Below are 286,202 nucleotides of genomic sequence, written 5' to 3' on the forward strand. Positions count from 1 at the left end.
ATCCAAAATCAGAAAGACCTTTTCATCAGCTAGAACAGCTTGAGCTAAAACGCAGATGATACTCAGCGATACCGCCCTGGCCCCATCGGCAGCAATAGTCTCAGGCTGCCGGAAGAATTTTGAAGACAGTTGGGTTCCCATACACCCTTCACCCAGCTCTCCCTGCCGTTAGCCTTTTCTGTGGGTATGACACATTAGCCACCATTAATGAGCCACTACTGTGCAACAGTGTGAACTGAAGTCCGTACTTCATTAGCGTGTACCTAATGTCCTCTTTTATTTTAGGATCTCATCTGGAATACCAAGTTATGTTGAACTATTATGTTTATTTAGGCTCCTCTGATTCACGACAGTGTAAGACCTTGTTTTCACTAGGTTTATCTGTTAACAATTTGTGTTAGAAGTATGCTTGTTAACGGTTCTATTTTACAAACTTACATTTTTACTTGATCTTGAAATACTTAATAATTTTATCATTTGAATTACATTATCTTCCTCATATTGTTGATGTTAGCAATTCTGAAAATGCAGAGATAAAACATTTGTATTGAGGGTTGCTGTTGATCTAAAACACATGCTGAACGTCCAGTGTCACAGTCTGTGTCCCAGTAGAGCAGTTACTGGCCCAGGCCATCACAAATTTCTGCAGACCAGTCCTTCCCCCAGCATCTTCCCTGTGCTGTCTTTCCTCTGTGTGCGGCGGGGGAAGACTGACTTACTGGTGCCAGCCCAATCTGGCTTCCGTCCTGCACAGCCAGGGCCCTGGGGCCAGTTCGCAAGGATGCCTTTGACTCTGGGTACATCATCTTCGAGAAGACTGAAGGCTTTGTTTCTCCAGCGCCTTGCTCATTACTTGGAACACAGTGCGCAGGCGCCACAGGGAGGCGCTGTTATTTGTCCGACGGAGTTGAATGCATGAAGGAAACGGCCCCATCGGCAGGGAAGAAGTGGCTCCTCTCCTGAAATGAGGAACTGATGAGAACCAGGGAACCCGGGAACCTGGGCGGGGTGGCCAGGAGTAGTAGGGGAGCGGAGCATCCTGGCCTGCACAGTGGGGGGTGAGAGTGACAAGGAGGAGATACTAAGCTGCATGGACAAAAACTAAGGGACCCTTAGAGGACTCTGAGATGCTAGAAACTATCAGCATCAGAAAACCACGATGGAGAGTTGAAACTCAAGTGTGTATGAAGCACTAAATTTTTGGTGGCGTGATGTCGACATTTAAGCACATTACAATCTATCGGTGTCCCCAGAGGTTGCCATGAGCAGGTCCCATAGTCAGGCCTCATTTCTGTCCACAGTTCATGGCGTATTCGAAGTCTTTAAAGCTGACGTGGCCATCCGAGTCTTGATCTACTTCCCTGGAAAATGAAACAAGAAGTTATTTACAGGTTATTTTCATCACACTTGTGCATCGAGAATATATCACATCAGAATATATCCGAGTGTTTCTGTGAGAGGCGCCTATCCATCTACTTGAAGGCTGAGGCTGATGCCTATTTTTTCCTTACATTGGTAAGTGGGACGGAAAGAAAAAGGCATTTACCAAAACCTATGGAAATGATGTCTTCAACCCATTTGAAGAAATGAAGCCAAATGCACAGGTTATGTACGAGAAGTGGGAATGAGGTTTTTTACAGTCATCCTTCAAATTCTCTCCAAGATCCATCAGTAAATGTATATATGCATTACCCAACAGGAACGGGTAATAAGCCAGTAAGAGATCGGCACATTTCAGGAACGGTGACTGACATCCTGCGTTGTGCTCTGCCTTTACCTTCTTCCTCTCACCCAATCGGCGTGCCAGTGCTGGGCCGGGGCCGCTTTACAGACAGAAACAGGTTAAGTGATTCCAAAGACCACATTGCTGGTAAGGGGCAGCCTTGGAAGTAAAATCAGGATCGTTGAACTCCGCAACCAGGGCTCTACACTCTCCTGCACGCTGCCTCCCTACGGACCCAGGACGTCCAGGAGAGGCGGCCGGATTGCAATTTCCTCGTGGCTAAATCTAGCTCCCGGAGTTCTCGCTGGCTTCATCTGTCGCCACCTCATAAGCTCTGTTACATCCTCACCAATACCCATCAACTTTTCTGGCTTCCTAAAAAGAGTGGTGAAGATGTGAACCTCTGGCTGGTCAGCTGAAGGTGTAGGTGGCCTCAGCTGGGTTGACCCTGCCTGTCCCTAGAACCAGGGACAGGAGCATTGCCACCTGAACAGGGAGCAGAGAAACGGCACCCACGTGGGCAGGATACTGCATGTCAGAAGGGCACACTGGCAATTAGGGCGTAAGCAGCACAGTCAGCCGTTACCAGTAAGAGTCATGTTCATTGAAAACCACTATTTGTGAGGATAGCTGATGAGTGGCGGTCACAACTCCTCTTTGGGGGACCATTCTAAGACAATGCTTTACATCCTCGTGCAAATCATATCCTGTCGAAACAACAAATGGTTTCGACCATGACCATGACACAGGGCTTTTTAAAGCCAAGACTGGCCCAAGTAACAGAGCCACTAATCACTGTAATAGTTTTAAAGCAGGCTTTTAAAATATTGAATTCTAAAATAAACTTTCTGAATATTTCATGCCAAAGTCTTTGAAGTCTATAATGGTTCTGGATAGAGCAATGATAATTTTTCATTCTTTTGAAGTAGAGAAAATCCCCACTTCTCTGCCCCAGGGCAAAACCATGTTGCAGTGTGTTAGTATAAAATGATCGCAGACTGTGGAGGCCATTATTCTTGTTACTTCTTTCGGTGAAATATACACGACAATTTCATGCTATACAGGACCAAAAGCAGAACGCCAGATCTCTTCTAAGGGATTAGAAATAATCAGTATCACATGTTACTGACGACAGAATAGAAACCATCCCTTTTATTAAATTAGATAATTGAAGATTCTTAATGTTGCCTACGTATTTTTTTCCCCAGGAACTGAATTAGATAAATGGTTTTTTTTTTTCTTTCTGCTCTGAACTGGTATGGTTGAACTCTGCATCTCAGAGGGTGACTTACGTGGATAACCTAGAAAAGTCATGCTTAGAATAAACAGCTCCTGATAATATTTTTTTTGGTGTGTTTATTCGCTTACTGAGATGCCGCAGGCTTGTAGAAAAGGGAATCCCTCTGCCTGACTTTCTCAGTAAATAACCCTCATTGAAACGGCATTCACTTCTTATTCTTCCTGCCGTCTCTGCCACAGCAGTCCATCATAAAACGGGGACAGTATAACCAAGAGGTGTTAAAATGGAAAAGTTTATTCATAAGGTGTGGAGTGGCATTTCATTCCCCCAGTGAATAGAGGGACGTTATATTTATATTTAGAAGGAGGCATGGTAAAGTGTTTCGCCTTCTGACGTTTCTTCCTCATCACACATCTGTATGAGCAGATCTGGCTGTCTCAGAAGAAATTCACATTTCAGAGCTGTGATTTTAAAAGCAAAAATATAAGCAAAAATATACTTTTTTTTTACACAGCAGAAGGAATGAAAATCCAGAGGCGGAAGGTTTCACAGCACCCACACTCGAATCCCTGTGCGAGCAGAGAGCAGATGTGGCTGGTGGGTGGGATTACGGGTGGGCGGGCCGAGGAGGAGGAGAAATCGTCAGCAGGTGGGACAGTTGGAGTGTTTCCGTTTCCCTGGCAGTCAGACCCAGAAGGAATCTACGCTGGCGGTGAAACTTGAAGGTGCGGTGCAGTATCACCGATGTGCTTCACCACTGGAACACTCCGCCACCCTGCGTCCCGGCTGGAAGTCACCTCTGGGAAGACAAGACCTTTCTCCTGTTCGCTGCGGGGCCCCACCTCTCAGTGCAAGGCAGGCTGCACCCGTGTGCAGGGAGAACGGATGGGTGGAGCTGAGGAATCTGGAGAAACAGTGGACAACGTAATGGAGCAGCGACGGTCCTCCAGGAGGCGCAGGGGATTCCAGAGAGAGGAGAGCACCCCTGTTTCTGAGGAGTCTGGTCACTGGCCAGGGAAATAATATGCACTGGAGCAGGCACCTGGGAACCCCCACTCGGGGACCCGTAAGCGGTGTCGGTTCTGGCGTCCGTGCCCAAGCGCCTTTGACACACGCCGACTCGGTATGAGCGAGACCAAGGGAGAGACGAACTCTGGAAGATGAGGCTGCAGAGGAGAGCACGGGATGGGGGGGACCGCCCAGTGGCGGGCTGAGTGTTTTAGAGGTCAAGAGCAGGAAACTGGACACCAAGAGAGAGCCCTGGACCAGCCTGCCCTGCAGTACGTCCATCCAGGTGAGCGAATACTCTCTCACAGGTAAGCTGGCCTTTGAAGAACAAGGCAGGTGCTAGGGGCGCCGACCCCCCAACACACACACACATACACACAGTGAAAATCTGCGTATAACTTGACTCCCCCAAAAGTTAACTACTAATACCCTACTATTGACTGGAAGCCTTATCAATACTATAAACAGTCAATTAACATGGATTTTGTATGCTCTATGTATGCATATGGTATTCTTAGAATAAAGTAAGCTAGAGAAAAGGAAATGTTACTTAAAAACCATAAGGAGGAGAAATTACATTGACGGTATTGACTGAACATAAGCCACATACAGGTGGACGCGTGCAGTCCAAACCGGTTTATTCAAGGGTCAACCGTAGACATATAGACAAGCTTATGTTTCTGAACTGGCTTATCAAAGGAGCTAACAAAGTTTGCACAGATGTTTAAGAGAAACAGAAGTTGTCATTATTAATAAGAACTGCTTTTAGAAATGCAGGTCCACTGAAGTCGAAGACTTTCTGGGTTGCGTGTTTTTGAGATGCAGAGGAAGACCCAGGACTGGTGCTGGGAGCAGAGACCCCAGAGAGCTGAACTGCCCCATGTCACTCCATATGGACAACTTAGGCCCGTCTGGCCGGACGGTGCAGAAAGAGGGGGCTACCGAGAGGGGGAGGCTGGGGTCCTATACAAGAACTGGCCCAAGAAAACCCCCCACGGTGCCATGATCAGAGGTCCTGCAGTTAGCGGCTGTGTCTACTGTGTGCTTGCTGGTATGACCTCTCCCCTATCTTCGCCAAGGGGTGCAACACACTCTAAGTGGGGACAGTGCATTTGGGGTGTCTGTGCGGGCTTGGGTGATGAGTTCGGTCGGAGTGGGTGCAGGAAGAGGGGAAAGGCGGGTGCAGAACAGTAAGACCACCTATCAACTGAATGAATTCAGAGAGACAAGATCTCATGAGCCATAAGCTGCCCAGAGCTTTGCAGAAAACCTTGGGAGTGCGTTACAGTCCCACAGGACATGGAACAGGGGCTGCAGGCAATCCCACCTGGACTCTGCCATGCAGGAAGACCTCAGTCGCCACCGGGATTCATCGAGAATCTCAGGCAGGACCGGTCTCGGCCCCTGCAGCAGAGTTCCGACAGTCGTCAGAACTGACTCATCATGTAAGTGGTTACGGTTGCTTCCATCAGCATGAGCTTTAGCATTTGCCTCTTCCACATCCTGATTTGTTAAGCAGGATTTTGTTCTCTCCTTCCTTGTGGTGCTGTGCGGACTTCGACAGCCCGGCCCAGAGGTGCCACCGTGACCCGGGGCTGAGTGAGTAAGCCCACCCCTAGGGGCCAGGGTTTCACACCCTGAGCCTTTCATCAGGTTAAGCCATAGTGTTGCTCTAATACGCTCTCAAGAGAAACGTAAGTTGTTGCTTTTTTAATTTAAAAAATGTGTAAACCATGACTATTTCTCCCAAGTAGTAATTTTTTTGTACAAAATATTTTCATCACAACAATTTCTTGTAATGTTTTGAAAGTCCTTATTTCTTGGAAAATAGTTTTTGCTGTAAAATAAGTTGGGAGTACCCCATGGCCAGCTCTCCAAAGCCAGATTTCACACTGGAATAACTGCTTTTGCCCAAGTTACTTAAAAGAAAAAAAGAAAGGAAAAAAGAGGAAATTGTTGAATTTCATTACATTAAAACAATGAAATATTCTCTATTAAAATGATATAAAGACTATAAAAGTGACATTTTTCAGTGGAAACAAGAACACAAACTAAACTAATACATATATTACACTTACACATCTATATTTATTTGGGTAGAAGTTGAAGGTCATATACTCAACAGAAACTTTGTCTTATGAGTAATTTGTCTTAAAATATTCTTGCCGTGGCTGGCGTAGCTCAGTGGATTAAGCGTGGGCTGCGAACCAAAGTGTCGCAGGTTCGATTCCCAGTCAGGGTACATGCCGGGGTTGCAGGCCACGGCCCCCAGCAACCACACATTGATGTTTCTCTCCCTCCCTCCCTTCCCTCTCTAAAAATAAATAAATAAAATCTTTAAAGTATTCTTTAACATTGATATCTTTTCTTTTAAGATTTATTTATTTATTTATTTAGATATCAATAAATTTATTTATTTATTTAGATATCAATAAATTTATTTATTTATTTAGATATCAATAAATTTATTTATTTATTTATTTAGATATCAATAAATTTATTTATTATTTAGATATCAATAAATTTATTTATTTATTATTTAGATATCAATAAATTTATTTACTTATTTAGATATCAATAAATTTATTTATTTATTTAGATATCAATCAATAAATAAATAAATCTTAAAAGAAAAGATATCAATGTTAAAGAATACTTTAAAGATTTTGTTTATTTATTTTTAGAGAGAGAAGGGAGGGAGGGAGAGAAACATCAATGTGCGGTTGCTGGGGGCCATGGCCTGCAACCCCAGCATGTGCCCTGACTGGGAATCGAACCTGCGACACTTTGGTTCGCAGCCCGCGCTCAATCCACTGAGCTACGCCAGCCAGGGCTACATTGATATCTTTTTCAACTAGAGAATTTTCTTTCTTTTTAGTCTGAATTGTCTAGACAAGTGACCTTATTTCTCAAGTATAAATCCTCAATAGCTGGAGCAGGGTTTTTCATCCTCAGCATGGCTGACGTTCTAGGCTGGACGGTTCTTTGTCATGGAAGCCGCCCTGTGCAACGTAGGCTGTTTAGCAGCGTGCCTGCTTTCTGCCCACTTGGTGCCTGTAGCACCGCCCCCTTCCGCAGCTGTGACAGTCAGCATCATTTCTAGATGGTGCCAACTGTCCCCCGGGGAACAAAATCGTACCTCGTTGAAAACCAGTGAGTTAGGCCCGGGCTGGAGAGTCAACCTGCTACCCCAAGGCTGTGTGTGGGTTTGATTTCCAGGAAAGGCACACCCAAGAGTCAACCAGTGAAAAGCGTACATAAGTGGAACAACAAATAGATCTCTCTCTCCCTTCCTCCCTTCCTATTTCTAAAATCAATCAATAAACAAAGAAGAAAACTGCCGAGCTAGAGGAACCAAAGTTGGAGGCAAATTGTGGAACATTCCAGCTACACCTGCACTTACTACAAGAATGGCTTTAAAGATTTCTTTTTTAAAAACAAGCGACTTGAGGGGCAGCCGAGCCATGCGCGCTTCTTGGGAGGAGTCCGCAGGCAGCAGCCTGGCCATCGCGCAGGTTCAGCGCGGAGCGGGAGAAGACCCCACTCCAGAGGCCAGCCCCTGGGGGTGATAACACAGCCAGCGGCGGCAGGCCTGTGTGTCTGTGTTCCCAGCGAATACACTGACAGACAGCAATTATTTTGAGTCGCCGAGATCGTCACACAGGGCTTTGGAAGTTGACACCGTATTGATTGCCCTGAAACATAAATGGGAAGTTTAATGTGGAGGCGAACACTTCGATGAGAAAAGTTTTCTTAGGGGAACGTTTGGGGTGGGGAAAAGGGAGAGAGACTCTCTTTCTTTTTGATTCTTTATAGAATAAGTCAAACTGAAGTCAAAACTGCCATTGTGTCAGGGGCAAAGCTGTCATACTGACTGAAGGGTGAGAGTAGAAATCCCCCTCTAAGCAAGGAGCCCCCCCCCCCTGCTGGGGAGGAGCGGACCCGCCCCACGAAGATGTGATGCTCACGGCTGCTCCCCCAGCAGCCTGCCTCCTGCGGAGCGGCTGGTTCTTCTCACCGGCGTGCTTGCCTCTCTTTCATCCAGTGGGTAATGTGTTTATTACTTTCCCCCTTTTAAAGACGCGTGTTAAGAAAGCCATTCGGACGTGCAGGAAAGATCATGGCAACCTGCAGGTGATTCCTGGTCTTGCCTCGGCCCCCCTGACCGGCGTGTGCTGGTCTCCCCTGGTGCCCCACCTCTCACATCCTCCGCCACCTTTTACTCCCACCACAGCCTGCAGTCCCTCCCCTGGGTGGCACTCTGCACCCAGGGCCTCCAAGGTTTGCTCTAACACCTGGGCGCTGTGGCCCTCTCACAGACCTGGAAGATCTGAAACTATGACAAAAGGAGTCAGTCCCACAGGTAACCCTTGACCAAGGAGGGAGCAGGCGCTGGTGGACGAATACTCTCTCCTGCCCCTCGGGTAGATAACTCAGAGGTCGTTCTCTCGGCTCACGGTTCCAGCGAAAACGAGCTCCGGTTGCTCGCGGAAGTACCAGCCTGGGTAACAGACCCTTGGGCTGGCTTTGCCTCCTTCTCCGCCCCACTCTTGCTCCCCGAGGCTACTCCCCAAACAAACCACCTGCACGCAGGCCTGCATCTACAGCTCCGGATTTCAAAGGCGGAGCCCCGGCGAGGGCACGTGGAAAGTTTACTTAGGAGATGCGGTTCTCCTGGGGCAGTTTCAGTGCGGTTCACACGCCTTTCAGGTTCTCAGGCAGGTGAAAGGGATCTCCCTACTGGAAACAGTCTCTTCTCTGATCTAGAGTGTTCTTCTATTTTGAAAATGATTTTAAGAGCAAATTAAATATTGCCTTTAAAAAGAGCTCTGATGTTTAAAGTTCTAGGCAATTGAAATGTCAGAGTGAACTGGGAAAATGTAACAGCAATCTTCTCTTCTCCGTCTAATAGGCATGTCTTATTTAACAATATTTAGTCTGTTAACAGTGCATAGCATTATTATTAGACATTAAGTATTCCTCCTTCATGAGGACATTATAATCCTTCATATAAGCAAGTTCTTCTGCCTTTTGTATGCACAGGTACAGCCAGGGCCTGGCCACGAGCAGGTGGTGGATTTGGCCATTCAGGATGAACTGTGAAGGATAAAAGGATCGCAGACTATAAACAGAGAATGACACAAGCCAGGCGACACTTTGGCCTCATTAGGACCTGGCTCCTCCTACCAGATGAAGGACGCAGGGGACAATGTTTGTTACTGACCCAGCAGCCAGCCGAGGCAGCGGCTGTGAGTGGTGGGGATGGATCCGCACCCCAAGCTGCAGAACTGGGGTTCGACGGGGCCCACGCCAATCATTATAACCCCACCCTCCTTGCCTAGGAATTGTGTTTGAGTGGAGAAAGAAGCTGTTTCATTGGACAGCTGGGATGCAGAAGTGAGGCTGGGCATCACAACAGTCCTTTCTCCTACCATAAGGGCGCAGTCTTCACAACAGTTCTACGATCCAATGGTGCACTGATCCAAAAATGTATGCACGTGTTTTTAAGTGTCGATTATCAGCCCAAGAATGGAGTTATGCTGGGTGAGGGGAAGAGGCAGAAGAAGAGCGGAGTGAGCTGGAGCTGAGTCACACCACGCTGGAGGCTGGAGTTCACTGGTTTAGGCTGTCTGAGATGGATTTCCTGCTACTCGCAAATAACGGTGTCCTGATACACCAGGCATTCCGTCGGAAATCTCCTGTCAACCTTGCAATACTCGGAACTTGGTAGACATGGAGCAGACGCGCCATACAGATAGTATTTTTGAGATGATTATTCCATTTTGAAAGGAACGCTAAAATAAGCCAGATTTCTCTTCTGGTACTACTGCAAGATTCTGGATTACTGTCCAGAGTCCTGCATTCTAAAGAAGTGACTTTCTTCCTGTATCCAAGAAAAATCTCCGTGCACAGTGCCTTCACCGCGGTCATGTGCCAAAAGGGGCTATTGATGGGGCCCATACGGTTTTCTCCCTAGAGAGACAGGATAGACTCTCTAGTCCAAGAAAAATAAAAGGGAAAAAATAGATGTAAAATGCAGCTGACAAACAGGGCTAACCATAAATAATGACTCACTTTTTGCTATTCACTGTGTTTTCAAAACGAGACTCTTATTTAAAGCTAGAAACACTTGGAAAGGAGGAGAGTGTAATTTCAGCGTGCCTGACTACTGACTCCCGTGGGCACGTGGACAAACGCCATCAGCATACGGCCCGAAGTCTCGTTTCCAGCAAATGGTTTCATATTCCTTCTCCATCAAGGGGTTTAGCAGAGCTGCTCATAAGCAGTGACCTGATCTGTTTTCTCGGTTTGACTCTCTGGAAGAGAAATCGGGATGTAAGAAAAGAGCACGGACCAGACAGCTTTAAAGATAAAGAGAAAAAATTAAAAAGGCAAACAGAATATCTCTGAACTTGTTATAAAAAGTCTCGTTCCTGGACTTCTGGGGTGCTGGATCTCCGACTCTTCCCCCACGCCCCAGCTGTGTAAAAGGAACCCTCTCCACGTGTCACGAGGCAGGGTGACCCTCCAGAAACAGCCCGGTTGTGAGCTATCGCCTCCGCAAGCCTGCTGTCAGGCAGAGTGACCCTGGGCTGGTCTCCTGGCCACTGTGAATCTCAAGGGTCTCCCTTGTCAAGCTGAACGACTGAGTTATGGCTGAGACTCGCTGTAGCTCTATGTGTTGACGGATCTGAGTTGCATGTTATCACGCCGCCAGTGGCTCTGTACACAGGACATTTTAAAAAGCAATCCAGCTCCTGCTGGCCACGTTAGCCTTTAAAAAGCAGTCTGATTCTTTAATCCTGGGGACAGTTGTTAAAGAACCGTAAACACATATAAATGCAAATGGGGGGAAAAAAGCTGATCCTACCTTCAATAGAGTGAAATATGAAGGGAGATAAAGCCATTTCTATTTCAAATATATAATCACTTCAGCTGCGCTATCTAGTATCATCTTGAACTTGATTATGAGATAAAAGAAACGGGACAGAGATGGCAATCATTTAATCTCTTAAGAACAGCTATTCCGAAGAGCTTTCACTCTGTGCTCAATAGATTTCTGGCAGGTTATGATCCGGCTAGAAAGAAAGCATAATGATGAGGAAAATTATGTTTTCAATAACACACACTTTTACAGTACAAGTCCTTCCACAAAGGAGGCAATAAAAGGAACTCTGGCCACTTTAACAGATGGTGTAATGGCTCAGTGCACAGCTGTGCCCTCTCTGAAGCAACAAGTTCATGTCTTTGACTGGGGGTTTAGCAAGGAGCTGAACTTTCAAGTGCCACGCAGGAAAGATTACGTCCTTCCAGACGAGAACGCTGAGTAGCAGTGGGCTCTCGGGCTGGGGGAGAGGGACTAAAAGAATACGGCTTAATGAGCTTCATTTTGCTAATGCAACAGGTAGAGTGGAAGTCAAAATATGAACTCCAGACATCAAGCCACTTATCGGTGCCCTGCTAATAACTTCGTTAGCCACGGTTTGACAGGAAGCCTGCTATTTTAAAAGCACATTTTCTCGGAGTCGGAAGACACCAATTGTCAGACAATGCTTATTTTCTCTAATAGCATAATATTTTTCGAGTGGAGTATATTTTTAATGTGATAGAGAGATTGTAGGGTTTTTTGTTTGCTCATTTTTTCTGTTTTAAAGGAAACTGATACATTGAACCAAAAGTTTATCTGAAAAAAGTAAGAAGATTCAGAAGATTTTTTTCAAAAGATAGTAATATCAAAATAAACCCAAAATATAAAGCCTGGCTAATTAAAGCAATGTGATTATGACCCAGGAGTCAATGAATGAGAAGAACACGTGTTCACAGGAATTCAGCAAAGGTTGAAGGAAGCATTGCCAGTTCCTGGGGATGCAGCAGGTTGGCGGGAAGAGGGGCTGGGGCCACTGGCTACCCGTTTGGGGACGGGTGGAATTTGATGCCACCCCAGAGCCTGCCATGCGTTCAACAAAGCTCACCGCCTTCTCTTCCCGAGGGCATAGCCACGGCCCGTGGCTAAGCCTCCCTTGCAATTAGACACGGCTGAGAGGTCTAGCAATGGGGTGATCATAATTGGAGAATACAGGAACAAAGAATATCCATTCCTCCCTCTAATTAGGGGCACTCCCGCGTCAAAGGTGTGCAGGACCCCATCCTGAGGGAGGCTCTGACGTGTGAGCAGGCTCACCAGGAGGCCACGGGGTTTATGCCCTAGAGCTTGCTTACAAGAATGTTACTTGGAAATTCTAGCAGGGCACGTTTTTCATTAAATGAAGATGCAGAAATTTACAAAAAAATTAGATTTTTTTTCTGTTTACACTTTAGTTTTAAATAGGACATTTGGGAAAATAGAATTTTGACATCCTAGCCCATTTCTCATTGGTGTGCACCACCGAGCCAGCAGAAAATCTGGTCTTGTTTCTGCATAATTGTAACAAATTATTTATGTTTTCATTTACAACATGCTCCCAGCACTTAAAACCTCCAGGTCTCTGGACGATGGTAAACAGCATAAAAAATGAATATTTGATAATGAAACAATTCCCAAAGATTATCGGAAGCACTCTATTAATAAAAATCCACCTATAATCATCAGTCACACCAAAGGAGATGACCACGAGGCCTTCATATGAGAGCTTCAGAAGGCAGAAACGAAGGTTCAGAGGGCACATGGCAAGTGTTCGGGTAACTATGAAATGCACAGAGAATGTCAACACGGCCAAATCAATCACATCCTAGGCTCAGACCGAGGGACTGCAAGTACAAGTTCAGGGGGGCTATTTCAGGACTGAAATCTGGGAGTGCTTCTTCGTACAACAGCTAGAAAACAGGACTTGTTTTCTATCCTTGAAATGACAATTCTCAAAGTTGGTACAGGCGTGGGGAAGAAAGGGCAGGTACCCGCCTCAATGAGGTCTCGAGAATTGCACATCACACCCCCCTGCCCCAACCCCGACAGGCCTCTCCACTCCCGCCCAGCATGGGGCCAGAAGCTGGCGAGGGCCTGCCTTACAGGATGGGTTGGGGGGTGGGGAGAGGAATCTTCAGAGTTCTCAGCCTGAGAACAAAACCTGGCCACGAGGGGTATCCATGTGTACATCTCTGAGGGACACTGGAGGTGTCGGGGCGCTCCTCCTAGCCTTGGGGAGAAATGGCTCTCTCCCAGAAATGGCCACACTAATACCAATTTCAGGGATTCAAATCACTGGCCCCATCCAGCGTGACATTTCCTGCCGATTATCTAGTCTCCCGTGCCTCCAGGCAGGGCCCCGTCATTGATTACCGAGCGCCTCGGCCACTGAAAAAGATCTGGATCATCATTAAAGACATTAAGTGTTGATCCGTGCTGGCTAAGTGACTTAAAAGGTTCGTGCCCTTCCAGTAACAACTCAGAGAGGCTATTTCAGGATATTTATTAAACGAGTTAAGTATTTACATCAGGCCCAAGCACGGAGGCACAGCCGCGGAGTGCACAGGTGTGGGAAGATGAAACCAAGAGAATCTATGTTGGGGGAACTCGGCTCCTGCTGTTTCCCAGAAGCGGATGCTGAGGACCCGCCGGATGTTTGGGAAGTGAGCCTGAGGTGGGCAGACAGCCGTGGGTCCTAACCATCACCTACACAAATCTTTTTTTTTAATTTTATTTCTTTATTTTTAGAGAGGGAAGGGAGGGAGATAGATAGAGAAAGAAACAGAGAGAGAGAGAGAGAGAGAGAGAGGGAGAGAGAGAGAGAAACATCAATGTGCGGTTGCTGGGGGTCATGGCCTGCAACCCAGGCATGTACCCTGACTGGGAATCCAACCTGCGACACTTTGGTTCGCAGCCCGTAATCAATCCACTGAGCTACGCCAGCCAGGGCTACAAATCTTTTTAATGTAGCTGCACTACGGCAAACAGGAGAAAAGTTCGTCCACACGCACCGCAGACATTTTCCTTCCAGAGCCGCAGTCTATGGAAAGCAGTGGTTAAGAAACAGAGAGACAATCTAGGAAATCTCGTTCAATGCCTCAAAACTAAAGAAAATGGGTATATCACACCTACAGTGGTCCCTGCAATTAAAATTTTCATGCACTAATAATAATGCATCCTACCCCACAAGTATTTCTCTGGCCCCTGGCACACACTGTGGTAGAGGAGCCCACACTTTCTTGGAGGGGACAGCAGTCCATGAACAGCGGGCCACCCGTGCTATCAACGTTGTGGGTTTCCTCCTCACCAGGCTGCAGGCTTGCAGCCGGCAGAGACCACACACACCTTGTTCACTGTGCTTTTCCTAGCACTTGACACAGCGCCTGTCACACGCTGGCATCCAAGAGACGTGTGCTGAATACGCGCACCTGTGCACGGAAAGTTTGGAGACGGGAGAAAAGAAGCATCACTCGCCATCCCGTGATCTTAAAATAATTGCTACGATCATTTCAGTGCCTTCCCTTCTAATTAACATAAAGACATTTTCTATCCTGTTATTCTGCACATAATATAAATATCCCCCCCACTGTTTGAGTCTTCATTATTTTCATTCTTTAGTGGAGCTATGTAATTCTATCCAATGGATTTATAATAATTTCCTTATTTGCTGGACTTTTAAAATACCTGAGTCTTTGCAACTGTGTCAATGAATACATTCATCAATGCTTTTGCTCCTTAGAAATAGGTCCTTGAGTTCATTTACTCATTCATCGGACACACCAGGTGCCCCTGATGGGCCAGCCAGGTGCACTGGGTCCTGAGGATGTAAGGCAGGCGGAGAAGACACAGAGCTCCTGGCAGCTTTAGTCCAGCCAGGGAGAGAAGTAAACAGTCCTACACACACAGTAAAACCACCAGTGTGCTAAGTGCCCTGAAGGAGGGAGAGGAGGCGCTGTGGGAGGGTGGGATGAAGGGACTGGCCACGGGGGTCAGGGGAGCAAGCCCTGCAGTTGCCGATGGGGGCTGAGAACTGAAGGATGAGCAGGGACATGGTTAAGGGGTGACGACGGCAGGGGAAGAGCTTCCCAGGCAGAGGGAACAGCCCATGCAAGGGGCGCATGGCAGGAGAGAGCAGGGTTCCTTCACGGAACTAGGAGAAGGCACTGTGGCTGCAGTACAGAGGGAAGATGAGCCTGGAGAAGAATGAGGGTGGAGGGGGAATGCGGCGCAAGAGCTCAGGACCTCGTGAGCCACTTAAGGATTCTGGCTGTGACCCGGAGGACGATGAGGTTCAGGATGTTGAAGTTATGCGTATCCGTGAGACAAAGAATATGGACATGTGGGCGGGTGCTCCCCTATTTCGATACCCTCTCAATGAGTCACATGATACCCATACACATGATTTTACCCTTCATGGCCTCATGTTTCTCACATATAAAAAGACAGCAACATATTTAGGGTCAGGTCCAGCTCTACATCTCTGACTTCACAAGCTTGGAAAAAAACACACATGCTTTTCACTGAGATTCCAGTCCGGCTTGGCCATCCTTTGGGAAGGAGTAAAAGTGAAAAGAGAAACAAACTCACAGAGAACAAACGGATGGTTGCCGGAGCGGAGGGAGCAGGGGGAACGGGGAAGGGGATCACGAAGTACAAACTTCCACTCACAAAACAAGTTCCCGGGGATGTAAGTACAGCACAGGGAGCATAGTCAGCAATATCACAGCACAGTAACTACGCGTGGTGCCAGTCACTAGCTTACTGTGGTGACCCCTTTGTAAGGCACACAATGTGGACTCGCTATGTTGCCCACCTGAAAGTAATGCACTGTATGTCCACTGTAATCGAAAATAAAATTTAAAAATACTAAGTAAATAAAAAACAGTGGATCGAAACTAAAGGTGGGGGGGGGAGGATTCCATTAAAAATAGTATCTAAAACATAAAATACCCTGGGAATACCTTCGTAAGAAACAGGCTGAACGTGTGTAAAGAAAGCTACGAGCCCCACAGCGGCACACAGAAGGACGCTGAAAGCGCGGGGGGGGGGGGGGGGGGGGGGGGGGGGGGGGCGTGCCCTGTGCGTGTCCCTGGACGGGAAGACCAGGCACTGTCGAGACGCCAAACTCTTCCCAATTAATTTACAGGTTGCATGCAATTTTCATCAAAACCCCAAAGGGAGCTTTTTGGAACTCCACGGAAACGACTCCGCCGTTCATCTGGAAAATGAACAGGCAAGAATGGCCGAGAATGATTTGAAGACGAGAAACACCAGGTTTCAGAATGTAATGCAGCAACTGTGGGGGAAGGAGGGACGGCGCCCTCAGCGTCGGAGGAGGAGACCGAGGGGACAGAGCGCAAGACCTGGAGAGGCCTCCTGGCGTGTGAAAAACGCAACGCAGAATGTGACCATGGATTGTTATTCACTATTGTTCAAAGGATTACTTAACAAATGATCATGGAAAAACTAGATAGTTTTTTTTTAAGATTTTATTTATTTTTAGAGAGGGAAGGGAGGGAGATAGAAAGAGAGAGAGAAACATCAATGTGCGGTTGCTGGGGGTCATGGCCTACAACCCAGGCATGTGCCCTGACTGGGAATCGAACCTGCAACACTTTGGTTTGCAGCCCGCACTCAATCCACTGAGCTACACCAGCCAGGGCAAAACTAGATAGTTTTTTAGAACAAAAATGTTTACATGATTACCCCATGCTACATAGCAAAATAAATTCCAAAAATATTAAAGGGCTAAATGGTGTTAAAGGTCGTACCACAGATTCAAACCAACCAAGAAAATGGAAGTGATTATTAATTTGGTTTTTAGATGAGGAATATTATCTTAGTATAAAAGCAATGGCAGAAATTGTGAAGGAAATGGTATAGATATGGGTACATGAAAACAAAATTTCTGAACATCAAAAGTAATAAAAATAAAAAGAAACCAATAAACTAGAAAAAATAAATATAATAAAATTGAAACTGGTAAACATTTTCACTACAGAAGAGAAAATGGACAAATGACATTAATGGTTTAATTCACAGAAGAGGGAATCAAACGAAATAATAAGCATGTGAAAATATTCAATATTACTAGCAATCAGTGAAATAAAATAAAAAATGAGACACTATTTTCCCCTATTAAACTAGCAAAAAGATTTGAAAAATAAATTAACATTCAATCATTGGCAAGAAAAAGGTGAGGGGTAAGTGTTGCCAGAGGGTGTGTCATTTGTTTATTAGGTGATTTAATACGAAGAACTGGGTCCTGGCCAGCGTGGCTCAGTTGTTTGGAGTGTTGCCCCCTGAACTGAAAGGTCATGGGTTGCAGGTTCAGTCCCCTGTTGGGGCAGGTACATCAATGTTAATCTCTCGCATTGATTGATATTTGTCTCTCCCCACCCCACCCCCTCTAAAAATCAATGTGCATGTCCTCAGGCAAAGATAAAAAAAGAATTAGGAGTCATAAAAATGATAAAATAAATAAGGCATTCCTACATTTAGGAGCTGCTCCTAAGCAAATAATTCCAAAGTACAGACAAGTATGTTGATTGTAGGGTTATTTATAAAGTGAAAACAGCAAGATAATTGAAAAGCATGGGCCATAAAACTCTCATTTACTGTAACAACAAAAACATGGAGAGAAACAGGAAACAATAAATACCGAAATATTAACAAGTACCTTCGATTTGACAGAAACATGGTTGGCTTTTGTTTCCTTTTCCTTACTTTTCTCTAGTTCCAAAATACTCTACAGGGAGCACTCCGCACTGTAACCAGGAATCCCTGACCCCGCCCAGGCACACCTGCACGGGCGCACAGAGCCAAGGGCACACGGAGCCGTGCGTGCGTCCTCCACACCCACCCCCTCCCCCACCCCACCTCACCTCGCCTCACCTCTGCCAGCCTCCCCAGCGAGCAGCGGAGAGCCAAAGGAAAATTCATGCCTGATAAAGTCACTTGGAGCGTGATGGCCAACAGGGGAAAAGCACGCAGCGCTCCGAGGGCTTACGTAACATGAGTTTATCAGAAAGGAATGAAAAGAAAGTCGTCGCGGATGGAACGACTCAAGAAACAAGAGTGTTCCGACCCGCGGAGGGGAGCGGGCTCCCGGGCGCCCCGTCTGGGTGCGCACTGCCCCGAGGCCCCTTCCTTTCGGTGACCGCATGGTCTGGCTATTCGGCCCACTTGACACTCCTTGGTAAGGAGTATGTCCCTGTATGGAAGTTGTTCTGCAAATCACCTCCCTGGGGGAGAAGAAAACAAAACAAAACCTTTTTCTTAGTTTGGATCAAGCAGGGATAGAGCAACCCTGAACTTGGCACTGGTGTGAGGATCTCAGGAGCATGGTGTAGAACAAACACCCGGAGAAGGCAGCTGGCCATCTTTCTCCACCCCCACCCCCCCACCCCCATCCCTTTTTTGCCTCTCAGTCCACGACCTGCTGTGTCAAGGGCTTCAGACTGTCACCTGTCAGTCCCAAATGCTCCGGTGCACTGGGAGAAAGGCCACTTCTAACCTGCCCACCACACCTTCAAATTCTGACCCTCTCTCCGTAATAAGAGCACTAGTCACTTTTTCCTGTAGGGGACTTTAGAAACCACCCCACTTGCTCTTTCCACATTGCAGATGAGGAAGTCAAGGCTCAGAAACTTTCCAGAGGTCACGTATCCAGTTGGCAACAAAACCAGATAGAAAACCAGGACTCTTCATTCATAGCACAGTCCTGTGCGCCCAGCTAATGATCTGGGCTTTCTGAGACCAGGGAGACCTTGGTCAAAAGTCCACGTTGGGCTGATGCTGCTACACAGGAGGAAAAGCCGCGTTGCAGAATGCCTCCACTCAGAGCTCTGCACGGCGCCCCCTGCAGCACGAGGAACGAGACACCAGGACTCCTGCCTTCCAGCTCCTCCGTCATTCTCGGTTTACGTGGGCCTAGGGGTCACCTCTGGGACCAGGACCGCTTTGCTGTGCAGTCGGTCGGGAGCTCTGCACAGCCCTGCAGACTTACGGGCTGAACGGGACCTGGACCTGGAAGGCCCCCCCCCACCAGGACATCACACGGAATGTCCTCCCCAGAATGGCTGAGAGACAATTCCCAAAATTCAAGGGTGGGGGGTGGGGGAAAAGCACATTTCAACATATCGGTACTTCAAAATGATACAGTAAGTGTACAATTGAAAAATTTCCATGAAAGTTCTTAATTATGCTGTTCTCCCACAGATGCTGGATTGTGCTTCAGAAAAGAGCCCTTAGCAAAGCTTGAATTTAACAGAAGCACTGATACCAGAATTAGAGGGATTTCTTTATAAAATCCTTCTTAATTAATACTGTGTAGGTGGCGGTAAACTCGAGCCTTGAGCAGTGGTGAGGAAGTAAACGTTCGAGGAGAAAAGTGCTCCCGGAACATCTTGGAGATTAGAGTTTTTGCCGGTTTGACAGAGCGTCTAACTGGAAAGACAAAAAGCAGTGAGCGTCGAGGGGCGAGCCGAGCGAGCGGCTTAGAGACAGGGCCGACTCTGGGGGAGAAATCCACGGCTCCAGGAGCCTCAGCAACACGGCAGCTGAGAGCCCGTCGCCTCAGAAAGAAAACCCTGGAAAATTCAGAGCGACAGGCGAAATGCTTGCGAACCCAAAATGGAAAGTAACCAAGAACAGAAAAGTGCTCTTTTTACAATAGGGTTAATCCACCCCTAGTATATTTTGCTGGCAATCACAATTATTTGTATATTAGAAGGCTTAAAAGAAAATTTTAGAAATTGTAACATAAAGAGTCTTGGTTTTTAATTTCTGAAAACTAAACAACAAAAATTTAAAATAAAGAGCTAATGTTGTTTTTAATGGAGATCGGAATGGTAGTGACATGTTTCCCAAAAGCAAGGTCAAAGCAAAGATACTCTTAGTCTCACATGTTATCTAAAACTCTGTTAGAGGGTCTCACCATGGTGATAAGGCAAGAAAAACAAGTAAGAAAAATTAAGAGCGAAGGAACGTTACTAGTTGTGTAAGTCATGATGTTATAACCCAGGAAACACAAAGTAATCTACAAAGGATTTTGGAAATAAAATAATTCAGTATATTTATCATACAAAATATACTAGAAAATTATAATAGTATTCCCTTTTAACAATTACAACTACTTAACTTTTTGTTTCGAAACAGACTTCCCTCATCGCAAGGACAAAATAGGTCACTACTTAATACACATTTACTGAGTGCCTATTGGTAATTAACCTAAGGTGGGCTATAGCAGCCCAATAAAAATAAGCTACAAATACTTTATAAAAGACAAAATAAACAAAAATATTGTCATGATGGCAAAATTTTAAGTTAATTTATATATTTAATACATTTTCAAATAATAATAGGATAATTTGTTCCATAAACATTCTAAAAATCCGGGACTGATTCCAACAACAAGGGGGAACATGCTTTATGAAACAAGAGTGTGTCACTAAGCGAGCCACGTTAAACGTACGTTGCTGACTTCAGAAGTCCGTGGGACAAAGGACCCAGCACTGAGACACAAGTTACGTAAGGATTAGGGCATGGCAGTCTGGGTGCAGCAGACAGAAGTGGAGCAGAGGGTATTCATGGATAATACTGAGACATATAGACTTAGACCTTTTACTTCACACTAAAAATCATAGTAAAACTACAGGAAAGAAAAATTTAACACACGATTCCCCAATTTTAGGAGAAAACGAAACAATATATTTATCTCAAGTGGCAATGTAGGTTTACCATTTAAATAACAGGAGAAGCCCTGGTTGGTGTGGCTCAGTGGTTTGAATACTGGCCTGTGAACTGAAAAGTCGCTGGTTCGATTCCCAGTCAGGGCACATGCCTGGGTTGTGGGCCAGGTCACCAGTAGGGGACAAGCAAGAGGCAACCAATCAATGTTTCTCTCCTCTCTTTCTCCCTCCCTTCTCATCTCTCTAAAAATAAAATCTACAAAAAAATCAGAAATTACAAATAATAAGTGACAGTTGGTTCGGGGGACAGGTAAAACTAAGATAAAAGGTAATTATTCATATGAAAATATTTGTAATAAAGATTACATGTAAATTTTGACTTCTAAATTATATGAAAAGCTCTTATAAAGCTGTGAGAATAACTCAAAATTTTCTATGATAAATGGTTCAAAGTTAGAAAAGAAAGAATGTTAAATATGCCGAATTTAAGTAAATGTTCCACTTGCCAGGGGGGTGGAGTGCCATGACACTGTAATGTAACACTTTGCACTCGAGGAAATGCAAACACAGGGACGAGTGACAGAGACCAGAGCCGGAAGCCCCGGGGACACACCTGGATTCCAGGACAGCGAGCGCTTCAGACTTCTCCGAAGACAGGCTGACAGCACGTACCGGCATCACACACACACACACGCGTGATAGTGGTTTGGACTCTTTAATCTTATTTCTGAAAAGGTATCTGAGGAACACACATTTCCAAAATGCCTCTTCAAAAGACACTGTTCAGAGAATGAAAAGACAAGCCACAGACGAGAAGAGAAGCTTCGCAAAGCATAGACCCAATAAAGAATTCTCAACATTCAACGATGAAAAAGGAAACGGCACCATAAAAAAATGGGCAAGAGACTCGAAGAGACACTTCACTAAAGAAGACACAGAGAAGAAAAACAGTGGGCAGTTTTTTAGGAAATGAAACATCTACCTACCCTACGATGCAGCCAAGGAGGGAGGAAAAGCACATAATCCACTCCAAAACTTGTACCGGCACGTTCACGGCAGCTTGTGCACAACAGCCAGAGGCCCCAAACAACCCCAATGTCCACCAACATCTGAATGGATACACGGACTGTGGTGCACCGCTACAGTGGAATACTACTTGGCGATCAAAAAGGAATGGGGTACGGATACACATGATAACGTGGATAAATCTCAAAACGATTATGCTGAGTCAAAGAAGCCAGACAAAATTGAGTGCATTTTGTGACTATTTAAAGAATATTCTAGACGATGAAAACTAACCTGTAGTGACAGAAACCAGTTTGGTGGTTGCCTGGAAAGGGGGGACAGGGGTGTGTGTGGGAGGGGTCCCTGGGTACGACCCATTCAAAGGGCGGCACGGAAACTTCGATAGTGATGACTATGTTCATCATTGGATTGTGGTGATATTTCCTGAGTGTATACATGCCCACACTTATTAAATTGTATACTTTAATATGTGTAGATCGTTTCATGTCAATATTTCAATAAAGATGTGAAAAGATGCTTTAGGTAGAAAATCACTTATACCATCATCTTTTTTTAAAAGACTTTATTTATTTATTTTTTAGAGGGAAGGGAGGGAGAAAGAGAGAGAGAGAGAAACATCAATGTGCAGTTGCTGGGGATCATGGCCTGCAACCCAGGTATGTGGCCTGACTGGGAATCGAACCTGCGACACTTTGGTTTGCAGCCCACGCTTAATCCACTGAGCTACGCCAGCCAGGGCTTACCATTGTCTTTTTAATGGCAAAAACTCAGTTAGAAGCCCAAGTGTCCACCCAGAGGAACACAGCTCGGTGCCCTCAGAGGCCGACCAGAAGGACAAGCCCACGAGTCATCTGACGGGCAGGGGGCCGACCCCGAAGTCACTAAAAGCATTAGGAGATAAAATGCATACTTTGTGCCCATAATTTGAACTTAGATAAAATGGACAAATTTGTCTTACATTTAACGTTTCATGAAAAAACAACAAGGGAAAAAAAGTACAATCTGAAGTAAAATTGGAAAAAATGTCAGTGTCTGTTAATTTGGTTGGCAGGTGCCTTGGTGGGTTATGGTGTTTTCTGCATTCTTAAAATGCTTTAGAACTGAAATTTTGAATCCACTGGGAGAAAATTATTTCCAAAACTGATTTGATCAACAAGTGTTTACTGATCATCTACTATGCGACAGGTATTACAGCAGGGTCCTGGGAATACACACAGTAGCCAACAAGACAGACAGATCTGGACCCTACTGGAGAGCAGTTTGGTGAGAAAGACAAACAAAGAAATAAACAAGGTGTACACACACTGTGGTAAGTGCTAGAAAATAAATGGATCCATGAAGACATATTTGGTTACTGGGAGAAGGTTAGCTCCATGCAGGGAAGCTTGGGAGATCAGGAGACAAGAGATAGGGACGGTGAGAAGCAGTCGGATGGGCAGAGAGCTGGGGAAGGGAATCCCGACCAGAGGGAGCTGTCAGTGTGGGGGGCCCTGAGGCCACACAGAGCTAGAGACACTACAACATCACGGGGTGAAAGGGAGTTTGAGATGGGGTCGAAGAGGTTAGATTTTATTTTAAAAGCGGGAGGATGCCACTGAAGGTTTTAAGTGGAGGAGCTAGTTTCAAGGTCCCTGGGTCACAGAAGCGGACCGTGAGAAGGGACAAGAAGGGACACGCAAGAGCTGCAGGGGACAAAGGAGGACGGCTTAGGGCCGAGTGGAGGCAGTGGAGGTGAAGAGCAACAGGACCGCGTAGGACAGTCCACTGTGACTGGAACGGAGTGTGTCCAGACTCAAGCTTGTCCTGTGTGTGCTGTGAACACGCCACCCGGGCAGAAACGCCCACCCACTCCACCCTCGCTGGCATCGTCATTGCCGCTCCAGCGGGCGCGTGCAGCGGCCTCCAGGCGCTTGCTCGGAAGGCACTTCATCGTCACCCACCTCAGGCCCGATGGACCCTGGGGCCACCAGGTGACAAGGGTCACTAACATTCCACTTCACCCTGGCAACTGCTCAGCGTGGGGTTCAGGGTCAAAGACAACACCAAGCCTTTCCCAGACCACCTGGGACCACGCCTGGGACCACGTTGGGATCACGGTACCGAGCTGGTGACCAGCGGGATTCCGTCAGGAAATCAGGAAGACAACCGTTAATCTAAATGAGCGACTTTAATGTAAGAAATAGGTTAGATAGGTAGTCAGGGGCTAAAAAGGCAAAAGGGCAACACTGCAGAGAAAAAAGAAAGGCCGTTTCACAGCATAACACCCTCTGGGCCCACCCACGCTGTCCCAACGGTAAGATGTCATTCCCTTTTATGGACAAATAGCGTTTCATTGTATCTATGCGCCACATCTTCTCATCCAGTCGTCTAGTGATGGGCACTTGGGTTGAATCAAATCTTGCCCATTATTATTATATAAATAACGCTGAGATGAACATAGGGGTGCATATATTCTTCCAAATTAGTATTTTGTGTTTCTTCAGATATACCCAGGAATGGAATCACTGGGCCATAAGGCAGTTCCGTTTTCAATTGTTCGAGGAACTTCCCTTCCGTTTCCCACGGTGGCTGCACCAACGTGCATTCCCACCAAGAGTGCACAAAAGCTGTCACGGGGGTGCGGAGTGCAGCACTGGGGAGAGAGTCCCCAATATTGGAATAACCAGGTGTGGTGCCAGGTGGGCACTTTGTAAAGTGTATGATTATCTAACCACGATGCTGTACACCTGAAACTACTACAGAGTAATACTGAATGTAAAAAAGATTCCAAAAGCCGGCAGCGACCATGACTGTGTGAAGCCTCTCTCATGAGCAGGGCTGAGAAACACAGGGAAGAGACTGAGGTCGTTAGGACCTAGCCGACGGGCAGGGGTCATCCCGGGACAGTGCGGGAGGCTGCAGCTGGTGCCTCCACGAGGCCCAAGGTGGGGAACACCGGGAACTAGACCCACTGCAGGTGCAGGAGTGGAGGACTCGCTGGGTGACCCTCGGGAGAACTGAGTCACAGGAGACAGCTACCGTGCCTCCATCCTGCAGCCACCCGACCCTCTGCCTCCCGAGGGGACAGGCCCGAGCAGACGCAGCACAGAGGGCGGAGAAGAGTGTGACGTCAGAGTCTCAGTCCCAGCCTCACCACGCAGAAGAGGAAAGGCAGGCTCCGGGCTGAGAGACCAGGTTCACAACCAACAACACAGGCTGCTTTGTCCACGGTCACAACTTGTGAAATAATTTTCTTCATTCTTGACACCCACCTGCTGATAACTGTTTTCACCGTCACCAAGCCACTTTGGAGACACTGAATGCGCTTTCTAGGGCACGTCACCTTCACATCTGTCAAGGTTGTCAGGAGTAGAGGGCTTTGTCATTCCAAGCCTGTCACTGACACTAGAATTTTTTACCTAAAGCCACTTACTAGCCTTTTGCATAACATGATAAAAGGTGTGTTTGGGGTTTTTCTTCCGTTTACCTGAGACATATACAGTATCTGGGATCCCCAATATGTAACCACTCACTGTATCACTTTTAAAATGATGTTTAGCCCTGGCTGGCGTAGCTCAGTGGATTGAGTGCGGGCTGCAAACCAACGTGTCGCAGGTTCGATTCCCAGTCAGGGCACATGCCTAGGTTGCAGGCCATGACCCCCAGCAACTGCACATTGATGTTTCTCTCTCTCTCTCTCTTTCTCCCTCCCTTCCCTCTCTAAAAGTAAATAAATAAAAATCTTTAAAAATAAAATAAAATAAAATAAATAAAATGATGTTTAAAGGCTCGTTTACATGATACGTTAATAGGACCAAGCAGGGAAACTGGATGTGGTAACTTTCTTTCCTTCTTTGTCTGCCAGGTTCATCAGGTGACCTCTGTAAGCATCAAAACCTCCAACTGGATGAGGCTGTTTCAGGCTCAACTACTATTTCCTTGTTCAAAACAAAGGAACTCAGAGCATGTTCGGTAGTCTGAGAGACTTCGAAGGAGAACTAATTCTTTCCAGAGGGACATGTTTTCCAGAAAGGTCTCATTCTGTATTCACTCCCACAAGGCAGTGCTGCTTCGATTCTCTGTGGTAAAGGACGCTGTTCAATTTTTTCCAGTCTGTTGCAAACTGATACTTGGTAAAAATTAATAAAAATGAATTAGGAGAAAAACAAAATGGAAAAAAGACACGATAAAAGCTGTAATTTTGTATTATTAGTTCGACAAATAGGAAATTACACTGCAATAAATATTACCAGGGTAAACATAACATATGAGGGGAAAAAGTATGAAATTGTGCGTGTTGTTTATTCATTGACAGTATGCACGCAGGCAACTGATACATAGGCTCGCTATTACACTTCGTAACTTTTTTTATTTTGAGGGAAAAAAAAATGATTCCCCATGTTGAATGTCTGTAGACACACTCTGAATGAGCACAGTGTACGCAGATATTTAAAGTTTTTAACGTGATAAACTGACTTGCTTCTTGCTTGATAGTTTATCTAACTAGATGGGATTGTCAACAAGGCTACCTGTAGGGGATAATGCATATCTAAACGATTTCTGTGTTTTATTTTAGAGCATTGTCCCAATACGCCAAAGGTGCAGGTTCGATCCCTGGTCAGGGCATATACAAGAAGCAACCAATGAATGCATAAAATAAATGGAACAGCAAACTGGTGTTTCTCTCTCTCTCCCCTTCTCCTCCCCCACACCCCCAAAATCAATAATAAAAAAATAAAAATGAAACAGAGAAAGTGCTATGAAGTTTTCAGAATCCTTTAAAGCCTTCATGAGAAGTCAGTTCCAGCAACATATCCTGTAAGGTACAGTTAAATTTATATTATCTTTTGGTGAAAGAAAAAGATTCTGGATCCATGCATTTTTTTAGGCATAAATCTTCTTCTGAAGGAAAATAAAATTTGAAATGCTTTATCAAACTCTAAGGTGTTTTGCGATAGCTTCTCACAGATGTATAGTATCAGATTACCACCTACATGATGGGTAATTGTTAAATTACAAAAGGTGCTGTAACAATCTGTAGCAACTTTTCTTCCGAGCGCCTACCTTTCATCTTTGCCCTGTAATCCTGTCTGCCGTTGAGCACCGTGCTGCATTTCTCCCTCCTGTGAACGTACCAAGACCACTAAAAGCACTGAAGACCTTAGATGCATGAGTTGTCCTTCCTGTCCAACTCATTCCTTCAACAGGCCAGGACCAAACTGTCTTGTGATTTTGCAGAAACACCACGTTGTTCTGGAATCGTTCTCGAACATTTGTCTTCCCCTCTATCAGCAAACTTCAGCATCCGTTAACAGCTGGTGGCGAATCTTCCACAGTATCACACGACACAAAAAGATAATCCAGAACTTAACACACCAGCTTGCACCTAATCCGTGGTGTTTAGTACGACACTAAGCCCACTGTTCAGCGCCACCAGCGGTCCTCATCACCGGGCTCTCCCAGGTGGAATCGGTGCGGTGATGCACGTCCTGACGTGAGCCCTTCATCGGGGTTTGAAACCCCAGGGTGTTCTCTGCACCCCCAGGACACGCCCCTCCGCAGACTGCAAAGGCCAAACCACAGCTGCCGGCGATGCCGTCCTTCACCGATTTACACAGCTCAGATTTAGTCATGACTGTCATCAGCAAAGTTGACAAGGGGACTTCTTCCTTCATGTCACCATCACGTGCAATGACACACACACAGGAATAAAGTGAAAATACCACGGGGCAGGAAAAAATAACAAACGTGGTACCAGCTTGAATCGCTCTGTGAGCGAGTCCTCCATATCACGAGCCAGCTCCCGAGCGTGCTGGGCCGGGGGCCCTGGAGGTACCAGCACCGAGCTACCTGCTGGGCTGCGGACTCACCGACCTTTCCAGGCAAACACCTGTGACACAGCCCTCCCCACGGTCTCGGCAGCTGCCTGAGGATTTCAGCCTTGGCACGCGGACACGCTGCTCACTAAGAAGGGAACACCCTAATGTTTATGTGTGAAATATTGGACATCTGTTTCAATCAGCTTTTAAACATGATATCCTTTCTTTCCAAACATGCTTGTGGGTTTTTACTTAATTTTTATAAGCAAATGCCCCGTAGGTCTTGATGGTTCCGCTCCTTCGTAGGCAGTACAGCTGCAGATATCGAAACACGACTTTCAGGATGTCGGCCTCCATGACAGCTATGAACCCCCCAGTCTGCGGGGGTCACAGTTTTGAGGAAACCGCTATGAACATCCAGGTCTTTGTTTCTTCAGAATCACGTCCGCCTTCCCCGTTTGGTTATTTCTACCCACCTTCAGAAATCCTAAGTGTTTTCTTGCCACGAAAACAAGGACAGAACCTCCAGTGAGGCTAGCTTTACCTTCAGGAAACTGAGGGTGAAAATAACTGATAGCAAAGCTTTCTTTCCCCAATGAACTAATCACGTTAATAAAATGAAAAATTCTGATTAAAAATGAAGACGTGTCAGTGTAAGTTATAAAAATACATTGCTTACGTGTTCACGGAACTTCTACACTTTCGGGGTGCAGTCGTCAAACCAACCATAACACACCACGCACTGGGGCCGGCCCTCTGCACGTGCTGAGTGATGGTGCACCGCCCCCCCCCCCACACACACACAGGGCGTGCCATTTGGGCCTTCCAGTGCTAAGGTGGTCTGTGCCCTCTTCAGTGAGATGCGTCGGCCCTGGGAACTTGGCCGTCACGACGATCTCAAACTGCTATAATGGCTTCTAATGCCTGATCTCGATTTCTAACCCTAACTTGCTGTGGGTGAATAACAAGAAGGTCATGGCCCAGCACCAACCTCAGGCCGCCCTCTGCGTAGCGCTGTCATAAGGCATTATGAGGAGAGAACCAAGGGTGTTTGCTGATGAATTAGGGGTGGGGGGTGGGGTGGGGCTAGTAACGGAAAGGGAGGTTTCAAGGAAGACCCTTGGGCAATTTTTGGCTTGAGTCTGGGATGGGTGGGGATGCCACTTACTGAAGTAGAAGGGGGCTAATGTTAGGATATGTTCAGTTTGGATGCTATGAGGCACCCAGACGGAGATGGTCAGTATGGCTGAGTCTGGAACTTAGGGAGTTACTGGTCTGAAGGCGTAACTTGGGAGATTACCAGCACTTAGAGGTCACAGCTCCTCATGAGATCACCTAGGGAGAAAATGTGGGTACAGAAGAGAGCCAGGAGCAAGGCGTGAGCCCTGCACCCTGCAGAGGCAGGCAGAGGAGGGGGAGTGAGTGCAGGGGGGGAAAGGCTTTGGGTCGACAGTTTTGATGTGCATCTCTGAGGCAGAGCCTCAGGTTAGATTTATGGTAAATGTTCTACAGTGAGCTACAGCGGCAATCAGAGGTTCACCTGTGATTCCCCGCAAGCCCTTACACAGAGCACTGCACAGAGAAATGCTTAATAAATATGCATTGGATGAATGAATGAATGAAAGATGTGATAGCTATGAATATTACTGCACCTGTTATTCTGAAACTGACATTTTGTGGCACTTTAATTTTACAAAATACCTATGATTACCTGTATGAGTACCTTATTCCTTCCAAATGAATAGCGGCACCTTCGGTGCACAGAGCTCTTAAGTGTTTTAACACCCTGGACCCTTGTGACAGTTTGATAAAGAGTCTTATTTTAAATGCATAAAATGAAACCAACGGTACTGAAATAGGTATTGGAGAATTTTAAAAAATCAATCAGCAATAACGTGTCATAGGTGCTTCTTTATCAATACACGAAATAACAAGATCTAGTGGCACAACGTATGACTGGCGGAGGGGAAGGGAAGGGAGGATCCGGGGCGGAAGGCGCACTGCAGTTTCAAAGCAGTGGAGGGAGTGAACAGAAATTCGGGCTGTCCACAGCATTTGTATTATAAGACAGACACATCTGTAGATCCTATTGGTGAAAAAGTCACGGACACTGCCAAAATGGCTACGCTTTGCTGCCAACATTTCTAGGTTTAGAAGATGCTATACGGGTAAATCCATCACAGGTCTATGTGGAAAGACCCCCGGATGAAGAACCCCTGGGTTAAAAGGGCCCCTTCACGGGGACTCTCGCCCCCTCCCACATCCAGGTTAAGTTCTCTTTTACCCAGGTATCTTATTTATAAGAAAAAAAATCATACACACCAAACGGTACAACCTTTTTGGGAAGGAAATTCAAAATACACATGCCCTTTGACTTGGGAATTCCGCTTCTAATAATTCACCTTGAAAATACAGCCCCATGAATGCATATGTACACAGATGGTCACTGCTGACACGTGTGAGCCTACTGTGTGGCAGGCGCTCGTCCAGGTGCTGAAGATTCAGCAGAGAACCAAATTTCCCACCCTCGTGCAGTTATCCTCTAGGGTGCAGACAGATGATCAACAAAATAAAAGTAAACTTCATTGTAAGTACATGAGATGGCGATGTGTACTATGGAGAAGGAAGGTAGAGAAGGCTGGGAAATAACGTCCTTCATAAACACCACGGCCAGGGAAGACCTCATGGAGAAGGGGGTGACTGAACAAATATTTGAAAGCGTTAGGAAGCAAGCCGTGTGCAGATCTGGGGGGAAGAATGTTGTTGACAGAAGGCAAAGTGTGTGCAAAGGCCCTGAGGCAGAAACACGCCTGGCATGTCCGAGGGAAAGCAAGAAGGCGAGTGTGGCTGGAGCAACATGAGCTAGTAGGAGAGTGTAGCTGAGGATGGGGTTGGGGGGGTCAATGGGAGAGACAGGCAACGACCTGAAAAAATCATTTAAGGCCTTGTTGACCACTGGAAAAAGTCATTTAAGGCCTTGTTGACCACTGTGGCTTTTTATCTCATGCAAGTGAGATAAAAAGCCACAGTGTAGGAAATGGAGAAGCATGACCCATGAACATGAACTAAGGGGGGGTGGGGGGATTACTGAGGGAATGGGGGTACCAGCTGGAGAGGGGCAAAGGGAGGGGGAATTGGGACAACTGTAACGGCATGACCAATAAAATATATTTTTTTAAAAAGATGGGCCCTGGCTGGTGTGGCTGAGTGGATTGAGTGCCGGCCTGCAAATCAAAGGGTTGCTGGTTCGATTCCCAGTCAGGGCACATGCCTGGGTTGCCAGCCAGGTCTCCAGTAGGGGGCGCGTGAGAGGCAACCACACACTGATGTTTCTCTCCCTCTTTAAAAAAAAACCAAAAAGAAAAAAGATGGGAAAACTGCTAAGAGAAGCATGTTTGGGGAAGATCAGGAGTTTGGCTCTGAATGTGCACATGCCCATCACACATCCATGCGGAAAGCTGAGCAAGAGTAGAAAACAGCAGAAAGGCTAGAAGCAGCCCTGGCCGGTGGCTCAGCTGGTTGCAGCATCGTCCCACACACCAAAAGGCTGCAGGTTCAATTCCTGGTAAGGGCACATACCTAGGTTGCAGGTTTGATTCCCTGATGGGGCATGTATGGGAGGCAACCAATCAGTGTGTGTGTGTGTCTCTTTCTCCCCTCCCTCTCCTTCCTTATCTCTCCAAAATCAATAATCCTCAGATGAGGATTTAAAAAAAGGAAAAGAAGGAAAGCTAGAATCTATTAAATGCCACTAACAAGGAGTGGTTAATAAATTACTGTGCACTGATCAAGTGCTGGAAGAAGAGTTACAAAGACTGTGCTACAACTATACAATTACGAAACTCTGTCTACATCATAAGAAAAGGCGGACTACAGAACGGTACGGTCGAGTTGCAGTAAGATTCTAACCTCCTATGTGAGCACGCACACGGGTGCGTTTGTTTACATGCCAGGGAAACGCCTGGACGCACACGCACCAGACAGTTAGGAGCACTTATCTGCAGAATGGGATCAGCAGAGGAGGGAATGGAAGGAACACATTTCACTTTATTTCCATACTGTCAGGAAGTTTTAAATAAAGAACAGGTATTACATATAATATAAAAAACTTAACAAAGATTAAAGAGTTTTAAAGTGTTTTAAATGATGCTCCGTTCAGATGTAAGCAAACACTCACCACAGGCACCAAAGATGTCCTTTAAACGAGGTAGAAACTTCCGACCGCAGCTTTTGTCTGCGGCAGCAGGCTGCCTGGGATTGGGGTGCTCGGTGGTGGCAGAAGAGTGAACAAGAGGAAATGAGACAAGCGACTGGAAGAATTCAGAGATCACAAATCTCTAGACGTGTTTTCTTCTGGCTAGCATGGCGGTTTTCAATTTTTTAAGCATGGATGCAAATTTTAGGCAACTTGGGAGCTCCCCAGTTTGCTGCAAGCCCCACCACTCTCTATAACCTCACACCCAGCCCGAGTCACACATTTATGTCGCCGTAGGCCATGATTTCATGTTCCTGCACTGACAGGCACATGCTCTTCCCCTGGGCTGACCACTGTGATCCACTCTGCCTTGTGTGGTCTTGGGCCTACAGGTAAAGCCAGAAGGTTAAGAGCGTAAATAATAATTTTGCTCATAAAACCTGCACATGTCTCATCTGTCCCTCTTTTAGCCATATTCATTTTCTCATACAGGTCAATAAAAATCATGACCATAATATCACGTTCTTAGTTCACAATTATGTTGTAAAAATGTGAACTATACACCTGGCTAGCGTAGCTCAGTGGATTGAGCGCGGGCTGCAAACTAAAGTATAGCAGGTTCGATTCCCAGCCAGGGTACATGCCTGGGTTGCAGGCCATGACCCCCAGCAACCGCACATTGATATTTCTCTCCCTCTCTCTCTCTCTCTCTCTCCCTCCCCCCTTCCCTCTCTAAAAATAAATAAAATCTTTTTTAAAATGTGAACTATACAAATCAGTAGGCAGCGGAACCCTGACTTCGAGTCAATTTTGACAATCTCGTCTTCACCCGGACTGGTAGGAGTTTTCCCCCTGCTCACATATAGAGTAGCACCAGAAAACCACGACCCAGGACACTGTCAAAGCGACTGTGGCAGAGACAGATGGAAGCATAACAACACGATACAGGTGACTATGCAAAGCAGACCCAGCTGACTGGCGCAGCCTGGAGGTGGGGAGAAGACACAGCGGCAGGTAAAGGCCACATAAAGTAAACAACAAGCCGCCTTGTTTGCCACGCATCTTCCCACACCTTCAGTAGTATCCATTCCAAGATGACTATAAGTAGCCATTAACATAATTACTTGTTGAATGGATGATGAAAGAAAAAACAAATGAATGTTCTACATGGAAATTTCCACCACAGTTTCCTACGTGTTGTATCTCCTTATTTCAATAAAAAGAGAACGCTGAATAGTTCTGTGCAGAATTCTTTTTGCAAAGCGGGTTTTCAAGATCCAAGTGTGGCCCCTCGGCCGGCGTTGGGTGTGTGGGCCCTCAAGTTCTGAGTGTGGAATACAGAGCAGAGCAGAGCTAAGAGAAACTTCGCCCCAAAACATGGAAGGGAAAAGGCCCTCGTGTTTAATCACTCGTCTCTAGGAAGAAAAAGAAAACTTTGCAAACGTTCCATTTCCAACAATCATGGGACATACGTTGCATCTGAAGATTTGTTTCTCAGAACAACAGAAATCATTTACTCTAGGAGAACACAATGTGGCTTAATTTTTTTTTTTCCTTTTCTCGATTCTCTGCCAAGAACTACAGAGCAAAATGAAATGCCAGTGTGCGGAGACAGCTGCTAAGTAATCTCTTTGTTGGATTCCTAATAAGATAGCTACATCATTTCTGCTGCTTACGTATGGCCATATTAGTTCTGAAATAAGCCATTATGGTTTTTTTTTTTTTCCGTTCAGCGGGCTCCAGTTGCAATAAGTAATACATCATTTATAACGGAGAATGTGTATCATTCCAAAAGTTTGCTCCTCCTCTCTCAAACTTTTAAAGACTTCTGAATATATTGCTTGAATCCGGAACCAGCAGATTTGCATACATAATTTGATATTGATTGAGCACCTTCTCTAGCCCGGGCACGGAGAGCATCAGAAGAGAAATGGCGGAGGGCAGGATGCTGAGGAAGACAACATTTAAGGGACGGAGACTTGGAAGGCTGGCCAGGGAAGCAGGAAGCGCACAGATGTCAAGGGCAAAAGCGCGTGGAGAAGGTGCGCTCACTGGTGTCCAATGTTACGGAGAAGGACCAAGGTGCCCATCCACCGGCTTTAGCAACGAGAGGCCACTGTTGAACCTGGTCGGCAGAGTTGCTGGGGCAGGAATAAGATCCCAGAGGACTGGGAGGGGTTTGATATGAGAAGTACAGGAGTGACTGCGGCTTCAACGCAGAGCTTCCAGTAGAGAAGATCCCTGATGCAGTCAGGTCCAGGGGAGGCGGAGAGGGGCAGAACCCGAAGCAATGGCGGAAGGATCTGTCTGAGACAGGGACGACCGGCGGGGAGGGGTCATGGTGGCAGGTCAACGGTGAGTGGTGAGAAAAGGTTACCTGTTACCCTCCATAGATCTCCTCATCGACAGCGGGCAGTAAAAGTGTAGAGGGGAGTGGGGAGCAAAAGACATCGTTGCTTTGGTGACTCGCAGTTTCTTAGGAAGTAGGGAGCAAGGCCACCTGCTGAGAGTGACAGGGGAGACAGTGGGGCAGGAGCCCGAGAAAAGTGGCATCGTTGAAAGGAAAGAACTGGTTGGGAGAACACCGAGGAACCCCTGGGGTGCAGAGGCCCAGTGGGCGTGGACACATGGGCGCTGCCTACACTATTTACATTGCAGGCACTCAAGCTGAGCGTGTGGCAGGAAGACGGAGAGGCGGGTTGATCCAGGGCTGCGGTCTTGCTAGGTCAGGGCGATGGAAGGCCAAGGGACCAAGAGGTTGAAGATGCTGCTGAGAGTATAACGGACTACAGGCTCCGGACCCAACAGGGAAAGAAGGGAGTCTGGCAGTGGGTTCACGGCCTGAGAAAAACTGAGAGGGTCAGAGGTCTGGGGTCTCAGTGAAGGCGAGTGTCAGGAGTAATAGGACCAGCACGTGACCCAGGCCAGAGGGGACCCGCCCTGGGCTTGCATGTTGGAGGCTCAGGTCTGGCCCTTCTCTCGCTGCGTCCCTCCCCACAGGACAAGGGGTATGCAGGGCAGACATGCATGAAGGTGGTAAGAGAAGAAGAAATAGAAATAAAAGAGAACCAATTGAAACTGTTGGAATGAAAAAAAATGTAATTGGCAAGTCTGACACTACTTAAGAGAGGTTTGATGAATGGGAAGGTGGAGCCGAGGAAATCTCCCTGAACACAGAACAGAGATTAGAAAGGGCGGGGGGGGGGGGGGAGGACTGAAAGGGAAATTAAGGGGACACAGAATATGTAGGGGGAAACACTGACAAACTAAAAGAAGTTTCAAGAGAGAAAATAAAATGGACGAGAAAATATTTAATGCCGCAAGTATCAGACTGAAGGAGAAAAAAATATGAGCATGTATATATGTATGAAGAAGAAGTCCAACACCTATTTACAATGGAAAAACTGAGAAAATTTGAAATATAAGAGATTTTTTCCTTCCACCAAAACCCTATCGTACAAAATGCGGAGACACCACAGCAAGCTAGAAACACAATACGATGCCCACTGCCACCCCGACCACCCAGCACTGTATCAGGGGCCCCCACTCATGTGAAAGAGCTACGTGAAGGTGAAATTTTAGAGACGTCGCACTTCCTGGCAATGGCCAAGGCATAGCTAAAGGAACAGATGGCCTACGTAATGGGGACAAAGGTCACTAGGACAGAGTGAAGGACCCGGAAATCCGAAGTGCTGGGCAGCACCCAGGGTGACGTCAGGGTTTTGAGGCTGGCAGGAGGCTGTATGTGATGCAGGAGACCTGGAGGCTGGGGGACGGCAGTGTCATGGGCGCACAGGGAAAACCAGTCAGGCAGCAGGGTGATCAGTGGAGCGGGGTCCACCATCGGGGGCGGGGGGAGTGATGGTCCCCGAAAAGTGCTGTGCCTGCGGAGCAGTGTTTGCTCGAGACCGACTGGGCAAAGCTCTCGGGGAAGAGTCAAAGGTCAGTTAAAGCAAGAAGGCGGCTGCCACGTTCCAGCCCAGCCCCCCACCCCCAAAGGATGTAGGCAAGTTTGTGGACCATGGGAACGGGAGTCCAGAAATGGCTTTGGAAAGTCTGACAGAGGGGCAAGTGTGAGGCTGATGGGAACAAGGGAGGAGCAGGGTGGAATGGGGGTGAGACAACCAGGGAGAACAGAGGCGCTTCTGTGCCGGACAGAGGAGGGGCTTCTGTGCCGGACAGAGACGGTGGGGCCACGAGCCCGGCGGGTCAGGCAGCCTCGAAGACACAACTCTCCGCTGGTCGCCACAGCCTGACACTGGCGGGAGACTCCATCATACGGGTTAAGTAACGGAACCTGAGGCCTCTCTGAGGTTACGTTGGGAGGAAATTAAAACAAAAAACAAGAGACCTCTGACCTGGGGATCGGATCCACGAGACATTAACTGCAGTTTCTCATTTAGCAGTGCCCTTGAACTCCCCACTTGTTCACATCCAACACAGGTATACTGGCTCTTACCAGCATAGGCAATGTAGGGAAACTAGGACATGTTGTGACAGCATGGTATCTGGAACAGAACAATTTAACGCCGAAGTCTTAAATTCAGTAAATATCTAGTAGGCAGCTCTAGGCTTGAAATCTGGAAATATTTAATAGGCTAATCTTATATTGAAGCTACTTAAGATATTTTATTTTACAATTTGAGTGAAGAAATTGTTTTACACTTTGCATAACTAATCTCAGAGAAATAGATTTAGGGGACCGACCTCTCTGTGGACCACATCACCGCCCCCCAAAAGCAACTGTCTCCATTACATTTGCTTTGTCACTTCCCTGGTGCAGAAAATGGCACACGCAAGTCTCAGGAAGCATCCCTTTCAATAAGGAACAAATGTATCAAAACAAGCCGGGATTGGCATCTGTTAGCCTATGAATCTGGACTGTTAATTATGTAAGACAAACACAATGTATTCAAGAAAATGGTACCCATTCATCTGCTCTTTTTCAAAATGGAAAAGCACCACATTTAATTTGTAGTTCTCTGCATTTTAAATAGGCAACTCAATGAAGCAATAAATGTGCTCATAATGAATAGATTTTTCTACACAGGGAACTGTTAATGGCAGACACAGAACCGAAGACTTAACCTGGTGACCATACAAGGGAACAACAGAAACACATAAGGATAATTTGAATTGGCCGGAAAATGATGTTTTGCTGGTTTAAAAGAAAAGAATCACCATTGTTGAGGGTAATTTTTAGGCTGTGATGTAAATGCATAATTGTGTAAAAAGATCGCCGTAATTAAATTACTGATATCTGAAATGAGACAGCAGCTTTCTGTACATCTTGCCTGTCTCCTCGTGCAGCTGCTGGGCCTGGTCACTCTGGCGAGGCCCTCTGGCCACCCGGTCTCCCCTACCTTGTTCCTCCTCACCCTGCTCTGTGTGTGCTCTCCCTTAGCCTGGACTCCCAGTCTTCTACACCTTCCCACTGGGCACCGTGGACCTCCATTTCTAGTTAGATTTCCCTGTGTCCTCAACGTCTTCAGCTAACGCTTTCCACCTGAAGCCTTGATTGGAACTTGGTTCTCTGCTAGAGATGGGCTTCCCTTGGCCTGTTCCCCGAGCCCCTCCCCTCCCGCCCCTTCCGGGACCTCGCTCTGCTGATTTCCTCTTCGCTCCTGTGTCTTCAGCCTTCTCTGGCGGGCTCCTCCTTCCCACAGAATTACAGCGATCTCCTCTCCCCCTCTCTCCTCCCTCCCTTCCTTCTCTCCCCTCCCCCCTCCTTCACCAACCCTCTGCTCTCTCCTCTTCCTCAGGCGTCATGCTGCTGTGGGAGCCTACCATTCCCTCTGACACTGTCCTGGGTGGGTACAGTCAGAGACTCAACAACTCCTCCTCGTTGCTAAATCAACAAGACCCTCCTAATCCTCATTGTACTGACTTCTTGATAGTACTGGTCACCACTGACCCCTCCTTCCTTCTAGAAATTCTGTTCCCTTGGTCTCAATGACCACATAATTTCTGAATTCCCTTAATCCTCTGGGCACTTTTCTCAGACATCTTTGCACGCTCTCCTCTCTTTGCTTGATTCCTGAATGTTGGTACTTACCATGGTTCTCTATTAGTCTTTCCTCCTTGTTTAAACCTCCTCTCTGAGATATCTCAGTTACCATTTGTATGTTGATGATTTCTTGGATTCATTCTCAGATCTCCCTCCTCAGCTTCAGAACTACGTACCCAAATGGTGACTGGGCATCCCTCCTGGGTGGCCACAGGTAACCCACATGGAATTCATCCCCCTCTTTTAAACCTGCACCCGCTGTGTCCTCTCCGTGGGTGACCACGATCACCACTCCCGGGTCTAAACCTGAAAGCTAGATTCAATCTTGATGCCTCCCCTTCCTTCCTTAATTCAATCTACTCACCTAGACACGTAACTTCTCCACGCAAGTCTCTGATAAATCTGTGCACATCATTCCAACACCTCAGCCACACCCTAGCCCGGGTTCCCTCATCTCTCTGCTTGACTGTCACACTGAGCCCGACGCATCTTCCTGCCTCTCGATATCTGCTCTCCCCTGCCAGACACATCTGCCCAAACGCAACCTGCTGTGATGCTCCCATCTGGAGCCCCTCCAGCACTCTCCATTGCCCTAGGAGGAGTCCTGACTCCTCAGCTCCCAAGGCCCTTCATAGCCTGGCTGCCGTCCTCTAGTCCAACTTCACATCTCACCAGCCCCGCCACCCGTGCTCCAGTGACACCCCACTTCTTTTACCTTTGCCACGAAGCCATGATCTGCCGCACAGAGACATAGTACCCGTTTTCTGATATGCCCAAAGCAATCAGCCTCTCCTCTCTGTCTGGCTAACTCTTACTCATCCTTCGCCCTGGAATTCTCCCAGAAGCCTTCCCTGCACAAGGCCAGGTGCCCCTGCAATGTGCTCCCCCGTGTCACCTGGAGCGTCTCCCATCACTACACTGACCACATTCTGTGCGAATTACCTCTGTCACTGTAGACGACTGTTACCTCCGGGCGCGAGACCCGCATCTGACCAGCACAGCACTCGATCCCTGCGCCAGCCCAGGTCCAGTACACAGTGGGCACTCGTGGACTGCTAGATCAGTGGTCCTCCAACTTCTGGCCTCGAGATGCCTTTACACTCTTCCAAGCGGAAAACCCTAAAGAGCTTCCGTTTATGTGGGTTATATCTATCAACTTTTACCACACAAGAAATTAAAGCGGAGAAAATTTTAAAGGGTAATTTATTCATTGGGATAGATATTTTAATGAAAACTAATTGTCCAAAACAAATACAAAATAGGAAGAAGAGGATTATTTTACATTTTCGCAAGTCTTTTAAATGTGTTGCTTAATACCTTACAACTAAATTCTAGTATCCGTGTCTGCGCTCCCTTTGTGGCAATGTGATTATAGTACGTACCAAAAAATACAGTCTCACGCAGATACGGCGCTAAAAGGAGAGGAGCACTTAATAGTCTTTTCAGATCATTGGAGATATTCTTTTTGATACGATAACTCAATACGTGGTAGTTTCTTAAAGGCTAGCTGTAACAGAATTTGAAACCATATCAATTAACTTTTCATGCTTTGTTACCTTAAAACCCACCGGGGTATGGTGTACTTTCAATAGATCTTTTGCCCGAGCATGATTCTGTAATATTATGCATTGGTTATCTGAAAAATATTAATTTGCCGAGCTATACAGATCTTCTAAATGCTAACAGATTTCATTATGCCATATTAAAAAAATCACAGTTGTTAATATCACCCCTGAATTCATCAGACAGGTCTTTAAGTATTGAGAAACCGTCAAGCTCACAGTGGTGGGTGCAAGTTTCCCCGAATTCCAATTTCCACTCAAGAGCCTGAATTTTATCATTGGCAACAAATACTGTCAGTTGTTTTCCTGAAATGACAGGCTCACTTGCTTCGTTTCTGAGAAAATGTTGACAAAATACTTAATGTCTGAATAACGGTAGTTTGTCTGTCAGTCATGCTCTCAAGTAAAATGGTGTTCCGTGAAAACAGCAGCCAGTTCAGATTGTAGCGTGGGCAATTGGGCCACGCGCCGGGAGGCAGCCCTGGTCCTTCAGCGTGGGACGGGCGTGCTGCGAGGGCGTGTCCCAGAACACGAAACAGATGTGCACTTGAGGGCTGAGATTTTTTTAAAATTTATTTATTTATTTTTAGAGAGGGGAGGGAGGGAGGAAGAGAGAGAGAGAGAGAAACATCAATGTGCGGTTGCTGGGGGCCATGGCCTGCAACCCAGGCATGTGCCCTAACTGGGAATCGAACCTGCGACACTTTGGTTTGCAGCCCGCGCTCAATCCACTGAGCTATGCCAGCCAGGGCTAGAGGATTGAGATTTAATGAAATAATTTTTATTGTTTCATTAGGGTATTCTTAGGTGACACTGATTTTTTTTTTTTTTACCTGTGAGCAGGAGGTAGTGAATGCAAAACAGGTAAAAGGATTCCTGCAGCTTTACCTAAGAGCAGCGTTTGCATCGTCAATGCAAATGGCGACAGAGTGAGACAAGGTAAGCAGTGTCTTGGCACGGTGAGAGTAGCTTTGACCTCCAGCCCCCTTAGGATCTGCACAGGCAGAGGCTCACCGGGCTGGATGGAGAAACACAGGGAAGGAGGTCACAAGCCGGCTCGGGGGCCTGTGACAGCGCGGCCTGGGGCACGGGCCCGCCCGACCTGAAACCCATGCTGAGCACCTTCTGCACAGCAGACTCCTCTGTTCTGTGTTCTCAGGCCTCCCAGTTGCCTCCTCCCACCCAACACCTGCTTTGGGCTCAACCCCTGGGTGTCGATAGCTGGACCTTGGAAATACTGGAAGGTTGTAAGTGGAGCCCAGAGGTTTAACTTCCGGGGGACTTTGGGACGATGTCTCACGCTGCCCCTGGGAGTGAGGGACACTGCTGTGGGAAAGCAGGGTGCTGTGGGGTGGAGGATGCCCAAAGGCACGGGAGTCTGCGCTCTGGGGAGAAGCAGGCTGAGGATGGGCCCTGGGGCGAGGCGGGCTCATTGGGGGCCCCGGTCCCACTGGTGCATCTCTGGGACAAGTGACCTCGAGGGTGGCCACATTCCTTCTCCTTCACAAACAGAAATACACTGACGTCCAACCTCGGCGAGGCTGACCTAAGTCTCCCCAGACATCGGGAGGCCGTGTTTCAGGGTTAGGACGGTGAGTTCTGCGGGCAGACGGCCTGGATTTGAATATTGGTTCCATCGCTTATAAGTTGAGTGACCTTGGGCAACGGCCTTTTCTAAAAACAGAGACAGGAAGTATACCCACCTTGTGGCATTACTAAAAGGCTCTACATAAAGGTCCTGTCACAGAGGCTGTGACGTAGCAAGTGGTCAACAAATGACAGCTACTATTATTATTCTGGAAGTGTAAGAATCCCCTAGGAGGAGGAGAAATGAACTGAGGAGCTTTATATTCCTCCCATACCAATCCCATAGAGAGGCTCTGGGGAAAAAGTTGAAGAACCTACCAGATTCCTTGGGCACCAATGAAAGACTATGTTACTCCCTATCAGATTTGTTTCCACCCTTATTGGGAAGGACCTCCTCAGACATAAACATTTGGATTATTAACAAAGTACTGTGAAAAGATGTAGTCGTACTGAAACCAGAAAAGTTGGCATGCGTGCTGCCTGTCACTACCAGAACCAGTCAGTAGAGACAAGGACTAAATCTTCATGAGCACTTTAATCAGCTGCCTGCGATCTGAGGAGCTGGTGAGCTATGTACCCTCCAAAACCGTTTTAACTTCTCATGTCCAGGAGACCTTCTTTATAGGGAGAAGGAGAGTGTACGTAAAGAGTTTGGAAAAAGGTTCATCAAGTAAGAGTTGCCGTCCGGTGGCAATTTTCCTAGTATCTCTTTATCTGCTGACTGACAGACAGTTCTTGATCTGAGTCACGGACATTCCCTCCCTGGAACACGATGGCTCGGATGCCACCTCCATCCCTTGCAGACCCCCGGGGCACGAAGGCTGAATTGCTTGATGACCTCCTGGAGGCACCTGAGAAGTTCATGCATTCTAGTCCCTGGAATAACAGCTTTCCACATGCACTAATCACTGATGCCTATCAACCATGCCTGAAGTTTAAATCTTTAACTCTTGTGCTCCCCTATCTTTGTAAGATGAAGACTCAGAGGGTGTGAGGTCTCCACCACAATTCTAGGTCCAGAGGCCATTGATCTCCTCAATTCCTAGGACCTTCACCTCCATTCTGCTACGAAAACTGACCTTGAACAGCCAGACCAGGAGCCTTGTCAACTACCCAGAACTTCTCTGCATACGAACTGGACGATGTCAAGATCACACTCGCTGTTCTCAACTCCCTATTCTTATAACACCATTGCTCATTTATCCCCAACCTCCCTTTGACATCTTGGACATGCCCAGAATCTGGACCACTCTACATTCGCTATTCATGAATGCTCACCTGGCTTTACTTATTCCCTACCTAGCCTAGAGCCCGTGGTGCCACACCTGGTGTTACACTGACCATTACCCTCAATGGGTAATGCCCACTGCCTGGGACCGAACCTACAAAACCCAAACCTGAGATCAAACCAATCACAAATCTTCGACTAGGCTTTGGGTCCCACTCCTCCCACCTCCTAAGGGACATACCCCTTTAATCATGTTCCTAGGCTTTCACATCTACTTGCTATTTCTTCCCAACACATACATGTTGTTAAACATCTCCCTGGATTCCAAGTTACTTCTGTAGCATCTTATTCTTCAAAAGTAGTTCACAACAGTTCTCCTATTAATCTCACCATTGATTCACTCAACCCAAAGCCATTGGGCCTGTCTCCATTATCTTACCCTAACTATGTCTGTTAAGATGATCCATGCTTTTCATATTGCCACCCAAGGAACCCTTTTCAGATGTTACCTTTTGTGATTGCCTGGTGTCATCTGAAACTGCTGATCACTCCTGCCTTCTCTAAACTCGCTTCGCCTTTTAAATGTCAGCATTGCCTAGGGCCACATCCTTGCTCTCGTCTTTCTAGACCCTTCCAGCGTCAGCTCATTTGAACATAAGCTCAGCCACTCATGGGAGTCACAGCCTGATAACACCTAGCTTAGCTGCCTCTGCCGAGCAGAGACCCCCACGCACACTGGTCGAGAATGTAGACCATGAATGCAGACAGATCGCCACTCCAAACCCTGCCTCTGCACTTCCCGCCTACCTGACCACGGGCAGGTGTTCAATGGCCTCAGTCTCCTCAGCCACAGAGCGGGAGTGACCACGTCACTGGTGTGCACCTTAGAGCTCACAGGAGGGTTACATGAGATAATGTGTACAGAAGCACGTAGTTGACACTCAAGAATGTTACTTGTCGTTGTTATTACAGAAATCTCTACCTAAAACTCCGAAAGCAACTCAAACTTCACATTTAAAAAAAATCACCTTAATGTCTTCATGGTCCTCCTTCATCACAGTAATAATCATAATATCTCTCAACAATTGTTATAACGAATCTGTAAGTTAAATGTCAGTGACCCCATTTCTCTACAGAAGGAAACAGGGACCAAGAGAAGTTAACTACCAAACTCTGCCGGAAACGGCAGGAGCATGACAGTGAGGGTGCAAGCGCTGGTCCTTCCGCCTGGCACTGTACAGGCCACCACCGCCTTCAGTGCCGGCCCAAACCCAGGACATTGATTTTGGACGTCCTCAGGCTTCCTCAGGGGGTGGTGTGCTAGGGAACTGGCTCTTGTGGGGCAGATAGAGAAAAAGCTTCTTGGATTTGTAGCATTTGCTGGGGTAAAGCTATCAAGGTGACATCTTGGGACACCAGCTGGGACAGACGGGCGGAACTGCTCCAGAAACTGCCTCGGCGCACCCCTGGGCCCGAATCCCGTGACCTTGGATCTAGACCAGGTGGCTGCAAGCAATCTCCAAACACAACTTGGTCAGTGTCAGGTGGGTGAGAACAACACGTGAGTGCGATCGGGTTGAAAAGGAATACTGTTTCGTGGTAGGCTGCAACAGTTTTCTCTTTCTCTTTGGCTTTTTCCCCCTACATTTCCCCCCTCCAGCTAACTTCATTTTGGCCAGCCATTCCCAGGATGTCCAACTACAGGCTGATTGATGGCTGCAAGGACTTCATTTCTTAGCCTCCCCTCCTCATGGCCCTCCCTCTCCCTGCCCCGGCCTCCCCACACATCGTCCCATTCCTCACGGGAGCCGTGTCTCCTCGCCTGCATGTCTCCCCGCCTTTGCCCGAGGGCCCCTGCACGGGCAGCGCCCCGGCCCGGAACCTCTGCCCTTGCCCCCCACCACTGTCTCTGCCGGCCGACACGGAACTAAGTGTCACGCAGCGGGAGCCCGGCTGGACTGCTGCATGTCCAGGGACTGGCAGGCTCTCACACAGACCACGCTAGTTTTCCAAGCCTGCGTGGGATGGCCCTGTTTCAGGGGGGAAAACGCGCACAGGACCAGGAAAGGACCCGGGGGGTTAGTTAGTCTCTAGGGAAGTCAGCAGTGATTTTCTAAAGAGTTGGTGGGATTATGTGAGGGTTTGTTTTTTGTTTTTCTTTTTTTTTCTATAGTATCTGTATATAAGCATCTTATCGGCATGCATTGATTTTGTAATATGAAAACCTACTTTTGCCTGGCTGGCGTAGCTCAGTGGATTGAGTGCGGGCTGGGAACCAAAGTGTCCCAGGTTCGATTCCCAGCCAGGGTACATTCCTGGGTTGCAGGCCATAACCCCCAGCAACCGCACATTGATGTCTCTCTCTCTCTCTCTCTCTCTTCCTCTCTCCCTCCCTTCCCTCTCTAAAAATAAATAAATAAAATCTTTAAAAAAAAAAAACAAAACCTACTTTTGTAAGATACTTTTATCGTTAATGTCTTTGTATCCTCAACTGTTATCTATTATAAGCAATTTTGGACAAGGACGACTGACTGACTATTCACGGGAGAGAAAAAGAAACCCTGGGAAATAATGAAAAATGGATAATTTCTAAGAACAGGTAAATCATCACATGGGGTACAAAACTGAGCAGAATTGATGAAATCAGACACCGCAGTGATCAACTTTGGACTAACGTTCGACTTCAGTGAGATTATCGGGTTGACAAAACTATATTTGGCCAAATTCTACTTAACTCTACCTCCTTGAGATGTCTTGTGAATCTTCACGTTTTCCCTTTTCCATCCCCTCTGTTACCAGTTGGGGAAACGATCGAATCGCTTGGGACACGCAGACCTGTCATGATCAGAGCTCTGCCTGGTTCTTGGCATCTTTAGCCTCATGTTCCCGTCGACGCCCCCCACCCTGTCCCCCAGACCACCGGTGGCCAGCCGGGAGCTCTGTGCTCCAGGAACGCAAACTCCACGTCCCTGAACACATCACACGGTTTCAGTTCCCTGTGCCTTACCATGTGCTGTGTTCTCTGAAACACACGTGTGCGCACACACAGTGATGCAGTGGGGTCCCGTCGAGTGTTAACATTAATCCCATCTGCGTGATGGACTTGGCTGTGTCTTCTTAGCCCTGGCACTCTAAGTGCCTCTGGAACTCTAGGACCTGAGTTGTGGTCTCCACACCAACCACGTCGCTACCACCTGGCGGCCTGTTGTGGGGGTGAATGTTCAGGCTCTGACCGTCTTGGCCCCTCCTCGGCATTCAGTTTAGGCCTCGGCCACGGAGGATTAGTCCCAAGAGACTAAACGTCAACCAATGGGAATTAAGTTGGGATAGTGGCCACAGAGACTATCTGACCACGGGCAGGTGTTCACTTGGTCTCAGTCTCCTCAGCCACAGAGTGGGAGTGACCACGTCACTGGTGTGCACCTTAGAGCTCACAGGAGGGTTACATGAGATAATGCGTACAGAAGCACGTAGTTGACACTCAAGAATGTTACTTGTCGTTGTTATTACAGAAATCTCTACCTAAAACCCCGAACAGAGACTCAGAAGAGACTAAACATCAACCAATGGGAATTAAGTTGGGATAGTGGCCACTACCTACTGAATCGGAAACTCTGAGGGCGGGCCCCAGGGAGGGCGTTTAGGAAGCCTTCTGGGTGACTTCCGCACCTCACATTTGAGAAGCGCTACTCTAGGCACTTGTTAGTGCTGGCTAATAAACTGACAAATGATTAAAAACTTGGACATTCCCTTTATATATATGTATTTTTTTAAAGCTGCCTTCACTCCAAGCTCTTGCTTTTGTGTCAGTCTGGACACATGTATATGTAGATACATAAAAAAAAATCAATATCTGATCTTATCAAAATGCCCAGTAAAATCTTAATTATGTGATCACTGCAGGACATGAAAAGCTTCTTCCTTGAAAAAGAGGCAATGAAAACAGGACTTCACTTACTATTAGTCAGTTGCTTAGTAGCTACATTTGTCTTCCAGTGCAGAATTTTGGCTGGAGGAACAAAGCCCTAGGAAGTTAAACAGGCCACGTTTTGCTGAGGACCACGCAGCAGTTTGGTGGGAGGCTGGGTCCAGACTGGGCAGCCTCAGAATCTCCACCCTCGGCTGAGTCCGAGGAGCCACAACGCCACTCCCCCTGCAGGCACACCACCGTCACAAACTCGGCGCAGAGACCTTGGGGGGTCACGGTAAACACTTCACTTCGTGGGCAGGCAATTAAGTAGGGAAAGGTCTCCACCCTCTGTCTGGTCATGACCTACAGGATGTTTCCACCCGGCCAGCCGCGATTTGTTGGTGCTGGAATGCAGGCAGCCTTTTTGCATCTCCCTCTGTAGCTGTGGAACTCTTGGCTCGCACCCCACTGCCCCACTTGGGTTTTGTTCAGGAAAGAGTTCTTCCAGCTACTTTATTTGTTCCACGATTACGTGTATGTGAGCTTCCAGAATGTACGGGGTCACAAGTCAAATGGAAGGCTTCAGTTCCCAGTTCGCCCAAAGAGATAAAATTGGAAACCAAGGAAACACAGCGGAACAGGGGGCAGGGTGTCAGTAGGGACGGGCGTCAGTGGGGATGGGTGTCAGTGGGGACGGACAGTGTCCCCACTGAAAGGCCGGCACACGCCACAACGTGGCTGCGGGGTAACCATCACGTCTTTGTGTTCCATTATGGTCACACGTGCAAAAGGACTCAGCGTTTACAAGCGAGAGAAACAAAAAAAAATATTCTATTTAAGAACAAAGAAAAATGTGCACGCCCACATTCACAGCAGCATTATTCACAGCAGTCAAAAGATGGGAGGGACCCGAAGTCCCTCAACAAACGAGCGGGTAAACAAAATGCGGTGTGCCCACACACGGAATATCCCCCCGCCTCTGAAAGGAAGGAAACTCCGCATCTGTGTAGATGAACCTTGAGCATATTATGCTAAGTGAAATAAGCCAGTTAGAAAAGATGAAATACTGTAGGGCTTTACCTCCGTGAATTACCAGGAGTCGCCTCACTCACAGAAACAGAAAGTAGGATGGTGGTTGCCAGGGCCCGGTGGGAGGGGACAACGGAAGTTCTTGAAAGGATACAGACTTCCGGACTTTGCAAGATGAGAAGTTGTAAAGACTGGTTACACAGGAATATGAACACTGTTAACATCACTGCACTACACATGTAAAAGTGGTTAAGATGGTTAAAAAAATAAACAAAAATAGTCACATAAATAGGACTCCTCTTTTCAGGATCATAGGAATACAGCTAAAAATTATATGTGGGCATCCTGGATTCTGGCCCCAGGCATGTCGTGAGCCTGGGGCTCCAGACAAAGAGACACAGGTGTGCAGGGAAAATGCAGGTGTAAAAGAAGCCGGAGTGGACAGTTACCTGTGGCTGATGCAAGAGTAACTGAGGAAGATGCAGATACAGACCCACGGGTCATAGGGCCTGAGAGAAAAATGACCTTTAGCATGAAAATGGAGAGTGTGACAAAAAGAAAAATCATCAAATACCAAAATATCCTGGAAATTTAAGAAGCAAAAATCTGAGGATCCGTGAATTTCAAAACATGCTGGAATGCATTTAAAAGGCGACGGTCCTAACATCATCGCGAGCTTCAAACACGCCACCCGTGTTCACCACTTGTCATCAAGGCACACAGCCTCGCTGTGCCACCGGTGGGACAACTGGAACACGTAAGGGAGGTCAGACACGGCGACACCTTCAGGGGACCTGCTCGAACGGTGAGGATGTCTTATCTGAAACAATCTGGACCAACACGCCATCAGCTAGTTTTCAAAAGTCTGCAGAAACAGGAAAACACTAAAAAAAAAAAAAAGGATGCACACAGTTGTGGGGGCCCTGGTGTCCCATCTGATGCTGGGGCTGAAAGTGACCCCTGCTGAGAGTTCCCAGCCGAGAACCCCGCTCAAGATGAAGCGCCCCGCATCCCAGGCCCCAGGAAGCCCACACCCGGTGCACAGTCAGTGCAGGGGACGCGCACACACGGCCTCCGTCGGCCGCATCTCCGAACGGGGGTCCGTCGGCAGTGGCACACTCCAGTACAGTGGCTGAGGCCGGGCTTCAATTCTCGTCCGTCCTGCTTCCTCCACACCCGCACGGCCAGGTGCTGAGGGCGCCCAGTCTATTCACTGGGGCCCGACCTAAAACGCTCCCATAGCTTGAATGCCTAATTTAAAGTTTCAAATAAAAACATGCAGGCATTCCCTGAGACTGTGCCCTGTGTCAGCGCCTCCATCTGTGACAAGCAGCCTGTGGACGAGTGTAAACTGCTCCTGAAATGCATTCCCTACCACTTTCTCTTTTGGGTTCCGGGTTCCGGAAAGCACGAGAACGTAAAGACCATTGGACAACAAATTACATGTGGAATCCCTCTACGTTTTTTATCCCTCCTCCCGATCTCTCATAGTTAATCGTGATAACCGTTGTAACCACACGGCTCAGCCACAGTAAGTACAGTTGCGTTGTATCACTGCCATCCACCCCCAGAACTCGCCTCATCTCACCAAACGGGACTCGGTAGCCACTCAGTGATAATCAACCCCTGTCCCCCCGCCCCTGGCAACCACTATTCTACTTTCTGTCTCTGGGAAAATATTTCAGGTTTTTGAAAGAATTTAGTGACTGATCTTTATTAAGTCTTTCCAAAGCCTTCAAAATTTAATCTTTACATTCTGTTAGCCTAATCACATAATCACTGTACAATAACCAGTTCGATGGACAGAAACAGGCTTGAGAACGAACAACGCCAACAGGTGTGCGAGCAAGTGCGCCTGAGTTAGCTGGAGAAGCGCTGCGTGCCCTGGAGAGAAGCCCCCGAGCACAGGCACCCCCCACACCGTGGCATCCACTGGACGGCTCTGCACAGGGCCTGGAAGCTTCCTCGAAGCTGGAGCACTAGCTGAGAGCACCTTCCACTCTGCAGAAAGAGATATTGCTAGTACTGATTGAGCACCTACTACGTGCCGGGCACCGCGCTAAGCACATAGCTTGTACTATGTCACTTCATCTCCACGACCCATGAGGCGACCTATTATGGTCTCCATCTCACGTCTGGGAAACCGAGGCACAGAGGGGCGCTCGAGCAACTGATCTGCAGCTGCACCGCTCAGGAGAAGCGGCGGGGGTTCGGGTTTCCAAGCTGCCCTGCGCCCAAAGCCAGTCCTGCCTCCACCTGCCGCGCCGGCTCGTGGAATCAGTGTTGGATGGAAGGTGCGAGGAGAGCGGAAGTACAGCCGCGATCCTTTGTTTTCCACCGGCGTCATCCGAAATGACAAAATATGTCAGGTCTGGTTTTTTAAAAAGACTATAATTTAACAAACAAGGGATGCACTTAAATCCTCACCAGGAAGGAGTGTGGGTAGTATAATCTGCAATTGTTATTTGTTTACATAGGAATGATTTCCATTAATTAAAGACAGAAGAGTTAGGCGGTGTTTGGAAGGGAAGAAATGAAGTCAGACCTTTTAATTACGCTATCGGATTAATGCAGAGAAAGAGAGAGAAAGCTGGAAAGTTTGTAGGATGTAACAAAAGCCAAGTGTGTTACCTCTCAGGATAACTCTGTGGATCAAAAATTAAAAAGTGAGCTGGCACATCTAAAATAATTCAGAGTCGGATAGAAAGTGACTCATCAGAGAGATCTCGTTACAACCATCTGTGTCAACACCCACACGGAAAACCAAGCCATGGTTTTATTAGAAGTGTTTCCCCGGGAAAATAAAGCATGAATTTGTGGTTGTCTATTAGGAAGAAAAGAGAATGACATTTCCAACAGATACAGACATGAAAAGCAGCCCCCGCCCCAAAGGAGGTATTTAAGATTGCCAAATCACAAAATCCCAGCGAGCAGAAGCCGGCCCCATGTCCCAGCCTGCGGGAGGCCTGGCAGAGAGAAGGGCCCTGTTCCCCCAGGGCAGCACCCGCTTCTTCCCTGCAAACAGGAGGGTACCCGTGGCTCCCCTCCTCACCCAGGACATCGAGACAGGACGACAGCAGCAGGGATTCCCCGCACAACGGCTCTGCCCAGACAGGCTGCCTGTGCCCTTCGGCTCTTTTCTGCCCAACGATCCGCGAAGGGGACGCCGACAGACACACATCCAAACCCAGCAGACTCTCTCCCGGTGTCCTGGGACGACCTCTCTTCCATGGAGCCCTCTGACCCAGACGCCCATTTCCAGACAGGACCCCCTCCCCGTGGGCCCACAGGCGCATCCCAAACTGGCATCGTCAGGAGCCCTGCGCCGCCGGCTGCTCTTCCTGCGTCCCCTCTCACACCACCCTCCCCTCAGACACCAGGCCGGAGCCCTATGAGCTGCCCACCACCCCCCTCCACTGCACGCCCTGTCGCCTGGCCCTGGGGGCTTAGACATGAAACACCCCTTAAGTGCCTTGGCTCTTCCACCACGGCTCCTGCAGTGAGGCCTCTTCCCAGCCAGGCTCAGTTCGAGTCTGACGTTCCATCTTCTCATGTCCCGAGCTCGCGCTGTGTCCTAAATAATGCCGTGTTCAGTCCCTTCATCAGCCAGGGCAAAGCCCCTGGGACAAACGGGAAAAGAGGGAGGGGACCTCCCCATAGTGCTCCGTGTGTGCGGAGTTTTCAGCACCCTACACAGACACAGGAGCAACCGGTGACACTACACGGTCATCTGTAGCTGACCACACGGGCCTGCCTCTTCACCAGACCCTTGCACTGGATCAGCAACTTGCTCCCTTCTGGCAGCCTCCTACACTACAAGGATGCATTCTGGGTAAACACAGGTGTCCCTGCTAGTAATCTCTCCCAGGTGAGGTCTGTATGGATCCTCCCAACACAGGGGGGCCCCCCAGAGTTTTTCTGAGACCCCCTGTGCCGCAGCACAAACTACGGGCCTGGTTCTGAACCCCCCAACCCCCGCCACATATGCCACACACAGTACAGCGTCAGTCGGCTCAAACAGCCTCACGGGGCAAAAGAGTCAGTCACATTCACTATCAACAAGGCTGGTCAGAGTCAACCACCACCGATCGAGGTCAACCACGGGCCAGGCCCTGCAGCTCTGCCCCTTAGGCGCATGCCGGGTGGGTGGGGCAGACAGAGGCAGACCAGGAGGCGTGACAACTCTCACGAAGCACTGGAAGATGTGACAAAGCACTGCACATGGGGGCGGGGGTGCTGACCGGGATGGTGGAGGGGAATCGAGAGAGAACTTATTAGAAATGAGATAATTCTGCAAGAACTCCATGCCTGACACCAGGCTCACTTAAAACAATGCCTTCGGTGGACTTGTAACTGAGCCGCATGGAGACTTACAGCTGCTACTGACCTGACCTTCCCCCTGTTTTCCTGAAAGTTCATGCATAAAATCACCAACAAAATACCCGGTGGTCACCAGTTCAAGTTCTGGAGGAGTTCCCCTTTCATTGTAAGAAGCCCCTCGGAAGGCTTGTTTGGGGGGGGGGCCATGTAAGTGACTCATCGGGAAACTGGGCAGGTTCCTTCAACTTCGTCCTGCCCCCACTACGAAGGCTCCTTGGAGACGGTGAGCTCTGAATTGTGTTCCAGACAGGGAGTGTTTGCTGTCTGGAACACAGAGGAAAAATGACATCTTTTGATTCTCACACTTCATGATTTTTACCACCACACCTCCTTATCTTAGTCAAGAAAATAAAAAGAAAGTAGACACTGGAAATAATAAGGTGAAAACCAGAAATTCTGATAGTTGCCTTCTTTTCGTGGATAAGGAGTGGAATAAATAACTTGGATCCCAGACGCTTTTCAGATTCCAGACTCGGCGTCAAAGGTAGCAGACAGCACTTTATGTTTACAGGGGCCATGGTGGTCTTAAAGTATGTCCACAGATGCTTTCACGCTCCTCCTGGAAATGGGGGTGCTGGGGCTCCCTCCGCGCTCCCTCCCCTGAGCCACGCACTTTGGGGGAAGCCAGCTGCCACGTGGGGAAGACACTCAACGGAGCCCTGATGCTGAACTCCTGCCACCCGAAGATAAAAGGGTTTGGCGAGATGTGGAGAGGAAGGGAGGCCCCCTGCAAGCAACGGGCACGATGTGCCAGGCATCCCAGTGAGCCTCCTCAGCCGTGGCTCCTGCAGCCCCGTGCGGGACCCTGCCTGTGACCTCCCGAGAGAACATGAGCCAGAGCCACAGGCTAAGCCGCCCCCAGGCCCCCGGCCCACAGGCGAGAAGTGAAAAGTACCTCGCTTCAATCTGCCCAAGAGTCGGGGTGACTTGTTGCTCAGAGATGCAGGCAGACCTCTGACAGCGCGGGCTCGGTTCCAGCCCACTGCAATAAAGTGAGTATCGCAACAAAGCGAGTCAAAGGAGGGTCTTGCCTTTGGTTTGTTTAAAAAAAAAAAAAAAAAAAGCAATATCTGCCCTGGCTGGTGTGGCTCAGTGGATTGAGTGCTGGTCTGTGAACCACAGGGTTGCCAGTTCGATTCCCAGTCCGGGCACATGCCTAGGTTGCGGGCACATGAGAGGCAACCACACATTGATATTTCTCTCCCTCTCCTTCTCCCTCCCTTCCCATTTCTCTAAAAATAAATAAAATAAAGTCTTTTTTAAAAAAAAATGCGGTATCTGTGAGACGTGATCAAGCAAAGCACAATAAAAAGAGGAACGCCTGTAGATAACTAAGATACAGACCAGCAGGCTCTTAGAGGCGAGCGCCTGTACTCGGGGCAGCACCGCTCCTGTTCTCCGGAGCACGGGATCCTGCACGGTGGCAGGTCTCCAGACAGCACGGAGTTAGGGCTGCTTCTGCTTCACCCCCCACATCCCGCGCCCCCGGGTGAGAAACTGCAGTCCACAACACTAGAATTACATAACTAAAGATCAGCGACGGGTCGTGGCGGCTTAGACAGTAATTTAAAACAACGGGTATGAACTCTGTAACGTATGTGATTGTCTAACCACTAATGCTGTATGCCTGAAACGAATTCAAAATAATATCGATTACAACGTGTCATTAAAAAAAGGGTGACACTAGAAAAAGTAACAATACAGAATAAATAGAGCAAGGGATACGCCGAGGCACTGATCATGAAAGGAAACGGCATCACAACACTGTAAGGACTGGGCAAACGGAGCAAAGGAGTCCGAACCGCAACTATTAGGTAACAAATGACGAGTTTTGAATTTTCTTAGAACTGGTGATTGGGGCATTTAAGTAATTTATTTCATGTGTTTAAAAATATAAATTGTAATGGGTAGTGTGAATTATTATGTGAAGTCTCAGGATGTTACATTTGCAGCTAAAAGGCAGGGCACGTGATTCTCATTTATATTTATCTCAAAATTCAGATTCACGTATTTACATCTACTGTATACCTAATTTCTGCCGGGCGTCACCCTAGGGCCTGGGCATGAAGTGACAGAGACTATACAGTCTGTGACCTCCAGGAACTCACAGAGGGGAGACCGGTGCTTCTCACACGGGTACGGGGTATGCGCACACTCAGGCCTATTTCTAGAAACTCACACACCAAAGTGGGGGAGTGGGACCTGGAGATGTCCTGGAGACGGTTTCAAGTTCATAATTGATTCTTTTTTTAAAAAAGATTTTACTTATTTATTTTTAGAGAGGGGAAGGGAGGAGAAAGAGAGGGAGAGAAACATCAATGTGTGGTCGCCTCTCGCACGCCCCCTACTGGAGACCTGGACCACAACCCAGGCATGTGCCCTGACTGGGAATCAAACCGGTGACCCTTTGGCTCACAGGCCAGCACTCAACCACTGAGTCACACCAGCCAGGGCTCATAATTGATTCAGATGCTTAGTCTGGTTGTTCCCTACCACCTGGTGGACAATAATACAACACAGCCCATGTATTTAATCACCAAGCATTTACTGAGCACCATATGTGTACCACATGCAGGTGCTGGGTTCTGGAAGGACCCCCACATCCCAGAACACACAGGCAGCATGAGGCTGGGAGGATCCGAGTCAGCCACACGAAGAGGAGGCTGATGCTGTCACAGGCAGGGCACACTCCAGGACCCTGACTGCATCTCCAAGTGTGGGGGTCACACCCTGTGCTAGGCTTGATGACTCAGTGAGAAAAATAAAGTAGCATATTCATGGATTCTGAATTTGTTGGGTTTTTTTTAAAGACCTAAACGACCCTCTAGTATAATCCTCTCACTTCACAGCTGAAAATCGCTAGGGTTGACCTGTCCAAGGTCATGCGGCAAAGAAGGGAACAGGACCCACATCCTGTGCCTTTTCCTTCACTCACAGGAATAAAGGGTGTCTTCAAGAACCAGAAAGAAGTCAAAGTATATTTCTCAAGTCTAAAAAGCACAACACAATTTTCGTGTGTTACTACAGGCATACTATCTCAAGAGCTATCAATCTGGGCCATTTTCAGAAAGATATAACCAACAAAGAAAAAGCAAGGTACATATAAAAAATGTCTTTGAAGCTATTTCGGCTGCTACTGTCAGAAAAAATGTTTAAATTTAAACTCTAGCAGGCATAAAATAAGCTTATAGAAAACACTAGTTTTGGAATCCAAATCAATGACCTAGAAATAAATCTCAGAAAGGGATAAGCGCAATTTTGAAAGAGTAGAGTGAAAGAAAATAAAAATGTTCTTTCCAAATGGTTTGTAAAAATAATGTTTTTGGGTTACAATGGAGAAATAGGTGCATTTTAAGTCGCCAGGTATTAATAACATGCTGGCTTTTTGTTACATAACACGTCGGGTAAGGAGTGGATTTCCTTTGAAGGCATTTATTCCCGGGGACACCTGAAGGATCTTGTATCACCGTCTCCCCAATGACATGAGCTCCGCTCCCTTTCCCGAGTCTCTGCCATCTGGCCTCTACTTCCGCCACTTCTCGGAAGTTCTCGGAGGCCGCTCTGTCCTTCTGTCTAAACCCTCCGGTGTCCTGACCTCCTGGTTCACCCCGCCCCCCAGCACCGTCTTCCCTGCGTTTCCACGGGACTGCAGGTTCCTGGCTCTCCTCCGACTGCTCCCGGGCCGGCTCCCCGGCCGGCCACGGGCACCCTCTCAAGGCTCTGCCGGGTCCACTCCTCTTTCCACTCCTCCACTCGTGCCGACGTGCGCAGGGTTCTCCTGCTCACCGAGGCTCCCCAGCCCACACAGCTGCCTTCGGCAGCTCCCTCTGCACGGCTTCCCCCCAATCCCATCAGCCTGTGGAGCTGGCAGAGTCGGTCTGTGTAACACACATAAGATTTGACCTTCCCTTCACACGCCCATCTCCTTTCCCCTCCAAACAGGACCCCAAGGGTCGAGCCCTGAACAGTCACCACGCTTCCTGAGGACCGGCTGCTTCACCCTCGGGTACAGCCTGCAGCCTGAGGCCAGGTGAAGGCCTTTCTGTCGCGTCCTTCCTTGTCCAAGAATCAGTGCAGGCCCTGCTGACTCCAGCCTCCGTGCAGTTCACCTGGAACAGGACTGTCCCCTTTGCAAGTCCAATCTTGTATTCACTCCAAGATTTCCAAGAGAAATCCCTTCTCTCGGGATGCCTTCCCAGCAAGCCCCTCCCACAGTGAGTTTTAATCTCCTGCCACACCTGGATCACACTCTCTCAGGCTAACTCTGTACAACTAAAGGGCAGCTCTCGCCGAGACCGTGGTGACGCAGGGCCGATGGGAGGGTCTCCATGGAGGTTCGCTAAACTGAACTTACACCACAGCTCCGCCAAAGCTCAATTTTAATTGCATAAAGATTGAGAAAATAAAAAGCGCATCTTCTTGCTTCAAAAGTAACAGTTACACTTGAATTTCTTAAACTGTAAAATCGGAGATGGAGACATATGAAAAGCACTTTTTAAAACTCGGAATATCGTTGGAATACAATCTTTTAAGTGTCCTTAGCTTTCGCTCCTTTGATGTTTCAGAAAGATCTCACCACCCTGCATAGGAAGGGGTCGGTGGCACTTGAGGAGCTGAGGATGGATGACAATCTGTGAAGGATGACTTGTGTCCAAAACACTGGGGGTCAGAGAGGTGTTTTCCAAACGGGAAATGAATTCTGACAAGAAGCCGCCTGCTGGGAAATGAAGGCAGGCTGTGGAAAGCTGGTAATCACGACCGCGTTTTAGTTGTGTTGACTAGTCTGAAATACACATGTGGAATCCACAAGATACAAGGCGTTCTGCAAAGAACGCAATTATGCAGAAGAGGAAGCCAAGGATCTTTTCAAATCTGAGTTAATATGTCACAGGTAACGGGTCTGTCTCACAGAGTAACTGACGTTCGGGAGTTCTTTGTTGGGCTTACAAATCTTACTGCCTTCCTGTCAAGGTTAGCTCCTGGCAGGAAGATGCTATAATAAGATGCTTCAAGATCATGTGTGAAAATTAAAATCGCACACAGGTACCTGTATGTAATTTCCTCGGCATTCTTTCCTTCTAATCACGTGTGGAATGTTTTTTTTTTTTAATTCATTCACTAAGCATTTATCGAGCACTGTTCAAAGCTCCAGAGATTCAATGATCTCTGTCCAAAAGGAATTCGCAGCCAAATGGGAGCTCACAGGCTTGATGGAAAGAAATGAAAAGGGCAGGAGACAACTAAAACAGAAGAAAATGCTAAACGGAAAATTTCAGGTTTACTCTTGAACTGATTAAGTGAAGACGAATCCAACAACTCAATGTTAAATAAAGCCGGCGAAGATCTCTGACAACTTGATCGCAGACTTGGTTTTCTGGAATTTTCCTGCCTGGATGTGTCAGGCCCAGACAACAGGGAGCGGCAGTCCCCAACATGGTAAGGGGCCGCAAAATAGTGACGGTGTAGACGGGACGGTTTGGAGCAACTACAGATAAATTGTCCCTACGTTTATTTCCTAGGAAATAACTGTGGATAGTTTTATTTTCTAGTTTGCTTTTGGCAGTACTGTCTTCAACATTATTATATCATCATAAAGCCATTCTGAAAGAGTAACAGGAAATCGTTACAGAAATGTTGGAAAACGCGCAAATAGTGGGAAGTGATCCATGCGACCAAACCCTAATGACTCTCCAGGAAATAGGTAACAAAGAAAACCCTGAAATTAAACAAGAGGCTCTGACCATCATTTCAGGGGAAACAGAGTGAGATGTAACTGCAAAAGCAGACTGACTCGGTGGCCTGGAGCGGCCTCCCTTCTTCACCAGGACCCGCCTCCCGGTCCCCTGCAGGCTTCTCCCCCCCCCCCCCCCCGCCTGCCCCCACCCCCGCAATGGCTCTCTTCCTGAACTCGTGTTTCATCTCACCCAGTGGAACCAGCAGTGAATGGCTACTATTTATTTTCCGTTTTATTGCCCTTCGTCCCAAATGGATGGCGTGCTCCTCCCTGAGGACGGGACGTGGGCCTTCGATTTCTCTAGCAACCGGAGAGCGCCCTGCGCATGACGGGTATTTGCTGAGCGGGGCACGTATGCTAATTTTCGTTTAAATATTTACGTGAATGTTAGCGAAATATACTTGGTTGAGGAGAAAGGTTACAAAATGTTAAATGCTATAATATTTTTGTTTTACTTGGCAACATTTCTGAGGAATTCAATATGGCCTTGTATTATTTAGACAACTAAAAATTGTAAGAAATAAAACCATTCCCATTGAAAAACATGAAGATTCACTTATTCTGAATTGTAAAATCTTTCGACTTAGATAAGACGGAGAACAAAAGATCATCAAATCTTTCATTAACCAATAACATTTATTTTCAGCTCCTTCCCTTCCTGCCAAACTCCAGTTTATAAAGTGATTCTAATATATTCAATGAAAGATACTGTTAAATTTTTAAAATAGCAAATAATTTTAAATAATGCATAATTGTCCTAAACAAGTAGGATCTACACCTTTTTATTTTTTTATTCCACCCATCACACCCACACACTTCACCTGTTTAAACTTCAGACTCCCAGGTTCAAATGCCCATGGCACATAAGTGTCAGAGACAAAGACCGCTGGGTAATCTGAGCCAGTGCGGCAGGTAAGTGACCGTCTGAGTGTGTCCACTGGAAGGCTGGTGGTGTGGGAAGTGTAAGTTTCAGGGACTCTGAGACGGCCCCACTGTCCACCCTAAAAACAATTCCTTCCCCTTCTGTTTAACATTCTGCCGACATCGTCTGGTGATTCCCTAGAACCCACTAAATCCCACTCCCATTGTGAGTGTCTAGGATCCCCCTGATTTTGGAAAGAAGGACCTCACCCACACCCACAGCTTCAGGGGTGGGGGAGCGATCTGCCAATCAGTCGCCCTTGCTAGTGGTGACTGTTCTCACTCAGATCAGGAGACGCTCCTGGCCCCAGTTAATTGGTTTAGGGTTGTCCCAGGACCTCAGAGAGAAGCATAAGATAAGACCTTGAGGGTGGGGGTGTGAGGCCCGAAGCTACTGTAGTTAGTGTCGCAACTACAGCGGGTACCCAGCCGAGGTCACAGGGGACACAGGGGTAAGGCCTGAGTCCCAGCGCTGAGGAGTCACACCAAAGCCAACCCCACCTCCCCAAGGTTCAGCCTGAGAGCCGACTAGTCTCCTTCACCACTCATGGCACCTGAGTTACAATCGGCACGGTACATTCTACAGACTGGCTCAAAATCGCATCATAAAGTTCTCGTAAACCACAGGGGGCAGAGTCTCCCTTGGAATCGGGTGTTGATTTGGAGATTAAGCCTGGGGTACCTGAAGGGAGAAGAGACGCCACGAGAAAGGGAAAAGGCAGTTTAGAAAAGGACGGCTGGGGAGGGGGCGTCGGATGAACTCTTTAAATGTTACTTATTGCATAATTTTGCCCAAGCCTTGGTTGTTGGGGAACTTGGGTGTTTTATGAGATGCATTCCCCAGTTACAGGATTTCAGACACCATGTCGGAGGTGACTGGGAAGAGATTTCTGAGCAGGGGCCACGCCGGGCACCTCTCCGGTCACACGCAGGGGGCGCTGGTGGCCCCCAGGCCCCTCCAGACCTGATCAGCCCTCACTCCGGACCCCCTTCCCCGAAGCCCCAGTTCCACAAACACTCAGGGCCACACGGTACAACCTGTCAGTCTTGCACTTTAAATTCTTAAAACAATTTTTTTAATTGACTGATTTTAGAGACAGAGGAAAGAACAGGGGAGAAAGAGAGAAACATTGACTTTTTTTGTTCCACTTATTCATGGATTCACTGGTTGATTCTCACAGGTGCTCTGACTGGGGATCGACCTGCAACCTTGGCCTATTGGGACGACACTCTAACCCACTGAGCTACCTGGCCTGGGCATCACTCTAAATTCTTAACACCAGACCCCCAACCCTTGAGGCCCCAAGCCCCTAAGGTCCACGCCTGGGGGACAGAGCCGTGTCTCTGCCCCACCTCCTCCAGGCTCCCCGCCCCCAGGAGTTCTCCTCTCAGGTCTCACTGGCAGTCACACAGTCACGAAGACCCTCTCCTCCCCGGTTCGGCACACACCGTGCACCTTGCCTGAGATGCTCTCCGCACCACAGCCTGGCCCTCCCCGCCCTCTGCATCTGGCGGACCTGCCTCCATCCCCAGCTCGTAGTAGCCGAAACGTCCCTCCCTCAGAGCAGCCAGCCCACCCCCATCTCGCTCAGGGCTGCAGTTACCATCAGGCACGATATCCTTTGCTTTTCTAACGTAGCAGGTTGAGATTCTTGATGGTCTAGGTTTAGCATAACTGTTTGCCAAAGTCTTCTTTCCTGACGCGACTGCCCCTAAGTACGAAGGCAGGACCAAGCTGTCTGCTCATCACCAGTTTTCAGGGCCTGAACTTGCTGAGCGATTTCGGGCCCTCTGCTCCCTCTGCAGTGTGACACCTCATCTCCCCCCTCGGGCCTTGTCCCTGCCTTCCAGCTGCCTCCTGCATAACTCCCGCCTACAATGGGTCACTGTGTCCTCAGCCCACACCCCGTCCTCCCCACAGCCCCCCAACCCTCCCCTCCACCAGGGGAGCTTCGACTGCTGCCTCACCGTGTGGACGCGTGGCCTTTTCCAGGAGAACTGAGGAGTTAGAAGCAGCACGAGGAAAGAAGTCGTGAAGAGCAGGACTGGCCCAGGGGAGCTCCCACCAAGGAAACAAGTTCCACATGGGCTCCTCTGTCTAAACGGTGACCCTCCTGTCCCCCAGCACAGCTCCCCTTGCTCAGCCTTATTTCACTGTTCGACACCCTAAATAATCTACACTTGTTTGATTTAATAAGCATTTAATTAGTACTTACTTTCCATATGGATGTCCCGGGGAGGATGAAGGGACTGACGGTCATGAACACTATAGTGTGAATAAGTTAAATCAGAATGCTTCACCGCTACCACCCACCCGAGATCAGCTACGAGGAGGACCTGCGAGTTTGGGTGGCACACGGAGACGGGGCGATGGGCTGGTGACTTGGGAACAGGGGGATCCTGCCAGGCAGGAGGGCACTGAAGAAAGGGTGGGCCCAGCGCCTAGACTGGCGGGGAAAGGCTCCGCCTCCTCTCCTTTCAGTATTTGACCGGTAACAGGACCTGTAGGCACTGGGTCCGAGTGAACCACGCTAGGCAACAAAGCTGCCTGGGAAAGGAAGCACCATGGATTCCGAGGTCCAGTCGTTACATTCCAGGTTCCAGGTTCCACTTCCCCCCGAGGCCGCAAACCTCAGCCAGCAGCCACATTTCCTTGTTTCTTCCAGAGGGGAAAACCCTGAGCGGAGCCCACAGTAACTGTGCAATAAACACCCATTTAACGGACAGGTCTGCTGTGTGCAACCTGGCCGCGGAGTCGAAACAAAACACTTGGCGCCTGAGGAGAAACCCAGGAGGACCAAACAAAACTAAAGGTTTCTTTTTGATCATCTTCTACAGACCTTCGTGTAGATTATAAGTCGGACAGCCCTGCATTTCAAGGTAGGCATTGTATTTCAGCTATTATTGCTTCTGGGGTCGTGTGGTCTGCAGGAAGAGTTCATGACATGAAACAGCCCTACTCCAAGGAAAGGTATTTTGATTTTGTATCAAGCCCCACCAAAATAAGGCATGTATTATTAGTACACATCAAGATAAAAGTACCCTGCGGAGTTAAGTAGTGAACGGTCTCCCGTAAAATGCGCTCCTGAACCCAGTGTGGCTGGGGGTTCTCTTCCCGGCTTCCCGAAGCAGGACCACTTGTCTTTGAGAACACAGCCACGGGGAGCTGCCCCCCGCCCCCCACCCCCGGGGGGTGGGCTTCCTCCCGCTCTCTTTACACTGTGGCTCCTTGTTTTAAGTGCTCTGTGCATCAAATTAAAGTATTCATTTGTTTATTTTTTTCCTGTAGCTGAATAAAGATATATTTGCAAACTAAGGATAAAGATGCTTCAAACCCTGCCTTTGAAGCCCATTTCACATCGAGTAATTGACTTCCCTCAGAGGGACTAATTATAAATCAGGAGGAAAATGACATCCCTACCATCCGTGAGAATACCAGCGACCGAAACACTGTTTAAACCTGCGTCCTTTCTTACGGAAACAAGTGTGCGCACACCCGGTCTCCTGCCAGCATGTTCAAAGACATATATCCACGTTCAGCAAAATAAAAATATCTTTAATGCGCTTGTTAAATCGAGCTTATCCAAAAATATTAACTACCCAGATAAGAACGATACAGTTTTGGTGAGACGAATAGGTATGCAAGTCATTAACAAGACAGGTGACAGGCCCCGGCTGCAGGGCTCAGTCGGCTGGAGCACTGTCCCTTTCACCAGCAGGCTGTGGGTTCGGTTCCTAGTCAGGGCACATGCCTAGGTCGCGAGTTCAACCCCTGGTTGGGGTACGCAGAGGAGGCAGCTGACTGATGTTTCTCTCTAAAATCAATGTTTCTCTCACTCATTTCCTTTCTCTTTCTCTGAAATCAATAACATATCCTTGGGTGGGGATTAAAGAAAAGCGGGGAGGGCAACAAAATCTTAGCACCCCCACCACTTGTCCTTACGAGGTAACTTCTCAAGACCAGAACTGTGTGGAATTCTGACTTCCACGAGGAAAAAAACAACAAACAAACAACAAAAAAGACCTACACCCTCACGTGATTTATCAGAACGGATTAAATAAGGTTCCGACATTGTTAAAAGCATGAGTTTGAGAATCCGCAGAACGGGCTTGCGCCCCGCCCAGGAGAACACACAGTTACTTCGCCTCTCTGAGCCCTGCTTCAACACAAAAGAGGGGCTCGACCAGCCGCCTCGGGGGTGCTGTGAAGAGGAAACGAAACAGATCAAGGAGAGTGCTTGGTTCCTGCTGTATTAGGTGATAAAATAAATTTAGCTAGTAGTATGATGACAGCAACTGAAGGGCAACCTCACAGGTCACCTGGTGTCCTGCCTCTCAGGGTTGGCTGGCCCCAGCAGGGCGCTGCCCTTCCACACGTGAGAAGAAGCATTGGGGACCTCCTAGGGGCATCGTTTTGGGGCCAAGCTGTTGTTCTCGGGGGACAGAGAGTTAACAATGCTAAGCGACGTAAAGATCTGCTGCGAGACAGAGCCATGAAGCTGCCGAAAGGCCCGGCCAGCATCGGCGAGACCAGCAGGCCTCCCTGACGTGACGGAGGCACGTCTTTGCCACCAGGCCCCTCCTTTACATTATCCCACAATTTGCACCTTTTCCTCCCAAATTGTCGGTGTCCCATGTTACTAATGTACTGACCTCTTCTTCATATTACCCCGCAATTTGGACCTTTTCTTTACGTCCGTCATATTCCTCGAATCACTAACGGCTGACCCCTCTCTTCTATTATCCTGCAATTTACACCTCTTCCCCCGACCCCATGATTGCCCACGTCACTACTAATGTACTGACATCTCACAATTTGTACTGCATTTCTTGCAATTTGCACTCACCTTTCTTCTTTCTTCTTCCCAGGGAAAAAAAATAAAACAGATGAAAAGCTGCATTGTGACCATGTGTCCAGGGCTGAGGGGCAGAGACCGCTGAGAGTGAGTGCCCTGGACGCCACGCCGAGCCTGGGGACAGGGCTCCCGATTTAGAAAGGCGTTAGGACGTGATTAAGTCTGTGTTCTGCACTGATGGCCACGTCGATGACGACAGGAAGATGCAAATTTTACCATCTGCCCTTTACGAAAGCTTCGGGGGCTCCGCAGGAGGAGAAAAGTCTATAACGACTAGCGTCACTTACACGGAACATATTCTTTTTATTGCATCCATATGAAAGAGAGGCTGGTTCGCGTGTTAACAATTTCCCTCAGTGTGCCCTACTGCCATTTGCCGTATTTCCCCCTGGCCACTCCGAGGCAAGACTTCCCGCAGAATGTGCCTCAGACTGTCACAGACACCAACGGAAAAGGGTGTTCCAAGGAGGGTGTGGTCATCAGGGATGAAGGCTGAAAAGAGGCCAGAGACTGAAGAGTGGCCACTGAATTTGACACTTAGGAGATTATCAGTGAACTTGGCAAAATTACTCAGTAGAGCTGTCAGAGGTGAAAGCCACACGACCGGAGTGGAGAAGTGAAGAGACTGGGGTTGAATAAGAATGGCAAGCACAGCTTCCTCTCATGAGGAGTGTGGCTGGGTGGGTGCTAGAGCTGAGGCAGGGTCCAGTGTGGGTTCTATTTATCACCACCATCATCATCATCATCATCATCATCATCGGTGGTGCTGGTGCTGGCGGAGGAGGAGAGGAAGCAGATGGGGCCCCAGCGGTCACACCCTGTGGTCAGAGGGTACTGGGCCTCTTCGACTCATTATCCCTCCAAGACTCGATCAAACATCATCCTCACCTGGGGTGAGGTCTTCCCGTTCCCACCTGGGGAGGCTCGATGCGGATCAGAGCAAATTCCTGTTTGGAGTGTGCTCGTGTGTGTAGGTGACTCGTTTGTGCACAGCTCCTCATGGGCTTCTCTGCAATGTGGGGTAGACTGTCTTCGTCTGATATTAGGAAGGGGTCAACTGGGTCAAGAAGGAACAGTGAGTCAAGGAGGAGGTGGAGAGGAACTTGATCCCCTGCAGAGCTGTCTGCCAAGGCTACAGTCCGGCGACTTCCAGTTGCCTTCTACACATTTACTCTCCCGCCAGACTGCGAATTCCTTGCCTGCTGGGATACATCACGCTATTGTAACCTACAGCTCCCACCCAATGCCAGGCACTTAGGAGCCCACCCAACGCTGAAAGAGAACTTGGCCATGGCTGTGTGGAGATCACGGCCAGGGCAGGTCTGCCTGCCCTGACATCCAGGCCCTGCCGGCAGGGCGAGGGTGAGCCCAGTGAGGGTCCACACCGGATGTCCAGGCCCCGTGGGAGGCGAGGTGGGGCGGGCAGGGGCGTGTGACCGCACGGTCAGAGAGCGGCTCTGCAGGCGGATGCCCAGAACTAATTTTGAGCAATGTCAAGGTTACACCCAGGAAAATAAAATAATGAGACCAAGGAGGGTTTTAAAAGGCAGAATAAAGGAAACGGGATGAAGATAGCACTTAATAGATCAAATTTGAAAACAGTTCAGAACCAGGTAGCTGTGAAATGTTTGTTTGGGCTCCAGGTGCACATTTTCTGGACTCAATGCTTCTCAGGGCACCTTTCCCCCATTTTAAAATCTCCAAAGTTGTGATGTATTGTGACTGCACTGTGTCATGATTTAACAGGCAGAACTTTTTCTTTCATTAGCGGCACCGAAGATAATGGTGCCCCAGAATTAGTGGTGTCTCAGACTTAATATATAGTACTGTATTCCAGAAAAGGCCATGGCACTTGTTTTGATCTGCTGCTTCAGTTAAAAGTACTCAGCTTCAGCGATGGGTAAATTCCAGGGCTACTGAGGACAGGACACTGGGGACATCGCTCATGCAACACACACAAAGTCTCAGTGCTATCTCAACAACCGAGTGGCTCAAAGGTACCCTTTCGTACGTTACGACACTGAGTAACTATTTGGAGAGCCGATCATACACTTAATTTACCACTCAGAACAGTGGCCAGCATGAACTCTAATTGGCAGGAAACACTGTTATGCTCTATCATGAGTAATGACACCCAGGTCCCAAAACTCAACAAAAAGAGTCTGATTATTATCATTTTTTGTTCAATTGTTTCTATGTTTACAAGTAAGTTTGTGCTTTTGTTCCAACACTGTGGAATGCCGATCACTGCATGGGTGGGAGAAAAGCTTGCAGACTTTATTATTTCAAAAGATGAAACAACCATTCTAGCTGGCAGTCGGGACAAGGTGAAAGACGGCTCTGAGAAATATTTGAGACAGCAGTCCCTTACCAGATGAACCCTGTGGTAACTGTGGTGTCTGGGGTTTCTATTGCTTTCAGTGTTTACAAGGTCAAATCTAAATTCATACATTAGAAATGCATTCTATTTTAACTGCTAAGTATGAGATGAATCGATTTATTTGCTTCTATTTACATGTGTCTACTGGCCTTTAGAAGCTATCGTTTACATAAAGGTGCTTTTGAACTTTACCAACATGTTGGATGCTATCTGCTGTCCAAATATTTTTGATGAGGTATTAGATATGTACCAAGCAGCAATCTATATCCAAAATAAGAACATGAAAGACAGGCCCTGGCTGGGTAGGTCAGGTGGGTAGGGCATCATCCCAATACACCAAGGTCGCAGGTTCCATCGGCGGCCAGGGCACACACAAGAAGCAACCAATGAGGGCATCGATAAGTGGAACAACAAATCAATGTCTCTCCCTCTCTCTCTCCCCCCATCTCTCCCTCCCTCCCTCCTGCAAATCAATAAATAAGAAAGAAAAATGAAAGATGGAAATCATTGCCAAATGCCTTCCTAAATGATAGGTTAAAAATAATCATTTTCACAGATTTGTTTTTATCATACTGAATTCAAATGTTTTCTTAAAATATTGAAACACGAATATCTAGATCCATTTGCAATGCTTTATATAGACTATGAAGTACATTTTGACAGCAATCAATATGTCTGCTTTAGGCAGTTTTATAATGGCTATTACATTGAATGTCTGGTTTTTTTTAATTGACCTAAGAGACAAGGAACAAATGTGATTATTTATCTCAACCTTCTTTGGGAACTGAATGCACTTTTTGGCACGGCTTTTCCCATTTCCCCTCGTTTTCCCCGTGTGCCCAGTTATTTACCAGGACCATGTCTCTTTCTTCCTTCTTCTTCTTTCATTCTTCTTTGTTATTCTTTAAAAACAAAATCGCTTGTTGTTAAGTGATGTACACACAACATTAGGATATGCGTTGTTACCTTCAAAGATTGTCTACATGGTATTATTTCCCTCTCTTCCTTCACCTCATTTGAATTGACCGTGGCTGCACTTTCTGCTTTCTTTTGACCATCCTTTTGCCAAACCACAGTCCCCATCTTCCTGTGCCCTTTGATCATTACTCAATAGCTACTGTATTCAATATTTAGCCACATGTCTTTCTATTCTCCATTGTTTTTGTTAAGCTCTGGTGGACAGTTCTAACATGTGACTATTTTTCTTTTTCTTCTATTCTCTTTGTCTTCTTTCATTTATATCTCAAGACATTAAAAAGACACCTCTTCTTCTATGAAATTTAGGCCACTTCCTATTATTATTCTTTTATCACTTCCGCTGTTCCCGATGTTGGTTTCCTTCCCTGTCGTCACACCTGTACGGCTCTCTCTTTCATCTCGCTTGTTTAATCGAGTGATTATAATATTAACTATAGTATAATCCCGTAAAACCACTTCACTTACTCAACTTACATTTGTCTACTTTTCAATGAATTACAAGGCATGTATTTACCTACAGTATGATGCCAAAAACAAAAAGTTCCCACAAAAAAAAAAAACCAAGCAACAAAAACAAACAAAAAGTACCTGAATTACTTACAAATACATACCAGTTTTATATATCAATACATGTTTGAATAAGTATTTTTTTAGATTTTATTTTATTTATTTTTAGAGAGGGAAGGGAGGGAGAAAGAGAGAGAGAGAGAAACTTCAATGTGTGGTTTCTGGGGGCCGTGGCCTGCAACCCAGGCATGTGCCCTGACTGGGAATCGAACCTGCGATGCTTTGGTTCTCAGCCCGCACTCAATCCACTGAGCTACGCCAGCCAGGGCTTTTTTTTTTTAATAACTACTTTTTGAAGAAGACACAGAGCACACTCTGCCTTTACCGAACAGAATCTCTGGGCCAACCCACATCGCTGGGCTCCAGGCTCCTGTCCCCCTTGCTGCCGGCATGGACAACGACTTCTCAGCAGAGCTCGCACTGGGCTCTTAGTCAGGGCCGCCCGACAGTCAGCCTGGCCTGCTCTGACCTTCCGCAGTCTGGCCTTTTCTAATTACAACGAAAGGAAAGTGATGATTCGTCCTCTGTGACAACACGGGGATTTTAAGAAAAAAACCATTATGTATAAATCTCTGGAAAAAAGTTGTTCTATCAGAAATGTCAGAGGCGTGTAAAGGTGCATGTTAGTATTAGTATATCCCCTTTTCACCTCTGGCCTATTAATAACTATTAGTTTCCACGTATCCTAAATCTGCAAGTATAGCTTTCTTAACATCTATTGTACGGCTCCTCTCTCCTGAACACTGGCCTGCAGAGCCAGACGAAGGGGTCGAATTACTTGATCTCACACTCAGTTCTTACCATCTTTCAAATTGATCCTAAACTAAGAATTTGCTTTCATTTTTCTTTTCTTTTGAAGGTGGCTTATAAGAAGTTGAAAAATAACAATGGAAACTAAATAATAAAATGGAGAAAATAAATGCTGATTATTTAAAAGGAAACAAATGACAGAAATGTCCTAGCTATAAACCTATAGCTTTGACAGAGAGGCAGGCATTTAGTGAAGAGCACACACACACTTGAGAGTCAGGTGGCCTGACAATCTTGGCCAACCTTTCATTAGAATGAAAACTAATATCATTTACAGGGCAGTAGAACATAGTGGTGGTTAAGAATGTAAAGTCAAGAATCTACGAGGGAATGCAACGAGTTAAAAAGAGTCAAGAAAATTCTGAAGAAATTACAAAGCCCTAGGACTTACACTAACAAATATCAAGACTTATTATAAAACTATATAATTTAGAGAGTGTGGTGTAGGCTCAAGGATGGACAAGTCGACCAATGGAAAATAACAGAGTCCAGGGAAGAATTGATAGCACAGTCTCTCAAGTTCAAAGGCAGTCTGGAGGCAAAATACCTTCTTCCTGGGGGGCCCTCAGTCTTATGGCCTTTAACTGATTAGATGAGGCGCACCCACATTATGGAGGGTAACCGGATTTACTCAAAGTCTACGGATTTAAATGTCAATCACATCTTAATACTCTCACAACAACATCTAGACAGCTGTTTGATCAAAAACTGGGTACCATGGCCTAGCCAAGTTCACACATAAAATTAACCATCACACTGGTGTTGGGCAGATTTCTAAAATAAGGCAAAAAAAAAAAAACCATGAATCAATAAAAAAGTCATCAAAATAAAAAAAAACTTCTATCTCTGAAAGAAAGTGTTAAGGAAATGAAAATAAAAGTTACAGACTGAAATTTGTATCTAGAATATATGAAACTCTTACAACCCAGTGCTTAAAAATAGATTATAGAGATAGAGATGATAGAGACAGACACAGAGACAGAGATCCCTGGCCTGTGTGGTTCAGTTAGTTGGAGCATCACCTGTAGGCTGAAAGGTTGTGGGTTCAATTCCCGGTCAGGGCACATACCCAGGTTATGGGTTTGATGTCCTGTTGGGTGCACATGAGAAGCAGCCCATTGGTGTTTCTTTCTCACATTGATGTTTCTTTCTCTTTCTCTTTCTCTTTCTCTTTCTCTTTCTCTTTCTCTCTCTCTCTCCCTCCCTCCTTCTTTCCCTCTCTCTTTCCTTGTGTCCTCCTCTGTCTAAAAGCAATTTAAAAAGTGTCCTCAGGTGAGGAATATATATATATATATTACACACACACACACACACACATATATATATATACACATACCAAATATATATATATATACACATACCAAAGACTGAACATATATTTCATTATAAGAGGTATGGGTGGCAAACAAGGACAAGAAACAATTATTTAAGTTAGTTATTAGGGAAATACAGATTAAAAGCACAATGACATACCACTATACACCTATTAGAAATGGCTACAAACAAAAATATTAACAATACCACAATCCGCTCTGGCTGGCGTAGCTCAGTGGATTGAGCTCGGGCTGCGAACCAAAATGTTGCAGGTTCGATTCCCAGTCAGGGTACATGTCTGGGTTGCAAGCCATGACCCCCAGCAACCACACATTGATGCTTCTCTCTCTCTCTCTTTCTCCCTCTCTTCCCTCTCTAAAAAATAAATAAATAAAGTCTTTAAAAAAATATTAACAATACCAAGTGCCAGCAACAACAAGAAACAGTCTTCTATTTTATAAAATGATGCAGCCACTTCAAAAAAAAGCTTGCTGGTTTCTTATAGAATTAAAACACCTACCACGTGACCCAGAAATCTCACTTATTAACCCAAAAGAAATGAAGACAAACACCCAAACAAAAAACTGAGCTCAAATGTTTATAGCAGCACTATTCATAATTGTCCTAAACTGGAAAAAATGCAAATGTCCATCGACTGGTGAAAGGCTAAGCAAACGATGGCACGCATGTGCAGTAGAACACAACGCAGCAATGGAAAGGAACCAATGAATGCCCAACATCACGTGAAGTGAAAGAAGCCAGATGCCGAAGACCACGAGCTGTGTGGTGCCATGTATGTGACCTTTTGCAAAAGGCAACAAACACGGGGGCAGAAACAAGCCTGGTGGAGCCAGAGAAGGGAGGAGAGAGGCAGAACCACGAGGTCCAGAAACACTTAACGTGTTGACTGTGGTACTGGCCACACACTATACACTCCTGCCAAACCTGTACGACTGTACACCTACTGATGGAGAATTCTACAGTACATAAATCATAACTTAATGAACCTAACTTTAAAATACTGCCAGTGAAAGCCGAAAGATAAAAATATTACATTAGGGTAAAATTTGGTGACAGGAGAAAAATAGAAGTAGGAGTTCACGTTCAAAAAGGAAGAATGTGAAATTTCAAATTGTTAAAGAAGAATCTGTTCCTATCACTTTAAATGCTTGCTCACACATTTTTTGAAAGAAAAATGGTGAGTATCAAATCACTGTGGTATTTAGATTCCACTGGATACATTTAAGAGTAATATCACAGTTTGGTTTGTAAATGTCAATATTTATAATACACTGGAAATTATATGCTATGCAACCATTTAAACTTACTTTGAAAAGCTTTAGCTATCAATCTGAAAATGCACGAGGAAGTGCATAGTTTCTAAGAATCCTTTCAGGGAAACACAAAGACCACGGCCCTAGAACACGGCTCTCCGAAACCCGCCACAGCTGCTTCACAGGTGCGGCAAGGTATGGAGCCCCCAGGTCTCTTGGGCAGGTGGGCAGTCTGCTCTCAGCCAATACCAACCTGTCTGTCAACGGAAACGTGTGTCATAAATAATCTCACTCTGCAGCATGGGGCGAAAGTGGGTTTACAGCTGTTTGTGTGGAAAATACAACAACAACTAATAAATGCTAATACAAAAGGAAACGTGTCTCATGTACTCACAACTGTACACCTACTTTTGCCCCGCCCTGTACATGGGGGCAATATAGTGAAAAAGACGGTAAAGCACTAACTACCCTGGGGAAACTCTTGCACATATGCACAAACAGAAAGGTCCAGACCACTTCAAACAACCTAACTGTCCATCTGCAGGCAACTAGACCAAGTGTAGGATTACCTTTCCATGAGATGCCCTCTTTAAGAAACCCTAAGAAAATCTGATACGTTTAAATTGATAAGAATCAAATACCAACTCTAACATAACTTATTTTTCTGGCAGTCTTTAGTAAATTAATCCATTAATTCATTCAACAAAAACTTGACGACCACATGCTTTGTGCTGACCTCAACATCCACAGGTAATCAAGACAAACAGATGCCCTGGCTGGTGTGGCTCAGTGGATTGAGCGTGGGCTGCGAACCAAAGTGGCGCAGGTTCGATTCCCAGTCAGGGCACATGCCTGGGTTGCAGGCCACAGCCCCCAGCAACCGCACATTGATGTTTCTCTCTCTCTCTCTCTTTCTCCCTCCCTTCCCTCTCTAAAAATAAATAAATAAAATCTTTAGAAAGAAAGAAAGAAAGACACATAACATCGCTGCTCCCATGGAGCAGACAATAAGCAAACGAAGACGCAGGACCATCCCAGAGGCTGGTGGGTGCCAGGAATGATAGACCCCCGGAAGGCAGAGCTGTACTGCCGGGCGAGGGGAGGGAGGGTGAAGTCACTTCGGAAGGGAAGGGCCCCTCTGGTGAGGCAATGCTTAAATAGGGAACGCACATGCAGCGCCCCAGAATAGAAGGAGGCAAATGTCTCAGACAGTCGATGCCCGGGACCTCCTGAGCTTAATGAGAGACGTAAGCATTCTAAGCCTACAGAAATGCAAGGACATTTGTCATCGTGTGGTAGTTTGAAAGTTTTATAGTTCACTTCAAAAGTTAAAAAAAAAACCTTGTCTCCCATCCAGGAACATTTAAAGAACATCACACTTCAGTCATATAGCGTGACTTCTTACATGCTACTGAAGTAAAAACAGCATTACAGTATTACACTGAAATAAAATCACACTGAAAATAAAATAACAAGGACTCCTTAAGGTATTTATTGAATGACACTGGCAAAAATCAATCTTTTTCTAGCATGTGTACTATCCATTTAAAAAAGACAAGACTGTAAATACATTCTTGGGAACAGGTGGCACGGAATAAGACGAGCAAGCTTAGGCGGGGATCAGAACAGGTGACTATGAACAGTGAAATAATATTAGAGTGAGACATTGAACATCTGCGTCATATTTCAGCACATGTGTTACACACTCAAGCTTCTCTTAAAGCTGTAATGTGCTTTCTGGGGACTGGGTAGAGCGAATAGTTGGACTCTTCATTTCAGGGAAGAAATCTCAAATACACTTGTGGGAAGGCCAGCTCTACCAGCTCTGTTATTGCAGTTACCATCTACATCCCAGAGGACCGTCCAAGACGCATTTAAATTCCATTCCCTGAGTCATTGTCCAAGACACTGAGGTAGACAATACGGCTAGCACAGTGACAAGAACTTCAAGAAAGGAAATAAACCAAAGACGCTGTCCTGTCTTTGGTGATAGACCAAGGAGCTGCAACACCGTCTCTGTTTGCAGTCCCAGCCGCGGCAGTGCCAAGAGCCCGGCAGGAGGTGTAGCAGGAACAGCAGCACTAACCGGGGGTCCAAGACCGGGCGACCCTCCTGCAGAAAGACGGAAGCAAGTGACTCAGACCCTCTGACCCAGGAGCAGCCGAGAGGGGCTTATGAGGTCAGGAAAGGTTTGTACATGATAATTAGGACCATTTCCCAAACTTGAAAATTAAGAGCCATGAAACGTCACAGTTTTATGGAAATGTATGAAATATCTTAGCCATAAAGTAGGATGAAACGAAACAAGAAATAAAAACACTAATAAAGCATTGGGTAAGTCAGAGTTTCTGAAGCCTGAGCTAGAAGCCTGGTTTACGACGACGTATCAGCTGTGCTGCCTTAGACAAGCCTCTGAACCTCTCTGTCTCAGTGCTTCATCTACGAAACAGTGGCTGTGAGGATGAAATAAACGGAGAACGGTGCCTGGCAAACAGGAAGCGCTATAAAAACTTTAGCCACGACTGAACGTGCAGAAAAGAGTCCACCTACCAGGCCGGACGACTGTCCTGCTTACGAGGGCAGTCCTTGGCTGGAGTCTGGGAACTTGGTTTCCAGAAGTTTCCCACCAACGTTCACGCTTAAGAATGGGTCCCCAGGCCCAAGCGTGGGCAACAACATGGTTTATGGTGCACGCTGCTTTCCGTTGGGGCAGAGAGACTGCCCTCACTCACGATCATCCCACAGGAAAAACCCTGGGCACGGCGTCTCCAGCGGGCTTCCCTGACTGGCGACGTTTCACGTGTCCTGTGACACACCTTGCTGTCGGGGGAGCTGGGCACGTCCCGTGGGACTGCACTGCCAGAGGCGCCTTGGAAGCCCGTACCTGGTTTCCCCGGACTGCGCCCACGTGCTTTCCCTTGGCCGATTGTGCTTGGTACCCTTTCGCTGTAACAAATCGCAGCCGTGAGTACAATTACAGGCCGAGTCCTTCCGGTGAATCATCAAAGCTGGCGGTGGCCTCGGGGACCCTTCAACACACTCAGACACAGTTAATTATTTTATACGAGGTATAAACTAAAAATGCACTGAAATACGTCTTGAAGGCAATTTCAAGAAAAGTGATTTTTAGATATAATACTTGGATAGCAAGAAAAAAATATGGCATTGTTTCTTCTCATTAAAAACATGTATGAAATTTAAAAGTTGAGATTCAGGGGCATGTCCATTGAGTTATATCACTATTTCTGGATAATATGCTTTATGTACAAGAAAATAAATATTTAGCTCACACCCAAATGGTGTTCCAGAGAGCAGTCAGCGGTCAGGCAGTCGGGCACAGCCTCCACACAGCACCAGGACACGACTGAAATGCCAGTCACTAAACCTTGGAAATGCATCCCTCATTTTACACACTCTCCACGTCTCTTACAGACAAACGGTCCGTCTTCCTTGACGCTTAACAAATCCATTGTTCTGCCCAATAAATCAATATCTGGGAAAGAGAATTTAGAAAGAAACGTTTGAGAAATGTGACTTTCTGTTTTTGGATTGTCAGATCAATACGCCCACTGGGAAAAAACAAAAACCAAAACCAAAAATGCTGGATCAGACACTAAAACAAAACTATCTCAAAGGCATGGAGTTAAAAGCACAGCACGGCCAGGCCGTGTTCTTGGGGCAGCTCACACCCGAAGAGGCTGGCGGGAAGTTGGCACCCAAAGCCACATTTGCCATGAGGTTGTGGGTGGGCCCATGTCTGCATGGGAACTTTGGTTTGGTGGCTCCACGCGGGAAGAGATCAGGAGTCAAGACTCAGGGCTTGCCCCACAGGTCATTGGGTGTGTAAACTGATACAAATGACAGGGGAACACCACTTGGCAGTATGGTGTTTTGGCCCTACGTAAACATTTGCATACATTATAACCCAGGAATTCGACTCCTAAGTACCTGACTAAGAGGAGCACCCGCACGTGGGCACCAGGGATAAGAATACAAGCCTGTTCGGACGGTATTATTAGCAAATAGCAAAAGCAAACAGAATGGGGAGAAAAAACTAAATGCTTATCAACAGAATAAATTATGATAATGTCATACAACGGAACGCTGTACACATTTAAAATGAGTGAATTATAGCTATATACAAAACAAGGATAAATATTGGAAACATATTGAGTGAAAAAGAGTAAGTCCCAAAAAACTACATACATTTGGCAGTCATTTACATAGTTTTAAAAGGAGGAAGATTATACATTAGGAAAGTACACAGGCGCGTGTGTGTGTGTATACACGTGTGTATGTATGTTTGTTTGTATGTATGCAATTTTAAAGCAGGAAAATAATAATCACTTAATTGCAGACAGTGACTCCCCAGGTAGGAGAGCATGAAGACAGGAAAGAGGAGCCGTGGGTTTACACGAGTTAATGGTCATATTTTAATTCTTGGGTTAAATGCACTCATTGTAATGTTAAACACATTGACTTAAATAAACAATAGCCATGCATGAAAAAAACGACTTAAAAAATTAACTACATGCATTTACAAATGTACATGTTTTTCCCATCTGAACCAAACTATCACAGCATAGTCTTAATTTATGCAAACTGTTAACATGCCACTTTGGAATAATTTATCATAACATTTAATTTATCTATACAACCTACTGGAAAAACTAGCATGTAAACACCAGTTGAGAATAAGGAGGGAATATGGTATACATTACTTCCATAAAGCTAATTTAAGGAAGTGCAATAAACAGTTCCTTCAGTATTAAAAAACTAAAAAGCTTCCAGCAACAAAAAGCCCAGTACACTGAAACTTCTCAAAGAGATCTAGCTGTAAAAATATACACCATTAGAAAAACAGAGAATAACTCTGTGACCTATAATCCATTGCCACAGACTGAATGTTGGTGTTCCCCCTAAATTCATATATTAAAACCTACTACGTGATGGTACTTGGACGGGAAGCCTTTGGGGGCCGCTTCATGCCCTTATCTGCAAAGCGGAGCCCAGAGAGCTCCTCCGGCTCTTCCCCTAGGTGCGGACACAGCGAGAAGACGGCTGTCTACGAACCGGCTGTCTAGAACCGAGAAGCGGGCCCTAGCCGGACACACCTCTTCCAGTGCCTAGCTCCGGGGTCCCAGCCTCCGGATCGGTGAGAAATCAATTTCTGCTGCTGCAGCCACCGAGTCTATGGTTCTCTGTTACAGCAGCCCAAATGGACTAAGACACCACGGCGGTGGAAAGCACACGGTGACAAGGCTGAGACCCGGATCTCATTCTTGATCTGTGCCCGCCTGGGTGTGTGACCGTGGGTGGGTCACTCACCCTCACGTGTGTGAAGTAAGAGACTGCACCAAGGGCTCTCTAAGGATCTTTTTTTTTTTTTTGGTAAAAGTCCATGCCCCTGTAATAGACTATTCTTATCAATAATTGGTGAAATCATGATGCCATTTCCTTAATACTCGGATAAGCAGCACGTGACGTGCTTTAGGACTCCCGTGCCTGTCGATGGTAACAGTGTCCGCTGGAGCATCAGCATGGTGTTACCACGGACAAGTTAACATGCGAAGCTTTGTCACGCATAAGAGAGTTTCCAGGAGGTGGATAAATTTGACTTCTGGTGGATCAGAAGTGTTCTGTGGTATAGCCTTTTCATGTGACTACACGGAGGCGAAACCGCGTAACTGAAGCATTAGGATTCAAAGATTAAGCAGTAAATTCTATCACGTCAAAGAATTTGAAAAGGCAGATCTTGCAGAAATATTGCTCGAACTGCCTAATACAAAGTAGTAGTTGTTCAAGGGTAATATTAACATTCCAACAGGCAGAAGAATCACAAAAGAGAACCTATTAGTATGCTCAAGTGATACTTTACACATTCTCTACATAATTTTAGACTTTGGACATGTCAAAGAGCCTTATATTTCCTATTGTTTGAAGTCTCCTCTATTTCTGGGGATGTGGAGAAATATATACATATAAGTATATAATGCCAAATGATATTCCCAAATCATGTGTGTGTGTATCAGATTTTTATCAAAAGGTAACCCATTTTAAAAAAAGAAAAAGACAAGCCACTAAGAGGTAAAGATCTGTGTGACTCATAATAGAGAAAGAATTAGTATCCAGAATATGTAAAGAACCCCTATAAACCAATATAAAAAACAACAATATTTTTATGCGGGCCAATAACACGAATAACCAAATGGCTAGCACACATGATGCCGAACTTGACTAGTAATCAGGGAAATTAAAATCACAACAAGATGCCATTTCATACCCAGCAGGTTGGCCAAAACTAGAGTTTAACCCCCAGTGCTGGCAAGAACAGGACGGCAAAGAACTCTAACCGCCGACAAGTGAGAAGGTGAAGGACTCAGGAGGCCAGTCCGGTTGCAGACACGCAGAGCCAGGAGCCTGCCGTCCGCGCCCAGGTGTCTGGGCCCCGCAGGAGCCCTCCCAGTGGTGGACCTGCCCGTCCACGGCAGCCCCATTTGTGGTAACAGCAAAGGGGTCCCCTTCCGGAGTACCATTCCCAGCCTCCCTCCAGTAGCCCTAGAGACGCAAGTGCCTTATCTAACTGGCATGCCGCGCCCTGCCCTCCGCATGCTCTGCCCCGCCACGCCACGCGGCGGCCCTCACCGGGGGAGTCCCAGGCTAGCGACACGACCTGGGACTGGAAGGGTAAACCCATGCAGTTCTGGCTGCATTCTAGCGAGCCCGCCCCCCCAGAGAGCCACCTCACAAACACAGCTGATATTTTTATCCAGCACTCTCTAACACTCCTCGGCTCTATTTCTCCATTTATTCTAGATGCGAAAAGAGGGTGCCAGATATCGTGCCCCCTGGAGCCCCCAGCAGAGCACTCCACAGCAGGGAAAGAGGCACGTATTAACATGGCTCAGTCTTAAAATACACAGTGATGGGAGAAAAAGCAATTTGCAGTTATGTAAGGTTTAAAAATACACAATGCAAAGCCATACGTTATTTAACAAACATAACTCTGTGTCATAAAATATAAAGACACGCGTGAGTGATTTGAGACATTGGAGCTAGTGATTCTCTCCGGGGCAGAGGAAGGGAAAGGTCCCCCGGCAGGGCTGGCCCAGGGCGCTCCAGCCATGTTTGCAGTGGGATGCTTTGTGTCTGCAGCTGGGAGGAACAGAGATGGATTTCTTTTCCCGCCTCAAATATTTCATACACGCACGCTAGCGTGCCACGATGCACATCGACGGGAGAAACAGCAGAGCTGACAAAGCTATGCGAGCTGCGTGCCATCACCGTGAGGCCCCAGCAACTCTGTCCAGGTCCCCGGGAACAAACTCTGTCCAGGTCCCCAGGAACAAACTCTGTCCAGGTCCCCAGGAACAAGGGCAGGGGGAAGAGGCGCTGGCCGTGCCTGCAGCTAGATGCTAAATGTAGCACTGGCTGCGTTTTCTTCTGAACAGGAGGAAAACCCATTAAACCACACAAGCAGGGAGAATTGGGATGAATAAGGCAAAACAAGCATCCAAGGAGTGGAATTTCCAGCAGCAAATCAGGGAAAGGCTTTTAGAACTTACTTTTGCCAGAATGAAACCTAAACTACTGCCTTTTTTAAAAATAACAGTCTTTTCATTAAGTACCTCTGAAGGAAGATTCGATGAGCGCTCTTGGTAATGCATTTCAGTGTCTTATAAATCCTAGAAAGTTTAATACGGTGGAAATTTTACATCAGTAGGTTATCACTACGTACAGTCTTCAGAAACACAGAGACGGTCTGTATTGTTTACTGACTCCCTTGTCTAAACCAGGCACCCCGAAACATGACCATAATGATAGAACAGAGTCTACAAGTCTGCACTGCTTCCCTTAAAAATATATATATTCGCATGCACAGACCCCAATATCACTTCTTCATGCCTTGCGACTCCCACAAAGGGGAGCAACTGAAGACGACACCACACTGACACTGACTGGCACTCGGACTCCATACTTGGTCCTTAACGTCAGTTTACTCTATGTAGCCTCAGGGCAAATGAGATGCCAGCAGAGGTGGCTGCGCCCCAAGTGAAACAACAGACCCAACCCAGCAGAGCGGCTTTCTGACCGAGTCTGTCCCCACTTTCTGGAGCACTTGTCTGGACAGCCCTGCAGACTCATCAGGTTCTGCGGCCCGGGACGGACTCGGAAAAAACCCTGTTGAGCTGCATTTAACTGATAATTACAAACAAACGTGGGGAAAGGGTGGGGATCCAAGAAAGGGTCCTCGCCACGAGCACAACTGTGGATACTGGGAATGGCCCAAAAACCTACGCATCTCGAGGTGAGTCCTCCCTTTTTATGAGGCCTGCAACCTTATAGGGGGTTATACAAATAACACTAGTACAATATAACTATGCAAATGATATAAAATAGATACTATACCAAAATACAGAAAATATATTATAATATAATGTAATGTAATGTAATATAATATATATAACACAGGCTGGCATCCATGAAGAGCGCATCATCACGCCCCTGTCTACCTTTCAAATCCCACCCCAGCTCCTCCTCTTGCTCATTACAACCCAGCCTTTCTTTTTGTCCCTCAGTCCTGCACGCTCATACCCAGTTCAGGGCCCTTCAACTGCTTTTCCTCATTCTGGGTGGTTCTTCTGCCAGGTGGCGGGCAGTTTTTCATCATTTAGGTCTTATTCAACTGTCCCTCAAAACGTTAAAACCTCCCATCTAAAGCTACCCCTCCTCCACTCATCCTGCCATTTACCTGGTCTGTCCTCCTTGCCTGTCTGAGGTGAGGCTGTTCGCTCAGTCGCTGCCAGCCTTCTCGCAACTGAACCGCGAACTCAGCGGCAGGGACCTCGTCTGCTTTGTCCTTGGCTCTGCCCCCAGCACCCAGAAAGGTACCAGGCACACAGTAGGTGCTCAATAACCACTTACTGAATGGCTGGCTACACGAATACGTGCCTGTTCCATTTAAAAGGCCTCTGTCTCGAGGCTTCTAAGACCGCAGCCACGCATTCCCCGTTTCATCAAATTCAAAACCCTTTAATGTTGTGTTTACCTAAAAGCAGGGGCGAGCGGAAGAAAATGGAATTCTTAGAATGAACACTCGAGCCGAGCTGAAGTCACGGAGATCACGGAAGTGAATGTTGTCATTTAATTTACATATTTTCCTCACACTGATCTGAGTCATTAAAAACTAAAAATAAACCCTCTCACTATTTTTACACGAGGCACTAATTTAATTATGTTCTGTTCCTAAAGCTCTCGCATTATTTTCCACCCAAATTACCATGCACTCTTCTGGCAGCGATACGAGCTCCCTCGATATGCTGCAGGTAGTCTCGTGGTCTGAGAAGCAGCACGAGGGGAAACGCACTACGAACGTGCTCCTGAGTGAGCTGCCTAGGAACTGGGAGGCTTCCTCTCGGCCAGAAGAAGGAGACACAGCACATCCGGTCGGCCATCAGCCGTGAAAGCCCGTGAACAGGGCTGCGTCTGTGTCGTGCACGAACCTGACGCCCCTGCATCTCCCCTAGAATCTGAACAACTCTGTGTTACTGAACACACATTTGAAGGAGAAAGCTCCTGGTTGGCATAGCTCAGTGGATTGAGCGTGGTTTGTGAACCAAAGAGTCGCAGGTTCGATTCCCAGTCAGGGCACATGCCTGGGGTGCAGGCCACAGCCCCCAGCAACCGCACATTGGTGTTTCTCTCTCTCTTTCTCCCTCCCTTCCCTCTCTAAAAATAAATAAATAAAATCTTTTTTTTAATTAACAGTAAAGATTCTGCATTTTCTTTTTTTTAAAATACTTTATTTATTTATTTTTAGAGAGGGAAGGGAGGGAGAGGGAGAGAGAAACATCAATGTGCGGTTGCTGGGGGTTATGGCCTGCAACCCAGGAATGTACCCTGGCTGGGAATCGAACCTGGAACACTTTGGTTCCCAGCCCGTGCTCAATCCACTGAGCTACGCCAGCCAGGGCAAAATAAATAAATAAAATCTTAAAAAAAAGGAGAAAGCTACCTCTTAAATAAAAACAGAAACAAAATCAAGAATCACTTGAACACAATTACACCGGCAGTTTCCAAATCTATTGTAAGCTATTTTGTCTACGTTAAATGTAAACTCCGCATCTTTCAAGCTGACCTGCTACAATGATTAGGCTTTATTTTCATTTAAAAAAATGTTATTGAGCTTATTAGGGTGACATTGGTTAATATACTTATATAGGCTTCAGGTGTACGGCTCTGTAACACATCATCTGTACACTGTATTGTGTGTCCGCCACCCCAAGTCAGGTCTCCTTCCATCACCATTTATCCCCCTTCACCCTGTTCTACTTCCCCACCCCCTTCCCCTCCGGGGACTATGAGTCTGTGTCCATGAGTTTTTCTTCTTTGCTTAATCCCTTCACCTTTTCCACCCAGCCCCCCAAACTCCCCCCACAGCTGTCAGTCTGTTCTCTGTGAGTCTGTTTCTATTTTGTGTATGAGTTTATTTCGTTATTAGTTTATTTCGTACAGCCCCAGAACCATAAAAAAAGTCCCACCTTTATAAAATAAAAGCAAATATCATTCTGTCTGAAATGAAGTTTCATTTTAAAACTTCATACATTTGGGGGAGAAAAAAATAACATCTATACTCCTGGACGCCGCCGTCATTTTCCGTGGAAGAAAATGTCACCCGGCTATGGCGGGAGCTCGGAAGTGAAATACACACTGTCAAGTGAAGACTGTTTTGCTATTTGGCAAACACAGAGCTTGTTTCCATACAATGGGTAGGAGAGGAAGGGAGAGGCAATTCCAGCTGTTTGCAAACCAAGAACACAAGGTGTTTTTAAACTTAGGCTTGTGAAAATATTAGCATCTTAAAAAGCAATGTTAGCTTTGGACTACGTTCAGGAAATTGTAAGAAACAAAACAGAATTAATGTATTAAGGCGTATAAATAATCACAATTTCTTATCTACTTTTAAGACCATTTCCATAGAAATATAAACTTGAAAATGCACCGACTGCAGTTCAAGGAGCACCTCGAACAGACCTCATCTCCAGTGTGCACGTGGGGGGACCACGGGCGGTTGACAGGTCAAAGGCCTGGCGTCACATGGGATCCTCTGTGGGGGGAGGAGGAGGATTCCCAAGATCACCCTCAGGCACGGTGATACGCTACTTTTCGCTACATTCTTTGGTCAAAGTAAGACACAAGTCAGCTAAATTCAGAGATTAGAGAAATAAACTCTACCTCTTGGTAGAAAGAAGGCCAAGCCAGTCCGCACAGGGCTTACTGACAGGGGTGGGGAATTGTATCCATCCTTGCAAACAATGCCCCCACCTCCCACCTGCAGTCTGAACGCATGGGGTCCTTTTCCAGTGAAGCGGGTCTCTGAATAAGAAGGTTCGGGGGACTAATGGGAGATCTTAACTCAGTGAGTTCAATGGGAGAGACTTAGGATAGTTACCGTTAACACTTCAGTCCTCACGCATGCGCAGAGAGCACGGGAACTTGCACTTTCGCGTGTACAGCAATGTTCCAGGCGTTCATGAGGGGTCTAGGCCCCACCCCTGCGCACCCCCAAGCAGCAGATCCCAGACGGGAAGAGCTGCACCGCAACGCAGGGCAGGCAGCCCATGCTCAGCGCGAGATGAGAGCTACAACACTACCATCACAGGTGCTAAAGAGACAGAGGGTCACCGAGGAGTGGACTGATCAGAATGGGCAATAGAAGAGGGGACCCGACCTCCCCAGGTGCAGCAGAAGGTGCATCCCAGAAAGGAGTTGTCAGGGGCCAAGTGGGAAAAGGGCGTGCTGTGTTCAGGTAGGTAGTTCATCAACTGGGAGAGAAGTAGAAGAACCGCAGGGGAGGGCAGGAGCCAGAGGGCAGCCAACCTTGAATTCTGAGTCAAGGAGTCTGGCCTTCGGCCTGTCCACTGAGATGGGCTAGACGCCGGACTGAGGTGATGGAAGGGGGCTGACAGCGAAAAGACGCCGAACAAGCAAAGGGACTCGGGACTACAAGGTGACTGCGTGGATTAGAGCAAAGACAGAAGGAAAAAAACATCAGTGATGGCTGTGAGAATGAGTCTGGGAAAATCACGGGACCACCGACAGAAACCAAAGGAAGAGCTGACTTTGGGGCCAGGATGATAATGGCCTTCCCCGTCAACAGGATGAGCTGAAGGAGGTGACGACCATTCCCTGAAACACCCCCACCATGTATTAACTGTGTGACTTTGGGAAAATTATCTAACCTCTCCAGGCTCAGTTTTCCTGTCTGTAAAACAGGAACAAGGACAGTGTGCAGCCCTCCAGGTTGTCGTGGGACTCAGTGAAGCAATGGCAACACCGGGCGCTCACCGCAGCACTGAGATGCCACGGGGTGTTCGCCGTCACTGCCCAGTTTACTGTCACTGCCCAGCGTACCATCTGGCAAGGGGCCCAATCACTGGTTCTTTGTCACCTGAACTCATGACTGTCTGATAAACCTCTCACCAGGTCTTTTTCTTATTTCTCTCTCAACACAACAGATACTTTAAAACACTCTATTAGTGGCAGTCCTTGTAAGTTTTCCACGGCATCTGGGTCTGAGCAATATACAACCGGGAGGAGGCTCCCCTTCTAGGACGAGTCCATCACGGCAGGCCACTGCAACGTGCACGTCGGCTGACCCGCCGGGGTGCGACCTGAACATCTGATGGCCGTGGTCTTCCCTGGGACCCTGCAATCTGGAGGCAGACGTGCTTCCCGTTGCGCCACTGGTCCCCTGCGACTACGGGTTTTCCTAAGAAGCCTCACCCAGTAGTTTAAATAAGGCTTCTGTACAGTGAAAAGAACCAAAGGAGAAAGACTACACATGACGTCATAATAATTTGCAAGATGCTAAGGGATCTCGTTGAGATGAAAGGTTCCTGTCTTCCTTCTTTGTCTGGGGTTTTTGAAAAATAACATTGAACAGTATAAGATTCTACAATAATAATGCAGTCACAAGGGGGACATGAGTGAAGGCGAACTTCGGGTAAGTCTGAGGATTGAACACCGGAACTATTAGCGTGCTGGGAAGCGATAAACAGATCTTTGTTGTGCACACAGTAGGGGATTAACAGACATTTGTTAAATAATGCTGAATGAAATTGATGAAACCAAATTATTTAATATTTCTTTCCTTGCCATTAGATCATGCACTATTCATTATAATTATCTGCAAAGAGTCGAAAGACAAAAAGGCACAGGAACCGAGAATCGCGGCATTTAAAGAGGAGGCTGAACTCCAGGGAGGTTAGGAGGCTTGCCCGCGTCATCAGTTCCCGCTCACGGGGTAGCCGAGCCCAAGGAACTGACCGAGCCCAAGGAACTGACCGACAGCCCTGGGCGCACGCCTCGGCCCCACAAGGGACGGGAAAGAGCCCCAGAGAAACTCGAGCCAGCCGATTCTGTGATTTGTTTCAAGATCTAACAATAGGCTGAGCGGAATAGATAGATTTTTGAGAAACACGGACTTCAATTATTTGAGCCATAAATGTTTCCCACTAGGATGTTTAAGCAGGTCCTGACAGTCTAAAATATGGATTTTTTTCATCCATTAGTGCAGTCACATTTAACAGTGTTGCAGTATGAGATTTTTTTTTGATATTTTTATCAAAAGATTTTATGGCCAAATTGTCAGAAATCAAGGGGGAAAAATGTACAGTTCAGCGAGTGTTTTCATATATCCGCAGCCTTTGGTCTATGAAAAGGGTTATAGCCGTAGATTACATAGCTCTATTTTTGACCATGAAAATTTATATGCTGTCCAGATCTCTATTCTATTGAAACTGAACTGGAAAAAGGCCCTTAAAGAAAATGATTTCCTTTGAAATCTGTAAACTGCAGTAGATCTGACTGATAAAGAGCATGAAAATCCCTTTCAAGGGGGCCCGTGGGGAGAGGCACACAGGGGGACGGCGAGGTCCTGCCTCACGTGACGGGTATGTTTGCTCGTGTTTCCAATCTGGAGTCAGGCCGTCTGGGTCAAGGCCAGATTCCACCACCCGTGTGGCCTTAGCCAAGGTGTTCAGTTACTCTGTGCCTGCTTCCTCCTCTGTGAAACGGGAGGTGATGTCAGTAGCCACTCCGGGGGCTTGTCACGTGCATCGGATGAGTTAAGACATGCTGGAGGGCGGGACAGGTCTGGGCTCGAGGGAGACGCACTTGTTACGTGTGAGGTGTTCTGCTCCCTCCCTCACGTCTAGTCTACTGCTCACCTCACCAGCTGCGTCTCCCCTCCCTTACCCGCCTGTCTGTGCTGTTGCCCCTCCCCCTGGACACCGTTCCCCCTAAGGAATCTACAGGACGTAACTCAGTCGTAAAGTTCCCGGACCGCCCCGGCTGAAATTAAATCCTTACCGCTGGTCACTCCACCAGACGGTCCCTGCCTGATCTGTGGCCCCAATGCTTCCCTTCTCCGTGCCTCACACGTGGCATTTGCTCAGTAACTACTTGTGGAGTAAATCAACATACAGAGCTGTCTCCCACTGCCTTGTCGCCTAGTGGCTGTTACTGTGATGATTATCCAGGAGGAAGGGCTGGTCTTGGGGCCCAAACTGCAAAGCTGAGGCAAACGTCATGACTGTCGTCTGGAATGAAGCATAATTTATGAAATGCAAAACTGATTTCATTTCACGAAAACTGAGAACTTGCGGAACAAAATCGGCACAGAATGTAACATCAGATTAAAATAAAGTCCCCTGGTCTGCACCCCACCTGGGCAGGGCGCATAACTGCTGTCATCTCTCAGTCACGCATAGGAAAGAGGAGTGGACCTTCGAGATAAACGCCCATTTGGCTGTGACAAACTATTCCAGCAGTCCAAGCCTTTCACGTTCTCCTGCCTCTTTTTCTAGACTAGTCTACACACCTTCATAAAAACATTAACGAACAGTGAGTGTCCACCACGGGCCAGGCCTAGTGCTTGTGTCTGCACTCACTCATTTAGTCCTTAAAACAACTCTATGATGCAGATGCTCTTAACATCCGTAGTTTATAGATGAGGAAACTGAGGCACAGAAGTAACTTCCCCCAAAGTCTATTGGCCAATTCAACGCATTTTCATTCATCTTCCCACATTTAACGTCCAATATGGGCGTGCAGTGGGGATCGGTGTGGAATACCCAGGATACTCAGCTGCCAGTGGGAAAAAGAGGGGCCAGAGGAATTCTCTCAAGGGGGGGTCTGGTCTGGCTGGGAAGGAAGGGCCAACCATGAGACTTACAAGGAATTTCAGGGGTCAGAGGAGCTCAGGCTAGATGCAAGCAGACTCCAAATCCTAGGGGATCCAAGCTTGTACGCAAAGCAATGGACTCTCTGGGCAATACTGATATGGGAGACCCAGCGGGTGTTCCAGATGACACACTCATTTTAGAGCAAGAGCCAGCCAGGAGCTTGGGAAAAGCTGGCCTTCTAGACAGGAAGCTAGAAAAGGAGAGTCGGAGTTTGGAACAAGCCGTCGCGCTAATCAGGAAAATGCAAGAAGCTGGACATGCTGAGCCGGACTGCGGGGATAAGGAGTAGGTGAGTTTGGGAAGGTGGTCCCTGGGATCAACCCAGAGACAGGCTACTCATGCCACCTTTAAGCCACTCTCCACACCACCATAGGAGAGATCAGATGAAACATTTCAGTGGCTCCTACGTGTCCTCGGGATGAAGTCCAAACTTCTCACCATTTACAAAGCCCTTCATGATCCGCTCCCTGCCTGCCTCTCCAAGCTCATCACTCCCCACTCATCCTTCTGGCCCCACCCGCCCACCCAAACGTGTGTATTCCAGAGCAGACTAGCTATTCTGAACAACTCTCAGTTGTCCAAAGCGCTCTCCTACTGACCTCTGCAGAGGCGCTCTGCCCAGAACACACTCTCCCTCTCTCTGCCTGGCTGTTTCCGTCCCTCGGGGCTCACAGCGGCATCACCGTCTCGGTGCCCCCGCCTGTACTGCACGCCCTTCCTACGTATTCCCACATGCTCTGTGGCCACCTTGCAGGATTAACCATCTTGGATTCTACCTACCTATGTCCCCAAATACACAGTAAGCTCCTAGAGGGCAGGGCAGTGTCTGTTTCGCTTATTGTCATATATTCCCAGTGTCTGTAATGCAGTAGATACAAACACATACTTGTTACCAAAACAAAGAACGACACGAGGCCAAGGGGAGAGGTGCACAGAGCAGAGCCGCCTCCTATGGCCGTTGGAGGGCACAGAGACAAGAGGGTGTGCTGCACGTTAGATATCAGGTGAGGACCATACACACAATCAAGGGTCCAGGGAGGGTGTAGAAACATTACCAAATACCTGGACAGCGTCCACATTTCAGGCGGTGATCTGACAGCTACATCCAGCGTGTCCAATGTAAACGCAAGAACACAGACCTCTATTGAATACCCGTGTCACTGCAAGGGTGGAGGGCTTCCCCTGGAAGACGTGAGATTCTGACTCCGGAGTTTTTGCCTCATGGGGAGATGCAAGAGGAAAGACAGAGAAGAGAGAACCCGAGAACTCAGAAAAGCCCTCTACTACCCCTTCAGAACCGACTTCAGCTTACTGACTGGGGGGGCACAGAGGAAAACCAAGAACTAAACAAAGGGAACTGGGCGTGGAGGTATAGGATGTGGCAAAGGGGAAACCCTCAAGCCTATTGGGTTGTAATCATTAACAAAAGTGCACCTACTTCACGTGGCTATGGATCAGGCTGGGGAAAAACAGGACAAATTAATCTAAGACTACTCATTTTGTAATAGCTTAAAGCAAACAACTTTTAGCAATACTGTGAAGCCAGCTAATAAAATAAAAAGAAATGAAGTCGAAGGAATTTAAACATGAAAATTTGGGGGGAAAAGAACAGCATAAGGCAAAACGGACAAAATACAAAGCTAACCAAACAAAAGCTAAATCCGGTAAATCGGCATTGCCGTGTGCCCTGGAGGCCCGCCAAGGAGAGTGAATTTCAACAAAGCACGCTTCTGCCACCAGGTCCTAAAACTTCGGTTCCAGAAAGGCTGCAGCCACTGCAGAGTGGCCCAAGGAGCGTGGGGTGGAGAGGCAGCAGATCAGATGCTGTTTCAGGCAGCCCACTGCCTCCCCATGCACCCCATGCACCCCCCACTGTAAGAAACAAGTCCAGGTCATAGATGAGACACTGGCAGCAGCCTCCTCTTCTCCTGGTGCAGATAAGAAGACCATTTAAATACTTCTAGGCTACCATCCTAGTATCTAAAGTGTAGAGATGAGCCAGTCCATGTGGCCCCAGGAAAACAAGGCATGGGCAATTACCTGTGCACCTGGATGCTGGGAACAGGGTCCCAGGCTTGGGTGCAGGCATTGCTCTCTGGTTAGAGCACAGCTCCGCATGCAGTTTGCCCGGGAGCAGGCAGAGCGGTAAGAACAGGAAGTAATCCTAGCAGTGATGACCTCACCACCACCAAATAGTCCCCTGCCCGAGCACTTACTCTGTGCCAGGCACAGAGCTGGGCCCATGAATTGTGTCTGACAACCCTCCCAACAACCCATTATTATCTCGATTTTATAGCTGCCCACTCTACGGATAAGGAAGCCAAGGCAAGGAGAGACACTTTTCAGAGGGATCACAGCCAATCAGCAAAGGAGCAGAGACTCGGACCCAGGCAGGCTTATTCCTGAATCACTCACTAATTGCTGGCGTGGCTCGTACTTCAAACGACGCTAGGTGAAACTGGGATATGATGGAGTCTTCACAAATAATAATAAGGAAGACTAAGAACTCCTTTCACTTAGACTGTAAAAAAAGTCTTGAACTTCATTAGCTCTTCATAAAGAAAGGAGCCCTACTCTTTCATATTACCACATCTATCCAGCCAATATTTAGGTTGTTCAAACCCCTAAGGAGACTAGCAAAACAAAACAAAAGGAGAACTGATATTGCATAGCTCAGGGGCTCTTTTTGGTTGGCAGGACCCCAAATAACAGACTTACTTAGTGGCAAACACTGGGAGACTGAGAATCCCAAGTTCCTTAATATTTCCTTAGCATGGCATTGCTTCTCCCTCAAGTTTTACATTGCTCTCTTTATTGAGATTTCTGTACATTAATATATGCTTTTTTTAATTTGACCCATTTTCTGATGGGATTGAGGGAGGAAAAAAAAATCACAAATGCATACTGAACGCCACAAAAATATTTAAATTCTCCCTATTTTACTCGTACATTTTTAGTGCTTTCTATTTGAGATAAAAGATAAAAACTCGTGTGCGCGATTAATTGCAACGATGAAAGAAGGCTGGGCAGTTGCTTAAGAAACGAGAACAACAAAGGAATAAACTACTGCAGGCATCACCAGGACTGGAATGACACTGCTCTGTGTACTTGATTTCCATGGCAACTAGCATCGGGAAGATGAATGTTTCATAGTCACTCCGCTCTGCAGTGCACGTCTATAAATCAAACTTGCATAAAGAGCACAAGATTTCTGCTGTGGGCTGTACTCAGAGCTGGTTTATTTCCCTCTTACTGTATAATTATGGAAAAGAAGCACAAAACAATGAGGTCATTTTTAGTGGGGAACAAACTCAGAAATTACCAATACACCTGCGGCCCAGGATGCCATTCATGCAGCAAGAAACGAGAAGCCGGCGAGGCGGAGGCTGAATGAAAACCCTGCCTGCTTCCCTGTGGGGCTCGGACGCAGGCGCGCATCCGCCCTGGCGGAGGACTGCGGTTCCCAGCCGCCCTGCTCCACCCCCACCCTTAGCTCCGCACTGAAATGTGCACCCGAGCACCTTAATTAACTGCCTTGCGTGCAGTCGAAGTTTTCGTTCTGATAACTGGGCAGAAATGATACTCCGCATTCAGTGTGAAAGTTTACTGAGGCTGAGCAAGCACACGCTTGTTTTCATGTACGCTGAAAATGACGCATCCTCTAGAAGATAAAAAAATAATGCAGGGGCACTAAGTTGGGGGTCAGGGGACTCGAGTTCTGACCCAGGTCTATGCAGCCGTGGGTAAGCCCTCCCTCTTCTGAGCTCTAGTGTGAGACAGACGGCGTGTGGGATTGCCGAAGTCTCGGCCGCCATCTGACTCCGAGACTCTGGAATCTCTAAATCTCAAAGGTCTGAATCCACCAATCAGATCTAACCAAAGACGTTATTTGTGCTGTTCCTCAAAAAATACATACCTCACACTGTTACACTTTTTAAATGCTATGCTGGCTAGAGCACCTAATTAATAGAGTTTTATGATTTTACTATCTACTGAAGCCTTCCTTGGATTTGTTTCAACTTTCCAAACAGAATATGCGGTGGAAATTTTAATAAAACAAATTGAATAAAAATTTAATTAAAGGTTCTAAAAACTTTTTATAATTCCACACTCATTTTTATAATATTATGAGAAATACAGAAATTGAAATAATCTTCCTGTTACATAGACGGGAGCTGCCTACCAAGTCCTGCTGGTGGGGAGCAGCCTGCTTTGTGAGGTCTGCAGCTCTCGGGCGTGTGCGGGCGTGTGCATCTCGGGGCTCTCCGGGAGCGCCTCTTTGGAAGAGTGATGCTCGATCAAAGTGAGCGGAAACAAGTAAACGGACGAACAAGCTCTGAGTGACACCTTTGTGACACCTTTCAGCAATCTGTATTCCCTTCCTCAGTCTTAAGTGTTTAGGCAGATTCAGACCAACACATAAACATGCTCAGGATGGACAGGCGAGTGCCTCAGAACCAGATACAACCAGGTGCCTCTCATGTGAGCCCACGAGTGTTTACAAAATCTCTGTGGGACTGGACGACCGAGAAAGGCCTTTTCATTAGCAAACGCCCGCTGCAGGATCAGATGCACTGAGCCTCTCCGGTCCTGAGGCCCCGCCCACTCCGCAGGGTCAGGGCGGGCTCGACCGGGGGATGGCGGATAAACTACACCCAAGGAGCACCGGGTGCCTTGCTGGATGCTCATACCAACTCTGGGGAAAAGATGTTAATTATTCCCGTTTCACAAGCTGGGCAAACTGAGCTGCAAGGAATTTATCTAAGTGACGAAGGGACAGTGATGAAACATGTAAGGAAATTCAAAACCTGCTCCCTGGGGTCCAAGGCTTCTGGCAGCCTCTCGGACACACTCAACAGCAGACTATTGCTGTAGTGTGGACTTCTCAGATGCTAAAAAACAAAGGGCTAGAGGGGGTTCAACAAACAAGCCTAGCCCCTAAAAAGCACGTTCGTAGTAAAAAAAATAGCAGTGCCAACACGAATCAATATTTCTTCGCTCTAACTCCGGCACGTAAGTAGGACCAGGAATACCGCTCGAGTACACCTGCACTCCCCAGACAGCGGGCTGAAGGCCATTCCCAGGATGGAGCCAGATGTTACACAACGTGCAATTTATAAAGTGTGAATTGTATGAGAGCCAATGACATCTTTACAGTTTACTAGGAATGTATTCTGCTGTCTGTCAAAGAGAGGTTTGGTCCCTAAGCTCAGAAGGTGCAATACTTTGGGCATATATTTTTGGTACTAATTTTTTAAAAACTAATAAGGTAACGTTCATTAGGAAAGGCTCCAGGTTAACCACCTCTCGTCCCAATTACTTTCTTATCAGAGTTTGTAGCACCACCAACTGGAGGAAGAGATCTACTGCGAACTTGCTCGGTTCCCAGTCTGCTTTGTTCATTAGGAGGGGATCATACATTTATTTCACTTTTCATTTACAGCAAAGTAATTTATTTCAGTCTCTAAATAAAATTAGAAATGACTTTCCTTGTCAGTCAAATAAATAATAATCCACTTTGGCTTTTCAACATAAGAAGGTATATTTTGGTTCGTGAGTCATTAAGAGAAATTGAAATCTACCCACTAAAGCTAATATCGTTTATTCTACCATAAGCTCGCACTCCAAAAGCAAAGAGTAAGGACTATAATGAAAATTGGAAACTAAGAGAGAGAGAGAGAGAGAAAGAGCAAAGTAAATGATACGGAATGCTGTGGAGCCTGCAGCATCTATATAAGGCATTAATTTAATAGGAAATACAAATAAGGAGGGAATTACACATTTTAAATTTTTCTGAGCTTTTCCCACCAAGAGTCCTGACTCAGAGAGGGATTCTGCCGCCTGGGATGGGCCACGTGTTGCCATTTCCCTTCCTCCCCGTCTAATTGAGCCGTACCTAGCAATGGACGCCAGCAGACAGCACACACAGCTGAGCCCCGGGGGGCCAAATCTGATCTCTGCACAATCAATCCATCTCCGAAAATAAGTATTCCTGAAGAAGGCCAATTTTTTCTGCCCAGGATGACCAATTTGTGGATACAAGTTGTTTATGAAAAGTACATCCAGCTACTTGTTGTCATGACACATTTGTAACCAGAATAAATGACACCGTCCTATAGAATTTACAGAAACTTCTCTACCAGAAAATGAACAAGAGAAAAAGAAAGAGGCTGCATCCAGTTAACTGAATCTGACCCTGATGGCAGGGTTCTGCTAAGAAGTTTTCTCAGAGAGTATAAAACTACTGTAATAATTTTATGATGATGGAAGTTTAAGTCTCTATATAAATGTGTGGTCAAGCTCATATTTTTTTAAAGATTTTATTATTTATTTTTAGAGACAGGGAGGGAGAATGAGAAGGAGAGAAACAGCAATGTGTGGTTGCCTCTTGTGCGCCCCCCACTGGGGACCTGGCCCACAACCCAGGCCTGTGGTCTGACTGGGAATCGAACTGGCTCAATCCACTGAGCCACACCAGCCGGGACAAGTTCATATTTTTCAAAGCCTCTGATCCGCCATTGAAAACCCAGTAAAGAAGACAATTTGTAATAGGCCCAGATAAAATTAAGGGCCAGCAGCTGATCTACCCAATTTGACACCCAGTTTGAACACACAAACTCTGATCAACCTCCTTCTGTTCCTTTGCTCATTGACTTATTCATTACTCATTCATTCTTGTATTCACTGACTACTATCTCTCCACCTAACAGTTACATTTCTGCCAAAGTGGACCAAGTGCGAGACTCTTCTACTGCCCTCCCCTCTCCTCGGATGAGAGCCTCGACAGATACACCGGCTCCGAGGCAGGGGGATTTCTACACGGAATCACAAACGGGATGCCAGGAATCCTAACGAAAAGAAGACTGGGGTTAAGAAGAGTATTTTGTAACCTTTTTTTTTCTTTCTAAATAACATTAACATGATCCCTGAATGACATGTAATGCTAAACGTGTTTAGACATTTTCTCTTAACTATAAGTTCCATCTACTGTACCGCTGTTATTAGGCAGTGGTATTCTGAAATCAAGAGAGCCAGAAAGGAAAACCAGGCAGAGGCCATGACCTTGCCCATGAAGCAGAAGGCAAGGTCACATGCAACGCACAGCAGTGGGAAGGGTTTGGTACAACATGACAGAAAGCAAGTCAATCTCCTCGTGTGTTACAAAGCTAATGAAGTGACTCAGGGTGCAATAGCAAGAAGGGTTCTGGGGCTCATCAGGAGAGTGCAGGCCACAGGTGCACGAGGACACCGCGATGGCACACGTGCCAACCACCTGCCGTCCCTCAACGGCGGAGTCAAGGACAGGTGAGTTCAAGTTCTCCTGGACGGCAGTGGGGTATTGCGTGACTCAAGTGGCAGGTATCCCAGACCGCAGCACTGAAAGGAAAGCACTCAGAATCACGCAGGACCAGGGAGGGGAACTGTGCACAGAAGGGTCTGCCCGAGCAGTCCAAACTCTTTGGTCAAGCAGGCGCAACAGTTTCTGCCTGAACAGAGAGGCTGGTCCCATTCTGGGATGGACAGTCAGAGGATCAAGGTCGGCAGCAGGGGATCTAAGCAACAGGATCCAAACAGGTAGACAGACACAGAGCTCGCCGACCTCTCAGATGTTACACTTGATGAGAGAGGGAGAGGGAAACTGTGGTGAGTGTGTTGGGGCGGAGGCCGCACCGCAGAGAGGCACGTGGTACGCTCGCTCCAACCTGGGCTCAGGTTGGCACAGAGCACATCCAGGCAGCAGAGCCCAGGCCCTGCAGCATGGCACCGCAGGCTGGTCAGGACCAAGGTGGGGCCTCTGGACAGAGGCACAGTCTGAGGCCTGGGTGGTAAGTGAAGACAAAGAGGGGACAGCAGTATAAACTTCCTTGGGTCTTAGCCATAGTTCAGGAGGACAGAGGTGGGGAGCGGGGAGGATGCAGCAGGGGGAAGGAGAAAGGTGGAGTCCACCAAGAAGAGTCCAGCAGCCATGTTCAGCCCCCAGGAACCAGTTCCGGGCTTGTCAAATTCTAAGTCCCACGGGCGGGAGAGGCTTAGAGGTGAGTGATGGGCAGGAGAGAGGGGTGGGAAGAGGTAAAGACTATTAGTGTTAGTGCCTGTCCTGTCTCTCCTGGTGACAGGCTGAGGCGAGGGGGGAAGGAGCAGGAACTAACAGGCGCCACACGAAGTCTGTGGCGCATTTAATTATTATTTCACCCTGATTTTCTCGGGCAGCAGGTTGCAGCCAAGCAGGGAAGACCAGCAGATAATGTGGGCAAGCTGGAAACGATAACACACAATGTGCAACTCACAGCAACTGATTAGAAGGCTGTTGCAGGGGAGTCGACGTACAATCCTGCCTTCTAAACAGACAATCGTGGATTCACGTTGGCATCCCCACCCCACTTGAAATGATAAAACCCCACTTACTGACCTTATATTTTGTTTTTCCAGGTTACTTGGCACAATACTTTGCAGCCGTCAGAGACTTCCAAAGGCAACATGCGCAACACCGGGCTTCCTATCAAAGCAATGCGACCCGGGATGCCTGCTGCAGCTTCACGCGATAAAAGTGTTGCACCGGCTTCCTTTGGTACATTTTTGTAAACAGTCCCTTTTGTTTACAGTGCAGATAATCAAGTGAAATCTCAAGTATAGCAGCCCAAACCAAACCAATTCACATGAACAGGGGAAAGGTACCTAATTACGCAGCCAGTTTATCAGCGGCGCTTCCGGGCAGGGAAAACATGCCTTGCTTCCTTACCCGCATGCCAGGCGGTTGGCGATAAAAAGGCATGGCTCCTGCTCTCAGGACGTTTGTACTGTTAAAGGAAGTGAGAGGGGAAAAGAACAGTAATTAAAAGCACCAACCCAGAAGTCAACCTGCCTCAGGGTGAACCTTGGTTCCATTACTCACCAGCTGGTGACCTCGGGCAGGTCCTCTGACCTCTCCAGGCCTTTCCTTCATCTGTAAAATGGGAGCGGACAGAGCCCAACCCATGCGGACCCTGCAAGGATTCGGCACCAAGTGTGGTCCACACTAAATACTCAGCAACTGTCAGCAGAGGCCAGTGTTACTGTGGTTACCATGATTAGATGCATTGACGTGGCAAGTGCCACGGGAGTTCTGAGGAAGAAGAAGTTCTGTGGGCTGCAGTGATCAAAGGCGTGGATCCCATCTAGATACGTGGATGAGGAAGTCAGACGGAGAGAAGAGAGGGCAGGGAACCTGGCGTGAGCAAAAATGCTGTAAGGGAAGTGAGACAGGACCAGTATACAGCCAGGGTGTCAGAAGGGTGGACTAGAATTTCTGATCTGGGAAATGCAGGGAGACAGGTTACAAAGGCATGCCAGGTCTCTCTGCATGTAGGTAGGGGCCTTGTATGCCAGGCCAAGGGATCTTGATGTTATCTGGTAGGCAATGAAGAGCTACAGAAGTAACATTAAAAAGTCATAGTGCCCTGGTTGGTGCGGCTCAGTAGACGGAACACCAGCTTGCGAACCAAAGGGTCGCCAGTTCCATTCCCAATCAGGGCACGTGCCTGGGTTGGGGGCCGGGTCCCTGGTGGGAACCAGAGGCAACCACACATTAATGTTTCTCTCCCTCTCTTTCTCTCTCCCTTCCCCTCTCTCTAAAAATAAATAAAATCTTTTTTTAAAAAGTCATGCTGAAATATTCTCATTATCCAAAACTTACCTAGAAGGGTAGCCAGTGATTTTCAAACTACGGATTACCCAGGGAACACATTAAACACATTCGACTCAGTTCATTCGGAGTGAGGCCTGAGATTAGGCATTACTTATAAGCTTCCTAATGCTGATGGTGTTGGTCTTTGGGGCACTCTTTGAATGACGAGAATGCATCTATTCGAGGCAGGCTGATGGAGGAGAATGTTTGATGGCAGGTAGGTAGACCAGATGGACGAACGTGAGGCAGCAAAGGCACAGGTCAGCATGTTATAAAGATGCAGTACTGGAAATCTTTGGTCCTGATTTTAGGTTATACGTTCAAAGAATAACCTAAACTTTCAAGTGTAACTCTTCATTCTGACCCTATTTTTTCTTGACATCTTAAAACAATGTTACTTTAAATATCTCATATAAGATAGAAGTTTCTTTTACTAAGTACCAGTTTTTCTTATTTTATAAATACAACGCACAACATTATCAAGATTTTCACCCAGAATGTACCTATCTACCACAAAATAAAAACATGACCAATGGATTCTTTTTTCCATAAAGGAAAGTGGCATGAACACCTCCATGATGGGCAGCTACTAATAACTTCAAGGATGACCGAAAGGGTCAGCAACATTCGGTCACAAGAAAGAAACCACAGCAGCAGTTCCTTATGTGACAGTTGGATTATGAGAAAAACAGCCTTCCAGCTATCACAGCGAGAACGGTGCACCCGACCACATATGTAGATGAGAAACTGGATACACTGGCTCTAACACTTGTTACAATGACTTTTCAGAAACTCAACCCCGGGTTGGGCAGCTGTCAAACCCAGTGATTTCTTCCTGAGAGCGGGCTGTGTCTCACTGAGAGCCTGCATCTGTGTTCCTGTGGGGTATCGGGGAGGGGGGTGTCAGGGGGGTGTCGGAATAATGCCTGTGACAGGCAGAGAGAATAAAGGGGACTTCTGGTCCACTCTCCATGACAGACGGCCCTCATCCATGGGTGTCGGAGCTGGAAGAAGCTTGCCGATCATACACTGTGACCCCTCACTTCCGAGACGAGAGGAGTGCAGGCCAGGAAGGTTCGGTGGTTTGGGGGAAGCCCGGCCGGTGGCAGAGCTGGGACTAGGTGTCGAGTCTCCTCATTCCCAGCCCCGGCCGGGGCTTCCTGTGCTACGGAACCTTACTACAGCAGTGCCGGAATGGCATTTGGAGAGTAAAACAAAAGTACGTAACAAAAAACAAAAGTACGTAACAAAAAACAAAAGTACGTAACAAAAAGCATGCTCACCACAGGAGCCATTCGTTTACACAAAATGCCGTCATCCACCCAACACGTACACACTGCGCTGCGGGCAGCATCATGATGAATGCCCTGGTCTACCGGTTCACGTTCAGTGTGCATTCGAGGACTGGAAATGACATGTACACACCAATAACTACATGGAAGCATACACAAGAAAGATATTTATGACAGATGGGGAGTTTAAAGCAGAAGCTGGAGTCTGTCCCCTTGCAGGGGGCTGGAAGGTGGTGGGTAGGGTACAGGGTGGGGCCTCTTTCAAGAAAAATATCTTAACGCCTGGGCCTTGAAGGATGAGTAGCATTTGCATGTGCATCTGAACGTGTTTCACATCAGATAGGACTACAATATCTGGAATCCTGAATGTGAAAGAGATTAAATAATATATCCTTGATAACATGAACTAAGTTAACTTAACCAAAGTAATAAAAACAACACGTTCTATTTGAAAACCTACACAGTAAAGTCATTACTTGTCTTCTGGTCCAGCTTCTGAGCTTTAATTCCTGCATCATCCATTCTGAAGTCTCCACTGGTAAAAGGATTACCCTCAAATGCGAGGATGTAATTTTTGTCCGTGGAGTGAGATGGATTAAAAACCATCTGAAAAACAAACATTTTATGATTTTCAATCATAAAATGATCAGACTATAATTATGTCTATGGCTGGATTTTGAAAGTCCGGTTTTGTTTCCAGAGAGAGGAAATTCTGAGGTCATCTGGAAGAGCTTACGCAAATCCATACTCCCCAAAGGGGTCGTGTGCAAAAGGATAAATAGAAAATGGGATCTCTGACAACAAAATTCTGAGACAAAACAGTGGAAATAAAACTAAGGCATCACCATTGCAAAGAAGATACACAACTTGGTAAGATAAAAATGGAAATCTCACGAAGTCTGCTTCTTCGGCCACTACCCTCCTCCGCAGGTACAGCCAGTGACTGCTGTGTATGGGTATGAAGGACAAGATGGGATTTCTAGTCTTTTCTCTACTTTTTTCTATACAGGAGCATGTAGCTACTTCCAGATCAATAATCACATCCACCCACACAGGTCCCCACTCGAACAACTGCAATTTTGTTGAGGTCGCATGACTTCATTTATAAGAGAATCATCTGGATGCACAAAATAATGACCAGGAAATTCTAGTCAGAGATTGTCCAAGACATATGTTCACGAGTCAGCTGCTGGCAGAAAGGAATTACGGGAAGTTAAAGAACACAATGAGGAATACTGTTGCAAAGGAGAAGCAGATGATCTGCAGGAGTAAATGCTACCCTGAATCGCTTTCCTCTGGGACCCTGGGCCCTGGGAGGCTCTTCCGCCGTGAGTGCGCTTCACCCAAGCTCACGACACCCCTTCCCTCCACAGTGGCTGTGATGTGAGGCGCATACGAATATTTCTGCCAAGAGAATATCCCTGAGTCCCTCTTAAAATTGCCTAAGCCCCCACCCCCATGGATGCTGAAAATTTACCTGGTCCACGAGTCACGATGCTCTTACCTTCCACCAATTTTAAATACCCACAAAAGAAGAAGTATATGTTCCAGGTAACATGAAGAATGGAACTCTTACACCAGAAATATCAGATGTAACTTTGAACGCCTCTTGTCGTGACTGGAAGCATTTTGGTGCCTCCGCATTTCCACACTATGTGGGTATCTGACAACCCCTGTGCCCTCAGGGCCGCAAGTGCCAGGTCACAGGGTGGCCTTTCTGCACATTCCCGTTTAGGGTCACCGCTGGGAAGCAGAAGGAGATTCCCAGAGCTCTTTGCCGATCGACAGGTGGTGGGAATGTGCAGATCTCAGTGCTCATGAGCGGATGGAGAAGTAAACACCGTGAGGAGAAAGACACCAGCCAGAAACCACAGGGGGCGCTGGCGAGCAGAGGCGAGCCAGGACAGTGCATCGGCTTCCTGATGACCACAGAGGCTAAATCGTGAATGGAAAATGTCCCCAAAATAAAGCAAATTGGGGCCATTGGAGATTAATGCGTACTTTAATGTTCTCTTTTTCAGTTTATAAGAAGATAATCCATAAACTACAAATGAGAACACTGTCACTTTTACTGTCACTGGGTATTTAGAGTGACAATGGACCAACACTTAGTTATTAATCTCTACGGTGCACAGAGCACTGTGCTGGGTACAGCGGAAGCTGCAGATAAGCTCATAAACTCAAAGAGCTGGTAGCCGTTCGTGGAGATAATCCTAAACACTACATTTCTGTTTATCAAGTAAGTGAGTGGAAAAAAATACACAACCCTAAGTACAATCGACATTTAGATAAAGTAGGTAAGAACGTTCAGTGTGAAGAAAGAAAGGCTCCGTGGAGCAGGACCGTGAAAAGCTGAGACTCACTGGGGCAGACGGGGACCAGGGAGGGCGCTACCAGCAAGGGGAACAATCAAGTTTAACTCCCATCCCACATTCAAGGAGCAGGCACTCTCAGCCGAGGAAAAGCAGGAACTGGGGACTGAGGAAGGGTGAGTTTAGGAAGGTGACCGGATGCTGGACGGCCAGGCTAAATGTTACAGTCACTGGCGATTTTGAAGTTTTTCTTTTTAAAAAAGACAGCACTACAAAATTTTCAGTGAGTTCTATTAATATGAAAAAGGAAATATTTCTTTAACCTTTTTTGTACTAGGAACAGCCTGTTATCTCACGTTGATTCCACTGTATAAACAGCAGTGTCAGTTCTCACACCTCCTGAACTTCTGCCCTTTGCAGTGGGTAGAAAAAGTTATTTTAGTTACGCAAACAGTTATTTTAGAACACAAATATACAAATCATGATTACTGGCTCTAAGTAGAAATTATGTTTTAAACACTGGAAGGAAGCTCAAATTTTGAAATCCAAATATTAAATACTTTATACATTAGGAAAAACAGACTAGTACCAATTTTTATTTTTGTTTTTTACATAAGGTATCATCTCTTGGCTTAAGAAAGTAACTTGTTCCTCAAAATCCCTTCTTTGCTAGGAAAGTTTCTCTCTTTATACTTAACAAGCTATAACAGCAGCCCCCAAGTGATCACCCATTAAAAATAAAAATCTCAAAAATCACTGTTTCTCCCAATACAGCAAGCACCTCCATAAAACATGAGTTTAACATAGAAACAGAAAAGCTTAGGGGAGATATAAAATGGCAACATACAGCCAAATAACAAAAGGACATGAAACACCAGCAGATACAGCTCAAGAAAGAAATGTGTAAAAGAAAAATAATACCATAAGGCGGGGGCCGGGGTATGCCACACTGGATGCAGCACGAGGGAGAAGAGACATTGCCGACAATACCCCAAGAGACATGCAAGCAGAACAAGCAAATGAAATAGAAACTAACAAAAAATGTAAAAGGACGTCCGTCCAACATAAGCACAATCAGTGTTCTCGAAGAAAAAGAAAGTGACGCAAAACTGTTACTAGTCAATCCACTGTGTACTTTTACTCAAGGACGAGGGCCCAGGCAGACATTTTTGAACATGAACGACGCCAGGGAAGATAGTCTGATGATCCCTACTAGACAGAGGACCAGCTTCAGCTAAACGGAAGCAATGGCACAAGGCCTGGAGGTGAGCTGTGAATCTATTTATTTGTAAAAGTAATGTTAAAATGAAAAAGATTATGATTGCAGAACAGAATGTGAATGTTATGAACCCTGACAGTATATATTTTAAAAGACATTGCTTTTATTCATTATAAAAATCATGCCCTGGCTGGTGTGGCTCAGTGGACTGAGTGCCAGCCAGCGAACCAAAAGGTCACCAGTTCGATTCCCAGTCAGGGCACATGCCTGAGTTGTGGGCCAGATCCCTGGCTGGGGCATGCAAAAGGCAACCCATCAATGTATCTCTCATGCATTGATGTTTTTTTCCCCTCCTCCCTCCATTCCCCTCTCTCTAGAAATAAATTAAATCTTTTTTTTTTAATTTTTAAAAATCACCAAGGTAGACATAACCGAAGTAGTTACGCACCAATTCACAAACCTTATAAAAGTCTCTCATTTCGTCCTTGGAATGCCCTCCGATTTAATCCATGACACACCAGTGTTTCTATCAAGGTATAAAGTGAAATGATTCTCTGATGCCTTATGACCCAAGTCTGTCTTTTTGAATCACTGGCTTTGGTTGTCTGGTTGGTTTTATTGTTGTGCTTTTTCGGTTTAGCTTGTAAAATGACAGTGTAATATGGGCAAGCACTTCTGGAAGAGACAGCTCTTGATCTTTAGAAGTTTCTTTGGGAAGGATCTGGCAGTCACCGAACTGAAAATGATGAACACTCGCTCCTTCAGTCATTAAAGGCGCAGATGCCTGTGCTAACTAGAAACCTCCCTCTTTCGTTGCCTTATTTTAGTGATCAGATACCAGCTTTCTTCTGGGTAACTGGGAACCTGGCTAATGAACTCTACTGATGCTGGTCAACTCAGTGAAACACCACTCAAGCTTCTCAAACACCGAGTGTCTAACCCTAGAAACATTATGTAATTTTACATTACTGATTTTCCTTTTTCTTTGAAACCACCTGCGCCACCAAAACAGAGGTATGTGTGGAAGTTAGACATCGCTATTTCTTTGGCCAACTTTGATTCATTCTTGGAAAAACATTTTTCTCTCCTTTTTTGGTTTTGCAACTTCATTTAATGCTTATCACACTTCATTTATTCTGCTTAGAAATTACAGTGCTATAAAAGGATAACACAAAGGAGAATTTAATCAGGGCATGTTCAGTGAACTATCATGCCTGGTTTGGTCGCACCCTGCGGTGGTCTCCAAACTGCCTTGGTCACATAATCCTGGGGAAGATCAGATGTACGGGCCTATGAATACATTTATCAATACGTTACATGCACACGTGCTACTCCGTTACTATGTTAGGTACATTATAAAACATAATGTGGAAATTCTAAAGAACTAAAGATGCAAATATTTTATTTGTTAATGGCAAATGGCTTTCTGCTGTCACTAGGAATTATTCACCATATTTATCAAGGATGTGATTTAATGTACTTCATTATTTCTGAACATCGCAGTTTAATCCCTTGTGCTCGAGTAATCTGTTTTAATACTTGGCTTCACTGGCTGCCAGAGACATGCCACGGATACAGGCAGACACGACCGGAGAAAGGACATCACGGCCCCTCGGTTTTTAATTCCATCCCCCGATTAGGAAAAGGTTTAGGGTTGTCGTCGTCGTTTTTAACTATTACTTTGTTGTTACTGCTGACTGACATTCAGCAAGTAAATGTCCTCCTTTCCTGACATTAGCTGCTCTTGAAGATTTATGAGAGCTATCAAATTTTTAAATTTTTAAAAATTGGATTCTAAGCCCACTGAAACTTAGGACATTCCATTTTTAACTTATTAAACATGCAGATATGAAGGGTTTTAATCGGTGACACACATCATTTTTTAAAAATCACATTTCTAGCCCTAGCTGGCGTAGCTCAGTGGATTGAGCATGGGCTGCAAACCAAAGTGTCATAGGTTCAATTCCCAGTCAGGGTACATGCCTGGGTTGCAGGCCATGACCCCCAGCAACTGCACATTGATATTTCTATCTCCCTCCCTTCCCTCTCTAAAAATAAATAAATAAAATCTTTTTAAAAAATCACATTTATAAACACCCATTTCCAAAAATGCTCTCCCGTAGCACAGGATTCTTTGGAGGTACTTTCTCACTTGTTAAAATATTGCTTCTCCCTTGAAGGGCTATATTTAGGTGTACTGTTCGGAAAACTTCAGAGGTAGGGCATCCCATCTCCATGAGGTGACCCACCTCATAGAAGTAAGATGACCTTAACATGTAAAGGCCAGCAAATTTGGACACTGTGTCTTTTGGTAAAAGGAAAATACAGTAATGATTCTTTGTTCTTTAGTTAAAACAACCCCATATGATAGAAATACACTGACATTCATTACTCATCTCACAAAGCGTCTACAAAGATGCTATTATATTTTAAAGGACTTCTCGTCCTAGAACCATCTAAGCAACACTGCCCTGTGGCACTCCACCTGCCCGCGCCCTTAACTGCCTGGCCACCCTCCGACAGTTGGCTCAACGGCTTGCTCATGAATGATGCAGCGAAAGGATTTCCTACACGTCACTGTTAACCACGGTGAGTGCAACTCCTTACTGCAAATAACCTACTTGATCATTTCTAATGGGCAAGGCTGACTTCTGGTCAGATTTCATGAAATTACTTTTATCCCAAACAGGAACACCTGCCAAATGTCCCCCAATATCCATTTTCTCCTTCCTCTTCAGTATCAGAAACTTAGAGGACACGTGACCACCCAGGGCAAAGACAGCACATCCCACATGACCTTGGAACTAAGTTTTGGTCATGAGGACGTAAGTAGGAATAAAGGAGAGCCTTAAAAGGAGGGACGTATCTTCTGCTCCCTTTCCTCTTGGTACTTTGCTGGGGTTCAAGTGTGATGGATGAAATTGAAGCAATCCTTGGAGGAGGAGGGAGAAGCCAGGTGCTGAGGCAGCCAGAATAACAAGAAAGGAGGCACCTGGGCCCCTTGTGACTATGTCACCCTCAGACCAGCCCTGGACCGCCGAGTCTGCGTGAGAGAGAAGGACACTGCTGTCTTTCTGAGCTGGGTTATTTGGGGTTTCCTGGTTCGCACTGCTGAGCCACCCCAACTAATACACCTGGTATCAGGGCCGATGAAGAGCTCCCACTCACGGTCAGAGGAGGGGCCACTCCACCATTTTCTCAGGTCAGCCTATGACCTTCGACCTGCAGCTTCCTAACAAAAACCGCTTAAGCCACTTGCCCATTTTGTCAGGATCGGTTCATCAGCACAACATAGTGTACTCTCCAAATCTGCTCTATCAGGCACGCAGGCTCCGCCACGAGGGCGCCACCACCGCGCCAGGCCAGCTCTTCTCTCCGGACACCTTGGGGGCCACGAGCAGCCTGTCCCACGTTAAATATCAAAGCTTCGTCGGTTCTGGGCAATACATAAATACACAAAGAAGTTCTACTTTCCTCCTGTCCCTCTCCCACCCCCACCAACTGTTCTTACCCGCCTCCCTGGCGGGCGAGCAGCCACCACCGAGGGTATCGGTGCATTAATAAGACTGAACTATAAATAATTTCTCTCCTGCATCGCGATACTATGTGGTGAGATGAAAATGTTCCTTAGAGAAAAATCAGCATGGAGACGTGATCGCCATAAAACCGAGAACTTGTAAAAGCGAACGGCACACCAAGGGGTGGGTGTACGGGGAGACTTTGGTGCCTTACCGGAAAACCTCGAGAACGCTCCTTTCTGGTAACTTGGGAGCCACCTGCTTGAATGCTTTTTGGAAATCTTCCAAAGTTAAATAGCCACGATCTGTTTGAAAACAAAATATAAAACATTCACTTACCTTTATGAACCCTATAAACTGTTATTTCAGCCATAAAACTTACATGCTACTTTATTTTTTAAAAAAGATTTTGGTTATTTATTTTTTTTAGAGAGAGAGGGTAAGGGAGAGAGAAAGAGGGAGAGAAACATCAGTGTGAGAGTGATCATGCACCTCGATCGGGGACCAAACCTGCAAACTAGGTATGTGCTCCGACCAGGAATCGAACCGGCAACCTTTCACTTTGCAGGACGATGCTCAACTAAGCTGAGCCACACTGGTCAGGGCTTACAACGATACTTTAACATGCTATGAGGAGAAGAGCAGTGATTAACAGCTGATTACATGTAAGATAAACTGCGACTGTCTCCTTGGGAGAATTTAAGGATCCAGTGATGCTCTCCTTCAGTGAAGCCACGGGCGACCTGGAGGTCACTTCCAGCCCTGTCACTCACTGAGTCCCCAGGTCCCAGGGAAAGGACTACAGAGACAGGCACTGCAGTAACAGCAGCAGGCTTCAAGTCTTTGTAAACCGCCAAAACAATGTATTCTTCAAGATTCACTTTTTTCCCTTGCTTGGCGCTGGAATGATAACATAATCATATCGAAGGGGAAGCCATAACAGCAGCCAAGATACTGAACCTGGACTCCGTGAGCGTTTCGCCCTGTGTGAGGTCCAAGGGGCAGGGGGCTCTGAAGTCACCCTCTCAGCCACATCCAGCGAGGGAAACCAGCTCCTCCAGCACTTTGTGGGTCAAAGCAGGAGTCGAAGAAGATGCCACCATCTCCCACACCTCCATAGGTGGCTCGTGACCTATACCCCATACGGCCGGCCCTTTTGTTGTCCCGATTATAGTCATAAGAACAATTACATAGCTGCCAACGTTATTTTATCCATGGTAAATGACAAGAATTTAAAATCATGATGGAGGAAAAAAAAACTCCCACCAATACCTAAGGTAATAGCTAATGAGAACAGTAAAATAAACTTCCAAGTATATTTATTTGGTGTATTGAGTAAATGTTCCCATTCATAGCTCCCTAATAGAAATTTTTATTATTTTTATTTTTTTTAAGATTGTACTAATTTGTTTTTAGAGAGAGGGGAAAGGAGAGAGAAAGAGAGGGAGAGAAACATCGATATGAGAGAGAAGCATCAATCGGTTGCCTCTCGTAACAACCCCAACCAGAGACCTGGCCCACATTTGAGGCATGTGCCCTGACTGGGAATCAAACCAGCGACCTTTCAGTTTGTGGGATGATGCCCAATCCACTGAGCCACACCAGTGAGGGCCTTAACAGTCATTTTTACTATAAAAACAGTTTAAAGAGACTTACAGTATCTGTCAAAAGCTGTGAAGATGTGTCTTATTTCATTCCAATAGACCTGAGCTTCCTTCTTTTTCCTTACAATGTTTAAAAACTCCTCCAGTGATACACCTAAAAATTGGGGGGAAGAAAAGTCCAAAGTTGACTGCCTTCCTCTTTAAGAAAACACAAAACAAAAATAAGAAGTAATACATATCAAATTTTATCTTAATTTTATCAGTAAACAGTATTTATTTCTAAAGAGCTACAAAGTGGAAAAGACATTCTGCTATATGCTAAGTAGGCCCAACCCTAGGAGTCAACAGCAAAAACAATGGCTGGTTTTAGCTCACTGGGCTTTTCCAGGGGACGAAGGGGGGGGGTGACCTCAAAAAAGTGGAACACACTTCCCTATAACAGAGCGAACAGAGGGGCCCCGAGCTGTATATTAAACAAGGCCTCCTAATTTTTCTTTCCTTCTGCTACTTTGATCCTTCCATCCTAGCCAGATGTCATTACCGCAGGTTTTTTTCCAACTGGGAGATCAGGGCAAAGAAGTAGCTCCTCAAAAGTCCGCACCGATTGGACACCACAGATAAAAGCGGAGAGAATATTCCGTAAACAATAGGGCTGGCACCGGCCCCAGCCCTGGGTGCACCCGGTGACTGTTCCGCGGCCCCGGGCTCTGCTTCCTGCGACTCTCATAATAAAAGAGCCCAGCGTGATCCTATGAGATTGGATTCCGTGCTTACAAAGTCTAGTAAAATGAATTCTAATGTGATCTTTGTAACGGGTTTCAAGAGCAGAGCCAAGAATCTAAACGTTTCAGTGACCTGGGCCCTAAACAGATAAAAAGAACAGTTCATTTTTATACATCGGGATTTCAATTAAAAAAAAATGTATCACCGTCTTAAAAATAGCCCCAAATCATACAATTACTGAAAACTTGCACCCTTTTCCTTTTGATGAGGTGATACGGAGTGGCATTCCCTTCCTAAAATAGTTCCAATGGTGGAAAAAAACATAGAAAATAATTTTCTCAATTTTTCCACATTTTTCTTAGTTGTATATAAAGATTGAGAAACTAAAAAAGTTTAACTAGTTTTAAGTGCTGAAATGAGTCTTTCACAATTCATTAGGACCCACTGTGTGCAGGCATGGGCCACGCCCTGGAAACAGAGGGAAAAAGAGATCTCACACACACACACACACACACACACACACCCCTCCAGTCCCAAGGGAGTTGCCAGTCTAGTGGGGGAAGGAGTGGTTACACGGGACCAGCTGCAAACGTACACGATTATAATACTGTGTGCACCCAAAAAGGGGAAACAGGGAGGTTGTAAGCGCGTCAGAAGGATCCTCCTGCAGAGCGCCCTCTGGTGGAGGAGAGATCTCATAGAGCAGGTACTATCTCAGCTAAGGCCCCAACGATGAGAAGGTACCAGCTGGCTCAAGGCTGGGAAGGAGAGCATTCAAGGCAGTGGACACTGCAGGGGCCAAGGCCATCATGGTCGGGATGTAGTGAGCGAGACAGTGACAGGAGGTGGGGCTGCTGAGGCGGGCAGGCCCTGGTGGGGCCACAGGAAATCGTCCGGTTTTTATTACACTTGCAATAAGACGTCAATTAAAAAAAAAGATTTGAATTGGGAAGTGACATGAATTGATTTAGACTTTTTAAAAGATCTTCCTGGCTGTTCCCTTGAAAAGGGACTGGAAGAAAGCAAACGGAAAAAAGGGACACCCGTTAGGAGTCTACCGGCGAGAGATGTGGGTGCTAGGTGTTGGCGGTGGCAGCCGAAGACAGAAAGGTTTCCACCCAAGTTTCACAAGAGTTGAGGGGCTGGAGGAGGCAGATGTCAAGGAAAAACCCTAGGCTCTGGCTTAGGTTGGTCTGAGGAGTCATCTGAAGGGATGAGAAAGACGAGGGAAAGGGCAGGAAGTCGGGCAGGCAGCCGGATGTACTCCAGGCAACAAGGCGTGTCTCCCGGCCCCCACCACGGTGCTTGCGATGTGTTCAATGAGCAGGTACTGCATGGAATTAGCACATGTGGTGTTTGCCCCCACGGGAGTGAGGGTATGGGCTGATGCAGCTTCGTTGTCACCCATTCACCCCTGAGACCAGAGAACATACTGAAATCTGCTGGCTGAGGTTAAAACTGAAGTCATCACGCTGGGTGTCCAAGGGATCAAATCCTTAACTTTAGTTCCACGAACACCAAAAGCTAATCAATGAAATAGCATCTAGACGAGGTGAAATTCTTGAATAATGTATTCACTGACCACAGCATATCTTAGGAGGCCCTCCGCCATCTAGCCCCAGCCTGCCTCGCTGGCTTTCCTAGCAAACTTCCCCGTGTTTCCCCGAGACAGGCGGCTCTCTCTACCTCCGTGCTCTTCCATGTGTGGGAACGCACTGCCTGGAATGTGCATTCCCTTTTCTCCTAGTGAACTTTTTTAAATCTTCACCCAAGGATATGTTTTCGTTTATTTTAGAGAGACAAGAAGGCGGCGGGGGGGGGAGGAGAGAGAGAGAGAGAGAGAGAGAGAGAGAAGGAGAGAGAGAAAGAAACATCAATCGGTTGCCTCCTATACATGCCCCAACTGGGGATCGAACCCGCAACCTAGATACGTGCCCTGACCAGGAATGGAAACCACAACCTTTTGTTGTATGGCTGACGCTCCAACCAACTGAGCCAGGGCTTTCCTAGTGAATTTTTATTGGGTTGGCCAAAAAGTCCATTTTTTTTCCATAAAAGACCCATTTTTCATTTTCACCAATAACTTGATTGATTTGGATATTTTGAGTATGTCGGCTATCTCCCACTATTGACTTCTAGTGGGTGGAGGCCAGGGGTGCTGCGAAACACCTTCCCATGCATAAGACAGCCCCACAGCAAAGAATTACTTGGCCAAAATGTCTTGGCCAAAGAAACTTTGCAAACCACTTCTGATATGTTGCATCAGTCACAGCACCTTCTCCATACACTGCACGAATCTTTTTTAGTGTCTCAGTTGCTTTTTTACCTTTCTTGAAATAATAAAGCATAATAAACCAAAAATCTCGCATATTTTCTTCCACTTTCAGAATTAAAATGGCTACACAAAAATTCACCAATTTTGATGTTTTTTTTTTAATGCATGCTGGAATGACAGCTGTCACAATACAATCTAACAAAATTGTTTCGAAAGAAGTTAAAGACAATTAAGCACAACTAGAGCCATCGTAGGGAAAAAGCTACACGAACTTTTGGCCAACCCAATACATCTCCCTCCAGAAGCAACGAGGGCCTGACCTCCTCTTTGAAAGCTACCCTGGTTTCTTTCCCTGGAGTCCCTTTTCTATGACTCTGAGCATAGCACAGCCATAGACTCCGTTGGGTCCCATGGTAACTATTTGGCTGCACATTTGCCTGAGACACGCTAAGGGAAAGCACTGTTTACTGCTCAAAATTCTGTCACCAGTGCTTAGCATGACACCTTGCATGTAAGTAGGCATTCATAATGTTTGTGAATAAGTAAATAAAATAATAGGGAGATACTATTTCTAGTTTTCAGCAAAAGGTATTAAAATCTGTTTGAAATGATCTTATAACTTTGTAAACAAATGCCAAAACGTAGGTCTCTTTTGAATAACATAGACAGCAAAATCAATAATCATTTCAGAGACCCCAATTTGCATATAATATAGTAAAAAATAAATAAAAACCAGAGGAAAGGAAATGCATGCATTGTATTTGGTCTTATCATCGCATCTGATTTAGGGAAATGATAAGGAAAAACAGCACAATTTCCTGGTTCATTGCATGATTCACAAGAAAAAAAATGCATGAGTAGTGATATCTTTTAAATTACATATTCAGAAAACTCATTGGTGTTTGGAGCTATAAAGTAGCCAGGACTTCATTGCACAATGCTGTCGGATACAAAGCAGATGTCCTTCAGCTTTCCCAAAGTGAAAATGTGGGTTTCAACTGTATGGTTGTCACCACTTAAAAAGAGAAACAATCTAACACCACAAATAACTCTACATATGCAATCAAGTTCATTGGCACTATCTTCCCACAGGATCATTCACCGTATTTTTTGAAATCAATACTGTAGAAGTCATCAAGTAATATTAAACCATGTAAACACTCTCCCGCTGTTGTCCCCCGGCCCCACATGCCCTTCACTTGTTTTAATCTTCCATGGCAACACGTATCCAAGTGCAAACCCCTTCTCTGAAAAGGACCCAGGACTTTGCATCAGCTTGGCTCTCACGCTGTAGTAGTTAAGATCACTTTCAAAGCCACTGCGTAATGCTTTGCTATTCCTGCAGCTCTAAAGTGCAAGCTCATGAATGCAAGTCTTATGCATTCTGCTGCTCTTTAAATGGCTGAGAAATAGAGGTCCTCCCACTAGCTCCACCTGCTGTTACAATATTCAAACCTAAAACTGCCACTTCACAAAGACTTTCATAATTCTGTTGCCATCAGATTTCAAACACAATGAGACCTGCATTACCAGTGCCCACCCCTAGAGGCAATATGTCCGAAGCATTCTCACTTCAAATGCAACCCTGGGTCCAAGCACACCTCTCACTGAGCAGCTACCTAAAAAACACGCCTGCCTATAGTTACACGTTGAGGATCCCAACAATGTCAGGGACCACAGACCGGGGCATTTATCTGAGCTTCTTACTACTCTGTCTGCAGACGGTGTCCAGAAATCACCTGGGCAGTTGGATTCTATCAGTAGTTTGCGACTTGTTCTTTTTTTTAGCTGTAGGAAAGCTAAATGTGCAAAGGGGATGAATACAGAGCTGTTTGGTTTGGAGCAAGGTGGGCTCCCCACCATTCCCTGGCAAGCAGTGGTCCCGGAAGTGCCCCCACAGGACCCAGGACTGAGGATCACATCTTAAAGACCACGGGGACCGACGATCTTTACAAATCCTTCGAGACGGCTGGTCTCTGCACGTTCCACACCACTGCAAACATTTCCTCCCATTTCATAAACCACTCTTGGCCAAATGGACCCTTTTCATGTTCTATAATGAATACACTCGTATATACTTTACTTCCCACACGACTCAAGGGCATGTGATATAGATATGTCATGTAAAGAGACAGACAAGGAAATGTTATCTTTTCTATTTTTTTTTGTTTTTGTTTTTAAGCAGTTTCCTAGGAGGGTAATCATCTTTCACTACAGGGTGGATATATTCAGAAAATCCAATAAAACTATATAAGTGTTTTCCTTGAAAGTTTCATTATGTATATATATTTTTTGTGGTTCACAGGTCTAAGCTTAAGGGCCCATGTGCACAGAGAAGCCCTCTTGAAAATGACGCACTGGTCCAGTTATGGCTAGCACAGTGAGCTTAAATTAGACACTGCAATAAACCTGGGGAGAGTAAAAGAGAAAACAATAAAAACGCCAGCTTATTTAGACGGTAAGTCTGGCCTTAGATTCAGTAGAAAGGACAGGGTTCATGTTCATAATGCCACATAGTAATTTTTCTAGGGGCTGAAGGATGCCTGAAAATGCGGGTTTGAAAGGCTCGAGTAGCCTTTCAACAGGTACAATGCAAGCCTCCTCTAGTGTGAGAAACAGAGTTCAGGTTGTGACTTCTGGAGGCCACGAGGGGAAAAAAGGATAAAATGTGCTCACATAAAAACACAGTAAGTACAGCCCTGGCTGGTGTGGCTCAGTGGATTGAGCATAGGCCTGCAAACCGAAAGGTCGCTGGTTTGATTCCCAGTCAGGGCACAGGCCTAGGTTTCGGGCCAGGCCCCCAGCAGGGGGCACTCGAGAGGCAACTGATAGATGTATCTCTCACACATGGATGTTTCTCTCCTTCCCTTCCCCTCTCTTGAAAGATAAATGAAATCTTTAAAAAAATAAATTTTCACCTTTTAAACTATATGTATACATAGTAAGGACAGAACGTGCAAGTGGCATCAATGACATAGAGCTGTCACAGGCAGCTGGGTAGTACCTTCAGAGGACTAGTATTTTCTCTTGGCTTCCTGCATGAGAGTAAGGGAATCAAAGAGAAAAGAATCATCCTTCATGGAAGAAATCAAGTTTTACTATCGTTTTGGGTAGAAATTGAAAAGAAAGAGTAAAACAGGTTAGAGTACAATAGAGAAATCTGAACCAATAAAACCTTATTTCTATCAAATATTATGTATATCTCCTGCTCATAAACCTTCAAAGCTTCCTTGGTGTTAATAGTGCAAAGTCCTGACACCTCATTCCGGAATTTAAAGCTGCAGGATTCCTTCTAGGCAAACTGGCCCTTAACCCCCTTCCCAACCCCCAACTTCCATCCCTTTATGAGGGACAGGGACCTGGGAGAAGGAACTTCAGCCCTGAGGCTGGACAGAGCGGAGGAAGAGGGTCTGTGGGAAACTCCCAGGGCGGGGGAGCGTGGGGAATGCAGGAAGAACCCCACAGCGGAGAACGTGCTGACCCGGCCTTTGCACAGCCTGCTGCGGAGAGGGAGTGGTAAGGCCCCTTCTCTGTACCAAGAAAAAATGCCTCTGCCAAGTCTACGTGACATGCAATGCTTCGATGGCCGTGGAGTGTAGGGGCTGAGTCTAACTTCACGCTGGGTCCCACAGCCGCCCGCACGGGCAGCAGGTAGAGAGAGCGAGCACCAGAAGCGGGAGGACACACTCGCAGCCGCAGCCGGAGTCTGCACCGCCGTCATTCACTGACTGTGCTCGCCTCTAGCTTCTCCGCCCTCCCCAACCCCGCCCATCCGTCCTAGTTTGGCTCCGCCCACCCCTGCTCTTGAAGGGAGCGCTGGCTTCCTCCACATTCTCAGAGGTTTCCTTGTCTCCAGTAGGGAGGTGACATCTGGCCACAAAAGAAGTGACAACACTTTTTTCATCTCTCCTAACCTATATTTTATTTTTTTATAATGTCTTTAGGTCAGTGTCTCTTTTTTTCCCTCTCCCTACAATGCACTAAGCACCCTCTAAGTGGGTAAGTAACTGAACTAACTTACGTATCAATTTAATCTGTGGGCGATACCACGAACCAGTCCCAGGATGATGATGCCAAGAAAAGGCAACCTCAATGCGTCTGCAGTTTCCTGATTATAGAAAAGAACTAGGAAGTCGACTGAAACCTGTAGTCACACAGAACTTAGTTATGCGGGATACACCGAGACCGTCACTGTTTACGTAGAACTTGAGAGACTAGAAAATGGAAATGGAAACTTAGGCCAAGAAGGTATCTAATAGTAAACTGTCTGGTTCGAAACAAACCGGACGAGACGGTGCTAAACAGAAGCACGCAGGCCGAGTGCCCGCTCGCCTCAGCACCCACCAGCTGCTCTTCGACCAACAGAGCTGCTGGGCAGCGTGGCTGAGTCAAACAGCCGTGATCACCTTGGTCATCAGTCAACCTCTTGGATTTTCCCATCGTTCAAAGGTAAAGGTTAGGAGTTCCTAGAAAGCTTTTTTCTTCTTTAAGCATCCAAGTAAAATACATTTGCTGTTCTAAAAGAGCAATAACATACGGAAACAGAAAGGGAGGAAAAAACAAGCCTCAATCTAATTACCCAGTCAAGGCAAAATTCGGATGTGCTCTGCTCTGGCTTTTCCCCTCGGGCGCACCTCATGTGGATCTGGGACAAAGCAGAGGCAGCTGTGCGAGGGTTCAGTGAGGCACCGTCCATGCCCTTCTCGGCTGCTGTGTTTTAGACGAGATGCTCTACAATGTGACCCACAATGAAGTCCAAGCCTCTGAGACCACACGTGGTCTTTGCCCTTCGAGGAACTACACAGACGTGCCTGGCACCGCGCCACTGGCCTACGGGGAAGAGATTTTAAGAAACAGCCATACAGAATTCACTAATGTGTTTACTGAACCGCCTTGTGGACATCCAGGTCCACGCATCAGACACTGCGGGAGAAACACCCCACATCGGGGAAAACGGTGTCTCTCCAGAAAAGCGTTTCTATCGTGCGGATCGCTACACCTGGCTGTGGCTTCCCGTCTGCGCAGAACCCTGAGCAGCACGGAACTGATTCGGACGTCCGCGTCTGCGAGCTACGCAGAGCCTGCCTTCTGTGGCCTGACCTGCTCCTGCCTTCAACCCGCCCCTTCCTAAGGGAATGAACATTGGCCTCCAGCCCATGGCAATGACCGACTAGTTGGACTCTTGGCACCATCAAAATCAGGGGAACGGTTCATTGAACGGCTGACAGGGTGAGCCTAGAGGTCAGACCACTGCGGCCAGCTGTGTCCTGGCCCGCTGTGCCACCCTGGGCACACTACTTAGCCTCTCTAGGCTTCGGGATTTTTTTTTAAAACTTAGAGAATGGGTATAATCCTCACAGCACAGAGCAGTCGCCTTCAATTTAACAATCCCTGAAGAGTCCTCATCACAGAGTCTGGGTGCGGTAGGCGCTAGGAAACCACAGGTGTCATATCTATAATAATAATAACAAACACTGCAACACATGCAGATGTATTTGTAAACCCTAAAGAACCATCAAACACCAAGATGAAGACAGTCAATTATTCCTCCATGGAATCCGGTTTCCTCACTTTAACAAAGGGAACAAAGGACAGACCCTGGGTTTCTGCTGGTCGCACACTTCTTTCCCTCTCTGTGCCTGGAGGAGGCGTGCACTGTGTCACAGCGAGCGAGGGGTGTGATGAGACAAAGCCCCGGGGAAGAGTCGGCAGCGCTGGACACTGGAACCAACCCCAACAGCAGTCTGCTGCTTCTTGCAACAAGTGGCATGATTTTTTTTCTCCCACTAATGTCATTCCTAGTTCCTGGTGCTTGTTACAAGCACTAAAAGGGTCTTCAGCACCTTTTTGCTCCTCATTCTGGCCATCCTCAGGTTCTTCCAGTGTGATTTTCAGGTAGACATTCTACTCTTATTTCCAACAGCTTTAACTTAACTCTTCACTCTTGATTTTCACAGGGAACTCCTACAGAAACGACCCACGTTCAGAGAGACCAGCAGCTCGCGGAAAGCAGGATCTGGGCCCCCAGGTCTAGGTTCCGTGTGACATGTGTGCACCATCAGGACTCAGCCAAGTCCCGGTCACTCCAGGGTGTGAGGGTGGACCTCCCCCAGGAGGCTGAGCAGCAACTGGGCCCTGCACAGGGAACCCGGAGGGTGGCATCTGGGTGGAAGAAGAGCCGCAGCTAGCAGGGGTGCTCCTGAGTCACGGCCACCCAGAAGAACCCCGGAAAGCGACCACCTGAATAAACAGCTCCCAGAAAGTCGAGGCCAACATTTCAGCTCTTCTTCAAGATCAAAACATTAATGAGAGAGAGAATGTATTTGGGATAACATTTAATCTGTGCATAAACCCTCTTTCCTCAAAAAAAAAAAAGACTTGAATATGACTTATGTCACTGAGAGGGAGAAAAGAGGGAGTTGATGGCCTCTTGAAATGGGTTCAGTATTGGAAAGTTCTAAAAGAAAAAAGATATGCTGGCAGTAGTCAGAGTTCAGCAGGGACTTTCTGCTGGGATGGCTATTTTCCTCTTGAGTGTTTGTGGCCTTGGGTCTTCCCTTGCAAGTGAACACATATTGAAGCTAGTTAGAGAGTTAGTACCCGGGTTGTACGTCTCTCCCTTTAAAATGTGAAGTGGTGCTTTGAGAAAGTTAATTTGACATTGACAGCAAGACCCCAAGAGGAAGGGAGAAGGCTGGAAGCTTCTATGAAGGAGATCCCTTTCACAGTCTTTCAAGGAAGGCAGTAAGTGCCTACGTTGTGATCTCATCTGTCAAACCCAATCTTCCCCGAGTTTCTCAGATGACTAATATACCCTACAACCTTTTGAAATATAGTTTAAAATTCATGTTCAGATGAAGATGGAGGTACAGGTAAATAAAGTTTGCCTCCTGCACAACCACATCGAAATTACAACGAACTATAGAACAACCATCACTCAGTACTGTCAGAAATCGAGCTGAATGGAAGACCAACAACTAGGGAATTAAAGAATCCACATCCATCCAGACTGGTAGGAGGGGCAGAGACATGGAACGGGCTGGTCCCACACCCACGTGTGGTGGATAAAAATTCAGGAGAGATATCTCAGGAGCAAGGAGTCCCAGCCCCATACCAGGCAACACTCACCCCCTCCCCAGCCCAGGGTTCCACAGACAAGAAGATAAGTCCCCATAACTTCTGGCTGCAGAAACTAGTGGGGATTGAATCAGTGGAAGAAACTTCTGAAGTCCCAAGCAGTTCCTCTTAAAGAACTCACACATGGACTTCCTCAGACTCACCCCCTCTGAGCTCCAGCACCCAGGCAGTAGCCTGAAGGGCACCAGTGTGGTCTGAAAGCCACCAGTGGCGTACAGGGAGGGACTGGAGTGTCTGGCATGAAGGTGAGAGCTGGGGGACAGCTTTCTCCCAGACAGAAAGGCAGGCAGAGGCCACTGTCCTAGTTCTGAGCCCTGCCCCCACAGAACCCCAGAGGCGGAATGTGGTGTCTTATCTGAGACTCATCAACCTGGCTGACACTTGTTTCAAGTAGCTTTTCCATATGAATGGCTGGTCTTCACTCATGCTTCACAACTTCCTAAATCCTCTCAAACAAACAACAGCCCACCTCAGTGAGCCCCCTTACCTCTTGCTAAGTGGCCACAGGCCTGGCACTGGTAGCAGCCAGCAAAGTTCACAGCTTGGCTTTACCTGGGAACCTCCAAGCCCAGCACAAACAGCAGTTTTATAGCTCAGGCAAGGTGGTCCCAGGCAGAACACAGGTAGGTGCTGACCTTGGCCTGCACCACCTGAGAAGCCCCAGAGCTTGCACACCCAGGGCACAGCTAAAGACCACGCTGGAGCACCACCACCCCGCCCCTGCACTGCTGACCCTCCACCAAGGGTAGAGATTGGTGGTCAGTGGTCACAGCCAGTCCTTGCAGCTGAATGGGCTGGGTAAATCCCTCCCACTGACCTTCCAAGAGCAACGAAGGCTCAACTACAAGAGGAGGATGTACTCAGCCCAAAGGACACACCTCAAGTACCCAGCTTGGGTGATAGGGGAAGCTGTGCCACTGGACCCTACAGGACACCTACTACATTAGGACACACTACCAAGACAGGGAGTCATAGCAGCTCTACCTAATACATAGAAACAAACACAGGGAATCTGCCCAAACAAGGAGACTAAGAAACATGTCTCAAATGAAACAACTGATCAAAACTCCAGAAAAAGAGCTAAAAGAAATGGAGATAAGCAATCTATCAGATGCAGAGTTCAAAACACTGGTTATAAGGAAGCTCAAGGAACTTTGTGAGGACCTCAACCACACTAAAAAGATCCAGTCAGAAAAAAAAGGATACACCAATTGTAATGAAGGACAATTTCCAAGGAAAGAACAGTAGACTCAATGAAGCCAAGAATCAAATCAGTGATTTGGAACATAAGGAAGCAAAAAACGACCAACCAGAACAACATAAAGAAAGAAGACTCCAAAAAAACGAGGACAGTGTAAGGAGTCTCTGGGACAACTTCAAGCATTCAAACGTTCACATGATAGGGGTGCCAGAAGGAGCAGAGAAACAGAAAGGAATTGAAAATCTATTTGAAAAAAATAATGAAAGAAAACTTCCCTAATTTGGAGAAGGAAATAGACATGCAAGTCCAGGAAGCACAGAGAGTCCCAAACAAGATGGATGCAAAGAGGCCCACTCTACTACACACCATTACTAATCTGCCAAGGGTTAAAGGTAAAGAAAGAATCTTAAAAGCAGCAAGAGAAAAGTAATTACTTATAGGGGAGTTCCCATAGGACTGTCAGCTGATTGCTCAAAAGAAACTTTACAGGCTAGAAAGGATTGGCAAGAAATATTCAGTCATGAAAAGCAGGGACCTACAGCCAGGACTGCCCTACCCAGCAAAGCTATCACTTAGAATCAAAGGGCAGATAAAGAGATTCCCAGACAAGGTAAAGCTAAAGGATTTCATCACCACCAAAACATCATTGTATGAAATGATAAAGGCACTTATCTAAGAAAAAGAAAATCAAAACTATGAATAAAATGGCAACAAAGTCACAACTATCAAGAACTGGATCTAAAAAACAAAAACAAACTAAGCAAACCACCAGAACAGGAAAAGAATCATAAATACGGAGATCTTTTGGAGGGTTATCAGCTGGGAGGGGAAAGGGAGAAATGGAGGAAAAGGTACAGGGATTAAGAAGCATAATTGGTAGGTACAGAATAGATGGGGGGTCGCTAAGAATAGTACAGGAAATAGAGAAGCCAAAGAACTCATATGCACGACCCATGGACATGAACTAATGTGGGGCGAGGAATTGCTGGAAGAAACGGGGGTACTGGGTAGAGGAGGACAAGGGGGGAAATTGGGACAACTGTAATAGCATAATCACTAAAATATACTTAAAATATAGCATCAATACGAATGCACGAAGTTATGGAGGTGCTGTGCTTGTGTACAGTGTGGCAAGGGAGGGTAGGGTGACAGGAAGTGCAAATGAGAAGACAGACGGGGTGAAATGTTAACAATAAGGGAATCTGGGCAAAAGGCACACAGCTATTCTCTGTACTATTTTAAATTATTTCTTTAAAAAGTATGTTTAAAAGGCCAATCCAGTGCTCTCTGGACCTTGCTCTCAAACAACAGGCACTCGTCTTTCTTGCTCTCATCCCCCCTTTCCCTCTTCTCTGGGTCCTTCTGCTAAGCTTAGAAACACCTTCTTTATGAAACAAACAAACAAATGCAAGTATTGCTCTTGATCCACAGTCACTAAGGTCCTCGTGAAAGATGTGCCACACTTTCTCACTCTCCGTCTACCTCGGACCCTCTCTGGCCGGGCCCCTGCCATCACCCCACACAGACACTGCTCTTGCTCAAGCCCCCACGCACCCCCCAGGCCGCCAATACCGATGGATCCTCTTCGGTTCTTACGCTACTGGCTCTTCCACTGCATTCGACAGCGTGGACCACACCCACTTCTCTTGCCTTTGGATCCAACACTCTTGATTTTCCAGTCCCACCCCTCTGCCCCTCCGGACTCTCCTTTTCCATTTCCTCAGCCTCGACCTGACTTCTAATGGTTACAGTTCCTGAGGTTCTCAGTCCCTCTGTCTTGAGAGGAGGTCTCATCCATCCCCATGGCTTCAAAAACCATGTCCCCGCTGAAGACTCCCACATTTGTCTCCTCGGCCCACAGCTCTGCTCTGAACTCCATGCTCACACCGACCAAGTGCCCTGACCTCCCCGCTTGACTCTTCTCAAATCTTCTCAACTCTTGGTCTCCCCAAACCCCCAATCTTCTCCCCAGTCTCCCCATCTGTAAGTGCCATCTGACCTGCTCATGTCAGGAAACCCAGATCAGCCACTGGATGTTGAAATTATAAGCAAGATTTTTTCTTCATGCTTTTCAGAGGTTTAACATTTTCCTACAATAAACATATACTTATGAACATATGAGTTCATCAAAATTAAAAGAACCAGAACTTCTTTCTTTGAAACCAAACAAAGCATTGAAAACAGAACACAATGCTTTATAGTCTCTATATTTACTCTTAGTTTTACTTTCATGAATGTCTAAATACGGATACAAAAAAGTTAATGTTAATTTTATTAATTACCGGAAGTGTTTGGATTTACTGGAGACATCACAGCATTGGCTTCTATCTAGAAAAGAAGAAAAAATAGGACATAAAATTTCATCAAATTTTTTTCACAGTGCAAGTCCTGAATTCCTGAGGAAGAGACTGTATTTTAAGAGAAGCCAACTTTGTCGGGCCCTGCAGGCTCAGGATGTCACAGGACAGCTATGACGGTCATTTCATGCTTTCATCGACCTCTGGAAGTTACCAGATACTAATCTACTACAGGCTCTAGTGACCCCAAAACTCTACTGCATTGACCAAAACAGTGTAAGCACATAAAATCAACTTGGCTGTCCCAAACGCAGCATAACCTAAAAGGTGACCTTTCTGTTTTAGACAAATATGTAAATTGTTACAATGGGCCAGATGGTTTTATTTTATTCCCCCCACCCATTGTAAAAGAAACGTGATGCTGAAAACTTGAAAAATATAAAAAATTATGAAGACAGTTTTTAAAATCAGCCGTCCAATGAAAGCCATTAACATTGTGGCCTAACTTTTTTGTCTGGGCATTTTAAACATATTTGATCACATACTGCCTATAAAGTTTGGGGCCTGCCTTTACTAAATACTATAATACAGTGTACACATCATGGAATTAGAACCTTGTCAGCACCCAACTTAAGTTTCTCTACCTTGGGTTCCATGCCCAGCCCTTTCCTGGTTCCTCCTGCTCCCCGGGAGGGTTCCTACCGCATCTTCTTCAGGGCGTCCCCTGCCTCCCTTCTTAAATGGTGCTCACCCTCAGACCACTGCCCACCCCTCTCCGCATACTCTCCTTGGGCAATGCCACCCAGTCTCCTCTGCTGAGCTACCACCTGGGAGCTGAGGAGCCCCCAGTCTGTCTACAGCCCTCGCCTGCCCCGCGCCCCCCAGTTTCAGATTCCCGTATCGGAGAGAGGAAGCACAGTCTGAGAGCGGATCTGCACTACCACACCCCAGCACCAGCCTGGTATTCAATGAGCGAAGGCACTGGGCACGCTCACGGCCCCCTCAGACTGAATGTGCCCCCATCAGAACTCATTGACTTCCCACTGAAACCTGTTCCCAAATTTTCTTACTTGGTGGCATCACAGTCGCTTCAGTCCTGGTGTCACACCACCACTCTCTTAGCGCCACCACATCCAATCAATCACAAGGGCATAACTTCTCCCGCCACCATGAAGTGCCCCAGACACTCCCATCAGAGGTCCATCTAGCTCTTCTGGTCTAAATGACACACGGACTCCCACTACAGTTGTCAGTAGACTCTGACTGTCACTAGAGTCGGACCCTCCTCCTTGCCCCCTTCGCTTTTTGTTCTCTTAGTAAGTCTCTCTACACTAAACTGTAAACAACTTCAAAGTAGGGTCGGTGCTTTATCCGTCTTTCCATCTCTAGCAAGTAGCAAATACCTTTTCATTAAATAGGAACACAATAATTCCACTGTGTAAACAATTGCATAAGTGCATGTGATTTATTACATGACTGCTTTAACTGCTTCATCACCTGCATTCAATAAATATTTCATTTATTTCATTTACTCAAATGCAATACTAAAAAAAAAAAAACACCCAAACCTCAACCCAGTAAAAAAGTAAAAAAAAAATAAATCTGTTAAATTTCATACAGGGTACACATTAAGTGCTACTTATTTAATAAAACTTTATTGTACAAATGATTGATTAAGTGTATAGGTGATTTGCTATACCAGTTCTTTACTATTTAGTGATCTGCAGTCGATAAAACGCTTCATTAGATTAAAAAATAACAATCCAAAACTTCAACCAGGTCTGAAAATAAAAGCTAAAACCTTGGAGTGTACATACATAAGTTACCACACCACTGTACCTGTCACTGGTTCCTCACTTACATGCTGAAATTAAAACCAACCAAGTAGACTCAAGGGTGATAAAGGCAGGAGACCAGGTATCTTTCCCGCTGAACGCAGGTTAAACACACTGCTTCAAAGGCTGAGTCTGCTTGGCTGACCTGCTGTACAGTTCCAGCTGAAGTGATTGCAGGTTAACAGAAGAGCTGCAATTTCTGGGGGCCAGCCCTGGCTTCTCCTCTGAGCTTTGTAATCAGCCACTCCATAACGAACATGGCCTTGTACTTGAACCACTCTGAACCCACCTGGGGTATTCATATGGTCATAGACCATATTTACCGTGAAGTTGTGATGCATTTAAGCATAATGAAGGATGGAGAAGTGGGGCATCATGTGGTCCCTGGCTTTGCTGGGCTTGCAATCTGTCAGGCAGAGAGCCCCCTCACGAGCAACAACAGGTCAAAGTGATTGCCAAGCTGTTTGGTCTAACAAGGGCTCGAGGGAAGGCACTGCAGGCAGAGTCCCGAGTGCTCCCTCTGCTTGAGGGCTGCGGTTGGATTTCTTAAACCTGCACTAGATCTTGCCTCGGATTAATTCCAGTGCAGCAGCTTAACAAGAGGGACCCATTGCTAGGATGTGATGTAACAGCACAAAGATGGGGGGGACAGGAAACTGGCCCTACTAAAGTAGGCGACTCATCGAAATTCAGCTCAACTCTCATTATTAGTGAATTCACTCAACCTTTTCCTGGAGACCAATGTCCAGGACTTGTACTTCTAAGAATTTATTCCACAGATTTACACCCACAAGCACAGATACAGATATAAACGGCTGCCCACAGCAGCAATGTTTGTAGGAACAAAACATAAAGGAATAAATCTAAATGACCAAAAACAGGAAACTGGGTAATAAGAATACTATGCAACTATATTTTTAATGTGGTGGTTGTGGGTGCTTTCATGTTCAACTACTGTTAAGTCAGAAAAGACAGTGATGTTTTCATGTACATGTTTGTCCTGCAAAGGAAATTTTAGAATGATTCACAAGAAACTTCATAATGGTAACCCCTAAGTGGAATCCTGTAGTGGGAGGGGGAGGGAGTTTATAGTCAACTTTATACCTTTCTGCAGTTTGAATTTTTTAGTATGTTAATGTATCACCTCTATAATTTAAACAGAGAAAAATTTTAAACAATAAAAAACCCCTGCATGTCACTTCCTCTGTGAATTCCTCCTGTTACCAACAGTGCCCTCCCAGCCTACCCTCTTCACACCTTCCTAGCATCTCATATTTCATGGGCTCTAGTGAGATGGCTTTCTTAATTCATCCCTAAGTTGGGTTCTAGAGGAAAAAATGAGTAACACTCAGCACTGGGCACATCTCTGAAACTGCTTATAAGGCAGCGATTAACCTTATGAGTATCTTAAGCTAGCCCTCTGCGCTCTACCGTTAGGATCCATTCACCATGAGAGCTTCGTATTGTCTGCCCCATCCCCAGACACAGAAAGAAAGCTGTACCTTGGAAGGCTTGTACCCAAACAGCATTACAACAGCAACTTTAAAGTCCTCTCTGCTTAGGTAGCCTTTGTTATCTTCATCACACACTTTGAATACCTAAAGAACATTAAATATCTTCAGTTAAGAGAGAAACATTTCAATTGTTCTATTATGTTTCTTACTAGTTTAAATTTGAACCTCCAAAACCTAAAACTCGGCCCACCAGTAGGCTTGGAACTGGAGTGTCATTATCTCACTGTTAGTTCCTTTAAACTTTTGTGATAATTTCTGCCCAAAATTGGGTCCGAGAATTAGGAAACTGAGGCAAAGGGCCTTGCTTGCTCTGAAAGGCGGGAAGAAAGATGCAGATTACTAGACTACGTAGCGGAGAACAGAAGGGACTTAGAAGTAGCCAGAACACAGGACGGGGAGCCAGAGCCTAGCAACCCGAGGCTCAGGCATTAACTGACTCTGGATTGACCGACCACTCTTTATCACCGCAAGGAGACTACATAAAACGCAGGAAGTGGGGACCTAAGTGAGAGCCCCGAGTCAAGATAAAATCTGAGACACCTACTTCCACCCATCTCTTGTGTTCTGAGGGGCTGGCTTCCCACGTCTTTGGCCGGGCCGCGACCTGGGAGAAGAACATCTCGACCGCCACAACCAAATCGGGACAAACCGGCGATCTCCGCAGCTAGAGAGCGACAAACAGCAGGCCACCCACCACACTCACTCCCGCTCCCGCAACTGAACACGGCCGGGCACCTCCAAGGTCTTCTCCTATTGGACAGCCCGCAAGCCACTGGGGTTGGTACCGTAGTTTTATTGGTCAGAGGCTTTGTTTTGCGGAGGTTTCCCCGGAACAGCCAATGGCGGCGAGGCTCTGCGGTCCACCCCGAGCGCTGGACTACGCGGGGTCTGGTCCCCTTAACTCCTTGCGCGCAGTTGAAGAGCCAGCTCGCTCGGATGCTGCTTCAGTGACTGTTTCTGTGCCCCCGCACTTCGCAATAAATTACTTTGGATCATTGCGATCTACCACAGTGTGCTATTATAGGAGACACAAGGAGTGTGGACAAAGCATAGGAGGAATCGAACAAAAAGAGCCAAGTCCAGCATTCGCGTGCAGATCATCAAATCATTGGGTTCCAGCCCCAGGGGGTCAGTTTTGTCCTTCCTGTATCCCCAGCACGTAGCACGATGCCTGCCACAAAGCAGACGAACCAACTGAACCCTGAGGACATTTACACAAGTTACTTTTTCAATCCTCCGGGAGAGGAGCTTGGTATGAAAGAAACTCCAAGAATACGTAGTATAAACAGCACTGAGCCCAAAATTCCATCGCAGACATCCTTATGAATGGTAAGGAGTATGGAGAAGGCTCCGTTTTGCAAAGGAGTTTGTCTTAGACCGCGCTTTTTTCAGGCAAATCAGTAAGATTAAACAGCACACGCACGCTCAGAGACGTACACACTGGTTTCAAATAAGAAACGGGCATTCGAGGTCGATTCCGAGGGGCGCTCGTTTAACCTTGTATTTTACAGCAGGTTTAACATGGTGCGCCCTAGGCGAGCCCGCTTCTCCCGGGACACGGGTCTCAGCCCTTAGCCACCTCGAAGCTCGGCTGGTCCTCTCTCAGCCTCTAGAACCACCGCCCCCACCCCACACCCAGCCTCGAGCCCCGAGAGCCTGAAGCTGTCCGCGAGAATCGCAGTAAATGGGATGAGTTTTGCTAATTAACTAAGAGAGAGGGAGGCAACAGTTATTTTCCTCTCTCCGGTTTTTTGTTTGTTTGTTTGTGTTGTGTTGTGTTCTTTTTTTGAGAGAAGCGGCCAGGAGGTGAGCCGAGACCCAGACACCAAGTCACCCCCTTCGCCACCTGCTGGGAGAGCTCCTAGCAACCCCTTGGATCCGGCGGTCTTTGGGACCCAGCGGCGGATGTCCCGGAAGGGGAAGGCGAAGGGGCTGCAGCACCTTCGCGAAGCGCGCGCCGGGGCCGGGAGAGTTTGAACTGCGCGCAGGCGCCGGGACCGTGGAGGGGCGGGGTCCCGAGTGGCTGCGGGCTCCGAAGCCTCCGGTGGCTGCGGGAACTGGGCCTGCGCTCGTGCTTCTTCCGGCCTCGTGGCGGTGCGCGGGCCGCGCGGATCCCGCGAAGTCCTGAGGTCCCGGCGGGGCTGGAAGCGGAGCGTCTCGTAGACACTAGGTAGGGTCCCCTCCTAGGCCTCGACTTCCTCCGGTACCTGTTAGGCGCAAGCAGCACGCTCTGCAACCAGAGTCCTGCGGGAGTGGGCACGTGGGGGCTCCCCCTGCCCCGGTTCCCATCGCGTCTTCGCGTAGTTAGGTGGGTGGTCTCGGCTGTTAGGGGTGATAGCGAGCTCGTGGTGAGCGTTTACCCCATGCCGGACACTTAACCTTTCTGTGCTCAGTTTCACTGGGAACAGTCGTGGTACTTGGTGTAGCTTTCTTGTGAAAGCGTAATGAGTTAATAATCCCTGGTGAAGCGCTTCGATTGGTGCCTGGCGCAAAGTTAGCGCACAGAAAAGTTAGGAGCTGTCATTGCTGCCCTAAACGTGCCCCGAATCCACTCACTCCACTCCATCCCCACCGCTTTGCGTCAGGCAGCTCCCCGAGTCTTTGCAGGAGCCTCCTCACTTCGACTCCTGTCTCCCTCCAAACCATTCTCCACCCAGAGCTGTAAGGAACGGAATATATTTAAAAGGGGTAAATAGGACCAAGGTACTCCCCTGCTTATTAAAGCCCTTTGGTGGAGCCCCACAGTTCTTAAAATAAAATCCAGTATCTTTAACAGGCCTTGCTCCTCCTCCCCACCCTCTTCATCCTGGACCACTGTGTTACTTGACCAAGTCCTTCCCTCTGCACCTGCAGTTTTACAGCCTGGTTCCCACCTCGCGGCCTTTGCAGGTTGGGTACCCTCTCCTTGGAATGCTGCTTCACCCCACCGCTGCTGGTTCCTTTCGCCCTCCAGACCCCACTTAAATATTACTTATTCACAGTGCCCCGAAGTAAGGGCATCCCTGATTCTGTCTCGCACCTGTAAAATGTAAGGAATGTCTGTAAAGATATCTTAGTTTTGTGTTTGTTTACTTTTGTGTTGGTCTTTTTCTTTCCCCCTAAGATATATATATAAGTTCTTCTAAGGCAGAAACCGTTTGTATGTGGTTAACTCTTTATTCCCAGTGCTTGGCACATAGTAGCTGCTCAATAAGTATGTTGGATGAATGAACTCAGGAAGGTAGGTATGGTGCCTGCCCCCTAGTAATGACTGGATCCGAAATCAGGGCCCGTGTTTGCCCACTAAAAGGCCACAGAGGGTCTCTCAATTGAAGAGCCTTACTCCTGTGTCCTCCTGATGTTCTGCAGACTCTAAGCAGCAGCAGCAGCAGCTGGGTATAGTATGGTGTGGGGAGAGGGAGAGCTAGCAGCTTTAAGAGAAGTACTCATTTGCACCCACAAATTTTTCAAGTCCTTAATAAAAGCTCTAAAACTTCAAGTTGGCAGTTGGTGGGAGAGTTTCTTTAGATTTTCATCCTCCTTGGCATGTATTTTCCGCTTGCGAGATAAAGAAAGGAGAAATTAGACTGTGTGGTTTACAAAATAAAAATGTTTTGCTTCAGTACAAGTTCTTTGTGGGACTTAGCATTTTGATTTAGGACCAGGACAGTAAGCTATTACATTAGTTGGGTCCTCGTGGGAGTATATACTTCTAGGTAATGTATATACAGAATTGATCATGTGACACTATCTTGAGGATTTTCTTAAGATTTATGGTAAGTAGCTCATCTTTGGGGAAGTAAGAAATAATCACTGAATTCCTTCGGGCTCCATGCTTCAGTGAGGGACAGCTACATAAATTCCAATTTGACTGTAAAAATGTGAGCATCCTCAGAATTACTGTTGAAATTTCTTAAATTGGCCTGAACCCCAACCCAGCAGTTGGAAGCTTCAGGGTCAAGAATGAACACCTTTGTTTTGTTTTGGACTTTGGCCTCAACCCTTATTCCTGGGGCATCTAAGAACAAGATCTAGGTTGAAAGATGGAGGGAGGGGAGGAGAAGGTGACCAGGATTTTTGCTGTCACTTTTTTGCCAGACTCCGTAGCAGAGTTTGGTAACATGCCCCTAAGCACCTGCAAAGCGGCTGATGTTGGTTACTTGGCTCAGCCTCTGGTAAGTGTCAGGTGTGCTGTATATATTGTAGACGCTCACACGACAGCGAATCTGAGAGCAGTGGAGTTCGTTTACCAATGGCCTAGTGAATGGGAAGTAACAATATTTCTGTCTTTCATTTCCAGAGGTGTAATGTCTCAGGAAGGTAATTATGGGAAATGGACAATATCGAGCAGTGATGAAAGTGAGGAGGAAAAGCCCAAACCGGACAATCTGTCTACCTCTGTCCTCCCCCGCGCCGGGCAGCGAGCAGCCTATGAGCCTAAGTACACCTGTTCCGAGGCTCGGAAAGCCGCCCACAGGAGGAAAATATCACCCGTGAAATTCAGCAACGCAGATGCGGCTTCAGAAGTGTCACCTCCCAAGAGGCAGAAGAGCGGTTCCCAGGAAGAGCTGGGTTGGTGTCTCTCCAGCAGCGACGATGAGCTGCCCCCCGAGACGCAGCAGAAGGTGGCCGAGACAGTGGCGGTCAAAGAGGAGAAAGGTGTCTCCTCACCCAAAGACAGTGCTGCCCCACGAGCTGGAAATCACTGCCCTCCTGCCCGCCACGCGCTCTCAGAGGACGAGTACGAAACGTCAGGGGAAGGCCAGGACATTTGGGACATGCTGGATAAAGGGAACCCCTTCCAGTTTTACCTCACCAGAGTCTCGGGAATTAAGCCCAAGTATAACTCCGGGGCCCTGCATATCAAGGGTAAGTGGCGCCGGTGTGGGGAGCCGCCAAACCGCACGTGAGGGTGAACCTGGGCGGTCCCCCAGACTGATCTCCAAGATCCTCGTGGTCTCAGGGAAAGGGAAAATGCCATTTTCACAGCAAACTATTTACTTTGGGCAGGAAACCAGAGGCTCTTTCTCTGCAGGGCTGTCCCTGTAGAGGAATGCTTCGGAACACTTAGTGTGACATTTTAAACTGCTTAACTTTTAACTTGGAGATTACACTTCATCAGTAACATTTTATTAAGGAGGTAGCAAATACCTGACATCCGCAGGTCTCTTTGGCCCCTGGGTCAGCAGCATCTCATTTTTAACAGTTTCGACTTGTTAAAAATGCAGGGTCTTGGCCCTACCCACGTTCTTTGGGAGCGAGGCTCTGCAATCTGTGTAACGAGCGAGCCCTTTAGGGGATTCTAACGCCCAGTCAAGTTTGAGGGCCACTGCTTGGAAGCCTGGCTTTGGTTCTTGGCAAAGAAGCTAAAAAAAAAAATGCCGGCATGCAAATAGATGTTTCAGGTCCGAACCAGAAGATGGTCTTTGGTTGCTTCGGTTATTCCCTGGGGTGCGTCTGTGTGATACTGTGCTATATATTTGGGCTTCATCTCTGGCTGTATTTGGTTTTTGTCCTGGGCTCCTGAAACAGCTCCAAAGTAATGAAGGTCAAAGGAGTATGTTTTGTCATTCATAACAAGGCCTTCGCAACCACACCTGGGCTTGTGTGAATGCGGTGACTTTAGGAAAGCCCCTAAGAATGGGGCTCTGGTTGCCCAGTAAACCAACCACGTGATTAAAGGTGGTGCTTGCATCCTCCTTGCCTACCTCCAGGGAGAGGAAAGGGACTGGAGGTTGAGTTAATCACTAGTGGCCCATGATTTAATCAAAATGCCTGTGTAACAAGGCCCCGTTAAAAAACCCTAGCTGAGTGGGTCTGGAGAGCCTCCAGGCTGGAGCACCCGTGGAGGTGCTGGGAGTGAAGCAGTGTGCAGCCGAGAGGGGTCCCCCAAATGGGATTTGGAATGCGGTCCAAAACTCAAGGTGTCCAGGAAATATTAGGATGTCCTCACCCCTTCCCCCACAGGTGTGGGTTGGGGGAAGGGACAAATGGAGCAAGGCCATTGAGGGCTGTTTTGCATAGCAACAGCTTTGTACCTAACCTCTGGTGTGGTCATTTAACATATCTATAACCTTTAAATGGTTGCATAGATATGTTAAATACCTGTGGCCATGCTTTGAGCCTTGGAGATGGAAGTAACTTTATCTGCCCCTCCCCCCCAACTGGAGGCAGGTCCCCTGAGTTAGTTACAGCGCCTGCGTGAGAGCTTGGAGACGATTGGCTCCGCGCCATGGGGCCACGCCTACCCAGACTCACTATGGCAGCCCAGTAAAGCTGGAAGGATATGGGAGTGCTGGCAGGTGTAGCCAATTGTGGGAGGAGTCAGAATGGGGCTGCAGAGGAGGATTGGCGTGGGAATTTAAAACCCAGACACAGCAGCCATTGAGGGGAGAACCACGAGGCTATGGCAGTGCAGAGAGTACATGTAACTGTGGCAATAGAGGAGAGAGGACCAGTCGGCTGTGGGCATGTAAGAGCCACACGGGGACAGCCATGCCAGAGTGGGGACCCCCGCAGCTTTAGGACGGGGAACCACCATGTGGCTTTAGCAGAGAACCGCCACTTGCTTTTGGCAGAGTGGTGACAAACACCCCCCTGCCCTGCAGCTTTGGCAGGAGAGGACCACGTGGCTTTGGGGTGCTCCCTTTGGCCATGTGGCCTGGGAAGCAGGAGAGACTTTGCCTGGAAAATGGGTACAAAGAACTCTTGCCAGCAGTCCATGGGAAGGTGCCACGTGGCTTTGGATTCATTAGGGATACTGCCTGGACGGTGTCACAGCTGATGGTGACCACTGCCGAAATCACAGACATCTACTTCTTTTCCTGAGATAGGGTACCCCGAATTAGCGCAGGGGGAGAAGGAAGCACTGTGGGTATCTGTGGGTATCCAAAAGGACTTTGATATTTTCATGAAGACTTTAGGTCACTACTTTAAGTCTGTATAGCTTTAAATATTTCCTTTCCTTTTCGAAAATCTCTGGCATTGAGAGATGTCTTTCCTATAAGGTAGCAGACATAACAAACTTGGGGGATTCCTTTCTGTAACAGTTTTTGGCATCCCCGGGTGGGCCAGTAATTACCTCCCCCATCTGTTCTGTAACAGGAGGGCGCACCTGAGAGGGCATGAAGCTCCGTACCCTTTCCTGTGCCCCATGTGGCTCTTCTGCCTGGCTCTTCCTAAGTTGCACCCTTTTATAGTGAACTGGTCATCCAAAGTGCTTTCCTGAGTTCTGTGACACTAGCACATGATCAGACCTGAGGAGGGGATCATGGGAAGTTACAGGCAGAAGTACAGGAGGTCTGGGCTTGTGATGGGTGTCTGAGGTGGGGCTGAGCCCTGAACCTATGAGATGCGATGCTAATGCCAGGTAGACGGTGTCAGGATTGAGTGAAACTGTCGGATATCCAGCTGCAGAGAACTGGAGAATCGGTATGTGGGGAAAGCCCAATGCCCCTGGTGTCAGAAGGATTCGGTGAGGAGAGAAAACAGTTTTTCTTTAAGGGGGAACCTTTAAGGGGGAACAGCAGGAGCTCTAGAGTCCAGACTCGGGATCTGAATCCTGGCTTTACCCCTCCCTCGCTGTGTGTGTGATTAACAAAGGACCTGCCTGCCCTTCTTCACATTTCTGTCTGCTCTCCTTTTAAATGGGGGTGTCAGAGAAAAGGCGGAAAGCGCAGGAAGTGGCCAGCACAGTAGGCTAGCACGGCCGGTGCACACAATAAACATTGTCCTTATTCCGGGTCACCCATTTTTCTGGCCCACTCTCAAGATTAGATTGTGTCCCGCCATCAATGGTGTTTTAGTTACATATAATTATATAATTCTATATTATATATCTTCTCTGACACATGAATGTTGGTGTATTTAACTCCACACTGTAAGGGAGTTAGATTTGACAGGTTATTTCTTTTCTTTTTGAGATTCTCTTGTGTGGGTGCTTTCAGGAAACATGAGCCAGATCTCAATGCTTTCGTTTTGTTTTGTTTGACAGCGCTTGGACACAGGAGATCAGCAGAGAACTGTGCCAGGTTTTGCTGTGTAATGAAATGACAAAGACTGGCTGTTAGCACCCAGATGCGGAGGAAGGGGGGCGGCGTTAAGATGGGAGCTTGTGCACAGAGTGTCCCCTTTAACTCTCACAGCAGCCTGTTAGGAGATGCTACAGTTGCTTCCTCGGATGGGCAGCAGATCTGCAATTTAGGCAGGTTGAAAAACCTGCCCAAGGTCACAGAAGTGGTAAATGGTAGAGCTGGGATTTGAACCCAGGAATTCAGCATCTTAACTGTTCAGTATATCACTCCAACATGTGGAAGGGCACATATGATATGTATTGGGTTGGCCAAAAAGCCCATTACGTTTTTTCCATAAAATAAAACACATTTTTCATTTTCAGCAAAAACTATTGATTTGGATATTTTGACTATGTTGGCTATCTCCCCACATGGTATAACGTTAATTGTTATCAACGTGTCAGTTTGATCACTATCAATTTCAACAGGTCTGCCCGACCATAGAGCATTGTTCTTCGAGAAATCTCCAGCACGAAACTTCGCAAACCACTTTTGACACATTGTGTCAGTCACCACACCTTCTCCACACACTGCACAAATCTTTTGTGTCTCAGTTGCGTTTTTACCTTTCTTGAAATAATAAAGCAGAATATGCTGAAAATGTTGTGTATTTCTTCCATCTTCAATATTAAAATGGCTGCACAAAAATTCACCAGTTTGGATTTTTTTTTTAACCCACGCTGATATGACAGCCGTCACAATACAATCCAACAAAATTGTTTTGAATGAACTAAAAGACAACTGAGAGCTACTAGAGCCATCGTACTGAAAAAACATAACAGACTTTTTGGCCAACCCAGTATGAATTAGTGGCTTGTTCAGAAGGTGTCGCTGAGGAAGAGGGGCCGCAGATGGGCCAAGACAGACGAGGGAAATGAAGGAAGGTGGGGAGAGCAGTGACTGGTGGGGCAGAATGGGGGCACCATCAGGGACTGTATTGCAGTTTTATCTCCTGATGGTACAACTCTCCCCTTAGAGGGGTTTTCTGTACTGTCGAATCTTTGTGCCCAGGCGTCGCGCTTGTGTCTGGAAGACGGAGGGCGCTCGGTAAGTGCGGGTCAAAGAGATGAATGAGCCCGTTCTTCGTCCTGGGGGACAGTCAGGTGGTTGAGAGCAGCGGTGCCAGAGTAGAGTGGACAGCCTGGGCTCAGATCCTGCCCCTGCCCCTGCCCCTGCCTACGGGGAGACTCCTCAGGGACACAGTGGGGGCCACAGACCCCGCCTCGGAAGCAGTCAGGGAGGAGTAAGAGCGAACACGTGGAAAAAGTACCAGGAATGGAGCCTGGCGCCTCCTGGGTCCTGTACGGTGCAGCTGTTAGGACCAGGGGTGGCGATGGTGACTGGTCAGTCCTTCCTGTCGAGGTGGTGGTGCTAATGCAACGGGAGCTCTCGGCCTGGGCCTAACTGAAGTCAGGCTGGAGTGGATGAGAGGTGGGACTGCCTCAGAGATCACTGAGCATGCTCAAAACACAAGCTTGGACCTGTGGCTGCCTCCGCCCTCTCCCTCACAGGAACCAAGTGAGTCCCCGGCTGGGGAGGTAAAAGTTAAGAAATCTGGAAGGAAGAACAACATGCATCATTATTGTCCTTACTAACAGCTTCCAAAATTGACCGCTCATCTAGTATTGAAGTTGTAGCTTTTGATTTTACATTCTATTGAATTAAAGAATACATGATAAGTATTAGTACATAACAGGAATTTTCCCTTGAATGTTATGGAACACCGAAGTCTTAACTCTGTAGCAATTTTCCAGTTCACTGTTTTCTAAGCCAAATTTTGAGCATCAGTGACTATTAAGTCAGTTGTGATTATTTTTTTATTGATCGATTTTGGGGAGAGAGAGAAAAAAATCATTGATTTGTTGTTCCACTTATTTATGTATTCATTGATTGCTTCTTGCGTGTGCCCTAACCGGGGCTGGAACCAGCGTTGGTGCATCGGTACGATGCTCCACCCAACTTAGCCACCTGGCCAGGGCCTGCTGAGATGATTATTACTAGAAAATTTTTATCAAAAATATGAATTAGATTTAAATATTTTGTCTTCTCAGATATTTTATCGCCTCTGTTTGGGACACTTGTATCTTCAGCACAGGTAAGAGTTTGTTTGTTTGGGGTTGGGATGAAAGGGGAAATAATTGACTCCATAAGGAACTATGAGTGATGGAGACCCAAGTCTTGGTCTGGCATGGGGTCCCTGAGATGGCACACCCCCCAGCCACGGTCGTAGGGTCCACAGCCACCAGCACGGAACGAGGGTGCCGCTGCCTGTAGGCTCCTGGCTCTGGGTGAGGCTACAGGGACTGGCTAAGGAGTCACTTTGGAAATTTCATCCTGAGGGTTGGAATACCCCACCAATGATCTCATGGGGCTCTGATGCAGCCCCCCCAGGGAGGTATGGGCAGAGAGGTGAAAGCCAGCCAAGTCTGATTTAGGAAAGTAAGACATTTGCTGCAGCTACCAAAAAAAAAAAGGTGGCGAAAAGTTACGACTCCTCTTGCACATTTGATAGTTCCCCCCAGACAGGGCTGGTCCCTTCGTTTTGCTAAATCACTTAATGCTCCAGGCTGTCGACTCAGGGGTCAGAGAGGCGGTCCCTTCTCTGGAGAGAGCAAAGCTTTCGGGGCCTGTCCCATTTGGAGTGGTCCCAAGAGTCCTGGTCCCAGATAGAACCTTGGGGTGGATTTTTTGCGTTACCCTAGCTAGCCTGAGTCCCTGTGTCCAGGAGGAAGGGCAAGGGTCACTCAGGCGTGGGGAGGAGCCCCGTGGGTAAGTCTGGTGCAGAACCTTTTATAATCGCCTGGCGGGGGCGGGGGGATAAATGTGTAAGTCCTTTGGTGTAAATTAACCAGAGAGCCTGAGCAACAGCGAGTCCAAGCGCCGCCCAAGCGTGCAGAGATGGCTGCCTCAGAGCCCGCTTTCTCACGGCCCCTCCATTGACTCGGGTCCTGCGGGCGTGTGTCCTCTCCGAGATGTGTTTTAGGCTCGTTTCTGAGTGTTGTGGCCTAACTGCCTAGGTTTATAAATGAAATGTGTAGCGTTTCTGCGTTTCTTTCAATTAATGACCGAACAGTTCTCCGTGTGGACTGCTGGGCTGAATTACCCGTGACCTAGTGCCTTTTCTCTCTCCCCATCCAGTTCAACTACTGCTTTGACGTGGACTGGCTCATAAAACAGTACCCACCCGAGTTCAGGTGAGTTCCCGGTGATGCCACGTGGCATCCCAGCCGTAAGGGGCTTTAAAACACGGGATTTGTGCTTTTCAGGGAGCTGCCAGCCATCCTTCTGAATGTCTGCTAAACCATCCGCATCATACACATCTGAAGGTGTACTGAGAAAACCACATTTTTTTATCTCTTCTAACTAATCGCATGCATTCCTTATACAGATCTTACCATTTTCCTCCGTAGCTCTGTCCAGAAGTAGGTGACGACAACCTCCGACCCGAGTAAGACAACTTCCTGTCCAGGGTTACTGTGAAGGCCGGGGCGCTGCCTCCTGCCTTCTGGCCCCATAAACCCACGTGCCAACGCGGCCGACATGCCACGCGCTGCCTGCCACAGCAGCGCTGTTCTGAGACCCTTTCTCCGGAGGTTCCTCCTGTAGCCTAGAAGGTGACGAAGGTGTCCCAGGGCCTTCCCCCCTCCAGGTAGTGGAGGTGGTAGATTTTCAGCCTGTCTTCTGGAGTTCCTCAGCCTGGGGTTGGGCAGTGCAGACCAGATGGATAGCCTCACACCGTGACGACACGCACCTGCCCTGGTTTCTGACACATTCACATGGCAGACTCCGTGACGGCAGGGGAGGTCCGGGAATGCTCACGCGGGGAACACGATTATCAGGTCCTCACAGTCCTTGGTGTATAGAGGGATCAGATGGTGGGCGCCGTCATTAACAGCAGAGGAAATGGCACTCAGGTTTCCCAAGGCCTTGGCACTCAAGGGCTCATGTCTGACCTGTGACGTGTAGGATTCGTTTTAGCTGCATGTGACAGAAAACCCAAAACAATGGTGGCTTAACAGCGAGAGAAACTTTTCTCCAGCCTAAGAAGTCCAGGTAGTGGACATCAAGGTCAACGTCGGGGACTGCCATGGCTCTCGGAGACTTAGCCCCTGTGTCTTTCTGTCCCACCGTCCCCGTGTGTGACTTCAGTCTTCAGAGGCACCTTGAAGTCCAGGATGCTACCTGATGCTCCAGATCCCTGGTGTTCCGATGGTCGGGGGGTGAAAGGGACACATCCCAGCTGTGTCCCCCGAGCAGCCTTCCTGGAAACCCCCCTCAGTACCTGCCTGTGTTTCACTGAGAGGCCCTCGGTCACAGGACGGTGACTGGCTCCAAAAGAGGCAGTGAGTGAAGTCTCAGCCGAGCACACCCTGTGCGGACTGGGACCAGCTCTTGTCAGGACGGGGGAGGGGGAGAGGGCGGGCATCAGGAGGCCACGAGCCGTCTGCCGCGGGTCCTCCCGGCCACGGGCATCCTTAGTTGCACTGGCACTCTGTCGTCGTCCCTTTACTTCTCTAGTTGCCCCGCCTTTCAAGTGTTGCCAAAACACAGACTTCAGTTCCTTGCATGTTGGTTCTGGGTGGAACCGTCTCACCCCAAGAAGGGTCTGTTGGCGTTCCCACTCCCAGCACCTCAGAAGGTGCCCCGATTTGACAGTAGGTCCAGCAAAGGTGAGGTTGTTGGGGGGAGGGGGTCCCGCTCTGACACTGCCGTGTCCTCATAGGCAGGGGAGATTGGGACCCGGACACACACAGAGCAAGGGCACAGGGGGCACACCGTCCAGACGCTGGGAGAGGGGCCTGAGCAGAGCCCTCCCTCGGCCCACACAGGGAGCCAGCCTGCTGACCCCTGACCTCAGACTTCGTGCTTCCAGGACCGTGAGACAAACAGTTTCCGGTGGTTAAGCCCCCACTGGCGGTGCTTCATCGTGGCAGCCCCAGCCAGCTGGCACAGTGGCTCTGGTACTGGTACTGGCTCTTGGCAGCAGCTGTGGTCAGAGGGTCCTGCCGGCCCCACACCCTCTCATTGCTGGGCGCACCTTGGGAATGCCACCAGGAGCACAGTCAGGAGGAGGAACGACCTGAAAGTCAAGTTCAGGTGACATCCAGAATGCAGAGAGAGGAAAACTCGGATCGCAGAGGCCAGTGCCGCCTCCTGTTTTCGGTCAGACGCCACCTGCAGGAGGGTTTTGCGGAAGAGCAGAACCGGTGGGAGATGCATGGGGCAGGGCAAAGGCAGGTTAACACTTGTGAGCACGAGACACAGTTTATCCTTACGGCACTATTCATTAACTCTTGTATTTTCCGTGCAAACAAGTGTGAACCTACATTTGCCCACCCCATACACACAGATTCATTGTGGGCAGTCGGCTGGATCGGGGAGAGAACAGATTCTGCCTCTGCTTCTCCCCACTCGGGCTGTCAGTGGGCCAGGTGACGCCGCCCCTGCCACCGAGCCCACCCGTTCACATGCTCGTCTCGTCCCGAAACCCCCCACAGATACGCCGCCCGGAGGCCGTGTGTGGTCTGGGCACCCCCTGGCCCTGTCAGGTTGACCCATAAAGTGAACCGTCACAACGGCCTTTCTGTGATAGTTTTTGGAACCAGTAAAGTTGGAGGAATTAATACAGACTTCAGCCTCCGTCAGTAATGTTTCATCTTTTAAAAAAAACACCCTGATGGCCTGATAACACAAATTGTCGCTAGGGGACAGGTGCTTGAGCTTCTGCTACCTTGTGCTCCGGACTGTTGTCCTCGTCGTCAAATAGAAGAAAGTCGGGAGGGCGTGTTTTTTATTTTGCCTGGACTAGCACGTGAGTGGGAGGTAAGCGGCCAGGTGTTTGTACCAGAAGTGCGTTTCTGTCACCTTCCTTTTCCGTCACGTGGCGCCCCCGAATGCGTGCTGGGGACCGCTCAGCTCTGCGACTGGTAGATGCAGAAGTGGCTGTAGTTGTCCATTACTCGTCAGAGAAAGATCCAGCTTCTGTTTTGTTGGGAGCACTCAAACAGGAACACTGATTTCTAAGGACCATCTCGCTTTGAATTAACTGGAGAAGACCATGGTTCCCTTAAAGGCTTGTTTAATCTGGCCTGTTCCTTAGGAACATTTGTATGTTGTCCTTCAGGAATTCAAGAATACAGCCTTTTTAGTGCACCTTGGGCTCTGTTTCATTGAAATACAGCCACCTTTAATGAGTCTGCCTCAGGCTGTGGAAGTGGGCCTACTCACTCATGTATCCTGGGAGTCTAGTGCGATGCCCAGCACACAGTAGGAGCTTGGTAAATGCAGACCTAGTAAGGGTCCAAAAGAAGAGAAAGAAAAGAGCATCATGCTACACAACAGTAATTTTATATCTTTTAATCCATCTGAATTTAAACATATTAACACAGATCCGTGTGCCCTCTGGGACCAAAGAAAATAACGCAGCCCTGGCTGGTGTAGTTCACTGGATTGAGCGCAGACTCTGAACCAAAGGGTCACTGGTTTGATTCCCAGTCAGGGCACATGCCTGGGTTGCAGGCCAGGTCCCCAGTGGGGGCTACCTGAGAAGCAACCACACACTGGTGTTTCTCTCCCTTTCTTTCTCCCTCCCTTCCTCTCTCTCTAAAAATAAACAAAACCTTTCTTTAAAAAAAAAAGAAAGTAATTCATTACTCAGGGGCTTTCTTGCATCACAGCCCCTCTGGGTCGCAGCAGAGCTCCGGGATCCGGCCCCGGGGGCCCGCTGTAAAGGTGAGCGGTCAGTGAGGGTGACCCAATCTCTGCTCTGCGTCAGCCCTGTTCCCAGGCACCACAAGGCCAGAGCCGGTGTAGGCTGAGAAGGAAGCTCGCCTCCCGTCCCTAGGCGAGAGTCCGGCGTTCGGAAGGACATATTTTAAATGTGCCTCTGACCCCTTCGCAGGAAGAAGCCGATCCTGCTGGTGCACGGCGAGAAGCGAGAAGCGAAGGCTCACCTGCACGCTGAGGCAAAGCCTTACGGGAACGTTTCCCTCTGCCAGGTAAGCTTACCTGGTTGCCCTCCAAGGTCAGGCCTGGTCTGCGAGTGGGAAGGCGATTCAGACATTTCATCCGTCTGCCTGCCTAGTTCAGGAGTTCTCTCCCCAGCACCCCCAACACGTTTGTCTAGCTTGGGCTCCAGTGTTGCCTGCGGTAGCCCTTGTGGGTAGGAAGATTCTCCTTCACGTTGCCCTCGTGTCCCTGCATCAGTTAGTGCTCTTCAGGGAAACAGCCGAGGGCAGGGGCTGGGGGGGTTTAGAGGGGGCGCCGGCAAGTCTGAAACCCAGGGAAGAGTGGGTGTTGAGGCTGGAGCCCACGGGCAGTCTGGGGGCTGGAGTCCCCTTCCTCGCAGGGGCAGCCTGCTCTTGAGGCCTCCAGCGGGTGGGTTGGGACCCGCCTACCGTGGGGAGGACAGTCCGTTCCCCTCAGAGTTTACTCTCATCTGAACTCGACCTTCACTGCAGCACATGACCACACACCAGCAGGACACGATGGCCCGGCCAACTTGACACATACACTGAATCTCAGCCCTCCTCCCATGACTTCTACACACTCGTCCTGATTTTTCCCCTCTGGAGCCTCGGAGCGTGGTTCTCCTCCTGGCATGCGCCCGTGATTCTTGTGTTTGACGACATCTCCCTTATGTGGCTTACTTCCTCCAATTGTATCGGAGGCACCACGGATTCCCTGCCTCTGGTCCCCCTCTGGGCCTCTGGGCCTCCTCTGGGTGCATCTAGTCCGCTTGGCTCTCGAACCCCGGGTCTCAGCACTGCGCTTTAGGCAGTTGGAGTTGGGACCCATTCCTTCTCCCAGCGTCTGCGGCTCACCTTCTACTCAGATACGCCTTTGCCTAGCCGCTGCCTAAGCTCCCGTTGTTTGCTTTGCTTCCCAGAACAGAAGAGGCTGAACTGCAGGAGGAGAGCTCTCATCAGGCTAAGAGTGGTGGTCAGAAAATAAAATAGCACAGGAATCTTGAAAACTAGTGGTTAAATCCATAGAAGTAATGTTTTTCACTCACTACCTGTCCTGAAAGTTCAGGAGCCGTTGTGGCATGCTCCAGACCCGCCACTAGAGGGCGGGACGAGCCACTGCCTTCCAAACCTCCTGCAAAGAGCTGTTCAGGAGTCCCCAGGTCTAGTCGGAGGCGCAGGAGGGTCGGCTGCATCCTGACTTACTGAAATGCCTTATGTCTCGTGTGCACTATGAGTTCCTGGCTTTGACGTCAGCCGAAGAGCCGGCGGATGCTACAGCTTCTCTTATTTTGTACATGTGGGGCCAGAGGCCCGAGACTGGGGCTGGTAGTCAAGGTTCAGGCGACCTGGGCTCTGCCCCAGCCCATCACGTACCAGCTGTGTCCTGCTGGGCTCATCTTCAAGTGTAATTCCCTCCTCTTTAAAGTGGGTTGCTAATACCCTTCTTCACAGGGCTGTTGTACAGGGATTTGGTGTGTTTTCCTCAGAAAGCACCCTTTAAATATCTGTTGAAGTTATTATTCTTGATTTTGTGGTTAGACTTGCCAAAACCACATAATGTATAACATACCTGAACTGGAAAGCCAAGTCTCTTGACCACTGCTTTTTCTGAGCTAAATGTCAATTTATAGAGTGGCAGAATTCATGCTAATTTTATAACTTTCGAGTCATCAAATATGGTTCCCTGCTCTCTGTCTTCAGTGGCCCAACCACACGAATGCATGCCAGCCTGGGACTGTCCCCAAGCACCGAGTGCCAGAGTACAGTGGGCCCGGCCACCTGTCCGTGAGCACCTGCACAGCAGGGCCTGTGCCGCGCTCCCCCGTGTGTGCCTGATGCTCACACCACCTGCAGCGAACAGCCCCGCCCACCGTCCTGTGGTGGGCAGGTGGGCAGGGTGGAACCAGGGCCCAAGGCAGGCCCCCTTCTCCCACCCTGGAGGTGCTGTTTCTCATTCGTGCCTGACAACTGCCTGGACCCCCAGCAGCCCCGTCATTTGAAAAAAGGAGAACGAATAAGCACAGGGATTTAAATACTTTTCCCGAGTCACGCAAAGTCGTGAAGCCAGGACTTGTGCGTTCCTACCTGCTGTTTCGACATCTGTTTTAACCCTTTCATAGCCCACATCTTGGGTGTGTTCTGCTCAACCAAGGGCTTGCTACACGGGGTGCTAGATACGATGTTTTGCTTCTCCACCCCCCTCCCCTCTGTATGTGAAGGTATTTTGTAACACAAACGTGGATTTAATAATATACGTTCTTTTCACCACTTACTATGTTATTAATATAAGAAAAATTCTGTTTTAATATGATAACACAAGTCTTTCTGCTGCCACCACATTCAGTGTTTTTTGACTACACCCTGAAAACTTTGCATTTATTAATTTCTGTGTAAGCCAATTTATCTTATTTTAAAATTTTGTGTAGAGTCTCATTTGTTTTTATTAGTTTTTTGACAACTAAAGAAATTAGGCATTTCAACTTCTAATTACTAGAATTAAAAATGCAGGAAGTATTGAATCATTCTGAGTAACTTTAAAAAATCATTTTTCTAAACAAGCTTCACAGTACTAAAAAAGCTGTGTTGTTGATCAAGGACTTGTCCACTAGAGGGCAGTAAAAGCTGTTAGGAAAAAATGTTGAACTGAAACTTTACTAATTTAATTTCTAGTAGGGCAGAGATATGATTGAGGTTTGGGTTTTTTTCCCAATAAGTGACATGACTTCTTTTTCATCCTAGGCCAAGTTGGACATTGCATTTGGAACACACCACACGTAAGCAATTTTTATGAAATGGGAGAGGGCATGGTTTTAGTGGACCGATGCGTGCTATTCACAAAGGGCCCGTAGAGGAACTCCGGTGTGGTGAATTTGGGAGGAGGGGGGAGCCCTGTCAGTGAAGAATTAGAGGAAGTGGAGCTGTTTTCTAGCGGCCTTGACTGGGATCCGGCTTTCAGCAGGAAAGCCTGAACCCCGGGTGCGGTTTCTGCTCTCTGCCCGGGGCGTTCGTTACAGGAGAACAGAGGCTGTGTGCGGTGTGCGGTCCGGTTGTGGGCGGCTGTGTGTGTGTTAGCGACGGGCCTGCGGGCTCTGCCGCCTCAGAGACAGCCTGGTGATGTCCACGAGAGTCCGCGTTGCATCGAATAGAACATTGAGGGTCGGCTCCTTCCTGGGATGGAAAAAAATTGTTTTACAGAAAGTTTGTCACTTCAAGAGGCTGATGCCTGTTCTAGATCAAGACATCTCAAAAATTTCCTGTAGAATACTTTTCTGAGGCCTCGCCAGACAAAGACAGGGAAAACCTTTCTGTTACTTCCCATTTCACACATTGTACCCAAATCTCAACTGGACTCCTGTTTTAGGTTAGTTTTATACAGCTGTGTTTGCTGAGTCCTTGTGCATGTATGTGAGTGCATTTTTTAAAAAATAAAAAGTACAATTTTTTAAAAAATAAATCCCACTTCTCCAGAAAGGAAGTGTGACGTGAGTGTGACAAAGCCTCGTCTTTCCTCGAGGCCAGTCGTGGAGCCGGGGAGCCGGCTGCTTGCGGCGTGTTCCTTCAGGTGTCTGTCTGTCTGTCTGTCTGCAGGGCAGGAAGGAGACTCCAGGAGGGAGTGGGAGTGTTCGAGACCACAGTGTTCCTCCTGTTACAGTGACACAGAGGCGTGCCTTCAGCTTTCCTGTTACACACTTGAAACTGTGTTTTGCCAGTGTGCTTTAAAAAGGGGAACCAGAGTGGACAGAGTCGAGCCGTTTTGTGAAAGATGCCCACCAGCCCTGCGGTGTCTGGTCGTAGGTGCTGTTGAGCAGACGATGCAGCATTTACCAGCCCTCCCCGATTGGGAGCTGCAGGCTAATGAGGACAGGCTTTGAGGGTCGTTGAACGTGAACTCAGGCACCCAGCTCCAGTAGCGATTATTCCTCGGGTAGCATTGAGTCCGCAGGATGTTACTTCCATCGGAGGATACAAAGTCGCCGTGAATAAGGCAGCTCGGTATCTTTCCTAGACCACCAGTGCCAGGTTCGGGTGCTGGCCACACGGTCCGTGCCAGCAGTCGGCAGTTCATGGGCACAGTCACCCTGTATTTGACAGGCTAGCGAATAGTAGCAGAACTTGTGGCTCTGACCCAGGAGGGACTGAGCGTGCGGGGCCTGGCCAGGACCTAACGCAGGAATGCTCGACTGAGCCCAGAGGGGCTATCTTTTTTTCAAGGCCTTTCAAGAAAATCCGGGTCCATCATTTTAAAGGCCAGAGGCTCCAAGTAGCAGTTTTCCTCAGGCCAGTGCTGGGAGCAGGAATTGTTGTGTGCTCACTGCTAAAGCAGACTCGTTGTTTGCCCTGGTCCACCCCGCCCTCCCCAGCACACACACACTTTGCAAGTTCATTCCCCCTCCGCCTCCCAGCAGACACCCTTTCAAGTGAAACCCCAAAGAGTTCATATCTTGAAATTACTTTCTGTTGCTTATTCTAAAATGTCGTAGGAATTATTCATTAAATATCTATTACATTCTTGAGACACAGCTCTAGGGGATATAAAGTGTTTTGAAGCCTCAAAACACTTTGTTCCTGTAGCTTTCAGTCAGAGAGGCCAGACAAGCGTCTGATTTAGAAAAGGAGGACACCCTTCCAGCTCTCGGTGACGGCTGTAAACCGCCTCCCAGCGTGACCGAGTGGAGCTGCCACAGGGTGCGGGAAGTGGCCTGGAGACCCTGTTCACTGGAGCAGGGCCTGTGTTGGCCGTGGGTGGGCTCTGTGCAGAGCGTCTGGAGTGGCCGGGTGCGGCCCGTCCTCCGGGAGCCCAGAGTCCGGTGAGGCACGTTGAACGTGCTCTGTCCGTACTCCGGCGAGAGGTCCTGCAGTCCCAGGCTGTCTCTTGCAAGGCTGTAGAATGCCAAAGCTGTTCGGCTCCCCCAGAGCTAGGAGCAAGGTTAGCTCGATGGCCCTGAGAATCGTAGGCGGGAAGGAGGGGAGCCAAAGCAGCTCCCTGTCCAAGGTCCCTGTCTAACGGGGACTGACCACAGGGTGGGCGGGACACACAGCTTTCCACGTCCACCCGCCGTCCCCTGTCTCCCCTAGGTCACATCATCCCCGCCTCGCCCACTCCCACCCTAGTGTGGTGACACGTGCAACCCCCTATCTGTCCCCTCAAGGCCACGTGCAGTGAGAGGACGACCCGGCACGTCCGACCCAAGCAAGCAAGCTCTTCCTCTGGCTGGTTCTGTGACTGGCGCCTCCCCCAGCCGTGGGCTCTGCAGCGGAGTGGGGGGTGGCGCCTGCTCCGGGTCACCGTGGGCATGTAGTGAACCGGCGTCCCGCAGAACCTCTAGCACGGCTCCTGGCACGCGGGGCTCTGCAGACGGGGCTTTCTTCCCTCCTCGCAGGAGTAGCTCCAGATTCGGCAGGTGTCCCCCTTGCTGCCCCTGCAGCTCAGTAGGTGACGTGCAGGTCAGCGTTCTTCAAGGGGCACCCCACATCTCACCCCTTCTTATCCATTTCCTACTGTGACCTGACGGGCCTGAGCCATCCTGTCTCTGAAAGGATCCAGGTGACTCCCCCGGGTTCGTTCACCGTTCTGCTCGGGGCTTGGTGAATTCTGTGAGTGGGTTCCCCTGGTAACTGGTGCCTCCCTTAATGGAAACATTTGTAAAACTCGTATCATGAATTCATAACTGGCTTATTCTTAATTATAATCAGCTGCTAATTTGGTAACTATGTGCATAAATGTGCCCAGATTCCTGGGCGCACATGTCGCGGGTGGAAAGAGGCTCCACAGCTGTCATTTCTCCAGCCTCAAGTTATTTGCCGCTCGCCAGCGCGGCTCAGATCCCCGTCTCGGCCGGAGCGGAGTCCCGTTCCCTGTTCGCACATCTGTGTCCAAGTCTTTTTATGCTGAGCCCGTCCCGTCCTAACACTGTCTGTGGTGTTGATCTGAGAGAATCACGTGCGAACTGGCCTCTGTCGGTTAATTTTAAGTAGCATTTTGGCCTTGAGGAGAGAATCTCTGGTTGGACAGAGAGCTCAGGTTCCCGAAATGATTAGAAAGCAATCAGGAAGCCGAAAATCACCCAACAGGACGTGACAGAAGAAAGCAAGGTGTTGAAGGACTGGTGGAGTGGACCGGGGAGGGCGCTGTACTCCCAACAAAGTGCAGTTGCATTCCATTCTCACAGCCACGCAGGGAAGCGAAAGGCGGGGGAGGCGGGTGGAGCCTTCAAGGTTCAGGCCACAGAATGACGTAGCGTCCTTGGGCTGCTGCCGGACGGAGGCCGGGGCTGAGGTGCCCGAGCTCCAGACGAAAGCCCCCCTGGGTGTGCCATCCCCTCTCGCTGCCATTGAATGGCATCTGGTGGCCGGAAGCCCGGGAAGTCCCCGCAGGGAAGAGAGGACTCACCTGGGACTGATGGAGAAAGAAGAAAAGTCGGTGGGGAAGGAAACGGAAGGCAGACCTCAAGTGCAGGCACGCTGGGGCCGAGTGTGGCGTCTGTGCAGGGCGAAACCGAAGCCTCTTCCGAACTCTCTGTAAACTGCAGCCCCCGGTGGGAGAGAACCGGGCGTCTCAGTCTTCCGCACACGTCCGTGCCTGCCCGGCCACGTGGAGGTCGTGGGCCAGGGCTGAACTGACACGGTGCGGAGCGCTCCAGTGTATCGTTTATTCTGGGGTGACTTTTTAAAATGCTGGTAATGACACGGTGAGAGGTTGTGGCCGTGCTTTGGAGAACACTGGACAGGAAGGTTCCTACTGTCCCTACGGTAACAGATGGTGCTGGGTAGACAGTGGGGGGCCAGCCTGGAGGGGAAGGGCCTGAGTGCCAGGACGGGCCGCGTGGGCGGGACGCAGCAGAAGCACGTGGACCGCCACGCACTCGGAGCATTTCGGAAGGTGGTTGGTTTTCTGCCGAGCATCTGAGCAGGCTCTGACAGCTTGTAGAAGAAAGGATGATTGTAAACGTTACAAGTGTGGGTAATGAAGGAGTTTGAGGGATTCCTTTCGCTATCACATTGGCATTAGGAAGGCATTACGTTTTTGAAAGTGCTGTTTGTTAACCTTTTCTGATGCCTGCTCCGGTTTTACAGGAAAATGATGCTCCTGCTGTACGAAGAAGGCCTCCGGGTCGTCATCCACACGGCCAACCTCATCCGCGAGGACTGGCACCAGAAGACGCAGGGGTGCGTGGCCTCCGTTCGCCTCGCGGCGGGGCTGGGCGTGCTGGGGCGAGTCAGAGGCCAGGCAGCACACTCGCTCTGGTCTCCTTGTTGTTCTGTTTTGTTTTGTTTTTTAAATTGTGTAAAACCCACTTGTGTGGCACAGAAGACACACACGTGCAGGAAAAAATGATAGCATTCTTTTCGTATTTCCCCCCCCGTTTCCCTCTCTTGAGGTGACCAGTGTTGACAGGTTGGTGCCTCATCGTCCACAGCTGCTTCTGGTCCACCCATAAACACGGGTAACTGTCTGCACTCAGCGGGTGTTTTTCATTGTTTTTACAAAATGGGATTCTACACATTTCACAGCCAAGTGCATCCTAGGGCCTGAGGCAGGAGAGAGGACGCCGGGGGGAAGGTCTGAACTTGTCCCGGTCCCAGCAAGACCTGCCAGAGGGCCTTCTGGTCGCCACACGCCCCTGCACCCACTCGTGCCTGTGCTTGCACTTCCTGGTGAGCGTCACAGGAAAACCTGAGGGGTGGCCTCATGCTGAGAGTCCCCTCGCCCCTGACCAGTGCGGTTTCCCACAGAACCAGCCAGCACCGGCGTGTTTTCAGGGCCTTTGACACGCTCAGTGGGCTGCGAGTCTCGGGACTGACAGGAAGGTGGCTCTGGCCTGGCTTGCATTGCTAACCCTGTGTCCTTGGTGCGCGTGTGTTGGGTCTAGTTTTTTCTCTTTTTTTCAGGAGGGGTTTGGGTTTATTTTTAGGGACTTTCCCAGATCAGGTTGTAACATTGTTCTCCCTCCTGGTAAGCCCTTCCTTGTGAGGAGCTTTAACTTACCTTTCCTTCATTTAAGCTGTTTGGTACGGCTCTGCCCCCTGTTAAAGATGGCTAAGTGCTAGTTAATAGCTTCTGTGTTAGAGGGACTCGGGCATCCCTCCAGGAGCCTTTCAGGGTTCAGGTATTCTCCACTGCCTTCTTCCCCCTCTCCCCCCCACCAACTTTGCCCCATATCATTGCCCCCACCCCCCAGCTCTGCTAGAACCCCTAACGTGGGGAGTATTAGCCACCCGAGCCCACTCCCACCGAGGGTTGGGCTACAATACAGAGCCTTCCGGCCTCCATCTGCTGGGCCTGCTCTGACCTAAAAGTATGTGGAGAAACAGAGGTACCTCTCCCCCTCCAGACGGTTTGTCCAGTTTGAAAGATGGTCTCTTCCCTGAGCCGACTTCTCCGGGTCCCTCTCTGCACTCCCCTCCCCCACCCCCACTTCCTGTTAGTTCTTCTTTGAACACGTTCTAGTTTGAACGTCCCACTTACAATACGCATCTCGAAATGCAGTGTGATTCCGACTGGTTCAGGGTCAAGGGGACCATCACTCTGTCTCCAGGAGCCTCAGCCGCAGGACCTCCTGACCCACCGGGTTTCAGGTTAACTACACCTTTGCTGCTTCGGGGGCTTCTAAGCTGCCAAGTTGGGTTTGGGGGCTCGTGACTTATATGTGGCTCCATCAGAGGGAAAAAAAAGGGGGTGAGATGAATACAGCTTTTCTTGGGGAAACAGTATCGACGTCACAAATGAACTGATCAAGTTGTGATGCCTGCGTCTTAGTGGCTCCAGGACTCCCACGGCTCCCGCCCCCGCTGCCAGAGCCCGGGTTCGAGTTCGCAGGCAGCCTGCTTCCTCAGGCCTCTCGGGGGCGGCCCTCACCGGGGGAGCAACCTAGGGTGAGGGCTGGGGTGTTACTTTCCCCCTTTATTTGAAAAGATATAAGCCCTGGCTGGCATAGCTCAGTGGATTGAGCACGGGCTGGGAACCAAAGCATTGCAGGTTCGATTCCCAGCCAGGGTACATTCCTGGGTTGCAGGCCAGAACCCCCAGCAACCACACATTGATGTCTCTCTCTCTCTCTCTCTCTCTCTCTCTCTCTCTCTCTCTCTCCCTCTCCCTCTCCCTCTCCCTCTCCCTCCCCCCTTCCCTCCCTAAAAATAAATAAAATCTTAAAAAAAAAAAGAAAAGAAAAGATATTAACTTTCTCCAAAAAAAAAATCATGACTAGGAGGTAGTAGCTTGGGGTGGTTTAAAACTCAGAACGTGCCCAGGGTGTGGAATCTCCCCCCAACCCCCCTCTGCACCCCGACTGGCGCGCTGCCATCTCCCGGCTAGTCTGCGTTCTGCGCTCTGACACCGCGGTTTCACGTTGTGGTTGTCACTTTTCTTTAATCCTCACCCCAGGGTATGTTTTTATTGATGTTAGAGGAAGTGGGGGAGAGAGAGAAACATTGCATCCTATATGTGCCCGGACCGGGGATCGAACCCGTAACCCTTGGTGTACGGGACAAGGGTCCAGGCAGCTGAGCAGCCCGGCCAGGGCCGTGGGTTGTCACTTTTTACAAACATTTAAAGGCCGTTGTTACGGGGGATCTTCATGACTGGTCTTCCGTGGCGCTGCTCATCCTTCTCTGCCGTGCAGGTGGTCTAGCCGTCTTTTTCAGCTGCTGCTTGGTCCACCTTCAAATTGCTCACTTTTAAAATTATTTGGCCCGTGGCCATTTTCTCATCTCATTTTGTGGGGTGTCAAAATGCCCCACACCTCAGCTTCCCGGTGCAGGGAGTTGCCGCCTGTCCTGTTCCTCAGCCAGAGCCACTCCTGTCTGCGGGTGCACCTGCTCCAGGGGAGCCCCCCTCAGACCATGGGCTCCGAGTCACCATTGTGAGGGGAGACCTCACATACGCATCCAGCCCAACGTGGTCCTTGCCCGCACAGGGGCAGAGGCCCAGAGGGGTTGCAGGTTTTGCCTCGGTGGCACGGCCCATGGGGAGTGGGTCCGGGTTCAGAGCCTGCGCTCCAGTCTGGGTCAGGCTGTGCTGCTGCCTGTGTGGCGGGTCTCCCCCGGGTGGGAAGGGAAAGTGTGACAGTCCACCTGCTGCAAGGGACACGTCCCGAGACCGGAAGAGGCAGAGCCAGGATCCCTGTGGCTGCGGAAGCTTCCCGCCCTAGTGGCCTCATCCTGAGGGCTACGAGGTGGAAAGCAGAATTCGGCAGCTTCTGCTTTGGCTCAGTGGGTAGAACTAGGGGGAGGAGAGAAGGAGCCCCAGGAGGGAAGGGGTGGTAACAGCTGATACGCCCCCACCGCTTCCTGAAGCTGGACACTGATCATTACCTCGTGTGCACCCGTTAGCAGGACTGTTAGCCTGATTTTGCACTTGGAGAAACTGAGCACAAGAGCTTTGAAGTGTACTTACATGCCATCCACCACGGAGCAGTCTGTGGAAGGACTGGGTTTGGATGGGGTTGTTTTCCCCGTGTGGGTATAATGTAGAAGTTCTGGCAAAGTGTGTTGTTTTCCTGTTAGGAAAAAGAACTGATAGAATGAAAGATGTCTTTAATATTTTGTTTCCCGTGTTATCTGAAAGACTGAGGTCTGTGTTCATCTAATATCACTAAATGCAGTGTATCCTCAGTCCAGACACCCGCCAAGTATAGGAGGTGAAAATACCGCAAACTGCTCTAGCATATGCATCATGGAAATGATGAGCTTGTTTATTGAAAATAGGTTTGCACAAGGTACATTTCTGTCATAGTAACTTTTATTCTTTTCTGCTTGGCTAAAAAGCTACATTGATGCAGTCATGGCCAGAAATTGCTGGGCTTACAGCAGGGGGTGTGGATTTGCTACAATTGAGAGTAGAACGATTAGCTGTTGTCAGCACGTTAGGAAGCAGCAAGGCCAGCGAGGGAAGGAGGAGGAGGGAAGCGTGGTGGTGAATGGGCGAGCGGAGCGTCGGGGGGTTGGATGGGGACAGGTGGGGAGAGGCCCGACCTTCCTGGGTCTGAGTTCACAGTGAGTGTTCAAAACTAATTCTGAACACGATGGAAGCCGTCCAAGTGCTGTGATCAGATTCATGTTCCGTAAGGATCACCCTGCTTCGTGGGCGGAGGTAGTAGTGGGGACTCACCTCTTCCGTGGGGTGAGCGCAGACTCCAGGGAGAGATGGCACTGTGACCGGGTGGGTGCGGGCCTGCCTGTTAATAGTCATTTTTCCCCCGCTCCAGAATATGGTTGAGCCCTTTGTACCCACGAATTGCCCACGGAACCCACACATCTGGAGAATCGGCTACACACTTCAAAGCTGATCTTATCAGCTACTTGACAGCGTATAACGCTGCCCCTCTCCAGGAGTGGATAGACATCATCCAGGACCATGACCTCTCTGAGACCAAGTACGTGCCGTCCTCGAAGTTGGTGGGGGGCTCGCCGTAGGCGATGCCTGAGAGCCTCGCGGGTCTGGGGTGCAGGGGTCTCGGCAGGGGCTGAGTGACTCTTGGCCACCCTTACACGACGCGATGAAAGCAGGAGGCAGTCACGGCACACCTCCTGGTTCTCGGCCGCCGAAGTGGAGGCCAGGGCATCCTCCCGCGGGCCCTCAGCTCCTACCGGAGGAATCTTCGAGGGAATGGGTCCTTCGCCTGGCACCTTACACCAGCAGTCGGTGTGCTCGAAGAGGAGTTGAAGTGTCGCTTACTCCTCTGAGGAAGCACCCCAAGAAAATGAGCTGGCTCTTACACACCTCGGGATTACATGGGTTTTCATCTGGGGCACAGTCCGTGAGTCACATCGCTAACGCTCCGCAACTTACATTCTGTGTCTTTGCAGTGTTTACCTCGTCGGATCAACCCCAGGACGCTTCCAAGGAGGCCAGAAGGACGACTGGGGGCACTTTCGGCTTAGGAAGGTGACAGAATTTTTACTCGTTCAACATGTTTAAACATTTGCAGGGGCATCCAACCTGCGGCCCAACACAAAAATCATAAATTCACTTAAAACCTTTTTTTTTTTTTTTTTGCTCGTTAGTTTTCGTTAGTGTTTATGTATTTAACGTGTGGCCCAAGACCACTCTTCCTCCAGTGTGGCCCGGAGACGCCACGGGTGGGACAGCCCTGCATGTGTGCTGTCTGTTACAATGTGTGCTGTCTCCTCTTTCACTGGCGGTTGCTTTGTTGGCGGCATCGCAGCGTCTGGAGCACAGCTCTGGGCAGATAGTGAGCACTCGGCAGGTGTCTAATTACAGTTCTCCGTGGTCTTCAAGTTGTGTTATGCCTCTCCTATAGCATGAACTGTTCTAAATGGACCTTTAGTTGTATATCTTACAACAACGATAACTAGAGACTTCTCACGTTGTAGCACTTGATCAGCATATCAAGGACTTTTAACCTACAAATTCAGTAAAGAGCAGAGCAGAGTTTTGCAGAGAGGCTACAGCCGAGCTACACTGTGTTTTGTTCCCTAAGCCAGAGAGAGAATTTAAGAGAATTGTTACCACGACTGGCTGCTGGTATGCAAACGAACAAAGAAAGCCTTTAACGCAGTGCAACAACAGGCAAGTTGAACACTGAGGTTTTCTTCATCTCCTGCCCTGACCCCCGTGGTTCAGCTGGTTGAGCGTGGTCCCATAAAGCAGCAGGTCCTGGGTTCAACACCCAGGCAGGGCACGTGCCTGGGCTGCGGGTTCGGGCCCCGGTCAAGGAGCTGCCAGAGCAGCCAGTTGATGTTTCTCCCTCAAGTCGATGTGCCTCTCCCTCCTTCTCTCCCTCCCTTGCTCTTTAGGTAGAAAATAAGTATTTTTTTGAGTTTTCTTTATCTCCTGTTAGGAAACAGTTTACCGACCTTAGTAATATTCCTAAAGTGTCTTCCCTAAAAGCCTTACCTCTTTTCCCATAAATTATTTATGTTATGTAAGAATTCTCCTTTGTTAATGAAATTTTTAATTTTTTTTTTTAAATGAGGCCGCAGCTGAAAGCAGGCAAGATCTGGCTGCCAAGCTCTCAGTTCATACTGGTGGGAGAGGCATAACAAAAACACAAGGTCGTGACCTAGAGCGACCAGAGCGACGGGCCGAGTTCACAGCCTCACGGGTGCCTGGGCTCCGGTCCTGACCTGCTGTGCGCAAGTCACGTGACCGTGGCTTGCTCCCTAACCTGCCCCTCTTGTCATCTGTAAAATGGGCATAACAGTGGTGCTCCGCTCCCAGGATTGTGTGAGGGTTGAACGAAACGGTGGACACAGCCACAGGCCGAGTGCGCCGTCAGCACCAGCGGTCGTCTGTGGGCGGGCCGCTCAGGCCTCGAGGCGAGAGCATGGGCTGTGCGGCCTCACTGGACGCTGAGCATCATCTTAGAGTCTTCCAGCCACGGCTCACACCCAGGAGCTCCTGCTGCCTCCCAGCTGCCTTCCAGGGCAGCGGGGGGACGATCAGGGTTCTGCTTCATTGTTGTGAGCGGAGCAGAGGGTCTTGTCCGGGGTCGTGCAGCCCACCGGGGGCCGAGCGCAGACAAGACATGGGGTCTCGTAGTCGTCAGCTCAGCCTTGTTCCCTGCATGGTGCCGCACCCACTGTGCCCGTCCAGAGTTGTCCAGGCTTTTTGGCGGCAGTGATTACAAATAGTGACGCCTAGGCTGTGGTAAAGAAAGTAACACGCACTGAACTAAACAACTCGCATCAGTCAGAACAGAGGAACCGCGGTGCAGTTTTCTTGCTCTCTCCAGCCTCTGGGCAGATTCTCAGTGTGAATGTCTAAGTGGATGAGATTTCCTGACGTTTTTTTCTAAATTGCTTCTGGAGCTTTTCCCCAGTATCAAAGCAGGAAGTAGAGGTCAACCTTAGTGTTCAAGGCAGTGTTATCTATATGTAAGTAGGTGCTCTCCTATTTAACAGAGCTACCTGGAGCACAAGCGTCAGATTTCTTTCAGTTGGCAGGAGTCAGAATGTACAGTGGTCCGGCCATCCATGTGTTCTGTAGGGGTGTTAAACAGTTATGGTTTCAATGCAAAAATGTGACTTCGCAAGGCAGGTTCGTGGTTTATCTGACATTCCCACTGATACACGTAGACCTTTTAAAAACGGTTTAATCTGCCCTGGCTGGCGTAGCTCAGTGGATTGAGCGCAGGCTGGGAACCAAAGTGTCCCAGGTTCGATTCCCAGTCAGGGTACATTTCTGGGTTGCAGGCCATAACCCCCAGCAACCGCACATTGATGTTTCTCTCTCTCTTTCTCTCTCTCTCTCTGTCCCCCTCTCCCCCTCCATCCCTTCCCTCTCTAAAAATAAATAAAATCTAAAAAAAAAAAAAAAAACAGTTTAGTCTGTTCTTGCTTTTAGTACAAATCAAAGAATCTGAGGAGAAGAAGACGTGTCCTGTCTACTTAACTCCAGTAAAATATTTTTGGAGGTTAAAAAGTATCTCCCAAGGAAGGGAGAAATGGACGGCTGTGTATGAAATGGATCACTAGTATTTCCAGCACGTCTGTGTTAATCGGGGGCTTCCAGGGTGGGAAACCGTGTCCTGAGTCTGACGGCGCTTCTGCTCCTGCGAGGGGAGTGACCCGCATCCTCTGTTCCTCTTCCCAGCTCCTGAGAGAGCATGCCGCGGCCACGCCCAGCGCCGAGGCCTGGCCCGTCGTAGGCCAGTTCTCCAGCATCGGCTCCCTGGGGGCCGACGCGTCCAAATGGCTGTGCTCCGAGTTTAAGGAGACCTTGGCGACCCTGGGGAGGGACACCAGGGCCCCCGGCAAAGGCGACGCTCCGCTCCATTTGGTAAGTGCTCTTCCTCCGGGGGCTGATTATCCGCGCTCTCTGGTCCAGGAGGGGAATCGGGCAGGAATCAATCAGTCCTCCTTGTCGTGCAGAGGTTTTGTTCAATAGCTCGGGGTGGACACAGCAGGCTTTGTAATCCAGGGGCCCTCATCACGTGGTGCTTGAGGGCGAGCGGTCCGGCCAACGCGCCTGTCCGCCACCAGTGAGCCTGCGGTCTTCCAGGTCCGCAACCTGGGCTGCGGTTGTCAGCCCAGGAGAAAATGTTTGATGAAGCATTGCCGGCAGGATTCCGAGCATGATTGATCATGTAGACGCCTCTGAATTAATAGTTAATTTTGTGTTCAATTCAGTGTTAATGTGGTATTTAAGAGGAAAAACTCAAATCGAAGTGTAATTTTTTTATCATCAAATTAATTACCAGAAGTTCAATTTTTTTTCATAAAATGGGAACTTTTTAAAATTTAAAGCACATTTTCAAAGTCTGTAAGTATTTCTGAGATTTTCCTTTTTTAAAAAACTAGTCAGCGTGCCTTTTAACAAATGGTTTCTTCAGCATGGTACCTTCCTAGTTTTACTGAGTTTTTTTTCTTATTTATTTGTAGATCTATCCTTCTGTGGAAAATGTGAGGACCAGCTTAGAAGGGTATCCAGGTAATTGTTGGGAAAACCATCCCAATTGCATCTTTGGGTTTGTTTCATAAATGCCCTGGTAAACTTTTAAAAACAAGCAATGAGAATGCCTTCCTCCTTGGGATGTGAAAGTATTGGCTAGAAATTTGGAGATGATTTTTATCTTAACTGGGTAAGAATCATACAACCAGGTGACATGGAGCACTGGCAGTGTCCCAGAGATGGTATGTGAGGCCATTTGTGAGTGTTTTTCAGTCCTTACAATAACCCCCTTGAGTCGGAAATGAGATCTCTATTGGTAGAAATGAGGTTCTCACCCCTGCCACCAACAGCCTGGCTGTCCGAGCACACCTCCGAATCAGACCAGCTGCCTCTCCTGCCGCCGCCTTTTCAGAGCACTGCTGGCATGCCTGCTCTGCTCTCCCTCCCTCTCTCCGCATCCTGTCTGCGTCTGTGGTGCCGTGGGCTTCTTCCAAGCACGAATCCTGCACGCAGATACATTTAAGGTTCAGAACTTACGCTTGACATTGAGATGAAACCTTTCGCATAGCCCGATGGCTACATCTCATCTCTCAAGGGCTTCATCTGGGAGTGCCCACGATGATTTTGTAGACATCACCTGGTTCTCTGTTTCTCCTATACCAGGGCCAGGCACTAGACTTTTATTTGAAATGCAGTTCCCCGAATAGTGCCGTTGGGAGGTAATGACCAAAACCCCAAACAGTATGCATCTCTGGAAAAAAAAGAAGTCTGATTGGCATTGGCTTATGGCTGGAAGCAGAATGCTCTGAATCTGGGCTAATTTAATCCACTTAATGCTTGTCAAACCAGGTGTGACCCTGCCAGGGAAATCTCCATAGGGTTTGCAATGTTTTAGCCCATTTATTGCTTTTTGATGACAAAGGTGAAGATTATTTCACTGAGGCTCAGGGACATGGCGGGGTATTTTTTTGTTTCTTTCTTTGTTTTTGGTCTTCCTCCTGCACTTCTAATAGACTAGATCCATTCAAAGCATACTTTTTAACAGAGAAGAACACGGCATTTCCAATTAAGCTACTTTACAACTGGTCCTGAAACCCTAAGTATGTTTTTAGGGATTTGCATCACGCCACCTGTGGTGAGGTGGAGAAAGTTAAAGCCCTCTGCGGGCAGAGGTCCCTGTGGAGAAGTTCCATCCCGAGTTTGGAAAGTTTCATCCTATGATGAATATACAATGGAACTTCCCTCCTTTCAAAAATGAACAAAAAAAATTGGCCTCTAATTGTGTTCCCCCTGGGAACCATATCTTTATTTTCTTTGCAGGAACATGGCTTTTAGAATTCCTTTTTAAAAACTTACCTGTTTCTGACACTTTATTTTAGTGACCATTCTTTCCCACTGGTAAGACTCTGTCTAGCCAGCGTGAAGTCTGTTGGGAAGGAGCAGAGCAGCGGGCGAAGGAAGGCGGAGAACCAGGTTCCCCTAGGAGGTCTCACTCCACTCTGCCCAGGTGTCCTGGTCTCAGGCAAAAGCGAGGCGCTCCGCACCTCAGCTGGCCTCCATGCAGACAGCGGGATGGGCCAGGATTCTCTCCGTGTTTTCTTCTAACAGTTCAAATCCGTGCTGTTACAGATATCAAGTTACCATCGCCAAGTGATTAAATACCTTTTTCTGTAGACAGTATACATTTACACTTAATATGCATCCCCGAGAAAGGAAGCCCCACTGAGAGAACACACCTGTGCAAGTATAGGCATTTTTCCTTCAAAGAACTATTGTATAAGACGAAATGATGGAAGTAGTTTTGGGTTTGTTTGTTTTTTTTCCTTTAAGCTTGTCACTGTTTACTATAGATTTTTCTTCTTAATGAAGGATCCTCAAATTATATTCCATAGGTTTTATTAATTACTTCATTTTTCTTCTTTCCAAAGCCGGGGGCTCTCTTCCCTATAGCATCCAGACAGCGGAGAAACAGAGCTGGCTCCATTCCTATTTCCAGTAAGTAATTGGTGTAGAATGCTGCCGTTGCTTCCTTCGGGATAAGAGTGTTATTTATGTCATCTTTTTAAAAGAACCTTACATAATACAGCTATATATTTTAGCTACATATGTTAGTGATAGAAATAATTTAAAACAAGGTTTTGAACATTTTTTTTTTGGAATAGGTTTTTAATGCCAACGAGTGTAATTGATCTCTGTGGCATTTCTATTTATACACTGGCACACGAAGAAAAAGATAAAATGAAAGAACATTGTTGGATAGCTTAGGATTTACATAAGTATCTTTTGGTTCATATCTCCAGTATGGAAAGTGTAGGCATTCTGTCTGCACGGCCTGCTGAGGGTCGACCCTCACGCAGTTCCCCGGGCGCAGGGGCAGCACCTGCATGGCTGAACGGACAGGTGAAAGGGAAGTCCTCTGTGCTGCGGCCACAGCGGTCACACATCTGCGACTTCCGGGCTGATCCCAGTGCCATACCTGCTTCCAAGTCCACTTACTTTGCCGAACAGCCGGAAACGAAGGCTGATTCCCTTTCCGTCTAATCCAGTAGTGTGTCATCCGGAGGCTTTCTGGGACCCTCTTTTAGGAGGGTGTCCCTTACAGAGGACACTGGGTTTTGCGGACAATCTGTTCTCTCAGGGACTGTCCTCCTGTGAGTGAGGATGGTCGCCCCGGGAGGGACAGACGGCATTTCTTCCCATGGCACCTCAGTCCTGCCACGTGGCAGACCTGGAAACCAAACTGAAGATACATAAATGCCAGCATTCGACTCAAGTATTTCTGATGTATGCCCCAGCTTTTCAGCATCGCGTGACGATATTCATACTGTTTGTATGTTTTCCACTTTGTATTGTGTTTTATCAACAAGCTTTTACTGAGCTTCTTCTTAGCACTGTGGTGTGAGCACACTTCCAGCTTTTAAGAGCTCACAGCCCGGCTAGGAGATACGACGTGCAGACATGCCGGGAAAAGCACAACAGACAGAGTGTGGCATTTGCATACTTGTGTGCTTTCACAGCAGAGAAGCCGGGAGCACCATGTGCCAGAAGGCGCTTGTTGTGAGTGGCAGTACATTTTTTTTTCTACATTCTGCATTCTGAAGTGAACACGGGTTATTCTGCTCCCTGAGCCGAGTGTAAGAAGATACCACGGGTCGTATCAAAGGGAATTGTGTACTCGCCGTTTTTTTTTTTTTAGATTATAGGATTTGGGTTTTCGAGCACTTTTCTAATGTGAGGACTGTGACCAATTTGTACTTTCTTATCAGTGATTTGTGTCTTTCCTGTCACTAGCAAATGGTCGGCGGAGACGTCGGGCCGCAGCAACGCCATGCCGCACATTAAGACGTACATGAGGCCCTCTCCAGACTTCAGTCGGATTGCTTGGTTCCTTGTCACCAGGTAAACAGTCCTCATGTTCCTGGTGGGAGGGGCTTCTAAATGTGTGTGTAACTCCTGCTCTGAAAACCACGTTGTTTTCTAAAGGGTGGTCTTATGAATTGTCATTAGTTTTCTCTGTGTGTGTGTGTGTGTCCCCGTGTGTGTGTCCTACATGAGCCCTGTTGAAAGGAGGCCTGTGACTAACCCCTTTGTAGAGGTTGTAATCATGGCCTGATTTTATCCACGTGGCATTCCAGTGTTGTTAAGGCACACCTGAGAGGCGCAACCTAAATAATTTAGAAAATGCTCAGCATCCACTCTTAGCCCTCGAAAACAAGGGAAGATGTAGACCCCAAATACAGGGGACACCTACCAGCAACTCCCTTCATTTTTTTTGTTTGTTTGTCTGCCACTTTATCTCAAAGTCAGAGCATCCCAAACTGAGCTCATGCATCCGGGAGGAGATTTTTTCCCAGCATCCTCGGTGCTTTAGTGGCCCCTGCCCACTCTCTCATCGTCAGGCCTCACACCCGGCAATGCTCTTGTTCTGGTCCTTCCTCTGAGCATTCTGCGGCATTGGCTGAAGTCCTTCCCCCCGTGGGTGCTGGACACACAGGATGAAACAGTAAGGTTCACCTAGTGCATTTGAGGTTTCAGAGGTGTCAGAAAACAGACACAAGCGATGACGATAGGAGGAGACCTGTTCTACGGTTGAGGTGGGCCCGTGGGTGGTGTGCAAATATACATCAAAGCTTGTTCATCCTTGAAATGCCTCACACTTTGCTTTTCTGATCCCAGAAACACTCGGTCAGATACTTACCACCTGTGCTTCTGAAACGGTCACCTGTCTGCTGCCCCATCACAAGGCTGTCCTCTTCCCAGGCCTACCCGTCCCAGTTGTCCATGACCTTTTGTCTGTTGCTAACACGGGTTTTCCTCATTGTCCTGTGTTCAGAATCCACCCACACACACTTCCTACGGACGGAGGTCCAGCGTCCTCAGGTTGCCATCCACCCCAGCCACACCTTCCTCAGCTTTCTTACCCTGCGTTCCCCAGCGTGTGCTTCCAGAAGCGGCCAGGCTTCTCCCCTTTGCCCCTGAAACCGTGCTTCCTGCCCGCAGCCCAGGTGTTAGAGTGCCCTCCCCGACCCCCTTTCTGCTCTCTCTGCCTCCCCAGTTGAGCTCAGGTCCGGCGTCCTCTCTTCCTGGAGGCTTTGCCGGCTGCCTCTGGCCTCTCCCTCCTCCAGGGCCCTAGAGCCACGTGCTCCACATCCTGCCCGTTTCAGGTGCCCTTCGGAGCACATTTCATTCTCTCTCTCTTTCTTAGCCCTCACAGCTGTTCCGCAGTGCAGCTGTCAGTCCACCGTACAGAAGGGGGAACTGAAGCACAGAGAGGTTGCTCCAGAGACCAGGAACTTGGGGCGGGCACAGGAGGCTGTTCGTTCAGTAGGGTGGTCAGGGAAGGCCTGGCCAGCGTGGCCACATTCAGAGCGGAGGCCTGAAAGGAGGCAGGGGGCCGTGCGGGCAGGTAGCGGGGCGAGGGGGACGCTTTCTGGGCAGTGGCAGGAACGCATTCACTGTGTGTGAGAAGCAGCAAGGCGGTCTTGCTGGAGTGAGCGGGGCGGGAGGGCAGGTGCGGTCGGAGCAGCAGCTGTGGCTGGACTGCTTTTCCCGGCTGTCGAGGCAAAATCACCTTTGCCAACGTCTCCTGGGTTTCCTGAAGCTTTATTAGTTGTGGGTCTGCTCGAGGCAGTTCTGTGTCTATGTATTCGATAATCTGGATTGATTAGAACAACTGCTTTTTACGTTCTTATTTCATGAGGCTTTCTGGAACAAGACATGGCTTCGATATAGTCGGCTTTAGCTTATGCTCAAATAGCGTATCTCAACAGGGCTCTACTGGCATTTGGGTCCCACAGCCCCCCATGCGTTACAGGAAACTTCATAACCTGTCCCCCCCATACTAAATGCCCCGTTATGGTGGAAGCCCCCCAGATGCCCATGCATTCCGCAGTATCTTCTAGATCGTCTGTCCTGGTGGAGAACAGAATCGCATTCGAGAATAAATTCAGAGCTGACCCATGAGTGTCCCTGTCCTGTCAGTTAACACACTCGCCTGCCTGGGAGGGAGGGGCACCGTGCTGCGTCCCAGTCCACGGGAAGGGTGACACCTCGCAGACCTCGCGGTCCGTCACCCAGGTGGCTGGCGTTTTATGTTTTAAGAATTGATTTTAGCAAAAGATAAATATTTGAAAAGCTACATAAATTTAACTTTTGGGGGACACTTTCCTACTTCGATAGATTACTACCAGTTAGTGTTCATTTTGGGGACAAATAGCTAACTCTTTTTTTATTGAGTGCCACAAAAATTGAAACAGGTTCCCCAGGGGAAAAAAATCTTAATAGCAATAAGCAAGATGGAATACAAGGAATATGAATTTTGACTGCACGATTGTGAGACTTTCTGCAATACTCCAGATCCACACACCTACAAAAGCATTGCCCTGCAAGGGGGCCACGTTCTGAAATTGGGTACTTTCACCGAGATAGGCACATCTCTGTTGCGGGCCTCGGTACTCGTCAGCTTCAGAACTCGCCAGACCCGGGACTCGGCGCACTCGCTAGAAGTTGTGGGAATCACGCCACCTGGCAGGAGAGGATGCTCCGGCCCGTCCGTGGGCCACGCATTCCAGGGCAAGTTAATGGTGGGCACGCGGGCACACAGTGCCAGCGTGCTGCTGCTGCTGTGTAATGAGTCGCCGAGGACTGAGTGGCGTGAGCAGAGGGTCAGAGCCTTGACTGGGGCTGTGGTCTCCTCTGAGCTCACAGGTCTGCAGAACTCTGTTGCTCACGGCTGGAGGTCTGAGGTCCCTGCTTTCTTGCTGGCCGTCAACCAAGGCCCGTTCTCAGCTGAAGGGCCGCCTCTGTGCCCTGGCACACGGCCCTCCCCACACAGGCATCGTTGTTGGCTTCTTCGGAGCCAAAGGGAGTCTGTCTGTCAGGAGGAACCCAGTCACTCTTTTAAGTCTCACGTGATAGGGTCAGGCCCACCCAGGCTCATCCCAGACCTTCGGACTAACCTGGTCGCCTGGTGGGTGAGCTGATGGTGGGAGAGGACCCCGTCATGCTGGCAGCTTCTGCTCACACTCAAGAGCAGGGAATTGTTCGGGGGGCACAGACCAGGGGTGGGGGTTCTGCCTTCCACAGGCCTCGTTGGTACTTACCATCCGGTTTGCTCCATCTATCTTACTCTGCAGCCTTGATTTGAATTAATTTCTTCATTATTATCATCTTCGTTTTCGAAATTGAAGCTAAGTCTCCATAGTTAAGCAAAACTGCTCTCAGATGTGCTCGGAAGATGAGCCTCAGGCTGCAGGGCGGCTAGAGGAGCACAGTTCAGTGGGTCCGAGGAGACAGATCAGTGGCCGAGTCTGAGGGGGGCCGAGACGTGGGGAACCCCACCCCCCGGGCATGTGCCGTTGTTCGTAAGTCTTACCCAGGACACGCAGAGTTCCCAGAGATCTGGTGTCCTCGCCTTAAACCAAACCAAAACCACAAACGCTCGTCACCCTAGAGGCCGCTGCACGTGTTTCCCACGGTGTGCAGATCTCACTGCCCCTCCTCCCGCCCGTGCTCGGGAGGGGGCGTTGGCATCCCGGTCCCGGGGACCTCGTTTCACCCGCGTGACGTTTCACGAGTGTGGAGACTGGCTGCCGGAGACCGGGCACTGGACTCTGCCTAAGGTGCTTGTAAAAAATGACTGTAGCGTTCACTCCTTTTTATTTTTCCTTTTAAACATACGTGAGTCACCGTGGTTCCTCTCCTCCCTGTCGTCATGTTGTCGCTGGGGCTCTGAAGGAAGGCATTTTTCACAGGTCCTGGGCCACGCTTTGGTGCACAGTTGCCACACCCCCGAGCATTGCAAAATTGGCGCTAAAACCACTTTTAATGAGGTTTCTATGTCAGTGGATGGTCTGCATTAGAAGTTTTTTTGCTAGTCTAAGAGAACGTAACTTTAATTCTTATATGTCTTCTCCTACCAAAATACTCATCCTCGTTGCTAGTAATTGTTTGTTTAGCGTCTGTATTTTCTTTCAGAGCAGTAAATGTAGTGCCTAGTACAGTGCCTGGTCTGTAATGGCTCTGAACGTTTTCAGCCAATGAGCGCTGTCCCCGCTAAATCCAACTACCCTGCATTTTCTCGCTGCGTCTTGGGTCTCAGGGTTTTGTTTTCCTTTCGTGCTGCCCAGGACGTATCCTTCAGGTCTGTTTCACAGGTTCCCCCTTGAAACTCCTTGTGTTCAGCAGACATAAGTCACTGTCTTTTTCCTTTGTGTTTTGTGGCACTTTTTGCTTGTTCCTTTTACGTCCTCCTCATTGGCTCTTTGTGGGTCCCGTTTCTTCAGTATAGTATGAGCTGCTTGAGAGGTGGTGACGGTCTTACCCATCTTTCTGTCTGCGGCATCGAACACGGGGCGTGGCCTGTGGCTACTGACCGACACGTGTCTGAGCCAGAGCCATCCACGACACTGGTTTTCTCGGATGGGTGGCGCATGCAGAAGACAGGAAAACGATGTGTGGAGAAAGCCTATCTTCCCGTTCCTGTGCCCCAGCCATCCTGCTTGGGTTTCAGGTTTACAGCCTTGACCCTGTCAACACCCTCAGACCCAGGTGCCTCCAGTGGTCGCATTGTCCGATCGGCCAATGTACTAGGGAGAAAATACCACCAAAGTGGAGTCCAAACGTCCGTGTCCTAATGGGAGGTGACCACGTACTGGCCTTGCCACTTAAACTTTAGAAAAGCCATTTATCATCTCAGCTTTTATCTTATTGAATGCTCAGAGGATGACGATAAAAGAAATATGTGAAGATTACCTATTAAAGTACATGATGCACTAAATATTAAAGATCAGTTAACAGCCTGACTGTGGTAGCTGCTAACTACATATGTTACCATGAAGCTCATATTCGCTGGGCCTCTTTGAGAGTCGAGAAAGCAGCTTATAGCTTGCTTTGGGGTGGTGAGCACACAGCGCAGTGTACAGATGATGCGTTACAGAATTTTACCCCCAGAAACCTATGTAATTCTATTAATCAGTGTCACCCCAATAAATTCAGTTAAAAATTTTTGTAAAAAGCTTGAGAAGCTTTTCTCTGTTTTGTTTATACAACGTATTAATATACACTCTATGACCTAAAGACTTGCCCATGGATGAGATACAGCCTTTATTAACCTTTTCTAAACTTAATGTGGTTTACTTAAAAATTGCTCAAAATTATTCTAATCAGCTAGAACTTATTAGGTGTCGTGTTGGCGGTAATTTCTCTTTTCTCTGGTTGCTTTTATGGAAAGCTATTTATAGTGTTTGATCCCACCATGAAATCATGCTGTTTGATGGGCAGCCTGTTGTTATGGAAATTGCCGGGACATGATGACAAACACAGTGTTTAGATTTTGCCACCGGACTGAGCAGGCGAGAAGATGAGCTAGAAGAGGCAGCCCTGGGTGAGAAGACAGTGCCTACGAGTAACTGGCAGAGCCGGAGAGAGCAATTATGAAAGCTGTGCATTGTGGGTGGGCAGAGAGCAATCGCTGTCACAGTTGCCTAGCAACTGACAGGCAATACAAGAAAGTTGGGATGAGCAGAGATGTTGGTGCTGTCACTTTGGGGAAAACAAGACGAGTGCTTGACTACAAAACCGCCGCGGCTTTTTGAGAGACCGTGTGAGATGCTCTGCTGTCGGCAGAGCCGTGCGGTACTTCTCCTCTAGTGCCTGTTCCTTTGATTCGGAAACAAAGAGCCCTCTTTCCTCCTTTGTCTGAGATTCTGGGTCCGAGATCAACTTGGATGGCGCTTGAGCTCATGCATGCACGCACACACACAGTATTTGTACCTGTCGTTGGGTAGGCATGGTTAGCTGGCTCTGAGGCCCCAAGATACTGGGAGTAGTTGGTGTGCCTCAACTAATGTTAACAAATAACCAGCTGATAACAAATAATGGTCATCAGTACTAAAGTCAGAGAATGACTTTCTTCCTATGTTAGAGATGATTCAAGGTCATGTCACCTCCCTAGCTTTCTGACAAGTAGCCCAAAGACAGAGCATGCCCCTTTTCACACTCAGGGGAGAGCAGGTCTCACGGAGCCCGAGACCCCTGCCCCGGGGCCCCCAGACCCTCTGTCTGCCGGCACGGCTAGTCACAAGGTGTGCTTGTGGCGTGAGACGAGGCGGTGCCGTCTGGGAGTCCTTCACCGGGAACTGGCCCCTGAGGAGGACCCCTCACAAATCCTACAGGTACTTGTAAGGTGCTTCATGTCTACAGACAAAGTGCTTTTCCCACCCGCTGGTTTACTGCTTCCCCTCGGGAGCCAGCACTGTCCTCCCCGCCTCAGAGGCGTGGGAACTAAAGCAGGAAGCTGAAGCGACGGGACCGGGTCGGGCAGGCGGCGGAGGAGGCCTCGGACCCGGGTAGTCTAGCGGCAGCTGTTCCTTGCCTGCGCGCCAGGCAGCCCGCGGTCCGTCGCTTCGGGACCCACGCCGCTGCGTAAGGCTCCGGGAAGCACCCGCGGCTCAAGAACTCACTGCAGCTCCAGCTTCCTAAAGTAGCGACTGGCCAGGTCGTCCCTCCTCCCCGTTAACGCCTGTGGTGCTGCTGGGCCAGGCCTCTCCCTGACCCTCCCCGGCCCTTCACCCCCAATGGGCTGGCTTCCTGCCCGCCGCTTTGCCATGGCCTTGCCCACGGGGAGGGCTTTATTTCAGCCGTAGCTGTCCTGTGTCGCCCCTGCTGAGCAGCCCCAGATGTCCCTGTGGCTGGCCATGGGCAGCAGCCTGATGCTGCTTTTTCTTAGCTTCTGTGTGTCCTTCCTCTGTCAGTCCATCGAGCACGCGCTCTGGGCCAGGCTGTGCTGGGGTGCAGCGCTGAAAGCTTCAGGGCCCTTGAAACACTCCTGTACCCTGGTCATCCCGTTCTCGTTGACCAGTCAGCATCCAGGCACCAGATTCCTCCTGCCTCTGCCCACCCACTCTGTTCCTGCCAAACTCAGCTGCGTGCCACCTCGAGCCTGGGTCTTCCCGGCGCTTCTCTTGTCCCACGTTGCCCGTGAGCCCCATGCCGCCTCGCAGTCTTCCCCTCACCTTCCCTGCCATCTGCAAATACGCATCCGTCACCTATGGCTGTGGATCTGCAGAGGTCCCCGAGCTGGGGTCCCGGTAGCTAGATCTGCTGACCTACTGAGAGCCTGTCAGAGTTCTGGAAGCCCCTTTGAGAGCCCTCTACAGCAGTGCCTGGGGGGCAGGGGGGAGCACAGGCAGTTTCTGCCTCACCCGGAGACACTGGCCTTTTGTCTGCTCTCCGTGTTTCCTTTCAGTAAAGGATCTCTAGGTTGGTTGGTTTTGGGGCGTGTTTGTTTAAAGCTTAAAGGACAGTTATCATAGATCATCTCATCCCACAGCCCATTCTCACAAACATTCCGGAGTTTGGGTACTGGAAACTTCTCAAGTTTTCGTTACTGTCTTTGCACCGCAGGAGGTTAAATGAAAATAATGTTAAAAATGGAAGTGGCAGTTTGTGGTTATCTCGTTGGTGCCAGTTAAAGACGTTGTGAAATTCTCTGGTAGGGTGTTCTAAGGACCCGTTTTGACCTGAAATGACGCAAGGCGGCTTCTGATCCTGCTTGACGGTGTCTTTTGTCATGTGGGATCAGGGATGTGACGTGACGGCTTCTGAAGCCATGCAGTTCCGTTTGTGGGATCCAGTACAGGTGGACCCTCCGGAAGAAGAGGCTGGCGGCGGGGCGGGGCGGGGCCGCGCCCAGGGAGGAAAGCCACCCTCCTGAGCTCGGTGCGGCTGTGGCAGCATTTGCTCCGGGAGACTGCACCTGTGCCCGAGGAGCAAAGTCAGTTTGTGAGCGGAGTCTTGGCCCTTCCTTCCCTGGTGGTTTGTCGGAACTGGCGCTTGCAGGAGCCCGCACCCAAGTCTCTGGTCTTCAGGGTGCTCTGCTCCCGTCTGTCTGCAGGAGAACGTGCCGTTCCCTTTCCGGTTTCCTTTTCCTTTCCCTGCGCACGTTTCTTTGTCCACACGCTGCAGCCCCCAAAACACAGCCGGCGTGCTGCATCCCCTTGGCACTCGACCTCACAGGGTCTGTGGACTTGTGCAGAACTGGTTTAGTTTTAATCATGCTCTTAAATCTCTGATACGTCATCACTCATATTAAAACTGGGAACCATATCTGTATCAAGGGGACCCAAATCCTCTTGACTCCTTTACAAAACAGAACAGAAGCTCACTGTGTTTCTGCTGCAGGGACTCGGGCGAGGACTGTGGAGTCAGGGAAGCGGTTTGGTGAATAATTTTTAGACCCGCCTCCTGCCAGCACTTTCTGGGGGCAGGTTGGACCCCCCGCCCCATTGCTTGGTGGACCACACCAGAGGGGAGGACCAGAGTCGGCCTCCCAAAAGGTGAGCGGAGTATTGGTGATGGTTGTGGCTAACACCTGTGCGGCACCGTTCTCGTGCCCGGGACTCTACACGCCCCGTCTGAGACGAGGCGGGAGCAGCCGCAGCGAGGGGCCGCCGCAGCGAGGGGCCACGGCATCGGCTCTAACTGAAATCAGACGTCTTCGCCTCAGGGTGTGCCGGCACCTGCGAACCCGGCTGCACCTGGGTCGTGCTGGTCAGCGACTAGGCATTTTCTCTAAATGTGTGATTTTCAAGTTTTTAATCCCCTGGCCAAAATGAAGTTTTCATAAATTGCATCATCTAAGCCTTTGCATATTTTCTTGAATTAATTACATGTTTCTGGCTTGCATAGCATCTGCAGGGTTCACTTGGGAGACAGCTGTGGGCTAGGAGAGCCACGGACAGCTTCTTGAGAGAGACACACAGTGTGTGGGGGAGGAAGAGACGTAGCCACGGGGGTGGGCAAGGTAGGAGGCTCCGCGGACTGGGAGGTGATGCTTGCCGAGACGTGGAGGCAGTCAGTGAATCTGTTCGGTTAAGGTGGGAGAGTCAGGCAGAGGCATGATGGGAAATGAGACTGAGCATTGCTTTGGCCAGACGGTGGAGGGCCCTGAATGCCAGGCCCTTTGAATGCCAGGCTCTTGCCTTGTGCCGAAGCAGAAAGAACACAGTGGTACTGAGGGCACCGGAGGGAGATGGAGAACCAGAGGGGGCAAGGCCTGCGGGTCTGGAGGCTGGGGTGGGAAGGACTGAGCTGGGGGGATCCAACCGGAAATAGAAAGGAGGATACGAGAGTAAAAGAGCATGGTGTCGGGTCGTACAGAGTTACTGGGCAGCAGACAGGCCCCCACCCCGGAGCCCCCTGAGCCCGGCTGCCAGAGGCGGTGGATGGAAGGGGGTTCGGGAGAGAGCTGGTTCTCAGAGGTCTGGGTTCGCTGTGTGGAGTGCTGGGTTTGAGGCGGCAGTGTGACGTCCCGACAGAGATACCCAGGCTGTGATTGGACATGCTCACTGGGTCAGAGCAGCAGAAGCCTGGGCGCCATCCCCGCCAAGGTGGTCGCTGCACTCGGTGAGCAGGGAAGTCCCCAGGGAAGAGGAGACAGTAGGGCTGAGCGCGTGGCAGAGCACAGATTTAGAAGGCACAGGGTGGAAAGGCCAGCAGAGGAGAGAGGTGCAGAGCAGTCAGTGACGGGAGAACCGGGGGCAGGAGACGTGGAGAGAGGGGGTGGAGAAAAGCAGGCCGTGCGGCCCAAGAGTCTGGAGCAGGACTCACGGACCTCGGCACCATCGGCGTCTGCAGCCAGACCATTCTTTGTTACGGGGGCTGTCTCGTGTGTTGTCGCATGTTTAGCCGCGTCCTGGTCTCCACTCACCAGGTACCAGTAGCAACCCACCCTCCACTTGTGATGACAAAATATGTCCCCCGACATTGCTAAGGTCTCCTGAGGGGGAGACCACCCCCAGCTGAGACGCACTGGTCTGGGAGGGTAAGAAGTACAGGAAGACCCCTGGGGCTGGAGCGCTGCTTGGGCGAGCGAGGCTGCAGAGAGCTGGAGAGGGGGAGGGAAGCGGCCGACACCGTGGCTGCCGTCCAGCAGGGTCCACGTCAGAGTGCGAGGGACACGATCGTGTGGTTTCAGCCACTAAACCGGCGGCGCCTTTGTCGGAGCACCAGCAGGAGCCCAGCGCCCACTGCTTATCAGTAGAAAGGACAGGTAACAGTTTTTAAATGGGTGACTCAGAGCTGAGAGCCGTAGACGTCTAGTAAATGTGGTCGAAAGTACCGAGTAGTCCGAGAAATCAAATTTAAATGAGCTCTATTCTGCCTGTGAGATTAGCAAACATTTTCATGGACACTGTCCACCTGGTGTTCCCAAGGACCTGAGAAAAGAGGCTGATGGGTCATCACCAAACAGGAAGCTGTTTCAGAGGGACATCGGCAGGCTCCACCCAAATGAAAGATTATGGTTTTGTGCCTACAACTGGAATCTCTTACAGTGAGAGTATCTGTCAGTGTTACTTGTGAAACCTGTTCGTTCCATCAAAAGCAGCAGAGTCCAAGGGCAGAACAAGAAAACCTAAAGCCGTTGCCGAGTGGAGGGCGACTCCGAGTGTCCGCGTGGCTGTGGCAGGCACCCGGCCAGCGACCTCAGCCCTGGCGTGATTCCTCCCTTCCCTGCTCACACCACCGAGGCTCAGCACCACCCCCTGTCACACCTGCTGTCGGCGCGCCAGCTAGGGTGGCGTCTGCCCCCCACCCCCCCAGCAGGGTCCTCGGGGCTGTGTGGCTGGAAGACGAGTCTGTCGTCACTTCTGCACGCTCCACAGCAGCAGCCTGGACTGAGTGCCGACCGTGAGAAGAGGCGTTTGTCACCGGACATGTTCCCATCGCAGCAGCCGTCTTGGGGATTCATCCGCCTTCCAACAAAATCCCAAAAGCACATAATCAGCTGCTGGCACAGCTGCTCGGGCCGGGGTTGGGGGCGGCTAATGCCGCTACTACTGCCACCAAGTTTTAGACATTTACAGGTGCACGTAGCAGGGTTTGACCCAGAGGCGCCCCGTGCTCAGGGTGGCCCATGAAGGGAGGCAAGGAGGTCTGAGTTTACTTAAGTTACCTGACTCGCCGTCAGAGTCTCCTCGGCTCTGACTTCTGTCAGCCTCCGCACCTGCGCCCGTGGAACCCTGATAAGGCCCCAGTTCCTGTCCCTTCACTGCCCTGTCCGGCTCCCCCAGGTCCTGCCCTCCCTCCGTGCAGGAGAAAACTGGGTGGCCGAGTGAGTGACCCTCAAAATACTCGGTTGTCCGCAAAGCCAGGCTCTGAGCAGCTGAGCCTTCGCCCACGTTCTAAAAGAGAAGTGGAAGCTGGATGAGCCTAATGGGGAGCAATGTTTGCAGCGGGTTTACGTTCATTCACGGGCGGGTGAGCGTTCCCAGAGGGTCTCCGAAGACAACGGGGCAGAGCTCGGCCCGTCCTCTTCAGTCCTGAGCGTCGACCTCATAGTGTCAGAGGCTCCCAGAGGGCCGACCCCGAGTCGCCTGCCTCTTGCTGCTTCATGTGACTTTTAGCCACCTCTGTAACTCCATTCCCATGTAAAACGTGGTTTTAAGTGCACCAGTTCTTTCTAGATGCAAACCCCAGTCTACTGCCCTCAGAGCCTTTCTGTAGACCAGAGGTGTCGAACTGACTTTCGCTGGGGGCCACATCAGCCTCTCGGTGGCCTTCCAAGGGCCGAAGGTAACTTTAGGACTGTATGAATGTAGCTACTCCTTAACCAGGGGCAAGGAGCTCTACATTTGGCCCTTGGAAGGCCACCGTGAGGCTGATGTGGCCCCCGGTGAAAATGAGTTTGACACCCCAACTTTAGATTGAAAGAAGTTAGCACTGCCTGGCTGAACACAAAAAGCAAAAAAAAAAAAGAAAGAATGCAATGCTCAAGATACTAGTATATAAGATGATACTGACATAGTTGTTTTTTGTTTGTTTGTTTTTAAAGATTTTATTTATTTATTTTTTAGAGAGGGAAGGGAGGGAAATAGAGAGAAACATCAATGTGCGGTTGCTGGGGGTTCTGGCCTGCAACCCAGGCATGTACCCTGACTGGGAATCGAACCTGGGACACTTTGGTTCCCAGCCCGCGCTCAATCCACTGAGCTATGCCAGTCAGGGCATTGTTTTGGGGTTTGCTTTTTTTTAATGCTACTTTTATGTACAACAAAACCAAGCATCCTGGCTGTACCAGAGTCTTGAAAGTTAAAAGGATTTGGACAGAAAAACATTTTTTTCTAAGGAAGGGTAATTATTTTAATAGCTACCCTGAGGAAAATGCAGATGAGTGTGCAACTGTCCCAAATTAGCAATCAGATACATCTCGAGGACACAGTAGGACTCAATCCCCTATCTCCAAATGCCCAATCTGCCAGAAACGGAATGAACCCGGTTACGGGGACCCGTGTTTCCGGCCGGTGCTCCTACCACCTGCCCCGAAATGCGTCGCTGAGTCAGCTCCTCCGTGTCTCTGTCCCTGCAGTGCGAACCTGTCCAAGGCCGCCTGGGGGGCGCTGGAGAAAAACGGCGCCCAGCTGATGATCCGATCCTACGAGCTCGGGGTCCTTTTCCTCCCGTCGGCATTTGTAAGTTCACGCTTTTTTTTTTTTTTAAGATTTATTTATTTATTTTTAGAGAGAGGGAAGGGAGGGAGAAAGAGACAGAAACATGAATGTGCAGTTGCTGGGGGCCGTGGCCTGCAACCCTGGCATGTGCCCTGGCTGGGAATCGAACCTGCGATATTTTGGTTCGTGGCCCACACTCAATCCACTGAGCTATGCCAGCCAGGGCTATAAGTTCACCCTTGAAACCGCCTGCCTGTCACGCATGAGACGAGGTGGGTTTTGCGCTTCTGTCCGGAGTCAGGAGAGCCCGTCGGAGGCTGCAGGCTGCAGAGCCGGGCACTCACCCGGAGCCCATGCTCCCAGCGGCCGGCCTCCGGGAGCGCACCCAGTCCAGGAGGGAGCTGCTGCTCTGGGTAACGTCAGCAGTGTTCACATGGATGTCAGGAAACGGGTGTGGAGATTTATTCGGAAGCAATGACGAGTCCCCAAAGAAATGGCTCAGCCAGGTATGAGCCGTGTTAGGCTTGAGTGCTACCTTCGGAAGCAGGAGGGCTGGTTGAAGGAGGCTCAGGGTTGAGGGCAGGTGGGCAGGGGGGAGAGCTCACAGGAGGGGATTGGCAGAAGCACACGCCGGGAGGCAGGGAAGCTCGCAGCCTCTGCGAGAGGTGGCATTCAGGGGGCCGCAGGGGCCAGGTGCCGTCAGACTGCCGGGTGGGCTGCCTGGGAGGACCTGGACTTGGAGGCCGTGTTCCTCCTGAGGTGTCCGGCACAGCCAGCTTGTGTCTGCAGCTGAACCCCCAAGCGGCTAGTTTCCATGTAGGGACTGGGGTGGACACGCCATATTTTCCTTTTTATTCTGTTTTTTTTTGTTTTGAGAGAGAGAAACATCGATTTGGTGTTCCACTTATTGATGCATTCTTGTTGGTTCTTGCATGTGCCCTGACCAGGGACCAAACCCACAACCTTGGCCTATCAGGATCACACTCCAGCCAACTGAGCCACCCGGCCGGGCTCAAGCCATAGGTTTCTCGACACACTAGAATCCCTCCTGGTTCAGGGGCATGCTCCCACTGTAAGAGGCACCGGGGCCCTGAGACCGCCCACCCGCCTCCCCCCGTCTCGGGCACGCTGGGCTCACACTCCCTCGTCGGTCAGAATGGCCCTCATGATGGGGTGGCTTGTGCTTTATTTTTCCTCTTTCCTTTTCTCGCCACCTGCTGTGGTTGAGTGTGTGACACACACACACGCACACACACACACACAATGCGGCTCCACTGTAAACCACTCGGACTGGACCTGCAGATTCTCTCAGGGAGCCCTGGGTCCTTAGGCTTCGGTCCTGACCACGCAGCACGTGCGCCCCTCCCCACCCTGCCCAGCGGGCTCCCCACGCCTCCGTTTCTCTCATGCCTGCTCCAGTGAGAGCACTCTTCCTTCCTCTCCTCCCCACACCAGTCTCCAGCCATCCTTTCTTCCTCATCTCGGTGGGCGTCGCTACAAAACTGTCCCCCAGGACTCCCCTGCAGGTAGTATCGTAAGATTCCAGGACTTTTTGTTTCCTACAGAGTCGAATGCAAATCCCAGCGCAGCTTGCAGCTGACGGTTTCCACTTCCACGGCCCACAGGTGGACGGCTGCCTGTGTTCTATAGGCCAGGACGCGGCTTCCCACAGGTTCCACCGATGAGTGCGGTGCGGCCCGCAAACCGCAGCCCCTCGCCGGCCCCTCCTGTGACCTGTCAGCCTTGTCTCAGGGGAGCGGTAGATTCCCAACGCAGGGTGATGCTGTTCCGCACTTCCGTGTGATTAGAGCGACTGTAGCTTCGGGCGGAGGCTAGGATTACCCTCTGATAATAACTTAAATAGTGGAATGGATTCCACGTCCCTCAGTTTGGCGTTTGTTGTCAGCATTGGCAGAATCCTAGTCACTCCTCCCTGTCTCGGCCTGATCCCGCCTCCTGAAACAGTAAGGAGGAAGGATGCTGCACTTTCCGGTCCGTAGACGCCCCCAGTTCTCACCTCGGCTGCTGTTCCCGACTGTGCACTAGAGGAGGCCGCCAGGGAGAGTGGGCGTGGTCGGGCAGACTCTCCCAGTCGAGTCTCTACTGGACTTATTTCTGCACTTTCAGAATAAGGAAGGGCCCCACTGCGGTGCGATTTGGGTAACATAGAGGTTGGGGTATCGATAAAGAATATAAAGAATAGACTCCACCCCCCCACCACCACCCCGCATGCTGTGCCCACAGACTCCAGAGCCAGGCCCCAGGTGGGGCGGCCATGTAACTGACACACAGAGGAGACAGCGGACTCGCTAGTCACCAGGGTTCTGGGGCTGTCTCACAACAAGCAGGCTGGCTCCACAGCACTGATAAGGACCCACACGCCACTGTCCTGCCGTCACTCCCCTTCCGGCGGGTTGTCAGGTCCATGGGTGAGTCCTAAACGCCTTGGGCGAGGTCCCAGCATTAGGCCTATGGACGGCGCACAGGACTGTCCAGCCTTGCCCTCCCCCTCCCGAGGAGCTGATGGCCCCGTTAGGCAAGAAGGTCCTAAAATCACACGGGCCCCTCGTACACGAAATGTCACGGGCACGAACTGGGTGCTGAGGCGTGCGAGGAAGGCGCCTGGCCTGAGTGAGCAGACCCCAGAGGGCTGGAGGAGGGCATTTGTGTTCTGTTAGTTGCGCTTTAGAGAGTCCAACCTGAGCTTACGTAAGACCTCGGGAGGGGGTGTTGGGAGGGGGGTGTCACAGGAGCCGCAGGAGAGAGGAACAGCCGGCACCAGGGAGCCTGAGGCCCGGCCAGCTTGGGGCCTCAGCCGTGGACCACTCCTGGGGCTGCCGCCGCCGCCTGCAACTCCCCACGTGGCTTCTCGGCGCCGTCGCTGGCCGTCCTGCGCTTACAGTGAGGGCTCAGGCCTGGGTCTGCCCTCCACGCCTCTGTTCTCCCCCAGGGCCACCCCCCCCCCCCCCCCGCCCCGACGTTGGGCCAGTTGCAGAGACGGGGCTGCTGTGAGCTAGGAAGCCACCCTGAGGGGCAGCAGCTGCCAGAGGGCCTCACCCATTGGGATGTTGAGGGTGTTATCAGTCTGTGCAAAAGCAGTCTCAGGGGCCTTGGTGACAGAGGAGCCTTTGTCCTTAAGCTGCTGTGTCACATCTGTGTCACTTGCTCCTGGAAGCTTCTGGAAAACAAGTAGACCCTGGCGTGGCCTGCACAGAATTAACATTTACGATTTGACTTTGAGGGCAGCCCGGAGATGTGTGCCATGAGGTCATTTGTCATTGTGCGGAGGTTACGCAAGCACAGGACGAGACACTTTGCTGGTGAGAGGCCGTTCGGCGGAACGACGCGGCTGGTCCCTCCTCGGTGTATCTCAGGCCTAGAACTGAACATTCTGTCTGCCGGGATGACCTCGAGGTGCTTGGCTGAGCTCCAGCAGCACCGATGCCTCCTGCTGCGTGGGCCCTGGGAACCTAGCAGGAATGAGAATGGGGTCTTTGTCCCTGGGAAGCTCATGGAGAGCTAAGGAAACAGTTACTACAGGCTGTGATGAGACGGTGCGGGGTGTACAGGATACACGGGCTCCGAGAAGGGGGCCTGTGGCCTGCCGGGTCGGGGGAGGGGGGGGTTGGGGGAGGATCCTTTAAGGAGATCACATTTGACCTCATGTGATCTTGAAAAACGAGTATGAATTTAACCCACCACCCAGGGAGACGAGCCTTCCCACTGGAGAGAACAGTGCAAGTTCTGGGTGAGAAGCAGCAAACCTCCGTGCGCCTGGGAGGGGCCGGGGCGCTCTGGCTGGAGTCCTCTTCTGAAAGACATACCGTCCACACCGGTAGTGGGCAGCCATCCGTTTGTTGGGGTGTTTTTTTAAAGACTTTATGTATTTATTTTTAGAGATAGGAGAAAGAGAAGTAAAGAAACACCAGTGTGAGAGCCAAGCATTAGGCAGCCACCGCCTCTTGTGAGCACCCCTCCCAGGGGCCGGGCTGTGTCAGACCTGTGACCCCTCACCTCCCAGGACGGCAGGCGACTGACCACACTGGTCAGGGCGGGAGCTCAGTCAGTGGCCCGGTCACCTTGACGTGTAAGATCAGCCTTCACACCACCCTTCTCACAAGTCTCGGTGTGTTGGGGATGACACCCCTGAGCCCCAGCCCCACCTGCCATCGCCCCAGGCGTCCCTCCTCCACCCCCACAGCTCTGCAGAACCCGGGGCTCATCACGCAGCCCCCGGTGTGCGGTCTTGACCTTGTGTCTCCTGACCAGACTGTGGCTGCTTTCACATAGTAGGGCCTGCCCGTGGGAGCCTCTTCGTACAGGTCTGCTAGTCGGTGCCGTTCCTTTAAGTTCCTAGAGCACACGCTGCCCTTGCCGTGCGGAGATCCAACGTGCAGAGTAGTGACCGTGGACTTGGTCCACGGGTGTTGCGTGTAGCAGGTGCTTAACTGTGTCCGCACGCCGCGTCGTACGCAGTCTGCAGTGTGGCTGCGCGGGCTCCCCTGCGGCCGTCTTGCTGGAATCAGAGCACACGCGTGCACATGCATGAGTACACTCACACACATCTTGGGAGCCTGCGAGGTTCATCTTTCGCCAACCCCTGTGTGTTCGTGCCGTGGGTCAGTTAGTGAGTTCTGGGCCCATCAGTCTTCGAGTGGCTACTGACCGGAACAGTTGGTTGTAAGATGAGGTCAGTGGCGTTTCTTTCTCTAGTTATCTCTTCTCAGTACTAGTGAGACATGCCTTTTAATGTGTTCAGTTACATGTTTGCCTAATGGTTTACTTAATACCCAGTTTTATAGTTATTCTTCTGACTGGACGTCATCTAGAATCTGGGTTCTTGTGTGAAACAAACTCGAAGGGTCGGAAGGCTTTGAGAGAAATAAGGATAAAGATTTAGTCAAGAGGCACAGGTTCCCAAACTGAACCCACAGCCAGGCAGAAACCAGAAGTATTCTGAAGAAGAAAGACGAGTCAAGAGGTTTTATAATAAAAGGTGCATTCTTAGCTCCAGGAGCCATCCAGGGTGGTTGTGAGCCCGATGTCAGGCAAGGATGGAACCCTGGCGGTGTGGGCGCACCCGGTGGTCTGGCTTTGAGAGTTGTCCGCCCCCCCCCCCCCCGCCCCCACCAGGCAGCCAGAGGGTCATCTGCAGGTCTGGTGTGTGCCCAAGCGTTGATGCAGGCTTGGAAAGTTCAGAAGTTTACATTCCCACACTTCTACAGCAAGAATAGAATCGCTTCCTCATGCCTCAGCCTACTCGATCTCAGTGACTGTGTTTCATTCCTTCACTCTGTTCCTCACTCGAGAGCGGCCCACCTTTGTGCTTCCTAGGCAGAACTCCAGGTCCGGAGCGCCCACACCTCTGAGTTATCAGCATCCGGCGTTGCTGCGTCTGTCCTTCACCAGCAGCCCGCCCTCGCCGTTGTGTTCCAGGAGGCTGACTCGAGGCCAGCCTTGCGAACAGTCGAGCTCTGTGTGCAGAGCGGCACAGTGTGGAGCACGCTGTAGGCAGTCGGCTGGCAGGAACCCTGCAGCTCTCCCCTCCCCCACGGCCACGGTGAGGGCCTGCCACGCAGGGACCCATGGCTGTGTGGAGTGTCACCTTCGGTGTGGCCTCCCAGCCAGTGGGCCGGGAGCCAGTGTTCCTATTCATAGCAAAATGCCACCTCCGGGATTGACCTGGAAGCTCATAAGCCCCTGGTAACCAAATGTTGGTCTGTTCACATTTTCCTGCTGCTTTTAAATGAATTAATTGGTAAACCCATCATCTCGAGATCACCTAACTTTGCCATAGAGCATGGAGTTGGTAACCTTTCCTTTGATTAGAAACGCTTTCTAGAGCTTTGGGGGTTTGTATCAAAGTGCACTGGACCGTGCACCCAGCACTTAGCTGTTGCTGCTACATAGTCGGTACTTGACTAAAGACTTTATTCTTTGAAGATCTAAAGGAACACAAGTGCAGCCTCTCCAGTCTGCTAATTAGTGGAGATCGTTAAGGGAAATGGACATAGGAGGCGTGTCTCGGGCGGTTGCTTTCCTGCTTGACCAGGTCGCCACGGCAGCCCGTTCCTGGAACCAGCGCGCAGCAGGAGACCCCAGGGGTGCTGACTCGGGTCAGAGTGCACATCAGTCACGGCCGGTCTGTAGGGGAGTTGTGCAGAAAGCACCTTCGTCCTGACCCAGGTCCAGCTTGCGGGGCAGACAGGTTGTATGGTCTCACAGTCCCTCCTCCACAGGAGTACATGATGTTCTTCAGGTTGCCCCTTTAGCATAGCTGTATTTAACTTCTAGGTTAGACTGATTCGTGCAGCTCCTGGAAATCTTAATGTGGGAAACATCCAGTGATCTCAAGGGTCAGTAACTGTATTTCAAACCCTAAGGCATCTGTCTGTGAGGGTATCAGGGAATGCAAGCATCTCTCACTTTGACCTTCATGCGTTTTGGTGTTTATTGCGCACGTACCTTGTCTGGCGCTGGCTCGGCCCTGGACTTGAGCCTGCCTGGTATTCTGTGGCCAGAGCTCCCCCTGCCTCTGGGAAGAAGGTCCGTGATCAGAGCTGCATCCTCCGGACAAGGTAGCCGAGCGTCCCTGCGCTGTCCCAGGGCTGAGGGCCGTCTCCACCCTCCCCAGCCCCGGGGTCGCCTGCTCCTGAGACGGCAGGTTCTTGTCTCTGCGGTCAGAATTAAAACTGCCTCCACCAAGTCTCCAAGAATGTTCAGGTTTCAAGTCTCTCTCTTTCCTCTCTCCCGGTCCAACTATTTATTCTCTTTTGTTGCCAAAAAAGGACAATATTACTCCAGCTGTGACTCTGGCTGGAAGAACCTGCCCTGTAGTTCCCGGCGCCACCTCTGAGGGCCCACCTGGGGCCCAGCCCGTCCGTCAGCCGGGGGCGCTTGGGGTTTCCCGGGAGGACGCCGCTGGGCAGCACTGTGGCGACTGGTGTTTCTTCGCAACCACTCAGCCAGCAATCAGGGTCCCTGCGTCCTGTTCCTTACTTTCCTGCTGCTTCCCCTCCCCCACCCACATCCAGTTGCCATGGCCATCTGCCCTGTCAGGAGGTTTTCTTCCTGCTGCTGCTGGTCACTGTCATCCCATCCCACCCCCTTCCCATCTCGGCCGCAACCCAGTTGTGAAGCTGTGGCCTCCCCCCTGGCCTTTGAACCTTCAGTGGCTGCCTTCCACCCACATGACGATGTCCAGACTCCTTTGTGTGACATCCAGGTCTGCTGTGAACTGGACCGGCGTGCCTCCCACCCCTTCCTGGCACACCCACCCCGGCCCCCATCACCAGCAAGTGCTCACTAGTGCGCAGGTGAGGTTGGCCGCGGTAGCAGCTGCCGCTTCACCGTGGGCCAGCCTGGGCTACTGCTCTGCCTCGGGCTCCTGTGCAGCTCGGAAAGAGGCAGAGTGTAGACAAACGCAGCAAAGAGATGCCGAGGACCGAGAGAAAGAACTTCCCCGGACTCGCAGTGGTTGAGGGTTCGGGGGATTCAGATCTAGAGGAGCAGAGGACAGGGAAGGGACTTGGGATCGTGCTTGCAGGCTGTGAGGCTGTGGGTCTGTTGCTTTGCTTTCTAGGCTCCTGTTTCTCAGCCTTGACACGGGTACAGGATAGGATCATCGGGGACTTAAGAGTTGTGACCTGGGGAGTGTGTGTGGCAGCACCTGGGGCTCAGCCAGCACTGGGCACCGGGTGCAGGTTACGTGGGCAGACCAGCAACAGGAGGCGGAGGGCAGAGACTGAGCCTCGGTCAGAATGCTGGCGTCGTGCCCACGATGATGTCGTGCTGGCTGAGTCTCCTCCGGGAAGCGTCTCCTGGGCCCCAGCTGGACGGACGGGCAGCTGACACTGGGCGGAGACTGACTGACAGGCAGCGCGAGACAGCCACCTGCCTGCAGTGCACTTCCTTATCCCTTAGCCCCTCTTGGATTAAGTGCACCCCTTCTAGAAGGTTCAGCTGCCATTACTGTTTTACCCAGGAAAGCGTATATACAGGGTTTTACCGCCGGAGGATGCGACTCAGGTGCAGCTGGAAGATCATTACATCTCCAGCTGAAATTTGGGAAGGTCCCCCGCTCCCTGGGATTGTGCTGAGCTGCCGAACCCCATCCGTCACGGTGATAACCAGCTCTCTTCCTCCCAGGGCTGGCGGAGGGAGACGCCGCCAGCTCCTCCTGCGTGACACACGTCCACCCTTTCCTCTGGTGTTTTACAAATGTGTCGTCTCAGCTGTCGTCTAAGTGCTCGTGCCTGGGAGGGCGCCTGCCTCTGTTTCACGAGACGCCAGGCGATGCCGCTGTGACACATAAATAACGGTAATTAGAAGACAGCCTCAGATTATCTGACATCCAGATTGAAGGGAAAAGTGGTACTTTTTTTATATGGATGTAACACCCTAGAATTTGGATCAGAAATGGCATTCAGAAAAAAAAACCTACTCCTTCCTGTCAGACACGATGGCTCAGGCCTTCTCGTTGGTGAGGTCGTCCAACTGCACGACACGGAGCCGTCGGGTCTGGGTCCGTCCCAGAGACCCTCGGCCCTTCCCCGGGTGCGTTCCAGGGTCACAGGATAAGCCAGGAGCGAAGAAGAGGGGAGTGTCTTTTCTACCTGAAACCCCATAAACGATTTAGTAGTCGTTAAGTCGGCATCAGTTCCGACCACTGGCCTCTCTCTTTTTAAAAACGTCGAGAACAAGGGTTTCCCGGATTTGGCTCGTCCTGCCTTGGCCACCTGCCTTCGTGTCGCCTCTTAAATGCGCGAGGGGTTTTTCCTCTGTCGTGGCTCCTGCTGGGTGAGAAGGAGACCTTCCGGTGGCTGCGCGGCAGGAACATAGGGCCAAGAACTAGGAAGGCGGGGTTCGCTTCCCGCCTTGCCACACAGTAGCTCTGCGGCAGCTGCTTATTCCCCAGACTGGGATTCTCTGGGTGAAAGACCAGCAGTTGCCCCACAGAGAGCACCCCCCGCCCCCGCCCCGCCCCGCCGTGCACTCACATCACACTGGTCACGTCCACATGCCCGTTACCTCTCTAAGGAACGTGTCCGCGCCACAGCCATCCGATAGACGGGGCTGCCGAGGACCGAGAGGCAAGGTCACCGGCCGGGCGGCACACGGCCAGTGAGTCACGCACGCAAGTAAGAGATGCTGCCGTCCTCAGGTCCTCGGCTCCAGAACGCGGCGGGGGTGCGCTGCGAGGAGAGACACTGGTGGGGGGTGTGGAGCAGGCGCCCAGCCGTGCTCTGCCCAGTGGGGGAAGGCGTGGGGCCGAGGAGAGGCCTCGGGGTCCTGTGCTGGGCCCCCTGCTCCCCTCCTCCACCCTCCTGTGTCCCTGCATTTTACGAGTCTTTCCTTCAGTCTCTCAGCCCCCTGTCTTGCTGCCTGCACCGACCCCACGCTCCTGCAGTGTATCTCCCCCTGTGAATTTGTCACACCGGTTTTGTTAGGGCGGCACCTGCGCTGCGCCCCTCACCCTTCGCTCACCCTCCCCAGCTCTCGGCCCCGGCGGTTCCGACCCTTCTCCAGTCTGCACCAGTCTGCCTCTGTGGCGGGACTTCTGTGCTGGGGACCCTTCTGCAGCTCCTCCCTATGTGCCGGAGTAAAGGCCACCCTCCCCCCATACCTGGGTGCTCTGACACATAGGGTTCTGAGTGACGGACAGCCAACTCAGGATAAGGGAACAGGCAGACCCGGGGGCCAGTCCGTGCTTCAGGCAGGGCTGAGTGCAAGGGCCGGGCCGTGAGAGGTGGGTTTGGCGGCGTGAGGGCGCCCTGCAGCCCCAGGCGCACACACCGTGCTAACGAGCTTCCCAGCAGGAAGATGGTCTCCCCGACACCTCTGTGCCAGTCACTGGCCAGGGGCCGGGCCCAGATGAAATCATGGATGCCTACACTGCTTCCCATTCAAAGCCCTTCCCACCCCGCTCTGACTTCCCTCCCGGCCCTCCCCAGCCATCCTCCTCTGGATCAGTTCACTCAGGGTCCCTGGTGCGCCTGCCCGGCCTTCGGTCCAGCGGGCCGTCCTGCTGCTCTGCCCACGCATCTCTGTTTACCGCAAGTGTGCCGTTTTCCAGGGCCCAGCTACAGTGCTTCCTACAAAGCCTCTCCTGCCCTGCACCTGGTGAAAGGCCACCTCTTCCTTTCCTGTCTGGAATTTGTGCCGGGTGTTGATCACATGCCGCCCTTCACTGCATCATTACCCACCGTCTTCCGCGATGCTCTGAGAGCCCCACTCCTCTCCAGAGGAATTGACACACACAGGGCACTTTCCTGCACGCTGCTTCCTTTGTTCTCGTGCAGGAGCCTTACGAGGAAGCAGGGGAGGTTCTGTGATCCCGATTTCACAGCTGCACCTCCTGTGGACACCAGCTCTCGCTGAGACGTGTGCTGAGCGCTGCAGTGAGAAGCATTACTAAGATAATATCCAGGTGTTTTCTTAGTGTCGATTTAACGAATGAGGGAATGGAGGCCTAATAAACTGGTGGCCAAGGGTCCCACAGACCGTCTTTCTTAAGTGCGTGGAACGTGGAAGCTCTCGGCCACCTCTGGGCCTTTGCAGGTGCTGTTCCCTCTGCCTGGAACATCCTCCCCACTCTCACCTGGCCAAACCCGACCCGTCCTTCAGAGTGTGATTAAACATCAGTTGTTCGAGGAGCTTCCGTCGGCCACCCCCTGCCCAAATCCAGAGCAGGCCCACCACGCTCTCTCCTCCCACCTCCGTGTGTCTGTGCAGCACTTACCACAGACTGTGGTTACTTCACTGTCTGGGACGGATTTGTGTGCTGTCTCCCTGCTGGACCGTGCGCCCCCCGAGGACAGGCACGGTGACGTTGGTGGGGGCTCCGAGACAGTCAGTGCCGGCACTCGTGCCGACGCAGAGGAGCATCGGGAAGCAGCGTGCTGAGTGAACGCGTGCAAACGTGAGCCGTTCACAGAGCTCGGGGGACACCAGCGCAAGGGCTGGACCTCGGACGGCCTGCGGCCAGCACGACTGCAGCTCTGAGCGTGTCCTGGGCTGTCCCCGGCCACCTCCCCTGCTGAGTGACGTGGTCACCAAGGCGAAGCCCTGCAGCCCCGGCTCTTTGGGTCCCTAGGACATTGGCACCGTCCGGCAGGTGGGCATTCAGGATGTGAAGGGCGGGTGAACTGTGGGTGGGCGGGCAGAGAGGAGGAGCGACAGACCTGCGCACGAAGAGCCAGAGTAACGGTCAAGCAGAGACGGGCAGGCGGCACGGACGCCTGGAGGCCTCGGGGGACGAGGCTGCTGTGTGAGGCCCCTCACCCGGCCCGGGCCCTGTGCTGGAAGGAGGCGGGGGCAGCACCTCAGCCTCCACACAGAGCCTTAACCCGCACCCCGAGTAAGACCCAACATTAATACTCTATTCTCGAGTCCTTGAAACAAACCCTCCGTTTTGTGGGTCCTGAGGACTTTTCACTTTGATATTCCTGTCGCGTTACATTGGAACGCTTTCATTATACATGAAAGCGACTTTTCTTTCTTCTTACACCAGAGTGAGCAGCCTGTTACTATAGCAATATTGAAACTGCTTTGAGATATTTTTATAGAGTCTTCTAAACGCTCACTGCAAACTCTACATAGTGGTTAGTTGAAATGGGCTGTAGTATTTTAAACTGTTTTCTCTTGCATCTTCATAGTCTTGATTAAACTTCTGCAAACTGCTAGAATGTGATTCCTGGAATTTGACCCCCTCTCGTTTTTAGGAAGGAATCATGGGGGGGTGTAAATGCATTTGACCTATCGAGCACTGACAACAGCCATGAAATAACTTGGGTTTTGTGTGAGCGCCATCATAAAGGCCCAGTCGCTCCTTGAGACCCGTCTTCCAGAAAAGGAGGTACCGTCATGGATTCCTTCTGTGTGTCTGCAGGGCCTGGACAGCTTCCGGGTGAAGCCGAGGTTCTTCTCCAGCGGCCAGGAGCCGGCGGCATCCTTCCCCGTGCCCTGCGACCTCCCTCCGGAGCTGTACGGGAGCAAAGGTGAGGCGGGGAGACGCCGGGGGGCTCTCGGGGGCAGGCCGGCCTGTGGAACACTCTGGAAGCACCGGCCCCTTTGCTGCCCCACCTGGGGCCGCCAGAGCCGTAGTTCCCAAACTCGCTGGTCTTGGAACCCCTCTGCACTCGTATCATTGTGGAGGACCACCGAGAGCTCTGGTTTGTGTGGGGGTTTCTGTCTGTTGATACTCACTACATCAGAAATCAGGATCAAGAAATTTGAAAATATTTACCAATTTGTTTTAGAATAATAAACCCATTATAATATCTACATTTTTAAGACTATTTTCAAGAAAATGGAAGGTGGCACTGTTTACACTTTTTGCAAACCTCTTTTCTGTCCTGGTTAATGGGAGACAACGATTCTCACAGCTGCTCTGTGTGACACCACATGTGATGTCACACGTGTCACATTGCATCTGTGTACTCGTGAGAAACTAAAGGGACAGCTATGGCCTAATATGACGGTGGACCTGATTTCAACTTTATAGCCCCCCCACTTCTTCATAGGGAGGTCTCCGGGCCACACGTTGAAAACCGCTGCTCCAGGCTCTGACTCTCTTCAGGGCGGTGACAGCCGCTTCGGTTCCGGTTCTGGCGTCTCGGGGACAGGGCGGGCGGGCTGGCTGTGCAGGCCAAGTTCACACTGCTCCCGCCCACCCGCCCACTCGGGGCGGTCTGTGAGGGGTGTTCACCCTGGAGGTGTAAGGTCGGGTGTGGGGCAGGAGCAAGCGTGCATCTACCCTGAGGCTCCTTGTGGCTGGTCTGATAATCAGACAGACAAGAGACAGATCAGCGAGAGGGAGTGACCAAACGCAATCCATGCATTTGTCTGGGAACGCCCCACAGACACACGAGTCTGAGACCCCGAGTGCATGGGAGGTCCGGAGACAGGAAGGGGGACTGAGCCGGACGGGGCGTCCTGAGCCGGCGATTGAGGCAGTGCTCGGGGCGGGGGGGCTGCAGAGGGTCCGTGCGGGGTGCCGAGAAGAGCAGCTGTTTGGTGAAGGAGAGTCTGGCTAAAGAGGGGGTGCCTAGGGTATCTCACTGTGCGCAAGGCCCCTGCTCAAGTGCTTCTGGGAAGGAGGGCCGGAAATTTCTCTCCAGCCCAAGGTGAAAGTCGCCTTTCGCTCAGAACAGCCTGCAGACCGCAAAGGCACGCCGGGGTGACTCCCTCCGGACCCCCACGCAGACCCTGGTTACTGATTTAAAACGGAAAATGTGCACGTCTGCACGGCCAGCGTATTTTCTCCCAGAAGGTAGAGGCCTCCACGGGTGGACGAATTATAACCTGCAGTTTTTGAGCGAAGGCTGACGATGAGCAGGGAAGTTTGGGGTTTTGATCGGAAAGTTTTAACGACATCACCCCATTAATATTCCGGGTTCCCTAACAGTCTGCCTGGCCCCTGGTCCCTTTCTTCCCGAGACAGTGAAAGGGAGGCCCCAGCAACCCCCGGGGCCTCTCGCACCCTTTTGGCTGCAGCAGTGCCCCGACAGGACGCTCTTCACTCTGCAGCGCTCAACCCCGGGCTCCGGCTGCCCGGGTGCCGCCACCAGCGGCATGGCCCCGGGGTCTCAGGAGGCGTTTCCCCTCCGTCCCAGGCCGTGCGCACCGAGTCCCCTGAGTTTGCGGTGTACTCGTGCATGTGCGTTCTTCCTGAGCAGGATTGTGTAGGTTTTATCAGAACTGCAGGCAGTCTCCGACCGCCTCCCCACCACCACCCACTACACACTACACACACACACACACACACACCCGGGGACAGCATCGCTTTACGGCCAGACTGTGCTGTACGTGACGTTACAGTGTGTTCCGTGACCTTGGGCAGTTATCTGTGTTCTCCGGACCCTCACGCCTCTGTCTGCAAGAGGCGCGGGCAGGAGTGCCCGCCCCCCAGGGCTGCTGAGGAGTAGCCGGCGCGGTGTCTGCGGTGCACTCACCCGCCCAGCCTTGCTGTGTGTGCAAGAGGGGGCAGTCAGGCCGTGTTCCCGTCCCCTGAGACTCCCCGTCCGGGTCCCGGTGCCTTGCAGTGGGTTGGTGTCCGTTCTCTCCCTGCCTCCGTGGGGAGCTGAGGGTGCAGACCAACTGAGGCTCCAGGACGGACCTGATCGTCCGTCAGTCCTCCTCTGGCTCTTTCTCCCTTTCTCTGTGCTTCCCACGCCTTTCCTTTGCTTTTTGCTTTGTTTTGCACCTGAGTTCTGAATAAACACATGTTGGGGAGGGGCATTGGTCTGGCCTCAGTGCTTGTACTTCCCACCCCGGCCCTTGGCTGGACTCCTGCCTCCTCCCTTCATTCCAGATTTCCAAAGGATTTGGAAAGGGTGCGTGAGAGGTGGAGGAGACTTCAAAATATCCTGAGGTCCCTTTAAGTCCCAATAGGAAAAGCATCCCAAGAATTAAACTGGGTAGTGTCTTGATGATAAATCTTTTATTTGGCCAGCCAGAAGAATGTTTTCCATTATTTAGCTGATTTTCTCTTTTTTTATGCATTTCCTTTGAAAGATAAAAGAGACTGGAGCTTTTTAATTTTTATTGCTACGATTTTACCTTCCGCGCTGCTCCATTAGCATGTGGAATAGTGCCAGTGATTCAGGTGTCACCATTTCATACACAGCCGACGTTCCAGGGGGTCGTGTGGTCTAAAAAAGGGCATTTTACCAAGATTTGGAAAAGCAAGTGGCTAAGATTCGAAAAGCACTTCTTTTGAAAAAATGATTTCCAAGCCACCAACACATAAGGAGGGCTTGTTAAATCAGGCGGTTATACAGAAACCTTAGCAAAGAAGTACACTGCTGGGAACCAATCACAGGTCGTTGCGAGAGGCCACCCGACACCCTGAAACCCAGAAACTGATCAACAATGGACGCTGGGCCACAGGTGCGCCTGGCCTCGTGCGGCGCCTGCTGCTCACTCGTTCGCGCCTCCTGGGCGCAGACACAGCCTTGGTGCACGGAGTGTGTCGGGCAGACGCAGTTCCGCCCTCCTCAAGTTCACAGCTGCTCTTCTGCTAACTTACGCTCTGCCAGACTCATTTTACTAACAGGGGCTGCACTTTTTGAAAACTTTCATAAAGCAAAGTCACTCACATTTTAAAATCAGCACATGTCGTCCCTGTATTTCCCACCTGCCCTGTGACCCTAAGCCTGGAGAGAGAGACGGGTGAGTGGGTGATCCCTCCCGAGTTCTCTCCCAAAGGCACGTCTGCTGTGCACTCCCTTTCCCCTTGTATTCTCCTTACTGTCTGATACACCGCTGAGAACGCCAAGGTGAGGTTAAGGAAGGCCTGTCTTACTTGGGTTTAAAGAGCAAGTGTGTCAAGTCAAAGAAGTAATCAAACATCCAGAACTTCACAGGATTTCAGCTATATTTTATTTATTGAGTGACCTGTTGCTTTTTTGAAAGTACACATTGTACCTATATAGTATTCTTTTCTTTTGTGTTCTTTCCATAGTTTCAGATATACAAAAAGTTACAAGTACAAAGATTTCCCCTATACTCCTCACCCAGCTCCCCCAAATGTTAATATTTTATCACATTTGTGCAATTCCTCCCCTCTTCTCTCGTTCACTTCTTTTCTGACGCATTTGAGAGAAAGTTGCAAACAGTATGTCCCTTTTTCTCTAAATACTTCAATATACATTTCCTAAAAATAAAGGCATTCTCTTACATAACCCCAGTCCTGGGGAGTGGAAATTTTCCCCTTTTCCCTCCTAGTTCTTCTGGCTGGTCGAATGGCTAAAATGACATAAGACAGGTTAACAGGGGGAGATGCTGAAATTTAGTTACGTAGGTACGTAAGGCAGCTCCATGAGGAGAGAGACCCAAGGACAGGACCAGGCAGTTGAGGCCTGGACTCTGTCTGGAGCTAAGGAGAGGGGGTGGTGGTTCGGGACCTCAAGGGAGAAAAGGCCGTTCCCACGGAGATGGGCCAAACCTTTGCGCTTCTTCAGCAACGAGACGTCGGTCAGTGGGCCTTGCTGAGTCCCTCGCTACCACATTGGTTCATGTTGAACTGCAGTTGCCTGTGCTGTCTCCTCCCTTTCTGGAGCAGGTCCGCTGTCTGAATCCTTGTAGGCAGTTTGGGGGAGGGTCAGAGGTTTTCCCTGAATCATTTGTTTTTTTAGAACTAACCAGCTTAAAATCAATACCCCAGAAGGCATATTTTGGGGTGGCTGACTTTTCTTCCCCCCTGTTTCCAAAGGGTTTAACCATTTCCCTTACTGTGTAGTTTTAAGTAAATTCTTGCATTTAGGTAGTATGGGAATAAACTTCCATCTAGAATTATTGTTAAGTAGTAGAGTCCAGATGTATATTTTTGTGAGGGAAACAGAAATTTGATTTAATTTTCTAATCCAAAGTGTATACAAACAGGTAAGTTACTTAAAATCATCGTTGCTATGTCTCGTCTAATTTTTTAAGGACATGTTTTTGGAAGATCTTGAGAAATGAGACTTTAAAAAAAAGACAGCCAAAAAAGTTTTTAGATGTGCTTTTGATCATTTCCTTTAACAAGATCCATTTTTGTTTCATTGCACAGAGGTTGAAACTAAACCCCCAGTTTTGCCTCTAAAATGACTTCAGAATCAGAAAGTCTAAGGAAATGTAGAGTAATCAAAGTTTTAAAAAAGAGGACTGTGCTTGAGATCCAGGAGAAGGGCTGTTCTGGAAGAGCTGATTCGGGGAGGAACCCGGAGTGTGTGTGCCCCCCCCCCTCATTAGGAGGTGAACATGTGGAGTTTTACAAGAACGGATGGGGGAGGGGTAACTGCCTCAGTAGAAGGAAGCCGTTTCTGTGGGTGTTAAGGAGCTAAAGGAGGAGTTTCTGCTGGGGCGAGCGAGCTGACACGGTGATGCCAATCCTAAAGAACGTCTGTCGTTTTCCGTCCTCTCCTCGTAATGTCTGCTCCCCGCTAGCTTGGCACGCGGATGTGGTTGTCGGGAGTGTGATGTTGCTTTAGCCCAGCGCGAGGTCCCTCTGCCCAGCTCTAATGTTCCAGAGTTTCAAGGAGTAAGATGTGCAGGGCAGTGCCTCCTGACCGGCAGCTCCGGCTCCATCCTGCAGTGGCTGTGATTGCATTATTTTTCATGCTGCAAGTCAGATGATTGCAATTCTACGTAGTCGGTGACCCCGTGTAAAATATTTGGGGAATTTCCTTCATATTTAAGTCTGTCGAGTCTCTTATATGGTCCTTGATGTCAGAGTAGTCTCAAGTGAAATAACATCGGAAATCTTACGGTGATTGGTTCATCTCTTTGGGGTCACACACCGCGCCCAGTCTCCTTGTGCCCACTGTAAGGAAAGAATGAGGAGTGGCCGCTCAGGTGAGGCAGTGGCTCTGGAGGTAGTGTATCAAGGTCCCCTGCAGAGGACAGTGGGAGTGTACACATGGGTGTTGGAGCCTGGGGGTCAGTGGGACAGAGAGTCCTGAGCAGTCCTTCACCCCACGAGCTGTTTCTTAGAAGAGTAGAGGAGAAGGTGTATTACCCAGCTGAATAGAACAGGATTTCTGTACTGTGCTTGGGTTTGTCTGGTTGTTAAAAAAACCTGTCAGGACGTACACAGCATATAGCGTGGTGACGGTCCTCACCCACTGTGAGTGGGGGGAGGGGTGGCCGTAATTACAGTAATAATTACAATAGCAGCTGTGCTCCTTCAGTGCTCACCACGGGCCAGGAGCTGCCGTTGAGCACGTGACATGAATTAAGTCATGGAACACTCACGCCGCCACGACACGGATGCTACAGATGAGCGACCCTAACCCTGAGCACTCGGGTTCACCCAGCCAGGGCTTCCGGTTCTCCCGCTCCCAGCATCCACGCCCCCGTTGCCCTTCCATCGCAGCCCCTCCCCACAGTGGGGGCAAAGTCTGGGGTGCCCAAAGATACGTCAGACACACACAACACCCAGTGCCTGAGCTCGGGGAGCGGTGAGAGGGGGATCCACACGGAGAGAAACCCCCCAGGCTGCCCCCTCGTGCCCAGCCCCCTGCCGTGTCCCTGACGTGGGCCTCATCCTGTCTCACCTGCCCTGTGCTGCTCGCTCGTCTCCCTGGCTCCAGCCTCCGCCCTCTGCACCCCCCGCCCCCCCCCGCCTGCCTGCACATCTCATCCTGTCATCCTTCAGTTTTCAATCCTCCCACTGTATCCTGAAAAAAGACAGCCTTCCATCCCCTCTAGCCCTGGATCCCACCCTCTGATTGTGTCAGGATCACCTTCTGAACTGATAGAATGCATCTCCCCAGGCCCCAGCCCGGGAAAGGGGATGCAACAAGCTTCCTGGTAGGGGGTGGGGGGGGGTGAGTGATTCCCACACGGTCCCGGTTAGGGAACTGTGACGTGCGGTGGAGTTGAGAATCCCCACACCATGGCCCACTTGCTGCTCTGTCCGCCCCACTGGCCTGGAGACGCTGGGAGGCCCTCAGCTTTGTCCAGCAAAGCATCTCATGTCTAACCAGCTCTCAACACACAGTTCGGATGCATGCATCACTGTATCGTGAGGCAGATTCTCTCAGTGGGACAGTTTATGCAGATTGCTTAAAACAGGCCTTCCTCTAAGCTGTTAATGCCGATTTCCGGTAGTGATGGGTAGAAAGACGACAGAATCAACCAACCTCTTCTCACCTTTCCTGTTGGCCTTTATGTGGCTTCCCCCCAGGGTAGTGGAGGGCCCCTCGCCAGCACGGGAGACAGCTTGCCTGTAGATGCCGACACTTACTGTCCCCCACAGAGCAGAGCACTGGGGTTTTACCAACAGGGTGGTGTCCAGGGCCTGCTGGTCACCGCTGGCTGACGTCAAAGGAGAGGAGAAAGTAAGTGCAGGGGTGGCCTGAAAGTTACTGGCTGGCTGGCCAACGTTTGCATCTCAAACCCCGCACTGGTGAAGAGTCTCTCTGATAACTGCTCACGCAGCAGGAACCGGGTGTCCTCTGCCATGGGGATGACGCAGACCTGGGTTAGCCAGCAGCAGTCTGCAGGAGAAGGTGGGGGAGGCAGAGCGGTCCAGCCACGGAAGATGGTGCCCCCAGTGGGAGAGAGCAGCGCTTTCTAAGGCCAGCGAGTATCGTGGGAGTCAAGTCTCCAGCCCCACCAGTCCCTCACCTTTTAGGAAACTCGGCCCAGATTCGGGGCTCTCTCACAAGCTCGTTCATTAACAAAAAATGTGTGGTTTTATGCTCTCAAGCCATCCCAAGGCCAAAGGCAAGAGAACAGGGTCCCGATAACTTGTTGCCATCTTTGGCATTCTTTTCCTTTTCTCTTTTTTTATTGTAACTTTTCCTGTTACCATTTTCCTGCTGTTCTAATGCTGGCCCCATGATGACTCCACACAGCAAGGCTTCGAGGAGGGAGCAGCGGGGGCCGCCGTCGGCCGGGCGTCCCTGAGCTGCGTCCCTGAGCTGCGCCCCAAGCCACAGCCCGCCTCTCCCAGAGAGAGGAGCAGGCCTCCCCGGGGCGGCCGGCAGGGCCACGCGGGCTGAGGGGGCCGGTCCCTCCCTGCAGACATACGCACGGTGGCCTGTTCGCTATCAGCACTCAGAGCTGCTCTCTCTCTCGCACACGCACCAGGACAGCCACGGGGGTTGTCTGTAGTCCCCACGATGCGCTTACTCCCTGCCCGTGTCCCCACGGCTCTTCCCAAGTGGTCTGACTCCAGCAGTAGCGGTGCGTGTTCCACATGACTTGTTCAGGTTTCTTCAGTTTCTGAAACATCAGTTAAAAGGAAGAGAGAAAAGTCCCGGTTTACTGAGCATCCCCGACACACCAGGACTTGTCACAGGTGTTCCCTCATCTGTGCTTCCCGGTGGTCTCGGGAGGCGGCCAGTGAGCTTGGTCCCCACCTCACAGGTGAGGGGCCTGAGGCCCGATTCCATACACCCCCCCAGCATCAGGGAAGGGCCAAGGCGGCATTGGAACAGGGCTAGGTGCTTTGTTCGGCTCTCTGTGCCGGACACCCTGTCTTGCACACCACACGGGTTTATCTCAATCAATCCTCAGGACAGCTGCGAGACGTAGGCACTGGTAGGGAGACTGAGGCTTCCACAGGCGGCTGGTCCGTGCAGGTGGCAAGGCAGAGCGCCCCCCGGGCTTGTGCTCACCCCGTCCCAGCCCGGACCGTCACTGCAAGCGTGGTGTTTCTGGGGCCGGTCCCAGCAAGGTCCTCCACAGTCGCACACTCCAGCAGCACACGGGTGCACAGATGCCGTCTGGAGAGTGAATTCTCCTCGGCCCCGTCCAGACCAATGGTATGCATACGCAGTGTGTGTTGTTTTTTTTCTTCCAGATCGGCCGTGGATTTGGAACATTCCCTACACCAAAGCCCCGGACACACACGGGAACATGTGGGTCCCCACGTGAGAGGGCGGAAGCTCTGTGAAACTCCCGCATAAGACACTGACTGAGCCCCAAACATCAGATGTTCCTGTTCGTCCGGGGTGCTCGGGTCCCTCCAAGTCCTCTCTGCACCCCGGGACACTCCCTGCCGGGGTCACTCTTTTGAACATGGATGTTGGTTATAGGTTTAGCGGTCCTTAACATTTTTCACAAAAAAATAGTTATATTTTCTTAATTCTCATTTCCGCACTGTGCTTCGGAATAAGAGCGATTAAACGTCACACTGTGAGAAGAACATACAGATGGAAAGTTCTCGTAGTGATCGGACTCTCTCGGTGGTGCCGGCTGTTGGGAACCGAGGGCTGACTGTGCAGGTCGTGCGTCGTCGGGGGAGGGGCTCCTCACTCAGCCGACACTCGTCAGAGGGGACGTGTGACCGGTTGGTTGTTTCTCCCCCGGCCCTCGCTCAGCTTCCTGAGGGCCTTGGGGTTGCTGGACCTGAGTCTGCAGATCCCAGGCGCCTGCCTGTCCCTGAGGCCGTGTGGCGGCCCTGCACACCAGGGAGTCGTGTGGCCTCGGCCCGGCAGCTTCTCGGCGCTTTCCGCCCTCCCAGCGCCGCGCTGGCTGCCTCACTGCTGACCACGGGGCTCCCTGGCCCGGGCCAGCTGCGGCTCCCTCCCCCACCCCCGGGCTGCGTGGGGGTCTCTTCCGTTCCCACCAGTTCCTGGAAAAGACAGCTCACAGGATCATGGAAACACACACACGGGTATTTTACTTGGAAAACATCCTAGGAGGTGAGCCAGCTTGGCGCCTTTGGTTTACAAGTGAGGAAACCGAGGCCCGGAAAGGTTCCAGGTGTCCTCCAGGTCATGCCACTCGCTGGGTCACGGGTCTGTTTTCCACGTTGTGCACAACATTGTGCACACCGCCCTTCACACTTAGGGGGGATTTAGACCCCCCCCTGTTTCCTCTAGCAGGGGGCTGATTTCCAGTGTGTCTCCAGCCTCTTCATCTTACAGTTGAGAATAGTGTTCAGTGTTAATTGGGAAAGATTTTTTAAAAATAGTTTTTAAAACTGCTCTTCAGAGGCCTGGAATTCCCATCTTGGAAACTGGGGGGGGGGGGGGGGTGTGCTGTGACGGAGGAGGGACTGGCCTGGCGTGTCCTCCACGCCCCTTCGGAGAAGCTCTGCCTCCCGCTTCATGTTCATGGGCCGGGATTCCACACCCGAACGTTCTCTGAGATCTTTCATTGTTATTATTAATTATTGTTTTAGTGTTCTGCTTCCAAAAAGTTGAAAAGCCACTGAAACAGTGTAACCAGTTCATTTCACAGGCAGTAAAACGAAGGCTTAACCCTTTTCTGACCCTGCCCTCTCCTGCCCATAACAAACAAGCCCTGTGTCGGATGAGCCCGGAGGACGGTGGGCGTGCACCCCGGGCCGGCAGCGGGGGCCGGGTGTTCAGGTGTCCGAGGGACCCAGAATCGCACCAGCGAGGCAGCCCCATCCTAGGAGGCGACCTCAGGAGCATCCAGGTAGCGGGGCAAAGTCACAGTGGCTACAGGCAGACAGCTTGGCCCAGCTCAGGGCCCAGAGGCCTGGGCTGCTCAGGGCCCGGTCCGTGAAGATGCCGATGGCAGATGGACAGACAGCCACCAGCCACGGCTGGTCCCCCGGGCGTGTCGTTCGTCTGGCCCACGTTCCTGCAAAGGGCCTTGGAGCTCAGAGCCGGAGCCGGGATGCCAGAGTGTTTGTTTCAGATCTTAGGGCGTTGGAATTTCACCCTTGTTGCTAAAGAAGTAAAGCTGGAACCCCTTCCTTGATGTTCCTTGTGGGTACTTGCCTTTGACTGCTGAAGACCTCAAAGACAAGCTCACACAGACATCTTTTATTTACATTTATAGAACACAGGGATTGTATTGATGGGTGAGGGACATTAATTATAACGGCAAGGCTGAGGACAGAAGTCTGTGCAGGGACTCAGCAGCATGCAGAAAGGAACCAGCTCCTGTGTAGGGTTAGATTTGAAACTCCACCAATAACGTGCTGTGTGTGATGCACAGGTCAGGCCGCATTCTGATACAAGCTCTGACGAGTTTTCCAGGTTTAACAGCCCACCTCAAGCAGTACCCAAAAGAGTGCGACAGACGAAACTGCACAGTTTCCTCCTGCATTTCTGTCCCCTGGTACGTTAGGCCTCAAGGGGCCCTTGCTTGTTCAGTGGGATTCACACGCAGAAACAACAGACAGGGCAGATCAGATCAGGCAGCACACGTGACCAGGGCACAGCGTGGGATCTGGGGACCCCCTGGGAGCCCGTCTCTGCCCGCCGGTCCCCGAGCAGGCATGCTGACCCACAGGTGCTGCGCTCCAGCCCTGTGCCGGGTACTCTACATGTCTCATGTGTGTCACCTGATTTATTTAATCTTCATGACCCCCCGTGGAGGGGTGCTGCTATCACCCCCATTTCACAGATGGAGAGACTAAGACACCGATCCCAAAGCTCCGGCCGAGGCGGCGGCCCTGTGTACATAATGTGCAGCGGTGGCTGCAGACCTGGTGCCTCTCCTCCTCTGGAGCCATGAGTCATAGCTGGCACGACAGAACCAACCAGCGGCACACAAAGTCAGCCGCCAAATGCCACGTTAGCGGGCAGCACCGAGCCACTGCGCCGTGGGAGCCAGAACCCGGCAGCAGAGCAGGCTCCTTGCAGGTGAGGGCATCGAGGGCCGGACGCTGGCCGTGTTTCGTGCCTCGCCCTCCAGTGACACGTGCGAGCAACCGGAGTTCACTGCAAAGGAAACCAGGACCAGGATTTTAAAGTCCAGGTTTCTCGGAGAGCTGCCTGAGTGAGTGCACCCTATCCTCCGAGTGTTCCAGAACAGAGATTTTTTTCCCACTGTGGCCTCGGCCTTTCAGAGAATCATGAAATCAGCTCAGGGGGCCGTGACCAGTGTTTTTAAATGAAATAAAGTATCTGTGTGCAACACAAAGGAAGGTTACTTTTGTTTCCGTTTGTTTATCTGTGAGTTACACTATAAACTGAATCCTTCCCCAGGTTTGCTAGTTCAAGCCCCCTGGGTGAAGACAGAGGGTCACCAGGTAGTGACAAGAGCTTGGACCACAGACCCAGTCTGGTCCCAGCTCTGCCCCCTCCCCACTCGGAGGCCTCAGGCACACCTTGTGACACCGTGATCTCACCTTTGAGTGGGGCTGACTACTGTCCTTCCTGCCGGGGGCAGGGGGGGGACCAGTGCTCAAACACACAAAAACGGGACAAATTGTAAGGTTCTCACTCCCAGTCAGTGAAAGTGCTGGGTGCTGGCTGCCTCTCTGTGGGGCACTTACAGGAGGTTAATTCAGGTGTAGACACCAGCATGCCCTCAAATGCTGCTTCCAGGCTGCCGCACACAGGCTGTTTCTGGGAGCCAGGGTGGGTGGGAAGGTGCTGGCTGCAGCAGGGGCCAGTGGGCCTCGGGGCTCCACAGGAAGCCTCCAACCCCAGGGCCAGGCCCTGACCCGCCCTGAACAGCTGCGCACAACTGACCCACCTTCTTCCTGCCCTGAAGCTACTGGCTCCGCTTAGGTGTCCCGGTGGTGGTCGGTGGTGGCCTGGGGGGTCACGGTCATGTGAGTCTGGGGGTGAGTTGACACCTCACCCCCGGGAGGAAGTCCATTTTAGAAATGGAGAAAGGCTCCAAGAGGTATGTGACCTGCCTACGGTTGCAATCTTCTTCAAGGTCATGGAAGCAAGCTCCTGCCTCCTGGACTCCTCCAATACCTTCACGGGCTCAAGAAACGGGCACCTTTCATTGTGCTGAAATCGGCAGGACCTGCCTCCAGGTAGAGAAATAGGCCGACTGGTCTCCGTGGGCCACTTAGCAGCATTCTGGACACCACCCGTGGACACCCGTGAAGAGCCAGCCTGAGCCCCGGCTGCAGGTGTCCGTCCTGCTCTGGCTCCCAGCCTCGCCGACAGCGGACGGCTCTCCCCGTGGTTCCCGCTGGCCTGGCTCCCTGGCCCCGGCTCGGAGTGGACCAGGTGGCTTAGAAGTAGGGGCAGGAGTGGGAAGAGGGGACTGGCTACATGAGGGAGCTCTTGATGGGCCATGAGGATGTTCCTGCCGTGATTGTAGCCTTGATTGCGTGTTTCAAAACCCCTTGAATCAGACACCAAATTGGTGACTTTTTTCATTTCAGTTCTCTATCAATGCTATTTATTGATACTGTTGGGACGGAGGGAAACTTGGATTCTCATTCCTTAAACTAAATCTCCAGCTAGCTCAAAGATGTAAACGCAAAAGTTAGACCTTAGAAACACTAGTCCAAGGGTCAGATACCTAGATAAAGATCTGAAAACATGACTCAACCATAGCAGGGTCAGGAAAATATTTAGAAGATGACCGTGTGAAGAATGGGCTATACAAACACCTCAATTAAAAAACCTTCACACACAGTCAGATCCTGTGCTTGGGTCAGGTTAACGCACCTCCTACGATAGCACACTTCAGTACAATGCTTTATTAAGTTCTCTGCTAAAAAAACACTGACACATAGATCTTGTACTGCACAATCACCGTTGAAGATACCGTATCGTTTAATACTCCTTAGAACAGGTCCCATGTGCTGAACTCCTTTTAGAATTTAGTGGCAGGGACGAGTCTGATTCTTTGGAACCTGTCTCCTGGATAATACAAAATATGCTACAGAGGTCTTTAGTTTCATCTTAGTGGCTAGGGAACGCAGGTCTAAATATAATGTTTTCCCAACAAATTTGCCTCTTTCCCTTTGCTACTATGCTTTTCTCTTCCCAGCATTTTACTGTGCGCCTGTATATAAAGACATCATGATTCAGATCCATTCTGGAAGCAGATGTGAGACAATCAAGTTCAAGATCCCTTTTAGCAACAAGGCGCTGAGCTCCTGCCTTCCGTACTGCTCGTTAGGGGAACGCAGAACATCAGGGGACTCCCACCGCACTGGGCCCACTGATGCCACAGCGGCAAGCCGCTTGGCTTGCTGCATGCACACCTCGAGGGAGAAGTGTGGAAACGAGGACACTTTGGTGCCCAGGGCCTGACTCCCACCACAGCGACTCAAACACCAACCCCCAAACCGCAGGGAGGGGAAAAGTGCGGATCTCAACGTCCTTCCTTCCCAAAGGCCTGCGGCAGCCGGAGGAACTTTTCTGCCGCTTCGTTCACTCGCCCTCCTCCCCCCACGGGTGGTTCCGCGGCCTCCTGGGCGTGTCCGGTCCAGCTGCCCATAAAGCCCATTGGCAGGAGGGTGCGCTGCAGAACCGAACCCAAACCACGCGACTCTTCGGGATCATCCACCAGAGACGGTGGGGGCACCTCATCTTCAGATGGAGAATGTTTCACAAGCCGGGGAGGCCTCCTTCGGTTCGGCATTCGTGGCTGCCGGTGCCGCCTGCGCCAGACTGTACTGCACTGCTCCCTTCGCCCCTTGTTTTGTCACAGCGGCACTGCCAGGGTTTTCTACTCAACGCTCTCCGGTATCATGGTTCATCATCAAAGTGCAGTTTTTAAGGTTCCTTTGAACCGTTGAAAACAGTTCCCGGTGGAGTCGATTCTTCTGTATTTGGCAGAGTTACTGTCACCTGTTCGCCTTTGCCAGCCTCAGGCGCTCCTTCGCCAGAAGTGTCCACAGGGCAGGTCCGAAGGCCTGGCGCACGGCTTGGAAGGCATGGCACCGCCGCTGCCTCTCACAACGCGCCTGACCTGAGTGCCGCTGGCCACGGTCGATGCACCAGGAGCCACTCGTCCTTCCCTCGGCTCTGACCTTGCCTTCGGAAGGGCGCTCCCCACCGTGCGCCATTTTGGTAACTTTCGTTGTGTGTCAATTATAGTAAGTTCTCGTTTGACACCACCGATAGGTTCTGAGACTTAAAGGAAAACGACGTAGAACAAAACCAGATTTACCAGAGGGTAGTTGATCTAAAGGGCAGTTCATTTCCAATGGCGTCTCATCAACTTGACAGCAAGACGTTATTCGAGGATCTGCCGTATAGCTCAATAAAGCTGATTTTATAAAACACAAAGAGCCCTGGCTGCTGTGCCTCAGTGCACTGAGTGCCAGCCTGGAAGCGGAGAGTCGCTGGTCTGATTCCGAGGCAGGGCACATGCCTGGGTTGTGGGCCAGGCCCCCGGTGGGGGGTGTGCAAGAGGCAACAGATCCGTGTTTCTCTCTCTTTCTGCCTCCCTTCCCCTCTCTGAAAATAAATAGAATCCTTAAAAAAAACACACACAAGGAACGTACAGTTTGGATATGTGCATTTATGTAAACTCTACATCAAAAGAAATCCAAATTGTTGAACTCTAGTTAATGATATACCATATTTTGTCATGTATAATGCGCTTCTGTGTATAATGTCCACCCATGGTTTTGTGCACATAATACATGGGATTATTATACCCATGGTATGGGATCATTATATCCATGTATAATGCGCATCCTTATTTTTTCCTCAAAAGTTGGGGCAAGGAAGTGCACATTATACACAGGAAAATACGGTACAGACCGAAGGAGGATCTGGGGGCGAGTGTACTGGTGTCTGCGGTTTATGCTGAAATGCATTAAAACATGGCATGTTCACAGAAGGATAGATACACGGGAAAGCAAACAGGAAAACTTAAGTATACAAAGTTGCCACTGAAATCCTTTCAATGGCTGGTGTGAGTTGGAAGTATTCATTTTAAAACATTGTGGGGGAAACCAAGTAACTCCAGGTTTCTGGCAGGGCCAAATGGCCGTTGAACCGGCTCTTCCACAAATCAGAGTGTAAGCTCTGGGAACCAACTTTAAAAATTAGCTGCTTAAAAGTACCGAAAGTGACTAAAAGCAGGCAGACACTGGGGAGGCGTCCACAACTCAGACAGGCATTGCACTGGGTGGGTTTGCTAGGGCAGGGGGCGGGGGGACGGTTGTCATTTGTTTGCGTTTTGCTCTTTGTTCTCACTGTCGGTGGAGGTCAGGTCTCGGTCCCACAGGCAAACCTCCTGTGGACAGCCTGCTGTCTTCCGGCTTGATGCCCACAGTACAGGGTCTGGAGCAATCGCAGCCTCTGGGAGTGAAGAGGGAGCTAGCAGGAAAGAGCCCGAGAGGGGACTCCCAGACTCTGTATGTGAACTGCTCAGATCTGGGGCTGACCACGGACTTGCCTGTGCACAGCTAAGGCCAAAAGAACTCAGTAAAAATTGAGCTGCTTCCCACTATGGGGGAGACAGTTTTGTGGTTGAGTTCAGCCAAGTTTTTTTAACTGCATGTTGAGAAATAATAAGTTCTTTTCCTAGGAACATAACAGAATCTAGAGCTTCTGCAATATATTCTAAATTATACATCAGTACAATCTCTAGGACATAATCCAAAATGAGTGAGGACACAAATAAACAGAAAAACAACTCATTCTCCAAAGAAAAGGCGAGCAAAGGAAACCAACCCTAGAATTTCCAGAGATTTTAAAGCAGCCATTGAAACTGATGTTCAAGTGTGTAAACAGAATTTTATATGGAATAAAAAGGCAGTAAATCAGCAGAGTAATAGAAGTTATTTTTGAAGAGCTGAATGGAAATTTTAGAAGTAAAAAGTATAATATCTGAAATTTAAAAGTAACAATGGAGATGACAGGGGAGCAGGTCAGTAAGTAAGTGAATAAAAACTGTCCAATCTGGGGAGCAAAAAACACTGGGGAAAAACAGGGAGGGAATACCAGGGACGTGGTATTGATTTACGTGGGGTAAATCAATAAGTTGACTTACACGTAATTGGAATCCTAGGAATCGTAGCCTCTGACAATGAGGAGGGAAATAACAGATGACAAAGATGAGAAAATCATTGCTTAAGATTTCCCAACTTGGGTGACAACTTTACAGATCCAAGTGCAGTGAACAACCAGCCGTATTAATACAAAGAAAATGTCACTGGGAGTGTCACAGCCCAATGACTGGAGACCGAGCTCAAGGAGAAGATGTAGGAGAAGCCGGGAGCCGCGGCCACTGGCCGGCCTCGTGGCAGACACGGCGGGGCCAGAAGGCTGTCCGGCAGCGTCTCTAACGCACCAAGAGAAAAGTCCCCTCGGGAATCTGCATCCAGCAAACGTCCTCCAAGAATGAAGGTGAAATGACCACATTTGCAGGTAGGAGGAAACTAAGCATTGGCAGACCTGCCCTATAAGAAATGCTGAAGGAAATCCTTCTGGCTAAAGGGAGAGTGTATCAGAGAGAGACTCACTATTCAGTAAGGAAGGAAAGCCACTTAAAATAGACATCTTCATAAAGATAAAAGATGAAGATAAAAAGACGTTCTCTCTTTAAGGACAGGGCACATACATTGTGCCCTGACTGGTGTGGCTCACTTGTTTGGAAACAAACTTAAAATGGCTCATAGACACAAATATAAAAGCTAAAGTTATAAAATGTCTAGGGGGGGGGGGGGGGAAGACATGCAACCTTGAGGGGAATGATGATTTCTTAGTAAACAAGGAACACTCAACATAAGAGATTAATATGTTGGGCTTCACCGAAATTAAAACCATCCATCAGAATGCATCTTGAAGGAAACAGGCAGGCAGGCCAGGGGCTGGTAGAGGATATTTGCAAGATAGGTAGCCGAGAAAGGACTGGTGTGATTACATAAAGGGTCCCTGTAATTCAATAACACACGAGAGAAAACAGTTTTTCTAATGGGTAGAATATATCAACGGGTCATTTACAAAGGCAGATACATACATGGCCAACAAGCACATCAGTTATCAGGGAAATGCAAGTACATAAAAAGGAGTTACCACCACGCATCCATCAGCTTGATTAAAACCAAGACGGCTTACTGCCAAATGATCATGGGACGTGGAGTGCTGGGGACCACCGCACATCACTGGGTGACACAGCTACTTTGGAAAAATACTCGGCAGTTTCTTATAAAGTTAAATGCACACCTGCCCTATGACTCAGCAATTCCACTCCTAGGTATTTACCCAAGAGACACAAAAACATCCACAAACACTTATACAAGAATGTTCCACCTGGCTGGCGTAGCTCAGTGGATTGAGCGCGGGCTGCAAACTAAAGTGCTGCAGGTTCGATTCCCAGTCAGGGCACATGCCTGGGTTGTAGGCCACAGCCCCCAGCAACTGCACATTGATGTTTCTCTCTTTCTCCCTCCCTTCCCTCTCTAAAAATAAATAAAATCTTTACAAAAATGTTCCTAGCAGTTTTATTTACAATCATGGAAAAATTTCTGAGAGCCCTGGCTTCTATCAATAGGAAAATAAAAACTGTAGTTAAAAAAAACCTAGGAGGGAAAAAAAGATCAAATTATTCTAAGCCATAACATGGGTAGATATTAAAAAACTATGTTAGACAAGCACACAAATGTGTTCATAATTGTATGATTACACTTATATGAAGATCTAGAACAGGCAAAACTAAGTTCTATAAAGGCAAAACCAGTCAGTGGTAGAAAGAAATTAAGAACAGGTTGACAGGGTGGATCGGTAGCTGTTTAATTTGCGAAGGTGTACGCATTTGTCAGAATTCCTCTAATGGTTCATTGAAGATTTTCGCATTTCACTGGGTGTAGATTTTACCCCAAGGAAAAAAAACAATCTGTAAATGAATATTGAACTCAAGTGATATGTAAGGAGAAGGAATGGAGGAGAGTGGGAGTGGATTGACGCCTTCAACTTCCTCTGAATGCGTTTAAAGCCAGACGGGTTGATAGAAAGAGGGACGGATAGATAGTAACAAAGCACATACAGTAAAATTTACCATCCTGCTGAGTATATGCGTGCACACTGTAAGTTTCTTACAACTTTGTTTGAAATGTTTCATAGTAAAGTGGTGGGGAGCAGCAGTCGCAGGACTTACCCAGGGTGCACACACGTGCCCCAGTGGCCACTGCTCCCCTGAAGCTGTTGCCCCCCGTAGGCTAAATAAAAGAGGGGCACTGTGGAACTGAGAGGAATATCCGCGGCATCGGGACTTCCAATGGCAGAATATTGGAATCCAGACTATGTTTTTTTATTCTCTGATCCCAGGGAGTGTAGGTGGGTGGGTTGAGCCTTCAGCCTGGAACCACTCTCTGGGGAGGCAGGGAAAATTTGACTAATTTGAAGATGCCCTTGTACCCGTTCCTTTAGGTATCTATAGATTCACTCCCCCGTTCCAGGGGCTGGTGGTTCTCGGGCAGCTTGTGGCTGGGTGCCCAGGCGCGGGCGAGCTGTGTCTGAAAGGGACGCAGCGCCCTCTTCTGGCCCGGGAGGAGCCCACACAGCCCGGTAAGCTCTTGACCCGCCTCTTCAGCACCCACTCCCGGTATCAGCGCGCCGCGGTTGGGAGCTGCAGCCCCCTGAGTGCCCGCCGAAAGCCGGACATCTGCGTGCTGAGACCAGCGCTGGGGGCCCCTCGCGGCCCGGGGGTAGGAGACAGGGTGGAAGCTCCGGCGCGGGGGGGCAGCGCAGTTCCACCTGTTGCCGCGCTGGAGCGCACGGGCAGAGCCGGGTAGAGCTCCGCGTGCGCCCCTGCTCCCCCGCGCCGCCCTGCAGGGCGAGGCTGAGGAGAGGAGGGGACCTGGGGACAGTCCCGCCAAAGCGGAGCTGAGGGGCTCTCTCCTCCGGAGGTGAGACTCGAGCGGGGACGCAACTCCAGCCCCCTCCGAAAGGCAGGGTCTCGGGGTGTGGGGGTCTTGCCGCTGGTCTGCACCGGGTGAGGGACGAAGCCCGGTGGGCGCAAAAGGTTTGGAGTGAACTGAGGCAGCCAAATCCGGGCAGAGGAGACGGCACTCTCTGGGGTCAAGGTCTCCTGGCCGTGGGGTACCTCCGGCCCCGGTCCTCGGCAGCGTCTCGGGATCTGACGCCGTCTGGAGGCGCGCGCTTCGCTCGCGCGGAGCTGACACGTGCGGACCGAGGACGCTCCCGCGCAGGACTCAGAGGCCCAGGGCGTTCCGGGCCGGGGCCAGGCGGGGGAGGCCGCCCGGGGGAGATGCCCCTAACTTCCTTCGCGCTCTCATTCCAACCTCCCTTCCTGGTCTCCTCCTCCAGCCCCTCGGCCCGCGAGCACCGCTCTGCACCGCCCCTCTGTCGGCGCGCCCGCCCGGGACCTGTTCCAGCCTGCAAGACCCGACAGCGGGGGCCGGTGACTCGAGGGGCGCGAGCGACGCCGCCGCGACCCGGACGCAGCGCGGCAGATCCACCTGCAGCGCCCGCCGACCGAGACCCCGCGGCCTGGCCGTCGTCTCGAGAGGCGATGGTCAAAGGCATGGGAGCCGCGGGGCTCCCCGTACCCTCCCGCCCGCGAAGCCCCCCGACCCTCGCTCGCGGGGATACTCACCCTGGCGGGAGTGCGCCCTGAACTCGCGCCACGCCCGCTCCCGAGTCCGAGCCGCGCCGGGCGCGGGGACGCAAACAACGCCCGCGCCCTCGGGCCGAGCAGAGGCGGGCTCCGCATCATCCCGCTGGAACCTTCAGCATTTAGGAGAACTGAGCGGCGGCGAGAAGCCGGATTTGAAACCAGGAGTCGGGGCGGCCGTGGGGGGCTGGTTCCACTGGAGCAGTCGCGGCGGCGGCGGCCCGGGGAGCCGCGGGGCCGGGAAGCGCCCGGCGGGCATGGGCGAGCCGGTGGTCGCGCGGCCGCGGACCGGCTGAGCCCCGACCTCCGGGGGGCCTGGGCGAGAGTCCGCCCGCGGTCAGGGCCGCCCGGCGCGGGGCTCCCCGGGGCCCGGCCATGGCCGGCCGGGGTTTGCGGCTGCGGCTGCGGCCCGGGCCACCTGAACGAGGACAACGCGCGCTTCCTGCTGCTCGCGGCGCTCATCGCGCTCTACCTGCTGGGCGGCGCCGCGGTCTTCTCGGCGCTGGAGCTGGCGCACGAGCGCCAGGCCAAGCAGCGCTGGGAGGAGCGCCTGGCCGGCTTCAGCCGCCGCCACAACCTGAGTCGCGAGGAGCTGCGCGGCTTCCTCCGCCACTACGAGGAGGCGACGGAGGCCGGCATCCGCGTGGACAACGCCCGTCCGCGCTGGGACTTCACCGGCGCCTTCTACTTCGTGGGCACCGTGGTGTCCACTATAGGTACGTGAGCCGCACCGGGGGGTGGAGGGGCCGCAGGGCTCGCCGGCGTCTTCCCGGAGGGGCGCTTCCCGGGGAGGACGGCGCTTTTCAACCTGGCGCTCGTCCGCCGCTCAGCCGGCTGCACAGGTGTGAGCCGGGGCCTGGCCCGCAGGTGGCGTGGCTTCTGGGCTTCTCGGAATGGGATGCATGGGCATCACCTGGGAGCTAGTTAAACCTGCCGCGTCTCGGCCCCTCCTCCGACCTCCTGAGTCAGAATCGGAGGTTAAGAAATCCCCCAGCGGACGGGAGCGATCCTTAAATCGCCGACGCTCCGCTGGGGGAGGTTTTCAGTCTAGTTAAGGAGACGTTGCTTGAGTTCGTGGAAATTTCGGGAGAAAGCCGACACACCGGGACGGGAACCGATACACGTCTACTGAGTTAGTGCCACGCATAAGGCACTAGTGGTGGAGGGGGTGGGGCACGAACTTAAAAAAATCTGCCCTTGACTTTGAGCTTACAGAGGAAATCAGGTTGAACGCCAGATTGAAAGTTCATCAAAACGCTGATGAGGAGGGAAACCGTTTCCTACCTGGAAGAACGGGGGAGAAGTGACCTTTGGGCCGAATCCCATAGTATTAGGTATGGGTTGGGTTTTGTATTCTGGAGGAGGAAAGAATTGCATTCAGGGACCCCATGAACTTGGTCTGTGGAGTAGACTATGAAGGAAGTCTCCGGGCCAGTGGGGTGGCGCTGGGGGCCTTTACGGCCAGTTTAAGGAGCTAGAAGCACCTAGAGGCAATGGGGAGGCACTGAAAGTCTTGGAGCGAGAGTGTGGCATGGTGACAGTTTGCCTTTATTCCCAGTAGAAGGAAAAAGTTGGGCGTGTTTGCACCACACCCCAAAAAACTGTTCACCCTTGAAACATAATCGAGTTATGGGGGGGGCTGGGAAGATGCTGTGGAAATTTTGAAGGAAGAAGAAAGCTGGCACAGAGGAGGGGCTCCCAGCTGCCAGGGCCAGGGAAGGCAGCAAGGCTCCCAGTGGCACATGTCACGGGGTGCAAGTGCTCCGCAGCTGTGGCCCTGTACGAGCGGAAGCGCTGTCCGGGAGGCGGGTGACAAGGCGAACCTCCTTGAAGCCCCCACGCGTGGGAGTCTCAGGTAGACATTCTGCCAGAAGGAGCACAGAGTATAGCAGAGATCAGCCTCAGGCCTGATTGGGTGAGAACGATTTCCCAAGGTCAGCCTGGAAGCGCAGGACTGCAGCTGGGGGGGGGGGGGGGGGGGGGGGGGGGCGAGGCAGAGAGGCCTGCAGGACTGGGGACACGCCGGCTGTGTCTGGAGTGCTCTGTCCTAAACCGCCTGGCTCACGACCCCCGCCCCACCCCCACCCCCACCCCATCCCGGGCGGCCCTGCCCGTCCGCAGGTCACTAAGGCACCACGATGACTGGGTGTCGGGCATGAAAAACGGTCAGCATTCTCCGTGGTGCCCCAAACACACGGGCCTTGAGGGGGTACAGGAGGAGTCATCACCTCCACAGCTCGGTCCTCTCAGAATTCCCTGAGTCCCTCAGTGTGTCGCCTCCGTGTCGCAGAAGACACTTCCAGAACTTCTGTGCAGGGACAGCTTGGGTGAGCCAAGTGATTGGCAAGTGTTGCTGTGGAAGTCCCCTGAATCCGCTGTGTTTACATAGCAAGTGCTACAGTTTTTATTTGGGTTGAATAGTTATGTGGGCTGGTTTCGTTGGGAGACTGGGGGCTAAAGCCTCCCCCGCACCACACACCACCCGTTGGTTCTCCCCTTGGACACGGAGGCAGGCGGGTGCGGAGTGCATTTATTAGACGGGCGAACATCTATAGGAACGGAGCCTTAGGAACGGAGAATGTGTAGGCCAGTGGGCGTGTACGAGGTGCAAGTGTAACGGTGCAGCCTGGCGGCGAGAAGGAAGCCTGGACAGAGAGTCTGGAGCTGGAGCTGTCGGCCCTGCCCCTGGGACTTGTGCAGGTGCCTGAGCCCTGCTGAGCCCCATCCGCCTCATCAGAGACGGCCATCAAGTGCTGCCTCAGTTCCGGCCACGCTGTAGCTGCACAGTAGACCTTAGTCCTGTCTCGGCCCATCCCTGCCCCCAAGCCTGCCCCCTTTCTCAGGGGGCTCGTGAGGGCCAGTGAGCTCGTGTAAGGAGTGTTCTTTACAAAGCACAAAGCACGATAGATACACGTATGGGCTTATTGTTACATTTCTGACATTGCCTTTTAAACTGCTTCATTAGCTGCTGCTGGAACAACGTACTTGTCCCCCTTTACTGGGGCACGTCTTGGGCAACACTGTTTACTGTGTGGGTGTGTTGTGCAGCTGATCGCTGCATTCCGATCACACTCAATCTCAGTCAGCACAGCTGCGTGAGGTGGGTGCGGTCATCTCCACGTCGTAGACGAGGGAACTAAAGGTCACGGTCTTCGCACAATAAAGTCTAAAGGAGAAAGAAGGCACGCCGTCGGTAATGACATCACCCATGACAATGTACATGGCTCTCTGTTCTGTTTTCCCTACGCACCATTTACAGCTTGTGTTTTAACCATGACATTACATGCTTGTGTTTTTCTTTTTTGTTTTTCTTTTTTTTTAAGATTTTTATTTATTTATTTTTAGAGAGTGAAGGGAGGGAGGGAGAGAGAGAAAGAGAGAGAGAAACATCAATGTGCAGTTGCTGGGGGTTATGGCCTGCAACCCAGGCATGTACCCTGACTGGGAATCGAACCTGCGACACTTTGGTTCGCAGCCCCTGCTCAATCCACTGAGCTACGCCAGCCAGGCTGATGGTGTTTTTCTTGTAAAAACTGGCTCTACTCTGCTTTATTCTGCAAAGATGGTGAGGTAGCACAGCAAGAAAGCAAACCATAAGATCATCATAAAATGCTTCAGAATCAGAAGAAAGAAGAACAGAGACAGGAGAAGGTGCCAGGGGGGAGCTTCGTCTCAGTTTAGGTTTGCTCGGAAGTGGGCCCCGAGGCAACACTTTGAGTTCAAGTAGCTCATTGGCAGGTGCGAGGAAAACAGGTGAGCGAAGAGGGCAGCCAGTCCGTACAGGTGTGCTGTCAGGCAGGAACATCGTGGGCGGCGGGTACAGGCAGACCTCCCAGATACGCTGGGTTCAGTTCGGACCACCGTAACAACGAGGGTCGTAGCTTTTATTTATTTTTTTTTTTTTGCTTGTAGAAGGTCTTGCCTTCCATTTGTAAAAAATGCAACGCCTGTAAAGCACAATACAGCGAAACAATAAAACGAGGTATACCTGTACTTAATCCCAAGTGGAAGCTTGAAAACAGTGCAAAACTCACGGCCCAGCGTGACCCCGGGCCAGGGAGCTGGGGGGGTGTGTATGCACCCACACCTGTCAGTAACTGGTTAAAAGCTGCATGGAGGGCAGAGAAGCACAGCCTATAATTTCCGGGTGCTTCTGGCCTGATTTTTCACGGAGAGCCCGAGGGTAGCCCAATGACAGAGATGCAGGCGCCGGCCCTTTGAGGTCAGACCAGTGTGACGATACGTGATAAAGGGGATTCCAGGCGGCGTGGGCAAGGGGCCCACAGTGACTGTTCAAGCTGCAAATCTGGTTGCAAGTGCCACAGCAGAGTCACGGCCCAGCCCAGGGCAGAGAAAAGGTTCCCCCTGAGATCTGATAGAGAAGACATGGCTCAGACAGCAGCTGATGTTCCCAAACAACATTCTCTAGGAAAAGGCACCTGAGGGTTGCATACAACTGCTGTCTCGTCGAGGCCTGCGATTTAAAAGTCCGAGACGAGCGGAAAACAGTTCTGCGGTGTCTCACAAGGAGAGGCGCAGCGTCACCGCGTGACCCGGCAGGTCCATCTGAGGGTGGACCCACACAGGTGTCTGCAGGGCCATGTCCAGTGCAGCGGCATTGTCCCCGGAGCCCGAGGTGGAAATGACCCAGGGGGTTATCGACACAGGAATGGGTGAACACCTGGTGGCTACGTACAATGGCAGACTGTCCAGACACGAAGAGGAATAAAGTTTTGATGTATCCTGCGACGGGGATGATAGATCGAAGACATTGTACTTAATGAAACAAGCCAGTCACCGAAGGACAGTATCGCATCATTCCACTTACACGAGGTACTTGGAATAAGCGAATTCCATGGGGACGGAAAGCAGAGCAGGTGACCCGGGGGCTGGGGGCCAGAGAGAGGGTTTGCTGACTGGGCAGGCGTGGTTGTTGGGGAGGATGGGCAGAGTGAGCTTTGGGTGTGCATAGTGCTCGGGGTCACACAACACTGTGGCTGTGTTCAACGCCATTGACTTGTGCACCTGTGAGCAATTAAACCGGCAAACATTCGGCGTGTTTCACCACGATTTACAAACTGGGAGCAGAATGTTAGGACACGCTCAGGGGTGCTGGTTTCATGAGAGACTGGCGATCCGACCTGGAGCAAGAGCACGCGCTGAGTTCTGCCCAGAGGAGGAGACTGACAGCCTCGCTGGTAAATGGTCCTTTTCACAAACGTCTTTCCTCTCAAATGGGCTTTTGTTTTGGGGGTTCGTTTCTGTGTTTGCCTGTGTATTTATAACTCAGCTTCTGCTTGGAAAGGATTTGAGGCCTTTTGCATTTAATGTGGTCAGGGCAGGCTTTCGGTTACCCCCAGATCTTAGTAGCTTAATGCAATAGGAGTTTGCTTCACACACGCAAAGCCTGCCATGGGTGTGGTGACTCCCCAGCGCAGTGGTCCCCTGGGTGGCCCAGGGTTCCAGGCTTCTGTTCTCATGGCCCTGTTTGTCAGCTCGTGCTCCCAGAACCGCCCAGGAAGGGGGAGAAAGGGCCAAAGAGTGGAGCTCCGGCAATTCATTGACCCACACACACACACCTGGAAGTGACGCAAGTCACATCCACACACGCTTCATTGGCCAAATCAAATCACGTAGCCACACCCAACTTCAAGGGCACAGGGCACCACACTCTTCCTATGAGTCCAGAAGTAGATAAGACTCACTATTGGGCCCTGGCTGGTGTGGCGCAGTGGATTGAATGCTGGCCTGCAAACCAAAGGGTTGCTGGTTCAATTCCTAGTCAGGGCACATGCCTGGGTTGCGGGCCATGTCTCCAAGTAGGGGGCATGCAAGAGGCACCCACACATTGATGCTTCTCTCCCTCTCTTTCTACCTCCCTTCCCCTCTGTCTAAAAGTAAAGTATTTAAAAAAAAAAAAAAAGAAAGAAAGAAAGAAGGAAAGAAAGAAAGAAAGAAAGGAAGGAAGGAAGGAAGAAAGAAAGACTATTGGTGAACTGCACAGGTGCCTACCCACACATACATGGGGCCAGTGCACTAGAAAAGGGGGAGTAATGGATGTAGAACATCAGGGAGATGAGGAATGTAGTAGGATAGGACAGCTCAGCTACAGATTGAAACACAGAGATGCGCATGAAAAGGATCTGCGTAATTGCCAAAAGGGAGCCCCAAACATGGCTCTGAGTTTTCTGGTTGTCAAAGTGTGAAGAGGCAAAGGCAACCACTGAATGGTTCCCCTTTCCAGGCTGGCTGCTTGGAAGACACTCAGCGTTTTCAGACTTGAGCAAGAATTTCTCCTCCAGATCGTCAGGAAGGGGAGTGGATACTGTGGTGAGTCACCTCCGCCACAGCCCCTGGGCCGTAAGTGCAAAAGAGACGTCCCTCACTGCAAGGTGCTGGTCAGCAAAACCCCTGGGCCGAAGCGCAGAGCCCTGCAGGGCAAGCGTGCAGCTCCCGCTGGCATGGTCCGGCACGGACACTTAGAATTTTCTTCCGGTGGTGCCCAGGCTTTGGTGTCCATAAGAACTCACCTGAGGGAAGTGTGGTGTTTGTTCAAATGCAGGTGTTCGGGGTCCCCCTTCAGGGCTCCTGATACAGTGCATCTGAACTTGAAGCAGCTTCCCCAGAAGGCTCTGATGGAGGCAAGACAGGGAGCACGCTTGCAACGTGCATGATCAGAGTGAGCATAGAGCTGGAACTGAGACCGCCCCGAGGATGCTCACTGCTCACGGGTGGTCCAGGAATCAGCGGCGTCAGCATCACCTCAGACCCCGTTGGAAGTGCAGAGTCTCAGGCCAACCCCAGACCAGTTGAACCCACCTGCTCTTTAACAAACACCCAGGCCAGTCGTAGGCACACTGAAGTCCGTGGTTTGTGACGTTGCTGACTAGGACGAGAGCCGCTGTGCTCCAGAGCAGGGCGGCACCGGTGGTGGCCGGGCTGGAAGGGAGGGGAGGGGAGCCGTGCCATCAGCTGCACAGCCCCGGGACCTCCTCTCCAGCTGGTGGCGTAGTAGGCAGGTGATCAGGACAAGCACTGTCCAGGGGCGCAGCGGGCACAGGCTGGGAAAGCGACCCTGCGTGTGTGGACATGAAGCCCCCAGACACAGAGATGCCAAGCCCCACCTCGGCGGTCAGCTCCTGGAGATAGACCACCGGAGTGTCAACAAGAGTGTGATTTGTTTTAATTAAGCAGTAAGAGTTACACTGGCGCCCCCTTTTGGCCCCGGGTGGGGCTGGTGACCAGCACTTGGGCGGCTGTGGTCTGCAACACGAGGTGTTGGTGGGGTTCAGGAGCTAGGTGGACAGGTGGGTGATTTGATCCCATCAATGTGCAAACCTACATAGCACTGGACTGACTATTGCTTCCAGACTTTTTTTTTTTCCTACATGGAAATAAGGCTGAGGAAGGAGCTCTTGAAATCGAATTAGACCACATTTCAAACAATAAAAGATGGGGGAACACCACCGTGCTGTACGAAGCTGTAAGCCGACATCAAAGATAATGGACAGGTTTTCGGGGCGAAGAGGACTCCCCACTGATGCCTGTAACGGAGGTCACACGTCAGCAGACGTCTCGCCGGTGGAATAGCCACTTCACATTTTACAAAGCGTTTGCTTGTGAGCCTTGTGAGCTAGGGGGAGAAGTTGCTCCATTTTGGGGGTAAGGAGGCTGAGGTGCACAGAGCATAAATACCTTCCTTGGGACAACACGTTTTTAAAGTGACAAAGTCAGAATTAGAAACAGATGCTGCTTTGTTTACCCCTGTTGCTGAAAGAAATACACATTCATTCTAGAAGACGGGGAATACATACGAGTGTATAAAAAGAGGGTAGAAATCACCCATAATCCCACCATTCAACGAGAACCACTGTCGACAGTTTGGTGAATCGTATTATGCTGAATCTAAAGTGTTAAAGGTTTTTACCGGATCCAAGATGAGTCATTACGTTAAATGCCATTAAGAAAGGAAAGAAGGCTGCCAATTAAATTCTAAAATGCTAGCAACGGTGAGATCATCCTGATTTAAGAGATACTTTAACTCCGGGAAAAGGTACATCTGAAAGTCCCTGAAATAGATCATATCTTATATCTGATTGTTTCCCATATAACCATTATAACAGGAGCATACTGTTGTGATTAGGTTAACATTAGTCTCATAGTAGAATTTCTTTGACTTATGCTCACACTGATTCATTTGAAACATTTATTAAAAACGCTTTGCCCCGACCGGTGTGGCTCAGCTGGTTGGGTATCACGCGGCAGAGCTCAGGGTCACTGATTCAGTTCCCAGCCAGGGCACGTGCCTGGGTTGGGGGTTCAGCCCCCCGACAGGCTCCTGCGAGAGGCAGCCGATCAGTGTTTCTCCCTCACACGGGTGTTTCTCTCCCCCTCTTTCTCCCTCCCTTCTCCTCGCTCTAAAAATGCAAACATACATACGGACTTGGAGTTCATCCTCTCGTCTTTCCCCCATGTTTCTGTCGGGAGCAGGGGGTGCTGTGTTAGTCCCCCGCGTGCGCGTGTGGTAGAGTTTAAGGGTGTTGGCCCTTGGTCACGTGGGCGGCCTGCTCTTTACCCACTGTTGTTTTCCGTCCCGTGTTTATTATCAGGTGCACACTCGGGACAACAGGGGAAGGAAGAGATGGCCTGGTGAGCCGAATCGCAGGGCTTGTGTGAGATTATGAGGTGTCCTGTCCCTACGTCCATGCATACAGGGTCTCACATCACCTGTCACAATATTTCACAGTCCCCTCAAAGTTGCAACATTCCTCCCATCACCATGACGACTAACGTGCCGGCCCCCAGGACTCTCCATCTCCAGTTCGGACATCTTTGATCCCAGAAGTCACTTCTCGATTCTGCTCGCGAGCCTTTGGCAGGTTGGCCCCATTATCGGTGTCTCAGGTCTTCCCTTGTGCCCAGACCTGATGAAGAGCACGAGGCACTGACCCCACAGACCGCCGGGGCCGTGACTTTCAAACGGTGCCCCGAAGGGCCCGGGGTTCTCTGTGGAGTCTTCAGGGCTGTACTGAGGGCCAAGGGCAACCTTCAAGTTCTTATCTCTGTCACATATATTTGTCTACCTATGTCCAAAATATTGATGCTGCTCCATTACCTTTTTATTGACTATTAAATTTTTTGACATGTAGAAAAGATTTTTATAGTGCCATACATACTCATTTTGACAGGCAATTTTTTCCTATGGTTTCTCATAAACTCAGGTGCTCTCCGTGTTTGAGATAAATATTCTTCTCCATTCTTTGTTTAGCTCTACCTCACCTCAAATTGTATTCAAAAAGACTGCTTTTTAAATGTTTTTTGTGTGTGATTGGCCATATAATTATGCTTTGATTTATTTCTAAAATGATCACATCATGATTTGAGAAGGTGCATTTTCCAGAATTCTCTTTTCTGTTTGAATGTCTCTTTGTATCCTTGTATCTGTGTTTATTCCAGCTGGGTGTCTCTTCCATCACAGAATTCTGGAGTGGGAGGGAACATAATCTCCAGACACACTCCAAGCCTAGTGAACACACCCAAAATAACACTTCAGTTGTGTGTTTCAGAGCATATAAATTCAGTGTAATTGATTTCGTCATCTGCATGACTCATTTTATTAATACCTTTGTTTACCTCTTAATGCTTTGTATGTTAACGTCTATTTTTAAATTTAGATATGATGAAATCCCTGCAATATATTAGCATGTATTTGTTAAGTTTAGACTATCCTTCTAGTTGTAATTTTTAGTAATTTTTAAGTAAACCACTTCATACATTTTTATATTCTTTTTTAAAATCAGTTTTAGACTTTTCTCTTTGTAGGGGACTTCAGCACATTGAACACCGGGTCTCGTTTGAATTACCCTCTTTTATTCCACACCCCCTTTATTTATTTTCCTCTTTTTAATTCTGTACCTTCTGTTACAGTGGAATGGGTATCCTTTTTGACGTTTAAGTGTGGTCAGAATGAAGTTTATCAAAACGTCTCTGTGGATTTAAAAGAAAAAAGACTTTTGGCATTATTGTTCATGTTTAGGGATAAAATTAAGACCGCGTTCTCCGGTCTACCTGGAGTCCTTCATCCTTGGGTTCAGCCCCGTTCTCTCCACACCCCCCCCCCCACCTTGTCTCCCCGGCGCCTTGTCATTGCGCCCCGGTCTCTGGAAACGCTTTCTGAAGTCACATGTTTTCCATCTTTAGAACCTGCCTCGTGTCCTCGCATCGGACAACGAGAGCACGTCACCTCCACAAACCATTGTCTCTTCAACAATCCTTACACGCTTCCTTTCGGTGCCCTCCTCTTCATTTCAGCCCCTGCGTCCCCACAAGCCTGGCTTCTGCTTCCCAACAGACAGTGACAACAAGGTCATTAGCCTTCAAGGAGTTACTGAGTTGGCCAAAAAGTCCGTTTATTTTTTTCCACAAAATAAAAGACCCATTTTTCATTTTCACCAATAACTTGATAGATTTGGGCATTTTGAGTATGCTGGCTATCTCTTGCTGTTAGCTTCTAGTGGGTAGAGGCCAGGGGTGCTGCTAAACACCTTCCCATGCATAAGGCAGCCCCACAGCAAACAATTGTTTGGCCAAAATGTCAGTAGTGCCAAGAAACTTCGCAAACCACCTCTGCATGTTCAGTCAGTCACAGCACCTTCTCTATACACTGTACAAATCTTTTTCTTTTTTTTTTTGGCATTTCAGTTGCATTGTTACCTTTCTTGAAATAATAAAGCATAATACACCAAAAATGTTGCATATTTTCTTCCATCTTCAATATTAAAATGGCTGCACAAAATTCACCAATTTTGATAAGTTTTTTCCAATGCACATTGATATGACAGCTGTCACAATACAATCTAACAGAATTATTTCCAGTGAAGTTAAAGACAACTAAGCACAACTGGAGCCATAGTAGGGAAAAAAACCGAAACAAACTTTTTGGCCAACTCAGTACTTTCCTGTGTGGTCCGCAGATCACACCCCATGTCGCACCGAGTGGAGAGGGAGAAACGGAAACTGCAGCCTGTCCAGCAGCTTCAGGCTGCGTGACCCTTAGCACCCAGGAACTCAGGAGGACACATCCCTGTGCTCCCAGAGCCCCCGGACAGGGCTCCTCAGAGCCCTGCAAGGTCACGTTCGCACGCCACACTTAACAAGAGTTCGGATCAGGCCACACAGCCTCCTCTGGTGTGGGTGGCAAGGGGCGTGTTGAGGCAGCATGCAACTGGAAAAAGAGAACAGTTCCCAAGATTGTTGGTAGACGTGGAGGGAAGAAGGAAGAATGGCCCCAGACACACGCCTTTGGGGGTCCCCTGGAGGAGGAAGCTATTTTCAGAAACAGGGTACCAAAGTGGGGGTCCGCTGGAGGGGTCCTCAGTTGAGTTTTGAAAGTGCTGAACTTGCGCAGCTGTGACACTATGACAGCTCTGAGGTCACTGGGCAATAGGAAATTTGCGGCCGCATTATAGGCTTAGGAAACCAGCGTCGTATACCATCCACATTGACCAGAATGTTGTTCTGTGGGGCATGTCTATATACTCAAAACAGACCTTCCTTCATCTGTGTTTTTCCTCGCTTGTGATAGCTCTGTCTGGTTTTGGCTTCCGGATAATACTGGCTGATGGGACGAGAGGGGAAGTGTGCGCCTGGGGTCTCTGTGCGTCCCTCCCTGTTCGCCCAGGATGCACCACTGGGCTGTGGATGCAGTGAAACCGGGCCTCCTGCTGGAGGGGCGTGTTGGCCGTTTCTGATCGTTTGCCAGTGTAACGGCTCTAGAATGCATAGTGTTCATTTTAATGTTCAAACTCCAAACTGCAACTATGTATAGGTACTGCCAAATCTTTGAGAATTTATTTACCTATTTTTAAAAGATTTATTTATTTATTTTTAGAGAGGGAAGGGAGGGAGAAAGAGAGAGAGAGAAACATCAATGTGCGGTTGCTGGGGGCCGTGGCCTGCAACCCAGGCATGTACCCTGACTGGGAATCGAACCTGTGACACTTTGGTTTGCAGCCCAAGCTCAATCCACTGAGCTATGCCAGCCAGGGGAGCATTTAAAAATATAAACATTCTCTTAACCAGTGAGCAAGAATTTGGTTATTCTCACAGCGAACGTGCACTGTATTTTCCTCCTCCTCGTTACTGTACTAAACATTCCGGGTGCATAACATTTCATCCCAGGAGGCGGGACCGCTACTCCCCACATTCTGTGGGCGAGACAGGGGCAGCGCAGGGTCGGAGAGCTTGCCCAGAGTCAGGCCGCTCGGCGTGGTGGGGCGTCGGTTCAGGCTTCGTTCAGCCGTGGTGTCCGTGTGGGAGAGGAAGCCCGCCTCTGAGACAGTCCGAAGTCTAGCGAAAACTGGTCCCCATGCCCGGGCCTGATTCTGTGTTTCTATTTGCCATCAGTGGGTTTCTGTTTGATGTTACTGGTGGACGCCCTTTGCAGGCTATTGTTCTGAAGAAGCTGGGCCTCCAGGCCGTATGGTAAGGATGACGTCCAGCTGTCCTTTGAACCATGGACCGTGTCATTTCTCCCCTCTCGTCTGCTTAGGACCCGACCCAGTGCCATCTCCTATCAAATATAACATTCAGTTCGTTTAGTCGAAATTTATTGAGTTCCTGCTTCTCGCTCAGCCTGACTATGGGGGTTCTGGCCCCAGCGGCATGGGCGGAGCTCACGAGGTCTGTACATTTGGATGAGAAAATAGTTCCCTCCTTATGCTTACCGACTTCTAACTAAGCAGCGTCTGGCGTTTCCTGCAACAGTGGATGTGGGCAGCAGCCCCGAGGTCACAGGAGCGGCACCTGCAGCTTTGTCACCGGCCGAAATCGCATGTGCATTCTTCTCATGCGACAGCGTGGCAGATGCCACTGGGGCATTTCCCCTTGGCCGCCACTTCAGAATTATGGGTGTCATTAGACCCGTTCCTGCTACTTAATGATTTCATAAAGTACCACATGCACTGCCCTGGCTGGCATGGCTCAGTGGGTTGGGTGCTGCCCTGCAAACTGAAAGGTCGCTGGTTCAATTCCTACTCAGGGCACATGCCGGAGTCGCAGGCCAGGTCCCCAGTTGGGGGCATGTGAGAGGCAGCCACTCAGGGCTTCTCTCCCTCTTTTTTCCCATCCCTTCCCCTTTCTCTAAAAATAAAAATAAAAAAAATCTTTTTTTTTAAAGAAGCTCATGGACTGTCCCACCCCACGCATTTGTTTCACAGTTTAGTAACTGTCTTTTCATATGGTTGCTTTTGAAATGCTATGCGTATCATTTCGTCATTTATCAAACATTCTGGGAAGGGACCCCGCGGCTGCCCCAGGCTGCCCAAGGCCCCTGTCACAGCCACAGTAATGGAGAACCTCCCCAGCGTCGGGCTGGTCTTGACCACAGAGGAAAAGGGGAAGGACTCCGCAGCCGTCTCAGCCCCCTGGGCGATCAGCCAAGGGCATGCATCCCTTGCAATTTGAAAACTGACTCGAAACACTCTTGCTCAGTCCCTGTGCACCATGGTGTCTTCTCCCGATGATTCGGAAGGCAGGCCAGAATGGTGCGGTGTCCTGAGGGCCCTGGTTGGGCGTGTCCGCTGCCACGCTCCCTCAGAGCAGGGGGCAGACGCAAGGGTCGTGTGTACAGGGCGCTCTTCCTCGGCCTGGTTCGGAGCTACCCCCACACCCCCATCCCCCCACCCCTGTTTCTCTGTCTCTGCATTCCTGGCTGGTTACAATGTCCCTCCGACTCCTGGCTCACCACCACCCCTGCCGTCACAGGCACTGTTTGCTGTAACGACAGACCAGGGGATACATCATACTTCGTGGTTATTTAACACTGCTTCTTGTCTAATGTTTTCATTAGAAGCTGCAACTGTGGCTGAAGGCAACACGCTTTATTCAGCCTGCAGCGGGTGATGTGCTGGTAAATGCTAAAGAACCAGATTTTCTAAAAACCCTGATAGGCAGCATTTGCCTATTTCCGTGGTGTAAATATCCCCAGCGATGGCTGATTTCAGGCCGTGGGTGTGAAGCCCCCGAAGGCAGGAGGCAGAGCAGAGAGAAGACGCACACACCTGGTTCTGGTGAGCCTGGACCACGGAGTGTTCAAGGAACGTTCAAATTAACTGTCAGCTTTCAAAAATTAGACTTCCCAGTCAAAACCTAGATTTCTGATTTCTCTTCGAAAAGTGGAAAATCTGACTATTCTGTGTGCACATTGCTACAAGTCAGCCCCTCACAGAAGAGCTAGGGGAACCCTTTGGGGAGCCCACTGGCTCCCCTCCCGCCCGGCCCCCCTCCACCTAGGCTGGGTGTCACCTGCCATTTCTCACTGTGTTTGCCGTCTCTCCTGCCCCCCCTGGTTTACCAGCTGAGCTTTCCCCCCACCCCCACCCCCGTCTCCTTGAGGGAGGAGAACCAAGCAATCTCCTCCCCGGCCTTCACCAACAAAGAGCTGCAGAGTCCGGTCCCAGATTATCTAAATTTTTTAAATTGTTTCCAGTTTGATCATGAGGCAGTCGAGTTTCCCCTGATGGGGTGCATGAAGACTTATTCCGTTCCTGTTGCTCTCCCTCTGGCCATCCCGAGTCAGTAGGCAAAGAGATCTTCTTCATAAGGTGTTTAATAAACAAGAATCGCAGCAGAAGAGCGTGAACTCTGTGACAAGCTGAAGTGTCCCTGCTGGGAATGAAGCCCTACTGGCGGGAAATGGGGAAAAGTGACAAGTTCAGAGGAAACTTAGCAGTTAATGATGTAGCAAGCCTTGCATGCGGGGGTGGAGGGGAGAAAAGCCGTGTCCCTGAGGCCTGCTGGGTAGCTCCGTGGGCGCTGATTGGAGATAACACCAAGTGTCTGGGGGAACGACCGCCCCGAACCCCAGAATGCGGGACAGCCCTGCCGGAGTGGTTGTACCGTAAGCACCTCAGCATTTATGGGTGGGTGATGAGGGACCCCTACAGGCTATGAGCTGTTTTCATGTCCTGCCCTTGGGCAGGGTGCGTGACGTGCTTCTCCACGTGACTCAGGAAGATGAGGTTCCAGAAAGGCGCTGAGGGCGAGCCCTGGAGTTTGCAGAGCCGGAGGGTCGGGGGCAGTCGGTCAGAACAGCGCTGGGGCGAAGGACTGCACGCTGCACATACCTGCCGGGTCACTGGCAAGAGCGTCATTTAAGGAGAAACCAGTTCCACGGTGGGGAAGGTTGCTCTGTTTTGAAGGCACCTACTGTGCACAGGAGCCCAGTGGGGGGGTGTCAGCGACTCCTCTGCACACCTCTCCAGGGTCCCCCAACCTGGCGTTTGGGAGAAGGTCCCCACTTGGGGCTCAAGGACACCCATCCGTTCGGGCCCTTCTTTCCGACAGGGTCCACCAGCTGAAGAGAGGAGAGGGCTTTAAACTGATGGACGGAGTTTATTAAACACAGGTGTGGTTAAAGCTACAATTAAAAAGGAGTTTTCGAGCAAACGATGAGGGAGGATAGAACCTGTCAAGGGGGCGTTCGGAGGGGCAGGAAAGCCGGCCAGTGAGCAGAGAGGATGCACAGGATGCGAAACACCAATCCCAGGCCTTTCACACTGGAGCGGTTTCATTTCCTGATTGAGGAAGAATCAGGGCACTCTCAAAGGGGGAGACGGAGATAGACCGGGCACCACTACATGGGGCCCTCCTTGGGCACTAAACCCCTCTTTGGGCAGCCGACACTGCATGCAAGTCTGGGCGCCCCGATTATGATAATTAAATTCACTGAGCTCTCCGGGGAGCCAGGCACCACCCTTAAGTGCAGGTTCTCGATCCTCCCATCTGGCCTCAGAAAAACCCCCTGCGGGAGGCGATGATGTCCCACCTCACAGATGAGGACACTGAGGCTTAGAAACTTGCTCCCCGCCCCACAGCGGGCAGAAGGGGGAGCGGGTCCTTTTGGCCCCAAAGCCCACACTTTTTCTAGATGGTTGTGTCACCTCGACAAGCACCCTGTTGTGTCGTGAACTGATTCAGGAGTTGGACATAACCCCCCCCCAGAACCTGGTGTAGAATTGCCGTTGTTCTCTTCGCACCGATGAAGAAAAACGAACTCCAACTACTATCAGTGGAGAAGCCATCAGCTCCGTTTCCACTCGATTTTGTGCTTCCTCGGTAGTTTGTTCTTTAAATAAAAGCCGTTCCCATTGCCCTGATCTCTCGGTGCCACCTCTACACTTGTCACACACCGAGGGTGAGTCGGGGAGCGCGGTGGGGGCTTCGGGGCTGTGTTCCGAGGCACTCCGATCCCACGGGGGTGCCCGGCCCAGCGTACATGTGGCGTGGGTGTTGCTGCAGGGCCGGCTGCAGGGCCCCACGGAGAGCAGACTGCGGCGTGTGCTGTGGTTTCCTGGGAGGATCCCCGGCTCCCCTCCGCTTGCAGAGAAGGAACCTCGGGACTGTCTCAGTTCCCTCCTCCCAGAAGACTCGAAGGTCTCCTCGCCTGTGGGTGGCGGTTGCTGCCAGGTCCTCAGTGATGGAACTCCGGAGTCCCGCCCCGATCTTCCTCCGTGCCTGGCATGTGCGCAGTCTGTAACGGAATCAGCGCCCCGCTTTTGGAAATGCTGATGTATTGCACGGTTGGCTGGGCTGTATCAGGATTAGTTGGAATGGGATGTGGGAGGTGCCACTCTTCCCCACTGGTGTGTGTGTGTCTCTCTCTCTTGTTACATCGAGTCCCCTAGATTCTGCTGCAGCCTCCCCTCATGCAGAAGGGCAGGAGTGCCCCAGTGCCTCTCAGGATGTGTGTCTCCAGGGGACCGTGAGCTGCGTGTGCACCTGGCTCCATTCTGGGTGCCCACACCTAGCCCAGCGCCTGCCCTCCGTACGGCCACCCAGCAGCTGCCATCTGCGGACTAAGCAGTCAGGTTTCCCCACCCACAACACACCCAGGGTACAACACTGGAAGGAAAACAAGACAAAACTGCAATTAAAACTCCCCTCTAGGAAACGGGATGGGGAACGGAACGCCCATGGTATCATATCTACTTGCTGCTTATTGGCACGGAGCACGCACAGCATCCTGAGGGCCTGGGAAAGGAAGGTGAAACCGGGCTTTTAAAACACAGTTATATGGGGAGAAAATGCAATAAAGAAATAAACTGTTAGAAAATAAGGAAAACAAACAATAAAAAAATAAAAGACAGTTGCCCTGGCTGCTGTGGCTCAGTGGATTGAGTACCCACCTGTGAAGCAAAGGCTCACCGGTTCGGTTCCCAGTCGGGGCACATGCCTGGGTTGCAGGCCAGGTCCCCAGTAGGGGGCACAGGAAGGGCAACCACACATTGACGTTTCTCTCCCTCCCTTTCTCCCTCCTTTCCCCTCTATCTAAAAAGAAATAAAATCTTTAAAAAACATAAAAAGACAGTTCTCAAAACCCACTCAAACATAAACAAGGGGAATCCATCCCAAGGACCCAGCACCCTGGTTGTCCCGGGGCAGAAACATGGCCACATCCTGGGGAGGGAAGAGGCTCGCGGTCTCTCCCTCTGGGTCCCCGTGTCTTCTCCCCGTCGCCCCGCCCCCGATGGTCCCCATGCCAGGCTCTAACGTGGGGGTTCCGCGTGGACTTCACAGCGCAGATTCCGAGCACCTGGCCGTGCCTCCTGCGGGGTTCTCCCAGGGCCACCGGGGATACACGTGACGGCAGGTGATGCATGGGAGACCAAACTCTTCACGGGATCGACTGACTTATTTAAGTGGCATGCACGCAGACACACTTAAGCCTCCGTGATGTCCTGCTGTGGGTGCTCAGGACCAAGTTTAGTTTTAAAGGGCTGCCGTGCGGATGACACAATGGTGGGCCCGTGACCTCATCAGAGCGACAGCCCTTCAGGAGACAGGAAAGGCCTTTCCCAGTAGCTTTGGGGAGGGACCTGGTCCTGCCGACGGGCTCCTCTTGTCTTCGAGATCCCACACCAAACCTTTGAAAAGTAATATTACACCCACCTTTGGAATTAAACGCTGACACTCACCCACTGTCTCACCAACCGGAGTTACTGCTTCCATTTCTGTGTGTTCCTTTCCGAACACTGCGTGTAAGGTTTTCGCACAGTGGAGGCAGAACGTCTCCAAAATGTGTGAGTCCACTGCTCCGCCTCGGGTTTTGCTAGCGGTGCCCCGCTGCCCCCAGCACTGCCGGGGACAGCTGCGAGTGGAGAGAGTGTCAGGATGGACCTCTGTCCACCCTCATTCAGGTCACCCCCTTGCCGACTTTGTCAATGTCCTCGATACATCCGATGCCCTCTGTTCCTTGTTAATGGCCTCTTATTCCTAAAATTGAGTGTATGAGAAATGCCCCCCAAAACAAACAAACAAACAAACCAGACTGTCCATTAGTTGGGCTCCAGGAAGTGGAGGATTGATTCATCCATATGAATTATTGGAAAGATTCCTCCTGGCTCAACAGGTGGCCTTGTACGTATCCTCCAGTTTTGTGTCGGAGACAGCTGGGAGGAAAATGCCGATTGCTGGGCGGGTCGTGAGGACCCTCGGTGACAGGCATTGCTGAAACAGAGCGAAGCTAACCCCGGGTGACCGGAGCAGCAAGCCAATGCTTGTGACGCCTGACCTTCCAGCAGCGACGCGCAGGACAGCAGGGTGTGATGTCCACAGCGTTTCTTCAGAAGGTTGTGGACCACCCGCTTAGGAGAGAAAGTTCCAGGCTGCATTTTCTCCCACCGGACAAACACGCTGTTTGTTTCCTTCCTGGGAGGCGAGTCGGCCCCGTGGTCCAAAGCTTGTGTTGCCATAGCGTTGCCGTGGCAGACCGGTTCCCCCTCCATCAGGGTTTCCTTCTCGGACAGGCGGCTGCACCTGCCTCGGAAGTGTCCCGGGGCTGCTCTTCTGTGAGCGCGTTACCTAAGGCCTGTGCTTTTCCCGCTTTTCCCCTTGCAGCTCGGGCATTAAACTGAATTTGCTTTTCCTGCGTCAGGAAGTACCTGAGGGCTGGGAGGACGTTTCTTGGGAGTGAATCGCACCGCAGCGTGGGTAGTGCAGACAGTCTACAGCTGAACTGTTCGGGGTTGGCCCCCAGTAAGAAAACAAAACTGAATGGAACTTGAAAGAGCTTCCTGTAGGGACCCTGATGCATAGAAGTGAGTTCACTTTTCACCCCCTCGGACTCCGTAGGAGGGGTCACGGCTGCATTTGGGGGACTTCATTTCCTGTCGATTGGCCCATTCTCAAGCCTCGGTATTGTCTTGTCCCTAATGAGTCTAAACTGGAAGCAGGTTCTGCATCACGAAATAGACTTAATAAGCCGCTCTCTAGCTGGAGCGGGCTGACCTCCGAGACACCAGGCTTTTCTATTCCTGAAGAGAAAATTGCGTTCGTCAGAGGAGACAAAGGTGTCATCCGCCCAAGGTTATTAGTCAGGCCTCTCCGCCTGGGGCGGCGAACTGAACAAAGGAAAACAGTAATTTCGTCAAATTAGTGGTGGTTATTTTCATAGCTTTGCTTGCCCTCGTGAAACAGCTGAAGGTGCTGAAAACACTCTGAAATGCTGCCGCTTCTCAAACCGCGCTTGTGTCTCCGGTTACGCGCTTCACTCCGGCAGGTGCCTCCACATTCGGTGCAAGCAGGGGGGCCGCAGCTTCGCAAGGGAGTTGCCTTGCAAGGCGCTGCACCCCTCCAGGCCTCAGCTTCCCCATCTGTCACAGGGGCGGGGAGAGAGGAGTAACACCTTGCCTAGCTGAGCTGAGCTGAGGACTAAGGGAATGATACAGGCAAGGTGTTTAGAACCACGCCTGCTACTTCACCAGCGCTCCATCCACACAGTCCCGATGGCGCATTCTCACTGGAGGCTCTCCGGAGACACAGACCCGAGGATGGGTGGATGGAGGACAGAGAGGTGACAGACAGACAGACAGATAGACAGACAGATAGATAGGGGAGGTTTATTACAGGAGTTGCTCACACCGTACAGAAGCTGGAGAACCAGGAAAGCCGGGGTGTAGTTAATCCAGCTGGAGTCTGAATCCTGAGAAGTGAGGGGCTGAGAGTCTAGGTCCTGACCTGAGACCGAAGGCAGAAGAAGCGGGGCCGCTGATGGCCAAGGGCAGGAGCAGCTGGACGTGTCTGCTCAGGCAGACGGAACAAAGTCGTCCTTCCTCGGCCTTCTTGTTCTCACGCCCTCAGCGACTTGATGAGGCCTCCATGCTGCAGAGGCCGAGCCTCCTTACTCGCCCACTGACCCACTGCCCTGCTCTCCGGGAGGCCTGTCTTAGACACACGCAGAAACGACGCTTTGCCCGCTGTCTCTCTGGGCGTCCCTCAGCCCAGTCGAGCTGCCGCACAACATTCGCCACCACGGATGGTGAGCAGCTCTGGGTGATGATTAAAATGAATGACAAATCTTCCCTCAATTTCTATGGCAGTTGCATTCCTGGAAACTTCTTTGAGTATTAAAGTTGTGCAAAAAACATTCGTGTGGGGTAAACCAGGAGGAACAACTGAGGAGTGAGACAGACCGCACAACCCAGGGCCCCAGCTTGGGGAAATAGAGCCTCAAAGCCTCTGACTGAAAACACCTGTGGAGGTTGAGGCGCAGGGAGAGACTCCCAGCCTCACAGAGAGTTCACTGGAGAGACCCACCCACGTGGGAATCAGCACCAGCAGGGCACAATTTGCTTGTGGGAAGTGGGGGAAGGGAATGAAATCCGGCAGAGAGTGGAGCAAGTGCTATTGTTCCCTCTCGGACCCCGCCCCCACATACAGCGTCATAACCCAGTGACTGGGTTGCCTCACCCTGGTGAACACCTAAGTCTCCGCCCCTCACTACGTAATAGGCATGCCAAGAAAAAAAAAAATGGCCCAAATGAAAGAAGAGATCAAAGCTCCAGAAAAAATATAACTAAGTGATGAAGAGGTAGCCAACCTATCCTATGCACAGTTCAAAATACTGGTAATCAGGATGCTCACAGAATTGGTTGAGTATGGTTGCAAATTAGAGGAAGAAATGAAGGCTATGAAAAGTGAAATAAAGGAAAATGTATAGGGAACTAACAGTGACAGGAAGGAAACCAGGACTCAGATCAACAGCTTGGACCAGAAGGAAGAAAGAAACATCCAACCTGAACAGAATGAAGAAATAAGAATTCAAAAAATATGAGGAGAGGCTTAGGTACCTCCACAACATCTTACACGTTCCAACATCTGAATCACAGGGGTGCCAAAAGGAGAACAACAATAACAAGAAATTGAAAACTTATTTGAAAACATAATGAAGGAGAACTTCCCCAATGTGGCAAAGGAAATAGACTTCCAAGAAGTCCAGGAAGCTCAGAGAGTCCCAAAGAAGTTGGACACAAGGAGGAACACACCAAGGCCCATCGTAATTACATTACCCAAAATTAAAGATAAGGAGAGAATCTTAGAAGCAGCAAGAGAAAAGGAGACAATTACCTACAAAGGAATTCCCATAAGAATGTTAGCTGATTTCTGAAGAGAGACCTTACAGGCAAGAAGGGGCTGGAAAGAAGTATTCCCAGTCATGAAAGGCAAGGACCTACATCCCAGATTACTCTACCCAGTAAAGCTTTCATTTAGAATGAAAGGGCAGATAAAGTGCTTCTCAGATAAGGTCAAGTTAAAGGAGTTCATCATCACCAAGCCCTTGTTATATGAAATGTTAAAGGGATTTATCTAAGAAAAAGAAGATAAAAAATATGAACAATAAAATGACAGTAAACTCACAGTTATTAACAACCAGACCTAATACAAAAACAATGGCAACTTAGCAAACAACTAGAATAGGAACAGAACCACAGAAATGGAGATCACATGGAGGGTTATAAATGGGGGAATGGGAGGGGAAGAGAGGGGGAAAAGGTACAGAGAATAAGTAGCATAGATGGTAGGTAGAAACTAGCAGAGGGAGGGTAAGAATAGTATAGGAAAGGTAGAAGCCAAAGAACTTACATGAACGACCTGTGGACATGAGCTAAAGGCGGGGAATGCAGGGGGGAGAGGGTGTGCAGGGCAAAGGGGAATAAAAAATAAAATTAAAATTGTGCAGAAAAAGTTTATTTGTGAACGAATAGGAACTGGGTTCTAGGCTGCATAAAGCAGACAGGTTTTCTGTACGTGAAGGGCCACTGGGGTGCTGGAAAGTCATCCCAAATGCGGACAGTCCTTCACGGTGCTGCCGGTGCCACCCTGCCCAGGACGTCTAGCCTCCCCAGCCCCCGCCCACGGTTGGCCGAACCGTGTGCCAGCCAGCCCACCTGCCAGACGCCTGCTTCCGAATGCCCTGTAGGGGCAGAGCCGCCCCTGCTGAGGACTCTGCCCTCAGTGACCCTGGGTGTGCTCTACAATTCCCACATGTGCACAGGTGTCCTGAGGATCGTGTTTCAGCGCCTCTGACCCCGGAGCTCTGGGCCAGGCCCAGGAGTCTGCACTCACCCCAGGCTTCCTGGTGCTGCTGCCAGCCTGGGACCTCACTTTGAGCAGCAAGGACCCGAGGGACTCACGCGGCACCTTCTTGCACTGAGCTCCTGTGGACTCAGGGCATGTCTCTCGAGCCTGGGTGTCTCTGACAACCACCTGCTATCAAATCCCCTGCGGCGCCTGTCAAGAATGTGAGCCCCTGAGTCTCCCCCCACCCCCACCCCCACCCCCGACGTCTTGAATCAGGAACTCCTTGCATCCGCATCTCAGTCAGTACTTCCCCAAGTGCAGCCTTAAAACCACTCGGGGAAGGTTGAGAACCCCCGAGCACCTGTCGAGACGTCTCTGCACCCTGAAGATCTTTACGAACAAAGCCCTGTTCTCTGTCCAAATCTCAGACGCTGTCCAGTCAAGAAGCTGTCCTGGGACATCCGATGGAGGTTGGGAAATGGGCCACACCTCTGAGGTTCTGGATGCTCAAGCTGTTTATGCTTTTATTTATTCTCTTCTGAATGTGTGTTACATTTCACATACACGCAGATGAGAAGCACTCACCACAAGGCCTTTCGTCGATGAGGTCAGTTAGCCCAGGGAGAGCATGAGGGGAATTATTATTTACTGCTCGAACCCAATTATCCTTAATTTCCCAGCTGCGCCCTTTCTCTGGGAGTTTCATTTACTCTAATCTGCTGGTGGGCGAGGGGACTGCGGAAGACACAGTGAAATGCCTCCTTTTGTTGTCCCGAGGTCAGAGGCTTTTGACCGGCACCGCTTTGGAGAAGCCACTGAGACCATCTGGAGAAGGAAGGGGCTGAGTCTCAGTCTTTCTCTCTCCCTCCCTCCCCTCCCTCTCTCTCTGGGCGAAGAATGTCCTCCTTCCCCCTCGCACAGCCCCACAGCCCCGGGCAGCTCAGCCACAGCAGGAAAGCCAGCTCCCCTCCATACAGGCAGTTGGCTAGCACATCGCGTTAAGCCTTCTGAGAACAGTTTTACACAAATAAATAAGGCTTCTGATTCCCTCTGATGAATCACCTTCTCTAGAAATCTCCTGGCCCCACCCCACGCAGCGCTCACCCGTGGGTAGGTCTCGGGCCCTGGACTCTGAGGCAGACTCCACCCCTCCAGGGGACGTGGGGTTCAGCAGCAAATCGGCCTTGGAGCTGGCTCCACCCTGGCCTTGTACCCCGACTCCCAAAACTAGACCGTGTGTCTTTGGGCCAAGCCTCAGCCCCAGCCCCGTTTCTGATGCCTGTGGTTCCTCCTGGTGCTCATGCCGACATCCTGTCTGCCTGTTCCTCCTTGCTCTGCGTCCTGTCTTCTGATCTCCCACCGCCGCCGGGTGCTCCGCGGGCCGTCCTCCCGCTCACCTCTGAGGGGGCCGTTTGCAGAGCATTCTGTGGGCACCGGACAAAGCAACACATCGAAACTCTGAAAAAATGGAGCAGAGGCTTTGACCTCCTGTGCTGTGTGTCCTGGCTCCGCCGGCCTGTGGTCCGTGAAGTCGGCGCGAGCTTTCGGCGCGTGCTTTCAGAACCGGCTGAGCAACACGATCGGTTAATTCTGGACAGTGGGTCATTCCTGGGATATCGGAGAAGGCCTGCTTAATCTTTGCTTGGCTGTCCTAAAATATATATATACACACAAATTATCTGTCTTTTATCCAACTTCTCAGTAAATACTATCCGTGGAAAAAGTGATGCAAAATGGAACCAGTAGCAGTTAACACTACACATAATGAAATTTGTCACAAACGAGAAACTAAAGAATATAAACTTCCTGGCTGGTGTAGCTCAGTGGATTGAGCACAGGCTGCGAACCAAAGGGTCACCGGTTCGATTCCCAGTCAGGGCACATGCCTGGGTTGCAGGCCAGGTTCCTAGTGGGGGCCATTTGAGAAGCAACCACACATTGATGTTTCTCTCCTTCTCTTTCTCCTTCCCTCCCCCTCTCTCTAAAAAATAAATTAAAAGAAAAAAAGAGAAAAAGTGGATGCCTTTAAAAAAAAGAATGTGAACTTGTTGGTAAGGTTGAGAAGCGTAACAGTTGCACTGGGAGAATTTAGATGTGATCGAAAAGGATCCCACACGAAATAAAACCAACAGAAGGAAAAATGTCATGCAGTAAAAACCGGTTTTTTAAAAAACAGTAGCAGAATCAAAGTCTAGATTGCCAGATCTGACCACAGATGGATCTCGGTGGAAACGTGGTTCCATGCAAACTCAGATTGTCAGAAGTCAGGATGGACAGACAAAAATAATTGATGAATCACATCTTTGGTAATTTTTAAAAAGATTTTATTTATTTATTTTTAGAGAGGGAAGGGAGGGAGAGGGAGGGAGAGAGAGAGAGAGAGAAACATCAATGTATGGTTGCTGGGGGCCGTGGCCTGCAACCCAGGCATGTGCCCTGACTGGGAATCGAACCTGAGATGCTTTGGTTTGAAGCCTGCTCTCAATCCACTGAGCTACGCCAGCCAAGGCTCATCTTTGGTAATTTTCAATAGGAAAAAAATGCTATTGAAAAGAGATGTTTAAGACGGGGAAGCACGGTAAACTGTTCACTGCACAGAATGGGAACTTGTTGAGGGATTAAAACAGTTTATGATGGGATTCACCGAGAAAAAATACTTTCTCCATGAAATGTTTCAGTGTTGGTAAAATTCAGATTAAAATCTATATATTCATAAAGACAGAATTTTTTTTTAAAAATGTGTTTAAAGGCAAAGCGCCAGCTGGGTCAAATAGAGCCTCCCAAAAACCAGGGGCGCCCGGCTGCGGCGTGCCACCTGGATGACGAAACGCCGTTCACTGGTGACGGGACCCTGGGGCAGGAGCAGCACCGCGGTGGAGGAAAACAGGCGAAATCCGCACGAAGTTTCAAGTTCAGTGAACAGTGGTGTACGAATGTCGGCTTCGAGTTTTGACAGGTGTGTCCTGGAGTTGGTTCAGCCCCCTCTGGAGTTTCCTGAACCAGCCCCAGACGGGGAGGGAGGGAGGGAGGGAGAGACACGGAGCCCGGAGGGAGAGGCAGACCAGCCCCTGGTGGCGAGTGGGGGCCGGGTTCCACAAGCAAGGGAACTTACTTACGAGGCTCATCTTGGTCGAGACAAAGCGAGTCCGGTCATGCACTGCGTACCATTATCTCTGTCAGGGAGGGACCGTGTGCAATGTGTGACGGCTGTGGTCCCATAAGACTATGATGGAGCTGAATGTCCTGGGAGAAGCGGAAGCCTGTGTGGTCCAGGGGGAATCTCTTCCTCTGGTGGGATGAGCATCTGTGGGACTTGGCCACAGGTTCCCTGTCACTCACAGCAGCTCAGTTCTGAGTGCACAGGTGACGTCCCAGTCCGTTAGCGCAGCAGGGCCTGTGCCCCCGGCACGACACCTTCAGAGGGCGCTGCAGCCCTCCCAGGTCGGGCTCAGTGGTCTCCAGAAAACACTGCTGTAAATGCTGCGTTGGGGGCCTTCGACCCTGTACTAGGACACGGGTCCACAGGAGTTACCTTAACAAGTACTCAGTGCCATCCCCACTTTAGTAAAAGCTTTCTGTGGTCGTGTGGGGCCAGCCTGTCTCTGTATTTGGGAAAAATCTGGGGGTTGTACTGATGTGAAGCAAAGATGAGTTATGTCCCCCATCAGCTCAGGGCCAGCGAGGGCCCTTTGTGCGAGACGGGGTCAGTGGAACCAGAAACAAACTTCCAGGGTCAGATGCTGAGTTCTCAATCCTACACCCTCTCCATATCAGACACCCTTTTTTTTTTAAGCAAAAACCCCAAAGTTCCTCAATCTAACCACCGCTCTGACATGCAGTAGCCAAAACCACGTTGTCATGACAAGCCCCATGTTCCTTCAGCTCTCCATCTTGATTTATTTTTATATCTATTGCATTTTCCCCATTACTATTTGTCCCCCATATACCCCCTCCCCTGCAATTACCACCCTGCTGTCCGTGCCCACGGGTCCTTTTTCCTTTTTGCTCACGCCCTCCACCCCCTAACTGCCCCCCCAAGCTGTCATCTGCCCTGCATCTATGAGTCTGCCCCTGTTTTGCTTGTTAGTTTCATTTGTTCATTAGATTCTACATATGTGTGAAGTCCTATGGTGTTTGTCTTTTGGTGATTGGCTTATTTCACTTAGCATAATGTTCTCCAGGTCCGTCCATACTATTGCAAAAGGTAAAATTTTCTTTTTTTTTTACAGTCAAATAGAATTCCATTGTGTGACTGTCCACAGTTGTTTTATCTGCTCATCTACTGATGGACACGTGGGTTCCTTCAATGTCTTGAAGACTGTAAATAGCGCTGCGGTGAACACAGGGGTGCTTATGTTCTTTCACGTTAGTGATTCGGGTTTCTTCGGGTAAATTCCCAGAAGTGGCATCTCTGAATCATAAGGGAGTTCCACTTGTAGCTTTCTGAGATGCCCCGTGCTGCCTTCCCCGGTGGCTGCCGCGGTCTGCATTCCCGTGCATCGTGATTCCTCATTCCTGCTGACCCTCCGGCCGCCTGTCACTCCCTCCTGCTGGTCACTCTTACGGCAGCCCATTCCCTACACAGCCAGCTTCTCCTGGTTCTCCCCACCAGTCCAGCCCACCTCCCCGCTCAGGGAGCAGTGCTGACAGCTACAGAGCTCTGCTCCTGGTCCCGCTGTCAGAAGGGAGCCAGAGGGCTGGGGGGCCGGGTCTGGACAGTGTGCGGTCAAGTCCAGGGACCTCCTGGCCCTTTGCACCCGCTCCCACCCGCTCCCCGACTCACGCAGGGCAGCGTTCAGTCCTGCAGGCTCCATCCGTGGTCAGTGCCCTGGACGGGCGCACCTTTTTTATCTTTTAAATCATGTTTTTACTGCACCTTTTCTAGGTTTAGATACACAGTTACTTCCCTTTGTGTTACAGTTGCCTGCAGTTTTCAGTGCAGTAGCGTGCGGTGCGGGTGTGTAGCCGCGGGGCGGCGGGTTGGACCACACGCCCTGGCTGGGTGGTGGGTGGTGGGCTGTGCCGTCCGTATTTGTGGAAGGGCACTCCTGACGCCCGCCCACTGACGAAACTGAAACTTCCTGATGGTGCATTTCTTAGAATGTGTCCCTGTCGCTAAGTGACTCATGCCTAGTTGTCTGCGCCCACCCGCCAAATCTTAAAAGTTTGTATGGAGGCCCTCACTGGGTTCAGTCACACACCCAGTGGACCCTCACTGGGATCAGTCCCGATAGTACTAACACCACATTCCTCTCCAGGCTGTGTCCCTGGAGCAGCCTCTGGGGCAGGATGGGGCGGGGGCGGGCTGCCGCAGAAAGCACATTCCACAGCCCGGGAGGGAGTGGGGGGCCTCCAGGCGTCCGGGTCCAGCTTGTGGGCCAAACCAGCAGTGGCATCTTGCTGACCTTCCCCAACACCTGGTCATGTGAGAGGTTAACTTGAGGGGGAACTGAGTTAGGGGTCTGCAGGGGACTTTCTGTGTTCTCTTTGCAACTTCTCTGTAAGTCTAAAAATGACTCCCCAACATATGGTGGCGTCAAAATGCTCTAGACAAAGGGAAAAAAATAACAAAATCCCCACCACAGCCCTGACCAGTGTGGCTCCATTGGTTGGGTGCCGTCCCACAAAGCGAAATGTCACTGGGTGAATTCCCGGTCAGGGCGCATGCCTGGGTCGCAGCCAGGGCAGTACGAGAGGCGACCCATTGATGCTTCTCTCCCTTTCTTTCTCCCTCCCTCCCCCTCTCTCTAAAAATAAACTCTTTATTACAAAATTCCTGCTACGCTGTCCCGGAACTCTGCATCTCCCTTCGCAGTGGAGCCCCTTGGTTGTTCCACATCGATTTATTTCCAGGGAATTATGCCCGATGCATGCCTGCCCCTCGGCACCCCTTTGTCGACCTCTGTGCATGGCCAGTTACTGGCGTCTGCCCTCGGCTCTCCCCAGTTCCAGACAGCTTCCTCTGGCTCATCCCTGGAGCTGGCTCCTTTGGACCATTCCCGCCCCCGCCCCCAGTGGGCGCCAGGGCACTCCAGCTCAGCTGCACATTGGACCCCCCTGAGGAGCTTTAACAACCCCTGGTGCCTGGTTGCCACCCCCTGAGATCCCGATTTAAGTGGTCTGCGTCATGACCTGGGTTTCTGGGTTTTAAAAACCTCCGCAGGGGATGCAAATGCGCAGCCAAGTCTGAGAACCACTGGTGGCATCTAACTAAATGCTCCTAGTCTTTGAAAAGCCTGCCTGAGCCCAGCTTTCCTTACAGCAGTCCTTCTGTCTTCGACCTCGGGACCATGGAGGTCACACAGGTTCCCACAGATGCCTGCATTTGCATGACGCTCCCACTCGTCACCACCAGGAGGCGCACACTCCTGATTCCCAGGACATTCTGTGAGCCGTACTCCAGAGTGAGGGATGGGTTTCTTCTGTGAAAGCAGACGGCCATGACCTTCGAGGGGGAGTTCACTGCTCGGTGAGAACCACCTCACTGTGTAGCAGCCCCTCAGTGCCGGTGTCTCCTCCTGCTGGGTGGCATCAGCTGTGCATGCAGCTGGTCCTCCTCTGAGCACGCCCCACGCACAGCGGGGCCCTCCCGGTGTGGCCTGGACAAAGCCTACTCTCTCGTTGGCACTTAAAGCCAAAGCCAGGTCAAAATCACTTGCCCCCACCAACCCACTGCATACTCCAGGGTCCAGGCAGAATCGTGCCTTTGAAATATTGGGACTGGGGACTGGTGCCTGGTCTCATTTCAGCCCGTGGAGGTTAATGATCCCGAACTCAGGGAGGAGTGAGGTGCGTGTGTGTGTGTGTGTGTGTGTGTTTTGTAACAGCAGCGGACAACCGCTCCCCCAGACTTGCTGGCCTTGAATCTCTAAAGGGTGAGAGCTGGGAATCAGTCCCACCAGTTCCCCAGTTGACACTGGGGGAGCCGGTCACTGCTGCTGGTCCTTGGGCTCCCCTGGGAGCCGCATCCCCCCAAAACATCAAGGGCTCTGGTGCAGGACTTAGGGTCCCTCAGAGAAACCTGGAATTTACAAGGAAGTCCTGCCCCAGCCCCGCCGTCTCTGGAGAGCTGGCATCGGAAGTTGCCGTGTGCTGCTGGGCATGTGTTCGGGGGGTTGATACACTCCCCAGTGATGCACGTGTGAAGTCCTGCTCTTGTGCAGAGCTTTCCCTCTGAAGGGCCAGCCACTAAATATTTCAGGCTTGCAGGTCTGGCGATGTTTGGCATTGTCTCCGTAGTGTGAAAAAAGTCATGAACCCTACGTAATGGATGTGCTTGGCTGGGTTCTGTGAGTAACACTATTTACAGAAACAGGCAAGAGGCCGGCTTAGCACACGGGCCGCGTCTTGTGCACCCCTGGGAAGACCCCAGGGGTGAGGGGAAATGGACTTCTCACCCTCAGCCACTTAGGTTAGACTCTCTGTGGGTGGTGCCCGGGCTCTGGTGCTTGGAAAAGCTCTTCAGGTGAGCTTTCAATCAGCCTGGATTAAGAACCCCAGCTGCAAAGCGCCATCACCGCATGACTCGTTCTGAAGAGCAGTGTCCTGCTCCGATACAATGTTTAGTCAGCTCCCCGCTTAAAAAAAACTTTTATTTAAATGGAAGTATCCCAAGAATATTGTACTATGCCTGCCTTGCAAAAATGATACGTGTTGCAATATGGCACATGCAGTCAAGCGTATATAATTTAAATGTACAGCTTGATGAATTTTTAAAAAAGATTTCATTTATTTTTTAGAGGGGAAGGGAGGAAGAAAAAGAGGGTGAGAAGCATCGATGTGCAAGAGAAACATATATTGGCTGCCTCTCATGCACACACCCAACTGGGGACCTGCCCTGCAACCCAGGCATGTGCCAGGACCGGGAATCAAACCGGTGACCTTTTGCTTTGGGGGACGACGCCCAACCCATTGAGCTATACCAATCAGGGCCAGCTTGGTGAATTTTTACTTCTACTGTTTCTACTCTGCACATATATTGAGTCCATGTAATCCACGCTCGGATCCAAAGACAAGACACTCAAACGGCCCCTGTTCCCCTTCCCATCCATAGCCTCCTAACGTTTTCTTTGAAGACTAATTTTAAATGTATATTCTCTCGGAATGGGTATCCCCGAAGTCACCAGGTATCCGACACCTTGTTTGCCCACAGATGTCCTTGCATGCTTGTTTCTTTTTTTTTTTAAGATTTTATTTATTTACTTTCTAGAGAGGGAAGGGAGAGAGAGAGAAAGAGAGAAACATCAATGTGCAGTTGCTGGGGGCCGTGGCCTGCAACCCAGGCATGTACCCTGGCTGGGAATCGAACCTGCAACACTTTGGTTCACAGCCCGAGCTCAATCCACTGAGCTATGCCAGTCAGGGCTGCAAGCTTGTTTCACTCCAGGGGGTGAGAGCAAGCACAGGGTGTGACTGGAACTTTGTTTGTTTGTTTGTTTGTTTGTTTGTTTGTTTGTTTTTAGAGAGAGGGTAAGGGAGAAAGAAGAGAAAGAAACATCAATGCGTGGTTGCCTCTCACAGGCCCCCCAAAGGGGACCTGGCCCACAACCCAGGCATGTGCCTTAACTGGGAATCGAACCAGCGACACTTTAGTTCTCAGGCCCACACTCAGTCCACTGAGCTACACCAGCCAGTGCCGACTGGAACTTTCTATCGTGCGTCCCGTTGCTATGGCACACTGCGCCCTTGGAGAGGAAGTTCCGCCTGCCCTGCTGGCCCGTGTTCTTCAGGGGGCAGGGAGGCCTTTGCGGCAGTGAGCCAAGCATAGGCAGCAGCAGGCCGCTGCTGGAGCGATCCACCACGCTAGAGCGAACCACCATGCTGCTGTCGGTGCTGCTGGGAAGGAAGCAAGCCCTGGTGGTGGATTCAGACGGTGTGTTTCAGCACAGCAGGCAGCGTGCGCTTCGTGTTTCCACAGAGTCACTTGTCCCCCAGGTCCCACGAAAGCAGCGCCCAGCAGCCCCAGCTGCCTCAGAGGAATGCGGCACACCCACAGGTCTGCGTCTCAGCTGAGGAGGCCCAAGCACAGGACACCCCCAGCCTTAGAAGGGGCTGCGAGCCAGGACGCTCACCATGTCTCCCAGGGGGAGACACCGGCTTTCTCTTCTTCTCATTGTGATGAATTTACGCAGCATAAAATGAGCCATTAAAGTATGCGGTTCAGTGCTGCTTCGTAAACCCACGACGTGGTGCCACCACCACCTCCGCCTGGTCCTAACACATCCTCATTGCCCACAAACTCCGTGCCCCTGGGAGTCACCCCAGCCTGCCCCTCCTCTCGTTCCCTGCCCCCGCCCCAATCCTCCCATCTCTGTGGATTTATCTGTCCAGGATGCTTCATAAAAACGGCATCGTACACTCTGTGCCCTCTCGGGTCTGGCTTCTTTCACCCCATGATGCTTCGAGGTGCACCTGCCTTGTGGCATGTGTCAGTGCTTCACAGCTGATGGGCATTTGGGTTGTTCCCGCTTTTTGGCTATTATCTGTATACAATTTGCGTATTGACCCCTTATCAGATGTTCTCCCATTCTGTGGGTTGTATATTAGCAAATCATGCATCTCATAAGGATGTACTGATTAGAATTTTGTATCCAGAATGCATAAAGTGCTCTTACCACTCAACAACAAAAAGACAAACAACTCAATTAAAAACCGGGCAAAGGACTTGAATAAGACCCTCATACAACGAGGAGGTACAAACGGCTAATAAGCACGTGAAAAGATGTTCAGCATCATTAGTTACTCATGAAGCGCAAATCAAAACCACAGTGAGATACTGGTTCACACCCACGAGGAAGGCTATCATTAAAAAAAAAAAAAAGAGCCCTGACTGGAGTGTGGCTCAGCTGGTTGGGGGTCATCCCACAAAGGGAAATGTCACCGGTTCCACTCCCGGTCAGGGCACGTGCCCGGGTTGCAGGTTTGGTCCCCGCTTGGGGCGCGTGCAAGAGGCAACCGATCGGTGTCCCTCACATGGGTGTTTCTCTCCCTCTCCTTCTCCCTCCCTCGCCCGCCCTCTGTCTCCAAAAAGAAATAAATAAAATATTTTTTAAAGAAGGTTAAATTCATGTTTAAAAAATTAATGTTGATGATTTCCTTTGCTGCGTAAGAACTTTTTAGTTTGAGGTCGTTCTGTTTGCTTATTTTTCCTTCTGTTTCCCTTGCCTGGGAAGACACCTCTGATAAGATGTTGCTATGAGCAACGTCTGAGATTTTGTTGCCTGTGATTTTTTCTATGATGTTTACGGTTTCAGGTCTAACATTTAAGTTTCTGATCCAGTTTGAATTTATTCTTCTGTGTGGTGTAAGCAGGTGGTTTTGTGTCATTTTTCTGCACATATCTGTTGGACACAAAACTGTAATCAATAGTTCCTTATGAGATACATGTTTGCAAATATTTCCCCACTTTGCAGGTTGTCCTTTACCTTTCTTGCTCATAGAGTCTTTCAATGCACCAAAGTTTTAAATTCTGATGGAGCTCAACTATCTGTTTATTGGTTTACTTTCTGCTTCTGGTTTTGGTGTCACTAAGATGCCATTGCCAGATCCCAGAACGTTGGCAAATCTGCTCCCTGGCCCAGGGCAGTATCGGAAACATCTCCTAACAGAGCTCTTTATGACCTGTGCTCAGAAGACTGTTGGGAACCACCCTGCCTGGTATCAGAAGCTGTAACCCCCGCCTAGGCTAACTAAGGCTAAGGGAACGCCCTTGGAATCCTAAGCCAGCAAGGAGACAAGCTTATCTCCCTGGCAGGAGTGCCGCTTCTGCTCCTTCATACCTCACCCTGCCTGGCTCCCAATGCTTGGTCGGTTAGCCAATGACGGGTAAGATTCCCCAAAGCAGGAACGATCTAAGACAGGCACGATCACGTGGGAGGCCCCCAAAAGAAGGACTTTGGGGGCTACGGCAAAAGGGGGTGATGGACTCTCGCCCTTTGGCTTTGACAAAGCCCGAGTCCTCCTGCTCTGCAAGAAAATCTCTTAATCTCTTGGCTGCCTTACTTCCCTCGTTCCACCTAAGCCTGAAACAATGACAGGGTGGTGCCGCCCTGTGCTGGAAAGGGAGGATTCCCCGGGTGATCAGGCCTAAGAAAGAACATGTAAAATCCTGTGAAACCTGCTTTGCTTAGAATGCTCTCAGTTGAATGAGAAAGATCCAAGGAGGAGGTTAGTTTGTTCCTTAAAGTCTTACAGCTCTTTGACCCTGACTCAAAATAGACCCTCAGAGTTCCTTATTGCCTATCATTTGATCCTTACTTCCTCGCAATGAGTAATGTGCTTTACCTGAATTCTTATGCAAAACGAACCCAATAAAAGCCGGTTTGGATGGTAAATCGGGGCGCTCCCCACTAGAGGGGGTGGCCGTTCCGTCCCTACTTCTCCACAGAAACTGGTCTGTTTCTGTGCATGTTTTTTCTTGAGTTTCGATGAGCTATCTGCAGCGCTCCGTGATCACTGCTGGCCGGTGAGCCACGCATCAGAAGACTGCAGAAACACTCGAATCATCTCCCAACAGACCAGCGTGGGGAGGTGGCGGAGACGAGAGGCAGAGATAAAAACAGAGTCTCCGTGCCAGTCCGAGGGCTGCGGAAGGTCCTCACCACGAGAGCCACAGGCCCCCTTCCCAGCTGAAACCTCCCTGAGCTGAGAGTCCACTTCCTGCAAGCGATCGAGTCCTGAGCAATGGGGTCAGGTACCTCGGTGGGTCTTCGGCTCGCCTGCGTTCTCGTAAATGCAGCATCGGCGGCTGGCTCATAACTGGTGCCAGAGAGGCCACAAAAGCACCTGCCGACAAATTCACTTTGCTCGCTCAGTGCCAGACTTGAATTTTCTTCTTGGAGTAAGGTTCCTTACAGGACGTCTGAATGTCCTGTCTCAGATGCTCTTCTTCCCAGGCTAGGCAGGTTCTGTGACCCCAACACCCCCACCCCCTGGATACATCCCCTTGATGAATGTTCTGAGCACCCCTCCACCGTGTGGTCCTGCCCTTGGCTGTGCGTCCGTGCCGAGGTGCCTGAGGATTCCCCCGGAAGGTGACTGCCGTGCGCCCGTCCAGGCCAGACATTCGACCCTGAAATACGAAGTAGCAATTTCTGTGTCCTAAGGCCATTGATGAGAAGAATACAGTGTCCAAGAAATATTCATTTTTAAGAATAATAGCCCTGGCTGGTGTAGCTCAGTGGATTGAGCTCGGGCTGCGAACCAAAGCATTGCAGGTTCGATTCCCAGTCAGGGCACATGCCTGGGTTGCAGGCCACGGGCCCCAGCAACCGCACATTGATGTTTCTCTTTCTCTCTCTTTCTCTCTCCCTTCCCTCTCTAAAAATAAATAAATAAAATCTTAAAAAAAAAAATAGCTAATAGCAATCACTACGGCTGCTCGAAGTGCTTTAGAAGCCAAAAGAGATAAAGAAAAGCTGCTCCCCCCAGACCCCCCGGGAAGGAAGCGGCCTTGCCCACACCTGGACGGCGGCTCGGTGACACTGTTTCCAGACTTCCGACCTCCCGGGCCCGAAGGCAATTCTTCTGTGTTGTTTTAAGCCAGGGCAGCTGAGGAAACCCAAGATGCTATCAGCTGGCTGCTCAGTTACGCCCCAGGAGCCCAGTGAAGATGAGAAGCCACAACCCCCAAGTCCCCACTCCAGCCACGGGAAAGGGTCAGGGGGTGAGGAGGACACGCATAATCTGGAAGTGGCCCCATCACTTCTTTTAGTCACATGGTCCCACCTAATTGCAAGGAAAGAGGGAAATGTCATTGTTTTATTTTTCCCCTAAGTGGCAGTTGCCCCATTCTTTTAGGAGGCTCTATAATTAAAAGGGAAGCGGTCGCCAGCCCAGGAGGTTACTGCATTTCTGCAGGGAGAGACGGCGGTGGCATTGGCCGCAGAGAGGGTGGGCTGACGCAGACAGACGCGCAGCCCTCCATCGTGGGTCTGGAGGACTGGGGCGGCCCTGTGGGCCAGGGAGGCGAAGAGGCAGCCCCTACACCTGTGGCTCCCAGCATGGGGCTGGCGGGGGTGGGGCAGCTCCCGCAGAGCACGCTGCGAAGTGTGAGAATAACGAGCCCGAGCCCGCCTTATCAGAACTGCAGGCCTCCGTAAACATGCACTTGCGTCGACGGGTTTCTGTGAAATTAATTAAGGGGAATGTTTTTGTTAAAGGGGTAGAAGAGAAGTTGCTGACGCAGCACCTGGCGGCTCCTGCCCTTTGCCGCCCTTTACACAAGGAGACTTCCTTAGGATGTGCTTCCACCCACACCAGGAAAGCGTTAGGGGGTTTGGGGGTGGGGCAGGGACCCATCACACCGGAGCCTGTTGTTAGCTGTGAGCTCGGGGGCGTTCGATTATTTACACACGTGGTAACTGGTCCCTGAGCAACCCAGATCTCTTGGGTCCGGTTTCTGCTCCTTGTTGCTGGTTTCTTCTCTTAACTCCGTTTTATTTTCTCCCACGGTAAGTGTAGTGTCTACTCCTTACAGAAAAAAGGCAGACACCCCAGAGAAAGGGCAGCAAGGAGAGAGACCACACATAGTCCCACCGGCGGAGGCGCCCACTTTATTAGCATCTGGTTGGACTTCCTCTTAGACTTAACTGTACATTTTTATGGATTCTGAATCTTTTTTAAGTGGACACCATAATATAGGCATTTTCACTATTTTGATAGCTTCATCATAGCTTGTGCTGGGCATGTACTATATTTTGTATTTTGTTATCTATACTTTATTCCCTTTTACTGTGCATGTATGAGTGCTATACTTACAAATAGAGTTATTTCTTCATTTAGCATCTCTTCCTCCGAATTAACAGAAACAAAACTTCTGGAGACTAGGGTATGAATATTTTAATGGCTTTTCATCCGTAATTTGATGTTGCTTTCCAAAAGGGACGTATCCTTTTATATTTTAAGGATTGTGTGTGAAATTCAGGTGTTTGGGTTTTTTTTTTCCTTTTTGGAATGTGATACTTACCAGTGGCCCAAGGCACTCAGTAAATGTGGGGAAAGGAGAAGCTGTCCCTTGGAGACCAACATGAGAACTAACTGCAAGTCACGGCCGATCTGACAGAAGGAGAAGGTGGCGTGACCTTGCTCTGTGACTCCCTGTTCCCGCCGCCAGCACACGCCCAACAAGCCTCCATCGAAATCAGAGTCACGCGGCCATGGGAACATCCCAGCAGGTTTCCCGCCCGAGGTGCTTCCAGCACACCTTATCTCCGCCCTAGCACGAGGTCAAGGTCGTGTCTTGTTACAGAGGAAGAATGTGAAGCTTCGTGGTTTAGCCAAGGTCACAGCCGACTAGCAGCAGAGCTGGGACCTAAGCCCAGGGCTGGGGCTGCTCTGACCGTATTTGTGGAGCTGCTGCTCCGTTCAAAACAGTGCGATCAGCACCTGGAGAACAAAGGCGGCAAGCTCCGCCCCCCCCCTACCCTCACCCCATCGAGGGAGCTTGCACTTAATAAGGGAGATCAGGGGCACTGGAGGCTCTTTCTTTAAAAGGTGTGTCCTTCTGCTCAGCCTACCGTGGCCAAGCACCTACACTGGGTGGTTTAAACAACAGAAATTGACTTTCTGACAGAGCTGTAGGCTCTGAAGTCCAAGATCAAGGTGTCGGCACAGTTTCTTCTGAGGTCTCTCCTCCTGGCGTGTGGGCAGGTGGCTGTCCTCCTGCCTCCGTGCCCTCCCGTGCCCTCCAGTGACCTCCTCTCTGTGCGGATCTGTGTCCTAAGCTCTTCCTATGAGGACACCAGTCACACTGGGTCAGGGCCTGTGCGAATGCCCTCATTTAGCTTAATCACCTTATTAAAGTCCCTCTCTCCGATGGCAGTCTCACCCTGAGGTCCCGGGGGTTAGGCCTTCCACAGGACAGAAGATAACACATTGTATGCGGGAAACATATTTATACGTTTTATGTTGACTGGTAGTAGAACGCTCAATAAAAACTACCTGCAAACAATGTGATAATAGAGCCGCAAGCTCTCCACTCCTCCGTTCTGGAATGAGGCTAATTCTCGACCCTGACTCTCGGCCAGGTGTGCTCTGGAATTACCTGGAAGTAGTTTTGGTGACCAGCAGGGCCCCCCGAGGACCTGGGCCGACCAGTCTGTGGGGCCCTGGCACAGAGGCTCTTCACAAGCTCCCTGGTGCTTTGGATGAGCACCCGGGACGGAGACCCCCGTGTAACTGGGATTCTAAAGGGAGACCAGAGCCGCTGGCCTTGTTCTGAACCGCCCTGCGTGCTGCCCAGCGAACGCCCAGCTCTCTGTACAGGGCACCTCGTCGGGGCAAAGCATCCGCGTGGCTGCTCAGCTGCACGACTCCGCCGTGCCCGTCGGCCGCAGCGCTCTTCAGCTCCTTTGCTCGTTGAGACCGTCGTTAGCCGAGGCCTCTGACATGCTCAACACCACCGTGCGGACGGGGTGAGCCGAGCGAGGGCACCGGAAGGTGTCTGTGCCCTAGTCCCTGGAAACTCGAATCGAGATTGTCCTGGATTATCCACATGGGCTCAATGTAATCGCATGAACACCTAAACACAGAGAACCTTTCCTAGCAGAAGTCACACCGAAGGCGGTCAGCATGACAAGGACCCCACAGAGCCACCGCTGCTGTCTTTGGAGACGGAGCAAGGAGGCCTCCACCCAGGCAGCGGCCTCCGCAAACCTGGAGACTGGGCAGCTGGCAGCAGCCTGCCGCTCTCAGCCTGCAAGGAAGCGGGGCCTCGGTTCTACCACCACAAGGCGTTGGGTCCGGTCACAACCTGAGTGAGCTAGGAAACCTTCTCCCCCCCGCAGCAGCCCCAGGAAGGGCTGCTGCCTGCCGACACCCTGGGGTTGGTTCGCCGGGTGAGACCCAGGGTGGACTTCAACCTGCAGAGGAGCGAGATGTTACATTTGCGTTGTTTTAAGCCCTAAATTCGTGGTGACTTGTTACCGCAGCGATGGAAAACTAACATAGCTGGACTCGGAAAAGCAAAATAACATTCTCCCTGTTGTCATGGAGCTCAGCGACTCACATTTGCGCTATTGGTAAAAGGAGAAACAAACCCGGTGTTCGATAACTCACGTCCTAGGCTCAAGATGGTTCTGAATTCGAGGGTGTTAGGTGATAACATGGGGTCCGGATTCTGCACGTTTGAGGGAAGCTCCCGCGACACGGAGAACAAGGAACCCATTACCGTAGATGGAAGGAAAGGGAAGCTTTCGTGGTGAAAATACAGAACGGACAATCATGTAGAATGGGTAGGCAGGCTTCTTATAAAGAAAATCGTAGTTATAACAGCTCCTCAGACTGCAAAGGAATTCCTGTCTTTTCCCACCCTCAAGCCCCCAGTCTGCTTACTTTGAGGATGAAAGCTGGTGGTAAAACCATACCCACCAGGTAAGGAAATGTTAAAACAAAAACAACCCACAACAGTAGGGGGTGTGTCAAAAGGACATGGGAGCCAGGGGAAAGATCTCCCAGTGGCCAAAGCCGAGACAATATCCATGAGTCCATATGAACACAAGTAAGCAACTTAATAAATAAATGCTGGTGCAAAGACGAATCTCCCTTGAAGAAAACTTCTCTCTCTTTTTTTTTTTTGTAAATATTGTGTTTATTTATTCTTAGGGGAAGGGAGGGAGAAAGAAAGGGAGAGAAACATCAGTGTGTGGTTGCCTCTGGTGCACCCCCTACTGGGGACCTGGCTCACAGCCCAGGCATGTGCCCTGATCAGGAATCGAACTGGCCACCTTTTGGTCCACAGGCCGGTGCTCAATTCACTGAGCCACACCAGCCAGGGCCAAAGCAGGCTTCTTAATAAGTTATGTAGAAGCTCTCTGCCCCCAAGGAGGTGGAGGAACACAGCTCCCCACTCCTGACAAGTGGGTGTATATTGACTTCCTCCAGGAGTGCAAGGTGGGAAACCCCAGGGCAGGGGGTGGATAACTACGCAGTGGAGAAAACTGGCAAACTCTTAGCCAGGTGACAGAGGTGTGAGCATCCTCGGGGAACAGGCACGTCGACGGTGAGTCCTCTGACTCGATGCGATGAGAAAAGCACTTCCCTCCATGGCATTCCTCCCCAAAACCTATCGGCCCAGTCCAATCACAAGGAAACGCCAGGTGCGTCCCACAAAACACCTGGCCAGCACTCTGCATAACGCTCAGGGTCACCCAAAGCAAGGAAAGTCTGAGAAGGTGTCAAGCTGGTGGTGCCCACAGAGACACAATGGCTGAATGTAACCAAGTGTGGTGTCCTGGGTGGGACCCTGCAACAGTAAAAGGTCCTTGAGTGAAACAAAGCAAATATGAGTAAAGACGGACTTTAATTAATAATAATGGATAAATATCGGTTTATGAATCATAACAATGTACCGTTCTCATAGGAGCTGGTAATCACAGGAGAAACTACATGCAGGGCATATGGGGATTGTCTGCTCTAGGCTCCCGATTTTTCTGTGAATCCAAACGATTCTAAAATTAAAAGCCTATTTTTTTAGGTGAAAACAAATCACGCACCTTACAAACGCTGCTTCCACAGTACCACACGTGTTCTGCAGCGGAAAGAAATGTTCTGCATTTCCTGAGCAGGAAAAGGAGCCCTGTGTGTGCGGATCTGGGCATGCCTCCCCTCCCCTGCCGTCCCCCCACCCCACCAGCAGTGCTTTTGTGGGGGGAGGGAGGGTTTGTTTAGGTTGTTTCAAAGGAAAAGCACTCAACATACTGCATTGTTTCTTTGTGCACTGCTTTCTCTGCCTCACACACAACTCGCTCATCGCGGTATATCAAAGCCATGTGATGTTCCAAGGGTGTGTTTTATTTAACAAAGTATATCCTGTGACCATTTTGAGCACACTTTTGGGAAATAAGGAAATAAAGAGGTCATCGTAGAAAACAGATGGAGCTTTGGTGGTAATCGCCCGAGTGGAAGGCAAACCTGGCTTGACACTGGGCCTGGGGGAACCCGGCCGTGGCCCGGGTCGTTGAGAATAAATAGCTCTCCCTGTTAGCAAGGAGGCAACGTGAAGTCGGTCTGCATGCGGGATGGAGCCTCGGAGCGCGAGCCTCCAGCCGTCCGAGAGGCAGCGCTGTGCATCTCATTGCTGCGGACTCGGCCCAGTCAGGTACCATATTTTCGGACCACAAGATGCACCTAGGTTTTAGAGGAGGAAAATAGGAAAATAAAATTTTGAAGCAAAAAATGTGGTAAAATATTAAATAACATAAATAATGTAATATTTCACCAATGTAAATGTAAAGCTACATTCAGACTATAAGATGCACCCCTGTTTTCCTCCCAAATTTGGGAGGGGAGAAGTGCCTCTTATAGTTCCAAAAATACAGTACCTTATGAGGTAGTTAAGTTCTCCGTCTTCAAATGAAACTTCTTCCTTCAGTCTGTGAAAGGTTGACAAATACCCTCCCAACAATTTACTTCCAGTCCCAGGGGGGATTCAGCTGGTGGTACAGCTGGATGGTGTATATTCCAATTGAATGGTGATCTGGATAGATATAGATAGATATATAGCTATAGATAGATATATACTGATAGATATGTATATATAGAGTTTTTTTTTAAGCAGTAAAGGCACCTGTGTGTGGTTAGTCTTGGGCGTTTCGGGGGCTCGGCATCCAGGCCTGGGGTCCCCCACCCACAATCCCTCTGGATTCCTGTCCTCCCTGCTGCTTAGCTCACCCCTGTCCCTGACCCCTCGCTGCCCAGCACGTCGTGGGCTCTCAGGTGGTTCATGAATGAGTACCCAGACAGGGCGTGGCCACAGAGAAAGCGAGAACACACAGCACGTTACCGTCTGGAGACCAGGTGGCTGAGGAGCCCACAGGAGGGATTCCCCGTGTTGTCTGGCCTCCTGCCAAGCCGGTGCCCATCTGGGGAACTTTCTCGTTCCTTCTCTCACAGGGTACCTTTCCTGAGCAGCGTTCTCCTAATCAGGCGAGCGATAGGGTGGTGCTTGGTGGAATTCATCCCCTCCCCCCGCTCTTTCTCTTACTTAGTATTTACTATGTAAGAATATGCGTAGCATTAAGGTAACTTACAGATCCTCTCAATAAGGTAGGCACCCGTGAACCCACACCTGCCTTACAACAGGAGACGTACCAACGCCTGCCTGTACCTGTCTCCCCCTCCCCCAGGGGTGATTAGTATTGTTCATCTTGGCTTTGAGAGCTACAGAAGAAGCATCCCACTGAATGTAGTCAACTAGCCTTCTCCTTAGCTCCAGTATCATGTTTCTAAGATTCGTCTCCAACGTGGGAAACCGGTGACTGAAGTCCGTGTCTCATGGGTTCTGTATAGTGTGCTATCAGATGACTGTTCCACAGTTCGCTTAGCCACGCTCCTGACTCGGCGTGTTTCAGTTCTCCTGGGTCTCTGTCATAGCGATCAGCGGCCCAGTGACCTTCCCAGTGACCTTGGGTGTCCCCAGGTGCGCCCACCGGAGCATTCACTGGGACAGCAGTTCTCAAATGGGAGCGCGTGTCAGCATGCCGCGGCAGGCTTTGTTAGAACAGATCGCCGGGCCCCGTCCCCAGAGCTGCGGCTTCAGGAGGGCGGGTGGGGACCGAGACTTGGCATTTCCGGTAAGTCCAGGTGATGCTGATGGTCTGGGACCAAGCTTTGGGAACCACCGACCTGTGGCAAACACCTAGGAGGGGCTGGCCGGGTGGCAGGGCGTGCACCTTTCCCACCCACCTTGTAAGATAATGCCCAGGTGCTTTCCTGCATGGTTATAACCTTTTCCTCCTGGCAACACAGAAAGCTCCACTGAGCCCATTCTTGCCAGTCCTCAGTCTCATTTATGTCCTTTCTCTGCACTCAACATGACGGGAACCGTGGGAGAGAGAGGAATGTGCACGCTGAGACCAGCGTGTGTACACTGTTTGAAGGAAGAAGGAGGTCTTCCCGCTGCATGGGTATGCTGCGTGGGGCGTAACCAGCAAAAGAACGGACTCTGGTAGGTTTGCCGAGGAAGGAAAACAGTGAAGGGGGGGCTCTCATCTCTGTGACGGGGCGTCTTCCACCAGAGTCAGGAGAGCTGGTGGCCTGGTCATGCGGTTCCTTTCAAGTGGCCAGAGCAGAACGGGGGCAGGTAGATGGCTGACACCATCAACAGTGCCATTTCTGTCTGGTCTCTCCTTGGAATAGTATCTTGTTGAATGAAAAGGCCCATCTCTTTGAGAAGAGGAAGATCTGATAGAGCTGTGACTGAAATTGTGACAGATAAGATCATCACAGACTGATGTATTCTGCGTCAAAACTGGACAAAGACAGAGAAAGATGTTTAAAATGAATAAGGGCCTGGCTGGCGTAGCTCAGTGGATTGAGCGTGGGCTGCAAACCAAAGCATCACAGGTTCAATTCCCAGTCAGGGCACATGCCTGGGTTGTAGGCTATGGCCTCCAGCAACTGCACATTGATGTTTCTCTCTCTCTCTCTCTCCCCCTCTCCCTCCCTTCCCTCTCTAAAAATAAATAAATAAATCTTAAAATAAATAAATAAATAAAATGAATAAGGGAATCCCTGGCAGAGTGGTGCGGTCGATTGGAGCATCATCCGTACACTGAAGGTTGCGAGTTCAATTCCTGGTCAGGGCACATGCCTAGGTTGCAGGTTCACCAGTCAATGTTTCTCTCCCACATAGACGCCTCCCTCTTGCTCCCTTCCTGTCCCTCTCTAGAAAAATCCAATAAACATATCTTCAGGTGAGAATAAAAAACAAGTAAGGGAAGAGAGGGGATGGCTTGTGCAGCACACTGCACTGTCACCTCGCTCTCGTGCTGACAGAGCACAGTGTGGCAGAAGGAGGGTCCGCTTTCGCCAGCCAGAGCCCAGTTTGAACTCCAGCCCGCCTCACACAACCTCGGCGTGAGAACTAGCCCCAACGTCTTGGTCTCTCCTGAGCCTTAGACTCCTCCTCGCTGAATTGGGGTCGCAGGGCAGGGGTAGAGAGGGGGAAGGGAGGTCACAGGGCCCCGGGCACACGGCAGGGCACTCAATGAGAGCCCAGCGCCTCCCCTCCTCATGAGCAGCTTTTCTGAGAACTGTTTCTGTTCTCGCATTAGCCCCCATTTGCCCAGCCCTTTCCCACGTCCCACCCGCAGGGCACCAGATGGAGGCCACTGTCACACCCTCACCTTGTGCCCGCCCACCTGACCCGCCTCACCTCTGATGCCTTCACCTTGGTCGTTATGTCCTGCCTGTCTCACTGAGCATTGTTTAAAACTATTTTTAATTTTTTTATATCTTATGAGAATAGGTTTGTTGATTTTAGAGAGAGGAAGGGAGGAAGAGAAAGAGAGAGAAACAATAATGTGAGAGAAAAACTGATCAGTTGCCTCTCATATGCACCTTGACCAGCATTCGAACCCACAGCCCTCTGGTGTACAGGACGACGCTCCTACCAACTGAGCCACCTGGGCAGGGCAGCACCGTTTTGAACTTTGAACAGCCGTGTGCATGAGCCGCGGTTTGTCACTCTGCCGTCTGCATGTGAGGGTGTCCAGACCAGTAGAGACAGGACACCTGTCCCTTCGGCTCTGCACAGAAGCATCGGCAGAACGAGGACAGTGAACACTAGTGAGCACTCACTCTGCCTCCCAGACACTGGGAGGCCTGATCCGACCCGACCCTCACAAAGACACCTGCCCCTCAGGTGCGTTCAGCTATTACTCTCGGTTCACACACGACGAGTAGCCACAGACCTCAGAAACAGTGTGCTGTGGGAAGGCGGCCGGTCACCACACACTGGGCATGGTGCAGCTTCGTTTGTGTGGAAGTCCCGAACGGGCAGATCCCCAGAGGCAGAACGTGACGGTGGGCGCCAGGAGCCGGGGATCGGAGGCAAAGGGGGAATGGCTGCTGGCGGGTGTGGGGTTTCTGTCCAGGATGATGAAAATGCAAAGTTGGTGTGGACATGGTTGCTTGATCTTACCCCTTAAATGGATTGTGCCCTTTGAGTGGGTGAGTCGTATGGTGTGTGAACTGCATCTCAACAGAGCTGATTTTTTAAAAAATCATATTTAAAACAAAAAACAGGCACAGAGAAGTTAGGGAACTTGCCCAAGATCACAGAGCTAGCGAGTGACGGAGCTGGGATTTGAACCGGGCGCGCTGAGAGTAGGTCCATACCGGATGCTTCTGGAGCCCTCCCGCCCCATTCGTCTGCCTTGACAAATTCAAGCTGCTCCCTTAGGACTCAGCTCGGCTCTGCCTCTTCCTCAAGGCTTCCTGCCTTTCCAGGCAGCGCCCTCGCTCCCTCTCTCGGGCCCTTGCTCTTGGAAAAATGCCTGCTCTAGCTTTTCATAGTGTCTTGTAGGTGCCACTCTGTAGGCTTCTAGGCAAGAGAGGTGGGTCCTTCCCGCCATGTAATCCCAGGCCAACCTCGGGTCTGGCACCAAATCCGTGTGTCAGATGCGGAGTCTGTGGCAGAGATCACGGGCACAGGACAGTTCCCTCCTTGGGCATCCTTTCCACAAGGGGGGCTCCCAAGTGAATTGGCCCCATGTTGTGGGCCCGCTGGGTTCACTGAGTTTGACTGCTGAGTCCTTCACACCACCGAGGCCAGAGTGGCCAGGCTGGCCGGCCCCCTCGCAGGTCACAGAGCATTACCCTCTTTTCTGTGATTGCAGCTTGAACCTCATCCCAGACGGCTTTCTTGTGCAGCCCGTGCAGTTGGTGAGATAGGAGGCTGGATAAGAATGTGTGTGATTCTGAGAAAAAAACAACACATTATTGCCTCTGCAGACCCATCTGCAAGTTCACGTCCAAGTGGCAAGCATAAACATTATTCCCTGACAAAGCCTTGGAAGCATTAGTCAGAACCCAGCCAAAACTGGACACACGGAGAAATTGGAAGAAAAATGGGATTTCTGCATAGGAATGATGCAAAGTTTGTAAGCCACTTGAGCAAAGACGGGAAGGAAAAGCACCAGGAGTCACCCGCAGGAGCAGCTCACACTGACCGGCTCTCAGGCCAGGCCGGCCCTGTGCGCTGGGCCCGGTCTCATCCTCACACTCCGCGCCACTGTCCGCCGGCTTTGTCCGCCCGCGGAGGCGTCAAGGTCTGAGCGCACCCTGCCCGGCCCCCGCCCCCGCCTCCGCCTCCCATCAGCGCGGCTGGGGGTGGTCTGTAATTTCTCTTCCCTGCTTCTCTACGTGTTTTGAATTTCCTACAGTGGACATGTATTATTAGGAATAACACATATTAAATGTTATTGTTAACAATGGTTATTGAAAAACAACCCAAAGAATGTCTCAACTGTTGAACAGAACACTTTTCCAGGTGACAGGGCTGCCCTGCACTGGGGACCGTGGGGCCCGGTCACCATGCGCCGCACCGACCCGAGAGCGGGACTCCGCCGGTTGCCTAACGCGCCCAGCTCACGTTCAAAGTCATCCGCCTCCGCACTACCTTGCGCAGTGTTCGTTCGCAGAGGAATCGGGCCTGGTGGCTTATTTAGGGGGAACTCTCAGGTCCAGGCTGCTGACCGGGGTCTTCCAATGAAAACACACAAATCTGCGCCTGATCCTGCAACTGGGACTCATTCGAACAGAAAACAAAGATAAGAGCAAAGTGGGTTTCATGGGAGAAAAGCCTCCATGTGCCTGATGACTTCTTGGCAAAGGAAAGATGGGAAGTGCGCGGCCCGCCGGCGCCTCTGTGGGCCTCCTCGGGGCGGGTCCCGTGGCCGCGCCGGCCTGGTGCGGGCTCAGCCTCTCTCTCCGAGGTCCACGGGAAGGGAGGGGCTGAGGTCGCCGACACCCCAGAGTGTCTGGAGGCTGATAAAGGTGCTGGGTAAGTGGTTTCTCAGATGTTCCGGACGGAAAGCTGTTGAGATCCCATTGTTTTCCATCCGAGCCCCGCCCCCCCCCCCCCCCCCCCCGCCACGGTCAGGGGTCAGGTGGGAGGGGACCTCTCCCACCTTCGTCTACCTGTGGCGGGTGACCTGCCCTGACCCACGGACCGGCACCGCAGAGGAGACGGCCGGGGCTGCCTTCCTTGGGTGCAGCGACCGAGGCTCAGGCGGGTGTGAGGAGCGTCTGGCCTCCGGGGGGATGTTGGAGAGTGTGTGGCCTGCACTTCGGCTCTGGATCTGCTCCTGCTCTCTTCGAGAAAAGGAAGCTCTCTCCATGTTTAAGTTTTCAGTTCCAATTGAGTTTACGTGCACGGCTTTCTTTGTGGAGTGTTAAGGAGGTTTCCCGAAGGGCCCAAAATGACTTATCAGAAGGGTCCCCCCGGTCACTGTGGTAGGAGGGGATGTGGCTAAGCCACGTTCTCCCCTGAGCAGAGATGAGAACACGCACCCAGCCGCTGAAACGCCTCTGGCGTGAAGGGGCCACTCCACAGGTGCTGGGGGTGCGGTGGGTGGGTTGGGGGGGCACAGGCTGCCCACAGCCCTCGCACAGCTGGCCCGAGTTTGCTGGGACCAGGGCCGCCGCGGGGCAGACAGGCGGACAAGCCAGGTGGTGTCTGGAGGTGGAACCGTGTTATGAAGGAGCAGGAAGGTCGGTCTGAGAGTCGTGAGAAGTGACCGGAATGTGGATGAGAGCAGGTGGGTTGGGGGCGGGTGCACGGCGGAGCGTCGAGGAGGATGGACGTGCCCGCTCCGTCTCTGGCCCGTGTCTCCTCACTCCGCCCAAAGCCGAGCAGGCGGACGGTCCCTGATCAGTTTGCAGGCCTCCTGTTTGCCCGTCACAGAGCTTTGCTTCTGCTCCGTGGTCCCCATGCAGCAGGCCACTCCTAAGTGGGAACGGGAGGGGTTGTCATCCCCTCCCCAGTGTCCAGTGGACAGAGTTGGGTGAGGACTCCAGGCTGGACTGGGGGAGAGGCCGCAGACAGGGAGGGTGCTCTCGTCTTGCTCCCCTCATCCTGGGCCCAATGGGGGGGGGGGGTGCGAGCTGCAGGCCCAGGTGGCCCTTAGGCACCACTCGGGACGGCGGAAGGCTGCCACCAGCTACGTCTTTGAAGTCGCAAGGCTACACCTTCATGGGTAACCCCATGCGCGCTGCTCTGGCTCAGACAGACAACGAAAGAGAAAAACGAGAACAAAGCCCCGGTCACAAAGTAGCAAAACAGGCAGTGAGAGTAGTTTGTTCACAGGATACATTGCAGATCACGGGGCAAGCAGTTCCGCGAGAGTTCTTCTGATTCACATTGCTTCCTTTCGTGTTCCTGCTCATTTAAACAGAGCCAAAGTAAACACACAAAAATGTGGTGCACGCGCCCCTGGCCTTCGGATTCCTTTCTCCTGGCTGCAGAGGGTCAGCGGCTCCCTCATCCCACGTGCCTCTTCCTGCCGCGGCTCCCCTGCAGCGCGCAGTGCTCCCAGGCCTGTTTAGAAGGGATGCGCTGGGAACAAATGCAAGGAAACTGTTCATTCCTGAAAACGGAGGAGAGACATGAGCTGCTGAAACGTGAGCCGTGTAACTGCCTGTCAGCTGCGAGTTTGCCTCGTTACAGCTGCGAGAGTCGGAATTCATTTTCCCGAGAGGTGGCCTGCCACAGGGTATTGAGCTGCTTCCACCCACAACCGAGCATTTAAAAAGCCTGTAGCTTCTCATGATTGGAGATTGACTTCACAGTCCACCTGGCCTGTGGTTTGGCTGTTCGTGTGGGGGCTGGATGATTTCTGCCTGCCAGTGGCTCGTCCTCTGGCCTGGGTCGTTTGGGGTCATTTCCCTGCTGGCCAGCACCCGTGACAGAAAGTGAAAGATTTTACTTATATTTACTTTTATTTCATTTATAAAAGAACCTGAAAGTCAAAGCCATTCGTTTGACTTCTTATTTGTAGTTTTTAGTCCATGTTATTTTTTTTCCCAGAATAGAAATATCATTATTATTGTTTTCTGTTTATGAAAGTAATTATACGCTCATGGTAAAAAAAAAAATTCTTAACCGTTCAGAAATAATCAAGCGTAAAGTTCCATTACGAGTCCTAGTGCCCAGAAGTAACTACTACTGTTTTGTCTATTCACACGTGCATAATTGATTTTGATTTTCTGATGGCATCGTATAGCCATTGAATTTTGTAACATTTTTCTTTTCACAAAGTGCTGACGTCACATGGTTGACAACAATATGCCAATGTGCTCAAGTGTCTAGCCCGGCACCTGGCGCTGCGTCAGGGCCCAGGAAGTAATGAGATGTATTACAGTAAGACCTGGGGGTTGTCTTTGCCTTTCATGTTCCCATCGCCTGTTTGCCATGGGTAGTGGGAGTTCATATAAAGTGCCAGCGAACAGAGGCTTATGGAAGAGAAGCTAAAAGTCCACCCCAAGGGGCCAGATCTCTGAGACGACCACTCAAGGATGCTATGGGGTGCGTGCCCTGCACGCAGACCCCTAGCCGACGAGGGGAATGGAGAGCGAAAGCCAGCCTGCATGCACACCACCCCCTGCACCCAGGGGGCTCTGTCTGTCCAGGGGCGGGGGAGTCTCTTTCTGATTTGCTCGCACATTTTCATACCAGCTGGTGGCATCCCGTCGACTACCAGTAAGACGTCGCTTCCTGGGGGGTGATCTTCTGTTAGAGCCCAGGACACAGCACAGGGTCGCCCTGAAGACGCTGGTTCGGAGCTCTGCACTCCCCTGAGCCAGACAGCTACCTGCAGCAGGCCTCCAGAGCGTGGCTGGGCAACACCTGCGGGACGGCCTCGCACGGGCAGCCAGATGTTACCCCTGGAGGGCCTGGGGCTCCCGGATTCCAGGCGTGCCCCGGGAGGAGGGGCCGGGGAAGAGTGGGCCGGAAAGAAGCACATCCCAGCAGGCAGTGTTTTGAGGGGAACCTCGGGGCTCCGGGAAGGTGGGTGAGGTCCAGCAAGGTGTGAAGGACTGGTTCCATTAATCACTCAGAGCGTGGCTCAGAGGACTCTGGGAGGATGAAGTGTCTCCCACGTGGGAGACAGTGCGGCCCGGGCATCTCCTTGGCCCTGGGGAGAGAGCAGAGAGAGAGAGAGACGATGAAGTTCGTTGTCCCGTGGAGCTCTCGTTCTATTATAACGAGCACATAAAGAGGCCATTTGAGACCAGGGCAAGTGCTTAAAAAAAGCAGACTGAAATGATAGTGTGCACCTGGGCGGAGGGACAGCCTCTTTCCTCTTCAGGTGGCTCCGGGTCTGGACAGGCTGTATGGAAACTGAAGCCGAGGTCAGCAGTGTGAACCGAGAGCTGTGGAAGAGCTTCCAGCAGAGGGGCTAACAGACCCGGTAGCCCCCTTATTCCCTGGGGCATGTTCCAAGACCCCAGTGGATGCCTGAAACCACAGACAGTACCAAACCCTGTACATGCATACCCATGGTAAAGTTTAATCTATAACTTACGCACAGTAAAAGGTTAACAGTAACCAATAATAAAATACAACCGTTACAACAATATACTGCAATGAGAGTTCCGTGAGTGTGGTGTCTCTCTCTCTGTGTGACCGCTGAGACCGCTGCTGAGTGACTCGTGGGCCGGACGCCTATACAGCGTAGATTCGCTGGACGAAGGGATGAGTCACAGCTGGGCAGGACAGAGCCGGGCGGCTCGGGGTTTCATCACGCTACTCAGAATGGCATGCAATTTAAAACTTATGAATTGTTTATTCTGGAATTGTGTATTTAATATTTTTCAGACCACAGTTGACTGCGGGTCCCTGAAACCCTGGAAAACACAGCCGCAGATCAGGGGGAGGGGCCCCTGCCCCGAGGCCCCAGGCCAGGCCCGGGCAGCCAGAGCACAGTGAGCGAGGGGACAATGTAACAAAGTGAGTCTGCAGATGAGAGGAGATTTACAGCGTGCAGGGCCTCGGGAGCCGGAGTGGGGAGCTCTGGCGGTTTCCTTTTGTGCAACGGGATGCCATTGAAGGGTTTTCAGTGAGGGAGTGGTGATTCCCAATTTATGTATTTACACAGTCACTCTCAGAATGAAAGCTTAATAAAACAGTCAACTCCAGACGCCGGGAGGAAATGGGGCTGTAGGTAGGTGTCCATCTGCATGGCCACCCCCAGTCGGGGACCTCGCTGCTTGGCTGGGGTGGCCCTGCAGGTGGAGGGTGGATAGACTGAGGTGTTGGGGTGCAGGATAGTTCTGTGCCAGCCTCGGCCTGTCAGTAGCCAATGTTGGTGGTTCTTGCGATTGACATGTCCTGGGGAATGAGTCAATCGTAGCAACTTACAGCAGCGTGGGGGCGGGACTTGAGCCTCTCACGGCTATCAGCCCCCCACCGCTCACATTAGGGCAGGGGTGTCAGACTCATTTTTCCTTGGAGGCCACATCAGCCTCGTGGTTGCCTTCAAAGGGCCGAATGTAACTTTAGGGCTGTATGAATGTAACTACTCCTTAACAGTTAAGCGAGAGCTCAGTGCTGCCGCCAGGTCGAAACAAGGTGCTGGGTCGGATAAAACAAGGAAGGTGGGGGGCCGGATTCAGCCCACGGGCCTTGTGTTTGCCGCCTGTGCATTAGGGGAAGGCATGTTGTTTCTCAGTGGACCCATGAGAGGGAGGACATCACTCCGCTGCCCACCCCCCACCCCCCGGGCTGGCGTCTTCCTGGACATCTTAGCTTCTCCACGTCATTGTCGAGAACAAGAGAGCTGGCCCCTGCAGGCAGCCTGCCTGGGACCCTGCCTCTCAGTGCAGACACGTGCCAGAATGTGACACTGCGCTCGCTCTAAGGCTGAACGGACAGCCAGAGAGCTATTTGCTTTAAGCCGTAGATGTATCTTTTACAGCTGTATTGAAGTATAACTGACATATTAACCCGTACGTATCTAGGGTGTACGGTTTGATGGGTTTGGACATGTCTCCGCACCGATGAAACCTCCTAAACAGTTAAGGTAGCGAACGCACCCCCGTCATTCCCCACTTCCCCTGTGCCCCTGCCCCATCCCAGATGACCACCTCTCTGCTGTGGGAGGGAAAAATGATTCTACACCCGCCCTTCTAAGTTCTTCTGATTGGTCTAATAATCAAGTTGGCATGAGACAGAGTAACAGGAGAAAATAACCAGATTTATTACGTATGTACTTGGAGGGATGGCGGAAGAATACGGGGCCTGAGGATGTGCTGGTCAGTGGAGGCTTATACGCCTCACTGGACCAGGGCAGCTCAAAAAGCAGGCGTTTGCCGGGCCAACAGTGATAACAGGACACAGAGAGGACTTTGACCAAAGGTCCTTGCTAGGTTCCTCCCTGTCCAGCACCCTAGTTCACGTTAAACTAAAATTCTCTACAATGATATCTCCTGGTCCTCTGTCTAAACCCTCTAAGGCAGTTAGCAGAAGATCAAAGCATTTTTTTTCTGAGTCTCTGTTTCTTAAAAATAACCAGCTCGAAATAATCAACATCCCAAAAGGCATATTTTGGCGTGGCAAGCTCCGCCTGCCCTCACAGTGTGGACTGTTTTTGACCGGCTTCTTGCACGCAGCGTGATCATTTTGAGATCGGTCCATGTGGCTGCACGTGCCAGCAATGGATTCCTTTTTACTGGCTTTCTGCTTTTGCTAGCACCGTTGGTTAAAGACACTTGCAATTCTTGATCGCATTGCCAGGAACCCTTATAAACAAAAATCAGTTGAACATGTGTGTGCGGGTCTATTTCTATGGAGCTTCACTGATCTGTTTGTCTGTCTTTGCGCTGACACCACATGGCTACATTCTTGTAGCTGCAATGTCTGGAAATCAAGTAGTACAAGAACTCAGCCCTGGCTGGTATAGCTCAGTGGATTGAGTGCGGGCCTGCAAACCAAAGGGTTGTCGGTTCGATTCCCAGTCAGGGCACATGTCTGGGTTGCAGGCCAGGTCCCCAGATGGGGACACGTGAGGAGCAACCACACATTGATGTTTCTCTCCTTCTCTTTCTCCTCCCCTTTCCCTCTCTCTAAAAATATAAATAAATAAAATCTTTTTTAAAAAAGAACTCATATATTAGTTCTCCATTTTTTTAGAGTCTGTTGGGTTTTTTTACATACCCATCACCCACCTTGCTAGGAGGACCGGGACTGCGTGCTTCGCCCACATCCAAGCCAAGGCCCCACCCCCCCATTCCCAGCAAAGCCCTCCCTCACTCCTGTCTCCTCTGACTTTTGTCCCCTGCAGGGTTTGGGATGACGACTCCGGCGACAGTAGGAGGAAAAATCTTCCTGATCTTTTACGGCCTCCTTGGGTGCGCCAGCACCATCTTGTTCTTCAACCTGTTCCTGGAGCGACTGATCACCGTCATCGCCTACATCATGAAGTCGTGCCACCAGCGGCAGCTGCGGCGGCGAAGGGCCCTGCCCCCGGACAGCCTGAAGAACCTGGGCAGGTCCGAGGCGGACGGCCTGACCGGCTGGAAGCCCTCCGTGTACTACGTGATGCTGATCCTGTGCCTGGCCTCCCTGCTCATCTCCTGCTGCGCCTCGGCCATGTACGCCTCCGTCGAAGGCTGGAGCTACTTCGACTCGCTCTATTTCTGCTTCGTGGCCTTCAGCACCATCGGCTTCGGGGACCTCGTCAGCAGCCAGAACGCCGGGTACGAGAGCCAAGGCCTCTACCGCTTCGCCAACTTTGCCTTCATCCTCATGGGCGTCTGCTGCATCTACTCCTTGTTCAATGTCATCTCCATCCTCATCAAACAGTCCATGAACTGGATCCTGAAGAAGGTGGGCGGCAGCTGCTGCCACCAGTGCCAGGGCGGGCTCCCGCGGTCCCGGAGGAACGTGATCATGCCGGGCACCGTCCAGAACCTGGGCAGCGTCTCCATAGAAACCGATGGGGTGATGGAGAGTGACACGGACGGGCGGAGTCCCTCGGGGGAGGGCATCCCTGGGAAGGACTGCCCGGCAGCCAGCAAGGCCTCGCTGCCCATGCTGCAGAAGCAGCTGCCCGAGGCGGCCAATGGCTGCCCCCACCAGACCGGCTCGCTGCATCAGGACAGTGAGTTCTCGGTGGGGGTGGGGGCCTTTGCGATAATGAACAACAGGCTGGCAGAGACGAGTGGGGACAGGTAGGACAGAGGAGGCTGAGGGGACAGTGGCCACGGAGGGGACGGTCACCTGGCCCAGCTCTGCGTCTGGCCGGGTTCCTTCTGGAGCTCCTCCTCCGGGCTCCTTTGATCCCGGCTCCAGACACTGGATCTCCCAGCCTCCGCTCTGACAAGCGGCCAGACTTGTGGGCTATGGGAAGCCGAAGCCACCAGGCCCTAATCCTCATCTTTATTCTTTACTATTTCAACTCAGTCTTTTAAAAGCGAATCACACAGACCTGGCCCTCTTTCTTTACTCATCCTGCTCCAGCGTTTCGGCGGCCAGAGCAGGGCGGTGGTTGGTTAGGTGAGACTTGATCCCCGCTGCTCTGTCCTTGATTTGGACATAAAAGTCCTGAAGGTCCTAACTTTCCCGGGGACTGTGCAGAGCTGAATCCGCTTCCTCTCCCAGCCCCTTGAAGCAAAACAAGAAACAGGGAACTGTCAGAAGATGTATCGGGGCTCCGGGCTGCCTTCAGAGCAGACTGGGCCGTGGCGCCTCGGCCACGGCAGCCGACCATCTGGTTTACCCTTTACCTGCTTCTCTGCTTTCCGCTTCTTCTTTCTTTCATGGTAAAGATCTTGATGCTTGGCCGAGGTGTCTCCGGGACCTCGGTGTGCTAAGAAAACCGAGTTCAACTTCGGGCCTTGGCACTGCAGCAAAGTGGTGAGGGAGCTCACTTTGCAACCGGAGACGAGAGTGTAACGTTTTCCTTTCCACGGGTCCCAGGGACCACTCCGTTTCTACCAGGGCTTGGGGCCCATTGCAGAGATCCTGGCTGACTATTTATTAAAACTGAAAATTCAATAAATCCTCATTTTATTACCTAAGATGACACGTGTGCTCATTGCGGGCGGCGGGAGTGGGGTGACTAATTAAACAGGCATTTATTGTGCAGAGAAAAAGGAAGCAGGACATTAACCTTCGGCGACAGAAGCATCGTCTTGGATTTGCGGCTGGATTCCAGGCCCAGGAAAGAAAATCTGGCTGTTCGTCTCAGCTGTTTCGGTTCTGCCTTCTGGGATTGTGACACGTCTGGTTGCGTAACCTCCCAAGGAGGTAAAGTGTCCGTGTGAGGAACAGGGACTCTGGGCCTTCCTCTGTGCAGGAGAGGACGTTTGGGGCATGAGAGCAGAGTTCAAAGGACGGGGCTGTTTGTTCATATGGCAAGGGTGATGCAGACACGGTACTTCCGGAAGTGAAGAGGAAAGACGGGTGCAGGGAAGAAGACAAAGGAGAAGGCGTGGCCTAAGGAGACTCGGATGTCCAGCCGACGGTGTCGGAGCTGGGAGGACCCTTAGCCACCATCTCATCCAATCTTCGTGCTGTTTGCACGAGGACATGGGCACGGAGGGGCTGCTCCCTGTCTGAGCTCTCCGGGCTGATGGTGCGCAGCCAGGAGAACCCAGGCCTCCAAGGCGGGAGGTGGGCCCTTTGCCAAGCCCCCCACACAGCAGCAGCTCCCCCCTGCAACTGCTCCCTCCTGAGGCCGAGTTGCCTTTTCTTCCAGCAGGCAAACCCAGATGTTTCCTTTACGACGCCACCAGTGCCCGGCAGCAGAAGTGTCTTAAGTAGCAGCCCTGGGTCTGAACACAGGGGGCTGTGCAGCTCCAACAGCAGAGGTCTTCACCCATAGAAGGAACAAGCGTCCATACAGAAGAGATCCGATTGGCAGACATAGAAGGAATCGGGGAAAGAGAGCCTCGCCATCAGAACATCGGAGTAACCGTCGCTGCAGAGGAGATCCGCCCGTGGATGCTAAAGTTCATGATGTTCAAGTTTGAGCAGAATCAGGATACCTGGAATCTCAAAGGCTCTCCACCAAAACGTTCCGTGATTACGAAGAGGAGAGCAGTGGCTTTCCCGTGTAGAATTCTGGCAGGCGCCACGTTAATCACCAGGAGCACATACCAGTGTCGCATGCCACCTGAGGGGACGTCCTGAGAAGGGCTTGGCCACTCCGTGACATCCTTCCCAATAACTCCTACCTTCAGCCTCCTCACAAGGAGACAGCAGACACACAGTGAGGGACACCCTACCAAGCAAAGCCGCCGAGCTCAGGGAAGACGGGAAGACCCATGCGCTTACGCGACAGATGGAGGCGTAACAACGAAACGCAGCGTGGGAACCCGGGTCGGGTCTCGGCACAGGAAGAGCACAGGAGTGGGCAACGGGGGTGAAACCCATAACGTGCAGAGTCTCGTCAATGCTAGTCTCAGACTGGGGTTGAGTGCTTGGCCTTGAGCATCGCTCCAGGCTCACATGAGATGTCAACGTAAGGAAAGCCAGGTGAAAGGTACGTGGGGATTCTCTGTGCCGTTGCAACAATCGGACTGTGAGCCTAAATGCACCTTGGAGTAGAAAGTTAAACAGAACGAGGCCTTCCCGAGCTTGCACGCAGCCCATCCTGCCTCAGTGTGGGCCGTGAACTGAGCTCGCACCTGCGATTCCAGTTCCGGCCTCCGATCCCAAGCGGGTCTTGGCCGTGGCCCCGAGGCGGTGGTGCTGAGAGTGGACGTGCAGATCCTCTGCTCTCGAACGCAACTTACGCTCTTCTCGAACCCATGCTCTTCTCTGCTTTTCTCTCCCGCCTGCAAAGCCCATTTCTGGTTCCTCCTGGGACCAGACCGGGGCCAGTTTGGTCATTCACGGTGTTTAGGTTCCTGTGCCGGATGAGGGTGAGCAAGGAGAACTCGGAGATGAGAGTAAGCCCCTCCATCAAGTACCACTGCCAGGAAGTACCACTTCCTGGGACTTAAGGACCCAGAAGCACTGAGGGCAGGACTTGTGTTTCAACAAGCCCTCCAGGTGGTTTTTTACAATAAAGACTGTTGTCCGGAGCTGGAGCCGGAGCCGGGCGATCGAGGACAGAGAAGAGGCCCTCCCCTGGAGCCGGGCTGGTGTCCCCGCCCCCACCAAGCTTTGCTGCCGTTACCGGATCCCAGTGCCTCCCAGAGCTGAGCCGCTTTTCTGCATGTCAGAGCCATTTCTGACTGATGACCCTGAGTTGCCCAGACGCCGGAATAACGACTCTGGAAACTATGCTCTCGCTCAAGTCTTAGATGAAGGTGATGAGTTAGTGTCCCGGATGTATGCAGAAGGTGGTGCTTTTTCATTTGGAAGGGACTTTAAAAAAAAATACCACCTCATGGTTGTCCTTGGGTGGAAGATTGCTGTGTCATCCTGTGACACCGGCCGATTGAATTTTGTGTCGTCTTCCCAGCAGCTGGCCTGGCATTTAAGTCATTGCAGAATGACCTGCCGAGACACCGTGTATCCGGTTCATCCCAACACCCTCAAATCCCGAGAATTCCCTAGGGAGGTTTTTTTAAAATACAGATCTTCAGGCCTTTCCCCAGATCTTCTCAATCAGAATCTGTCTGTCTGTCTGTCCACCTACCTACCTGTCTCCCATTGATTCTGCTTCCCCAGAGCGCCCTGACAAATACACCTTCCCCCTTCCCTCGCCCCTTCTCCCCCGGGTTATCCTGGGAACTAACAGTCCTCACCTTCTATGAAGAACTGTCCTTCCCTTTTGAATCACACACCTTCAAGGAGAAAAGGGCCCATGACTGCATCTAACCGATATCTTTAATTGAATATCTCACTAAAGAGAATTCTTCAGAATTACTGCTGATGAGGATGTCATTCTATATTGAAGCGAGAGAACGTTCCCGAATATGTTGTTCTTGGGGCAGGAACATCCCATGACAACGGTCTGTTTTGATCCCAAACACTTCCTGTCCCCCACTTTACTTCTCTCGGACTGGCCTGAGGGCTGGGAGACCGAGCGCTGGCCAGGATTCAAAACCCCCCGCCCCCCACCTGCCCCCCACACCGTATGAAGCAGACATGCGAGCTCTCTCCGAGAGTTCAAGCACCCGCTCCGCTCCCTGTGCTGAAAGTGTGGGGACCGCTGTCCTTCAGCCACAGGAGTTCTCTCACCCGGAGGCTCACAAAGAAAAACGGAAGAAGCAGCTGCCTGATCAGTCCACGTTCAGAGGCTGACGTGGGCGGGCCCCCAGTGAGAAGCCTCCATCATCCAAGAAGAGAGGACGTGACGGACTGCTTGCTTGATGAGCTTCCCAGTGTAGGTTGTGGTGCCAGCTCATTGCAGGGCGGGTCCCCCGGTCCCTTTTGGTCCAGTCCGTCGGTTGCCTTTCAGCCACCCAGCAGTCTCTGGGGGCTGCTGCTGGGAGATGAAGGGGTTGATCTGAAGATATTATAGCCCTCCTACCCCAGACACACCGTGTTCTCACTCGGCTTCACCCCTGCAGTTCCTCCCTTCTCCGCTTCTTTCAGTGCCCTGGTCCTTTTCTCCCTCGCCTGCAAAGCCTGTTTCTGGTTCATTCCAGGACTGGACCGGGGCCGGTTTTGGTCATTCACGGTGTTTAGGTTCCTGTGCCGGATGAGGGTGACCAAGAAGAATTCAGAGATGAGCGTTAGCCTCCCCACCACGTACCGCTGCCAGGAAGTAATGGAAGCAGGTCGTAAGCCAAGTTTCCCCCTGCACACAGACACATATTAAATGACTGTTGAGTGGCATGCAGCTCCCGGCCAGGTCACGCAGCCTGTCCCGCGAGCTCCGTGAAGCCCCAGCCCCTGGCCGGCGTTCTCTGACCGCACTCGGCAGGAAACAGCCCACAGGGCAGGTGCACCGGTCGGCAGCACCAGGCAGCCAGGTTCTGTGTCCGGTGGGACACCCTCCAGCAACCCGGCTGAGGGGCAGGGCCCTGCCATCGCCCCACTCCCCTCTGCAGCTCTGGTCTCTTCGATCGGCTCCCTCTGTGGTGACAACAGATGCCCTGCCCGGGCCTCACACACAGTACTTGGCGCAGTCGCTACGGTAACGGTCTGTGTTTTACAGCTGAGGAAGCGGGGCTCAGAGGAGTGACTTGTCTGAGGTCACAGACCTTGAAGGTGCCCCCGCTGGAGGAACGAAGGGGCAGGTCTGGCCGACACCAAAGCTCCAAACACTTACGGGTGTGCCACGTGGAGCCACTGAGTCGCTCCCAGTGACACAGCATAGAGAGGAAACAAAAAGTCCCCTAGGTCTGCCACCTTGTCTCTCTCCACCCCTTTAGAGCCCCACGTCCCCAAGCGAGGTTTGCAGCTGCCTCTTCCTCTTCTCACCCTTGTCCCCGCCCCCCACCCCCACCTCGGCCAGACCAGATGTGCCACTGCCCCACGGCCACGGCAGCCACACCACTACTACATGCAGTCAGCAGGGCCCACCGTGCCGCAGGCCAACGGCGGGGAGGGAGCCTGAGGGAGCAGGCACAGTGCCTGGGAATTCCACGACGGGTGTCACCCTGAAGAGCCGTGTCTATGTGGTGGCCAATGGCACGCCTAGGGCCCCAGGCAGGAAATGATTGTTGTTGGAGAAATATCCCAACATCTGGAGCTGGGGCGGGGGCTGTGCATGGGACCCCAGCCCCTGTTTATTGGGAAGACATGGGTTCAGCATCCCGTGGTTGCTTCAGGCTTCTGCCAGCTCACCTTTCCCACAGTGAAGCTGTGTCTCCTTCCGAAAAGAAAGGGAGGGAGGGAGGCAGGGAGGGAAGGAAGGAAAGAGAGAGGAAGAAAGAGGAGGGGGGAGAGAGAGGGAGAAAAGAGAGAAAAAAGAAAGAAAGAAAGAAAGAAGAAAGAAAAAGAAAGAAAGAAAGAAAGAAAAGAAAAGAGAAAGAAAGGAAAGAGAAAGAAAGGAAAGAAGAAAGAAAGAAAGGAAAGAGAAAGAAAAGGAAGGGAGGGAGAGAGGGAAGGACTGGAATGGAAGGAAGAAAGAGAGAGGGAGAAAGAGAAAAGAAAGAAAAAAGAAAAGAAAAAAGAGGGAGGGAGGGAAGGAAGGAAGGAAGTTAGGAAGGAAGGGAGGGAGGAAGGAAAATTGGTTTGTCACCCTATACATGGCAGAGCCAGGTTCTTTAGTTCCTGAGCCAATGTACATGCATACAGCAGGTGCTCAATAAGTGCTCCAGGACAACACCCTGGAACCCAGTGGGCCTACCCCCAGCCACGCAGCCCCGAACCCCTCGGCTGGGTAGAGAAGGAGCCTGAGCCCTGTGACCGGCAGGACCTTGCGCACCGCCCCCCGCAAGCTGGCTCTCTGTCTCTCAGCCGTCTCACACCAGCAACGACCCCGCCCCCCCCCCCCGCCCCCCCCCCCCCCCCCCCCCCCCCCCCCCCGCTCAGGCCCGCCGGGCGGGGCTGACACACCTGGGGAATGACATTCACTATTAATACTGGAACTGGGTCCCCGTCAATTAGCCCATCGCTGCTGGCGGCTGCTTGGCTGGCATCTTGCTGGCAGCTGGCTTCTCAGCTGCTCCAAGGCCACGGGGGCTTGCTGCCTGCTGCGTCTCCCCAGGGAGCTCGCTCTGCGGAGCAGGCTTTGCAGGGACAGAGAAAGCCGTGTTGTGACATTTGGTGAACGCTCCTGTTAACAAGTTGCGCGTAATCTTAGCTCCGCGAGGGCTTCCCCAGGCACGCAGCTGATTCCTCCTGGGAGCTGCGAGAAGCCCGTGGGTTGCACGGGCCTGCACTCACTGCTGGGTGGCTGCGCTGGCCTGATGTTCAAGTTCAGGCAGACCGTGATGGCATCTCAGACGCTGAGCTGCTTGTGCCTGTCCCTCCATGATCTCGGTTCCATCTTCTAGGAAGTCCCTTACATTTCCCCAATGCACAACCCACTGAACCAGACACGGGGCCCAGGACAGATACAAAACAGATACAGCTGCTACTCTAAAAGCTTCCAGGCCCAGAAAGAGGATGAGAGACACACAACCTCCCTAACTGAGTCAGCGGATGAACCGGCCTTACTAAGAACGGAGGGCAGGGGCATGGCCCTCAGGGGGATCGGGAAAAGCTTCGTTGACAGGAGGCATTTGGGTGGGTTTTGAAGGTTAAGTAGGAGTTCGGTGACTAATGGCAGAGTGAGAAGTATGAGTAAGGGCCGGGAGGTAGGAACCCCAGGGCACGGACAAGAACCCAGAGCAAGCGCAGTCTAGCTAAATGCCAGGTGTTACGGGAGAAGCGGCTGGAGAGATGATAAGCAACAATAATCCCCTCTGAACAGTGAGGCAAAAGTAGTTTATAGGTGAGTATATGAAACACAGTTTATTCTTGTATTATTATTTATTATTATTGCATTATTTTTCCATATGAACAACTGTACTCCTACTTCTGCCCCGCCCTGTATACGGGTCCTGGAGAGCCTGCCAGCAAGCTCCTGGGAGTCCCGGCTCTACAACCCGACAGACGACTCGGAAGCCTGGCTTGGGCTAGTATGCATTCTCTCATTTAAAACCTAACCTTACAGGAAGGAAACTGAGGCTCAGAGAGGTCCAGTGATTTGTTCAAGGTCACCCAGCTACCGCTACTCTTCATAAGTCCCAGAGAGAAGCATGAGGAGACACGGCCTAGGCCAGGGTCAGGTGCAAGGGTCAGGGCACAGGTGTCCTGGGTGGACAGTGTTGTGGGAGAGGAAAAACCTTTCTTCTACCCTCTTAGGTGCATTGACTGGGGACATGAGGTTTAAGCTGACAAGTGACAGGTTAACAGGAGAAAAAGTTTTTTTTTTAATATGCATGTAGAGCCTACAAAAGAAACAGGTAGTTCCATAAATGGTTCAGGTTAGAGGGTTTTTTTTAATACACCTATCAGGAAAATGAGAGGGGGAGAATAGACTTCTTAGGGAAGAACTAATTGGTGGTGACAGAAAAGACAGATTTTTAGCCCCAGCGGAAGGAAGGTAAGACAGTTTGTGATGATGTTTGTCTAGGCAGCGCGAGCAGGCTGTCCGTGTCCTTCAGAGCCATAGCCCCCCGGAGAGGGAACTGCGGGTCTGCTCCCCGAGAACCTCTCTGCCGGGACGCCGCCCAGCAAGGGGTTCACGGTGCCCCTGCGTCCCAGAGGCTGCTGCTAAGTCAGAGAAAAGGAGCTCCCAGGAGGCCTCTTTCTGCATCTGTTGAACCTCAAACGTTTCCAGCTTAAAATAACCTTCCTACCAACACTAGGGTTCTGAGTGAGCCTCTACAGTGTTTAAGTGGAGGCAGCCACCCAGAGATGTTCCCAGGCGGAGGTCACAGGGTCCCCAGGAGCTGGCCAGGTCACTGAACACTGGGGTGGGAAGTTGCAGAAGGTGAACACCAGGGTGCCTCCCAGCCCTAGACCCCTGCGGACTTTTTTGAGACAAAAGGGCGGTGAAAATACAGGCTGGGAACCAGAGTGTCTCAGACACGAGTGCCTCTCAGGTGTGTGCTCTCAGGCAGGTCGTTTAACATCTCTGGGCCTCAATTTCTCATCTGCAAAGTGAGGGCAACACAGTGAACTCGACGCACTGTTGTGGGCCCTCCGAGCCCCCGTCTGTGGAGTTAGTGGTCACTCGGCGAGTGGAGTGGGATCGAAGTTTCTAGCTGTAGTTATCTTTGAGGATCCCGTGAGAGCAGAAACGAGGGGGGAAGGGATCCCTGGTGACTAGGGATCCCAGGGCAGTGGGGTGCTCCAGTTCCAGCCCCAACAGGGCCTGGGGCAGGGCCAGTCTGTCTCCTGAGCAGGTGGGCTGGCCAGGTGCAGCCTGGGCAGGGTGGGTGGCCACAGAGATGCCAGCAGGTAGATTCCACCAGGCTTCCCAGGTGAAGGGCTCAAGGGCCGCAGTAAGAAAGAAGGGAGTGTCAAAGCTCTTTGGGAGCCAAGGAGCAGGGACCGCTCCACAAGGAACTTCTAAGTGGGCCACCGCGCAGTATTTGGGTGTGCGGCTCCCTCTGCTGGTAAGTGTCTGAACTGCATGCACCTACCAATCCCACGGAGCTAAAGCTGGGGATTACTTCTGGTGGCAGATATTCAAACTTCAAGTCGTTTTACGGGAATGCTTCATTTAAAAAATTAGTTAACAAACTTGTGTCGTGCTTATGACATGCCAGGCACTGTTGTAACTTCTTTACAACTATTATAGTCCCGTGAGTAGGGCACTGCTGTAACTTCTGTGCAAGTACTATAGTTCCGTGAGTGGGGTCTCTCGGTACACCGGATTTGCAGAGGGGAAACTGATGCCTGGGGCCACCCACCGACTACTACATTTCCACTACACTACAAGGTGCCCGGCAGGAAGACACTTGAAAATCATACCGAATGTGGATGTTTCAGTTGTGTGAGGCCATCGGGCTCACAGGTGTCCTCATCCATCCTACGCCCAAACTCCCATCACGTCCCTCATCATCATGACGACCAAAAGCTGCCTCTCACCTTTCCTGAGGGTCCCATCAGGGCTGGCACCATCCCTAGGATACCAGCTCCACCCCTCTTTTCTACAGCAAAAAGATTGGGTCCATGACTCCATCAATTCCTGTGCCCCTCTGGTTAGGGAAATCCAAGAAACTGGCTAAATGTAGGTAAAACATAGGAGAGTGGGGAAGTTAAGTCTATTTACATAACAAATCGCTAAGTGAAAGCAGGGAGGCAGGCAGAACAATGGTTTGGGCACGTGGCACTTGGGGAGGTTGCAAGTTGAAAGAGGGAGCATTGCAGATGCAGCTGTCAGCTGGGTATCAAGCACCGAGAGAGTCAGCCGTCGGGAGAAGAAACGTGCACATTTCACTCTGTGTTAAGAAGGTACCTCTTCATGCACGTTCTTCAGAACACAAATCTTCTTAAGTTTCTATAATTAGGCTGCGTTTCTTTGAAGGTGACACCTAGACATTGCCTTCACCTTTCTTGGGCGTCATCTTGCCCCTCACCCGCATCAGGTCAAGTGTCCTGCAGATGCCAAATCTGTTCGCGAAGGTCAGAGGTGCCAAGGCTTTCTATTACAGTATTTTGCTGATGGCGTCTTTTGTACCTGGTGTGTGTCTATGAGTAAAATATTTTTAGTGAACTAGATGCAACAACTAAAATGCCTACATTAATCTGGAACAGAAAAAAAATCCATCTCTGCAGTTCAGGAAGATGCAGCATTTTGTGCACCCGCTGTGGAAGTTTCCAGAAGCCGAAGGGATGCTTCCTATCTTCCCGAAGTCCTGGTGGGTGTGGCAAATGAGGAACGGTACCAACTAGATGCGAGATGAGGACTTAAGACATTTGGCATCACCATAAGCCACAAGTCATCAGGAAGAAAAAAAAAACAGATTTGGGTAACTCGTTAGACAAAGAAATACTCTCAGGTGAGCGGGTTAATGCCAGCGATCAAATAATAACTTAAATGTTGATGCAGAAGTATATGTCAAGCTCACAGTTCCGAATGTCATTTCAGGTCTTGTAATTCTTCCCAGTTATGGTTTTTGCATGCTAAAGTATTCTATATTTTCACAATTACCCTACTTCTCTGGCAGTTGAGGTTATTTTCTTAAGTCGTTGACGACGGTCTAGTTGCTGCGGTTTAGAAAATTTTTCTCAAGTAAAATATTTACAAGGTTCACATATCAATCAGATACCACTGCGCCAACGCGCCCCACGCCCGCAGGAACCGCGGGAGCGCGCGCCGTCCGTGCGGGGTGTGGCTCCTCCCGGCCTCCGTAGCGGTCCTCGGCAGTTTCCGCTCCTGATAGACGGCCGAGCGAATGCACTTCCGGCAGCGGCGGCTACAGCAGCCGAGTCAAAATGGTGAGTGACTAAGGGTTTTGGCTGCTGGTCGGGGTGTGACGGGGTTCGAGCGCCCCGAAACGGGGGGACGAGGTGGCTGCCCGAGGCACTCGGCCCACCCGCTTCCCCGCCGGCCGGGTCTCCTCGGGGAACGGAGGCCCCAGGAGACGGCTTTCAGGTGTGCTGCGGGCCGTGGCCGGCCGGAGGGCCTTGTTCGGGGGGCCCGGAGTCGGGGCCGGCGCATTGGCTGCCCCGAGCGGACCAGTGGGGCCGCGGGGCGAGTCAGGTTGCCTGGCTTTGCGCCTCCGCCGACCGGGGCTCTGCTGAGTCCCCGGCGCGGGTTGTTTCAGCGGGAGCCGCCTCACCTGGGACCAACTCTTTTCTCAGGTGGAGGGATGGAGAGATGGAGGGATGTGCGACCCGCGGGAGGGATTCGTTCGAGCTGAGTCGGGGAGAGGGGGACATTTGAAGGAGGCCTTGGAGACTGAGGCTTTTAGAACCGGTGCAAGTCGGAGGGAAAGGTCCCGTGGTGCATTAGTAATAATAAAACAGTTGGCCTTTATTCTTTAATTCACTAAGCAGGGGTTTCTTGAGCACCTGCCTTTTGGAGGATGAGGGCAGCAGGCTCTGTTGTAGGCACTGAGGGTGTAGGCCTTGAGCATGATCCAGGTCTCTGCCTTCGTGGAGCTTACCTTCTAGATGAGGCAGCCAAAAATAGAGAAAGAATGTGATGTCGGAGTGAGAGAGATGGAGTGGCCGTGGCTATGTGGCTGTTGTGTAGAAAAGCGTGGCATGCACAGCGATCAGACAAGAAAAAGAAATAAAAGGCATCCAAATCAGAAAGGAGGAAACAAAACTGTCACTGTTTGCAGGTGACATGATAGTGTACATATAAAATCCTAAAGACGCCACCAAAAAACTGCTTGCCCTAATAAATGAATTTGGCAAAACAGCGGGATACAAAGTCAATATCCAGAAATCAAAGGCATTTCTGTACACCAACAGCAGAAGCAGAAATCAAGAAAAAAATCCCATTTGAAATAGCAAAAAGAAAAATAAAATACCTAGGAATAAACCTAACCAAAGAGGTAAAAGACCTGTATTCAGAAAACTACACAACACTGAAGAAAGAAATCAAGGAAGACACAAACAAATGGAAATATATACCGTGTTCATGGATTGGAAGAATTAATATCATCAAAATGTCCATACTACCCAAAGCAATTTACACATTCAGTGCAATACCTATTAAAGTACCAATGGCTTATTTCACAGACATAGAACACTTCAAAAATTTATATGGAACCATAAATGACCCCAAATAGCTGCTGCAATTTTGAGAAAGAAGAGTAAAGTAGGAGGGATCACAATACCTGATACTATTCTGTATTACAAGGCCACTGTAATCAAAACAGCCTGGTACCGGCATAAAAACAGGCACATGGACCAATGGAACAGAACAGAGAGCCCAGAAATAAACCCAAGTCTCTATGGTCAGATAATATTTGACAAAGGAGGCAGCAACATAAAATGGAGTAAAAATAGCCTCTTCAGCAAATGGTGTTGGGAGAACTGGACAGCTACGTGCAAAAAAATGATACTCAAGCACCAACTTACACCTTATACAAAAATAAATTCAAGGTGGATAAAAGACTTAAATATAAAACGTGACACCATTAAAGTCCTAGAGGAGAACGTAGGTAGGAAAATCTCAGGTATTTCACGTAGAAACTTTTTTACTGACATGTCCCCTAGAGCAAGGGACATAAAGGAAAGAATAAACAAATGGGACCTCACCAAAATAAAAAGCTTCTGCATGGCTAAAGAAAACAGTATCAAAATAAAAAGAGAACCAACTATGGGAAAACATATTTGCCAATGATACCTCAGACAAGGGTTTAATCTCCAAAATATACAAAGAACTTACACGACTCCACTCTAAGAAGACAAGTAACCCAATTAAAAAATGGGCAAAGGACTTTGGAACAGACACTTCTCTAAGGAGGACATACAGAAAATCCAAAGACACATGAAACGATGTTCGATATCGCTAGCTATCAGAGAGATGCAAATTAAAACCACAATGAGATACCACTTCACACCAGTCAGGATGGCCATCATAAACAAAGCAACAAACAACAAGTGTTGGAGAGGCTGTGGAGAAAGGGGGTCCCTAGTGCACTGTTGGTGGGACTGCAGACTGGTACAACCATTATGGAAAGCAGTTTGGAACTTCCTCAGAAAACTAAAAGTGGATCTGCCTTTTGACCCAGCAATTCCACTGCTGGGACTCTATCCTAAGAACCCTGAAACACCAATCCAAAAGAACCTTTGCACCCCGATGTTCATAGCAGCACAATTTACAATAGCTAGGTGCTGGAAGCAACCTAGATGCCCATCAGTAAATGAATGGATCAAAAAACTATGGTACATTTACACAATGGAATTCTATGCAGCAGAAAGAAAGAAGGAGCCCCTACCCTTTGCAACAGCATGGATGGAGCTGGAAAGCATTATGCTAAGTGAAATAAGCCAGGTTGTGAGAGACAAATACCATGTGATCTCACCTTTAACAGGACCCTAAACAACAAAACAAAGAAACAAGCAAAATATAACCAAAGACACTGAAATAGAGGACAGGCTGACGGTGACCAGAGGGGAGAGAAGAGGGAATTTCAGGGGAGAATGAGAAGGGTTTACGGGAACAAATATAAAGGACACATGGACAAAAAACTAGGGGAGAGTGGTAATGGGAGGGAAGTGGGGAGGGTTGGGAGGGAAGTGGAGAGGGTTGGGAGGGTGGGCTGGATTGGGAGTGAAAGGGAAAAATCCACTTGAACAATGATTAAAATAAAATAAAAGCATGGCATGGGGAGGGGGCTCGGTGGAGGGGAGGTTTGAACGCAGCTGAATACAGTGAGACAGTAGCCCGTGCCCGGATCTCCCGGATCTGAAGGAGAAGGAACTGCTTGGCCCGCGTGGTCCACGGCAAGGCCTGGCAACATAGCCTCACAGGTGATACAAGGACTTTGTGGGGATGTGCTAAGCACATGCCAGGCACTTTTCCAGCATTTTCTCATTATTCCTCACAGCAGTCCCTTGAGGTCATTTTGATCCTCACTTGGTCGAGGAGGAAATGGAGACACCGCGGGCGGCTGTGTTAGAACACCAGCCCTGTCGGTCTTTCCTAGAGCCTTTGCTGTGCTGGACTTGGAGGGCCGTGCCCTGGAGAGGCACACAGGTACTGGTGGCCAGTGGACATGCGTGTGATTCCTGGCCACGTCTCTGACACGCTTTGTGACAATGTGCATTCCTCCTCTGGGCCCTCAGTGTTCTGTGTAAATCAGAGGTGACGATTGTGCCAACCTTACAGTGCCTGTAAGATGAAGGAGATGTTACCCTGAGAACGTTCAGCACATTGCTTGGCATGTAGTCTGGGCTCAGTAATGGGTATATTTGTTCAGTGAGCCTGAGAAACGTCATGTAGGGTGCCCCAGACCTAAAGAAGTTTGGGATCTGTTCAGGACAACACCCTCGGGTGGGGCGAGCGAGACTCGAAGGCTCACGAGAAAGTTCATCTGAAAAGGAGATGAGCCTGCAGCCGGTTGGCAAGGGCCGGGACACTGAGCTAAAGTGATTGGACGTCACACTGTTAATGCTAGGGCGCAGGTGAAGGTTTTTAAGGAGAATTAAAGGATCAGCTGTGTGTTTCAGAAGGAGGTAGTTGCACTGGTGGGTGGAGAAACTGGATGTGGGAATATCAGTTGGGAGGCTGAGTCCAAATGAGATACGGTGACCTGGACGAAAACAGAGGTCAGGGACAGACGAGAGAGGGAGGGAGGGCGCACACACAGGTGTGTGCTGGAGCAGAGTGGGCTTGTTTCAGGGCCAGATTTGTGACCAGACCGACAAAATCCTGGGGCTGGCACTTCTTATTCACCGATAGCACTCTCTTGGCGAGCGGTTACCGTGAGTCGTGTGTAAATGCCGAGTGGTTTCTGTATGTTACTTCATTTTCGGCAACAGATAGGAGCTAGTGTCATCCGTGCTCTCCAGTTAAGGGCACCAAGGCTCAGGCAGGTGATCCCACTTAGCAAGGTTGCCTAGCCTGTTAGTGGTGGGACCGGAATTCAAACCTGGATGCAGCTAAGGCCATAGGCTTGTCGTAGTTCCTCGCCTACAAAGTGGAAGTAATGAGCTGGACCTTGAGGGACTGTGTGGAGTCAGCGATGGTGAAGGAGTGTCTAGTACCGACTCGGGCACAAAGTGAGCACCCCGCAAGCAGAGCTGCCCCGGCCAACAGCACATTTCCTAGGAGTTGTAAGTAATTGTTAAAAACCTATAATTTGGACAGCCTGTTGCTGTCTAACTGTTCCCCCAAATTTCTCAGAGCCCTTAGTTAGCTGCAGGGTAAATCACAGTTTTAAGAAGCCAGCATGTGGGGACGTGCATGTGACTTTGACTCTTGCAGGAGACCGTGACGTGGTAGTTCTGTCTTGCTAGAGGGGCCTCCGTAGGGGTGGTTTGAGGGGTAGAGAAGGCTCCCAGCCAGGTGAGTTCACTATTACTCGTTTAAAATGCTGTCATTTCTGAGACATTGCTCAGTGGTAAGCATTGCCCTGTAGCGAAAAGGTTTTTTAAAATCAGAAATCCCATTGAGGCTTATTATTGATGCACTTAAGTTCTTTTTTTTAAGTATATTTTATTGATTATGCTATTACAGTTTTTCCAATTTCCCCCCCTTTTTCCCCCCTCTGTCCTGCACCCCCCAACCCTCCAGCCTCCCCCGCCCTTAGTTCATGTCCACGGGTCATACATGTAAGTTATTCGACTTCCCTGTTTCCGATACCATTCTAAACCTCTCCCTATTTTTTTGCCTACCAATTATGATTCTTGTTCCCTGTACCTTTCTACCCTCCATTCTTCCCCTCCCCGCCAAAAAAAAAACCCTCCACGTGATCTCCATTTCTCTGGTTCTGTTCCTGTTCTAGTTGTTTGCTTAGTTTCTTTTCTCGTCTTCCCTTTTCTTTTCTTTTCTTTCTTTCTAAGTTCAGTTGTTGATAGTTGTGAGTTTATTGTCATTTTACTGTTCTTAGTTTTTTATCTTCTTTTTCTTAGATAAGTCCCTTTAACATTTCATATAATAAGGGCTCGGTGATGATGAATTCCTTTAACTTGACCTTATCTGGGAAGCACTTTATCTGCCCTTCCATTCTCAATGAAAGCTTTGCTGGATAGAGTATTCTTGGATGTAGGTCCTTGCCTTTCATGACTTGGAATACTTCTTTCCAGCCCTTTCTTGCCTGTAAGGTTTCTTTTGAGAAATCAGCTGATAGTTTTATGGCAACTCCTTTGTAAGTAACTCACTCCTTTTCTCTTGCTTTTAAGATTCCTTATTTGTAATCTTGGGTGATTTAATTACGATGTGTCTTGGTGTATGCTTCCTTGGGTCCAACTTCTTTGGGACTCTCTGGGCTTCCTGGACATTCTGGATTTGCCAGATTGGGGGAGTTCTCCTTCATTATGTTTCCAAATAAGTTTTCAATTTCTTGCTGTTGTATTTCTTCTGGCACCCCTATGATTTGGATATTGGAATGTTTAAAGTTGTCCCAAGGTTCCTAAGCCTCTCATTTTTTTTTTTTAATTCCTGTTTCTTCATTCTGTTCTGGTTGGATGTTTATTTCTCCCTTTTGTTCCAGATCATTGATTTGAGTCCTGGTTTCCTCCCCTTCACTGTTGGTTCCCTGTATATTTTGCTTTATTTCACTTTGGGAGCCTTCATTGTTCCTTCATTTTGCAATGGAGCTCAGTCAGCTCTGTGAGCATCCTGATTACTAGTTTGGAACTCTGCATCTGATAGGGTGGCTCTCTCCTCATCGCTTAGCTCTTTTACTGGAGTTTTGATCTTTTCTTTCATTTGGGCCATATTTCTTTGTCTTGGTGTGCCTGTTATGTTGGGGAGGGGGGCTTAGGTGTTCACCAGGGAGAGGCAACCCTCTTTGCTGCTTCCTTGTGCTGTCGGTCTGGTGAATGCTTCATTTAACCCCTTGCTGTCGGAGTTCCTTGCAGTTTGGTTTTCTGGCACGTCGGGTGGTTTATTGTTTTTAGATTGGTAGTTATCTTCCTTTTGGTTGTGCGAGGAAGCGGAGAGTTTCTGCCTACACCTCCATCTTAACTGGAACTCCAGTGCACTTAAGTTCTTGATAGCGTAAGGTGACTCGGCTTTTCGGGTGAGGAGAGGGGAGAAGACCTACCCGAGAGCCCCAGGCTTTACAAATGGTAGTGAAGCGATCACCTGCTGGTAGTGACCGCGGAACGCTGTGGGTGGCTCGTCAACACGCGAGAAAAACATACAGAGATGACCAAGTCCTGTGGGGAAGTAGGAACAGAATGGCCACTCTCTCTGAAGAAGAGAGCGCCACCTTTCCCCCTCCGGAGAGGCTTTTTATTGGTTTTGTTTGCATAGGGATTCAGGTAAAAGCTCATTAAACATTGCCGGGAAGTAAGGATCAAACAAACAGTAGTAAGGAAGTCTGAGGGCCTATTTTGAGTCAGGATCAAAGAGCTGTAAAACTTTAAAGAACAAACTTCTTCCTTGGACTTTTATCATTCAACTGAGAGCATTCTAAACAAAGCAGGTTCATAGGATTTCACATATTCTTTCTTAGGCCTGATCACCCAGGGAACCCGCCCTTTTCAGCACAGAGCTGCACCACCCTCTGTCATTGTTTCAGGCTTAGGTGGAGCGAGGGAAGTAAGGCATCCAAGAAATAAGATTTTCTCCCAGACGATGAGGACTCAGGCTATATCACAGCCAAGGAACGAGGGTCCATCACCTCCTTTTGCTGTAGCCCCCAAAGTCCTTTCTTGGGGGCCTCCCACATGATTGTGCCTGTTTTAGGTCATTCCCCCCTTGGGGAAACAGGAATGGCCTGTTTTAGGTCATTCCCCAAAGATGGGGAATCTTACCCGTCTTTGGCTAACCGACCAAGCATTGGGGGTCTGTTATGAATGAAGCAGCAGAAGCAGCGCTCCTGCCAGGGAGATAAGCTTTTGTCTCCTTTCTGGCTTACGGTCCAAAGGCCACTCCCTCAGCCTCAGCCTTAGCCTTGGCAGGGGTTACAGCTTCTGATACCAGGCAGGGCAGTTCCCAACGTGGTAGGTGTGTAACTAGCTGTTGAAAGGAGTCTGTGGGATCCTAGTAAGGAGTAAATGATTGAATAAGTCATTGTTGAAAAGGGAAAATGATTTGGCTTTCATGGCCTAATTTCACAAATACACTCTTGGTGGCCTCAGGTAGTTTTAGATGAAAGAATGCCAAACTGTGTAACTTCCCCTCAAGAAGTGGGGAGGGTTTAGAACCTTCACCTCATTATGATACATTTTTTAAAATATATTTTATTGATTATGCTATTACAGTTGTCCCATTTCCCTCTTCACTACCCTCTACCCTGTACCCCCTCTCCCACCCATGTTCCCCCCCTTTAGTTCATGTCCATGTGTCATACTTGTGAGTTCTTTAGCTTCTACATTTCCCATACTATTCTTGCCCTCCCCCTATCTATTTTCACCCTACCTTCTATGCTTATTCTCTATACCTTTTCCCCCTCTCTCCTCTTCCCACCCCCCTACTGCTAGCCCTCCATTTCTGTGGTTCTGTTCCTGTTCTAGTTGTTTACTTAGTTTCTTTTGGTTTTGCTTTAGGTGTGGTTGTTAATAATTGTGAGTTGCTGTCCTTTTACTATACATGTCTTTTCTTTATCTTCTTTTCTTAAATAAGTCCCTTTAGCATTTCATAAAATAAGGGCTTGGTGATGATGAACTCCTTTAATTTGACCTTATCTGAAAAGCACTTTATCTTCCCTTCCATTCTAAATGAGAGCTTTGCTGGATAGAGCAATCTGGGATGTGGGTCCTTGTCATTCATGACTTGGAATATTTCTTTCCAGCCCCTTCTTGCCTGTAAGGTCTCTTTTGAGAAATCAGCTGACAGTCTGATGGGAACTCCTTTGTAGGTTACTGTCCCCTTATCTCTTGCTGCTTCTAGGATTCTCTCCTTCGTTTTTACCTTGGCTAATGTAATTATGATGTGCCTTGGTGTGTTTCTTCTTGGGTCCAACTTCTTTGGGGCTCTCTGAGCTTCTTGGATTTCTTGGAAGACTGTTCCCTTTGCCAGGTTGGGGAAGTTCTCCTTTATTATTTGTTCAAATAACTTTTCCACTTGTTGCTCCTCCCCTTCTGGTACCCCTATAATTTGGATGTTGGAACGTTTAAAGGTGTCCTCGATGCTCTTAATCTTTTCCTCGATTTTTGAATTCTTATTTCATCATGCTTTCCTACTTGGTTGATTCTATCCTCCTTCTGGTCCACTGTATTGTTTTGAGACTCAGATTCCTTCCTTTCACTATTGGCTCTCCTCCGTATACCTTCCTGCATCTCTTTTATGTTAACCTGCATCCTTTCATCTAAATTGTGCCCAAAGTCAACCAATTCCGTGAGCTTTCTGATTACCAGTGTTTTGAATTGGGCATCTGATAGATTGGCCATTTCTTGGTCGCTCAAAAGGATGAGTCCTGGGGGACCGATCTGTTCTGCTGGAAACATGTCTTATGTCTTTCCCTGTCTCTCCTATTATTATTTTTTATTTTATTTTATTTTATTGTTCTTTTCCGGTCTGGTCGCTCTTGTTACAGTGGGGGTCGGAGCCTTAGGTGTTCACCGGGGCTGGGCACCTCAGTCACTAGATTGTGACGTTATATGTGGGGGCGGGAGCGGGAGCGGGGACAGGAGGGAATAATGGCGGCAGTTCCGTTCTCCTGGGCTCAGACCCTTCTCTGGGATCCTGGGCTGCGAGCTCTGCCCTGGTCCACAATCGCTGCCCCACTGGTTCCCCTAGCCGCAGCTTGCGTACTCAGGGATCACCACTGCGTTCTTGCGCCCCAGATGGCTGTCGCGCCGATTTTGCGCCAAATTTCCTCCAACCTCTGCGCCCTCCCCGTGCCCACCCGGCTTGTCGTCCCCTACCAGTCTGGATGTACGGGTCTACTTCAACTTCTTGGCTGTCCGACTTCCATTCAGACAAATCCTCTGACAGTTCTGCGTGAAATTATGACTGTATATTGTTGTTCTATTCTTGGTTGTGCGAGGAGATACGGTGCGTCCACCTATTCCTCCATCTTGCCAGAAGTCCTCATTATGATACATTAATCATTTCTATTTGTTGATGGAGTTGTCCTTGGTCTAAGATGCAATCAGTTACGAGGTGTGCCATTGAGCACTAACAGCTTTTCAGGAAAAAAAAATTCTGCCAGGCTAAATGTGTTCATGGACTCCAAGTACATCTTGGGTTCAGAAACGTTAAAGTGAGGGGGACATTCTAGTGTCTTAGAATCTCAGGAAAATAAGGACGATATTCAGGTGATCAATTCTGAACTTACACCTCTTCCCACCTGCCTCCATCCCCAGGGTCAAAGTCAGAGTGGTGGTCACGGTCCTGGAGGTGGCAAGAAGGATGACAAGGTAAATCAAGAGCCAGAGGTATTCCTGATGTGAGCGAATGTGGGGGATGTCACAGATCTCAGCTGGGTTCTTTGGGACTCGTGAATCTTAAAATGCAAAATAAATGATGCTGTAGCTATTTAACCAACCTGGTCACAGAGGTAGTCAGTACCTTTTACATGGTTTTAAAAAGATTATTGACCTGTCAAATAGGTGTTTATTAATTATTTTAAATGAGTAAAAGTAATTTACACAATTCAGAAGTGTTGAAATAAACTGCTTGCAACTTTAGTGTTTAATATCCTGAGATGTGAAAAATTGTCTCAAATTATAGCAGCACACACTTTTGGCATTTAAGTCTGAATTCGAACCTCTCTATTCTTTATTGAAAAATCTATCATTGTATATTATAAAAAGAAAAATTAATTACATTCACATTAAAACTGCAGAACTGTAAAACCTAGTTTTTTTAAGACAGTTTTTAATAGCATCCTAAAAGGTAAGGAAGGCTGTCTCATCTGGAAACGGACAGCCGTCCTGCAGAAGCAAGCCTGTGCTTTAATGTGACTCTGTGCCTGTTTTCTCCCTGCTGTTCTGAAAACTCAAGGACAAGAAAAAGAAGTATGAACCTCCCGTGCCAACCAGAGTGGGGAAAAAGAAGAAGAAAACCAAGGGGCCCGATGCTGCCAGCAAACTGCCACTGGGTAATGACATGGCTCTCCCTAGCTGTCTCTGACCCCCAGGGGAAGCGGCTGTGCGCTGTAGTTAGAGGTCCAGGTGCAGGCCGAAACGGGGGTGTGGCTGAAGCTCTGGCTCCGTGACTGTGCTCTGTCTGACTCTCAGTGCAGCGTTCCTCTAGGTGGGAATCAGAGCTATACTTTGGTTTTAACAGTCTCACTTGAAGAAGCTTTAGCCAGTTCCTCTAATGTATTAAAAGTACAGTTTTAGATGAGAAAACCCAGGCTGAGCTTGAGTAACTTAGAAGTGCTTTTATTTCATGAAGAAATGCATTTATTTCACATCATGTGGTGCCTGGACATTACAATTTTCATCAGCTTCCTATTGAACATAGAATAAAACTCAAACCAGGTGAGCCCAGCCCACATGGCCATCCTCAGCCCCACCACACCCTCTGCTGGTCATTCACACAGCCTTGTGCTGTTTGCCTCTTCTGCACGGTAGGGCCTTGCGCTGTGCTTCCAAATACTCTCCCCGTCCTCCCAATGGCTGCCTGCCTGCTTCCCACCCCTTCGGCTTCAGCTCAAGTACCTCACCCACCACTATCTAAACAAGTCCCTTCCTGCGTAGATGAAATAATTGTTTAAATACTGCTTGGTTAAGAAAGGAGTCAGACAGTAAAAAATGTGCCATCAGTCTGCTGTAATGAATCAGTGTGGTATTAAAAAGAATAAATCAGGTCGCTGGAAGTCCAAAAACAAAGTCAGGTTACACAGATAATTAATATATGGTAAAGCTAATGTTTTAGTTCTGTGGAAAGAGGATGGGTTATTTAATATAAATGGCTGGCATCTTTTATTTGCTATTGCAAGAAAATGAAAATAGACCCCTTGCTTTTTGCCAGATGGATTATAGCTATACATCTGAAAATAAGTAATGAAAACACAGGAATAAATTCATGAACCTTAGAGGAGGAGAGACCTTTTGAATAAGTCAAGACACCCAATACCATAAAAGAAAAGACTGACAGGGTTATGTATATAAATTTTAAAATTCCACCCTGGCTGGTGTGGCTCAGTGGATTGAGCAGCCGGCCTGTGAACCAACGGGTTGCCGGTTCAATTCCCAGTCAGGGCACATGCCTGGTTGTGGGCCAGGTCCCCAATAGGGGGTGTGTGAGAGGCAACCACACATTGCCATTTCTCTCCCTCTCTTCCTCCCTTCCCCTCTCTAAAAATAAATAAATCTTTTTTTTTTTTAAGTTAAAATTCCTGTAGAGTGCAAGAAGTCAAGTCAAAAGAAACAGCCCAAGAGTGTGGGAAAAAACGAGTGTGGGAAAAAACGTTTGCTGCATGTTAATATCCCTAACATTTCATAGTCCTATAGATGGAATGTGTGTTACAGCTAGTGTGCAACAAGGTGTACTGGCCAAACGGCATGTGTACACATTTTTATTAGCACTGTGGGAAATAATAAGCCAAGGCAAATTATTTTTTGCGTCTATGATTTTTTTATTGTATGTACACACTATTCAGTTAGTATTTTCATTACACATTGTTTTGTCACAGACCTCATCCCCATTTTTATAGGCTGGCTTGTAACTGCCGAAATCCTGACCCTTCTGCCCCTTCTGCATCTAGGCACCTGCTTAATTAGTGTCACCAAACTGAACTGTTCACAGTTTGTCCAGCTAAAGTAAACTTATTTTAAGTCTTAACTTCTTTTTCTTAAGAACAAGCTGAATTAATTGCCGACTTCAAGCTTCGAGGATAGTAAGACTTCAGTTTTTTAATTACAGTGACACCTCACACTCAGTGCCGGTTAAAATTACTGAAGCTGGAGAGAATTAAAGACTATCTTCTCATGGAGGAAGAATTCATTAGAAATCAGGAACAGATGAAGCCTTTAGAAGAAAAGCAAGAGGTAAACTGAGAAATTACTGTAACTTCCCTTTTTACAAATTGAATTCTACTTAACCCTAAACTGTCTGCGAGTGAGTGATACTCAGCAGGTGAACCTTTCCGACTTCAGTGAAGCATGATTTGAACTGCCTTTTAAAAGCACCAGCTCCGCTGTAAATCCGGTGAACTCCCCACATCATCCGCTTTTCCTTCTCGGCACCCTCTTCCGTAGGAGGAGAGATCGAAGGTGGACGACCTGAGGGGGACCCCAATGTCAGTGGGAACCTTGGAAGAGATCATCGATGACAATCACGCCATCGTGTCTACATCTGTGGGCTCAGAACACTACGTCAGCATCCTTTCCTTTGTGGACAAAGACCTGCTGGAGCCAGGCTGCTCCGTCCTGCTCAACCACAAGGTGAGTTGAGGCTCAGAGAAAGCTTGGTTTCCTTAGACCTGTCGCCTGTCCTGTGGAAGGAGAGCTTCCCCAAACTCTGTGATCAGCGTTGCTTTGTTGTAAGGAATCGTGTGACCCGCACCTCCCTACAGCAAAGCGTAACGTTCCCTGTTAGGTGCATGCCGTGATAGGGGTGCTGATGGACGATACGGACCCCCTGGTCACGGTGATGAAGGTGGAAAAGGCCCCGCAGGAGACATACGCCGACATCGGGGGGCTGGACAACCAGATCCAGGAAATTAAGGTATTTCTGGGAACCGGTGCTGGGTTTAGACTGCGGGTTTCTTGCTGCTGTCCCCCTGAAAGTACTTGGAGCTCTTCTGCGTGTTTTGTTTTCTTTACTGATCAGACCAGTAACTCCGCGCCTGCCAGCGTGGTGTCTCCTGTCTGTGAGCCCTGAGTTAGGTCGTAGAATAGCAGCACGTTCTGTGTTGCAGTGGAACCGCGGCTCTCGAACTTAATTTGTTCCACAAACTGTTGGGGAAGCGGTTTGTTCGAAAACCCAGTCTCCTTTGTCTCCCGAGAGACGCGTGACTGATCGTACAGGTGTCAGCGCGACCTGGAGTCTGCTAAGACGACCAGGATGTTTTTTCTGTGAGCAGCTTGGCCAAGAACTGAGTTGTTCGAGAGCCGAGACGTGTGAGAACCGAGGTGCAGTTCTCGAAGCAGCTGCAGTGCAGTGCTGCTCCCAGGGATCGTTAGTTAGTTCCCGAGTGGATGTGTGGTGTTCCCGTCACGCTGACCCAGGACAGATGTGGTTGGGGGGGGTGACTCACATTGACCTAGTGGTGGGGTCTGGAACCTACTCCCAGCCCCGGGGACGTGACCATTCAGGATGGCTGTGGGCCGGTCCTTCGCAGGTTCTTTCTTCTGTAGAGAAGGCAGAGCGGTCACAGATCTGCCCTGGTGACCTCTCAACAGCTGGGCAGTGGCCTGGGTGGTGACAACCACCAGAGAATCTTGCCAGCTCCTGTCTATAGATCAGTCTGGAAAGGGTGAATTTTAGTTTTAAGATCCATTTGCTGAAGAAGTGCTTGAAGGCTGTTCAAGGCTGACTTCTGAGAGTGCGGGAAATGGGGTGCTGTTATAAGGAGAGGGGGTGGGTGCGGGGTGCTCCAGCAAGACAGGTCCCCTTCAGATGTCCTTGCTGCCAGTGACGTCAAGCACATCGTCTCTGAGGAGAGTGAATAATAAGTTTTCACTTATTTCTGTTGCAAGGGAGGCATACTCGTGATGCCAGCCCGTGAACCAGGTGGAGATTTCAGCAAGAAAGTAAGCCTTCCGTGTTTACTTGGTGTTTGTTTCCTGTAGGAATCTGTGGAACTTCCTCTCACGCATCCTGAATATTACGAGGAGATGGGTATAAAGCCCCCTAAGGGGGTCATCCTCTACGGCCCCCCTGGCACAGGTATGTGTGCTGCGCGTTTGACGCTTCCCAGGCCCTCGGCCCATCTCTTGAACAGCAGCGTTCGAGAGTTACAGTCGCCTGTTGGGTGAGGGTGCCGACCGTCCTCGGGTTACAGCAGGGAGCTCTGAGCAGCATTTTGGGGTTTCTGAGTAAGCGTCTTCTCTGGAAACACCTATTACATAACAATGTATTTATCTGTGTAAGAGATGGACTAGGAGGCCCTGACTGGCTCGCACAGTTGCTTAGAGCATCGTTTGGATATGCCAGGGTTGTGGGTTCAAGCCCAGGTCAGGGCATATGAAAGAAACAACCAATGAGTGTATACGTGAGTGGGACACAAAGCAGTGTTTCTCTCAAAAAAAAAAAAACAAAACGCACCATGAAACCGAACTTAGACGTGAAATTGTAGACCGTACAGGGTTAATGTGGTGAAAACAGTCGTGTGGATTGCAGCAAACACAGGTGGGCCTTCCTCCCAAAATACCTACCTGCTCAGTGCGAAACATTTTACGATTTGAGAGACCTCCTGTATGCTAACGTACTAGATGTCCGTTACAAAACGTAACACCTTCAAATATATGAGTAATGTGAGTCTGTTAAAAATAGTTTATAAGAAAAAATAAAACTTTGGCACGTGGGAATCACCTTGGGCCAAACATAAAACATAACAATGGCTGGCCTGTCCCTGAGATCATCTGGAGTGGCCACGCATCAGAGCCGTGGTGTGGAACCACGGTTTAAAGGTGCCCCGTGCTGTTCAGCTGAGGTCCCTGCTCCTGGTCTGTTGGTACTAAGTACAATACTGGACACACAAATGCATGAGGGTAAAGATAGATAGATAGATAGATAGATAGATAGATATTGGGTTCACAGTGCCATAAACTCACCTGTGTAAGTGTGTGCCCAGGACTTAGCAGTTCATTGGTGTGTGAACTAGAGGTCATTTGATTGGATTGAAACCAGGTACCCACAGGGGTCTGTGCTGGGGATCGCCCGCACCGGAGGGCCTGGGAGGGCAGAATGTGAAGGTGCCCCATTTTTAATATCTATTTACGGGGGTAATGACAGTTTGTAAGTTAAAACACCACTTAAAGTTTTTCCCCCTTTGTCTTTTTCAATCTAAAATAGGCAAAACCTTACTAGCCAAGGCAGTGGCAAACCAGACCTCGGCCACTTTCCTGAGGGTGGTGGGCTCCGAACTTATCCAGAAGTACCTAGGCGACGGGCCCAAGCTGGTCCGGGAGCTGTTCCGCGTTGCTGAAGAACACGCACCGTCCATTGTGTTCATCGATGAAATCGATGCCATCGGGACTAAAAGGTACACTTTGTTTTACCTGTGTTGTCCCGCAGAGGTGAAAACCGTGTCGCTCCTCTGACAGTGAGTGGTCACCGGGCACTCCCTGAGGGGCCTGCAAGTAGCTCTGCAGTCCCTACTGGACGGGGCTCCCTGCGGACGCTCCGGAGGCTCTGCTGTCCCCAGTGCGGGGTGGCTGTGCGTCTGGAGGTCGGTCACTCTGTGACCGTTCCTGGAGCCTCTGCTCTGAGCCAGCACCATCCAGACCCTGGGGGCGTAGTACCCGTGGGGAGCTCAGGTTGGGTGACACCACGCTCGAGTCAGAGGCAGTGGTGCAACTCTGGGCGTGGAGGCTGCCGCCGAGAGGACGAGCCGTGTGACTCAGCTGCTGAGGAGGACAGGACAGGCGGGCTGAGGCGGGGTGTTGAGCTGTTTGATTGTAACTCCTTTCAGCAGGAGATCAGTTGCACCTTCGTTCCTTCTCTTTTCTTTTCCAAAGATACGACTCAAATTCCGGAGGTGAGAGGGAGATTCAGCGAACGATGCTGGAACTGTTGAACCAGCTGGATGGATTTGACTCACGCGGGGACGTGAAAGTCATCATGGCCACAAACCGAATAGAAACTCTGGACCCGGCACTTATCAGACCAGGTCAGGTTTGCTTTTGTTTCATCATGGAGAGTCAGAGAGTGGGTGTGCGTATGTGTGTGTGTGTGTGCCCGTGTTTCTTACGTGTGCTCTGGGGGATTATAAAATGATACACGTGAAGGCAAATACTGCACTGAAATTTAGAATAACTTAAAACCGTGTCCCCTTAAGAGTGTAGGTAAGAGCATGGTATCGTCTGCCCAGCGTGGCTCTTTAAATTCCCATCTAACACGATGTTTTCTTTTCCACATACTCCCTTTTAAGCCTCAGGAACTTTTTTCCTGAAGAAATAATTCATGTGATAGTTTTTTCGTTTTTATATTCACTTAGCCCCAAAGCAGCAGCAGCTAGTTTGTTTGCTCTCTTTCATCCTTATGCACTAAACACACCGTTCAGGAACCGCTCCTCACACTCATTTCTGAAGGCGGGAGCGAGGATTTCTTTTAAACAGACGAACTCAAACACAGAGACTTGCCAACTACAGAGTTGAGTGTGCACTTTGCAAGGTTTGGACCTCCTTCCCGGAGGACAGTGAGACTGTGCGCGCGTGGCCCAGGCCCCTCCCTGAGCGGGCAGAGCCCGGGGCTGCCCCTGAACCCCTTGCACCCGCAGGCCGCATTGACAGGAAGATCGAGTTCCCCCTGCCGGACGAGAAGACCAAGAAGCGCATCTTCCAGATCCACACGAGCAGGATGACACTGGCTGACGACGTGACGCTGGATGACCTGATCATGGCTAAAGATGACCTCTCCGGGGCCGACATCAAGGTGAGAGCCTGGCCCGCTGCACCTCTGGGTTCATCACACCCGTGCCTTCCCAGGGGGCCAGCCTGCAGCGCGAGGCCTGGCAGCACCGCGCTGAGCTGGGGGTGGGACGGCAGACCCGGGGCCTTCCGTGCGGCACCTGCGCTGAACTGCGTGCCCTTGGTGTCCGCTGAGCTAAGTAAGTGTCTCCTCTTCTTAAAACAATTTAATTTTGCACCGACTTTTTTTACTTTGAAAATTAAAATTCTTAAGCCTTCAGAAAAGTTGCGACAATTATAAACAGCTATACACTAATCATTTCAATTTATGAAATGTTAGCATTTTACCCATTTGCTTTATCTTTCTTTTTTGCTGAACCATTCGACATGGCCTATGGCCACAACCAAATAGATCCTTCAGTGCCAGGACTGGGTGTTTATCACTTCATGTTGCATGGGTTCTGTTTTGTTTTACTTTTTGGCAAGTAATTATGGAAAAGATACATATAATAAAAAAGAAGAGTATACTGAGACTTACAGTATTTAACCAGAATACATATTCTCTTGTAACTGTAGGTAAATGAAGTGGACGTATATACTCTGTTACCTCTAAACTGCCGGGTATAATTTCATCTGTTTCTCAGAAACATCCCCCCCTTTAACGGAAGTGGAGCTGCCCGGCCACACGGCTGGTGGGCTCTGGGCCCTCCTTCCCGGCCGGCCCTCTTCCTTAACCACTCTGGTCGGAGCCACCTCAGACCCTTTGAGAAAATAATGAGGGTGCTAACATATTATTTAAAATCTGGAGAGCCATACCTTATTACAAAATAGCTCTCTGAATTGTCAGGATAAAAATTAAAAAGTATTTCACTTTCTGAACATGCTGTTCTTTCTTACAGGCAATCTGTACAGAAGCTGGTCTGATGGCCTTGAGGGAACGCCGAATGAAAGTGACGAATGAAGACTTCAAAAAATCTAAAGAAAATGTTCTCTATAAAAAACAGGAAGGCACCCCTGAGGGGCTCTATCTCTAGCAAACCACAGTTACCCCCAAGAAGATGGTTGGCAGTGCCAAGCCCTCAGGGGGAGGCGGCCGGGGAGGGTGCCCAGGGGCGCCCACTCCAACTGATGTCCTAGCAACACGTCCTGCGCACTGTGCACGCCTCCCGGAGCACCTGTGTCAGGGCCTGTGGTCCAGTGCCCCCTTCCCAATAAAGCGAGCTCTTTCTCAGCCTGCGTCTGGAGCCTCACTCAGCAGCACCCGTGGGTGGCTTGGGTGATCACAGGAGTGCATACTTCAAAGCCTGCTGCCCCTGCGTCATGCCCCCAGAGCTGGGTGGTGCTGTCCAACAGCAGCTGATGGGCAACAAGTGGTCATAACCGCACACCAGCGTCTGGTAACACTTGAGCAACAGAGGCTGTGTTCACGAGGCTGTGAACTGCGGAGGGAATGGAGCTTCCTTTCTGGAAGGTCTGTGGGTTCCTGGGGCAGGAAAGTAGTGGTGGTAAGAAACTGGGGTTTCCTGAAAGAAATCTCAAAAGGTCAGGGGTGAACAGTCTCTTACCAGTCCTGTCTTTGTCCCCACTGGGTTCAGAAACCTCACCCGTCTCAAGATCCTCTGAAAGTGCCAGAGCTTCTCCCTCTTCTCTCTTGATTCTTGCACTTGCCCTTCTGGGCAGTTCAGGCTCGAAGCCATTAAATGGGGCAGCGGGTGTCTGCGAGGCCGGCCAGCTTCCTGTGGGCTCTGCGGCTCTGCCCTGGACGGTGCTCCAGCTGGGCTGCCTCCCCCCAGCCTGACAGCCGTCTGTCTCTGGCCAAAACCCTGCCCCACGGCACTGGCTTTTCTCGGTGAGTTGCCAAGAAGTTTTTCTTCCAGTCCAGAGATCGTGATTTTTAAAGACCAGCAAAAAGCTGGGCAGCCCTCAAAAATCCAAACAAGGACATGGCCAGCTGAGGCCTGTGCCTCAAGCAGTGCTGGCGCCCAGCACAGGACAGCCTGCCGTCGGCACACGCCCAGGCAGGGGCGGGTCTGGGGGGAAGGCGCTGGCAGGGCAGGGCAGGGCAGGGCTGCTCGTTTCTGCAGGCAGGATGCTCCGTGCTGCCAGGCCCACCAGGGCCGGGGTCCTGCCCGAGTGCCGACTCTGACTGCAGAGCTGGGCAGAGCCCGTGTGTGGACAGGCTCCCAGGTGAGGCCGCTGGTCCACAGATGGAGGCATCACCGAGTCAGACTCGGGGAGCAACACGGAACTTTATAAATACACTCACTGCAGGCCGGGTTTTACGTGACTCCCCACTGCTCTGGTCTGAAAGTAAGGGCAGAATCTGCCCCTGCTAACCAGCCCCAGGGGAGAAGGTCCTGGTGTCGAGTAACCGGGCCTTACCTGGACTGCAAAACCTGGAAGACTAGGCAAGGACCACCGTGGGTGCCAAGTGAGCGGGGTCACCCTCCCTGCGGGGGGTGGCGCTGGCGCTGGCCAGGTAGAGGACGAGCAGAACAAAGGACACGTACCAAGCACAGTAGGTTTAGTTCATCGAGCGACCCGATTCTTGTCTATGCACATCTATACACAGGTTCACATATACAATATGTGACAGGAGAGCTCTGTATCATCTGCACACGTAAAAACTGTGCAACAGGTGAGACCAACAACCCAGACACAGACCCGGAAAGAGACCTGAAAGAGACCTGCTGACACGCAGGTGTCACCATCTCCTCGGGCTCACCCTGGCTCCCGCGGGCAGGCGGCGTGGCCTGGGACGTGGCCCCCGCCCCCAGGGTGGGGGGTCTCTAGTCCTCCAGCAGAAGCTCCAGCTCCTCCAGCGGCAGGCGCACCCGGAGCTCCTTCTCTGTCATCAGGTCCAGGACCTCCTGCATCTCATCAGGGAAGTACTCCACGGCATCCATGTACAACACCTAGGGCGGGGAGCCGCCGCCCTGGTCAGCCAGCCCTTCCCGTCCTGGCAAGCCTGGCCCCCGCTGTCCCTCCACAGTGCGCGTGCCCCTCCGCTGCCCTGACCCCTCCCGGCAGCCTCTGGGCACCCTTCAGGGAGGGCTGCGCTCAAGGGCACAGGGAAGGGAGTCGACGCGGAGCAGACCAGAGGTTGCTGGCAGGCACTGCGGTCCGCTCCAGCCTGGTTTCTGAAGACCTGACCTGGGCTCCGCAGGGCCGACTCAGGACACTGGGCCCCGTGCTCGAGGCCTCTGGGCAGGGCTCTGGGCGAGGGCCGGGAAGCCTGCGGCCCACAGCACCAGTCCCCGGAAACACCCCCGACGGTGGCACAGGCTCCGCAGGGCGCAGTGCCACGAGAGAGGCCCGGGGGGCGCCCCGTCTGCACCACCATGGGTGCAGGCCAGGCACACTGGGTGCTCAGACTCTCGGAGGGGAGGTCTTCGGGGACTGGGGATGGTGGGATCTTGAGAACTTACCTTCGCCCAAGGACAGTTCTGGAGCGCCTTGTAGAAGACACCTTTGCTCCTTTCCTTGTTTCCCAAGGACACCTGAGGGGAGGGGGACAAAGATGACGGAAACAGGCAGGCTCAGGCTAGAGACGGCCCCGCACAGCCCCGCACAGCCCCGCACAGCGCTCCTCGGACGCAGACAGCCGGCCTGGGGGCATCCTCACAGTGGCTGCTGGGCGTCTGCGCACCATGTGACACCGCCAGGGCCACTGCCGTGCGGGGTCGGCGCCCTCCACTGCAAGGACCAGGGAGCTGACCGTCAGCACTGCCCACTGGCCTCCCTCCCTCCTCCCAGGGCCCTCGCGCCTCTCGGTACTGGCAGTGCCCGGAAGGGGCCGCGTGCGGGCGCGTGTGAGAGGTGAGGCTGACGACGACTCTACAGAGAGAGCGTCTGCTCTAACGCCTGCCGTTTTCCGAAAACTAGCGGAGTTTTCGGTGAACTCTGAGGACTGCCGAATTCGCACACTGAGAGCAGCTCTCCGTCGGGAAGCTCCGTGTGACAGTGTGCAGATACTTGGCAGCTTCTCTCTGGGGTGGAAAATCCCGGGTCTCAACCCACAGACACTCACCCTCCTTCCACGCCCACTGTGGGAGCTGGAGCTGCATGCGGCACCCCCACGGGGGCCTCTCCCATGTCCCAGGGAGGGCTCTGTCGCTCGGCGGTCCGCCAGGCCCTCGGCCCACCTGGGCAGCGGCCCCCGGCGGGCAGTGTCTGCGGCTGTCAGTGTCAGTGGGCACAAGGCAAGCTCACGGAGCCGAGGTCTGTCCAAGGACTCCGCACGCACCGTCCTCTAGCCTCCCCATTCCCCCAGGAGAACCTTTGAGGGGACACGGGTCTCTCGCTGCCAGGTGGCTGGTGCGTGACGCCCAGCGTGGCGCCACGGGGGGCTGCTGACCGACCTCCCAGAAACCCCGGCGACGGCATGTACAGATGCCGTCTATGCCTCAGGAGCTCTGCCTACCCAGGCCAGCCTTCCTTCTCCTTCCCCAGGTTAAATCCCACGGCCACCAGCACTGTCACTCTGGGCTGCACCAGCCTCTGTGACCAGCCTGCTTCAGGCAAGGCTCCGCCGTCCCCGCCTCCTCCAAGTGCCCCTGACACAGAGCCGGCCTTGGGGCTGGGGGACGCCTGTCCCCACGCCCTGCGTGAGCCTTGGCCGCACAGAGGCCAGACCTCTGAATTCACACCCCGGGAGCCAGGGCGCTGTCCTCCCTTCGCTCGACAACATACTTCACTGTCCTCTCCTAAACATGGACCAGACTTAAGACTTTCTCCCCGTTTCCGGAAGAAGACAGGAGGGCGGTGCTGCCACACATCCCCACCACTGTGTCCGTGAGACACACTGACAGCCCCGGGACCCGGGTGAGACTGCCCTCCTCGACGATCGGCGGGCCGCCAGGAGACACCTGCAGCGTGCCCGGTGCAGGAAGAAGGGTTCCGGGCCGGGTGCGAGCCCGCCGGTCTTCTCCATTCAGACTCCGTATCTGAGTCACGGCCTGGGCGTCTCTTCCCTCTCAGGACAGCAGGGCCGCAAACGAGAAGGAAGTTCACGGGCTCCACCCCGGCCCTCTCCGGCCCCTTCCAAGTTCCGTCGTCTTAGCAAACCCCCACTCTCCGAAAAACCCTAAGTCAGGGCTGAAATCTAACAGTGGGTGACTCCCCTGCGCCCGGGGACCCCTTGTGGTTGGGACTGGGTAAGAACGTGTCTCCCCAGGCAGACGGGGACGGCTCGGGGCACTGACGGGGACCAGGCACAGAACCGGAGTCACAGCTGCCCAACGGGCAGAGCTGCTGGTTCCGGTCCCCGCCCACAGAAGCCTCCGACGCCGCCAACGACGGCCTCCAGAACTAAGCCTCACATGCACCACACGAAGGACTCGGCCAACAAGACACCGCACCCCCCCACCCCGCCCTGGACAGACTACATGAGTTCATGGCACAAGCAGTGAGCCAGCTGTTCAGAGCTGAGCTGGGCTGCAACCCCCACCCGTCATGGGCATCACGGGCAGGTGGGTGGGGGCCAGGCGGGGCCTGGGGCGAGGGACGAGGCGGGTGCAGCGGGAGCTGCCTGCCCACCCCCGACACCTCCAACGGCAGCGCACGTGTCGCAGCGCTCGGCTCAGAGAAGCTGTCGGGGGCTGCAGATCAGGCGCCGCGGCACTTCTGCTCCCCCTCATCTGTGCGCTGCCTCCACATGGGGAGTTGGGGGGTAGCTGCAGG

At 50.2% G+C, this 286,202-nt stretch overlaps 5 protein-coding genes across 10 annotated transcripts in view; 3 read left to right on the forward strand and 2 right to left on the reverse strand.

The window, feature by feature from the left end:
- Window positions 1-306: 306 nt before the first annotated feature.
- On the reverse strand, window positions 307-122,702 carry EFCAB11 (EF-hand calcium binding domain 11). The gene is made up of 6 exons (XM_028507532.2): window positions 122,507-122,702; window positions 121,951-122,046; window positions 118,599-118,644; window positions 105,033-105,134; window positions 103,591-103,681; window positions 307-1,361 (listed from the first exon to the last, which is right to left on the reverse strand). The coding sequence occupies exons 1-6, from the start codon at window positions 122,579-122,581 to the stop codon at window positions 1,286-1,288; spliced, it is 486 nt and encodes a 161-aa protein (XP_028363333.1). The 5' UTR covers window positions 122,582-122,702; the 3' UTR covers window positions 307-1,285.
- Window positions 122,703-123,770: 1,068 nt separating this feature from the next.
- TDP1 (tyrosyl-DNA phosphodiesterase 1) lies at window positions 123,771-188,923 on the forward strand. 6 transcript variants are annotated; one of them, XM_028507339.2, is made up of 16 exons: window positions 123,811-124,132; window positions 126,242-126,810; window positions 132,065-132,108; window positions 133,152-133,207; window positions 136,915-137,011; window positions 139,721-139,755; window positions 144,056-144,148; window positions 148,186-148,353; window positions 148,787-148,865; window positions 151,536-151,721; window positions 152,324-152,372; window positions 154,262-154,328; window positions 155,625-155,732; window positions 168,202-168,304; window positions 180,174-180,282; window positions 188,577-188,923. In XM_028507339.2, the coding sequence occupies exons 2-16, from the start codon at window positions 126,249-126,251 to the stop codon at window positions 188,648-188,650; spliced, it is 1,830 nt and encodes a 609-aa protein (XP_028363140.1). In that variant the 5' UTR covers window positions 123,811-124,132; window positions 126,242-126,248; the 3' UTR covers window positions 188,651-188,923. The 6 variants fall into 6 exon arrangements, with proteins under 6 accessions (XP_035869003.1, XP_035868996.1, XP_035868986.1 ...); XM_036013093.1 differs by lacking the exons at window positions 180,174-180,282; window positions 188,577-188,923 and adding an exon at window positions 173,622-174,228 and having other exon boundaries at window positions 123,781-124,132; XM_036013106.1 differs by lacking the exon at window positions 180,174-180,282 and having other exon boundaries at window positions 123,800-124,132.
- A 10,858-nt stretch (window positions 188,924-199,781) lies between these two features.
- On the forward strand, window positions 199,782-253,393 carry KCNK13 (potassium two pore domain channel subfamily K member 13; the record flags this gene model as incomplete). The annotated part of the gene is made up of 2 exons (XM_028506325.2): window positions 199,782-200,706; window positions 252,415-253,393. Coding segments are annotated over 2 exons (1,818 nt in total), but the record flags the coding sequence as incomplete, so codon positions are not given.
- A 10,429-nt stretch (window positions 253,394-263,822) lies between these two features.
- On the forward strand, window positions 263,823-281,756 carry PSMC1 (proteasome 26S subunit, ATPase 1). The gene is made up of 11 exons (XM_028506085.2): window positions 263,823-263,915; window positions 273,360-273,413; window positions 274,000-274,096; window positions 275,869-275,993; window positions 276,204-276,389; window positions 276,544-276,672; window positions 277,740-277,836; window positions 278,965-279,154; window positions 279,630-279,781; window positions 280,391-280,545; window positions 281,420-281,756. The coding sequence occupies exons 1-11, from the start codon at window positions 263,913-263,915 to the stop codon at window positions 281,552-281,554; spliced, it is 1,323 nt and encodes a 440-aa protein (XP_028361886.1). The 5' UTR covers window positions 263,823-263,912; the 3' UTR covers window positions 281,555-281,756.
- A 1,271-nt stretch (window positions 281,757-283,027) lies between these two features.
- NRDE2 (NRDE-2, necessary for RNA interference, domain containing) overlaps window positions 283,028-286,202 on the reverse strand; it is a 33,538-nt gene continuing 30,363 nt past the window's right edge. Inside the window, 2 exon segments of the mRNA XM_028507129.2 lie at window positions 283,028-283,435; window positions 283,949-284,020. Of these exon segments, the coding sequence (XP_028362930.1) occupies window positions 283,310-283,435; window positions 283,949-284,020 (198 nt within the window). The 3' untranslated portion in view covers window positions 283,028-283,309.

This window comes from Phyllostomus discolor, chromosome 1, assembly GCF_004126475.2.
Source record: "Phyllostomus discolor isolate MPI-MPIP mPhyDis1 chromosome 1, mPhyDis1.pri.v3, whole genome shotgun sequence".
Lineage (NCBI taxonomy): Eukaryota > Metazoa > Chordata > Mammalia > Chiroptera > Phyllostomidae > Phyllostomus > Phyllostomus discolor.

Bases quoted from the DNA above. Each gene is read 5' to 3' on its own strand.
- EFCAB11 (XM_028507532.2), bottom strand. From the start codon at position 122,581: ATGTTCTTCTCCCAGGTCGCGGCCCGGCCAAAGACGTGGGAAGCCAGC. The intron at 118,645-121,950 runs GTACAGCTTTCT...CTTCTTTTCTAG, and splicing joins TTGGGTACAAGCCTTCCAAG to ATAGAAGCCAATGCTGTGAT. The intron at 103,682-105,032 runs GTAAGTCTCTTT...GTTTTCAAACAG, and splicing joins CACAGCTTTTGACAGATACT to ATCGTGGCTATTTAACTTTG.
- TDP1 (XM_036013093.1), top strand. From the start codon at position 126,249: ATGTCTCAGGAAGGTAATTATGGGAAATGGACAATATCGAGCAGTGAT. The intron at 151,722-152,323 runs GTAAGTGCTCTT...ATTTATTTGTAG, and splicing joins GCGACGCTCCGCTCCATTTG to ATCTATCCTTCTGTGGAAAA. The intron at 152,373-154,261 runs GTAATTGTTGGG...TTCTTTCCAAAG, and splicing joins CAGCTTAGAAGGGTATCCAG to CCGGGGGCTCTCTTCCCTAT.
- PSMC1 (XM_028506085.2), top strand. The intron at 273,414-273,999 runs GTAAATCAAGAG...TGAAAACTCAAG, and splicing joins GTGGCAAGAAGGATGACAAG to GACAAGAAAAAGAAGTATGA. The intron at 279,782-280,390 runs GTCAGGTTTGCT...TTGCACCCGCAG, and splicing joins CCCGGCACTTATCAGACCAG to GCCGCATTGACAGGAAGATC.